The 282,197-nt window shown below is 50.5% G+C and overlaps 10 protein-coding genes and 1 non-coding gene across 16 annotated transcripts in view; 3 read left to right on the top strand and 8 right to left on the bottom strand.

Annotated features, from left to right (window-relative positions):
• NPAS1 (neuronal PAS domain protein 1) overlaps positions 1-70,403 on the top strand; it is a 73,306-nt gene extending 2,903 nt beyond the window's left edge. Inside the window, exons 2-11 of the mRNA XM_077840294.1 lie at positions 38-285; positions 23,718-23,791; positions 42,348-42,437; positions 51,226-51,418; positions 53,071-53,186; positions 53,927-54,123; positions 54,643-54,749; positions 58,585-58,732; positions 65,216-65,322; positions 69,045-70,403. Coding sequence (XP_077696420.1) covers positions 38-285; positions 23,718-23,791; positions 42,348-42,437; positions 51,226-51,418; positions 53,071-53,186; positions 53,927-54,123; positions 54,643-54,749; positions 58,585-58,732; positions 65,216-65,322; positions 69,045-70,309 — 2,545 coding nt within the window. The 3' untranslated portion in view covers positions 70,310-70,403. The remainder of the gene's footprint in view (positions 1-37; positions 286-23,717; positions 23,792-42,347; positions 42,438-51,225; positions 51,419-53,070; positions 53,187-53,926; positions 54,124-54,642; positions 54,750-58,584; positions 58,733-65,215; positions 65,323-69,044) is intronic.
• A 6,679-nt stretch (positions 70,404-77,082) lies between these two features.
• TMEM160 (transmembrane protein 160) lies at positions 77,083-85,569 on the bottom strand. The gene is made up of 3 exons (XM_077840245.1): positions 85,351-85,569; positions 81,247-81,339; positions 77,083-78,042 (listed from the first exon to the last, which is right to left on the bottom strand). The coding sequence occupies exons 1-3, from the start codon at positions 85,517-85,519 to the stop codon at positions 77,786-77,788; spliced, it is 519 nt and encodes a 172-aa protein (XP_077696371.1). The 5' UTR covers positions 85,520-85,569; the 3' UTR covers positions 77,083-77,785.
• A 24,624-nt stretch (positions 85,570-110,193) lies between these two features.
• Positions 110,194-113,982, bottom strand: LOC144279273 (NTPase KAP family P-loop domain-containing protein 1-like). The gene is made up of 4 exons (XM_077840763.1): positions 113,958-113,982; positions 113,725-113,856; positions 111,755-113,544; positions 110,194-110,529 (listed from the first exon to the last, which is right to left on the bottom strand). The coding sequence occupies exons 1-4, from the start codon at positions 113,980-113,982 to the stop codon at positions 110,194-110,196; spliced, it is 2,283 nt and encodes a 760-aa protein (XP_077696889.1).
• A 13,394-nt stretch (positions 113,983-127,376) lies between these two features.
• SDHAF1 (succinate dehydrogenase complex assembly factor 1) lies at positions 127,377-130,782 on the bottom strand. Of its 4 annotated transcripts, none has more exons than XM_077840176.1 (4): positions 130,726-130,782; positions 130,209-130,341; positions 129,335-129,454; positions 127,377-128,361 (listed from the first exon to the last, which is right to left on the bottom strand). In XM_077840176.1, exons 3-4 carry the CDS (start codon positions 129,397-129,399, stop codon positions 128,052-128,054), a joined length of 375 nt encoding a protein of 124 aa, XP_077696302.1. In that variant the 5' UTR covers positions 129,400-129,454; positions 130,209-130,341; positions 130,726-130,782; the 3' UTR covers positions 127,377-128,051. The 4 variants fall into 4 exon arrangements, with proteins under 4 accessions (XP_077696302.1, XP_077696303.1, XP_077696301.1 ...); XM_077840177.1 differs by having other exon boundaries at positions 130,209-130,261; positions 130,726-130,776; XM_077840175.1 differs by lacking the exon at positions 130,726-130,782 and adding an exon at positions 130,498-130,708.
• A 4,335-nt stretch (positions 130,783-135,117) lies between these two features.
• On the bottom strand, positions 135,118-147,057 carry TBCB (tubulin folding cofactor B). 2 transcript variants are annotated; one of them, XM_077840174.1, is made up of 6 exons: positions 146,870-147,053; positions 142,404-142,547; positions 141,408-141,504; positions 139,813-140,004; positions 139,611-139,683; positions 135,118-139,162 (listed from the first exon to the last, which is right to left on the bottom strand). In XM_077840174.1, the coding sequence occupies exons 1-6, from the start codon at positions 146,993-146,995 to the stop codon at positions 139,045-139,047; spliced, it is 750 nt and encodes a 249-aa protein (XP_077696300.1). In that variant the 5' UTR covers positions 146,996-147,053; the 3' UTR covers positions 135,118-139,044. The 2 variants fall into 2 exon arrangements, with proteins under 2 accessions (XP_077696300.1, XP_077696299.1); XM_077840173.1 differs by having other exon boundaries at positions 139,611-140,004; positions 146,870-147,057.
• A 10,168-nt stretch (positions 147,058-157,225) lies between these two features.
• Positions 157,226-186,410, bottom strand: LOC144278808 (sphingolipid delta(4)-desaturase/C4-monooxygenase DES2-like). The gene is made up of 3 exons (XM_077840162.1): positions 185,830-186,410; positions 158,500-159,242; positions 157,226-158,226 (listed from the first exon to the last, which is right to left on the bottom strand). The coding sequence occupies exons 2-3, from the start codon at positions 159,214-159,216 to the stop codon at positions 158,083-158,085; spliced, it is 861 nt and encodes a 286-aa protein (XP_077696288.1). The 5' UTR covers positions 159,217-159,242; positions 185,830-186,410; the 3' UTR covers positions 157,226-158,082.
• A 132-nt stretch (positions 186,411-186,542) lies between these two features.
• On the top strand, positions 186,543-194,028 carry POLR2I (RNA polymerase II subunit I). The gene is made up of 6 exons (XM_077840413.1): positions 186,543-186,781; positions 187,544-187,598; positions 189,350-189,423; positions 190,532-190,606; positions 191,426-191,477; positions 193,802-194,028. The coding sequence occupies exons 1-6, from the start codon at positions 186,723-186,725 to the stop codon at positions 193,862-193,864; spliced, it is 378 nt and encodes a 125-aa protein (XP_077696539.1). The 5' UTR covers positions 186,543-186,722; the 3' UTR covers positions 193,865-194,028.
• A 1,154-nt stretch (positions 194,029-195,182) lies between these two features.
• Positions 195,183-198,209, bottom strand: OVOL3 (ovo like zinc finger 3). Its single transcript, XM_077840762.1, has 4 exons — positions 198,107-198,209; positions 197,296-197,444; positions 196,001-196,184; positions 195,183-195,460 (listed from the first exon to the last, which is right to left on the bottom strand). The coding sequence occupies exons 1-4, from the start codon at positions 198,207-198,209 to the stop codon at positions 195,183-195,185; spliced, it is 714 nt and encodes a 237-aa protein (XP_077696888.1).
• Positions 198,210-207,266: 9,057 nt separating this feature from the next.
• On the bottom strand, positions 207,267-245,882 carry WDR62 (WD repeat domain 62). Its single transcript, XM_077840663.1, has 30 exons — positions 245,762-245,882; positions 243,100-243,191; positions 240,502-240,564; positions 240,064-240,121; positions 239,543-239,713; positions 237,932-238,066; positions 237,176-237,358; positions 236,867-237,027; positions 235,174-235,348; positions 233,600-233,737; positions 232,348-232,523; positions 231,650-231,741; positions 231,120-231,245; positions 229,625-229,692; positions 229,128-229,249; positions 227,480-227,555; positions 223,891-224,002; positions 223,013-223,076; positions 222,070-222,192; positions 221,094-221,224; positions 220,664-220,716; positions 219,244-219,447; positions 218,520-218,671; positions 216,606-216,730; positions 216,034-216,192; positions 214,465-214,591; positions 213,204-213,315; positions 211,501-211,567; positions 210,442-210,527; positions 207,267-207,956 (listed from the first exon to the last, which is right to left on the bottom strand). The coding sequence occupies exons 1-30, from the start codon at positions 245,867-245,869 to the stop codon at positions 207,690-207,692; spliced, it is 3,726 nt and encodes a 1,241-aa protein (XP_077696789.1). The 5' UTR covers positions 245,870-245,882; the 3' UTR covers positions 207,267-207,689.
• Positions 234,501-234,640, bottom strand: LOC144279336 (small nucleolar RNA SNORA16B/SNORA16A family). Its single transcript, XR_013348663.1, has one exon. It is a non-coding gene; the product is annotated as a small nucleolar RNA SNORA16B/SNORA16A family (small nucleolar RNA).
• A 13,454-nt stretch (positions 245,883-259,336) lies between the features above and the next one.
• Positions 259,337-272,725, top strand: THAP8 (THAP domain containing 8). 2 transcript variants are annotated; one of them, XM_077840411.1, is made up of 4 exons: positions 259,337-259,478; positions 261,377-261,569; positions 262,966-264,060; positions 270,610-272,725. In XM_077840411.1, the coding sequence occupies exons 1-4, from the start codon at positions 259,396-259,398 to the stop codon at positions 270,754-270,756; spliced, it is 1,518 nt and encodes a 505-aa protein (XP_077696537.1). In that variant the 5' UTR covers positions 259,337-259,395; the 3' UTR covers positions 270,757-272,725. The 2 variants fall into 2 exon arrangements, with proteins under 2 accessions (XP_077696537.1, XP_077696538.1); XM_077840412.1 differs by lacking the exon at positions 259,337-259,478 and adding an exon at positions 260,610-260,722.
• Positions 272,726-282,197: the final 9,472 nt, after the last annotated feature.

The following is a 282,197-nucleotide window of genomic DNA, read 5'->3' as shown; positions in this document are numbered from 1 at the left end:
GCGCTCTCTAACCCCGGTCTGTGTGTGCTCCCCGCAGTCTGCAGGCCCTGCGGAAGGAGAAGTCCCGCAATGCCGCCCGCTCCCGGCGCGGCAAGGAGAACTTCGAGTTCTACGAGCTGGCCAAGATGCTGCCCCTGCCCGGCGCCATCACCAGCCAGCTGGACAAAGCCTCCATCGTCCGCCTCACCATCAGTTACCTCAAGATGCGCGACTTCGCCAGCCACGGTGAGCCCCCGTGGGGGCTGCGGGCCGAAGGGAGCCCCCCGCCCGGCCCTGCCGGCAAAGGTAAGAGCCAAAAGCCGGGGGGGAAGCAGAAGGAATTGGGGCTCCCCTCACTGCATCCACCTGCAAGAACCCCCCCTTAGTGGTCAATGCTGGGGAAAAAAAAAAAACCCATGGGTCATGAAGCAAAGAGGGATTATACTCCATTTACTGTCTCGTCTATCTAGGGAGGTATTTACACTGACCCCCCCCATCACCATGGTATCTGGCGCCCACACAACCCCCCGTGGGGCAAGGCAGGGCTGTTGACCTAGCATGACCAACCCTAAAGGTGTGAAAATCACAGCTCGGACCTCAAAACATCATGAGATTAGCCAGCTCCGAGCCCATGAGATTATTAATATTATCTTTCAAAATAATAATGGGGGGTTTCTTGTCTGTCTTTTGTTTAACACCCCCTGCCCATCCCCTGGTGCACTGGTGACCATTACTGGTGCCAGGGCTCACTCTTTTATTAAGCTGATTCTCAGGCCCTGCTGCAGAAGTTCTCCCCTGCACATCTGCCCCTCAATCAGTTGGGCCTCTCCCTGCCCCATTGGCTCTGCCCCATATTTGTAATCAGGGAAGTGAGGTGATTAAGGATCTGGGCCTACGTCGACTCATCCGAGGCCGTACAAGAAGGAGGAATTGAATCCAGGGCTTGGCTAGCGCCCCAGCTGTGGCCATTCTTCCCCTCGGCTTTCTGCCCCAGAGAGCTTATAAACTAAATAGACAAGACCGGCCACGGCCAGGAGGGGAAACCAGAGGCCCAGGTTTGCCCATAGTCAGACAGCAAGTCCACTGTCGAGCCAGCAATAGAATCCAGATCTCAGTCTGGTGCCCTAGTCGCTGGCTCTGAAATATTACCCTAGAAGAGTCCCTTCATTAGCTGCTAGCAGCAGTAGACTCTTATCCTGCATGTGGACCAGCCACAGCAAATTTGGCCAGCTCCTGGGGGTTCCTGATGTGTGCCCAGTGAGGGCATTGTGACTCCTCCATTCCCCCCCTACTCTCCCAGCTCTCCCTGCCCTTGTCCTTTCGAAGGGGCATCGGCTGCTCCATTCCGACACATGTGTGCACTCCCTCACACCCAGAGCGCACAGAAAATAGCATTGATTAGCCACGCAATAAATCACCATTTAAATAATGCAGCTTCCAAGTGTGTAATTAAGCAAATTAACTGCCTTGGAAGAATACAGGCTTCCAGCGATTTCTGATTACTGTCATTACCCGCGGGGTAGTTATCAGGCAAATAACATGTGTTCCCTGAAATAGGGATAAACATCTGCCTATTGTTCCAGGGGAGCTGGGGAGACCAGCCCCGTGCTGTCCGTCCCCCCCGCACCACCACCTCCGGGACATTCACGCGTAGACGGATTCCGACACACAGCCGGCTTAGTTTGCGTCTCCTTTGGCGCGCGGAGCCAAAATCTGTTGGCAGAGGAATTATGATAATGACGAGCTTGGCAAGAGGATGCCTGAGAACTCGATCTGCTTTTGATATCATTGCAGCTGGATCTTAGGCAGGGGGGAAAGGAGGTGCCATGATGGGGAGCGGGGCCTAGGAGTTGTGAGTGGGGGGATCAGGATTCCTGGCTTCTGTTTCTGGGAGTTTAGGGGCTAGAGCCAGGGGATGGGGAGGACTAGGATGCCTGGGTTCTTTTGCTGTATTTGGGAGGGAAGTATGATGGAGGAGTGTAGCAGGGTGGTCACCCGCTCCTGCCCTGAAGGGCTTGAAATCAGCCCTGGGGTGGGGCTGTGGCTGGGAGCAAGCAGTTCCTGGGCTGATTGGGGGAAGCAGGCTCAGCGGGGGCCACGCCCCAATCAGGGCCCAGCTGGCCCTTATCAGAGAGCCGTGGGCCAGGAACACAGAGTCTCCTCTAGCCGTGGAGGGAGATGGGCCTGGCTGCTGGGGAGCGTACCAGGGTACCTGAGGTGGCGCTGGGCTGGGGGAAGGCCAAGGGAGCTGGGGAGCTCTGGCCTGGAAACCCCCCAGGCTGCAGGCCTAGTGGAAAGCCAGAAAGGGTCTTAGGGTTGCAGGGGGCAGCCCACGCGTAGGCAGAGGCAGCAGGTCCAAACCCCCCTTGCCGGTGATGATTGGCTTATACGCTGCAGTCCGCCCCAGTGTGCGGGGGCTCAGTGGTGACTGGCAGTAGCCAAAGACTGAGGTGAGGTGGGGATAGTGGGTGGGGGTTCCCCGGGGAGGGGAGACCCAGAGACTGGGGGGGTACTTGCCAGGGGGCAGCACCCTGGGTAAAAGGGGCACTGGTGTCTGGGAGGGACGCAGGGGCCAGCGGCAAGCAGGACACCGGCCTGTAGAGGGCGCTCTGGAGGCTGGAAAAGCTAATTCCCTGAGAGATCAGCAGGAGGCGCCGCAGGGGTGAGTCCCGCCCCGTGACAAGGGGTTAGAGTGTGGGGAGGAGGAGTCAGGACTCCTGGGTTCTGTTTCTGGGAGGGCAGTATGGTTTAGGGGTTAGAGCCAGGGGGTAGGGAGGAGTATGAGTCAGGATCGCTGGGAGAGGGGGTGTGAGCAAGGGTTTAGAGAAGGGTGGGGGCCTGGGAACCAGGACTCCTGGGTTCTAGTCTCAGTTCTGACACTGCATGACCTTGGACAAGGTTACGCTAGCTCTAAAGTGAGGATCCTAACCTGTCTCTTGGCTTCCACCTGCAAAGCACGCCAGGTGCCAAGCGATAACTGCAAAGCTTTTCCTGCAGGCTATTATTTAGGGGGTAAGCCTATATTTGAGCCCTTTCTTGCCTTAAAAGTGCCCTGCGTGTTATGACTGGACCCCCACCTTTGCAGTAGGAAATACCCTCGCACATTCAAATATCCTGATGAACGTTACTTTGAAAACAACAAACAAAATAATCCCAATTTCCTGACACCGTGTGAGCTGGGGAGCAGATCGGAGCGCTGTCGTTATTCCTGATAGATAATCCTGAGGCACGGGGTCACACAATGAGTCGGGGTTAGAACCCAGGAGTCCTGACTCTGAGCAGCGCTTGTTCCATTAGAATACAGGTGACCTAGGGGTCGAGTCATGCTGATACACCGTTCTGGTACCCAAACTTCCTTTTGTTGGACTGGCACACTGGTGTGGCTCTGTACAGTTATAATCCTTATACAGCACCTTTCATCCGTGGATTTCAAAGCCTTCTTTGAAGGCAGTGTTTTGGCTCTAATGTTTGGGGAAACTGAGGCACACAGGATGCGACCACAGCCAGCTGGGAATCTTTCAGCTAAAACACATTTTTGTCGGAAAATACCAGTTGGTCAAAAGGGAACATTTCCTCAGGAAATTTTAGACAGACTTTTCACCGGGGGGGGGGATTTCCAAATCGTCCGTGTTTTGTTTTGACATATTTTCAGAATGATTTTCTGATTTTTCTGCTTTTCTAGTTCATAACTACTTTTTGTTTAGACAGTTCAGCAAAATCAGAATAATTTTTATTTTTTTATTGCCTGAAATCAAAAGGAAACATTTCAATTGACCCCAACTCAAATATTTTTTTTATTTTATTTTTCGGTTCGTGAAAATTTTTGAGGTTTCGACTTTTCTTCCTGATGTGGGACGGGAAAACCTTTTGATATCTCACCACCAGCTCTAGGAGAGATTTTAGCCTGGCAGAGATGGGAATAGGACCGCATCCTGACTCTCAGGCCAGCAACCCGCCCACTAGGCAACACTGCCTTAAAATGCTCCTTTACTGCTCTCAGTCCATCTCTGAGCCTGTGCAGAGAGGGCAGGCAGTTGCTGCTGCTTCCCACATTCCACCGGCTGGGGTAGGGGAGTTATTCCTGATCCCTTTTGGGGTTGCCGTAACAGCATCACCTGGGTTCTTGACGCTTGTATCCTCAAAGATGAGGAGGGAAACTCAGCTGCCCTTAGTGGGACTAGGGGAGACGGCTGATAGAAATCATGGTTCTAGGTCATCAAAGGTGTTTAGCTACTGAAGGGAGTCAGGCAAGTAAATAGCATGCAGGATCTGGGCCCTTGTCACCGCTCCCGGATGTAGCGATGTCTCTGTGTTTGAGTGAGAGATCCACAAGGGTTATAACATAACTCCGCATCTCTCCTGCTTCCCACACCTGCCTGGGCTCAATTTCCTTCCTCCTACAGGCACCGAATCATCTCACAGGACCCTGGATTTGGCTATTGCTCTGGTCCTAAAGTAATGCATCCCCCTCCCCATTCTCAAATAAAGCTGTTGACCCGAACCATTTCTAGTGCTAATTAGCATCTTTGACCCGGGGCCAATTTCCTAATCAATTGCATTAGTGAAATTAGCAGCATTTATGCTGACAGCAAAAGTCTTCCAGGCTTAACCAGGGAAAATATTAAGGTCACATTGATTAATAATCAGCAGTTTATTAAACATCTGCAGAGAGCCCAATTGCTCAAATTGCTCCTAATTTGACAGCAAAGGCAGTCTGATTTCCCTGAGTCATCCAGCCACCCAAAGCTGAGCTGAATTCTGGAAAGAAAAATCCAGCAAGATGCTGCCAGTTTTGGGGATGGATCTCTGAGGTTTGAAAAGGGGCCTGCTGGCTCCAAGACCAACTTCTGTTGATTTGGTGGGTGCTGGGAGTCAGGGCTCTGGGGCTCTGCTCTGACATCTGGGAGGGGAGTAGGGTCTAGTGGGTTTAGAGCAGTGGGGGCCTTGGTGTCGGGATTGCAGGGTTCTGGTCTCAGATCTGGGAGAGGGTGGAGAGGTGTCCTTTGCTTTAACCACTAGATGAGGAGTCAGATTTCACGGGCCAAGATTTTCAGACCTGGCTAGAGACTTTGAGAAGATGCTTTTAAAAGTGTGTGTGTGGGGGGGGGGGCCTGATTTTCAGAAAATGCTAATCACTCGCCCTCTGAAAATCAGCCCCTTCTAGGTACACAGCTTGAGACCCCTTAAAAGCAAGGCCCCCAAAATGATTAGTCACTTTGGAAAGCATTGGCCCGTGGGTAAAACATGACTGGCTCTTGTCTGTGCATGCACCGATGCCCTCTGCTGCATGGGATCAGAACTGCTCACCTGTGTGTCATAGACCCCCTATACTCCTAACAGCTAATGGTAATTCTCCTTTAGTTGAAGTGGCAGGGTCTGGGCTTCTGACGCAGTGAGGTCTGAGTGCTAGTCCAGCCTTGACATTCTGAGTGGTCACGGTATACTTAGCATGGTGACTTGCATGTACTTGTAAAACACCAATGGTCTGCTGAAATGCAGCGATGCGGAGAGGTCTGTGTTGTACTGTTTAGCAGAAGAGTGTGAATAATTTATTTATTGAAAGTGGCTGAGGAGGTGGTAGGAAAACAGCCCCCATCACCTCACCACAGCATCTGAGCACCTCTCATTCTTCAACCTCACAGCGCCTCTGGGAGGCAGGGCAGAGCTATTATCCCAATGTACGATGGGGAAACTGAGGCACGGAGCGGCAAAGTGACTTATCCAAGGTCACACGAGCAATCTGTGGTGGAGTAGGAGATTGAATGCATTTTATTTGTGCTGAGTTAGGAACATGTGAACTACCAGGCTGGATCAGAGCTGAGGGCCATCTAGCCTGGTTTCTCGTCTCGGACAGTGGTCTGTGCCAGATGCTTCAGAGGAAGGGGTATGAACCCCAGAATTGCAGATTTTGGAAAAAGCTGCCCCCACGTTTCTAGATCCAAGGCCGGAAGGGACTGCTGTGATCATCTGGTCTGACCCCTGCATAACCCAGGCCAGAGAACTTCCCCACAATAATTCCTAAAGCTGATCCTTTAGAAACACATCCCACCTTGAATTAAAAATTGCTAGTGATGGAGAATCCTGGGTAAATGTTTCCAGTGATTAATTACTCTCACTGTTAAAAATTTACTCCTTCCCAAGGATCGTGGTGGATTCTCCATCCCTGGCGGTTTTTGAAATCAAGATGGGATGTGTTTATAAAAGAATGTGTTTAGTTCAACCAAGAATTAATTTCTGGGACGGATGACAGTAGCTAGAGCAATGAGGCACTGGAAGTCAGGACTCCTGAGTCCTATGCAATCTCTGGGGGAGATTAGAGTTGGGTGGCATGGTTCTATCCCTGGCTCTGGGAGGGGAGTGTAGTCTAATGGTTAGAGCAGACTGGGACTGGGAACCAGGTTCCAGAAGGGCAGGGAGAGATCAAATCTAAGCATCCCCCCGTTTGTGGTCCGACTTGGAGCCCACCATCAGCTGTGCTAAATTTCCTCCAGCCTTGTAGCGGAACAAACAAGCATTGGGCTGCAAAGGGTTAATGCAGGCATATGGAATTTGTCGAGGAGTGATGGCGAGTTGGGGGGAGGCCACAGTGACCGAATTCTTCACTTTAACGATGTTGTTGTGCATGAGAAGGAAGCCGGGGGGACAGTGGAGTGGCGTATGGGCTACACATCTGTGAATCTTCTTTTCAATCAGAGCAATGGGATAATTGGCCAGGCAGGGTTTGCACGGTGGGATTCCTGTGCAGCCAAGGAGCAGAGAGCTGGGTGCGGATTCACCAGTGCGTCCCCTGGCGGGTGGGGAGCAGCTGGATTGGCTTTCGGGCTGGGATTCTCCCAAAGCAGCCCTTCTTCTAGACGGAGGTCTCGCTGCTCCCTGCTGGAAGGCATTTGCCGCTGGGGTGGAGTGTGGAAGGCAAGGAGCTGTTTTTAACAACTGGGCACGTGGCAATTTAGGACAAGGAGGACTGTCTGGGAGAGAAACAGGGAGGCAGAACTGCCCTTTGGGCATCATCTTGGGGCTCTTGCAAATGGACTCTGGGCCTTGGTTTTATACCTGATCCCAAAGACAGCATCTTTGGCTACCCAGACCCATGCTGCAGCATTGGAGTCAGTGCTGGCTGCCAGGGAAGAGCACTCCCTCCTGAGCCCCCATCTGGCAGTACAGTGTCCCCTAGGGCTGCGCTGGGACATTGGGGTCAGCTCTGACTGCAACGGGGGAGCACCCCCTGCTGCGCCCTCTCCCTCCAGCACAGTGCCCCCTAGGGCTGCAACGGAGAATTGAGTCTGCTGCGAGGGGAGAGCGCCCCCTGCTGAGCCCTCACCCCTCTGCTGATAGCACAGCGCCCCTAGCTCCATACTGGGGCTCTGGGGTCGGCGCTGGCTTGGAAAAGAAAGTGGATTCTATTGGATCACTTGCCCTGCTCCCTGTGTTTTAACTTGGATGTCTCCCCACTAAGAACTTGCCAACTTCATAGCGTGACTGGTGTATGCGAGATAAGATGGTTGGCGGAGGGTAGGCACTGGCGTGAGTTGGCTACAGCAGCTCACAAGAGCTGGTGTCACGCTACAGAAAGTCGATCCGCACCCCATGGTGGGGGGAAAGATAGCTGGATCTTCAACCCTGGGAAGGGGGGTTGCATGCAGGAGACCTACAAAGGGCTCACGGGCTTGGTGACTGGAAGGGCCTGTGTATTCAGTGACCTCAACGCTTTGAGCAGAGCTGGGCAAATAACGACAGAAGAGAGTTTGGAATCAAAGCCCCGAGTTTGGCTTGCCATGAATCTTGGGGGTTCAGCCAGAACCCCCTCCCCCCCGCTCCACACACACACTCCCAGAGCTTAGAGCAGAGAAGTGGTCACAGCTGGTGAGCCTGGACAGCAATCTAAATTTGCCCCAAGAGTTTCATTTGGGTGGACCAGTCCTTGAGGAAGGGAAGGGAGCATGAAGACAGTCGGATGATGCCTTGGCAAAGCAGGAGAGGATGCTAAGGCATGACGGTTCAATTCATCTCTCCAGAGCCTGATTCAAAGGCCCCTTTCAGCACTCTGGCCTTGTTACTGGGACCTTAAAGCGGCCATAAATGACACTCACCCCACAGTGTAAATGATAATCAGCCCTGTAGAGGCTAAGGCAGAAGGGACCATTCTGATCACGTAGTCTGACCTGCGTAACCCAGTGATCCCTGCATCCAGCCCAGACCTTCTGCTCTCGCTGGAAAGACGCCGAGTGGTGGACCAGCCACGCCAACCCTGGGGCATTTGTTCCAATGATTACTCCCCTGCCCCATTAAAAATGTTCACCCCTGTTTCCAGTCTGCATTTGGCCAGCTTCAACCCGCATTCATGAGTTCTTCTTCTGCCTGTGTCCGCTCAATTAAGAGCCCTCCGTTGTCAGAAATCTCCGGGCGTAGGTGCTTGTGACCCGCAATCAAGTTGCCTTCTCTTGAATAAATTAACCAGGCCAAGTTTCCTGAGGCAGATTTTGTGGTCCTCTTGCCTATGGAGCCGGGAGGCGTGATCCTCGTGCTCTGAATGCACGGCTGGCTGAGTGGATCGAAGCATTCAATGGATAAAAATATCTCGTATTGTTCAGCAGACACCAGCTCTTCTTCAGCCAACAGCTGCACCCTGAATAGGGGGCTGGCTGGCTCAGGAGATTGGCGGCGACATGGGGAGGGGCCCAGCTAGTTTGCAACAGGGTCAGTCTGTTGCTGAGAGCTGTGGCTGTTTTGGTGGCCTGAGTGAAGTGAATTTGAGGGGGTTCTCAGCAGGACAGTGAAGTCTGCCACCGTGGTTGGCATCAGCTGGCCCCCTTGTCCGGTAGAGTCAGCAGTGAAATTGTTAAGGACCAGGGCGTGGGCAGTCACACCTAGTGGATGGAGCCGGAGTCAGGCCTCATGGTGCCGGCAGGAGTCAGGAACCAGGGGTCAGAGGCCTGGGTCAGAGCCAAAGTCAGGGATCAGAGCCGTGGGTCAGAACCGGGTTACCTGGAGTGAGCCATGATGGGCAAGGCTGAGTGAGGCGTGGGCGAATGCTTTGAGCAGCCTGCTGGTGCTGCTGATCTCAAGAGCGGGTCTGCTAGTCTCCTCAGCCAGTTGGGCTGCTGGGCCAGCCAGGCGGCTGAAATGGGCCCAGCCACGCTCATGAGACTGCCAGGTGTTAAGTGAGCAGGTAAGCAGGCCAGCTGTGGGTCCTTAGTCTGGACAGAAACCCGTGATTAAAAGGGTCACAGAGCCGGGCCTGCATTCTCGCCCCTGCGGCCCAGCGTGCCATCTCCAAATCCCAATGAAATCAAAAGATGCTGGAACGCTGCCGCCCATATGCTGGATCCGCTCTATGAATACGTCAATTTTAAGGCTATTGAAGGGATCATTAGATTGTCTCGTCTGACCTCCAGCATAACACAAGCCACAGAGTTTCACCCAGTGAACTTTGCAGTGATCCCAGTAGCTTGGGTCGGACTAAAGCATATTCCAGAAAGGCAGCTGGTCTGGATCTGGAGCCATCAAGAGACAGAGAACCCCCCCCACTTCCCTTGGGTGTTAGTTCCTATGGATAACCATCCTCACTGTTAAAATTAGGGGTCTTTTTTCTAGTTTGAATTTGCCTGGCTTTAGCTTCCAGCCATTGGTTCTTGCTCTGCCTTTCTCTGCTAGATTGTAGATCCCATGAGTACCTGGGATTCGTTCCCTGTGAAGCTACCGAGACACTATAATCAAGTTGCCTTTGGATCCTCTTGTTGTTTTGAGCTCTGTTCCTCCCTGGCATTTTTCCACAGCCTTTTAAAAACGTGGACACCAGAACTGGATTCCAGCATTGGTCTTACCCATGCCACAGACAGAGGGACTGGTGGATCTGGCGGCTTTTTACAAGCCCCGAACTCTGCTTTGAAGGAGAAGCGACCTGCTTCATCGGCAGCCCAAGACAGGGTCCAATCTGTGATACCCCAGGTGGGGAGTTCAGGCTTGTGAGACCTGGGGTTTATTTCCAGCTCTGCCACTGAGATGCTGACCTTTGGCAAGTCACTTCACTGCCCCCAGGCTTCAGTTTCCCTGTCTATAAAATGGGGATAATGTTGCTGGCCTCCTTTGTAAAGTGCTTTGAGATCTGCTAGTGAAAAGAGCACTATAAGAGCTTGGGGTTATCCTCTGTGTTTAGGGGGCTCAGGTGCTGTACTGATCCGTAGGACAGACCCTGCATAGAAGGGCTTTCAGTGGAAACAGACAGACAGACAGGAGCAGGGGTAGGGAATGGGATTCAGCGTACAAGGAAAGTGATCAGGGTTTGCATTTGCCATATCTTCATACCAACATGTACACACACCTCCCCAGCAATCCCTTGGTTAATTTGAAGGTAGAAGTGGCATTATTATTATGTATTTGTATTATGGTTGCATTTAGGAGCCCCACTCATGAACCCCACTGTGTCAGGTGCTATACATTTTTGTTGCTATTAGGTATATTATGGTAGCACCTAGGAGCCCAGTCATGGACCAAGCCCCCATTATGCTAGATGCTGTGCATTTTTATTGCTATTAGGTGTATTATGGCAGCACTTAGGAACCCCAGTTATGGCCCAGGACCCATTCTGCTGGAAGGCACTGGATATTTTTTATTGCTATTAGATGTATTACGGTAGCACCTAGACATTGCAGTCATCATGGCCCAGGGCCCCATTGTGCTAGGTGCTGTACATTTTATTTCTATTAGGTGTATTATAGTAGCACCTATGTGCTGCATCATGGAGCAGGACCCCCCCCGTGCTGGGCTTTGGACAGACACATAATGTAACGAAAAGCCTACTCCCAAGCCACCCTGAGGCTCTTGAAGCAGAAGCTGTGATTTTTAGGGAATCACCAACTCCTGCAGCTGGGGGCTGAAAAACAAAAAAACAACCCCCCCCCACCAAATACCATGGTTCAAATCAGGCGAGTTGCGGAGTTGATGACCTGTCCTGGTGTATGATTAATTTTCTATGTACGAGGTTTGGTCCGTCTGTCTGTTTCACTGGACCACCAGCCCGATCAGAGACCATCAGAACTCACGGTGTGATGGTAAAGCTGCAGGCTCTGAGTATCTGGGGCTGGCGTCCCGTGCCCAAGATTCAGAAATTTCCACTTCCCACTTCAAAGTGGGGTCAAAGGCGGGGAGAGGTGTGTTGGTGGCTTGGTGCCCCCGGAGGGGTCCAGAGAGCTTGTTGGAACACGGGCAGCGAGAACTGAGCCCTGCCTCTTTCATGCCGAGTAGAATATCCTGCTCAATTATTCAGCAGTGCTGGCTTGAAAAGGAAGGAGTCTTTTTGTGAAGGTGGCGGGGGGAGGGAGGAAGTGAGGTGCCTTTTAAAGAGAAGTCTCAGCTCAGGAGAGAGCGTGTTGGGCATGCACATGTGCTTGGGCTTTTCTAGTTTCCTAGAGATTGGGGCTGGGGTGAAACCAACAAAGCAAACCAACTTTAAAGCCCAAACCCCAAATTCTATGTCAGGGGAGGGCAAGCTCAAGAAGGGAAGCTGAGAGCCTCCCCTTAGGGAAAATCTGTCTCAGTCTTGGTATCTTTTTATTTTCAAAAGCTATGCTCTTCTAGCTCCACCACCAGATATGGGCTGGATGCAGGACCACCTGTGGAGGAGGGAGGCTCTCTGGCATGGGTTGTGTAGGTCAGACTTTGGGTTTGTCTAGATGAAGAGTTGGTGCCCGGCAAGCTGGGGCATGACTCTACAGCTAACTAGCCTGCTGCACGCTCCGTCTGGGTGGACCCCGCTACGGCACACTCAAATTTCTGTAGTGTGCAATGCCGTACTCCTGTGTCAAAGCAGAATAGATCAAAGCGCACCAGACAACTTTTTGTGCGCAGCGGAGTCACATCCAAGTTTGACACGCGCTAACTCCTCGTCTTGACAAGCCCCAAGAGCTGGTTGCATTCTTTTAGTGAAAACCCCAGATTTGGGGCACCAAAACATTTTGTCAATGCGTGTTGGTTTCGCTGAATGTGGCGTGTTGAAAAGTATTCCGAAACAGGGCAAATGTTTTGGGTTTTCGGTTCAAAATGACTTTTTGTTTGGAAATTTCCTTCCCATTTTTTTTTTTTTTTTAAACTGAGTGTTTTGTTTCGGGTTGAAGAGAATGTTTCTTTCAGTCAGAAATGATTTTTTTGGAATGGCCAAGGAACTGAAAAATTCACGATGAGCCCAGCACCGTCTGGCTGGGTGACCGGCCTGGGGCCGCCTTCTAAGCATCCCTTCTGGCGAGGGGAATCTCCTTGTGATCTGTGTTATGGTAGTACCCAGAGGGCACTGCTCCCTGCCCCTGGCTATGTGGACGGAGTAAGGTTTAGTATCATTTTGGTAGTGAGCGAAACATAGCTCTTTGCCTTCCCTTGGTTGAGTTGCTCCACTGATTTGGTTTTACAGCCCAGTCTTTCCTGCCTGTGACCTCTGCTTCCCCTCCTCACTGCAGTAGCATTTAGAGGGGGAAACCGAGGCATGGAACGGTGGTGCTGTGATTTCACTGTTTTGTGTTTTGCCCAAGGTCACACTAAGTTAGCAGAAGAGTTGGGGATAGAACCCATGATGTCTTGAGTCCCAGCCACCCCTGTGCTAACCACTAGACACTGCTCCTCTCCCAGAGCTGGGATAGAACCCAGGAGTCCTGACCCCAGTCTGCACTGCTTATATTATTAGGCATCACTCCCTTCCAAGATCCAGGAACCTGACTCTGAGCCCCCCGTCTCCAACCACTAGACACCACTCCCTTCTGAGAACTGGGAATAGAACCCAGGAGTCCTAGCTTGCAAATCCCCTGCTTTAACCACCCCTCCGCTCCCAGAGCTGGTTAGAGAACCCAGAAGTCCGAACACCCCTTCGCCTGCTCTAACTGGGGTCTGAGACTGGGGCAGTGACTGGTCAGACGAGGACAGGACCAGCCCCAGCTCAGACCTGGCAGTGGCTCCCTTCTGCCCCTCTTCCCCTGCCACAGCACAGAACTTCACCAAGGAATTAATTCTAATCTCAGCGATTAAACCTCTCGTTAGCCAGAGGGCCTGACATTCAGATCCTTGCACAGCCAAGGGCAGAGATCGCTGTTGGAACTCGGCCTCGTTAGCTTGATCTCCCCACCCAACCCTGTCCCCTCGTTGGTCCAGTTTCTCTGGGCGCTGTACATCCAGCTGACAGAATTAACCCTAGGGCTGCTGGCTGTGATGCACAAGGCGGGCTCGGAGCTGGGGTGACACTAGCCCTTTCCTTGGCCACTGTAGAGCAGGGACCAAAGCCAGACTGGGCCATGGAGACTGAGCGCCTTCCCTTGGCAGGGGGAGGTGTCGGGGGAAGGTGGCCCTGTCTTAACTTCCCATGGGGCAGCCCAGAGTGCAGGGGGCTGCTGTGGGGGGCGGGGACGGTGTCCAGCCCACACTGCCAGAGGAACGGTCACGGATTTACAGGCTCTGTGCTGTACCCCACCTTCAAACAGCCACTGGGGGGAAGCCCCAAGGACCCACACAAGGGCAGGCCACGTGCTCTCGGTGACTCTGAGCTTTCGGGCTCCAATGCGCCCTTTTCTCACAGGGACCCGACTCCATCTTAGTTCAGCCTCCTATGGTGACTTCACCATCCCAGGACCCCCCTCAGAATTCCCAGCTAGGGGGAGCTGCCCGCTTTCCAGCCCCATGACATAAAAGGGGCCAGAGCCCAGCGCTGAATCCGGGCCCAGGATCGGAGGATGTACGTTCCAAGCCCTTACCTTCCAGCGGGGTAGGGCGGGGAGCCAGCAGTGCTGTCGGGCAAGTCCCCACAGCAGGGAAGGGGAAGCTGGGTATATTTATCCCCTCAAAGACCTGAATCCAGCGGGCAGACTGGATTGCAAGTGCAGGGGGGCATGCTCCCCAAACCTCCCCACTCTCCCCCTCCCCCCGCAATGGCTTGTGCTGAAGGCTGCTCCCCTCTGACGCCCAGGGCCTGATTCTCCTGCTTCACCAGCGCCAAGCGGTCGTGCAAGGCGACTGCACCGATCCGCTCCTCCCTTTGTGTTTCGGCAGTGTGAGGCCCTGACCCCAGGCCTCATGCATTTCACGCTAACTTTGCACGCCGGTGCAAGGGATCGCACTAGGGGCTTGGGCGGCAGTGAAGGATCATGCCCTAATGGTGGCTAGAAATCGAGGCCATGGCTAAATCGGTGGGGTGGCAACTGGGCTAAAGCAGTGACACCCTCCTGCTCGGGAGGAGAGAGGGCTGCAGGGTCTGGCATAGGTGCTGCCCAGAATTAAAGGGCTGGCACTTGGCAACACGGGGCCCTGGGGCTGGAACCTGGCGGGTGAACGTCAGCCAGGATGTTCTGATGCAAACAGCTGCTGGCTGAACTCCTCCTACCTGGGGTCCGCTACCTCCAGAAACCACCAGCCCGGAGGCCATGGGCTGGGTGAGCCATGGAATGGGAATGCCCCCATCAGACCCGGAAGCGTGGGGGGGGAGCTCGCCCTCTTGCTATGCTGGTTGTGCCCAGTCTTCCGGGCCACCCACTGCTCCCTCCTGCTGGCGTCTCTACTCTGGTGCTCAATAGGAGGGGTACTTGCCAGCGCTCCGTGATCCAGTGACAGACAAGCCCCCCAGGGCCTGGCAGGCACCAGGCTGTTTGGGGCAACCCACGGGCCGTGTTCCTGTGTCAGGGCAGGAACTGGCCTCTCGCTCACCTGCCGTCCCGCCCTCCACCTTGGAACTGGCAATGAACACCTGTGGGAAAATCGCCCGGGGCAGGTTAGAGGGGAGTGTTGGTTGGTGACTAGAGGCCTGGGAGTCAGGACTCCTGGGTTCTCCTCCCAGCTGTGGGAGGGGAGTATGACTGAGTGGTGAGAGCAGTGTGGGCTGGGAAGGGACAGGAAAGGAAGTGGGTGAAGAGAATGAGGCAGCGGGGGTTTGGGAAGGAAGGATGGGCTAGTATTTAAGGTGCTGGGCCAGCACTGGGGTTCAGTTCTTGTCTCTGCTACAGACTCCCTCTGTGACCTTTGGGCCCGTCACGTCACCAAGATTTTCTCAGGTGCCCAGTGCCTACCATCAGGGCCAGACTATCAACAGGGCTCTGCACTCAGTATGCCAAGTGCTTCCAAACATCTGTCCCGTGAGCGCTCTCTGCCTCAGTTTCCCCCTTGGTATGACAGGGCTTATGCCCCTACCGTTGCTTCCGGGGGGCTGTGATGAAGGGCTCGTTAATGACTGGGCAGTGTGCAGATATTAGAGGGGCAGGGAGCATATACAGGCATCTGGATAGAGAAAGAGGGGCTACCCTCCCAAGCGAGAGGCAGTGTGGGCTAGTGGTGAGGGGCCTGGCCTAGCCTAAAAGCCACCAGACCTGGGTTCTGTTCCCAGCTGTGCCAACTGGGCAAGTCACTTCCCCTCATTGTGCCTCAGTTGTCTGCCCCTTTGTCTTTTGTGCCTTTTAGACTATAATGTACACTCTTTGGGGCAGAGACTGTCTGTCTATGAAGTTTGGGCCTCTAGGTGCTACCGTAATACACATAATAAGGGAGGACCTGCTGGCTGATGTGATCACATGGAGGCATTCCTGCCAGGCTGATGTCTTGCAGCATCTCCTGGGGCTGGGGCAGGTTATTTCTCCATTCAGGAGACGCTTAGTTCCTTAATGCTGTCAGAGTCTCCAAGGCCAAAGGGACCACTGTAATAATCTGTCTGACTGGCAAAGCAGGGAGCTCTCTCCTGGCAGGAGGCTGCCACAGAAGGGCTTGTTATTATGAAGCAGCTTCTAAAGATGCGTTGCAAACATTCTCTCATTCTCGCAGCCCCTGTTGCCCTAGGGGAAACTGAGGCACAAAGCCGTGACTTGGCAAAGGTCACAGAGCAAGTCAGGGACAGAGCTGCACACAGAACTTGGGAATCCTGACTCCCAGCCACCCACTGGACCACACTCTCTCTGAGAGCCAGAGGACTGAACCCAGGAATCCTGTCTCCCATCTCCATCCCAGGGATAGAACCCAGGAGTCCTGACTCCCAGTCCTCTCTCCTGTCCTTAGATCCCTTATGCTCCCAGAACCACAGAATAAGTCCTAAGGAGTTCTGACTGCACTCCCCGGCTCTAACCTCTCGACCCCACTTCCCTCCCAGAGCCATAGGACAAAACCCAGCATGAACTCCCAGCTCCATCCTAGCACCAGGAATAGAACCCAGGAGTCCTGACTCCCAGTCTCCTTGCTCTAACCACCATCCTCCCAGAGCTACAGCATAGAACCCAGGAGTCCGGATACCCTGAGATCAGTGACCCAGAGACCCTGCTCTAACCACTACCTGGCACTCTCCTCTGCAACTTAAAGTTTCTGCTGAACGGAAATGGATGCTACAAACGTAGTATAAGACCTTGGCTCCCCTTTCCTCCCTCTGAACCTGTCCTAACAGACCAAGGAGCCATTGAATCTGAGACGAACAGCAGGGGTTGTTATTAGGTGCTTTGTTACTTTAAGAGTTGGCAACTTTCAAAGTATTAGAAAAAGAAGAAGGTATTTTTCATATATATATGTCTCCCCCTCCTTCCCCCCCTCCCAGCCTAGCAGCTTTCTAATTCCTACATTAAATGCTTTTAATTATAGGAGCATTCGGTCTGACCTGCGGGGTTATTTCAAGAGAGGCGAAATGAAGGAATTAAAGAAAATGACAGAGAAAATTGCGGCAATTAGTGGAGTTTGCATTGTTCGGCGTGTCTGTCAAGGGAGCTCTGTGTTTGTTAGTTACAAGTAAATTCATACAGATAACAGAGGGAGCGATTATAAATGCCATCTTAGCTGCTGCATGGTGCTGCAGCTATTTTATTATTATTATATATTTTTTTGTTTAATTCTTTGTAAAATAATATTTCTCTTCCAAAGTAGGGTCCTGGGAAGAAAAGACTTACTCTCTCTGCCCCCATCCCCTTCTCTCCTCCAGCCCTGCAGGGCATCTGTTAAGTGCTGGTCCTAGAGGTTAATTCCATGTCTGCTTCGAAACGGGAGCATTTTGCATGCGTGTAAATGACTGCGCAGTTAATAGAGGAGATCAGCTGCTTCCTGAGGTGGTCTGGGCTAGTGGTTAGCGCTCTGGGTTCCTGGGTTCCATCCCCATGTCTGCCACTGTCTTAGGGTGGGCGTTTCGGTAGGAGAAAGTTGTGCTGCTTAAACGGTTACGGGTTTAGTCCTCCTTAGGACTGAACCCTTTGGGGTGGCTGTATCAGAGTGGCTATTCCTGTTCGGGTGGAGAATAGCTAGAGCAGGATACGGCCATGTCTACACTACACTGCAACGTAGCTGGGTTGGCCAGGGGATCTGATGAGAAGAGATTTCTGAGCATCATAGCTGGGCTGGCAGAAGCCCCTAGTATGCTGACAAAGCTGAGCTTTTACTGGTATAGAGCAGGGGGGCTGGGAGTCTGGACTCCTGGGTTCTATTCCCAGCTCTGGGAGGGGAGTGGTGTTTAGTGGATAGAGCGGCAGGAGGGGCTGGAAGTCGGAACTCTTGGGTTCTTGTCATGGCTCTGGGAGGGGAGTGGGGTCTAGTACAGCTTGTCTAACTCTAGGGGGATGGAATAAGTTTTACCAGTAAAAGCTCAGTGTTGCTGGTGTAAACTGCATTCACACTAGGAGTCCTTTGCGGCTATAGTTTGACTGGGATGCTACACCAGTACAGCCTCCCAACAGGAGTTTTGGGGCAAGCAATTTAATTAGTTTTAAGGGAGCTGGACAAATTTCTGAGTGGGACGGTATGGTGGGGCTCTTGTGATTGTAGGGGGCAGGGCTCACTTCTACTTTATCTCTTATGTTCCTAAAGTGCATGCTTCAGGGCTCCAGCTGGCCACATGCAGGGGTCAGGAAGGGTTTTCCCCCCTTGCAATGCATTCTGGGAAACTTTCTTTTTATTGCCTTCCACTGAAGCTTTGGAGATGGGATACTGGACGGGGTGGGCCAGGGCTCTGAGGTGGCACCAAGCGTTCTCTCTCTCTCGAGTGCTTGGCTGGCTGGTTCTTGCTCATTTGCTCCGGGTTGAACTGATCACCATGTGTGGGTCGGGAAGGAATCCACCCGCCAGGTCAGATTGGCAGGGACCCTGAGGGGTTTTGCGCCTTCCTCTGCAGTATGGGGTGCAGGTCTCTTCCCCCGATTACCTGGGTAGATCTCAGTTAACCATTTCCATGCCATGGCAGGGGGCCCTCGGTCCCTCCTGTTCTCTGCCTGTAACATGCAACAGTCTCGTCTCCTGTGGGCTGTGGTGGATTTTCGGTTGTTGGGGTTAGCATGTGGCTGCTGGGAGGGGTTGGCGGCCTGCGATGTACCGGTGGTCACACACACTAGGAGAGCTTTTGGTCTCTTCTGGCCTTGAACTCTATGAACAGAAGCCAGGTTTTCTGAATCCCAGTTTAGTGCACTGCAAATTTTATGGAACCCTCCACACGCCTCGCCCCTTTAGGGCTAACAAGGTGTGGGGAGAAGAGCCTTTCAGCCTGCCTCCAGCCATGCCCATTTGGGCCTTGAGATCCATGGGGCTGATTTTCCTGGGCCCCGGTCCTTTTTAAACTCACTGTCAGTCCCTTGCTGACTGCCCATGGCCGGTGTCTGCGCATGGTGAGACTTGGCTCTGGACAAGTGTCAGTTGCAAACTCCCGCGGCTAGATATTAGGCACCTTATTTCGACTGTCAGCTCCTTGGGGCAGGGCCTGGCTTTTTGTTCTGTGTCTGTACAGCGCCTAGCGCATTAGGGGCCTGGTACAGGACTGGGGCTCCTCGGTGCTACCGTAATACTTCTAATAGCAATAAAAATGTACAACACCTGGCCCAATTGGGTCCTCCTCCATAACTGGGGATGCTACTATAATACATCTAATAGCAATGAAAATGTACAGCACCTGGCGCAATGGGGTACTGGTCAGTAACAGGTTCCCAGGCACTACTGTAATACTCCTAATATCATAAAAATGTACAGCTGCTAGCACAATAAGGTCCTGGTCATTGACAGGTTCCTAGGTTCTACCGTAACACACCTAATAACAATAGAAATGTACAGCCCTGAGCACGTAGGGTACTGGTCCATGAAGGCCAGCATAATGGAGTCCTGGGGCTCCTAGGTGGTACCATAATACACCTAATAGCAAAAAATATTTACCGTGGCTGGCACAATGAGGTCCAGGCCTAGGGTGACCAGATGTCCTGATTTTATAGGGACAGTCCTGATTTTGGGGGCTTTTTCTTATATAGGCATGTATTGCCCCCTGCCCCCGTCCCGATGTTTTACCCTTGCTGTCTGGTCACCCTGTCCAAGCCCATGATGGGCTCCTAGGCACTACCGCAATACATATAATAAACCGTCACACTATTTAATCTGGACTGCTGGGTACCCTGCAGAACTGGTTTTGCAATGGCATAGCGAGGCAGTGTGGAGGAGCAGATAGAGCGCTGATGTGGGAGAGTTAGGTACTATTCCCAGCTCTGTCAGGGGCTGCTGGGTGACCTTGGGCTAGTTATTTCCTCGCTCTGTGTCTCACATTTCCCTGCTGTAAAATGAGGAGAACAATACAGACGACAGCTGGGTGACGTTTTTCAGGTGAAAGGTTCATGGCCCAAAAATGCCGATTCAGCGCCCCCAAAATGTTCTGTGACTTTGTTCTGATTTCGATAAATTGTTGATTTAGGAAAAACAAAAAAACTCCAAAAGACTCAAACGGGTTCATTTCACTGTGATTTTTTTTCCCCCCAGTTTGCAAAAACTTCATATTTCAAAGTTTCCTTTGATTTGATTTGATTTTTTAAACTAAAAAATAGTCAAATCAAAACAAGACAGTTTGATTTTGTCAGAACCAAATCTCTGATTTGACCCCAAAGAGGAGGGGTATTTTTTCAACTTTTCCATTTGCCAAACGTGTCTAGAAGTTTTGGTTTTGGTCCAACCCAAAACCATTTTTTTTAGACTTTTCGGAATTGCCAATGAATCAAAAAATCTGTTATTCACCCAGCTCTGATATTGACCACCTTTGTAAAGTGCTTTCAGATCAAGCATCCACGTAGGAGAGGAAAGTGTTACTATTAAGTGATCATTTTGCATTTGTCTGGCACCTGTGGAGGATCTCAAAGCAATTTACAAACCGGAACTACCTTCCTGATCCCCGTAGGAAGTAGGGGAATTATTATTACATATGGGGAAACTGAGGCACAAGGCAGGGGAGTGACTTGCTTCAGCGTCTCACAGCTGTTCCCTTGTGTTTTATAAAGCAGCACTGTCGTTCTGTGCTTAATTCTTTGAGGAGAGGAAAGATCCTCGTATTAGCGAGAGTTTTACGGTAACAGAGGACAATGGGGAAATGAAAGTGTATGGGAAAGGGGTTTGGGGGTGAGGGTGGAGGTGATGCTTCCAGGTTTGGACAAAGGGGGCAGACAATGAGGCAGAAGGATACATGAAAGTTGGAGCAGCAGAGGAGAAGGTTCTTGCACCCACACCACATGGCTTATGGGACAGAGCCGGGGAGGGCAGGGAATAGAGCAGGCTGAAAAAAGAAAGCCAATTCCCCTTGAAATGTCAAAACTCTTTTCTTTTCAGACAGTTCAGAACAGACTCAATTTTGATTAGTTTTTAAAAATTTAGTGATTTCCGCCCCCTATAAATGCACAGATTTTTAAGACCAGAAAAGGACCACTGTGACCATTATCTAGTCTGACCTCCTGAATAACCCGGGCCAGAGACTCCTGCCCAGCTACTCCTGAGTTTGATTTCAGCCAATTTAGAAAGAGAAAGAAGGAAAGAGAGTGTGCGTGCTCCAGAGAGAAAGAGAGTGGAGGGGTGAGGGGAGATGGAGGAAAGGAAAAAAGAAAAGAAAGAAAATATATAAACAGGAAAGTGAACACACATCCAATTTTACTCTTAATGTTTTGGTTCCAGTTTCATTGAAAAAAATTGGGTTTTTTTTCCACGAAAAGGTCCAGTCCATCAGCGGGGCATAACGGGGTCAAGAGACATGTTTATCCCATGTGGGGAGACAGCTGAGAAAGGTGGTGAAGCAGGGAGCTGATCAGAAAATGGAATTTGCCTCCTGTGGGGAAATCTGACACTGGGAAACTCATTTTCGTCCTGAATTGGAACGAAGCGTTGAAATTTTGAGAATGGCACGTGGATTGAAAATTCCCAAAGAATTCATTCTTGGAAGCCTGCGAACGTTTCCTTTTCACAACCTCGAAGCGTTATTTTATAAATGTAAGGATAAGCTCTATAAAATATGATATTAAATATCATGTATCAATATAACAAAATGAAGATTTCCACGGGCCATAGAAGTCGAAACCAAATGAATCAAAGCAAGAAAGTTGAACTGATTTATTTTAACGTTTTTTTCCCAGCAAAAATTTCATCAAAATCGACCCTTTTCGGATTCAACAAAACTGCGTTTTCTGACGGAAAACAGTTCTGGCAAAAAAAATTTTCGGCCAGCTCTTGGGGCAAACCCATGGGGAACCACTGCCTTCAACCTGGAGGCGGCCACCTTCCCTGCACCCGCAGCCGCCTCGCTCCGTGTTGCCTTGAACAGTTCTGTTCCTGCCCCCCGCCCCCTTCCAGCTCCTCCGTGGACCCCAGGAGCCAGGGATCTTTGCCTTCAGCTGCTGTGAGCCAGGGCTCTGTGTAGCAATGAGAAAAGCCTGAAAGAAAGGTTAAGCTCAGGTCCTGTGAACCTTTCAGGCTTTTGGGGGAGCTGTGAATGCAGAGCTGATAAGTATTCCACTGCCATCCGCCTGGAATGTTCAAAGGACAATGGCAAATTCTCTCCCTCTCCCCAGTCAGTGAGGTCTCTCTGGCTTGTGTGATGTGCAAATCCTCCTTCACCAAACCGTGTGTGTGTGGGGGTGTGTGTGTGTGTGTGTGTGTGTGTGTGTGGGTGGTTTAAGATGCAGGATGAGACCCTGGCTCTCTAAGATCCCCCCGCCCCCCAAACCTCTAGGAAACAGACACTGCCTTATACATTTCACTGGACTTCAGGGAAACTTGTTCCCTGATCCCTGGTAGATACAATCCCTCCCTTCTTGCCCACCCCTTTATAAATCAGAATAACTCCATTGGAGTCAAGGGAGCTGATTCCCTTCGCCCTGATCCAGGTGTAAATCAGGAGTAACCGTGTTGGGGCTGACCCCGTAACACGGGTGAGAGTCGTTAGGCAACGACTTTGCTGCAGAGTTAACTCGCGTTATCTACAGAGTTGAGCCTAGCTCAGGTGAGAGCAGCCACCTGGCCAAAAAAACACAGCACAGAGGGGTCGTGTTAGCAGCTGGTGCGCTGGGCTAAGTGGAGATGTCACTTCTGACCCCCCCATGCCCTCCCCCGGCAGGGCAGCCAGCTTTAAAAACAGCACTGCCCTTGAGTGACCAGTGTCTTGTGTGTGGATGGCACTTGAGTTATAACTCGCATTAACTCTGCCTGGGGGAGATTGACGTTCACGGCGTGGACAATGCTTATTTCAGGCTATGTGCTCAGAGCCGTTACCCCGGCTGGGGAAGAACCCTCCCGCCCCCTTCGTTCATCTCATTTCTCCTTGCTTGAAGGGCTACAGCTTCCACGCTCCCAAATGTTTTGGGCCTCCAGGTGGGCGGCGGAGGCGGAACATAAGTAACTCACCGTGACCCTGCCTTGGTTTCAGCAAGTTGCCTGGCCCCGAAGTGAGAACAGCTGAGACTCTGGGGGGCCCAGGAGACCCTGATTCTCCCCCCTGTCTCCAGCTGCAGCAGGGATGTCAGGCCGGAGGGTGGCTCAGGGGCTGTACTGCTGTCTACTTCCTCCCTGTCTTCATCCCAGCTCCTTGCCCTCCTCAGCTCATTGATCAGTCCCGCACCAGAGATTCCTGCTGTGCCCCCCCCCCCATCCCCATCACAGTCTAGTCTCAGTCTGCATCCCCCCACCCCATCCTGCTCTACGCCCCCATGGCAGATCAGATCTAATGCAGCACTATCAGCCACTGGGGTATCGCTCAAAGCCAAGGATGGTTTGGAAAATTCCCACCGGGTGGCAGGTGGGGTCTAGTGGTTAGAGCATGGGGGGGGCTGAGAATCAGGACTCCTGGGTTCTATCCCCAGCTCTGGGAGGGAAGTGGTGTCGGGTGGTTAGAGCAGGGGGCCTGGGAGGCAGGACTCCTGGGTTCTATCCCTGGCTCTGGGAGGGGAGCGGGACCTAATGGTTGGAAGGGTGCTGGGAGTCAGCTCCTCGGGTTTATTCCCAACACTGGGAGGGAGGCATGGGGCTTAATGGTTAAAGCAGGGAATTGGGAGCCAGAGCTCCTGGGTTCTGTTCCAGCTTCTTCCCTTGATTCACTCGGTGCCTTAAGCAACTTCTGTACCGTGGTTTCCTCCATCCTTCACATGGGGGTTTACCTGCCAGCCCCCCGGCATGCATGCAAATCAGTCACGTTTACAAAATGCTTTGAGCTCTTCTGATTGCAGCTGCTAAAGACAGGCAAAGTTCTGTCACTGACTCACGAAGTCCCTGCGCTCCTGGGGAGTAAGGGACGTATTCTCTACCATACCCATTTTACTGGGAAACTGAGGCACAGGGTGGGGTGGGGAGAGTGACTCAGCCAAGAGGAGGGAGCTGGAGGCTACTGGTTCCATCAGGCATGGAACTGGTGTGGCCCAGTCCCTCACGATCACACCCATAATGCCAGAGTACCCCCTGCAGCCTGCACCCACGGGCTAGGGGGAGAAGGCACCATATAGCAGGGGGCTGGCTCTGACCGCTTGCATTCCTCTCTGCAGGTCCCGGCAGGAGGAACATGGCAGCTCTGCTGACCAAGCTCTTTGAACAGCATCTGGGAGGACACATTTTGCAGGTGAGTCCCGGCTTCCCTGGTTAAAGGGGATGCAGAGCCCAAACTGGGGAGAGAGATGAATTGAGCATTGCCTGGCTAATGGGGAATGCGGCGGGGGGGGATGGGACAATGGTGTGTGTCTATTAGAAAGGGGGGCAAACCCCATGGCGGTTGGGGTGGTGCATAGTTGGGGTGGGGGGTCTAGGAGCTCAGGAAAACTCCCTGTCTTGCCAGAAGGGGTTAAAGCATCGGGGGGAGAACAGGGCCCCACTTCTGTTAAAAGCAGAGTGCGCATCCCATCCCATTCTCTCCCCTCCCAGTTCCCTCTCCTCCTTGGCTGGCGAGAGACCCGATCCCCATATGGGCCGTGGGGGGCAGAGAATAGCCACAGCTCAGTGTGCTCCAGCCATGCCCCCGATCCGCCCCCTGTGGGCTCTGGGGGGGCAGAGAACAGCCACAGCACAGTGCACCCTGGCCACACCCCCGATCCGCCCCCATGGGCACTGGATGTAACACAGAACCTGGTCCAGTTGCTCCCAGTTTCCCCAGGCTATGGGCCTGAACCGATGCCCACTGAAGCCAATGGGACGCTTTCCATTCACTGGTTTGGGCCAGCCTGGCTTCTCTGTCTCCCCTGCCCACCCCAGGCCTAGGGAAGCGTGGCCTGTTTTGGCAGTAAGCTCTACAGATCACCCAGAGGAGGCAGGGGGGAGGTGGCGGGTTCACAGTCTCTGCTCCCGGTGCTGCCCTGCGCCTGCCCAGCCCCTTCCCTTGCAGCTCGGAGCCCTGACATTTCAGGGCAAGCGTGGCCGAGCTCGATGGATCAGGCTAATTATCGCTGGAGAGCTCTCATGACAGCGGCCTCCTGGCTGCTGCCTAATTGTCAGAAGTGGCATAAGGTAATATTTTAACCAGCCCTCTCCCCTTCCCCTCCGCCACCCACCCAGATCAGTGACGGACACAGGGCAGAGGGGTGCCTGGAGCCCTGGCAAAGCAATTTTCCTGGGGTGGCTCTGTTGGGTCCTGATTCCCCGTCGCTTTGCTCCCCGGGGGGGCCCCATTCTGCGTGGCCTGCTTTGTGTCGTGAATCATAGAATATCGGGTTTGGAAGGGACCTCAGGCAGTCATCTAGTCCAACCCCCTGCTCAAAGCAGGACCAATCCCCAATTTTTGCCCCAGATCCCTAAATGACCCCCTCAAGGATTGAACTCACAACCCTGGGTTTAGCAGGCCAATGCTCAAACCACTGAGCTATCCCTCCCCCCGGCATTCCCATCGGGTGGCCTTTAGCTCTCTCCGTGCACCAATGTGGAATCAAGCCCAGCCTGCGCTGTGGCCCCCTCCAAATCCAAAGGGAATGGCCCATGCCTTTAACGTGTCAGCCCCCATCGCCCCTTGCCCGGTGTCGGCTTTGAACTCCCAAGGTGTGCAGGATCAGGCTGGCCCAGTACTTGGGTTGGTGACAAGTCAGACAACCCCAAGGTACTGCGACCGGGGAGATGGTGCTTTTCCGTCAGAGGCAGGGCTGACACTAATGGGGCCATAGGGGGTGCTGTACTGCAGGGAGTGGGTTGGGGGGGGCTCTGTAGGAGTCTTGCTCTCCCATTCTCAGTTCGCACCGCCCCACTAGGGGGCGCTGTGCTGCAGGGAGTGGGGTAGGAGGCGCTCTTCCCCTCTGAGTTAGCGATGACGCCATGCGGTGCAAGGGGGTGCTGTGCTGCTGAAGATGCCCAGGAGATGCAAAACTGAAGGCCTGGCTGCTTGTAGTGTTGTCAGAGATCCCCGTGGCACTTTCCATGGGATTTGGAATATTGATCCAGTCCCGGGTAATGGCACTTTTCCTCCTTAAATACTCCCGCAGTTTCAAACAGAAGCAGGATACTTTCTCCCCTAAAACTGCTGCATCATTTTACTGGGCAGCTGTCCAACAATAGCTATATTCCACCCCAGAAGCGGCTGCCTTTCAGTGCTGGGTGAGCAATCCCTGTATAAACAGCCCCTGAGCCCCACCCCAGAGGTGGCTGCATTTCAGCACTGCATGAGCAATCCCTGTATAAACAGCCCCTGAATCCCATCCCAGAGGCAGCTGCATCTTGGCACTGGGTAAGCAATCCCTCTTGCGGTGCTCCACCTCAGAGGTGGCTGCATCTCAGTGCTGGGTGAGCAATCACTGTATAAACAGCTGCATGCCCTATGCCAGAGGTGGCTGCATTTTGACACTGGGTGAGCAATCCCTCTTGCGGTGCCCCACCCCAGAGGTGGCTGCATCTCAGCGCTGGGTGAGCAATCCCTGGCTGTCTGCACCTTTCGTCCCATCGGCAGGATCCCATTCTAAGTGTCTGTTGCATGACATGGCCATGGGGGCTAGAGAGTGGGAGCAGTTTTAATTTGGTTTTATGTGCTCAAATGAGAGCTGTGCCCGAATCAAACTGGGGGGGATCTACAAACCAACCTAAATGGTCCTGTACAAATCACCCGAGGCAAGGAGTTTGGGAGAGTTCACAGTCGGATACAAATATTAGAGATGCCGTCACAGCCATCCATGGGCCTAGCAGTTAGGGCATTTTGCTGCCACCTTTGGGCACTGGGGATTCTCCCCCTGCCCAGGCCAGCAGGAATTATATTGCCCCTGAGGCGAAGGTGAGCTTCTTGAGTACTTACATTAGGCAGCAGATTGCTCTGAATGTCTGGAGGAGCTGGGAGGTCACCACTAACACATACAAGTGCATAAAGAGGAGATGCAACTTAGTCTGGAGAACAGGACACCAGACTGCGAGCCCGCAGACCTGCGTGCTGATCCTGGTCCATGGCTATGCTCTTTCCTGTCCCTGTGTGTACGGCAAGATCTTGTGGGTCTGTGCAGCACCCAGCATGTTGCTGCCACCCTCGCCCCCTGTTTTAGTTGCAGTGACGCCAGGTGAGTCCCCGGAGAGGCCTGGCAACGCAGGGGCGCTGTCCTGCTGGGGCAAGGGATTCCCAAGCCCCCAAAGATGGAAAAGGCAGGAACGGTGAAGTAGAATTTCTGAGGCAGCCACCATCAAACTTTCCCTGGGTGCAGGCAGGAGGCGTCACGCAGCAAACCCGCCTCGGACCCCAGAATAACGCGGAATGTTGCCGTTACGGTAGCACGAGCAGTGACTCTGAAAAAGGGTTTTTCTGAGGGGCGGGGGCAGCTGAACATGAGCACCCAATGCAGGTCTGGGGCCAAAAGGGCTCATGCAGAAGCAGGGAAATCTCAAGCAGGAGCAGAGAGGTGCTTTTCCCTCCGTATTTGGCACTGGTGCGACCGCTGCTGGGATCCTGTGTCCAGCTCTGGGGCCCACAATTCAAGAAGGGCACTGATAGATTGGAGAGGGTGCAGAGAAGAGCCATGAGAATGATTAAAGGATTAGAAAAGATCCCTTATAGTGAGAGACTCAAGGAGCTCGAGCTATTTCGCTTAACAAAGAGAAGGTTAAGGGGGGACTTGATCCCAGTCTATCAGTACCTACGTGGGGAACAAATATTGAATAATGGGCTCATCAGCCTAGCAGAGGCAGGTCTAACATGATCAGTGGCTGGACGCTGAAGCTAGGCAAATTCAGACTGGAAATAAGGCATGCATTTTTAATGGTGAGAGTCATTAACCACTGGAACAACCTACACAGGGTCGTGGTGGACTCTCCATCGCTGACGATTCATAAATCAGGATGGGATGTTTTTCTAACAGAGCTGCTCTGGAATGATTTCGGGGCAGTTCTCTGGCCCGGGCTATACAGGCAGCTAGTCTAGACGATCACAGTGGTCCCATCTGCCCTTGGAATCAATGAGCTCACAGTCCAAATAAACAAAGAGAGGATCATTACCTCCAGTTTACTGAGAGGGAAACTGAGGCCCAGAGTGATTAAGCGATGTACCCAAGGTCAGCCAGAGCCAGGGTAGAAACCCAGTGTCTCGAGTCCTAATCTCTTAAGCACAAGATCTTCTGAGAACCTTACTCTCGAGATCTGCCATCCCTGAAATATCCAAGCACCCTGATCGCTCACCCCTCAAAGCACCGTCTCACGTCCAGCACTACGTCTCCTCGCAGACCTTGCCCTGTTACACATGATCTGAAGGGAAAAAAACCTGCTTAGTTAAGGTTAAGCTTGGAAGGATTTGACTTTTATCAGTAAATGTCGGGAACCGTTCATTTCACAGCACGCGTGTGTGCAGGCAAACAAACCAAAGCAAGGAAACGTCATTTCCGTCAATGACAACTGGAATGTACAGATAGGCGGCGTAAGGAAAATACTGCTTGAGAACTCATGAGAGCTGGAGTTAAGGGTATTAACTTTGTCTATTTTGACACGTGACGTGGACAGTTTGTGTTTTAACCGTTCTAAAGCTTTAACTTTTGAATCTCAGCCTCTACTGTCATTCAATAATTATTGTCTGACCCCCCCACCCCCGTTGTCTGTCGCCCCCACACAATTTCCTGGGACTGTGAAAGTTTAAAAGGATAAAAATCTTGAAAGAGAGGCTTCAAACCCCTAATTTTGCACAACCGTGAGCCTTTAAATCGATAAATATCCAAAAACATGCTTCAAAATAAACATCGCTATGACCCATCAAAATTACAGAAAAAGAAAAATCCAATTCTGCCAAGCCTAGTTACGGGGCTGATGCTGTTTTTCAAATTTCAGAAGAGCCACAACTAAGTATTGCCTGTTACAGAGAAGGAAGCAGCTATGCACATAAGTAGGGCCCTGCCAAATTCATGGCCATGAAAAACGCGTGTCAGACTGTGAAATTTGGTCTCCTCCCGTGAAATCTGTAGAGTATAGGGTAAAGATCAGATTTCACTGGGGAGACCAGTGTTTCTCAAATTGGGGGTCCTGACCCAGGGAGTTGCAGGGGCGGTCACAAGCTTATTTTAGGGGGGTCACGGTATGGCCACCCTTACTTCTGCGCTGCCGTCAGAGCTGGGCAACTGGAGCGCGGTGGCTGCTGGCCGGGAGCCCAGTTCTGAAGGCAGCGCCCCGCAAACAGCAGCACAGAAGTAAGGGTGGCCATACCGTGACCCCCCTAAAATAACCTTGTGACTCCCCCCACCCCCCCACAACTCCCTTTTGGGTCAGGATCCCTACAATTACAACATCGTGAAATTTCAGATTTAAATAGCTGAAATCATGAAATTTACTATTTTTTTTAAATCCTATGACTGTGAAATTGACCCCGACGGATGGTGGATTTGGTCGGGCCCTACATATAAGAGACTGGGGCCCTGGGATGCTGTGGGATGCCTTAGATTCTGATCTTGTAGGCAGGCTCATTTGCATTTTGTGGCTGCAGAATTGTGTGCTGCAGTCTAAGCTTCCATTTAATTAAAAATAAATAAATCCATCTCTCTAGATAATGAAGAAAACTCCATGGTCCTGAGCTTACCACAGTTGGGTGAAAAATTTCACCCGAAACTTTTTTCCAGCAAAAAATGCAGTCTAGGTGACCCTAGCACCAAAATTTTGCGCATTTGGGTTGTTTCAGCAAATTGTTTTGACTGCAAAACTTAAAAAAAAAAAAAAAAAAAACGTAAAAAGAAATCAGAAAAAATGGAAATGCTTCGTTTCGATATGTAAAAAAAACCAAAATGGTTTGATTTTTTTTGCTTTGAAATGACTTTTTATTCAAAATTGCCTTCCAAGCCGCCTGAAAACGTTTAAGAGTGGTCAAAGTCGATAGATACGATAGGTAGAGGGGGAAGGAAAAGAAAACAGAGACCTGGCATTTCAGGACCCAGGCCGGGGTGGGAGGAAATTAAAATGGAGCTAATCCTGAAAAGACCACGACAGGCAGCATGGAAATCTGGGCCGAACTTCAGATCAGGCAGGGTGTCCCTTCCTCGCCCCAGCTATGTGCAGTCTGCCTTGGGTATTGTTCTCTCTGGCAAAGGATTATAAGCTGAAACTGGAGATGCCCTGAGCTCCTTGCCTACCTGCTTTCTAAAGCAGCTGATCCATCTCCACAAACAGGGGCAGGAAAGTTTTACAGCCAGTTACTTTTATTGAAAAGTTTCATTTGACCCCAAAACCATTCCCCTCCTCCCACCCCCCTGACTTTTCTAGTTGCTGAAGGTTTTTGAAAATTTAGTTTTCAGTCCCATCCAGAATGATTCCCCCCCCCGCAACCTCCCAGTTTTCAGACTTGCCCGTGAACCAAAATATCCATTCTTTGCCAAGCTCCAGGATGGGCCATACGGCTGGCATGCCACAGCCAGCTGCTCGAGACATCCCTGAGCGGGTGGGGCCCTTTAAGGAATCTGATCCTGCACATCCCAATTCTTAGCATCCAAAGGCCATTGTGGGGCATTTCACGGGGGGCGGAGGGTGGCACTAAAATGGAGCTGATCCTGAAAATGGTGCAAAAGGCAGCAATGAAATTTGGGGCCGAGCTTTGAAATTGGAGAGGGCGTCCCTTCCTGGCCACGGGTTTGATCAGCTCGCTCCAGATCCCATCTTCCTGGTGAAAGAGGAAATCCCTCCATCGATGTGGATCATTCCCATCCCTAGTCCGTATCCCGCTGTGTGTCACTGCTGTGCAGCAGTTAAACAGCGGCTGGGTTCCACCCCAGAGGTGGCTGCATTTCGGCACTGACTGATCGATCCCTGTATACACTGCAGCTGTGCCTCACCCTAGAGGTAGCTGCATTGCAGTGCTGGCCTGACAAAACCCTAGCAACCCACCCTGTTAGCCGCCAATCCGATGCAGGCGAAATGAAAGGCACCGCCGGCATTTATCCACAGCCTGCAGAGGCTCCTAGTCTTTGCTACCTGAGCCGCTCCTCTCCAGCAATTACTGCCCATCACCCAGGCGATGCCATTGAGCCTCTGGATTTGATCTCCAGCTGTCACGAGGAGAGCGGTTGCGGCTCGACAGCCTCTGACCCCGGGGCTGACTCTGAGAAGGAGGCTGCCATCTCTGCTCTGCAGGTGCCTTATTGATTTGGACAGGCCCTCGCAGGTTCTTAGCATGCAGATTTCCCAGGAAGAAACGAGCGTGATCGTCCGATCTCTGAAGGAAACCCGCCCGCACTCCCGCTGGGATTTATCCCCCCAGTCCCGCTTCCTTCCCATTTAAAGCCAGCGCCTGGGGACTTAGCCACGTTGACATGAGCGTGTTTGCATGGAAGGGCCGATCCTCCCTCACCCTGCGCGTCGCGCAGCCCCCGTGAACCTCACCCCCATTCTGAGCTGGTAACATTTAGCCTGGGCGCAAATGACTGCGTGAGGCGTAGCTCAGTGGAGAATCAGGCCTCGACTGATCATGCATCGGGGCACGGGTGGCTTTGTCTTGCCTAGGACAAGCAGCTGAGTTTAGATTGGGCTGCTGTGCTCTGTGCTTTCTCAGCCTGATCTAAGTGCAGCCAGGTTTCCTCGCCAAGACGAAGCCTTAAAGGCTCAATCCGTGCACAACCCTCTGGCCGCATCTGTGCTCATCTAACCCACCGGCTCCAATTCCATCTCTCTTCCATCCCTAGTCAGGATCCCGCTGCCAACTGCAGAGGGCCTGAGTCTGTTGCAGACCCCAGTGAGGTGTTCCTGATTCTAGCTCAAGTTGTAGCAGCTTCTGCTTTAGTTCAGGGACCCAGGGGGGTCCCTGGTTCGATTGCCGGGGTGTCGGCTGCCCCATTCGGACCCACCGAGCGAGCTAAAGAGAACAGGAACTGCAGTGGAGAGTCAATACACCATGGGTCTGCATCTTTCAAAAGCCCCCCCCCCCCCCCAAACCATCCTTGAGAACGACGGAGAATTTCTCCCCTGAGCTCCGGAGCAATCGGATGGGGTGGGGGATGGGAACCTTTCCTGCCGGAGGATGCTCTGCCCTGGGTCCCAGGCCTGCAGTTTGCTCGCATTCCCGCTCAGGCCAATGGACACTCAAAGCCCATTTGGACTGAGAATTTAAGAGCAAAATGAAGAACACCCCCACCACCTATCAGGTTAATTCGGACTCAGGCGGGTTCCTTAGCTCCCCACCAACGGCTTCCAATGAGGGCCCCAGGCAGCAGAAAGGAAGGGATAAAAAAGAGCAAGGATGCTCCATTCCTGGTGTAAGATCCATCAAGTCAGGGGCGCCCCAAGGGCCGCTCTGACCCTGCTGTCGCAAGGGTTAGACTCGTTCCTGCTAACGGAAATGGTGGAAAAGAGATTAACAATAAGACAGCCCTAGCTGTTCTCATGCGTGGATCGCAAAGTATTCTGATCTCCATTTTATGATGGGGAAACTGGGGCACAGAGAGGGGAAGTGACTTTCCAGCAGGCTAGCGGCTGAGCCAGGACTAGATCCTAGATCACCCGAGCCTCAGCCTGTCACGTTTTGGGGGCCAACCCAGACCAGCGAGAAGTTTGTGTCACTGCCCGTCCAGTCGCCCCGAGTGCCTTGGGACGTTCAGCTGCTCTAGCTCCCAGCTTGACTGCAACCATGGGCTGAGGGTTGGGCAGCCCGGGCTCCCGCAGCCTGCTTGTCACCCCCCAGCCACAGCCTGGGCTCCACCAGCCTTGGTGACCTCCCCTGTCCTGACTTCCCAACCCCAAACCCAGCACGGGGTTGATTCAAAATAAAAGGTTGATTTTAGAATAAATCAGATAATAAATTAGAATAAACAGCCAAGTTTCTGTAATGGAAAAGAGAGAGGTTTTAAGTGAGTTCAGGTGTAAGGGATACCGTCGGAAACGGGCACAAAAGCAAATAAAAGTGACTTGAAAGGGCTTTGTTGGTAGATGCAACAAATCCTGCGTCTTGGCAGGGGGTTAGACTAGCTCAGTGGTTCTCAACGAGGGGCCCACGTACTACTGGGGTCTTCCAGGGGGTACATCAACTCCGAGAGATTTGCCTTGTTTTACAAACAGGCTACATAAAAAGCACCAGCAAAGTCAGTACAAGCTAAAATTCCATGCAGACGCTGACTCGTTTACACCGCTCCGTAGACTATCCACTGAAATGTAAGGACAATATTAATATTCCAATCGATTTATTTCATAATTAGATGGAAAAAATGAGAAAGTCGGCCATTTGTCAGTAACAGTGTGGCTGGGACACTTTTGCCTTTTGAGGTCTGATTTTGTCAACAAGTCGTTTTTAAGGGAGGTGAAGCTTGGGGATACGCAAGACAAATCAGACTCCTGAAAGGGGGGCAGTAGGCTGGAAAGGTTGAGAGCCACTGGACTAGATGACCCTTATAGTCCCTTCTAACCCTATGGGTCTGGGGTGGTTCAAGGTAAGATTCTTACCACACCTCCTACAGCAAGGTGACTCCTCTGCTCCCAACCCCCTGCCTAGGGTCTCCACCAAGTCCTACCTAGGGGTTCTTTGCCCCTCTCTTTTATAGTCCAGAGACTTCTCCCAGACCAGGGTCCCAGCCGTGGGGAAAAGTGCCATGGCTCTCATGGGGAAGGTTCCAGGCTCTTTTTTCCCCCGCTGATGCTTTCTGCAATGCAAAGTTATCTGTCCCTGCAGCCTCCGATATGCCCATGCATGGCCCCTGATCTGTGATGGCATCTGGATGGAGGTGTGGGCCTTTCCTCGTTCCCCACTCCCCAGGCTTGTCCGGGCCAAACATATTTTAGCCGAATATTTCCTTCACATTTGTATAGGGCTTTGGGTGTTTCCCATACATACCCCGTGCAGGAATATTAATGGTAAGTGTGTCCCTGGTTTTCCAGGGATACCTTACACAACCCCAGTAGATACAGATCATGACATACGTGAGCAGGGGTACTCTGAATTTGGTCGGCCCAGCTGACCTCACTGCCTGATTCCAGTGCGCCCACTGGCATTGGGAAGCAGTTAGGGTTACGCTTCAGGGTGTGGGGAAAGTTTATCCCACATCTGTCCCTGGCAGGCTTCTTACACCTTCCTCTGCAGCATCTGGTTCCAGGTGCTGTCCAAGACGGGATACCGGGCTTGATGGGTCTCGACTCTGATCCAAACCGGGCGAGTCCCGTGTTTCTGGCACAGAGATGGAGCCGGTTCCTTCCCCGTGGAACCCTCCAGCCTGTGAATCTCCCCCTCGAAAATCATCCTGTTTGAAGTAGAAATAATCACAGCACCTTTCGGCAGCCACAGGGGTGTTTGGCAGATGACGCATAGGATGGACATAGGGTCATGGATCCAGTCCTCCCTTGTCAGATCATCTTTGGTTGTTTGGCCCCCGCTGCTCCTGTTGGGAGGCTGTTCCAGACTCTCCTTTCTCTGACGGTTAGAAACTTTCTCCTAATCTCCAGCCGCAACTGATTCCTGGTCATTTCTTCTTGGGCCAACGTTGTCTGTTAGCTTCACTAGCTCATCTCCCTCCCTGGGGTTTCCACCCGCCCCCAGCGTGTGTCTAGCGAGTGCTCAGCTGTTCTCGCAGCCAGCGTCTAGCCCTGCCCCCCTGGTCTCCTCCCTTGAGATCGGTTCTCTAGCATGCTGCTCATGGCCCTAGCGGGGCTCTGGCCCATGCCTGTGGCAATTCCTCTTTTGGGACCATCTTTCCTGCCATATTGCTCAGCTTCAGTTCCTCTCTGGGTTGGCAAAGGAAGGGATGGCTCAAGGGGAAGCTGTCTCATTAACTCGTGCAGCCCTTCACCGGGGCAAAGGTATGAAGTTATTTTTCCTCAGCACATCAGTGGCAAAGCTGAGAATAGAACCCAGGAGTCCTGACTCCCACCCAACCACCCTGCCAACCATTAGGCCCTAGTCCCCTCCCAGAGCTGGGAATAGAACCCCAGAATCCTGACACCCCCCACCACTCCCCTCCCTGAGCTGGGAATAGAACCCCGGAGTCCTGACCCATCCCTGTCCCAGAGCTGGGAATAGAACCCCAGAGTCCTGCACACCTCCCCCTCCCAGAGGTGTGAATAGAACCCAGGAGTCCTGACCCCCCCTGCTCCCCTCCCCAAGCTGGGAATAGAACCAGGAGTCCTGACTCCTGCTCACCCCCGAAGCCCCACTCCTCTCCCAGAGCTGGGAATAGAACCCAGGAGTCCTGACTCCCAGCCTCCCCCCAATAGCCACATGGAGCAGACAGAGCAAAAGCCGCTTCTGTTGCTCAGCTCAGCCCCTGGTGTCCGCGTCCCCCCCCGAATCAGGGAGGTCCGCCAGGGGCTCGGGACAGGTGTTATGCACCCAGCGCCGAGGTGAGCAGCCGCGTTATTGAGTTACCGGCTTGTGAGCCGGTGCCGCGCCAAGGGGCAGGGTTGTAATGTGATTGCGCGGCTCGGCCAGGCCCCCGCAAACTGCATTTGCTCCCCAGCAGCCCCCGCCACGTCCTGGGCACCTGCTGCCTTCCTGGTACCCAGCGCTCACCCTGGGACTAATGCAGCTTCATTCCAAGTAATTGCATTAAGGGCTGGGGGGGGCGAGGGGGCTGTAAGGAAAGGGGTGGGTTTAGCTTGGCAGCTGCTTTGCAGGGAATCAGGTGGACTTGTCTGAGGCTGGGGGGGGGAAGGGGGGTGCTGGGGGGGGACCCCAGATCTCAGGGTGACCTGCAGTGGAATAGCCTGGTGCTGCCTGGTTCATCGGTTGTAATAATTCCTCCCTCTGCCCCCACCCCCACCCCCTTTAATTTAACCCCGTGGTTCCCAATCTGCTCCTAAGGGTTGTCCCGTCCAGTGTTACAACGGGGAAATCGTTCCGGGATCCTCCCCACCAGGATATTCAGGAGCCCCTTGTGTCTCCCCATTCAGAAAGGGAGGGGATGGGTGTGACCCCTGGAAACCTGCTTGTGACCTCCACCCGACCCACACTGTGGGGTGCACGACCCCAGGTGGGGAGTCTCTGATTTAAGCCATTAACTTTCAAAGGGCATTCAGTAAGAATTCATTATAATGCCCTATACAGTAGTTATATAGGAGCTATACTTCCTCCATGAAATAGATCCCAGCTCATGGAGGAGGGAAGTGGTGTCTAGTGGTTAGAGCAGGAGGGGCCAGGAGTCAGGACGCTTGGGTTCTATCCCCAGAGCTGGGCGGAAATATAATTTATAACTCTTATATAGTGTTTTTTAATCAGTGGATCTCAAAGCTTTACAAAGCAGGGCAGTAGCCCCATTTACAGTTGGGGAAACTGAGGCACAGAGCTGGGAAAAGACAAGCCCTCCCACTGGGCCAGTGGCAGCACCAGGAATAGTATCCAGCTCCCCCCATCTCAGCCCAGTGCTGTAGCCATCAGCCCATAGCGCTCCCAGGGTATTTGTAACGGGGGAGCATGCCACTGTGAGGAATAAAGAGATCCCTGCCCAGATGTTTAGGATGAGCAATGTGGGGTCAAACTGGGAGGGGAGTGAGTCATTCTCACAAGCCACACCCACAAAGCAAGCCCCGCCCACTCAAGAGAACAAATTCAGGTGCCATTTACAGTAGATTGTCCTGGTGAGGGAGGAGAAGGAGTTAAATGTGAAAGTTACTATCCCCTCCCAGCACTGAAAAGGTTTTAAACACAATGGAATAGAATCCACAATCTGTTCTGGGATGGCCCAGAGAGGGTTCTGTGCCCAGCTCTGGGAGGGGCATGGGTTAGAGCAGCGGCACGGGCAGTCAGGACGCCTGGGTTCCCTTCCTAGCTCTGCAATAGCGCATCTGGCTTTGAGCAGCAATTAAAGAGTTAACATTGAGACGTGATGTGCCATTGCTAGGTTTCAGAGTTAACATGCCAGGGAGTTACAGGAGGTCAGTTTGCCTTTCTCTCAGAGCCCGTTGGCGGCAGACGTGGCACCCTCGGTTCATGATGCTCAAGGTTTTCTCTGCGTAAGACCTAGAGACTTAACAAGTCTTTTAAATGGAAGCTGAGATTCCACAGCCCCCCAAAACAGCCTCGCCTCTGTGAGGTGGCCCAATTAGACCAACCAACCAAACTGAGAACCCTGCTGTGGCCCAGAGATCACGCGTAGCCGGGGTCAAGTGCAACCTCCAGTTGGCAAAGTTCTAGAAAATCTGGAGCCGGAGGCAGACTCTGCGAATCTCTCCCCCCACCCCACCCCCTTTGAACAAAGCCTGAGGTGCCCCAAATCCACTCCAGCTCAGACCCATCTCTCTCTGCAGCGCAGGGTCTCCACCCCAGAGCTGGCTCGAGAGAGACGGGCTCTGCTGGACTGGGAAAGGGAGCACTGGGTAGGTTCTTCTCCTTTCCCTTCCATACTCCTTCCTTGCCTGCCAATATCCCCTCTTCCAACCCTCCTCGCCCTCTACCTGAGGGCTGCCCATGGGGAAGCACGCTCACAGGCTAACAAAGTAAGGAACAGCCTGGCCCCCACCACTCTGTTTCCCCACCACCACCACCACCTGTGGAAGAGACAGGGCACCAACCTCGGCAGGCACGGATCTCTCTCCCCAAGGCCACCAGGGAATCCCAGTTGCAGCGGCTCCTTGGGCTGACTCCCAGAACATCCGACATATGCGGCCGGGTCGACTGGTCACTCCTGCCTTCCTCTCCCAAGGAGTCCTGACTCCCAGCCCCACCTCCTCCCCTGCTCTAATCACTAGACCGACCTCTCCTCCCAGAGCTGGCCATAGACCCCAGAAGTCACAGAAAGCATTAGAAATGTAGGACTGGAAGGGACCTCAATAGCCCAGTCCCCTGCACTGAGGCAGGACTAAGTATTGTCTAGACCATCCCCGACAGGGGTTTGTCTCACCTGTTCTTAAAAGCCTCCAATGGTGGAGATTCCACAATACCTTTGGGTGATTTGTTCCCGAGCTTAACTAGCTTGACAGTTAGGAAGTTTTTCCTAATGTCCAACCTAAATCTCCCTGGCCGCAATTTAAGCCCATCGCTTCTTGTCCTGTCCTCAGAGGTTAAGAACAATTTTTCTCCCTCCTCCTTGTAACAACCTTTTATGTACTTGAAAACTGTTATCGTGTCCCCTCTCAGTTTTCTCTTCTCCAACAAACTCAATTTTTTCAATCTTCCCTCATAGCTCATATTTCTAGGTCTTTAGTCATTTTTGTTGCTCTCTGGACTTTCTCCGATTGGTCCACATCTTTCCCAAAGTGTGGCGCCCACAACTGGACACAAGACACCAGCGGAGGCCTTATCAGCGTGGAGTAGAGCGGAAGAATCACTTCTCGTGTCTTGCTTACAACACGCCTGCTAATACAGCCCAGAATGAGATTCTTTTTTCTTTGCAACAGCGTTACACCGTTGACTCATATTTCGTTTGTGATCCACTCTAACTCCCAGATCCTTCCTATGTGGCGTACTTTGCATTTGTTCTTATTGAAATTCAGCCTCTTTATTTCAGTCCGTTTCTCCAGTTGATCGTTTTGAATTCTAATCCAGCCCGCCAAAGCGCTCGCAACCCCTCCCAGCTTGGCATCATCCGCAAACTTTATAAGTGTCCCTGGCCTCTGTTTGCCAGAAGCTGGGAATGGGCGACAGGGGATGGATCACTTGATGATTCCCTGGTCTGTTCATTCCCTCTGGGGCATCTGGCATTGGTTGCTGTCGGAAGACAGGAGACTGGGCTAGATGGGCCATTGTTCTGACCCAGTACGGCTGTTCTTAAGTGTACTTTACTTTCTATGCTGTTATCCAAATCACTGATGAAGATATTAACTAGAACCAGACCCAGGACAGATCCTTACGGGACCCCACTCGACTTGCCCTTCCAGCTTGATTGTGAACCATTTATAATTACTCTTAGTTTTCCAACCAGTTGTGCGTCCACCTTATAGTAGGAGACTGATTTCCAGCCCCCTGTGCTAACCCGTTCCCCTCCCGGAGCCAGGCACAGAACTCTCTCTGGGCCATCCCAGAACAGGCTGGATTCTAGTCCATCATGTTGAAAACCTTGTCGGTGTCAGGAGGGGCTGGTAGTTTTCATGTTTAACTCCTTCCCCTCCCTCACCTGTAATAAACTTGACATAAGAATAATCTGTTGGGGGGGGTTGTTCCCCCTCACACACACACACATCAATTCCCCATCACATGAAAGCCACCCCATTCCCCCCAAAAAGGGTGTCAAGTGTTTAATTACTGTTGACCTGCGAGTGGCTCATCGCAACCACTTGATAAAAAAGCAATTTTGTCTGGCAGTGGTAATTAACGCGGCTGAATGTTAACGTGACTGTCAGTGGCATTCATCTCCCATTATTATCATGTCTCTCCATAACAGGGTGGGTGGGGGGATTGTACTAGCATAAATGTATTCAGGCGGCATTCAGAACAATTGTTCCTGTTCCTTGGATCTACACGCACGCACTGCCTATATCAGAGACCGTAGCTCGCCTTGCGTCCCCGCCACCCTCTGGTTGGTCTGCGGGGCCCTCCGAGCGGTGCTGAGTCTGGCTCCTCTGAAGGCTTTGCAGCTCTGGCTCTGGAAGAGCTTTGCAAAGAGGCAGGGCCAGTGTCCTTATCCCTGCTTGCAAGGTGGTGGAGTGACTCACCTCAAGATCCCATGCAAGGGCAGTGGCAGGGTTTGGAATTGACCCCAAGCGTCCTGGCTCCCAGCCTATCCTGCTCTAAATGCTCACGACAGCATCCTTCTCAACAGCTGGGACCAGGACCCAGGAGTCCTAACTCCTAGCCCACCCTGCTGTAATCACAAGACCCCATTCCACTCCCTGAGCCTGAAATAGAACCCAGGAGTCCTGACTCCCAGCTCACCCCCCCCACCCTCTCAGCCATTAGACCCCACTCCCCTCCCAACAGCTCGGAATAAAACCCAGGAGTCCTAACTCCTATCCCGCCCTTCTCTAACCCACCAGCCCCCAACTCCCTTCCCAGAGCTGGCAAGAGAACCCAGGAGTCCTGGCTCCCAATCCTGTGCTCAGTTCACTAGACCAGGAAATCAAGGCCAGCTGCAGCTTGAGGTTGCGGGTGGGAGGTAAAGAAATCTGCCACCCAGAAATCACCCAAGTTTGAAGCCAACTGTACAACTGCACGAAATACAGCCAGGCAAGCCTGTCTGGGCTGTCCAGTGCCCCCTGGTGGCCCAGCTGGGAATCATGCACTCACACTGTGCTCATCAGAGTATTGTGCACTCTAGCTATGTGGGTCTTCTTAATCTACAGGGTGCCCACCCCTTCCCTCCGGGGTGTGGGGGGGAATTCCTCAGCGTGATGGCTGTTCCTCCTCAGGCATCCAGCACTAAAAGGGTTAACAATGTTGGGGGGAACGTCATTGGGCAGCAGGGTTAACACTCCATTCAGCTGACTGGGTGCAGTGCTCCACTGTGCAATCCAGCCATGGCATAAGCAGGTGTAATGCCATTGAGTTACACCAGGGTGGAGTTTGGCCCTTAGAGGCATCTTGACTCCTTTTGCAGACGCAATTCAGGAGTGCTGCGGGGTGTCATGTTCAGCTGGGTAAATCCTGGCTCAGGCCATCACAAATGGGCCCAGTAGTCAGTCTAATAAACCCAGGTCGGGGAGGGTGGTTTAAGGACCCCAAGCCCCTTAACAGACTGGATAACCTCACCCTACACTGAAATGCAGCTGTCTCTGGGGTGGGGTACGGCAGCTGTTTATAAAGGGTACTATCATCTGGTGCTGAAATGCCAGGCTTTGCTTTCCTGAGTGTGACTCCCTGCAGTGCACCTTAACTTAGCTGCCTCTGGGGTAGAATGTGGCAGATGTTTATACAGGGCCCCCTCACCTGATATTGAGCTAGGGCTGCCTCTGGCGTGGGGCAGTGGGGGCTATTGGTACAAAGATGTCTCATCCAGTGCTGAGATGCAATCACCTCTGGGGTGCAGCATGGCAGACGTTTATACAGGGATCACTCACACAGTGTTGAGATGGGGCCACCTCTGGGGTGGAGCGTAGCAGCTGTTTAAACAGGAATCCCTTGCCCAGAAGCAGCCGCTTGTGGGGAGGGGCGCAGGGGCTGTGGCTGCATGCCAGTCTAGGGCAGGCCATGAAGAGCAATCCTGCACCCACTGAGAGGGGACTTTAAAGTGGTGAGCTACAATCAACCGGGCTGGAATTTGGCCAGGGCACTGACGATAACCTTCCTGTCTCTTGCATAAATTGCAGTGGGATATAAATTTGCATCTCATCTGAAAGCCAGCCCATTATTCCTCTTTCCCTTGAGCAGCTGGGCGTGGAAGGGGGGAGGGGCATGCCACCAGGTCATGGCTCAGCATCTTAGACACCTTCGGGGCTGAGGCTGAAGACCCCGGGGGCCTGCCCGCACAGTTGACCCTCACTCCTGAAACCAGCCAGTGGGCTCAGCACCTGGGATGCTGGCAGGCAGCTGCTGGGGGAGGTTCGTCTCGTGGACCCCTCCCTACTCACACATCCGGCCAGACGTGGCCTTATTTAAATAGCTGCTTCTGAAGGCTCAGGGGGGCTGGCTAAGGGGCTGTGCAGCCTTGGACTGGGTGGTTAAAGCTAAGCCAAGGCGATGGGAACCCAAAGCTGTGGCCACTAATGGATTGTGTGAAATGAGCAACAGCTGGCCAGGTCAGAAGGGAGGCCGGAGCTCGGCTCAGCTGTGCTGATTGTAGTGAGGCATACGAGGTAGCAAGCAGGGCGTGTTCGGGTCCTGCCCTGCAGTCACCCAGTGGGCTCATAGCTGCTGTCAGCCTCTGGGGCTGGCAGTGCAGGACATTTCATCGCCCCTGCACAATGGTCTGATGATGGTCTGTGGTAGGTAGGCCGAGATCCCCTTTTGGGCCCGGGCCCCGGTGGGCGCTTGGAGATGGGACAGGGCACCTGGGTCCTCCCATAGCACTGTGAAAGGATCAAACCATTGGGATGATTATTGATTAGGTGTATTACAGTAGCATGTAGGTGCTCCAGTCACAGACCAGCCCCTCCCCCCACACCCCCCCACCCTATGGTGCTAGACATTGTACACTTTTCTTCCTATTAGGTGTATTACGGTAGCATCTAGGCCACCCAGTCAGAGTCCAGGACCCTATTGTGCCAAGCGCTGTACATTTGTATTGCTATTAGGTGTATTACGGTAGCACCTAGGCACCCCAGTCAGAGTCCAGGACCCCCATTGTGCCAATGCTGTACATTTGTATTGCTATTAGGTGTATTACGGTAGCACCTAGGCACCCCAGTCAGAGTCCAGGACCCCATTGTGCCAATGCTGTACATTTGTATTGCTATTAGGTGTATTACGGTAGCACCTAGGCACCCCAGTCAGAGTCCAGGACCCCCATTGTGCCAATGCTGTACATTTGTATTGCTATTAGGTGTATTACAGTAGGACCTAGGAGCCCCAATTATGGGCCAGGATACCATTGTGCCGGGCGCTGTACAAATACGGAACAAAAAGTCGGTTCTAAGTGTAAGACGGGTGACACCAGGTGGACACAGACAGACAGGAGATCGCCGTTAGATTTCCCAAGCTGCAGCTTTCAGCGGCGGCTTTGGTCCCAGCATGGCTTTCCCACCCACCGTCCCCGCTTCCCCCCCCTCCGGAATTGAGTTGTCGTCTTTGCAAAGCCAGGCAGGCGATGGCCAGCTCTGGCAATCGAGTCACTTCGCTGGGGCACAGAGCGTGTAGAAGAAAGCCTATTGCGATGGCGCGCTAATCCCATCGGCACTGATAGCTTGGTCCTGCCGGTGCCCGGCCCGAGTGAGCTGCATAGTAAATGTGTTCTCTCTCTGTCTCTCTCTTCTCTTCTCAGTCTCTGGACGGGTTTGTGTTTGCACTAAACCAAGAGGGGAAGTTTCTTTACATCTCCGAGACGGTGTCTATTTACCTCGGGCTCTCGCAGGTAGGAGCGATGCGAGCTGTGTACTAACATGAATAATGGATACGCGCTGGAAATAAATTCCAATCAGGTGGCCAGACCGTGCGTCGGCTTAAAATGCATGAGCAACGTGACCCGGTGGGCTGCAGTGAGAATCACAAGGTGACGATCTGCCGGGCCCGGTGCATCAGTGGCTGGAAAGGTGCCTCCCGTTTCACCGCTGAGCAACAGTGTTACGCCCAGCAACCCGACTCCCGTTGAGGCCAATGGCAGATCTCTCGTTGACTTCAGTGAGAGCAAGATCCAGATTGTGACTGTCTAATGGAAACAGACAGGATCGAGGTGGTCTAGTCATTAGAGCACAGGGCTGGGAGTCAGGACTCCTGGGTTCTATTCCTGGGGCTAGTGGTTAGAGCACAGGGCTGGGAGTCAGGACTCCTGGGTTCTATTCCTGCAGTTGGGGTTAGAGCACAGGATTAGTGGCCAGGACTCCTGGGTTCTATTCCTGGGGCTGATAGCCAGGACTTCTGGGTTCTATTCCTGGGGCTGAGAAGGGAGTGGAGTCTAGTGGTGGGGCAGGTGGTAGTGGAGACAGAACTCTTCTGCTGACTTTCTCGGTGACTGTGGACTGCTCTATGCCTCAGTTTCCCCATCTGTGAAATGGGGATAATGATACCAACCTCCTTTGAAACATAGTTGAGATCTGCAGCTGGAAAGTGCTGAGTAGTCAGACTAGCGTAAGGTCTGAATTGTCTTGTATTGGGGGCTGGATGTGCTAATGGGCTCCCACTGGTCAGAGCCAGGGGAGGCCTAGATGTAGAGGGGTTTGGTCCAGGGCAATCAGACGTCTCCTGTTCCCCCACCCTGCAGAGGGATCCTTGGGGCACGTCACCAGTCTGAGTATCTGATGGGAACTACAGCAGGTTGGAAAATTGATTTTCTGCACTGGGAGAAATGTTGAGATTTCTGTTTATTTTTTTCCCATCCCTCATCGGGAGGAAAAGCCAAAATTTCAAAATTTTTCATGAAATGAAATTCCTCCTCCCCACCCAACTTTCACATTGGGCCAATCAAAGCATTTCATTTTGATATATATATATAAAAGCAATTTTTGAAATGACAAGTCAGTTTCTATAGGAAAAATCAAAACTTTTCATGGGCGTTTTTTTATATGATTTTGCAAAATATTTCTGTTTTGTCAAAACAGCCCCCCCATGGGGCAGATCGGGGGCGTGGCTGGAGTGCATTGCCCTGTGGCTCTTCTCTGCCCCCCCAGGTCCCATAGGGGGTGGATCAGGGGTGTGGCTGGAGTGCACTGCGCTTTGGCTATTCTCTGTCTCCCAGGGGCCATGGGGAGCAGAACAAGAGTTAGAGCAGCCCTGAAGCTGCTCTAGGTGACACTGGGAGCCAGGCACAGAATATGGGGAGCACAAAGGGGGCTTAAAGCCACCTCCCCCTACCCTTGTCCCCAAGTGCAGAGGTGGAATAACTCAGCATCAGGCCCAAAGCCTTTTGGGCAGGGATGGGCACAACCTACACTGTTTAGACCCGGCACATGTTCAGGTCCAGATGTCCCAGTTCCATGGTGGTTCAGCCCCATCTCTGCATTCAGGGGTAAGGATCTTCCCCAAGCTCTGACCCTGGCCTAGCAGCCAGAAGCAGAACCCCCTTCTATCCCTGGCCAAACCTGATAATACTCACCCCGCCCTGGCACCTTGATCTGCCCCCTCTATGAAGCCAGTGGAGACAGACCACACGATGCAAATCAGCTCTTGGAGGGCTTAGGGCTCATCCAGGACACACCCCCGACCCGCCCGGGCCCTCCGCCACACAGATGCCATTTTAGCACCAAGTCTCTTTGCACAAAAGAGGCAGGAGTTCCCCCCACCACGTCCCCAGCAAAGCCAGGACACGCATGGTAACAGCCTTGCCGCGGATCCTTAGCAAACACCGGGGCTTTGTCTTAGCTGAGTTTCACCTGCACTAGAAAACATTTGGGCCACCTCCCCTTCTCCTTGTCTGTCGCTGCGTCTCTTGGCCCTCGCAGCATGAATAGTTAATAGCAGTAATTATCTCGGCAACAAATGAGGGCTCTCTTACACGTGTTGCCTTATGACTGGTGATTGCGTTAAAGGCTGGAGTGACTACGGCTGGTGTGCGTCGGGGGGTGAGGGGGAAGCACCCGGGCAGAGGGGCACTGAACTGAGCCACCTTTGTCTAAATGCCCTGGTGAATTCTCAGTGATGGACTTCAGGTACACACAGAGCAGGGCTCAGCCCTTCCAGCAAAGGGCAGAAGAGCCACACACACAGAGAGCAGGGCCCACCCCCTCCAGCAGGGACACACACACACACATATGCGCGTCGAAAATGCTTCAGATCGGTCGGTTACTTTGATCTCTCAGGTTGCCCGGCAGGGGAAGGGGCAGGGATCAGATCTGGGTTCAGTTCCCTGCGCTGCCCCAGATGAGCTGCGTGAACTCAGGCTGCTCGGTCAGCGTCAAGGGGCCTTAATGTGGTGGAATTCCACGTGGTGCGGGGGGGGGGCCGCACCGGATGGTGGAAGGACCCTGCGCCCAGCCCCCTGGTGTAGGGCGTGGATTGGGGGCATGGCCGGAGCGCACTGAACTGTACCTATTTTCTGCCCCCCAGGGCCCATGGGGGGTGGATCAGGAGCATGACTGGGGTGGACTGTGCTGTGACTATTCTCTGTCGACCCTGAGCCATCAGGGCAGCCCAGCAAATGAGCCAGGACTCCTGGGTTCTCATCCCAGCTCTAGGAGGGGAAGTGGGGATCTAATGGTTTGAATGGGGAAGTGGGGGAACTGAGAGTCAAAACTCCTGGATTCTATCCCCAGTGCTGACACCTCGGACACCCCTTCTCCGTGCCTCAGTTTCCTCTCCTATAAAATGGGATAACTGGGCAGGTTGGCTGTGTGGTTAAATACCCGTGATGCGCTTTGAGATCTTAACGGTGACGTCTGACCATTAACCCCAACTGGAGCCGAGTATCTGGAAAGCCGACCCCCACCCCCAGTCCCCCAACCCACGCGCAGCCCAAACACCTCAGCCCTGGTCCCACGCTGTCTCACCCTCCCTTCCATAATGCAGCACGGTGTACTGTACCTCCATTTTTCTTTCCCTTTCCGTTCTAATCGCTGTAGGGGAAACGTGGAGTTGAAAGGCACAGCCTGGGCTCAGAGCCCTGTGCTGAGCAAAGGAAAGGATCGATCCATCGATCGGGCGGGCTGCAGGCTCCCACCGCTGCCCCCTGGCGCCTCCCCACCAGCTCTCTGCCTTTCCCATTGTTCTCTTGTTGTCAAGATGAAGAACAGAGAAACTTCAAAGATGTTCTTCAGCTCTTTTCTTGTGCTTTGGAACAATAGCTCCTGTCAGACAGAGCCCGTCAGACCGGTGTCCGGCCCGACTTACTGCATTCTGCTGGTCTCCGGAGAGTACATCCCTCCCGGCCTTAGTATGCGGGGAGCGCTCAGTCCCCAGCCCTGATGCAGCAAACCTAACTTGGTTCAGTGTCAGGGGGAGGAAGGGATTGCAGCTGTTGAAACAGCCCCTGATGGAGAAACTGAGGCACGGGGTGGGGCGATCACCCAAGGTCGTCCAGTGAACAAGAGATGAGGATAGGACCCAGGCACCTTGCCTTGAGTTCTCTCTCGTCTCTCACCATTACAGGTGCTGTGAGTCCTGGCTGCCAGTCCCTCCTGTTCTACCAACTAGACAACAGTCCTCGCTGTGACTTGGAAATAAAACCAGGAAGCCTTACGCCCAGCCCCCTTTGCTCTCACCACTAGACACTCCCCCCCAACCCTCTGGAGTTGGGCACAGAACCCAGCTCTCTCTGCTCTAACCACGAGACTCCACTCCTGCCCCAGAGTTGGGCACAGAACCCGGGCGGTCCTGACTCTCAGCCACCCCCCCGCCCCACTCTAACCACTAGATTTCACTTCCATCCCGGAGCAGGCAAGAGAAGCCAGCTTCATCACTGGGTTCTGCTGGTGGCTCATTGCAGGAAAAGGACGGTGGGGGCCATGGCGAGCTGACCGGTTGCATGCTGCAAGCTCTGCCTCGTTAGTAGCTACTAAAATTGCATTTGCTGCTCTCCCAGGATCGCTTCACCACAGGAGGGGCCATGCGCAAGGGGACCGGGGGCTGTTCCCATCCGTGCTGGGGTCCAGTGCATGGGGCATGGGAGAAACGAACCCCACAGATCCCCAAGTATGTTCCCCCTCTGCTCCCTCTCCCGCACCTGGGCCCCTACTCAGCCACCGATGATCCAGGAGCTTTGCCCTGTCCATGACAGTGGGCCTCCTCCGGGTCTCCCTTGGAACGCTCCCTCTTCATGGGGGTGGGGGAAACAGGGGGCACCTGGTTGGGGAGACCCACTTACCCATTGTAGCTCCTGGCCAGGGTACAGGAGACAGCATCTTGCAGCAGTGCCCTGTGCAGGGATAGCGCCTCCTCTCCCGGGTGAGGAGCTCCGGCCACGTCCCTGGCAGCTCCCGCTGGAGGTGAGTTTAGCACAGCTGGGCACCTGTGTGCGGGTGAAAGCCCCTGTGGAGCAACCACCACCTGGACACTGGGCTCTTCGTCTCGTCTTGGCTGTCATGCAGTTATTGCTGTTGCAGTTGCCATGTGGCTGCATGTCAGTGCTGGGTGAGCGATGCCTGTATAAACAGCTGCCACGCCCCACCCCAGAGGTGGCTGCATGTCAGTGCTGGGTGAGCAATGCCTATATAAAAAGCTGCCACGCCCCACCCCAGAGGTGGCTGCATGTCAGTGCTGGGTGAGCGATGCCTGTATAAACAGCTGCCATACTCCACCCCAGTGGTGGGTGATTTGATTCCCATCCCAGTCTGTCAGATGTTTTGGGATCTTTGAATACAGTATGCATTAGAAATAGACGAGATGACAAGGGAATTATGCATGATGCTCTGTACCTTGCCTAATGGTTAGAGCAGGCATGAGGGAGACTGGGAGTCAGGACTCCTGGGTTCTATTCCCATTGCAAGAAGGGGAGTGTTGTCCACTGGTTAGGGCAGCAGGACTCCTGGGCTCTCCTGTCTCTAAGAGGGAGTGTGGTGCAAAGCCTTGTTTAGGGGACTGACAGTGAGGACACATAATTAGTTGTATTAAGATAGTGCCCAGAGGCCCCTGACTGAGCTCAGGGCTCTGTTGTGATGGTGCTGCACAGACCCCAGCTGAGATCAGGACCCCATTGTGCTGGGTGCTGCATAGACACAGCGTGAGACAGTCCCTGCCCTGAAGAGGTCACAGCCCAAAGGGTAGGAGGAGAAACTGAGGCATGGAGCAGGGAAGGGACTTTCCCCAGGTCATACAACAGGACTCTTGCATTCTGCCCCTGGTTCTGGGAAGGAAGTGGAGTCTGGTGGTTAAAGTAGGGGGCAGGGAGTCAGGACTCCAGGGATTTTCCATGCCTGATTCTGCCACTGAGTCACTGCATAGCCTTAGGTGCCTTCCCCGCTCAGTGAAAGAGGGTTAAGTAAGAGTCTCTGGCCCATGCATGGAGGGCACCAAGGAACCTGGCTGGGGCATAGTTTAAGCCGCACGTCAGGGTTTCGCTGAGGGCTCCTCAGGGCCTCCGTGCCTGAGTCAGATCGCAGGTGCTTTTAATGCATCCCCAGCGAGCACTGCAGACCCGGAGCCAACCCCAGGCAAGGAGAAGGCAGCCTTTGATACCACAGTCAGTGCTGATGGAGAGGACCTTGCCGCAGGCTTTCGGGGCCGGGGGGTGGGGGTGCCTTATGGCTCTGAGGCAAGGAATTGGATCTGGGCTGCTGGGACTTCATCCCAGTGCTGTATTATCCAGCCTCATTCATGGAGGGGAATCTCTCATCCCTCCCCCCGACACACACACTGTCCAGCTCCCCTTCTTCTCCCCCCTCCCCATCTCCCCCCTGGAAAGATCTCTTTGTCTTCAGCCCTTTTTCTTTCTTTCTTTCTTTCTTTCTTTCTTTCTTTCTTTCTTTCTTTCTTTCTTTCCCCTCCACGCTCTCCCCGGGCCCCCAGCTGGAAAGATAAACCCCTCCTCATCTGCCCTGTGCCCTATCCCCTTTAGCTGGCAGAAGCCTCTGGGTTTGCAGTAGTCAGGCCTTGTGCTGCCAGCTGGGGAGACAGCGTGGGCTAGTGGCTAACACACAGGCCTGGGAGCCCTTGGCTGAGTCCCTGCGCCTCACCTCCCCTGAGTGTGAAAACGAGAGCAGGCTGCTGCCCCTAGGCGTGCCGCTCTCTAGGCTCTTCTATGGCTCCCATTTCGGTGGCGTCTGGGCGCCTCCGATGAGGAACTGTGACCACGGCAATCTCTCTCCTGCCCTTCCCTGCAGGCACGAAGGCGGCATGAGACTGAATTCCTCAAGTGCTTTGAGATCTTGGGGGCAAAACGGCAAAGGGGCCAGCTGCAGCCATGGTCACTGGCTCAGGATGCCTAGCCTTTGCCCTTCATAGATGTTAATTAATCCTTGTGACCCTCCCCCCCCCGGGCAAGTTATTATCCTTCCCTATTTCAGGGTAAACTGAGGCACGCAGCGACAACGCGACATGCACCGGCTTCCCTTCTCCAAATCCGTGGCAGAACCCAGGAATCCCAGCTCACTGTGACCTCCTGTAGCCACTAGAGCACACTCCCCTCCCAGAGCTGGGGACGGAACCCAGGTGTCCGGCGTCCCTGCTGTAACCACTAGACCCACTCTCCTCCCAGCGTGGAGAATATTATGAGATTTTAGAAGCCATGATTGTGGACTAAGATGACATTGTGCTAGGTGCAATATCTGTTTTTTTGCTATTAGATATATTACGGTAGTGGCTAGGCACCCCACTCATGGACTAAGACCCCCATTGTGCTGGGCACCATATGTTTTTATTGCTATTAGGTGTATTATGGTCGTGCCCAGCAGCCCCAGTCATACACTAAGACCCCCCCCCATTGTGCTAGGCGCTGTACATTTTAGTGGGATTAGGTGTATTGCGGTAGCACTTGGGAGCCCCAGTGACAGGCTAAGACCCCATTGCGCTAGGTGCGGTACGAACACAAAGGCAGCCCCTAGACCAGCCCATGAGTCCTGTTTCCCCCCCGCCCCGTTCTATCCTACTAGGCCATGATGCCTGTGGGCTCGCCCCCCCCCCCCCATGTGTAGCACACCGTTCCCGAGGGTGGTGGTGGTCTCCTACGCAGCGTTGGTCCTTAGCCCATCTCCAGCCGCCGCCTTGGCAGCCCAGGCTTGCTCCTTTCCGCTTTTGATGAGGCTCAGCCCTTCGGAAAGCCCCTGAACCCTGGAGGCGAAGAAAATAGCCTGGCATGATTATTTATTGATCCTCCCTCTTCATTATGTGGTGGGAAACGTTAACCCGAAGCACTGACCTTAAGTATTCCAACGGGACGCCGCTTCTCCCGGGCAGGCTGGCACGGTGATGAGGACGCTGCCCCTTCCTTTGCAGGCGGCTCGGAGGTCACGCCGGCTGACCTCGCTCTGGCTGGGGCAGTGGGCGCGTGTCTGGGGGCGGCGGGGAGGGGGGCTTTTAGAACAGGCTCTCCGTCCAGAGGTTTATTGCATTAGCCGAGGCTCAGCCCTGTGTGATCGGTGAGAGCGAGGGCTGGTTGACAGGAGAGGGGGCAGGCAGCTGTGTCTCTCTGGGACCACTGAGGCATTCCTGCTTGGCATGCTCGCCTCACAAGGGGGCACCTGGTCCATGCCCTGCTGGGCTTGTGCCCTCGCCAAGGGGGCACGCTTCCCCCACCCCCCGTGGGTGTTGAGCAATCCACGCCTAGGTAACACAGGATCTCCTGAAGCATCGGGTCCCGTCCCTGCCATCGCAGGCCAGCCCATCTGATCAGCCCAGGCAGAAATGTATCACGCTCCATCAGCTACCTAGCAGACGTGCCAAATCCGCAGGAAAAACACCGAAATCGGGCTTGTTTTTGGCTTAATTGGCTTGTGAGTTGCTAGTTGGCTAGTTTTTGGCTTGTAGCTTGTGGCTTCTTCTTTTTTTGGATCGGCTACCAGCAAGCAGGGGCAAGGAGGGGAGCGAGTCAGGGGGTGCACAGCGGGCCCACCACAGTCCCAGGCTGCACGCTGTGGGGCGGGATCTAGTCACATAGAGTGTTGGGGTGCTTAGGGAGTGGCTTGTTTTGAAATAGGATGAGCTTGATTTTTGGCTTATTGTGGAAGTCGGGGGGGGTGCTTATTCACCATGTGAAAGGTGGCAACTGTGCTAACTAGTTAGGTTATTTGCCCCCTCTCGGGGGGGTGGAGGGGGGGCTGTCTCCCAGTCAGCTAGCTGGGGCTTTTAATTACATCCCTGGCAAGCCTTCCAGCGCTCAGCCCAGGGGAGGAGAAGCCTGCCTGTGATACAACAGCATGTTCCGATCGAGGGGACCTTGCCGGGGTTCACCCTCCTCCCTCGCCCCTGTGGCTGGATCCTGTTATTCAGACAGTGGTAGTGCCTAGGAGCCGCGGTCATGACCAGACCACCATTGTGCTAGGGGCTGTACAGACACAGAACAAAGAGACAATCTGATCTCTCTCCTCTCTGATGGCTGTCTGGAAGGGCAGCACCAGGGCCTGGCTTAGAAAGGTGGGGAGGGGAGGTGCCAGGTGACGGCCAAGGGCTGGTTGGGTCTGTCAGCTGGCTTGGTGTTAGGTGCATCGGGCATGAGTCCTGCAAGGGGGTGGTCCCAGGTGCTGGGATCCCGGAGGGGAATGGCCCCAGCTAGCTTCTCTCTCTCCCCAAACAGGGGAGCCCAGCTCTGACTCCCCCCACCCGTCTCTGTTGCCTTTTAGGTGGAGCTGACAGGCAGCAGCGTCTTTGACTACATCCATCCTGGAGATCACCCTGAGGTCGCCGAGCAACTGGGGCTCAAGCTGCCTTTCGATGCTGTCGGCTCCCCGCCGGAGAGCCAGAAACCTCCAGGCCTCACTGGGGCCAGCTCTTCCTCCTCCTGCTCCTCCTCCCTGAACGAGGCCTCTGAGCCCGGTAAAGCAGCTTTTCTTGCTTGGCCAGAAACAGCTTGTGGACCCATCCCATACCCCCAACCCTCTGCCTCTACCCCAGAGCTGCGACAAGAACCTGGCAGTCCCAAATGCCTAGCCCCCCCTGCTCTAACCACTACACCACACTCCCATCCCACCAGGAATAGAAAGCAGGAGTCCTGATTCTCAGTCCACCCTGCTCTAACCACTAGACCCCCCTCCTGTCCCAGAGCATGGGGTGGAACCCGGGAGTCCTGACACCCTGCCCTCTCTGCTCTAACCACTGGAATCCCCAGCCTCTCTCCCTTTGCCTCCCCCCTCTTCCTTTCTCCTTTCCCCAGTCCCTCTCTCCCCTTTCCTCTCTCTTCCTCCTTTCTTTTCCTCTTCTCTCTCTCTCTCTTCCCAACCCCTTTCCCCTCCTTTTGTCCCCCCCACACTCCGCTCCCTGAGCCTTGGATTTCCCAGCCCTTTGTCACCTTCATGTGTGAGCTGCTTCCCCGGGGGGGGTAGGAGACCAGACTCTGTGCTGGCTGCTTATTCCCTCAGTCTCACCTGGCCCCCGCCAGCCGCCTTCACCCAGGGGTTGTCAGTGTCCATCCCCCCAGTCCCTGCCCTGCACACCCACAACCACCCGGGTCTTGCGGGGGAGCCGGCATCCAGGAGACTGGTGGGTGGCGAGAAATGAAAGGCAATCTTCAGTCGCCTTCCATCTCATTTGATATCCGTCTGCTTGGCTTTTATCTGGGGAACCTTTAAAAGATTTATACGAAGCAGGAGCGTAAAAGAGAATGAGATATAAAGCTCAGCCTGGAGCGCGCTCTGCCTCCCTAGATGGAAAGCAGACAGCGGCCCATCCTCTGCATTGCTGGGGGAGTGCAGATTGGTGCAGGTGTTGGGGGGGAGAGACGTGTGTTCCTGAGGGGGAGGGGGTTCTGCTGGGCATGGGTGCCATTCTTAAGGGGGGTGGGGAATTGCAAGCCACAGAGCTGAGGGGCACACGGTCTTAGCAAAACTGCTGCTCCAAAATTGCAATAGATTGGCAGGTGTTTGCATACAGGGGTCCTGGCGGGGGCTGGCGGAATTGGGTTTCGAAGGGATCTGTTCCCACAGGGTTGGGCATGTGGGGGTTTGGGGGCTTGGTGGATTATTTCGAGATTGGGGAGATGATCCGATGGGGCCAGTTAAACCAAAGAGTCCCCAGCATAAGAGCCAGGAGGTGACCAAGGCTGGGGGCTGGGCGAGAGATGTAGCAGCGGAGTGGTTTACGCTGGGGCCTCTCCCCTTGTGGGGTGGATGACAGTCATCGGGATGGGGGCCAGGGGCAAGTGCCACACCGAAGTGGGGCACAAGGGAGCGCGGGATAAGCGGGTTGCAGGAGTGACGCCTGAGAGGCCGTACAAGATGACCCAGCCCTTGCCCCAGCAGGAAAACAGGTTCCTCCCTGATCCTCGCAGGAAGCCACCTGCTTTTTGATTCAGGCCTCATGCCTCCAGGGCCAGCCTCCCTCAGTTATTTGAGGGCCAGCCTCGCTCTGACAAAGGCCACGCCCCTTATGGTGATTCGCCGGAGCCCCGGGTGGATGGCCATGCCCCCCTCGCACTGTGTGGGGGGCTGGGTGTCTGAACCATGACGCTGATCGCCCCGTGTCTGTCTCAGATCCTGCCGGCTCCCACGCGCCCCCCAAGCATGACGCCCTGGAACGATCCTTCTTCGTCCGTATGAAATCCACCCTGACCAAGAGAGGGCTGCACGTGAAGACTTCTGGCTACAAGGTAAAGGGGCCTGAGGGAGTGATCTGCTGCATGTAGTGGCCTTAAATGCCAAAACCCTTGTGTTGCGGGGGCACATACCTCGTCCCCAGTGTCTTCCTAGTGAGGCTGATGGTGTGGGGGTGATCAGATCTGAGCTCCTTGCTCCCAAAGACCTGATGGATCAATTGCAATGCAAATGCCCAAAGCCTCCCTCCTTCCCCACTAGCTGATCACCTCTACTGAGCCTGGGTCATTTTCTCCTGTTCAGACCTCCCTGCAGGCCCTGCCCCTGATGCTTCCTCCCAGCTGAGGCTGTGCTCTGCTGCCCAGGGTCCAAGCTGTGAATGGTTGGTGCCAGCCTTTCCTTCTCTCCCCTTCCCTCCCCGTGGCTGGCAGCTCTGCAATGGAGCAAAAGTTCAAAGGGATCCAGGAGTCCGTGGCCGCTGGATCGGCGCGAGCACGAGGCACCTTGTGTCAGGAATCAAGACCTGCAGCAGAGCCGGTCCCGAGGGCAGCTGGTCTGGAGTAGGTTGCTGATTGGCTGACTCCTGCTCTAACCACTAGGCATGACTGCCCATATCCCGCTCTCTCTGACCCCTAGCTCCCTTTGACTCATTCCCGGCATGGCCTTGGCGTTAGGGGCCCAGACTCTCGGTCAGTGGTACGGCACGGGGATGCTGTCTCAGTGGATAAATGTTCCCCGCCCGTACACAACTCTCTCTCTTTCTCTCCGACCCCCCGCTCCCCACCACCACACACAGGTGATTCATGTCACTGGCCGTCTCCGCCCCCGCCTGCCGTCCTTCTCCCACGCCCATTCGGTCCTCAGCCGCGTCCTGGGGCTGGTGGCCCTGGCCCACACGTTGCCGCCTTCCACGCTCAGCGAGGTGCGCATCGAGTGTCACATGTTTGTGTTCCGGGTCAACATGGACCTGCAGATCGTGTACTGTGAGAGCAGGTGGGTTCAGGGGCAGGGGGCTGGGTCCGGAGTGACTCGGTTGGTGCCAGATTCTGCGCACGGCCACCCGGGGGTGAATCTAGAGTCATTGCAGTGGGTGTCACAGATAAAGCTGGCCTGTGCCTTTTATTTTGGCCTCAGGTTAATACCTGATACAGCCTTGTATTCTGGGATTCTCTCTCGCCCCGCTACAAGGGATCTGTTCCGTTTCAGGCCCCAACTGGTGTGAAGCCACCGTCACCCCATTGGCGTTGATGGGGCCAGATCCCCAGCTGGCGTGGATCTTACAGTCAATAGGGCCAGACCCCCCAGCTAGTGTCAACTGGAATCAGTGGAGCTGCGCCAATTTACCCACACTCGGGATCTGGCCCCTACCATCCAATAGCATCCTGGTGCATGCCAGGTCGCCACCCCTTCTATGCCGGGACGGGGGACAGTGGCGTTCAGCTGGTCCACCCTTTCCCATCTCGCTTTGCTTCTCCCTGCCTTTATAACTCCCTGCCTCTCCTCCGCCCACAGGATCAGCGATTATATGGACCTGTGCCCCTCGGAGCTGGTAGGGAAAAGCTGTTACCAGTTTATCCATGGTGAGGATGTGGAAGGAATCCGGCAGAGCCACCTGGACTGTAAGCATCCTAGTTACGGTCCCCTGCTTTGGTTTGCCCCAGCTCTTCCTCTCTTTGGGGTGAAGGGTCCATGCCATGTCGGTGGGGATAGGCATATAAAGGGACGGTTCAGAACCCAGCGGGCAGGGCTCTCTGCTGGATTTCATAGCTTGTAAAATTCATCAGCTGGAGGCAGGAAGTGCTGTGGGAATGAGGCACTGGGCACCCAGGAGACCAGCTTCGTGTCCCAGATGTGCCACAGATCCCCTAGCATGCGTCACTTAAAAAAAAAATCTCAGTGCCTCAGTTTCCCCCATCTGTACAATGAGGTTACTCATTCTTCCTTGGTCTGTTTCGACCATCAGCTTTTCTGGGTGGGGACTGTCTCTCCCTGGGTGTGTGGGTCCAGCCCCTAGCACAACATGGTGCCCTGCTCTCAGTTAGTGCTACTGTGACACACAGCAAGTTGTGCTTGCGTGCGGGATGCCGCCGGGTTCCTAGTGCAAAGGAAAGTTGTGTCCCCATCCTCTCCTGGGATACTTGCTGAATTGTCTCTGCCAATGGATTCTCCTCCCCCGTCACTGCCTCTGCAGGAGACGCCCCTGCCCTCTACCTCTTTGTCATTTGCGTCTTTTTGTTCCGCTTGGGTAAAGCTGCCTGCCCCGATCTGGGTCTAAGCTGCTTCTCTCCAGTGTCGGGAGCAGCTCCAAAGACCAAGTTGTCTCTGTGGCTGCTTGTTGAACTCTGGCTATGTCAGGTTTGCTTTGAGAGGGGTTCTGTTCCTGCCTCCCTGATTGTCCCTCCTGCATGGGGTGCTCTCCCTGGCGACGGGGCCAGCCGTGCTGCATGCATTCTGTCCATAGCTGGATTTCCTCCAGGCGGGCACGTGGCACTGTCTGTCCAGCAAGAGGTGCCATCAGACCTGTCCTTTCCCCAGCAGACCTGATGTGCTGAATCCCCGGCAAGTCTTGCTGAGCCTCAAGGGTCTTCGTAAACTGCAAACTGTCCCAATGGCTAAGTACTCATTTAAAACTTGACACCGTATTTCCAGTCTGAATGTGTCTAGCTTCAATTTCCAGCCATTGGATCATGTTAGACCTTCCTCTGCCGGACTGAAGAGCCCCCAGGTAGATACTGATAGGCTGGAATCAAGTCACCCCTTCACCTTCTCTTTGTTAAGTTAAATAGCTTGAGCTCCTTGAGTCTTATCACTATACGGCAGGTTTTCAGATCTTTTAATCATTTTCGTGGCTCTTCTTTGACCCCTCTCCAATTTATCAGCCTCCTTCTTGAACTGTGGGCCCCAGAACTGGACACAGGATTCCAGAAGCAGATGCACCGTTGCCAAACACAGACATAAGATAACCTCTCTGCTCCTATCTGAGATGCCCCTTTTTTATACATCCCAGGTTCGCATTAGATCTTTTGGCCCCAGTGTCGCACTGCGACTGCATGTTCAGCTGATTATCCAAATGTTTTTCGGAGCCACTCCTTCCAAAGGCTAGACTCCCCTATCCTGTAAGGACGGCCAACAGTCTTTGTTCCCAGGTGTATCCATTGACATTTAGCCATGTTAAAACACATAGTGTTTGCTGGTGCCCCGTTTACCAAGTGATCCAGATCGCTCTGTATCAGCGACTTGGCCTCTTCGTTATTTACCACTCCACCAATTTTTGTGTCATTTCAGTGGTGATTTTCATGTTTTCTTCCAGGTCAGTGATAAAAATGTGAAATAGTGTAGGGCCAAGAACTGATCCCTGTGGGACCTCACTGGAAAGACATCTGTTGGATGTGGGTTTCCTGTTTACAGTGACATTTTGAGATCTATCAATTAGCCAGATTTAATCCATGTAACGTGTGCCATGTTAAACTAGGGGTTGATAGTTCCTTACCCAGTGCTGATCTGGCTTTGGAGAAGTCCAAGCAGGCACCCAGGAATGGGCTGTGGATCAGCAAGGGGGTGCAAGAGACCTAGGGGAATATTGCAACCCCTTGTCTCCAGCGATGGATTTGGTCCGTGTGGTGTGTCTGAATGATGCACTAGCAGGCAATGGTTATGCCCCTGGGCAGGCGGGCTGATAGCAATCCTACTAAGCTAAGGAGTGTTGGGTTTGCTCAGTTCTTGGATGGGTGCCGTCTCAGGATCACTCAGGACGCTACCGGGAATAGTGCTCATGGCAAGTTAGGGAGCATGCTGCTCTCACTTGATGCTGACCTCAATGCCCCAGTGCGGTGCTGTAGGAAAGTGTTGTAGGAAGCGGCTGATAACTTTAAGGAGCGCTGACCCCGTTGCCCCAGTGCGGTGCTAGGGGGCGCTGTGCTGCTGGGGCTGCCATGAGTGACACAGCAGGGGGCACTCTCTCCTCTGAGTCAGTGCTGACCCCAACATGGTACTAGGGGGTGCTCTCCCTTTGCAGTCAGGGCTGGCCTTGCTGGTGGCGTTGCCACCTTTCAAATTGGATCCTGACCCCTTGTGACCATTAAAGATTCTCCGAACATCCCTGTCAGAATCCGAGCATTTAACCCCTGCTTGTCCAGGCGAGATCCCAACCCTGGAGATTAAATCCCTGCTCCCTAAACCACTCCCCTCCTGCTCCAGTTTCAACTGGACGCAGGATTCTTTCTACGCTTCCTGGCCTAAACTGCAGGGCAGATGTTCAAACAGCTGCTGCATCCCACCTTAGAGAGGGAGCAGCTGGACTCGGGCCTTTATATGCAGCATGAAAGCTGCTTTGGATGAAAGGTGCAATCCGTTATTAATCATAACTAGCCCTTAACCTGTCAAACCTTTGAGCCGGGCCCCGGCGTGTATTATGGAGTCAGATAGCTTCAAAAGCCAGAAGGGACCACTGTGATCATAGAAATGTCGGGCTGGAAGGGACCTCAAGAGGTCATCACGTCCAGCCCCCTGCACTGAGGCAGGACCAAGTAAACTTAGACCAGCCCTGACAGACTGGTCTTAAAAACCTCCAACGACGGGGAGTCCACAACCTCCCTTGGACGCCTGTTCCAGAGCTTAACTCCCCCGAGAGTTCGAACGTTTGTCCTGATATCTCACCTAAATCTCCCTCGCTGCAGATTAAGCCCATTATGTCTTGTCCTATCTCCAGTGCACATGGAGAGCAAGTGATCATCATCCTCTTTATAACAGCCCTTAACATATTTGGTCGTCTACTCTGACCTCCTGTCTAACACGGGCCATAGGAATGCCCTGAATTAATTCCGGTTTGAACTAGCGCAGATCTCTTATATAAAAAACGTCCAGTCTTCACTGAACACTTGCCAGTGATGGGGAATCCACCGTGGCCCTTGGTCAATTGCACCAATGGTTAATTACTCTCACTGTTAAAAACTGACACCTTATTTCCAGTCTGAATTTGTCTAGCTTCCACTTCCAGCCATTGGATTGTGTTAGTCATTCCTCTGCTAGACTGAAGAGCCCATGATCAGATATTTTTCCCCGTATGGTTACTGATAGGCTGGGATCAAGTAACCCTTTGACCTTCTCTTTGTTAACCTACACAGATTGAGCTCCTGGAGAATCTCACTATCAGGCAGGTTTTCCAATCTTTTTTATCATTCTCGTGACTCTTCTCTGACCCCTCTCCAGTTGATCAACCTCCAGCTTGAACTGGGGACATCAGCACTGGAGAGAGATGAAAGGGGCCACAGAGACATCCGAGATGATGACAAGCTGGATAAACCATTAAGAAGCCGTGGCTGTGATAAGTGGGACTATACGTTTCCTGGGATCGTGGGGAGGGTAAAAGCCCCTTTCTTGGCTCGCTGTGCTCATGATAGAGGGGAAGGGGTGGGGCCTGGCAGCCTTCAGCTGACAAACTTCTTTTTCAATTAGTGTTGAAAAAAGGCCAGGTCGTGACCCGATATTACCGCTGGCTGCAGAAGAACGGGGGCTTTGTGTGGATTCAGTCGTGTGCCACCATCTCGGTCAATATCAAGAACCCCAGCGAGAAGAATATGGTCTGGGTCAATTACATCCTCAGGTGAGAGCACATGGTTGTGTTGTTACAAATCAGCAAGCTACCGAAGAGGGGCGTTGCTGTTCTGCATGCTGTGGCCATAGGGATAGATTCACAGACCCTCCTGCTCCAAAAGCTCAGGCAGCTGTCACCCGCTGAGCTCTGGGGCAATCCCCATTCACTGCTGACTTTGTAGGGTCTAGGACACCCAGGTGAGCTGTTCTGAGTTCATCCAGGAGAGGGCAATGCTGTGTGCGCAGGCTGTCGGAGGATCCCAAAGCACTGTATGATGAACTAATGTTTGGATTATGGGAGCAGCCAAGCAGGATCAGTGCGGGGCTGTGTTCCCTGTAAGCTGCGCTGGGCAGGAGAGATTAAATGCCGCACAGCCAGGTGCCCCTCCTTCCACGTGCTGCTCTGTCCTGCAGCTGCTCCCAGGACCATCCTGTTGGCTGTGCGGGGGGGTGCTGATGTCAGGGTGTCCCCCTCCACCCAGCCCCTGTACCCCATCTCCATAGAGCAGGGCGGAGGGGACACAGCTGGACTCAGAACTCGGAGCTACTGTGGAGAAGGGTGAGTGGCTGAGTGCCTTTCTTAAAGAGACAGTGCACTGTTTCTGAGATTTCTCCAGCAGCAGCTCACACAGTATCTGTCTGTCTGTTACACACACACGCACTCTCTCTCTCTCTCTCTCCCCCTCCCCCTGCCCATGTACCCCCATCTCCGCAGAGCGGAGCAGGGGAGACACCAGGGCTCAGGACAGAGCAGGAGAGCTTTCAATGAGTGTCTTAAAGAGACAGCGCAGGGCATCTCAGAAACTTTCCCAGCAGACAGCACACATGCTGTCTCTGTGTCTCTCTCACACACACACACACAGAGTCTCTGTGACACACACACACACTGTCTGTGTCACACACTGTCTCACACATATTGTGTCTGTGTCACACACACACGGTCTCTGTGTCACACACACACACGCACTGTGTCACACACACTGTGTCACGCACACACTGTCTCTGCGTCACACTCACCTCCCAACCCATACTTGTATTATTGTTGTTGTTGGTATTTTTTGGTACTTCCTGCAATGCACATATATTCTCTGTAATTTTATTCTTTCCAAGTGTGTTATTTTAGTGTTTTGACTGGTCTATGCCTTTCATCATTTGTATTTCTCTTACACTTACATTTAATTCTTTGAGTAGTGAGTTCTAAAATGCCTAACCTGTCCTGGCTGGAGTAATCATCCCTATTTAACTTTTTAAAAATATATATTGTCGCTAGGTTTTTTTTGTTTCTCCTGGTGGTGCACATCCACACATACCTCAGTGCACGTAACATTTATTCTCCACATGGATGGAAAAAATTAGAGGGAACATTGCTGGGTGCTCTGTAAACACATAGGAGGAGATGGTCCCTATAGGCAGTAAATGACCTATCCTCCTAATCCCCATGGAAATGGGGGCAGTATTTACTAGCCTCATTGTAAACTGAGGCACAGAGTCTTGTGGTGACTTGCCCACAGTCATACTGTGGCAGAGTTGGGAACAGAACCCAGGAGTTCTGCCCCACAGGCCCCCCTCGCTGCTCTAACCACACTCCCCTCACCCTTGCTCTAATCTCTAGACTATGCTACCGCCTCAAGCTGGGAACGGAACCCAGGAGTCCTGCCTCCTAGTCTAGTGCTTTGCCCATCAAATCCAGCCAGGCTGGCTGATCGCTTTGTAAGTGTTTTAGTGATTAATACTCTTCATCACAGCAGTTCCTGGTAGACAAGGATCCAGCTCCAGCCTGTTTTAGCTGCACAGACTATTAAATGTTGAGAAAAGCAGCAAACCTGATTGAAAACCTCCTTTGCCCCCATCCCATTCCAGCAGGGCTGTAATTTGTTGAGAAAATATTTCTCTATAGCTGCAGAGTATGGAAGACACCCTGGGAAATGTGATCTGAGACCAGCAGGTAGCTGCCATTTCCATCTCTATTGTCCACCTCCCTGCTAGGGCTGCAGGGGGAAATCTGCATTGCCCACAGTCCTGCTCTGATTGTGCGTCTCTGCTGGGCCCCATGCTCATGTATTCCAGGCAACGGTTTGCCCAGGTATAGGAACAGAAGCCCTCAAAGGTGTTTCGGAGTCTAACTCGCATTGAAATCAAAGGAGTCGGGTGCCTAAATACAGTCATCTATAGTAGCACTTAGAATCCCTGGTTGAGATCACACGGGGAAATGGAGGCACAGGGAGAGGAAATGACATGCGACATGCCACAACAGAGAAGGACATGGAACCTTGGAGGCCTGATTCCCAGACCCCTCTGCTCTAACCACTAGATATCACTCCCCTCCCTGACCTGGGACTAGAACCCAAGAGTCCTGACTCCCAACTCCCTTCTGTTCTAACCACTAGACACCACTCCTCTCCCTGAGTTGGGAACAGAACGCAGGAGTCCTGGCGCCCAGCCTCCCTGCTCTAACCACTAGATACCACTCCCCTCCCTGCTTTGGGACTAGAATCCAGGAGTCCTGACTCCCAGCCCCCTCTGCTCTAAACACTAGACCCCATTCCCCACCCAGAGCCCCTAACCTGTGCTGAGAGCTTCACAAACCCACAGTAAAAGATAGTGGGGGGAGGGGGGGGAAACAGAGGCAAGCCCCAGATCCTCAAAGGCATTTAGGGGACCTAATTTCCACTGATTTCTGTGGGAGGATCCAGGATACGAAGTGACTTGTCCAGGCTCACCCTGCAGACCTAGGACTAGAACCTAGGTCTCCTGACACAGTATGTCTACAGAGCAGCTGGAAGAAGGCCAATGGCATTTTGGGCTGTATAAGTAGGAGCATTGCCAGCAGATCGAGGGACGTGATCGTTCCCCTCTATTCAGCATTGGTGAGGCCTCATCTGCAGTACTGTGTCCAGTTTGGGCCCCCACACTACAAGAAGGATGTGGAAAAATTGGAAAGAGTCCAGCGGAGGGCAACAGAAATGATTAGGGGACTGGAACACGTGACTTATGAGGAGAGGCTGAGGGAACTGGGATTATTTAGTCTGCAGAAGAGAACAATGAGGGGGGATTTGATAGCTGCTTTCAACTACCTACAGGGGGTACAGTGGATACAGGGGGTTCCAAAGAGGATGGATCTAGACAGTTCTCAGTGGTGGCAGACGACAGAATGAGGAGTAATGGTCTAAAGTTGCAGTGGGGGAGGTTGGATATTAGGAAAAACTTTTTCACTAGGAGGGTGGTGAAGCACTGGAATGGGTTCCCTAGGGAAGTGGTGGAATCTCCTTCCGTAGAGGTTTTTAAGGTCAGGCTTGACAAAGCCCTGGCTGGGATGACTTAGTTGGGGACTAGGTCCTGCTTTGAGCAGGGGGTTGGACTAGATACCTCCTGAGGTCCCTTCCAACCCTGGTATTCTATGATTCTGTGATTCCCCGCATGGGTGGGCAGACACGAGCCAGCTCAGTCCAAACAGCAGCAGAGCCAGAGTGGCTCAGGCAGTGGGGTGGGCCAGCCACCCTCGTACAAGCCTGCTCGACTGCCCAAACTGCTCCAACCATGCTGCTATTTTTAGTGTGCGACCTTGATCAGCACTCCCCGCTGGCGTGTGGATACAGCCATAGTCTAGTGCCCTGGCTGCTGTGACACCTGGGCCTTTGCACCAGGCCCAAGCAATGGATCTGGCCGTAAATATCCCTTCATCGGGGGCCGCCCCTCAGGTTAGCTTGGCGTGCCATTTCGCTGCACAAGGCGGCTGTCCCTTCAGCGCCGAGAGGCACCCGGATGTGGCCCCTGACCTTGACGCTAGACCACTTCAGGCGCAAAAGAAGATGTACATTTTTAACAGCGAAAGCAATTAACCCGCGGAACAACTCACCCCGGGTCGGGGTGGATTCGCCATCACGGACCATTTTTAAATCAAGACGGGATGTTTTTTAAAAAGCACTGCCCTAGGAATGATTTGGGGGCTGTTCTCTGGCCTGGGTTATGCAACAGGGGTCAGACTAGATCAGTGGTTCTCAAACTTGTGTACTGGTGACCCCTTTCACGTAGCAAGCCTCTGAGTGCGACCCCCCCTCCCCATCAATTAAACACTAGTTTATATATTTAACACCATTCTAAATGCTGGAGGCAAAGCGGGGTTTGGGGTGGAGGCTGATCGCTCGCAACCCCCCATGTAATAACCTCATGACCCCCGGAGGGGGTCCCGACCCCCAGTTTGAGAACCCCTGGACTAGATGATCACAATGGTCCCTTCTGGCTTTGGAGAATTTTGGTCACTGGCCTCCGTAGCGTCAGAAAACGGCTCTGAGCAAACGTCGCAGGATGGGTGTGGCACTGCAAAAAATCGCCACTAGTCTGGAGTGTCTCCCCCTCCTGCACCATTAAAGCGACTCCAGAATGACACACTTTCTCTGGCGAGGAGAGGGGTTTTTTTTTTTATATCTAAAATAAATTAATATATGAATGACTACAACAGATGGTTATTAATGGCTGTTTTTTTTCCCCCCGCTAAAGCAAAAGGAGCTATTATTATGCTAATCCTGTAAGTAATTACAGATACCAGTGTATGATTTGTCAGGGTGATTAGTATTTTAGTTAATTAGTGCTGTAATTACAGAGACTAATTAACTTTCTCTCAGCCTTGCCGGAATGGAAACTTATTTACTTTCTTTTCTCTGGGAAGCAGCACGTGATGAATGATGAGGGGCGGCAAGGGGGACCCTCCCCATCCCAATCCAGACCGAGCCCACTGTCAGCAGGTCGCTCTCGGGGGCGCTCCCCTGTCGCTAGCCTCTGCCAGCCTCCCCAGTCATGCGCCCTGGCTGGGCTAGATGGGAAGGGAGACCAGCTAGTGGTTACTCTCTATATAGTTATATGGGATGGGACTGTGATTTACAGAGAGGGTCTGGGGGACTCAGGACTCCTGGGTTCTATGGCTAACCCTGGGAGGACAGTGCAACCCAGTGATTAGTTCTCTATAGCAGGAAGTGGCTAGAGAAGGGGACCAGGACTCCTGGGTTCGCCTCTCAGCTTAGAGCGAGGGGAAGCCTAATGCTTAGAATAGCATATGTCCTGTTTCACCTTCTGTAAGATGATGGGGGGTTGTCATGGCTACCTTGTAGGGCTTCTGGCGTAATTATTGTTAATAAAGTGCTTTGGGATCCTTGGAGTCAAGCTGATAGAAACATGGAGGAGGGTGGGCCAATTTCACTCCTGGTGTAGCACAATCTACCTCAAGGGAGTTACACGGCTGCACCGTGACGCTATGGGTGTTACATCAGGGGAGAACTTGGCCCTGTGCTTTTCCCCTTCCTCCCCACTCCGAGCTCTGGAAGAGCCGTTTGCAGGGGACGGCTCATTTGAATCGGAGCCAACTCTGCCCGTCCATAAACAATGAAACCCCAAAGCTGGCTGTTTTCTAAAAGAGAGAGCTTGCGATTTCCAATCTGTCCTTGTTTGTTCTTGGACAATAAGGCGATAGCCCTAGTGGAGTTGTTTTGCAGAGACCAGCCTGCAGGTGGCTGGCTGTGTCAGCTTGAAATCAAGTTTTCCTTCTTCGGTTCTTTTGTTAGGGCTCAGTTGGTTTAATTTCATGGCCTCCCAGCAGGCTTAGCAGTTTACCAAGGATCAGCACACACTGCTCTGTCTCCTTTGGGAGGCCCTTTCTAGGATGGCTTGGGGGATAGGAGTACTAGACTGGGCCACAGGAGACCTAGGTTAAATTCTCAGCTCCCTCACAAACTGCCTGTGACCCTGGCAAGTTACTTAGACACCTAAGTCCACCTTTTAGATGCCGCTGACATTTTCAAAGGTGGCGCCTAAGCCCATGGGCACCTAAATCTCCTAGGTGCCTACAGGCTTGTCTGTACAGAGACACTCAGAGCTGGTCTACACTAGACGGTTAGATCGACTCAGCTACATCACTCAGGAACGTGAAAAATTCACACCCCGAGAGACACAGTTAAGTTGACCCAAACCCAAAGCACTAGATTGATGGAAGACTTCTTCCAGCTACCGCCTCTTGGCAAGGAGGATTTACTACAGGTGTACCGCTGTGCAGTTTCTAGTGTAGACCTAGTTTCAGGAAAGTTTAGTCTGAATTCACTTTTAAAATGGATTAGTTGAACTGAACTAAACCCCTCCGTGGGTGCTCCTATCCAGAATTAAAATGGACTTAATTCGATTTAGCTGAATTCACTCCCGAAGTGAAATAGAACCCAGGAGTCCCGACTCCCAGCCCCTCTCTGCTCTAACCACTAGACCACACTCTGCTCCCAGAGCTGGGGATAGAACCCAGGTGTCCTGAATCCCAATCATCCCACTGTGCTCTAACCACTGCCCTTCCAGACCTTGAATTCAAACCCAGGAGTGTTGGCTCTTAGTTCCCTGCTCTAATCACTAGCCCATACTGCCTCCCTCGGCACCTAAGCTTGTGCTACAGAAATCCCATCCATGGAGGGAACAACCTGATCTGTTGTTTCTCTGATTTACTTTTGCCAAACCCTTTTAGCAAACCCGAGTGTAAGAACACGGCCCTGGACATCTTCCAGCTGCCTGGGATTCCAGCCCGACAGACCGATGCCTCCGACGTGTCCGACTTGGAACCCGACTTCAAAGGTAAAGCTCACTGCTGCGCTCTGATGGGTATTTTAGCTTTGGCTTTGCCAATATACCCACCATGAAGGAATTAACTCAGGGGAGTTCTCTGGCCTGTGTCACACAGGGAGGTCACACTAGATGATCACAGTGGTCCCTTCAGGCCTTACAATCTATGAATGCCCCAGACTGGCAGTCCCAGCCCCATCTCTCTAGGTGAGCCGGGGGGGGGGGGCAGGGGGCTCTTTTTTCTAAGCCATTTCTAGCCCCATTGCGGCTCTGGGAGGTACAGTCATGCAGGGGGTGGGGAGCTATTCAAAAAGGAGTGCTCTCCCTTCTTCTAAGTCATGACCCCAGAGGGCATTCCGCTGTGGTTGTGGGAGATTTGGGCTTGCAGATAAGGGGCAAAAAGTAAGCCCTGACTTCATGATCATTAAGGATCATTTTCATCAGCAACCTGAGGGCATCTCCTCAGCTGGCATAAATCAGCCAAGCTCTGACTGCCGCAGAGCTCCAGTGATTCACACACGTTAACCCCCTGTGTCCTGGCCAAATTCCAGTTTGGGCAAGAACTATCAGCTTCCCCTAATCCTTCTGCAATTTCAAATACACGGGGGGTTCATGTTCACTTCCTTGCCTGTTCTATGGCTTTTAACAGGCCGCTGCACCCCACCCCAGAGGTAGCTGCATTTCAGGGAGGGTTGAAATACATCATCTCTCCTACCCATTACAGGGGCAAGTATCATGGGGCTTTTTGACTGAATGCTTGTAAGGTGCTTTAAGATCCTCCGGGGAAGGATGCCACAGCAGGGCAAAGCATCGTTAATTTCACTCCAGACACAGCCTCATCTTAATTAACCTCTCTTGGCATATGATAAATTATATCATAGGGTCATGCTCTGAGATAGCATAGTGTGGCAGTCCTTTGCTAGAGGGTCAGATCGTGTGTGTGTCGGGGAGGCGGATTTCCAGGGACGGTAGAAACTTTGGATCTGCAGGTAAATTCCTGCCCCTCACAAACACTCAGTACTAGTGTTCGTCTCTTGCCAGGCTCCCTTTGACAACCTCCCAGGTAGCAGCATGCACAACAGAGGAGCATACTTCACCCCTCTCAACTGCTTTTCATTTGAGGATCTCAAAGCACTTTACAGGCATTAATTAATGCAACCTCCTGGGACATAAGGATCTATTGTCCCCACAGGAGAGACCAGAACCCAGGAGACCTGGCTCCCACTATCCCTTTCTAACTACCTCTTCTCAGCCCCCACTTCTAGCTTTCAAATCTGACAGCGCCATGGTAGGCTCTCTGGAGTCCCAAAGGATCACAGGGCTAAAGCTGCGGGAAACATCAGGTTTGCCCTAGTCATAATGAATTCCACGCACCCTCCTCCTCATGGTGCACTGGAAGCCAGGTCAGTGTATCAGACCCCTACGCCTGTGCCAATGTACGGTGTGCCAGGGTCCTACTCGGTCATCACCACTCTCCCAGCAACCACCAAGGACCCCCTTCCGGCTGGCCTACTTGAAAGATACCCAACTCTTGCCTTTCACGCTCACCAGTTGCTAAAATCCTCCAGTATTATTCTTAAGTGTATTATGGTAGCGCCTAGGAGCCCCAGCCAGAGACGAGAACCCCATTGTGCTAGTTGATTGCGATTAGGTGTATTATGGTAGCCCCAGTCACATGCCAGCGCCCCACCGTGGTAGGTGCTGTACAAAGACAGCCCCAAAGAGCTGACGGTCCCACTATAAGACAGGAGACATCAGATGGGGACAGATGAATGGGGGAGCATGGGGAACCAGTTGAGACCATGTTAGTCAGCACCTACCGTTGCTTCCTTAAAAGCTGACCATAGACACACCCCAACCTAAACATCTCTCCAATCCAGCCCAGCCTCTCTCCCTCCCCATGTGTTACTGTAGTTACGTGAGTACGGAACCCTGTGCATCTTACTTCAGACAGCAACCTGCAAAGCCTGGTTACATATGCGAAATCCAGAGCAGGCAGAGCTACAATGACCGAGTAGAGGGTTGGCCCACGGCCTAGTGGCAGGGTGTGACTACACCAGAAGATAGTATTAAATTGGTCGAAAGTTTCCCATCAAAACAGTTTTCAGATGAAAAATTGGGTTTTTGTGGAAACCAGATTTTTCACGCTGAGTGCCTGTGTCCTGTGGAAAACGTACATTTTGCATGGGAAAAACAAACTAGTTCATCCAAAACCGGAAGTATTTTGATTTGGATATGCTACCACAGAGCCTCATAGGAGTTGTAGTGTGGTTGTCTTGTGTCCCCATTCTCCTGTATGGGCTGGGATCCCTGGCCAGACCACGTCTCCCATGATGCCCCACAGCTAAGGACTCCCATGGTGCACGATCGCCCTTCTGCAAGAGGCAAGACCCAGAGGCATCGTGGGAAATGTCATCCAACAGAGAGCCTGGCCAATAGAGCGTAGAAGCAGGAGGCACTCAAAGTACAATTTCCATGATGCACAGTGGCAGCATTTCCAAATAGATTTTTTTGTCCAGATGAAATTTTTTTGGTATTCAAATCTGATGGGAAAAAAAATGAAATGTGCTGTAGAAAACTTAGACAAAATAATGTACTGTGTTGTTTTTAGGCTTGGCAGAATTCAAGTTTTATAATTTCAACCCCTATTAATGTTTATTTTAAGCATTTTTAAAATTTATCAATTTAAATTTTCAACATTGCGAGAAACTACGGGGTGTCAGACAACTATTTATTGACAGGACCCATTGAAATTCAAAACATTAAAGCGTTATGTCTGTTAAACCCCATGTCAAAATATGCTAAGGAGCCTTAAATCAAACTGTAATAAGTTCCCTGGTAGCATTTTTCTTACTTTGCCTATCTGTACATTTCTATTATTATCAATGGAAATATTATTTCATTGGTTTGCATGTGAAAATGGTGAAATAAGCATTTACCGACAAAAACCAAATCCTTCCAAATCTAGTTGTTTTTAATTTTAAAAAAATCCATGGAAAATATCCATTTTCTGACCAGCTCTACATGTAGAGAAGAAACCAGCACTGGCCCTTGGTGACGAATGAAATAGATGGGACCCAAACAGCATTTCCCCATCTCCAATGTATTGCCCTATAGAGAGGATCCAAGTTTGGGCCCTTAACCAGCCCAGAGCATGAAGGAATCCTATTGCACTGAAGCTATAGACAACCCTGGAGACAGGCAGGTTGGGCTAGTGATTAGCGCACAGCCCTGTGCATTGTGTCGCCCGGGTTCTATTCCTGGTTCTGGTACAGTGTGACCTCGGGCGCTGCTCAGCATCTTGGTTTCTCCGTCGGTATAGCAGAGGTGGTCAGCACTATGGCGCTGAACCGGAGTTGTAATATTCAGATGGAAGAAAAGCACAAACTTATTAAGGGAGCTAATCTTTGTCCTCTCCTCTTTGGCCATAAGGCTGAGAATCAGATCCGACCTGGCAGGAGGGGGACAGTCTAAGAGGAAACATGCCGTGTTGACTTTGCATCGCTGGTTTGTGCATGTCATGAGGTTGTGATCATTAGCTGCTCTGCAGGTAGGAAGCAGCTATAAAATGGGATGTAACCTCCCATTAGGTGTCTCGCTGGAAAAATATTTTGTTAGATAAAATAAACCCATCGCCTGCTGGCAGAAAGCAGCTAGGTGGAGTTTAACAACCTCCGTCCAGATCCCTTGCTGAGTAGGCTGCTCCTGAATCACCTTCTCTTCTTCCCTTCCAGAGAGCGACCATGGGCCGGAACACAAGCAGGGGAACCAGTTTCTGCCCAAAGCGGCTGGGGCCTTGGCCAAAGGTTACTCCCGGAGCACCCCGGATGACGGGGCCCGTTGCTCCATGGCGGAGAACGACGCCAGCAGCCCGGAAATGAGCTACAAGGATGAGGACGTGTCGGAAGGCGCTGGGGCGAGCGACGCCGAGAGCAGGCGCAGGGGGCCCCGGAGCAAACGGATCAAGCTGGAGTTCCAGCCGGAGAGCCCCCCCCGGGAGGCCTCGCTCGTCAGCACTGAGGAGTCGGACAGCGGCAGCGAGGAGGAACCTGATCTCCCGCCCCAGCCGGTGGCGCTGGAGAGGAGGGTGAACGGGTACAATATGGCGGCAGGGAGGAACGCGGGGCCGAGCCAGCCTTGCACATCGGAGTTCGCCTCCGTCATCCAGACCCAGAGGAGCTACCCACCGAAAACCAGCGCAGCGCTTAGCATTAAGACAGAGCAGAGCCAGGCTCCCAAGTACGACAAGGCTGCCCTGTGGACCTACCCCTCTGCCCGGGATGCCCTCCACGAGGGACCCCCCTACACTGTGAGCAAAGCACTTAGCCTGGAGAAGCCCATTCTGAGGCAAGCCACTTCCCACTTGTACGTCTCCATCCCGGACTCGGTCCTCACCCCTCCCGAGATGGACAGCAGCGGAGGCCTGGCCAAGGCCCCCTTCAGCACATCTCCCCGGGCTATGCTGCCGGCCCCCTCAGCTGAAACGCTCTCCCCCCCGCTCTCGGGCTCACCGTGCGAGGAAAGGGCCACTTCGACGCCCTTCGCCCCCCTGGTCTATCCTGGCGAGATGGAGGCGCTCCAGCGGTTCCACGCCGGGAACGTGGTCCTCCCGCTGGTGCACCAGCTTGGCGGGCACCACGGCATCGCCAGCACCACCGGCTCCCAGAGCCTCTACACCACCAGCACTATCCGATACGCCCCAGCTGACGTGACCCTGGCTGTGCCAGGCAATGTGCTACCTGCCTCCCATGCAATCAACCTCATGGACATCGGCAGCGTGGAGTCCAAGGCCTCCATGGAACTCATGTACCACCACATCCAGCGGCTCAACATGGTGGCGCCGTTCGGGAACTCAGCCAGTGCCACCGGTTTGGCGCAGATTTCGGGCGCCGCGGGGGGCGTTTTCACAGCTGCCGAATCCTTGTTCTCTACGCTGCCCTTCTCCATGGCCAGCGGCGGCATCCACAGCCTGTCAGCCACAGAGCGCAAAGAGGACTAAGCCAAGCAGCTGCCCTGAAGGCGTCTCGTTAGATACGCCACCCCGAACTGACTCTGCACTGAGCTCTGCGCTGAAGTCCGTGCTCCTTTGAAACTCATCTCGGGGGCTCGCGACCACAGGAGCTGCTGGATGTTTCAGCAGGGAAAAATCTTTATTCTGGAATCAATCCTCATGTCTCATTCCCCCGCCCCACAACTAAATCACAGCACAAATCAGTATTCTGCTCCCTGATTCATAGCTTTATCCTTCTGGGCCAGATGCTCCTGTTACGCTGGTGTAAATCCAAAGCAGGTCCATGAGTTACTCCAGATTTACACCAGAAAACAGAATCTGCACTTTTTAAAAATCAGCTACCCTTTGTGGAAGAGCCAGAATCACAGCAAGCATCAGCTCACCCCTCCCCCCTTCCTGATTTATATCTTTAAAAGCAGGATGAGCTTCCTTCCCCTCTTTGCCTTTTCTCCCATTATTGCATAATGGTGCATGGGAAGAAAGGACGCTTTGCGCTCATGACGTGACCCGATTTCCATCAAAAAAAGGAGCAAGGCTGATTTACAGCAGTAGAGGATCTGGCCCCTCGTACTTTTCCAGCTTCAAAATGCTGTATAAACGTTAATCAATCCTTACTGCCAGACACTTATTATGGAGCTAAATATCATCCCCATTGTTGAAACTGGGGGCCAGATTCTGTTCCTCTTCTGTTACACGGGGGTAAAATCTGGAGTGATTCCATGGTAACCGAGAGCAGAACAGGATTTGGGGAAGCCAAGACACCAAGAGAGCAATGTAAATTGGAGCAAATGGATGCAGCTTCCGTAAAAATCTGTGGGGTAAATGCAGCAGGGAGGGCATGAGTAGCAAAGTGAGTTGCTTATTCTGATCAGTGGGGAAGGCAAAATGAGGTGACTTACACCCTCTCCATAGCTGCTTTAATGTGTAAGACAATGCGCCCATCCCTCATCACCTCCTCTTTATCTTACCAGCTCCAGGTGGCTGCTTCTCTTACCCCTCCCAGCCCTGTTGGCCTCTTCGGCTTGTAAGTTTCAGTCGTGTCCCAGCCACATATAACTGCAGGTCAGACTAATTTGCCACTTATGCCTGTTTTCTGACCCACCGAGCAGTTTGGCCCAGCGCTCTGTAAGGGCTAACTATGCTTAAGTGCTTTTCCTTGCAGATTAACAACAAAATAAAGAGAGTGCTTTGATCTTTCGGAGTGGGCGACAGGGGATGGATCAGTTGGTGATTGCCTCTTCTGTTCCTTCCCTCTGGGACACCTGGCACTGGCTGCTGTCAGAAGACAGGACACTGGGCTAGATGGACCTTTGGTCTGACCCAGTATGGCTGTTCTTATGTTCTTCAGCCAGGCCTTCTGCTACCCTGCTCTGTGCCAGCAGCAAACTTCCTTTTATTCCTCCCTAGAAGGAGGGGGAATTGGTTAAAAAAAAAAAAAAAAGAGAGGCTTCTCCCCCAACTCCACTGAGTGTTTTTCTCCTATTCAAGGAAGGATGAATGGAAGCTGGATGCAAAGAAAAGGGTTTCCAGGTTGCTCTAGCGGCTTGGCTGGAGAGTTCCTGTTCTTCTCATTACCATCATTTTCATGGCAGGGCCTTTTTCCTAAGAGGGAGTGAGCCCTCTCCCCAGCTTCCAGTGGCTTCAAACACTAGCTATGCTCAGCTGAAATCCAGCCCACACAGCCACAAATTGCATTTGCTTTTAAGCTACAGCAAGAGCATTTGCACTCACCTCCCTGTCAAATGTTGCTTAAGATACTCGATAAATGCTTAAATGGTCATTCGACCAGAGTGTGTAAGAAAGATGGTCATCTGTGGTTAGGGCTTCCACCCACAGTTCAGTCCCCCTGATTCCTCTATTTCTTTATCCAAAGGGGAACAACTTCAACCGGAGAATCTGAGAGCCTGACATCAGAATATCCCATTGGTTAGGGCACACCTGAAAGATGGGAGACCCCCGTTTAAATCCTCTCTCATCATCTGGGAGAGAGGGGAATTGAACCCTGGTCTCCCACACCTCCGGTGAGTGCTCCAACCACCGAGTTAAAAGTTATAAAGTGGGCAGCATCTCCTTCTTCTCTGGCCAGATTTGAATAGGACCCAAGTATATAGGTGTGCTCGGAGCATGGCCACCGGCTCAAGACTCGCAAGCAAAGGCCTATCTTCCTCAGGTGTGTAGATCATGCTAGGGCCTAGGCATGAGATAGACACCCAGATGCCTTGAATGAGGCATTGTGCATATGCCCAGAGGCAGAAACTTGGGTACCCAGGGAAGATTTAGGCACCATGTTTAGGCAACTAACCAGTTATGCCGAGCAGGGGTGGGGTGGGGGGGTTGTGGATTGGGATGGTGCCCGAATCAGAGATTCAGGTGCCTAAATGCCTTTATAGATCTGGGCTGTCATTCAGCAAAGTCATTGGAAGCGACACTGATTTACTGTAGTCCCTTATTCCTTGATGTGTATTTAGAGCTGTTGGAATGACAGCCCTGCCAACTGACCCCTGTCATGGTAAGCCCACCCACTAGGGATGAGAAGTTCCATTTCTGTGGTCTGTTCAATCCATGGCTTTTGCGCTGAGATTGCCAAGAGGGGGAACTGCTGCGGGGCCAACTAGGAACTAAATTAAGATCAACTAATTTCCCAGATCACCGCACACCAGCGAGCAGTGTTCACGGTCACGCTGGGCTGGATTTGAACCAATGACTAGTTTGAAAGGCTGGCATTGTACGACAGAGCCTCTTCCAAGCAATCCACCCGCTCCCCCTGCAAACACAGCCCTTCAGCTGAATGATCCAACAAAAATAAGCCCTCAGGGGGGTGCCAGAGCCACCTCTGAACCCCTTCCTTCCCGCAAGCTAGGAGAACAAAAGGAGGCAAAGAGAACTCCATCGGCTGCACTTAAAAAGGTAAACCGATGTCATGACTTTTAGCACTTATTTAAAAAAAAAAAAAAGAGATTTGTATAATTCTGTTAAACAAAACCCAACCCCAACCAGTAGTGCTTATATGCCATGTTCTTTTTCTGTAACTTTTGCTAAAGGATCTCTGTGTGTTTTTTTAATTTTTCCATTCCCATTCGTCCGATGAAGGTAGCTTCCATCGTTGACTGGGTGTTGTCATTGCGGCTGCTTTCTGCGGTCCAGGATTTCAATGAAAATAAAATTAAAAAAAAAAAAGGAATCAACTTGTTTCTCCCCTTTTGGTTTCATGAGAAGAAACCATGAAATGAATGAAATGCCATGGAACAGCAGCAGAACATGTCAGGTGAGCAGTATGAACAGCTCCCAGCAAGACAGGGCTTGGGGCGGGGATGGAAACCCACTGTGAATAGCCAAGGATTTGATTGTCAAAGGTGCTGGCAGCCACAACTGTTGCCAGTCTTAATGGGAGTTGTGGGTGCATGGCACCTCTGAAAATCAGGCCATTTGCTTGCAAACATGCCTTAAATTGGGGAGTAGGTTTCAGTTTGGTACCAGGGAATTCATACACACGTCTATCCCTGCCTCTCTAGCAGAGGCCCAGAAGCTGTCAGTCAACAGCACATGATCTGTGAAGAAGCACCCAGTGTATTTTCAATGATGACTGGATCTGATGGCTATTTGCTAGCAGATTTAAAGAAGTGAAATGATTTTCACGACAGCAAAACTCACTCTGTCAGACTTTCCAAAGCTGTGCTTAAGAATACCTGGAAAGGTTTCAGACTGACAGGAATTGGGCAGATGGATGGTCCCTACTTTAATCCCTCTCACAGGAAATGCAGCTGGACAATGCATTAAAACAAGACATTCAGAGCCATAGCCCTGGACTCAGCAGCTCTTCTGAGGTAAGTTACATGAGGGGGCTTTTATTTTTGGGTCCAGGGAAGAGAGCAGGAGACCCTTCCACTGCTCTTTGCATTTTCTGTTCCGTTCTTGCTCCATCTCTTACTGCTTACACCCTCCTTTGTCATTAGCTTTCATGCATACATGGCATTTAAAAGAAATAAAATTATTAGTCAGTAATGTTTCACATTCAATCATATGCTTAGAAGCTTCAATATTTGACTGCAGTTTTCTTCTTTAGATCTGGGTAAATATTCTCCCTTTCAGATGAGGAAACTGACTTGGCCACAGACCCAGCCAGTGTCAGAGCAGGGGATAAAACCCAGGAATACCAAAGCAAACACATCCCTTACACTTAGCACTAGGCCATACTCCTTCCCAGAGCTGAAAACATAACCGAGGATTCTTGACTTAATCCCTTGCTCCAGGCACTAGACCATGCTTCATGAATAACCATCCGACATTGCTTCATCTTGCTCAAGTACATCAGTGTTTCACTCAAACTCAAAGGGAAAAGAAGAGATTTTACGTGATAAGTTAATGTAAACTTCTACAAACTTTACTGGGCCAGCTGCTGTATCCATCATGGAAAGCAGCTATCAGAAGGTTATCAGAAAGATTCTCGTAGAAATTGCTTCAAAATAATGAGGACTGGCAGCGTTTGCAAAGCCCAGGGTAGTTATAGGGCTCATCTAGTCTCTTGGGCATTGTACCTCTTGGGTATTTCAAAAGGTGCTTGCCAAATGAGCCAAGCAGCAGATACCGTAGGGAAACAGGACAGAGTTTATAAACTGGAGAAAAAAGTTTTCACAACAGTTATTAGTGAAATGTGCCAAACTGACAGTCCTATATGATTTATTCACAACACACACAACATGCCTGCATGGTGCTTTAACAGACAAGTCCCTGCCCCAAAAAGTTTACAGTATATTTTAAATAGGTGGACAACTAATAAGGAAAAACGGCAGATGCCTCAGAAAGGGAAGAGAGCTAATCGTCATTAGAAAGGCCAGGCAAAAGCAGCAGGTCAGATGGAGATATCAGCAAGACACTAAAACCCTCAGGAGAGATGCTACAGCAGTGCAAAGCAGATTAAGTACACCACAGAGGCTGCAGCAGGGGAAAATGGTCCAGGTACGTTTTGCATTAGTTAAGAAAACTGTGATTAACACATTCCATCTGCTCAACTCCTCACCTTCCAGAAGCCCGTAATGCCAAATGCTCTGAAGGTCATTTACATCAATTACTAATGCATGGAGCGGAGTCATTTCCAGTACACAACCCCTGAGGACGTTGCCTCTGCGAACTATGCATTGCCCAGAGAGCTTTAAATCAATGGGTTGCCACCTCTGGTTTGAAAAATAGCCAACGTGTCTTTATCACCCGGCTTTCATGAGCATCATTTCCTGGAGGCCGAGAGACGGGACCAAATTCTGCTCTATCAAATAGTGTAAAGCTGGAATAATTCCATAAGATCCTCTTAGTATTTACTCCCCACACAGGAGGTGCTAGGATACCAACTGCAAGACTTCCTAATTCACAGACTAATATTGTCCTCTGGTATTCCTACAAAGTAAGAGGATTTTGTTGGAGGGATGTCAGGACACTACAAAAAGCCTCACACCTAATTATTTGCACATCCTTTGCATTTTTTGGCTGGGAGTTTTAGAGCACTTTGTAAAAGCTGCTATCCCTAGTGCTGTGTTGGAAAAATGCTTGTAAAAGCTGCTATCCCTAGTGTTGTGTTGGAAAAATGCTTGCATCGCAGTGCCCGGAGATTCTGACCCTAAAGCCAACATAACCAGCCCCCTTGGAGAGCCTCCCAGCAGAGACACATCCAACAGGGCATAACTGGCACAGAGGTTCCTACACCACACCCCACCCCGTTGGTGCAGAAGGCATGGCCAGGATTTCCCAATCTGATGTTTTGCTAGCACATCAGCACTTGGAAGTTGCGGACAGCCAGCATAACTCTGAATGCTGGTAAAAGTTACATCTGACACACAGGCAGCCCACAGTACAAAGTGTATTCTCCACTGTCAAGGATCCAGGCCCTTGATTTTGTTTCCTGCCTTGCAGGATGGATCAAGCCTCCAGGTCACAACATCCTGATGTTTCAAATGAACAACGTGGCAAACGATTATTCAGACCAGTGAAAACAAACTGTTAGAAGAAATGAAAGTAACAATGTCTGGGGGAGGGGAACAGATGCAACCAATTAGAAACCTCACCCAATTGTGGCTGCATCCTATTTCCCTCCCTTTACTCACACTGATAGGTGGCCTTATTTCTAGCTATCCACAGTCATTTCCACCCACATGTACCCATTGTGTGTGGAGGGCTGCAAACAGGGCCTTCTCCAGGGCCCTGCCAAACTTTCAAACACCATGAGTCACCATGACAACTTGCCAGACGTCAAAAGGGCAGTATCTAAACTGTACTAAGTAAACCATTTTACAGATCAAAAATAAACACTTTGCCGATCCTTAACTCCTCCCACTGGAGGATCTCAAATATGCTCTACAAACCTTATACCCAAGAAGTAGGCAATTATATTCCATTTTAGAGATAACTAAACTGAGGCAAAGAGCAGTAAGTGACCTGAGCAAAGCAGTAGCAAGGGTAGGAGCGGAACTGTATGGTCCTAACTCCCAGTCTTATGGTTCCCAGGTAGGTGCTTGTGGAGTTCAACAGAAAAAAAAACAAAACAAAACAAAAAAACCCCTACAACTGTTCATCTCTCAAGGCAATAGCAGAGAAAGGGCAACACATGAGGGCCTGATCCTGAAGCCTTTATGGAAACAAAACTCCTGGAAATGAATGGAAATTTAACCTGCATAACAACGTAACCAGGCCCTTTCTGCAAGTGGATATTGGGAGAGTGAGAAAGCAGAGTAATCCCAGAGTGTACATTTCATTCAGACACAGGAAGAGAGCAGTTTTGTTTTGATGTTTTTAATACAAACATTAACTGATCTGGATGTAAAATGGGCTCAAGAGGCACAGTGAGTAACCTCAATGTGATATGCTAACTTCACAATGTAGCTGGGGCAGCAGGATCGAGCTGCTCAAGAGGCGCAGTGAATAACCTCAGTGTGATATGCTAACTTTACAACATAAGACGGGGCAGCAGGATCGAGCTCCATGGGATACTGTTGCAATTCAACATTTCTAGGGAACATCAGCTGAATTTGGCTTAAAATTTTCAGCTTCTGCATACCTGGCAGAACAGGCATGGGATGTCTGTGGGAGACGGGAGCACAGGATCTCAGTGGACAGCCAGCTCTTTAAAAGCATCAGAGATCCATTTTGACAGCAACGCAAGCTCCCATCTGGGAAGCCGTCCCACCAATTCTTTTACTACCACAGCAGGGTTTCCTGCAGCCATATTTCCGTTCGATGATCCAATTTTTCTAATGCTAATTCCCACTGCCAATCTGGAAAATGTTAAATAAATATAAAGCAGCCAACGCAGCGTCTTATTTAAAATAAAGCTGCCCTTCCTTCGTGCCCTTGGACACGGTGAGCAGGACAGCCTGTGGGCGCTGTATCTATTGCATTAAAACTCGGTCCACAGAGCGTGCTGGAGAACATTCTAAATGACCATCATGAAAGCAGCAAAATTCCCCAGGACCTTGGTCTTCACTCATCCGACTTCCCATCATCCTTTTTTGTGTTCTGGCATTCATCACTACTGTCCTCCTGTATGATCTCAACCTCAAGGCGACCAATGTAGAGGGAGATGGCACACAGCCAGAACAGCGCCACCGTTGTGACCACTGTGCCGTTCAGCAGGGCCGCGGAGAAAGCAAGCATCATGGTGCGGCGGAGGAGGAAGAGGCTGACAAGGTAGGAGGCGCTGCCATAAGAGACGCAAATCCCGCCGAGAATGAAGAAACCTAGAGTAGAAACAGAGAATGAAATCCATCTATGCATCTGGAGCAGAGCTTGGTAAACCAGCCATCTATGGGAAATATCTGAGCAGCTCACAGTCTTTAATGTATTTATTCTCCTAACACCCCTGGAAAGTAGGGAAGTGCTAAGATCCCCACTTGTACGATGGGGTAAGGAACACAGAGAATAAGTGACTTGGCCAAGGTCATATAGGAAGTCTGTGGCAGAACAGGGAATTTAACTCATGTCTCCCAAGTCCTAGCCTAGTGCCCTAACTTCTAGGCCAGTCTCCCTCTTTATAATGGAATCAGGGCCATACTAGTTACGACAGGCATTGTGCCTGACCGCTGCTGGCAGGGTTTCCCTGACTAGCGTAGACATAGATTGACTGTGTTATAAAATTGTTCCAGTCTCCCAAGGGGGTTGTCTTAATAAATCCGCATCCACACAAGTCAAGCAAGATGTGCTAGAACACTGCAGGCAACAATTCTGCCAGGGCAGGTGATGCCAAAAAGTCTTCCCTATGATTTCTCCACTTTGAGTTAGGGTTTAAGGAAAACAACCTTGTACACGTTGTTCTTAAGAGTTGTTTCTTGGGAGGTAGGAAGGATGGTTAAAGCACATGACTGGGCCCCAGGATTCATGGGTTTTCTTCCCAACTCTGCCACAGAGTTCCTCTGTGTTAGCCCCAGGCTGCAATTGAGTTGCAAACACTGCAAGAAATCAAAATCCCAAATGGCTTTCATTGTAATCAAACAGACCAAGACAATTTTTAAAAACAGAACGAGAGATAAAAGTTGGCCTGAACTTCCTGTCTTAAAGGTCAAGAACTCTTCAGCTGGACACAGCTCAACCATAAACCCACAACTCGTCATAACATGTGCGTCAACTTACAAAGACAATTCTTCTTTCTTCAGGTTTTGAAGAACCACTGCACCACACTGTGGTGAGCTTTAAAATAACCATACTCAACCAAAATTCTTTACAACTGTCATGTATTTCTCTTGCATTTCCTCTCCCTCCCCTGTAGTCTGTGTGCAGAAGAAAGCAGCGAGAGTCCTCCTCCTAGCTGATTCATCTATGTCCCAGTCAGCTATTTAAGTCATCACATTACTTTCTTCATAGGGAATTAGGAGGCTAAATACTAGCATGTGGCATCAATGAACAAATGAAGCAAGACGAGATTAGAGGACCAGCACAAATACTTTGAAGTTGTATAGCACCTTTAAAAAGGATCTCAAGTGCTTTATGAAAACACATATTAGGTCTCTCAATCCTCAGGGGAGGAGACTTTATTATTCCCATTTTGAAGATGGGCAAGCAGCCAAAGAGAGGGGAAGTGACCTATCCAAGATCTCATTCAGCAAGTCTACAGCAGAACCAAGAACGGATCTCAAGAGGCCTGACAGAGATAACACCTGCCATACAGAGTAGGTAGTTCTGAGCTTGTACCATGCTTTGGGATCCTCGAATCACAGTGCTAGGTAAGGTCACCATGTCATTGACAAAGGGCTTTGAGTCAAAAGGTCATCACTAGTTTTTGTTGTAATCCTAATGTGTATGTTTTACACAGACAGCAGCCCCACCCTTCTAGCACACATGGCTATCAACACTGCATCTTGTCACGCAGTCACATGCCTCTGACAAATCTGTGGCAGAAGTCCCATAAAAACTAGTGACTTTAATTTCTCCAAATGATAGGCCTTGTGTGCAATATAACTGCCTCACAAGAGAAACACCATTTCTGTAAATGGGTAGATTGATGACCTCTGATATAAAGATCAAATCTGGTATTTTTTCCTCCAATGAGTGCACCAGACTTCAAGATTCTAGCCCAACAGGAACAATGAAGTTACTTTCACACAGTCACCCTACTACAGACATCTGTATTACACATTTATCTTCCCCCACCCCCCATATTTTACATCACCCTCTAAAGCTCATCTGGGGGCAGCTACATCTCCTTTTCTAAGGTCTAAGGTCCCGCACATTTATACACATTACAGTTCACTTCTTTCTAGGAAATAAAGGTCAGTTTGCTGCCATTTTAGCATATCTGCTAGTGCCTTCCTCATTTCATAACAGCTTTCCTGGAGCACAGAGTTAAACACACACAGAAATTCAATAACCCAAGAGTTCAATCTCAGTAACTCACAGCAGTTGCAGCCTATATGTATGATCCATACCTACCACATCTTTTCAATGGCTCTCTCAAAATGCATTACAATGGGCGTATTCTCACCATTGTACAGACTCAGAAATTAAGTGATATCGGGGTTAAGTAAATTGTTCAAAGTCATTCCTCAGGGATTCATGGGCTAAGCTGGACATTGGATCCATGCATGACTCTGAGGCCATGTCTATACTACCCGCTGGATCGGCGGGTAATGATTGATCTATCGCATCTAGTGTAGATGTGATAGATCGATCCCTGATCACTCTGCCATCAACTCTGGAACTTCACCATGGCGAGAGGCGGAAGCAGAGTCAACGGGGGAGCGGCGGCCGTCAATCCCACGCCGCAAGGACGCAAAGTAAGTGATTCTAAGTTGATTTAAGATATGTCAACTTCAGCTACACTATTCTCGTAGCTGAAGTTGCGTATCTTCGATCGATTCCCCCCCTCTGCCCCCCCAGCGTAGACCTGTATGCATTCTATCATCACTATTCAGAGGCCTTTTACAGACCATTACTACAGTGCTGGAGCCATCATGATCTAGCATGTAAATTGCACTAGGGCAATTTCAAGATGCCTATTAACTTCTTTGTATAGACTATCATATAAGCCATTATAGTCTATTGGCTAAAGATCTATACAGACAATACATTTGTAGGAGCTTTATAAAAAATGATTAATAGATTCTAAGGCCAGAAGGGACCACTGGTCGTCTAACCTCCTGCACACCACAGGTCATAAACCTTCCCTGATCTTACAGGTATAGAAAACAGCTGCTATAGCCATGTGGTTCAAAGTGTCTTATAAAATCTACTAATTCTGTACACACTGGACTGGATTGCTTCACCCATAATTGACATGTGGCCACCTCTGGGCTTAGCAATTGTTTGATAGGGCATAAGTGAACTGACCTTAGTTACAAAAATCAACATTTCAGTGGTCAGTTAACTCACCTGGTGACAATAAAACTTTTCATTGGTGCAGCGTCCAGTTCAAATCTCCCCTTTGCTCATCTATAGCGTGTGTTACTTACCATAAGCTGCCTCTCGTCCCATGTCGCTCTGGACATAAGAAATTACTCCAACGCCGGTCGCCAGCAAGCCATTGCGAAACCAGGACAGGAAACCTGAGTAGAGAACAGGAGAAAGGGAGTGTTTCCTCCTCTTCAGCCATTTGTTATTTTGTTTTTACTGCTACCTGTTGTGGTAGAGAGGATATGAGGTACCATTATGTCTGGGAAGCAGATTCTTTAAAAGATTAACTCTCACAGCCTTGGGATTTTGTCTATAGCATGTTCATCCCTTTTATATTGGAACATGGGAACACAAGCAACAGCAGGACTCCACAGCATCCAAGCTCCACATGATCCTGTAGTGTCTCAAACCTCTGTCACACCCATAGGAAACTCCAGAGAGAGATCTTTAAAAGACAATCTACCAGACCTAGGTGAGAAGGGCAACCGTGATTACTGCTCATCTTTAACACAGGTTAAAATCTCCCTTGGGTCTCTAGTTCTGGCTTCATCCCATCAAAACCCACTTTCCCTTTTCAGTCTATCACCCTATCAAGTTAACAGGTAGCTGCATCATCTTGGGTTGCAATGTTTAAGCAGGGTTTAGTATGGACAGCACTCAGGTGTGAAGTTTCCAAGCCCATGCGCTGTGGGACGCACCAATGATTCAGTAAGGGGGTGGCTCTTTCTTTCAAATCAGTACTGATCAAAATGCCACAGCATGATTAAGGGGAAACTGTACACTAGAATAATGGTGACAGAATGATGAGTGCCCTCCTCTTTGTCTCATTACTGAGGTAGATGGCTCAACATGGTGCGACGGGATGTGCTATTTTTTAGATAAAACATAGAACCAGCGTCCTGGCTACCTGTACCAATTAGAATTCCTGAGCTGCATTCCACATGCATCAGGAGGAGCAGCCCAACTGGGATAATTACATTATGCTCCTTTAGTTCCCCTGTAGTGGATAAGGGATTCTCTCTCACTTCCTGTCCCAAGTTGTGCATTTTAGTGGGAAGGTGAAGTGACACTGTATGAAGATATAAAAGTGTGTTCTTGTTGGTTCTTAAGACCTTAATACATATTCTTCACAACTCAAAGATAGATGTAGGTTTCATTTTTAAAAGGTACACACTCTACAGTTTTAAGTGATTTATTCTGAAAACTTTTCAGATTAGTTTTACAGCTATCTCAGAAAATGAATGATTGTTTGGTTATTTCATTTACCAAAGGTAACTGAAGCAGATAGTTCACCTCCCAGTGACTTCATAAATATCTCCAATTCAACAGGTTAATCATTAATATTTGGAGGATTTTCTTGCCATGCTGTATTAGGAGGAGAACATCACCAGACGCACATTTAAATTGTTTTATTTAACTAAAACAACGTTATGTATTCTGGATTTTTTTTCTTCAACAGCAAACATATATTTTAACAAAACAAGCATATGAATTTTTGAATTTAGTTAAACATTCAAATTTTTTAAAATCAGGTTTGTTTTTGTTAAAATTGTTTTTAACTAAAATCGTTAAATGAAATATTTTTTTTAAAAATTAAATCAACTCTGTCAGCCAGGTCAACATGACAAACTTAAAATATTGGCTTCTGCAGCTAACTCAGTCATCTTCACCTTCATTTTCCTGTTTGTTCATAATCTGGAAAAGAAAAACAAGCATTCCTGCTTTTTCAGGTCCCAAGCGATTTCTCAATTTGGAATTAATTAGTCCAAAGGAAGAAAATATTCTTTCCACACCGGCAGAAGAAGCTACTGCTGTTAAAAGTGAGATTATCTCTTCAACAGTCTCTGAATCCAAGTGCTTAAGTGACTTTCACCAGTTCACTGGTGTGACTTTCTTTAAAGCATCATCAGCAAACATATTTCTTGAATGGTTCTTATTCCCAAATTGGGTCTCTTTTATGGCCTGCTGCCATTATTGGTTCTCTCTTCTAGTGAGAGAATGGTATGGCAGATCTCAAATCAACGAAGGCTACATTCAGAAAGACCTCAAGACTTCTGGAATATGCTGCTCAAACAGTTTCCCTTTCGTTTCTACTGCCTGTCCCTCCCTTCTCACATTTATCTCCTTGTCCAGATCTATTCCGCCCACAACTATCTTCTATTCACTGAACTTTTTGAAACTTTACACTTTTAGAGAGAGGTAAGGGAGTGACTGGAAACACAAATTTGCAGAGGGACAATAGGGTTGAGGTCTGTTATTTCTCACCTCTATATATTATTTATTTTAAAACATTTTTTCTGTTAACAAGTATGTTATCTCTGGAGACACAAATCCACAATTTGAGAACTGCAAAACTAAGCATCTCTGATGGTATCTTCTAGACTGAGCACTGAGTCCCATTGGGTAGATAGAAAGATTAACCTAAATAATCTATACAGAAGCCCCCCAAAAGCTTTAAATCAAAAAAAATCATTGATTTTTATCCACTCTGGTCAGTGACACCCTCTCACTTTAACCAAAAGAAGACACCGTGTCAAGATGCCATCACACGGTACCAACCCTAGTTGCACATCCACATCTAGATACAGCTGCACCACCTTGACCCACATGCTTTGTCAGAATACCACATTATGCCCTTCCAGCCCTTATGACAACCCCATCACTGCAATGTGCCATACACCATCTCCCCACACAAACCCTTACGTGCCTCTCCCACCATACTATTCCCAAGAGTTCCCTACCCCATTCCTGTCATCAGACTACCTGCAACTCTGTGCTTTCCCATCCTCACCACCCCACACGTTACACCATCCCCAACTGAACCCCGATACACCACACCAAGCCTTAAGCCTCAATGTTCCCTGTGTCACCCACCGCACTTCACTTCGTGTCTCAGGTGGCAGCAGCCCAGCCCCCACAATGCCTCAGGCCACATCATACCCAAAAATGGACCAGCTACCACCCCATGCCATCCCCTCCACCACCCTGCCCTCACAGTACACGGACCCTCCCGTGCCCCCATCCCCACATGCTGTGCTGCCCCAAAGCCCCTTATGCCCAGTCCCCATTATCTCCCACCCTGGCCCCACTCCCCTACAGCCCCCCACAACCTCCCTAAAGGCTCCCTCCCTTCCTCCCCCACACACTCCACTTCCAACCCAACAGCCCCACCGCCACAGACCTCCTCCTGCGACCAGAGCACACCTCCCCTACAGCACCCCCACCACGGGCCCCCACCCCCAACCATAGCCACTCCTCCCCTCCAGCTCCCCTCCTCACAGCCCCCGCACCATGGGTCCCTTCCCCCTCCCCCCCACCCTGCCCCCCTTCCTCCACAGGCCCCTTCCCGCTCCCCACCATAGGTCCCTTCCACACAGCTCCCCTTCCTCCTCCTCATCCTGAGCCCGCTTCCCCCTCCCCACCACGGGCCCCTCTCCCCACAGCCCCCCTTCCTCCCCACCCTGCCCCCCCCACCATGGGCCCCTCCCCACAGCCCCCCTTCCTCCCCACCCTGCCCCCCCACCATGGGCCCCTCCCCACAGCCCCCCTTCCTCCCCACCCTGCCCCCCCATCATGGGCCCCTCCCCACAGCCCCCCTTCCTCCCCACCCTGCCCCCCCACCATGGACCCCTCCCCACAGCCCCCCTTCCTCCCCACCCTGCCCCCCCACCATGGACCCCTCCCCACAGCCCCCCTTCCTCCCCACCCTGCCCCCCCCACCATGGGCCCCTTCCCGCTCCCCACCATTCCACACAGCTCCCCTCCCCCCACCATGGGGCCCCCTCCCCTTCCACACAGCCCGCCTCCCTCCACCCTGCCCCCCCCACCATGGGCCCCTCCCCATAGCCCCCCTTCCTCCCCACCCTGCCCCCCCACCATGGGCCCCTCCCCATAGCCCCCCTTCCTCCCCACCCTGCCCCCCCCACCATGGGCCCCTCCCCATAGCCCCCCTTCCTCCCCACCCTGCCCCCCCCACCATGCGCCCCTCCCCATAGCCCCCCTTCCTCCCCACCCTGCCCCCCCACCATGGGCCCCTTCCCGCTCCCCACCATTCCACACAGCTCCCCTCCCCCCACCCTGGGCCCCGCCCCCTCCCTACCCTGGGCCCCGCCCCCTCCCTACGGGCCCCTCAGCCGCTCCCGGCCGGGCCTCCCCGCACGGACCCGTCTCATGCGCCTTCCTGAGCAGCCAGGCGTCCGCCTTGTCCAGCTCCGAGACGGGGGGCGGTGGAGGTGGGGGGGTGGCAGAGGCCCGGCTCGAGCTGCACCGGGGGGGCCTGCGCCCGGCCGCGCCCCGCAGGAAGCGCCCGGCCGCCCGCACCCACCAGCCCATGGCGGAGTCTACCCGGTACCCGCCGCCCAACCAAGGCCGCCGAGGCCCGACGGGAAGGGGGTGCCGACGGGGATAGGCTGTCCGGGGTGTCACTCACAGAAGCACCGCCTCTCGGGGGGCGGGAGCCCAGGGGATAGGTCAGTGAGCCTGCCACTCGTAATAACCGCGCCCTCTTCCGACGGGAGCCCAATAGGATAGGTTGCCCAGCCCGTCCGTCGTGGGATTCGCAGCCCCACCCTCACGAGGGAGGAATCGACGACTCCGGCTTTCCTGGGGGAGAATTGCATGCTGGGAATTGTAGTCTCCGCGCCTGGCAGCGCCGCGGGTGGCGCATTGCATGCCGGGAATGGGAGGTAGCTGTGGTGGAGTGTTGGGCCCCGAAGGTTCCGCGGCAGTTGGAAGGAACGCTGGCAGGGGGGTGGGAGGGAGCTGGGGTGGAATGTTGGGCCCCGAAGGTTCCGCGGCAGTTGGAAGGAACGCTGGCACGGGGGTGGGAGGGAGCTGGGGTGGAATGTTGGGCCCCGAAGGTTCTGCGGCAGTTGGAAGGAACGCTGTCACGGGGGTGGGAGGGAGCTGGGGTGGAATGTTGGGCCCCGAAGGTTCCGCGGCAGTTGGAAGGAACGCTGGCACGGGGGTGGGAGGGAGCTGGGGTGGAATGTTGGGCCCCGAAGGTTCCGCGGCAGTTGGAAGGAACGCTGGCACGGGGGTGGGAGGGAGCTGGGGTGGAATGTTGGGCCCCGAAGGTTCCGCGGCAGTTGGAAGGAACGCTGGCACGGGGGTGGGAGGGAGCTGGGGTGGAATGTTGGGCCCCGAAGGTTCCGCGGCAGTTGGAGGGAACCAGGGATAGCGCGCAATTGGGAGGCGAGGTGTTTCCAGGAGGATCTCAGTCTTAAGACGTGATTCCCAGTATGAAAAAGCATGAAAACATTTCAGGGGCCAAGAGATCAGTTCACCACCCCACTGTCTACTTAACACAAATAAACAAGATTACCCTGAGAACGTACATATAATTGATTTCTCATCCTAAGGGAAACAACCCTGCAAGGTTCTGAATATTGTGTAACTGACCAGGCCAAAAGAGACAACGTTGCCTTAATGCATGCGAAAGGCCCCGTTTCCGCTGTTGCCGGCACCCAGTGCCGAGAGGCTGAACAACAGCTTGAGTTGGTTCGTGACCCGGTGTGCTGCACCCAATAATCACAACGGGGTGGAGAAGCAGAAAAGTTTATTTGCAGCTGAAAAAAGGTACAGGGAGAATAAAATCTCAAATCCTGCACAACAGAGCAGGAAGTTACACAGGCTTTTATACATCCTTTTTCCCAGCAATAGCTTATCCAATAGCAAGCTGCCCCAAGTATCCATATAGCCAGCCAATCCAGTTCCCAGCTAGTTCCCTGATTCTCTGTATCATTTGTTAAACTCTACATAAAGCTGCTTTATTCAGCATTGTTCTTCCATATCTCCCCTGTTTGGCCTTGCTTAGTTTCAGGCAGTCTGACTCTGCAACATACTGTTGCAGATTCTCAGCATAACTGCTGTGTGTGCCTCCAGGCAGGGGGGCCAAGGACACTTGGGCCTAGTACGCAGAGCTGCTGCGAGTGCCTCCAGGCAGGAGGGGGGGCCAAGGACACCGGGGCCTAGTGCAAGGGGGCTTCATCGACACTCGTGGTCTTCCATCCCCTCGAGTTACCTAGTGGCCATGCCCCAGTGTTCCCAACAACTCCCCCCTTTGAGAACACTCAACAGCCTTGGCTCTGAGTTTTCTCACTTGGGCTACTTATTTCTTTACAATATGACTTTGCATAAGCACTTTGTGATAGCCCTGAAGAGAATGACTTATTAACTTTTGCAAAAGGGCCCTGACACATGATACTGCACAGCATAATACCAGTAATACAAGCAATACAGGAAAGAGAATTTTCAATAGCAGGCTAAATAAACCACCAAGCCAAGACGACAAACCCCAGCCTGAAAACAAGGTTTGCAACCAATCGTTTTCTGGGGCAGTATAGGCAACCTGTGCTCCGGCTCAGGCATGGGCCTCAGCCTGTACCACCTTTTTATAGATTTCATAACTGCTATCATTTACATATACACAACATCGGGGCCTGACGAGGGCACAAACCCCTCCTTGGGATGCCAAGAGATAGTCCAAAGCCAGCCTGTTTTGGAGGGAAAACGTCCTGAGCTGCTGTACCTCTTTATTTAAAGTTTTTACTGCTGACCCTAAATTACTAACCGAGTTTTTTAACTTTAAGGCCACCTTCTTAAGTACCATCTGCAGCCTTACAGTATAGCAGCCTATGCATGCCATGGCTGGCCCAGTAAACAGTGGTGCTATTCCCAGTACAGAGCACCCTACCAGCTTCTCGGTTGTGAGGGGATTCTTCATATTGCCCTCTAATGCCGTAGTCAGTCGCCGCAGGGTCTTTTCTCGTGACTCAACAGAGGTGTCTCGGGCATTTTTAATCTTTTCTTTGGGCAGTGTGGCAGTTATGGAAAGATGAGGAACTCCATGAGCTATATAACAGCTACCTGTCCAGTTGGCTGGCAGCACCTTGTAAGCCTTTCGGCCACATACAAAATAGTGACTTTGTAGGGCCCAGTAAGGACTGTTTCTTAAGGGGATTCCTGGGATATTTAAGGCTGCTTTGGCTGCTTTTTTAAACAATTTATATGCCTCTATGGGAGCATCTTATTTTTTTGATTGGGTACAAGTGGGGGCGTTTCTAATTGTGCTGTTCAAATTACACTCGCCATAGGGATCACTACAAACCCACAATTGGCTTGCTACATTGGAGATATTAACTGGACAGCAAGTTACATTTCCAAACCCCTTTTTTGTGGTAAGATTATTTGTAAGTGTTTCCCTAAAAGGGGAGGAACCATTATACCCACACTGTTGGCCTCCCCTGTTGGTCTTTATTTAATACCCATCAGCCCACTGTGTAATAACACAGGAGCTCTTTCCCACAGGATGCCCATAGTGATCAGATTGGTTTCAGGTAAAACATAACACTCCCTCAGTGAGTACTGCAACTGAATACTCCTGGTCCTGATAGGTGGCTTGCTGTAAAGAGATCTTGTTCCAGAACGGTGAGTCTGTTCTTTCCTGCTCTTTGGTGGTGGCTAATTCTGCTAGGATCAAGGGCAGCATGTCAAGGGGCATTCCTGTTTTGGGGGATAGTGGAGTTGGAGCACATACCCAGCAATCAGTCTGGTTTGTTAAATTAGCAACATGGTGCGCAAGCAAAACTAAGGAGTTATGCTCCCGATATGCACAGTTTGGAAATACCAATACAGAGAATAACAATGTTACCCAATTAATTATTACCAGAGTCTTCCCAACCCAGGGTCTCCAGTACCTGGGTGGTGGGCCCATTTTAGCATTAAGGTGCCTGCTATTTGTGTCTTTTAAACAGTAGCTTTAGCCCGAGATCGTCACTAGATGAGGAGTCAGCAGGTTGGATGGTCCACTGTCCTGCTGACGAGGGGGCAGGTACTGCCTTCAGACGAGAGTGATGGATCCAGTTCTTGTGTCCCTCGATCTTTGCCGCTGTATGGGAGATCAGCAGGACGGTATAGGGTCCTTTCCACTTTTCCTGGAGAGGCTCGTCTTTCCAGGTGCGAACAAGCACAGAGTCAGTGGGCTGTAAGGAGTGAACGGGAGAGTCCAAGGGGAGAGGCTGGGAATCCTTGGTATACCTGTGAAGAGACAAGAGAACAGCAGACAGGGAACACATATACTGTGACAAAAAAACATTACCCAACTCCCATTCCCCTGACAGAACCAGGGTGCCATTCATAGGCCATGCCCTTCCAAACATAATTTCAAAGGGACTGAGCCCTAATCTACCCTTAGGGAGAACGTGGATACAGAGTAGGACGAGGGGCAAAGCATCAGGCCATTGCAGTGAGGCTTCTTGGCACACTTTTGAGAGATGCCATTTAAGGGTCTGATTGGTACGCTCCACTACACCACTGGCTTGCGGTCTCCAGGGCGTATGGAGTTTCTAGGGGATCTGTAAGGCATGTGAGATGCTTTGAATGATTTTTAACGTGAAGTGTGTCCCATTGTCAGATTCCATCCACAGGGGGAGTCCAAAGCAAGGAACGATCTCCTTAACAAACTTGAGGGCCACTGTTCTGGCAGTGCAGTTACGGCATGGGAAGGCTTCTGGCCGTCCGCTGAACCAATCCACTATGACAAGGAGCTATTTGAACCCTTGGGTCCGGGGAAACTCAGTAAAGTCTATTTGCCACACTTGTCCGGGGCCCGGAGTGGGTTCTAGGGCAGCTGGTGGCACAGGATGTCCCGGTCGGGGGTTATTCTTTTGGCAGACTAAGCAGTCCGCTTGTACCTGGGCAGCCAGGGGTCGGAGTCCGGAAGTGATAAAGTATTTTCCCATTAGCTGGATAAGTGCTTCCCTGCCAGCATGAGTGGTTTGATGTAGTTTCTGAAGCACTGGCCGGATTGGGCCCTTTGGTAAGAGGACCTTTCCTTCTGGGGAATGGAGCCATCCCTCCTTTTCCCGGAGACTGAGTTTGTCAGTTAGCTGTCTCCCCTCCCCAGAGTACTGAGGGGTTGGAAGCTCCCCTACTGATGGGATAAGGGCATGCATATGGGCGTTCTCAGTCTGAGGGGATGGCAGGGTGGCAGCATGCTTAGCCTCTCTATCTGCCCAAGCGTTACCTCTGGCCACATCTTGATCCTCCCTTTGATGGGCTTTACAATGTACCACCGCCAATTCCGAGGGGAGTTGTACGGCTTCTAGGAGCTGGAGGATTTGGGGCCCGTACTTGACTGGGGAGCCTTGGGCTGTCAGCATTCCCCTTTGCTTCCATAGGCCAGCATGAGCATGCAGCACACCAAAAGCATACTTTGAATCAGTAAAAATATTGACCCGCTTTCCTTTTGACAGTTCAAGTGCACGGGTCAGGGCTATTCGTTCGGCAAGCTGGGCAGAGGTCCCAGCAGGCAAACCTTCAGCTTCCACAGTGTCATGGAGGGTCACAACAGCATAACCCGCCCTCCTTTGCCCATCTATTACAGTACTGCTACCATCAGTGTACCACTCATAATCTGCATTTGGGAGGGGTACATCCTTTAAATCCGGACAGCTGGAGTACTGGACATCTATGATCTCTAAACAGTCATGTTTCTGTTCCTCTGTTTCTGGCAAGAGGGTGGCTGGGTTAAGGGAGGGGCAAGGCTGTAAGGTGACTTCAGAGTTCTCTAACAGCTTAGCCTGGTACCGAGCAATCCAAAGCCCTCCCTTTGCATCCAATAAGGCTCGGACCATGTGGGGAGTATAGATTTGCATAACCCCTCCCAATGTTAGCTTCTCCGCTTCCTCAAGCAATAGGGCAGTAGCTGCGACCGCCGGTAAACATGCCGGCCAACCCTTTGCAACCTGATCCAATTGCTTAGAAAAATAAGCCACTGGACGTCTCCATGCTCCTAACAGCTGTGTAAGCACTCCTAGGGCCAGCCCCCTTCGTTCATATACATACAACTGAAACGGCTTAGAGAGATCCGGCAGGTCCAGAGCTGGGGCTTCCATTAATTTTCTTTTCAGGATTTTAAATGCCCTATCAGCCTCTGGGGTCCAATAGAAGGGGTCATGATCTGCTCCTTTTACACAGTCGTACAGGGGTTTAGCCCACAGTCCAAACTCTGGGATCCATATCCTGCAAAAGCCTGCCATACCCAGAAATGCCCTAAGCCGCTTACAATTATTTGGAGAGGAACTTGACAGATAGATTCCTTTCTTTTTTTTCGCTTGAATGCTGACGCTCCCCTTGCCTTAGCTGTAACCTGATCCCTCTCCACCTCAGACAACAGGGTTCTCAGGAGGATATTACAGTCGTCTCAATCGGCTTGTGACTACTGAGGCACCCCCTCAAAGACTGAAATAAACCTGCTTGCGTTCGTTGAGAATTCCCCAGCCTGTGTTTTAAAAGCTGCTAAGTCTATTGGATTGAATGGCACATGGGTGTAAACTTGCATAGTGGTAGCCTGACGTCCGTCTGCCCCTGGGCAAGCCACAACAGTCTCGGTAAGCAAAGGATAGAGTCCCACCGAGGGGGCAATCTCTGTAACCCGAGGCATCCTACCCTTATACGGTGGGAGTGTGGGGGCCGAAGGGGACACCGGCTCTGCCATTACAGTGGGGGTTGGGGTCTGGGGACTAACATTAGCTGCTACCGAACCAGTCGGAGTCAGATTACAGTGCTGTAAAATATCTGGTCGAGTACATAAAGTCAGAAACAAATGCACATACATATGTTCATTCCATTTCCTTGTTCTCTGACAGAACAGGAGTAACTGAAGGATCGTGTTGTAATTAATTGACCCTCCTGGTGGCCACCACTCCTGGTCCTCTAGTTGATATTGAGGCCAGTCAACTGTACAGAATCGTTTTAATTGGCTCTTAGTCATCGGATCCGCACCAAATACCTTCCAGTTTGCTAGAATGCACTCTAGGGGCGTACACCGTGCCCTAACCTCTGAGCTCTGTCCCTGTCCCATACCTACAGGGTAACTCTGGGCGTCCCCAAGTTTCAACAGAGTATACAATCCGGATTTTAAAAGGTTCCTACCTTATCCAAGGGACCGGTTCTTCACCGTGGCCTGCAGCTGCTCCTCCCCCATGTCTAAGGGACCGGTTCTTCACCGCCATCCACAACAGCTTCTCCACTATATGAGTGCATTGCACCGTTGTGCCCTCTGGGGTCGATCAAATCGCGTCTCCTCCGAGGCCCCCGATGAACTCACCGGTGCGCGCTGGGCGTCGGTTCTCGCCGCAATCCTCGACCTCCAGGAGGGGTCCGGGCAAGGCTAAATTGCAGCCTCGTCGCCCACCCAGGGACGCCAAAAGCTGTTGCCGGCACCCAGTGCCGAGAGGCTGAACAACAGCTTGAGTTGGCTCGTTACCCGGTGTGCTGCACCCAATAATCACAACGGGGCGGAGAAGCAGAAAAGTTTATTTGCAGCTGCAAAAAGGTACAGGGAGAATAAAATCTCAAATCCTGCACAACAGAGCAGGAAGTTACACAGGCTTTTATACATCCTTTTTCCCAGCATACTTATCCAATAGCAAGCTGCCCCAAGTATCCATATAGCCAGCCAATCCAGTTCCCAGCTAGTTCCCTGATTCTCTGTATCATTTGTTAAACTCTACATAAAGCTGCTTTATTCAGCATTGTTCTTCCATATCTCCCCTGTTTGGCCTTGCTTAGTTTCAGGCAGTCTGACTCCGCAACATACTGTTGCAGATTCTCAGCATAACTGCTGTGTGTGCCTCCAGGCAGGGGGGCCAAGGACACTTGGGCCTAGTACGCAGAGCTGCTGCGAGTGCCTCCAGGCGGGGGGGGGGGGGCAAGGACACCGGGGCCTAGTGCGAGGGGGCTTCATCGACACTCGTGGTCTTCCATCCCCTCGAGTTACCTAGTGGCCATGCCCCAGTGTTCCCAACACCGCTATCCTTCACCAAGCACAGAATCTCTGCCTTGAGGCTGTAAGATAACTGGTGTATGTTTACTAAACTAAGCAACAACAACAAAAAAAGAGAGCCAGAGAGAGAGAGACTAAAAGGACCAAACACAAATATTCAACAGCAGCCATACAATTTCTTTCTACAGCATCCAGCACAGGACACGTCACAGCATTTTAAAAGCAAGAGCAGCCCGTGTTTGTTTAGTTTATATTACCCCCTGCAACCCCGGGGGCCATACGAACAGATGGGCAGTAAGTTCTAAATTTGTGGTGTATAGAGGGTAACCAGAGGTCCCAGATTTTCTCAGACACCGCAAGATGTAACATGGACAAAGTCCTACCGTTTTGCACTTCAAGGATATAGGGTGTTAAAAATTCAATCCAATATAAATTTATTTTGCCCTTCTCTAGTGCCTTTCATCAGAGATACTCAAGGCATTTTGCAAACATTTACTTAAGCCTCGCACCCCATGATGAAGTAAATAAGGGCCTTAATTAATAAAATTTCAAAATTAATACAGAATTGGATGAGGAGCCAGTGTAGGGCACTTAAAAGGGAAGTAATTTGACTAGTTACCTGCATAAATTCAGGCTGCATTCTGGAAAAATGCAAAGTGAGAGGTATAAAGTGTTTTCAACTCCCATTAAAGTAAATGAGAGTTGAGGCTGTTCAGTACCGGCCTACAGATTTTCAGTACCTGTCATGAACACCCACAAAAAACTCTTGTAGTCAAGATTTGTAAAACCCAACAGCCTTTGTCAATGTTTGTGTGTCATTCTTGTTTAGTGAAGGTCTTAGTTTGTCTCTAACTAAAGAGATCAGCATGAGATACTAGATTTGCAAAAAAACCATTTCTACATTGTGTCTCCAGCACTAAATCACGTTCAAAACAGTAAAATGATATAGTATGTTATAGGCAATTAGTGAAATGGTACTAACTATATGAACCATTTATGCTTTGCCAGTATTTTAATAAGGGATTTCTACAAACAAGGGAGGTCCTCCTTATCCTGTGCTAAACTTAGTATCCCTGTGCTGCACATGATTTGGGGAGATAGTGAGGGTCTGGGAAACCTATTCATCTGTTTTCACTTCTAATGTTTTCTCAGAACTATAATCAAGGCAGCAGTATTTGGCAACGAAACTTGCCTCAAATTACACTTTTCTGGAAATGTTGAGTTTAGTGAGAGAATAGCACAGCATTTAATGCAGTGGTCCCCAAACTGTGCGGTGAGACCCCCTAGTGGGCTGCAGCAAGGCCCAGGCCAGCCCCCACAGGCCATGGGGAGGGAGTGCCGCTCAGCCATGCTCTGCCCCCAACTCTGCTCCTGGCCCCGACCGCGACTGCAGCCCCACTCCAGTCTGTAGCTCCAGCTGCAGCTTTGGCCCAAACACGTCACAGCTGGAAACTAAGATTTGAGATAAACTATAACCTATGAGATGGTGAAGTCTGAGTCAGCCAGTCAAAGTGCACATAAACTTAAAAAGAACCTCTCAAATCCAGTCCAGTCAGGAATGTCTTCTCCGTTTTGGAAAACAAGGTCTTTTTAGCACATGTTCATTTTGCTGTAGGTTTAGTTTCAAACATCTGCCATTTGGGTAGACCCAGAGAGCTGGAGTGATCTCAGGGATTCGCTGAGGTCCAATCTATACTGTAGCTCTACACCCACTATGCCAGCATGTTTTAAGGGTTTTTTTTTAAACCCAGTTTATAGCTAAGCTTTGGTTTCAGTTCTGCATTTTGGTACCCTTTAGCTTTAACAGGAATTGTGTCCATTTAACTGAGGGAAGAATTAATGTCCATGCTATTAGGATCTCTGAGAGAGCAGCTCTGGGCAGAGATGAATGGGGAAAAACCAGTTTCCAGGCGAACTCCGAGGAATAGGACAGTTGAAGTTGGCCCAGTGTGCCAGATTCATGCCTGTGATTTTTCGGAGTTCCTCCTTTTTGCTGAATATTAGAGCCTTTCCATTCAGATTGTACTTCTCTATGTTCTCTTTATATATTTCAATATTTCCAGTACTATTATTTCCTTTAAGCACCTTCTTTATCTGTAAAAAGAAAAAAACCACATTGCTTTACCCAGTGAAAAACTAACAACTAAATTCTTCGGAGTCATGCCCACCAACAATTAACCAAAAATTAAGATTAACCATTAAGCACTTGTTAGGATTAAGAAATAACAGAAAAAATCTAATGATTTCCTTATCCTTTGTTTGACTTCGTTTCTTATTTATTCCCCTTCTCTCCTCCATGACATGGTAACTATTACTGTTTACACATACAGTATATAAATGTATGCCCAATAAATTAGAAGTCTTGCCCAGGCATTAGGCCTGTAAAGCCTTATTGTATCTTGAATTACGTGTACTATATTTATCTGCCAAGATCCTCTAACAAACAGTAAATTGCAAATTTGTATACATTTTCACATTACAAGCATCAATTCAGATGAAATATTAAAAGCTTATGACTTCCCATTTTTAATTTTTTTAAATATTAATTTAAATCTAAATAATTTTTAAATTATAAAATGTTTTGAAATTATCCAGGTCCTGGAGAGGCATCCAGAACCTTTGGATATAACTGAAATTTTGGATAATTAAATTTCAGCTCATAATCAAATCTATACAAATTTTAGATGTGGAAATTGATTTTTACTAATCATGGTTCAAATAAATGTGGTATTATAAATGCATTAAATAATTTTCTAGGCCTTCTTTCCAATATTATTTGAATTATTTCATGGTGAAAAGTCCCTTTCCTCACACAGGATCAGATCTTTGTGCTGAGCAGAAGAGATCAACCCACGGCTCTACAGTTGTAGCACCTACACTCCGATCTCCAGGTTTTTTATGCATTTTTCACATAACTTGGACCATTTTATATTTATTATATGGACAAAAGAAGAAAAGAGGATATTTATAAATATTGCCTAGCTTTGCATACACCTTTTTCACCACAGAGTTCATGGGGAATTGTTTGGTTGAGTTTATCTGATATCATGCCATTCATGTTCTGTATGAGTTCCAGATGCCTTTTCAGGGAATTATCCGAGTTGATAGTGAGATTGGAAAACTGTTTAACATTTTTAACTGTGAATTTCTCTGTCTTCATAATCTTTTCAGAAATTTCCTGATCACCATCAAGTTCTAGAAGCTTTTCAATCTTTGTTTTAATCGTATTCAGCTCAAAAGAGTTCTCATCATAAATGTCCAATAAGAGATTAGCATCTTTTTGGCTTCCAACATTGGTTTCAATAAGCAGATTCCTTTGCCGATTATCTTCCACACATTGCAAAATCCAACTCAGACGGCAAGGCCAGTTGTTAGCAAGAATGACCCAATTAATCAACAACACCTCAAAAAATTTTTCTACCTCTACCTCAGTCTGGAGTCCCATTTTGATCATTAGCATAACGTTTTTCACAGTATTGACTATCCTTTTCATCTGGATATTATTTCCTGGCATGTATTCATTGCCTATTTCTTTCAGATACTGAAAAGCTTCTGAGAGGATTTCTTGTTCATTGCAAGTGCCAGATCTTTCAGAGTCTTCTGCTGGGTTCTTTTCCTGGTGATTCACACTGTTATTATGCTCAAATAAATGTGTTCGTCTCTAAGGTGCCACAAGTACTCCTTTTCTTTTTACTGTTATTATGCGCTCTCTCTGATTCCCCTTTGCTCCTTGTAATTTTTTGGAGTAAATGTCACATGTTTTGTGACTTTTCTATACATTCTGTGATGATACTTGGATCAACAGCCAAGATGCAGATGAATGGGGCATCCTTGTCTGAGAGGAGGACGTTCATTGCATCCAGAACACCGACCACTTTGTCTGGGGTGCATATGTCCAAGTTAGTGACCTTTAGCACCACACAGATCTCTTTTGGCTTATAGACGGCCATAAACTGACGGAACTTGGTAATTACCTCAACCTCTATTTTAACTTTGTGCATGAAGCCCAGCTGAGAACTGAAATCTTCCCTGCTCATTTCTTTCTCCAGCTTGCCTTTTAGGGTGAAGATTAAATTTTTCAGAACAGGGAAGGCAAATCCTGTGACATATATGGTAGTAATTGCATTCCCAGTAGGTATTAAGATATTAACTATTGTGTCCCTGCTGGAGATCTCAAGACATTAGAAGGAGAATAAAATGTGCACTTCATATAGGTTTTCATAACCCATTTACGTGATCCTTTGGTCTCAACTTTGACTTCACTCCCAAACACCCTAAACGCACTCATGAGTATCCTGTCTCTCTTTTCAATTACATCACACAGTGCGATGACCAGTCCTGCCCAAGTATGGTCACTACCAACATACTCCCAGGCACTGAAGTTTATAAAGATGTAGCCAGTATCGTCGGCCTGTGGCGTTTTTCGAACTGGTATAAAGAAAACCATGCAGAAGAGGATACAAAATAGATGAATTAATAACCTGAGGCAGCACAAGAAATGCTTAAACAGAAACAGTTGAAGGAGTTGCTAGTGTGTTGGGATCAGGATAATTGGGAAGAGATCTGCACAACCCCAATGCAGCTGCAAAGGGGCCCAGAAAAACAGTAGATCGCCTCCAGTTCCCCTGTGGGACACAAAGTAGAGGGACCGATTTGCAAATGCTTTGAGGGGGTATCCATTGTCTGAACTAGGGAGCCTAGCTACATTAGGATTTTGTGCACAGTAGGAGAGGAAGGATGACCCAAGGGTTAGGGGACTAGTCTAGGACTTGGGAGACCTGGCTTCAGGTCCCTGCTCTTCCACAGACTACCTGTGTGACGAGGCAAGTCACTGCCTCAGTTTACCATCTATAATCTGGGGTAAATAGCACATCCCTACCTCACAGGAGTGTTGTGAGGTGCTCAGATATGACAGTAAGGGGCATCATTTAAATACCTATAATATCTATATAGATGGAGACTTAAAGGGTCAAAGTAAGTAGAAGCCACTGAATCCACCCTACTTGGATTGAAGTGTGAATCATTGTTCCATCACTCTTCCTGATACTTACCTTGGATTCTGTCCAAGAGCATTTTTTTGCGATATCCCCAGGGGGTATACAACCCAATTGTCACTGGAGGGGTAACGTAACAGAGCCATAGCTAACGCTTTACAGCAAATATCTTCATTTGTCTTTTTTGCCTCATTTGTCACTAAGAGGAAAGAAAAAGCAAAGTCAGACTATAGGAAAATATCTTTTATACAGTAAAATACAAAGTTTAATTCAGAGGTGTTTGGATAATAGATGCAAATACTAGTTGTCAGTCATTTAGCTCCCTAATTTGTTAATGCCCAGAGGAAGTTGGAGGCTGTAACATATAGAGAGACTCTCTCTTGTGGCCCTTCTGGGCCCAACTCATGCAGCTGCTAGTCTCCACGGGTATGTCTCTGTCCTAACTGAGGTCCAGTAAAGTGGTATTTTGGCCCAACAGCCAAAGCACCCTCCAGTCCTACTTCTTTTCTTGCATCTGAGGTTCAGAGGTAATCTGGAACAAAACCAAACCCAACTCAGAATCTGCATCAGCCTAGAAACCTTCAGTGGGGCCCCAGCCTTGTATTCAGGGCTAGTCTCCCAGTCTGTGCTTCTGGTGGTTGCCTTCTCAGAAGGGCTGATCTATAAGGCAAACTAGCTGGCTCACTAGCTGGCTCGGGCTGCAATCAGGCTACTTTCCCAGCAAGAGAAACGGAGCTCTGTCCTGGTTAGCCCTAAGCTGATCTAGGTCCACCATCCTCTCCTTTTATCTCCTCTCTCCATGCCTGAAATTGGCTGCAGGTGTAGTGCGGCAGAGCCAACAGGATCCACCAGCTTTCTCTAATGGTTCATTGCCAGCGTGGAGCCTGTCAATCTGGTTAACTCCTTCACTCGCAATGTAACAGATGTCTAAATAATAGAGCTGGATGAAATATTTTACTGACATTTTCCAGCTTTTGGTTTCCCCAGACACACACACACTTTTCCCCCTGCTCTTTTGCCATGCTGTCATTTTAGCCATGGATTCTGCAATTTTTGCAATTAAAAAAATGACCTGGGTGATCGCTAGTCCTCTACTCAGCTCCTGCTTTCATATTTTAAAAAACTACATTTCTAGCCCTATTCATTGCAGAGATAATTTTCCCAATGAGACTAATGCAGCCCTCTCTTCCTAAATGCCCCAAAGTAGAGCTTCTGTGGACCATTCCAGTCCTCTATATAAAGATTACATATAAAAGCTGCATTAAAATAAGGTTGTGAAGTCAAGCATTCAAAAGTTAGCAAACATCAGACAGAAAGTTGTCTAGACTTAAACTTTCATTCAGGCTTCTTTTGCATATGGGTTACGATAGTGTTGCTCTCAACACCACTCATGGAAGTCACCACACAGGAATAGGAAACATAGGTCAGGTGGGCCAGATTCCATCCACTGGCTGTGTGGATAACACTCCTCAATTAGTAACATAATTAGGCGGTTTGCCTCTGTAGACCATCCACTACAGGGCACATAGCATACACTTCAGCAGTGGCTTATATGGCTATTTCCCGGAGTGAAGAGACAGGTTAGGAATCAGGAATCCTGGGCTTACAATGTAATCTCGTGGTTACAGCCTGCAGAGCCAAGCGCATAGATTTGGCGCACTCATTCAGATCAGAATTTCCTTCCTGGAAGAGGAGCAGCCTATGGGGGCTGGAGCCAAGTAGCCACAAGAGGGGAGGGGGCCTTGGGCGGAGTGTGGGCAGGGCCACATGGGGCTGTTTGGGCACGCTTAGTCTTCCCCTGCCTATTAGAGGTGCTGCCGCCCATGCAAAAGCCACTCAGAATGGACGTAAGCAAAGACTCAAATAACAGTGTGTTGTCTGAAGTGTAGCGGGAACATGGGCTGGTGCATTGTCCTCTCCACATTGGGGGAGGGGCAGACTGGGTAATAAACATATAGTGGTCAGGCTTCTGACCAGGGCAAGATGGTACAGTTCTGGGATCCTAGGCTGGCGAGCTGGCTGGAGCCTCTCTGTTGTTGGTTCATGAGTGTCTAGTGAAAGCATTGATGTATCTGCAGCTGGGTGTGTCCCTGTCTGTGAATGTTTGTGTGAGTGCAGGATCTGGAGGGGTCTACAGCTTACCACAGCATCACAGTGTGAGAAGGAGCCCAGGTTGTTAAGCCAGAGGGCCCAGCATTACCCCAGTTCCAAACTGCACCCCCAGTAGGGGCATCCTTAGGATTTATGGGGCCCTATGCAGTATTATTAAACTGGTGTCCCTATGCCCGACGGCAGCCCGGGCTCGCAGCCCAGTGGGGGAGGGGGAGGAGGGACGAGGCAGCAAAGGATAGCGAGACGCCTGGCCCGTCTCACGGTGCCGGAGAGTCACAGTTCCCCACAGAGGCCCCTGTGCCCTCTCCCTCACACAGAATCGACATGCAGAAGGTACCTAATTAAAAGCACTAAACTTGGAAATAAAAATGTCAGGTTTTTTAATATACCCTGAAGTTTGTCAGACATTTATTTGCAAAAACTTTGTAGTAAGGGCGAGTCAGCTGTCTTGCTGAAAACAACATTAAATATTATGGACTATATGATGCAGCTCTTCTCTGTTTTACATTTTCTTAATCAGTATTTCTAAGCTGATTTTATATTTTAAATGTACTCTTAAGCCTTCATAAAGTAATCATTCCAGATTACTACATATTTAACTCACTGAAACAAAGACATTATTTTAAATTAATCAGTCACAGAGGTTTAGCATGTTCATAACAATGTTCATTGCTTTTAGAAAAAGGGAACACTAATTTACTTTGTGTGATCTCCATAACAATAGACATGTTTATGAAATTTCACCAACTTTAATAAATATATTTCCAAAAAAATTTAGGCATAAAAAAGCATTTTATATCTTACTAACATACTGATTTTGCTGGAGGGTTCTCTTAAAACTAGTTCATCAGATAGTCAGAAGTAAAAGAATCCCACGCACTGCTACAGACTAGGGACCGACTGGCTAAGCAGCAGTTCTGCAGAAAAGGACCTGGGGATTACAGTGGATGAGAAGCTGGTTATGAGTCAGCAGTGTGCCCTCATTGCCAAGAAGGCCAACGGCATATTGGGCTGTATTAGTAGGAGCATTGCCAGCAGCTCGAGGGAAGTGATTATTCCCCTCTATTCGGCACTGGTGAGGCCATACCTGGAGTATTGCGTCCAGTTTTGGTCCCCCCCCATTACAGAAGGGATATGGGCAAATTGGAGAGAGTCCAGCGGAGGGCAATGAAAATTATTAGGGGGCTAGGGCACATGACTTATGAGGAGAGCCTGAGGGAACTGGGGTTATTTAGTCTGCAGAAGAGAAGAGTGCGGGGGGATTTGATAGCAGCCTTCAACTACCTGAAGGGGGGCTCCAAAGGGGATGGAGCTCGGCCATGGCAGATGGCAGAACAAGGAGCAATGGTCTCAAGTTGCAGTGGGGGAGGTCTAGCTTGGCTATTAGGAAACACTGTTTCACTAGGAGGGTGGTGAAGCACTGGAATGGGTTACCTAGGGAGATGGGGGAATCTCCATCCTTAGAGGTTTTTAAGGCCCAGCTTGACAAAGCCCTGGCTGGGATGATTTAGTTGGGGATTAGTCCTGCTTTGATCAGGGGATTGGACTAGATGACCTCCTGAGGTCTCTTCCAACCCTAATAATCTATGATTCTAAAGAAAGGGGAAACTCTTTGTCCAACTATCTGGAAGGAAAGGGGCGTTGTCCCTTTAAGGGCTCTCTTCAACTGGGGGTGGGGGTGTGTGAAGGGAGAAGGGGATGGACAGAAAGGACAGGAAGACTTTGGAAGCAAGTTTTTTTTACTATAGTAATTAAAATTAAAATGTGTATTTTAGATAAAGGTGGTCTTTTGAAGGATTTATTTAAAAAACTATATGTCTGAAGATCCAAGCATTTAAGGCTAAAGATGATTGTGCATCTAAAAATCTATGCAAGGATTTTTTAGCGATGTGATTTTATAATCTTCATCAACTCACTAATGAAATATTTTTAAAGCATATTTTAAACTAAGGTCCTGTAGACTAACATGTTCTGAGTAACTATTACAATCATGCACAGCTGTTTTTGTCAGTAAATTCAGAAACTGACAGTAGATACCTGGGGGTTGGCAAATGCCGGTTAAATGGCTTCGTTACCCCTTGAATGGCTCTTTAACAGTTTCAGTGTTGTGCGAATAGGTCTGGCAGGCTGGAGGCCTTTTCACTTTTAACTTACTAGGTGGAGTAACAGTCACCAGGCTCCAGCAGGCAGCTGTGGGAACCTGCAGGAAGGGTCCGAACAGGGATAGGAAAGCCGGGAGACACTAAGACCCAGTGGTGCCCCAAATTTTCAGGTGCCCTAAGCAGCTGTGAATTCTGCCAGGTTTCAGAGTAACAGCCGTGTTAGTCTGTATTCGCAAAAAGAAAAGGAGTACTTTTGGCACCTTAGAGACTAACCAATTTATTTGAGCATGAGCTTTCGTGAGCTACAGCTCACTTCATCGGATGCACACCGTGGAAACTGCAGCAGACTTTATATACACACAGAGATCATGAAACAATACCTCCTCCCACCCCACTGTCCTGCTGGTAATAGCTTATCTAAAGTGATCATCAAGTTGGGCCATTTCCAGCACAAATCCAGGTTTTCTCACCCTCCGCTCCCCCACACACAGACTCACTCTCCTGCTGGTAATAGCCCATCCAAAGTGATTATCATACACATTGTGAAGAGAGTTGTCACTTTGGATGGGCTATTACCAGCAGGAGAGTGAGTTTGTGGGGGGGGGGGGGGGGCGGAGGGTGAGAAAACCTGGATTTGTGCTGGAAATGGCCCAACTTGATGATCACTTTAGATAAGCTATTACCAGCAGGACAGTGGGGTGGGAGGAGGTATTGTTTCATGATCTCTGTGTGTATATAATGTCTGCTGCAGTTTCCACGGTATGCATCCGATGAAGTGAGCTGTAGCTCACGAAAGCTCATGCTCAAATAAATTGGTTAGTCTCTAAGGTGCCACAAGTCCTCCTTTTCTTTTTGTGAATTCTGCATATGCCTAAGGACGGCCCTGACCCCAGGGAAGTATGTCACAGGGGTTACTTGGCAACCTACTTAAGCTTGTAGGAGGGGAGGAGCGAGGAAGGTCTACTGCATGTCAGCCAGCCTCACCGTCATGGCTGCCACCCCCTCCACCAACTGCTGGGACCCCAGGATTTCCATCTTAGCATTCCCCTGATCCTAACAGATGTCCTGACCAGACGAGGCAAGGAGAAGGGACCAGTGACATCACCGCCGCCCACCCTCGGGTCAGCTGAACCCTGGACAACAATGTGACCTGTAATGTGAACATGGGGCTCTTGCTAACATTTTACCATATTGTTTTCTGTTCTTGCCTTTCTCTTTTTTCCTTCTAACTAATCAGCGTCTGACTTAGCCAGCCGGGACAAATCTACCCTTGCACCACAGCTGTAGTTAGAAAAAGGCTCTAAATAATGCTTTCATCTGATTGCTTCTGATGGAGTTTAGGGTGCAAGCCAGACTAATGAGGGGCCATGTCGCCACTTGCCCTGCAATCTGGGGTGCCTCACAATGCTCTGCTGCTGTAGCTCCCAGCCTGGGGTTCTCACAACCATCCTGCCTGCATGCAGGTCACCCCCTGAGTGTGTGTGTGAGCTAGACATCCCTGGGTCAGCAGCTCTGACCCAGCAGCCTGTTTACAGCCCCATTCTGGCTTCTACCAGCCATGGCTACAACCAGCAAGGTGACCCCACACACACCCCGTCCTGAATTTTCCCGAAACCACAGGCTTTGCAGCGTCCAGCCCTCTCCTGGACTGTTCAAAGCAAATCCTCAGGTTCATTTGTCCTCCTAAAGACACAAACCCACCAGCTTCCCGCACTAAGTGGAGTTTACATTCACTTTAATTCAAACACAGCACTGTTTTTGAAGCATAGTTATGGGGCTGCAGCTATGCTGGCATAGCCCCATTGTTTAGACACAGACGACACTGATGGAAAGGTGTAGGAGCTCCACCTTCCCAAGCAACAGTAGTTAGGGTGACAGAAGCATTCCTCTGTCTACCCAGGTCTGTGTACACTGGGGGTCAGGTCAGCAAGACTGTGGTGCTCAGGGGTGTGGATTGGTCATGCCCCAGACTGATGTAGCTCTGTCAACCTAAATTTTAACTGTAGCTGGGCTTTAGGCTCCTCAGACTGTTAGGCCCTTTTGAAGGTTCTCCCTACTCTTTCTCTGCACTTGCAGACCCTTGCATGGCACAGAGCAATAACAGAGTCACAGGTCGATGCCCTTGGAAAACATGAAAGTCGATATGGCTTTCTGGCTTCCCATAATGTACTTGCCCTGGGTTTACACAGACGGGGCATCGAGCCTGCCCCTGAACAAGGGGCAAGCTCTGAGGAACTGAACTTTGGTTCCATGGTAGAGGTAGCTAAAATGCAGATGAAAAAGTGCTATTTACAGAGAGATTTAATGAGGCTGGCAGGGCCTATTCATTCACCTCCGAATTATGAGTTTTCCCTGGCACTCACTGTGCATGTTAATAATTCGCTATACTTGCCCCGAGCATCTCTAATCTCGGGCCCGTTGCCAGAAATTACTGAATTCTCCCAGAAACAAGGAGAAGGGATGCCTTCTGTTGGGGATCCCTGAGATACAAGATTGGAGTTCCCTGAAGGCAGTGGGCCTTGGGGCCATGTGCATGCCCCCTTATTACACTGCATGTTTGGACTCCGCACTGTACAGGGAGCCCCAGCCCCTCTCCCAGTCCAGTTCATTTGGCCATACTGGCAAGAAGACTCAGAACTAGGGAGCTGTTCCTTCTCTTCCTTCCCTGGTGGCCATTTCTCCATGACTCTGGGGTGGATAGAGTTACTGCTGTTCAGTGTTAGGATCCCCACAAGCCCAGTGGGTGTGACGGTCACACGCTCTGGGCTGTCGCACAGTCTGATCAATGCCCCATTCCAATGGCTGGTTTTGCAGTTAACCGTGGTATTTACCCAGCGCCCATCACTGCAGTATCGGAATGCTTCACAATCTTTAATGCATTTCACCTCGCAGCCCCCTGGCAGGCAGGGCAGTTCTAATATCCCCATTGTACAGAGGGGAACGGATGCAACAAAAGACTCAGTAAAGTGACTTGTTCATGGTCATGCAGGCTGCCTTTTCCAGTGCTTAACTATTCTTAGAGTTCAAAAACATTTCCAAACATCCAACCAAAACTCACCTTCCTGCAAACTAAGCAGATGTCCCAACAGTCCTTGTTTGACTCAAGTCAATGACTCGCTCCAATCTGGAGTATGGGGGTATTTCCGGGAAGTGGCCAGACATAGTAACTCTGCATGTTTCAAAGGTTAACAGGACATCTTACTGTGAGCGTGTTCCTGTTGTGGACTATGTGTGGGACCATGGGTGCATAAACGTGCCTATAGAGAAGGGCTCGGATCGTGACAGTTGATCCAATAACCTTGAATTTTGATGGTGAAATATTGAAATCTATATCCACTTTGGCAGCTCAGGCCCAGCTCTCTCCTGTTACCTTGGAGCGCTTACCTGCGTTAGAGGAAAATCCTGCCCTCTCTGCATGGCTATAAAGGGCCCAGATGCAGAGCAGTTGGTTTGGTTGCTCTATGCAAGGGATACTCAAAGATTTCTGGAGCCTCTGCTGGGGAAAAAATCCACACCCCTAAGTGACTCAGTTAAACTGATCTAACCCCCAGAAGTTAGTGTTTGTCAACAGGAGAATTCTCCCGTCGACCTAGCTACCGCCTCTCAGGGAGGTGAGTTACTTATGCCAATGGGAGAACCTTGCAATAAGCTTGATGGGTTTGCTCTCCATTGCAAACCCAGGAGGCTCTCTGATAGCGTGCATGCAGATCGGTGATCAGAAGAGAATGGGCTACCGCTGACCTGAGCTGCTGATGTTCTCAAAGAATAGGTGGCTTCTGTTTTCTGTAGAATGGGTTACAGATTTTTGGGATAGAGAGGACTAAGGAAGTTGTCCCATGGAATTGTGGGGTAATTCCAGCTGACTCCCAGGACCTGAGTCAAGTGGGGTACATCTACACTGCAAAGTAATTGGGCTTGGACCCTGGATCCAGGTTTAATTGGAGCTTGGAGCCTTCAGCCCTGCAGGGTCCTGGGACCCTGTGTCCAAGCCCTGGGTTAGCACAATTGCAGGTTAGATGCAAGGGGGGTTAGGTTTTAGCCCAGGCTCAAACATAGGCTTACATTGCTGTGTAGACATATTCTTAGGAGCCTAAATCACATTGACTGTCAACTGAAAATGAGACTCAAGGAAGATCTACACTTAAAATGCAGCAGCAATGAAGATGCTTCACTGAAGAAACTACCTACGCCGATGGGAGGGCTTCTCCTGTCATCGTAGTTAATCCACCTCCCTGAGAGGCCGTAGTTATTTCAAAGGGAGAAGCCCTCCCATTGACATAGTGCTGTCTACAGTGGGGGTTAGGTCAGATTTTTCACACCCGCAAGCGACATAGTTACACAGACTTAATTTCTTCGTGCAGACCTGGTCTCAGGCTTCTAAATTATTTAAGTGTTGCAAAGCTGAGTGCAGTAATGCTTAGCTACTTTTACAAATCTGAGCCATAGATGCTTTTGAAAATTCCACCCTACACTCAGACTGCACCTGCTGGCCCCTTCACATCACACAGTCATGAGTCAACGCTCTTTGCGAGACTGAAAATGAATACAACTCTCTGGCTCCCTCCAGAATGAATTCAAGCCAACCTTGGTTTTCACTCAGAAAGGGACATTGAGTTCAACCACCAACAGCGGGCTAGTTCTGAGGAAGTGAACTTCAGTTCCAGCAAAGGGAAAAATATAATGGTATCAGAACCGTGCTGTCTACAGAGATCTAAAGTGGGGCCTGTCACCTTATTCTGAGATTTCACCTCCAAGCTGTGAGCCTTCCATGGAATTGTCAGTGCCTGTTAATGATTCACCCATCCACACCCCGAGCATCTTTCACCCCAGGGCCCCGGTGCCAAATGTTAACTCAACAGCAGAGACACTGCAGCTGGAAGCTTCTGAGATGCAAGGCTGGAGCTCCCTGAAAGCAGTGGCCACTGGGGTTCCCTTCGTGGCACCGAACCATCAGACTCCACACTGCATAGGGAGCCACAGCCCCACTCCTGCTGCAGCTCCTCTTGGACCAATTGGCCAGAAGACTCAGAACCAGGCAACTCCTTCTCCTACTGCCCTGGCAGCCCTGTCTCCTCCAGCTAGGTGGCTCTGAGATGGGTGGAGTTACTATTCAGTGTTGGAATCCCCACAAACTCTGTGGGTTTGACAGTCGTCTACATGGCAAAGTTCCAAGTCCTGCTCCGGGATGTGCGCATGTGGTCACGCGTGAGTGCTGGGAGAGAGCGCTCCTGGTAATCCACCCAGCGCCCACAGCCTGTCCATACTAGCCCTTTAAAGAGCTCAAACTTGCTGCACTCGGGGGGGGGTGGTTTTTCAGCAAGTTAGAGCGCATTAACTTGCCTGTGTAGACAAGGCCAAAAGCTCCCCTGGGCTATTGCACAGTCTGATCAATGCCTCATATTAACGCCTGGGTCTGCAGAGCTCTCTATGGGACTTACCTGGCACCCATCACCCTAGCATCTGAGCCCCTTGCAATACTTCATGTCTGTTTCCTTACAACTCCTCCGGAAGGCAGCACAGGCTAACATCCCTATTGTACTGAGGCATAGAGAGGTTAAGGGACTTGACCAAGGACATACAGGAGTCTGTGGCAGAGTTGGGAATTGAACCCAGGTTCCTGGCTAATGCCCTAATTGCTGGCCCACCCTTGCTGCCCAGGGATCTATGATGTCACATGCCCCGCTGGGCCCCAGGCTCTCTGCCCCTGGAATGGTAACATTTCAGAGCAGGAGAGGGGAGGTTTTTGCTCCATGTGGATTAAGGGTGATTGAAGGGGGAAGCCAACAAGTCTCAAGTCTTCAGTTCCTCAGTGGAATGAGCAGCCAAGAGCACATCCCTCCTGCGCTCTGCACTGGCTCCAAGTTCGGATCTGATCCCTGTGCAAAGCCTTGGTCCTGAATTCCAGGGCCATTAACAATTCAGGACTCAGCTATACTAGGGACTGGCTCTCCAGCCACAACCCAGAGACAACAGCGCTCCTCGGGGACAGTGGCCAGGACAAAGCTTGCAAGAGTCATATTCACCGGGAGACGTCTGGGGAATAGTCTCATGGAGGAGAACCTACAGAGCCAAAAACACAATACAAGGCCTATCTCCTTAGCAAAGCTTTTCTGCCAGATCTGAAGTCATGCCTAGGTGGTGGGAATAAGGATAAGAATTGAGATCCTCAGGGATAGGTGAGGCTCCTCCAGCTGTCTGCATGTAGGCAATGGCCAATCCCCTTCGTAACCTGAGAACCAGGAGGGAGATGCAACCAAGTGACACTTTGTCCAGGAAGCAAGACAAAGAACTGAGATGGGGCAACAAGCGAGGCTGCTGGAAGCAGGGCAGTCTTCTGTTTTGGGCTCAAGGGGGAGGGTCAGGACCTCAAGGGTCTGGGGTTCCCTCCCCACAAGATGGACTTTACTGAACGGTCCTGCTTTCTGTGTTAACAAGCTCTATTCTACTCTTTGTTCCTGTTGACTAATACACCTTCTGTTTTATATGCTGGCTGAGAGTCATGGCTGACTGTGGAGTTGGGGTGCAGGGTCCCCCTGGCTTCCCTCAGGGTACCAGCCAAGTGGACCCCACTACTGGAAGTGCATGGGGGTGCTGAATGCCCTGAGGCCAAACCCAGGATGGCTTTAGCCTAAAAGACTTCATGGCACACTACACCAGAGTCTTGTCTGGTTTCATACAGAGCAATTCCAGAGCACTGGGCCTGTGACTCCGTGACAATATTATCCATCAACACTGTAAAACAAAAAAACCTGAATTCTGCCAAGCCTGGTGCTCAGATGCTTTTGGGGTGGGTGCCCTAAATTCCTAAAGCCTCTAAAGGAAAGAGATCGGGAAAGGACCATTTGTTAACATAATTTTATTAAACACAAAAATATTCACTGGTTACCTTCCTGCACAGACAGCCAGGCCCACCATGGAACCAATTTCTGGGGGCGTGGGGGGGTGGGGGGGAATGTCACAGGTAATGTGGATGATTCTGCTACAGAAGCAGCCCAACCATGGTTCGAAGGCTTTTTAGCAAGAATTCTTCTCCCCACCAGTCAGCCCAAGAGGAGTTCTCCAGGGCAGGTTTAGCTGCTTGTGCTATGCATTGGGAGCGGGATTGGGGCCTGGAAGTGCTCTTATAGGCAGACAAGGGACTCTATAAAAGCTTCTCCTGGCCAGAGTCATGAGTCCAAAATACAGGGCCAGGATTCGTGGGTTCTATTCCCAGATCCAGCACTGGCTTGCTATGTAACCTTGGACCCGTCCTTGCTCCATGCCCCTCTTAAGTAAAGAAAGGATTAAAAACAGTGACCCATCTCCAATGTTATGCATGAGGATTAACTGGTTAATATTGGCCTAGTGCTTTGTAGACAGAAGGGTGGATGACCCTCTTCTGTCACTTCTGACTTAACAATAGTGTGAGATTGGAATCCTGCCCAGTTGATCTGTGGAAACATGAATCCACAGGCCTCTACCCCCAGCCTCTGCCCATGCCTCACTCCCCATGCCCTGCTGCAAGGGATAGCACATGAGAGAGCTCCCTGGACTGTGCTACCTTCAGGGGGCCATCATCCTGGTTCCACTGTGGCTGGGGACACAGCAGATGGGGCAAGTTTTGCTCTTAATGCTCCAGTACAGGTAGGAAAGTCACAGAGCATGTGCTCCATGTGCTAACACGTGCCCTAAACCCATTTTGCAGATGAGGCAATGGAGACCCAGAAAGAAGGAGCAAGTTGCTCAAAACCACAACAAGTCAGGGACAGCGCTAGGAATAGATCCCAGACATTCTGATTCCCGGTCTCCTGCTGTACTAACCAGACAAAACTACTGTGACATCCAGTGTCTAAAGATCCACTGTGTTGACATGAATGTGCCCCAAATCCCTGAGACACACTATAGTGCCCCATTCACATTGCTAATTGTTCCATAGCCAGCATATTGCTTTGTCCGTGACATGTCATTGACAGTGCAGAGAGGTAGAAAGATGGGGAAAGTTCAGATCTTGCTTCCAGTCTTGTACAGGACTCAGATTTCTCTCTTCTCCCGAAGCTCTTCCCTGGAGATGTTCAAAGACAGCCTGCTCCCTCTAGCCACGTTCTCTCTTAAGCCAGACACGTTCTTCTGAGCCTCCTGCCTGACATATAATGGGACCGAGGATGCAACAGAAGGGGATGAACTTGGCTGGGGAAAAACTCCAAGGAAATATATGCTAAAGAGCGTCCACTCGCCAAGGCTCATGCTGAGGGCTTCTTTGATTTCATTGTTGTCACTGTAAACCAGGGCACGGCCATTGAGATTATGGTCCCTCAGCCTCTGTTGGTACTGCAGGACGTTTTCTTCCTTAAAGCCAACTGTTTCCATCTGGAAGAGAAGAGGAAGCTTCCATTAGCGCCATACATCTATTTGAAATGTTCACAACACATTCTTAGGAAGATTCCGTGATGGCTCCAGAGAGGAACCTGTGTCAGCTCGTTCAGATTCTAGCCAACAAGATGTGCCAGCCAGCAGGTTGTGGGACTATCAATAGTATCTGGAAAATCCCTCTTGTGTATGCTGGAATTCTACTGGAGGTACCACTGATCAAGTCGGTATGACAAGTACAGTCGATCAGGCAACTAAGGGGGAAGGTCACAGTGTGGTGCTGAGGAGTGTGTTGGAATTGCAAGCTATCACTTTAAGAGCGAGGGGGTTTCCTGGTCCTGCTTGCAGACTAGAGGGCTCTGTAGGGAAGCATGCAGAATCAACCTGCAGTGGGGTGAGTTGGGCCTTGCTACCTTAGGGAGCAGCCTGCTTTGTCTCCTCTGTTTATTGGTTCTCGTGTGTTATTCTGGATTCTAAGAAATAAAGTGGTGTTACGTTACAACCTTCCAGCAAGAGTATTTATGTTTTTATCTCATATCTCTGTGTGCATGCTGTGAACATAAGAGATAGCTAAGAATCTTCCATAGTCCTAAAACAGACAGAAGTCATTTCAGAGAGTAAAGGAGGAACCCCTTGGAGATCCAGCCAAGGGCTTTGGGGTCACAGGAAAGAGCTCCAAGGATCAGAGTTGTTGTTCCAACAACAAATTTCCTGGCCCATTTCAAGCATGTACCAAGTCAGGAGCGGCTAGAGTTCCCTAAAAGTAGGGGGGGGGCCCTCACCACTCCTTCCCCCGAGGCCCTGCCTCCGTGCCACCCCTTCTCCCCTTGCCCTCACACCACCCATTCCCCTGTGGCCCCATCCCCACACCACCTCTTCCCGTTGATACCCTGTCCTCCACTCGCTCCTCCCTGCCCCCTCCTCCTGCTGCTCACCCCTTAAAAGTGATGGGGCTCTGGCCCCTTGCCCCCCCAGAGGATAACAGTCAATCCTAAACCCTGAGTCCAGCCCTGCGTCAACAAAAATGTTCTGTAGCACACATATGGTTTGCTTTTGCAAATGCACCGGTTAGATGGGATAGTTTTCTCCCAGCTCCGGTGCCCGTCGCCCTCATCTCCCTCTCAGCATGAGGAGCAGCTGTCACGCGGCTTGCTATTAAGTAGCATGGGGACAGTCTACCTCCTGCTGACTCTGCGGGGTGGCAGGAAGCATAAGAGTCACCTACCTCTCTGCAGATATCATCCACCGTCATACCCAGCAGGGTGCATGTCGTGAGCCTGTTGAACTTCTTTGTCCGCTTCAGGCTGTGACTGCCACGTTGCAGCTCCATCTGCCTTTTCAAGGACAGGTCTAAGTTGACCGTGTAGGGCAAGTAGAAGATGGCCTCCTCCACCCGAAACCTGCTGCTCAAGAAGTTGTGGAAGAGCTCAGGATCCTGGTCCAGTTCCAGAAGCTTTTCCATCTGGCCTTTAAGCATGTCCAGCTCCTCCATGTACTTCTCGTAGACCTCCCACAGGAACATGTCAGGGGGGAGTGGGCTTCCTTGGCAGCAGGCCAGGCTGCTTCTCTGCTCCTCATCCTCGATGCACTGCAAGACCCAGCTCAGACGGCATGGCCACTGGTTGGCAAGGAGCACCCAGTCCACCACCTTCTTTGGACACACCTTGTCCTTGGGGACGTTATTTGCCATGATCCTGATGGTGATGGTGATGGTGTTCACGATCCGCCGCATTTGCACCACGTTGTCTGTCATGTATTCCTTCAAGGAGTCATCCAGGAGGTAGTCAAATGCTTCTTGAATGAGGTCTTTGGCTCTGATGCCCTTCCCATAGCCGCCAGTTCCTGGTTCCTGGGTTCTGAGGTCTCTGACAATGAGAGGTATCTGTCTGTCATCTGCACCTGGATTCTCTGCTTCATGGTTGGCAGAATCGTAGCAAGGGACTGAGAGAAATTTGGAGTTTGCTTCCATCTTGGGATCCTGCTGGAAGCCTACCTCCTCCTCTAGGTCTCTCTCTTGCCACTTCCGGCGCTCGGTGATGTCCCTGATCAGCCTCATCTTGGTGACACAGTCCATCCGAGGGACAGAGAAGGGCAGGGTGACAATGCGATTTAAGAACTCGTAGCCATTGTTGGCCATGCCCTTCATGTACAAGGAGCTTTCCACGCAGTCGACAATGATGCTCGGGTCAACAGCCAGGATGGAGATGAATGGGGCATTGTAATCCGAGAGGAGGATGTTCATGGCATCTAGGACGCCGACCACCTTGTCAGGGCTGCACCTGTCCAAGTGGGTGATCTCTAGCACCACCTGCAGCTTCCGCCGCTGGAAAATTTCCATGAAGTGAAGGAACCTGGTGACTGTCCTCACTTCGCTTTTCACACAGCTCATGAAGCCCAGCTGAGCGCTGAGATCCGTCCGATTCATCTGTCTCTCCAGCTGGGTCTTCTGGGTGATGATGACGTTTCGTACCACCATGATGGCGACCCGAATGGCAGCGGCCGCAGAGACGCCAACAGCCGTCACCCCGATGCCCTCCACGACAGCTATTGCGTCTCCCGAGGCATCCCCAATGGGGATCCCAACCACTAGAAGGAGAATGCCCACCCCAATAGCTACCACGGTCACAAGGATCACAGCAGCCCACAGGGGGAGGCAGAGGTACTTCTTGCTAACCCATTCCTGATCCCCTGGTCTCTCGATGATGCCACATTTCCTGCCTACGGCCCTGTAAATGCTCACAGGTAGGAGACCAAAGTGGCTTTCAATGCCATCACACAGTGTGGTGATGAGGCCTGCCCACAGATGGTCGCTGCCCGCATACTCCCAGGCACTGAAATGGATGAAGACATGCTGGACATTCTTTCTCTGCTTCTGCTGCTCTGTCAGGACCGGCCGGTAGAAGATCATGAGAAACAGGAGCTTGAGTAGATCCCAGCCAGAGCTTCCACGCTGCTTTTTCCCGTTCCGCCGAAATTCCTGCTGGTCTTTCTTTGTTGATTCGCTAACCATGTACTCTGCCGTAAGAGAGGAAGGCATACATTAGACACCGGGCAGCACCTTAAATCTTTCCTCCTTGAGGATCTTCCAGATTGACAATCCATCCCTCCCGGGGAGCGTTCAAGAATGGGATAAGGTTGTAATCCCCATCCTCTCCCATCCCTTCCCCTCCTTATGTTCCCCAGGGCAGCACTCACGCTGGATTTTCTGTAAGAGCAGGTTTTTGCAGTGTCCCCATGGTGCATAAAACCCGACAGTCACTGGTGTGGGCACACTGTAAAGGGCCTTTGTTAAGGCGAAGCAGTAGACGTCCTCTTTGGTCTGGAACTCTGCAACAGAGACAAGGGAAAACACGAAGATCAGCCTCACCAAGAGCATCAGTGGTGGATGCTGGATTACTCCCGTTCTTTTCCTTGTGAATTTTTAATACCTGGCAAAGGTCCAAGACCCACCATGATCCTGGCCTCTGCACTGAGATTCCCATTAATTGGGCCACTTAGGGTATGTCTATGCTGGAACTGGAGGTGGGATTTCCAACTCTGGTAGACATACTCACGCTAGTTCTGAGCGAGCCAGCATGCTAAAAATAGCAGTGTCTAGCTGCCACACGTGTGATCCCATCTGAAACCCTCTTAGATAGGTTTCAGAGTAGCAGCCGTGTTAGTCTGTATCTGCAAAAAGAAAAGGAGTACTTGTGGCACCTTAGAGACTAACCAATTTATTTGAGCATGAGCATCCGATGAAGTGAGCTGTAGCTCACAAAAGCTTATGCTCAAATAAATTGGTTAGTCTCTAAGGTGCCACTAGTACTCCTTTCCTCTTAGATATGTTCTTGGGGCAGCTAGCCCTCCTGCCTCCCACACTAATGTAGCTGCAGTGGAGGAAACCACAGAAAACCCTGGAAATGAGGAGTAAATTTTTAACTGGGAGAATAATTAGCCACTGGAACAATTGACTAAGGGTTGTGGTGGATTTTCCATCCCAGACAATTTTTAAACCAAGACTGGATGTTTGTCTAAAAGATCTGCTCTGGGAATTATATTGGAGAAGTTGTCCAGCCTGTTCTATGCAGGAGGTCAGACTAGGTGATCACAACGGTCCCTTCTGGCCTGGGAATCTATGAAATCCCTGGTGTGGGGGGGAAATGGGGGACAATGGTATGGGGGTGGGGGACATGGGAAACGCACAGAGCCCCTGGCATTGGGGATTGATAGGGGGAGTTTCAGGAAGTCTCAAAATAGTGGGGGATGGGAGGATGGCACGGTGGGGGGAAGGGAGAAATGGAGGGATATGCAAAGAGACCCTGGCGTGGCCAATAGAAGCAACAAAGTGTTATTTAAGTTATTATTTTATTAATAAACTTGCACCTTGCTATGTCAGGAAGAAAGACAACTTTACTCCAAAGGGATTTATGCAAATAGCGGAAAGAGACCTGATGAGAAAACAACACTCATCGAAGCATCTGTTGCAGAACACTTGGCATCCTGAGGGCACCATTTTCCTATTAAAGTTTTAGGAGGAGATTAGCGCCCATCTCTGCCTTGGAAAATTTCCCCAGCAGCAGTCCTTGGATGCAATTTGGATGTTGCATGCTGTCTTCTTGTGGGACAGCAGGTGATGCTGTTGCCAGTGCATACTGCACGGCCACTAGATCTGGCGGCCAGTGCTTTCAGATTGAGTGTAGCTGCTGAGCTGTAGCTGCTAAGGATGCAGCTGGTTAAAAGACGAATTGACCGAACATAGAAAAGGAGTACTTGTGGCACCTTAGAGACTAACCAATTTATTTGAGCATGAGCTTTCGTGAGCTACAGCTCACTTCATCGGATGCATACCGTGGAAACTGCAGCAGACTTTATATATACACAGAGAATATGAAACAATACCTCCTCCCACCCCACTGTCCTGCTGGTAATAGCTTATCTAAAGTGATCATCAGGTTAGGCCATTTCCAGCACAAATCCAGGTTTTCTCACCCTCCACCCCCCACACAAATTCACTCTCCTGCTGGATGGGCTATCACCAGCAGGAGAGTGAATTTGTGGGGGGGGGTGGAGGGTGAGAAAACCTGGATTTGTGCTGGAAATGGCCTAACCTGATGATCACTTTAGATAAGCTATTACCAGCAGGACAGTGGGGTGGGAGGAGGTATTGTTTCATATTCTCTGTGTATATATAAAGTCTGCTGCAGTTTCCACGGTATGCATCCGATGAAGTGAGCTGTAGCTCACGAAAGCTCATGCTCAAATAAATTGGTAAGTCTCTAAGGTGCCACAAGTACTCCTTTTCTTTTTGCGAATACAGACTAACACGGCTGTTACTCTGTGACCGAACATAGAATCATAGAATATCAGGGATGGAAGGAACCTCAGGAGGTATCTAGTCCAACCTCCTGCTCAAAGCAGGACCCATCCCCAGTTTCCCCCCAGATCCCTAAATGGCCCCCTCAAGGATTGAACTCAAAACCCTGGGTTTAGCAGGCCAATGCTCAAACCACTGAGCTATCCCTCCCCGTCCCCCCACTGTCACAATCAGGTCCGGCCGGTCTTGTCCAGCTGAAGCTCCAGCAAGGGACTCATCCAAAACAGGTGGTTTCCACTCAAGGACAAGGTGACACTGCTGTCCTGGGAGTGAAGGCCAGGGTTGTCAGGCCCTAAATCCCACATCCCGGCCATTGCCGCCCTGTGTCCCTTGGTGGCATCCGTGGAGCAGAGGGACTCCTGGGCATGAGGACAGATATGGCCCGCCAGCCCTTGGCATCTCAGAGATGCCATCACCATGGCCTGCTGGTGTAGGATTGGGCCTGGTACAAGGTTTGAGGTCTGAGCCAGAGGCTGTGAACCAAAGTCAGGCCACATAGTACAGCAGATGCTTACGAGTTCTCTGTCCAGGACATGAACTTGGCAAAGTTGTTGCTAGAGCACTAGGCTCTAGATATTTACGGAAATATAGGCCAGCTAATACAAATACATCCCAATCGAGTACAAGATAAGATGGTTTGACAAAATAATGCATAGAAATTACGGTGGGTCATCAGCTGAACGTGAGCTTCAAGTGCAGCACCGAGGCTAAAAAAGCTAATGGGATCCTAGGACGTATCAGGAGAATCTTGAGCAGGAGTAAAGGCAGAGGTGGAAGTGGGCCAGTGCGGGCTGGTACAGCGTACCGGTAAGAACCAGCCGCCAGTACTGGCCCACACATGGCCAACGCTAAAGCACCGCTTCACGTCGTTGCCCCTTTTGCTCCCCCGGGTCCAGCAGCGCTACTGGACCCGACCATTGGGGCCGCCAGTGGGGGGTGGGGAGCAAAAGGGGCAGCTGCCCTGGGCGGGCCTGGCAAGTTAAAAGGGTCCCAGAGCTCCTGGCTGCTGCCACAGCAGCCAGGAGCCCTGGGCCCTTCAAATCCCCACCAGAGCCCTGGGGGTCCCGGCTGCCGCTGCCACAAATGGGGGCCCTGAATGGCCGGCTGAGGGAGTCTGGTTCCCAGCCCTGCCCCTTCCGCCCAAGGTCCCAACCCTTCCGGGGGCCAGAGCCGCCCCCACACCTTGCCCAGGGGGGACCCAGCATACCAGTAAGTCCCTCTACTTACTTTCAGCCTGAGTAAAGAGGTCATTTTACCTCTATATTTGGCACTATTCCACCACTGCTGGAAACCTGTGTCCAGGTCTGGTGCACACAGTTCAAGAAGGATGCTGATAAATTGGAGAGGGGTCAGAGAAGCACCATGAGAATGTAGTGTGACAAAGTTCCTTCTCTGCTTTGGTGGGTCCTGCGCTTTCTGGCAGATTTGCTCACCTCAGAGGTCCATGGCAGCCCTCAATTTGGCCACTTTTGCTAGTGGGCTCAAACCTGCCATTCACTCAGCTAACCTCATCACTGGCCAGCATGGGGGAAAGGGAGAACAATCTCTGCTGTCCCACCTAGTGGGTCGGGGACAGGCCAGATCCCTTTCCAAATTAGATCTTCCCTTCTGGTGTTGCTCACAGACCAGGTCAACGCCTTCTGTGTCAGATAGGGAGTTGGGAGGATGAGTTGGGGGGCGGAACCTGAGCCCGCCCTCTACTCCGGGTTCCAGCCCAGGGCCCTGTGGAATGCAGCTGTCTACACCGTCTCCTGTAACAGCTGTGTGACAGCTACAACTTCCTGGGCCACTTCCCCATGGCCTCCCCCTAGCACCTTCTTTATCCTCACCGCAGGACCTTCCTCCTGAAGCCTGATCACACTTGTACTCCTCAGTCCTCCAGCAGCACGCCTTCTCACTCCCAGCTCCTTGCGCGCCCCCTCACTAACTGAAGTGAGGTCCTTTTTAAACCAGGTGCCCTGATTAGCCTGCCTGCCTTAATTGGTTCTAGTAGCTTCCTAATTGACTCCAGGTGTCCTAATTAGCCTGCCTGCCTTAATTGGATCTAGTAAGTTCCTGATTGTTCTGGAACAGCTCCTGTTATCTTACCCAGGGAAAAGGGATCTGCTTATTCTGGGGCTAATGTATCTACCATCTATCACTCTCCTGTAGCCATTTGGCCTGACCCTGTCATAGTAGGGTTAGAAAACCTGCCCGATAGATCGAGCTCCTTGAGTCACTCACTATTACCTTAACAAAGAGAAGATGAAGGGGTGACATGATCCCAGGCTATCAGTACCTCCCTGGACAAGAAATATTTAATAATGGGCTCTTCAATCTTACAAAGAAAGGTCTAACATGATCCAATGGCTGGAAGTTGAGGCTAGACAAATTCAGACTGAAAATAAGGCATACATTTTTAACGGTGAGAGTAATTAACCATTAGCACAATTTACTAAGGGTCATGGTGGATTCTCCGACAACCACTGACCATTTTAAAATCAAGATGGGATGTTTTTCTGGAGAAATCTGCTCTAGGAACGGTTTTGAGGCAGGTTTCTGGCCTGTGCTGCACAGGTGGTCGGACTAGATGATCAGAGTGGTCCCTTCTGGCCTTGGGATCTATGAATCTATGCTGTGGCTTCAGTTCGATAGTTACACTAGCTTTGATATGTGGCAGCTACATCTACCCGGGCTGCAATCACACCTCCTGACTGCAGTGTAGACAGATGCTGAGAGGCAGCTGCGCTTCATGAGACGTCTTGGAAGCCCATAGTTTTCAGAATATCTCAAAACGCAATCATCTACCCAGTGAAAACCGGCATAAGGAGGTTTAAAACAAACATAAGGAATTACATATTCACTCAACCCACTCATGAACCTGTGGAACTCATTGCCAGGGGATGTTGTGAAGGCCAAACATGTAACTGCGTTCAAAAAGAATGAGGTAAATCCATGGAGGATAGGTCCATCAATGGCTATTAGTCAAGATGGTCAGGAACATAACCCCATGTTCCGGGTGTCCCTAAGCCTCCAAATGTCAGAGGGATCACTCAATAATTGCCCTGGTCTGTCATTCCCTCTGAAGCATCTGGCACCAGTTGCTGTTGGAAGACAGGATACGGGGCTAGATGGATCATCGATTTGACCCAGTATGGCCGTTCTTATGTTCTTAATCTGCCCCTGCCCCCCCCCACGGGTCTCATGCTGGTCTCTAACAAACACTGAGCTTGGTCTCAGGAGAGCTGGGTTCTATTCCTGCCTCTCCCACAGGGTGACCTTTGATGAGTCTCTTTATCTCAGTTTGCCCATCTGTAAAATGGGAACAATGATACTGATTCTCCTTTTTAAAGTGCTTTGAGATCTACAAATAATAGCAAGGGATTATTATTAACTATTCAAACACTGGCTAGCCAGATAAACCAGCCCGTTCCTCTTTGAATCGTATACAATTCTTGATCTCAGCGACAAAAGTCAGACACCTGGGGAAGTGACATGGGGAATAAAGGCCACTATTTGTGGTCATCTTCCTGGCAGAAATCCCACTGAATGGGAGCCATCTACCCACATTACCAGGAATAACAAGGCTCCAAAACTCCAGCTGCCAAGCTGTTTAGCCATCTCGTTCAGGCCAGCCGCCCAGTGATTCTCCCAGATTTTCAGGGCATCTTTGGGCATGTATTTAAATAGAGGCAGCCCCACGCTCAGCCCTTCTTTATCCATCCCCTTTCCCTCCATTTGCACGCAACCTTCAAATTGCCAAAGGTTCCCCTTTTCCCTCCCTCCTTGGTTAAACAATCTGATTAAACAGCAAGAGGCGAGGGAGTGATAAGTGCCAGCAGGCGAAGTCACTCGGCTTTCAGGATTACAGGGCCAAGTAACTCCGCTTTTGAAACTGTGCCAGCCACAATCGCACCTAAGGGAAGGGCTGGAACAAGAAACCAGGCCCCATTCCTGCAGGATATTGGGGCTCCCCCCCAGGCAGATGGTCTCTCCCAGCTGCTGCTCTCCCAGGATAGAATCCTGTCTCCCCCCTCCCCAAGGCAGGCACACAGCCTTCACCCGCTTGCTGCCCCGTAGCCTGCTGTCCGACGGCAAAGCAAGGCCCATAATAACCCAACAACGCAGTCCCTGGCATCTGACCCTTTGAAGGCAGATCAGTAGCCCTCTATGGAGGGCTATCTCCAGGCCTTGCCTCCTTGCTGGAAACACCCATTTCTACAGATGCTAACCTTTGCTTTAAATATATATATATATATATATATATTTATCCATATTAAAGCATCCAGATCTCATGACTAAAAAGGAGACTTCCCAACGGGGCCCTATGCAGTGCTGTCTGCCTGCGACACGTAGCTCCAAGAGGAGCGAGCAGCCCTCGTTCGGGGTACCGATATGAGCTCTGATGATGATGTTATTGTTAACAGCATTGCCAGTGATTACTTGTATTATTTGTAGCATCTTAAGGCACCCAATGAAGGATCGGGGGGGGGGGGGGGGGAGGAACGCCGCTGTGCTGGGTGCTTACATACACGAAGAGCTTAATGTCTAGGTAAATACCTATCCCACCACCAACCGTATCAGGAGAAATAGCCAGATATTCTGGGATCAAGGGCAGGACTGGAAATGTCGCAGGTCTCAAGTCCTTTCACTTCCCCACCCCAGATCACAATGAGTCATGGTGGCTTCCAGCCATTCTCAGATCAATACAGCTGCCTCCCTGATAACCAGGGCTGGTTATCAGGTCACATGGACCTGGCTTCGGCAGACCAACTCTCCATGCCTGATGTGGAGCTGAGACCCAAGGACTCTGTCCATAACTAGCCAGCTGATTACCTTGGGCACGGGAGACCATCGCACTGGGAATTCCTGGGGGCATTCAAGGGCTGAAGATGCTTGACTAGATCAGCCAGCTAGGGAGGAAAAAAAAATAAACAGAATGCAGAGGAATTACCAAGAGATCCAAAGATCAGCAAGATGCCTTCATAGGCCGTTCTCCTGTAAAGCTTCTCCAAGACAGAGCAGGTGAAGCTAACCTGAGCTATTCCAGCAGCAGCAGCTAGGATGGGCTGTGAGAGGAGAGACAGCCAGTGTATCTGCAGCCTAGCAGGTATCAGATCTTAAGGAGGACACAGAGGTTTCAAAACCTGGCTCCACCAGCTCATAGAATCATAGCAAAGTAGGACTGGAAGGGACCTCAAGAGGTCATCTAGTCCATGCCCTGCACCGAGGCAGGACTAAGTATTATCTGGACCATCCCTGAGAGGTGTTTGTCAAACCTGCTCTTAAAAACGTCCAGTGATGGGGATTCCACAACCTCCCTAGGCAATTTATTCCAGTGCTTAACCACCCTGAGAGTTAGGAAGTTTTTCCTAATGTCCAACCTAACTCAGAACAACTCTGCCTCCACAATCTCAGGGCTGTCCTCAAAGCTGAGCTATTCCTGGCCTTTGTCACCCTTCTCTGCTGCCCACCTCGGTCACAGCTGCATCTGCCCTAGAGCTGGTCATACCTCGGAATTTCCACCCCGTTTCCTTTCATCCCAAATCAGAAGAAAAAAGATGAAATTGTGAAGATTTCCTGCAGAATGAAATTTGCAAAGAATGGTTTTGGAACCACTTGATCAAAGCGGTTCTCTTTGAATATCACATTTCATAACGCTCCATATATATATGGTGAAATGCAATGCTTCAACTTCTTATCATGTGTAAGCCCAAAGGGCTTTGATTATTTTTCATTTCAAATAGAATATATTCTGCAATGTTTAATAATGTTTCGTTTAGAGTATACGCTGAGATGAAACCCTTCGGCTTATAATACATATGCCCAAAGTGCTTCATCCCAATGTGTAATAATAAAGTCGAAATGATCAAAGCGCTTTCATAACTTTGCATCAAAATTGGATGAAACTAACATGAGCCCCCCAAACACCTTGACTGGTGGAATCTGCATCCAGCTGACTGGTCACTGCTAACATCACCTGTATTTTCAGCTCATCTTGCTTATTGCACGTCCCTCCTCAGTGGCTATCCTGAGTCCCCGCTGCCACTCTCTGACCACATCAGCCCCAATCCAGACACACCTCCCCGGCTCCCAATTGCCTTCAGGATCCAGTCGGCAAACTTGGCCTCGGCTCCAGCATCTCCTACTGTCTGGAACGGCTTCCTTGGGTTTCATCAACTCTCCTTTTCGTTTCTTTCAGCCCTCAGATGCAGACACCACAAAATCTCCTTTGCGTCTTAATTTCTCCGTTGCTTGGCTATTCGCTGCCTCACGCATGCTATGAATCAATATTTATTGAGCACGAGCAGTGCGTTCACGCTTTTACACAACCCATGTCCCTACACACTTGTGACCTAAACAAACGCTGCAGCACTTTCCAGCTGCAGATCTCAAAGCACTTGCCCCAGGTGGTTAAATCTTGCTTGCCTGCCTTTTACAGACAGGGAAAGGGAGACCCAAAAAGACCTCCCCAAGGTCACACGGTGAGCGAGTGCAGGACTGGGAAGACCTGACATGCAACCCTGTGCCTTATTCACCAGGTCACAGGAGACCTTATACCCAACCCCATACCTGATCCACTAGACCGTACTGCTGGCCTCTAAGTTAGCCACAGAGCTTGGAAACAGATGATTTAGAGGTTGGGGCTAGCTACAGAGAAGAGGATATAAAGCTTATGGCACATTAATCGCCCCCCCCCCCCCCCCGCACACACACACACACACACACACAATCCCTCTCAAATCAGGACACAAAACCCATGAGAAATACTCCCAGAGCAGAGATGAAAACAGCACTCACCTGTAGCACAGCCTTCAAGGAAGGGCAAAGCAAAATCTGAGCTCAGAGACTCCAGCCCAGCTTGGCACCCTCTCTGAACTTTGTCCCTTACTTCCGAGATAACAGAACAAAGGCTGCTCGGGGCCTTTTATGCTCCTGATCAGGTTTCGAGCAGTGAACTCAGATCTCCTAAGCTGTCTGTGCTTAGAGCCTGGCAGAGCCCTGGCAGGTTGTGGCAGGCAGGAGTATAGGTCATCCCTCCCACCCAGAATCACATCCCCCCAAAACACTTGGATTTGCTTCCTACACCATCCCCATGTCTCTGTTAGAGCCTAGTTTCTCAGCCAGCAATTCCAAGCCATTGCCAGGACGGCTGATCCAGACCACGGGGACAAACCCGCCACCGTTACCATGGGCTTAGTCTACTTGGCAAAGTTTTACTGGCATAGCTTTGTTGGCTAGGGAGTGTGAAAAACCCCACACACCCAGCCGACATAGCGAGGCCGGCAAGACCTCCAGGGTAGCCACGACTCTGCAGACAGAGGAAAGCGTCTGTCGGCTTAGCTCAGGTCGTCCGTTAACGCTGGCAGAGCACCTTCCGGCAGCAGTCTCCAGTAGGGGGCGCTGCCGGTAGAATTATATCGGCCAAGGCTCTGTAGTGTAGACGAGCCCATAGCTAGGCCCCAGGTCTCAACACAGAATGATTCTGCTCTCTTCTATTCTTCAGGGCTTTGTCCAGCCTAGTGTAAACATCCCAAGCAATCACATTCCCTCCCCTTTCCCTTGGGAAGACCATTCCTCAGCTACAGCTATGCTATAAACCCTCTATGGCAGGGCATTAACTGGCCCCCAGCTATGGGGCTTGGCAAGATCCTTTCCCTAGAGGCAGGTTATTCCTTAGTAGAGGCTCCTTGCACCTTCTTCTGAAGCTCTGCCAGAGAGAGGCTGCTAGACTGGCCATAGGAATTGCGCTCGCACACTGGACCAATGGTTCCCTTGGGTCTGTTTGCAGAAGTACATTTAAATAACGTCCCTCACGTGTTGTGAGTTAATGCCCAAGGCTCACAACTCCCTAGTAGGAGAAGTTTTACAGATTGGGAAACTGAGGCAGGGAGCGCCGTGTCTTCCCCAGACTCAGGCAGCGAGCCAGAAATGGAAACCCAGAGTGGTAGGGTTACCCCACACCACCCCAATCAAACCCCAGCCCTGCTTGAGCTGGATAAATGCAGGCACCTGATCTAAACTGGCCATCGGGTTTATTTACCTGTTCCGTGCACTCAGCTAGCCCACAGGCAGCTAAACCTGCCAAGCAATCAGTTTCAAGCCAGGGAAGCATGGCTGCTCAGCTGCAGTTGAGGAGCCTGGAAAAGCAGGTGAATGAACCCTCCCTGCCTGTAGCCCTGAGCTCAGAAATTTCCCCCACCTTTATAAGCAGAAGCTGCACATACCAGTCCCCCCGCCCCCAACCACCACACACACACTTTGGGACTGGTGAAGGGCGTGAGAGCTGTCTGTGATACTTATTAATCTGACCCATCTGTCTGTCTGATTCTTCCTGGGTTGCTTGCTATAGGATTGCAAAGGATTCATTCAAACAGGGGCCGGATTGCACATCAGCGAGAAAGGGGAGCGTCGTTTCAGTTACCCCCATTTTCCAGTATTTAAAGGACAGTGCAGAAAAGCAACTGCTTTGAAATCTATCTCCGACCCCCCTGGAGAGCCGGACAAACCCGGCTCCAGGGGACAACAAAGGACTTGTCAGGTTTTATAAAAAGAGGCAAAGTTGGTGCAACAGTGGTCCCAGATCCCAGAGATGGGAAGGCTCTGGGATGAGACTGACCCATGTGAAGACCTTTGATGGGGTGAAAAACCCTTTTCTCTGGCTACGCCTTATTCCCACCGATAAGCACAAAGGAAACTTTGTTTTGAAAAGGCCGTTCGGGGCACTGCATCCACCCAAGGGAAGTCTTGGAGGGAGGGCCTGCTGAGCAATCAGAGGTGGGCAAGACACTGTAGCCCTGACCCCCATCTGAGAGTGGTGGAACGACATGATTCCACCCAGGGGAGGTGAAAGCAGGAGGCCTGACAACAGGGAGGTTGCGCTCGGAAATCAGGCCAGGGTCCAACGTGCAGGCAGGGCGGTGAACCGTGACATGCACATTCAAGTCGTAACAAGATCGGCGAGACGGTTCGGGTGGAGAAACACAATCGCAGCACCTTAGAGAGAAGCTGCTTCAGACACAAACCCCTTCAATAAGGTGACATCGTCCTGGGGTGTATTAAGAGAAGTGGCAGATGTCAGACATGGGAGGTAATTGTCCTGCTCAGCTGGAGCACAGGGTCCAGTTCTGGGTGTCACACTTTAGGAAAGACGTGGACAAATTGGAGATATCCCAGAGGAGAGCAACAAAAAGGATCCAAGTTTCAAAGACCTGATCTAAGAGAGTCGTCAAATATGTTCATGGCTGTTATAAAGAGGCTGGTGACCAACCGTTCTCCATGTCCACTGAAGGCAGGACAAGACGTAATGGGCTTTATCTGCAGCAAGGGAGACTTAGGTGAGATGTTAGGGAAAACTTTCTAACTCTCAGAGGAGTGAAACTCTGGAACAGGCTCCCAAGGGAGGTTGTGGGATCCCCGTCATTGGAGGTTTTTAAGACCAGGCTGGACAAACACCTTTCAGGGCTGGCCTGGGTTTACTTGGCCTTGCCTCAGCGCAGGGGGCTTGACATGATGATTTCTCCAGGACCCTTCCAGCCCGACATTGCTATGATTTTTAGGGGCTGCAACGGAGTCTAGCCATAGCGTGGACTGTAAATGCCAAAGGACTCGGAGGATCGGCACATTTGAGAACCAAAGCGATTTGCTCTTTCAGAGAATCAAGCCACCAGCAGGAGCAAAATCATCTTCAAGGCACCAGGCATTCACGGCACCTGCCAAGCTGAGGATACACACATCACCAGCTCCATGACACCGGGGGCCTGGGTTCAGCTCCCTTGAATGTTTCCACACTGCGGGATGGGGCGTCCTTTGGATAAGGAGCAGATCTATAAATAAGGCCAGCCCTACGCTACTAACTGTTGCCACTCTCAGCATGGCAATTGGGGAGCGGGGTTTTTGGTTTTTTGCAAGAACCCCAGTGTAGACGCAGTTATACCGGCAGAAAAGTGACACTGCAAAATTGGAGTGGGTGCAGCGAAGAGCCATCAAAGTAATTCAAGGGCCAGAGAAAACCCCTGATGATGAGAGCGTGGATCGCAGTGTCGCAGTACCTCCGTGAGGAGAAAAGAGCACGTCCTAGAACAGGGGTGGGCAAACATTTTAGCCCAAGGGCCACATCAGGGTTGCAAAACTGTATGGAGGGCCGGGTAGGGAAGGCTGTGCCTCGCAAACAGCTCCCTATCCGCCCCCTCCCACTTCCCGCCCCCCTTAGAACTCCCGACCCATCCAACCTCCCCTGCTCCTTGTTCCCTGACTGCCCCCTCCCAGGACCCCCTGCCCCTAACCACACCTCCCAGGACCCCACTCCCTATCCAACCTCCCCTGCTCCCTATCCCCTGACTGCCCCAACCCCTATCCACACCCCCACCCCCTGACAGCCCCCCCGGGACTCCTACACCTATCCAACCCCCTGTTTCCCATCCCCTGTCTGCCCCCCCAGAACCTCCACCCCATCCAACCACCCTGCTTCCTGTCCCCTGACTGTCCCCCGGGACCCCCTGCCCCTTATCCAACCCCCCCCACCATACCACTCAAAGCACCAGGACTGGCAGCCACGCCGTGCCACAGTCTAGAGCACCAGGGCAGGCCGGCGGCTCTCGCAGACGCACCGCCCGGCAGGAGCTCGCAGCCCCACTGCCCAGAGTGCTGGTGGCCTGAGGCTGTGGGGGACGGGGGACAGCAGGGGAGCAGCCGGGGGCCCAAGGGCCAGGCAGGACGGTCCCGCAGGCCGTAGTTTGCCCACCTCTGTCCTAAAGGGTTCTTTCAGCTAGAGAAAGACAGAACAAGACCCGATGGCTGGACACTGAAACCGGACAAATCCAAGTTAGGAATAAGGTGCAATTTCTTATCACTGGAACCATCCTCCAAGGGAAATGCTGGATTCTCCATCCAAGGACCAGGGGCCCTTTTGGAAGATGGTTTAGTCCAACACAAGTTATTGGGCTCAGCACAGGGGTAATTAGGTGACATCTTATGGCTTGTGATCTAGAGGTCAGACAAAGGGATAGAAACTGGCCAGGAATAAGTTCAGGCTGGAAAGGTTTATAACCATCAGAGGAGATAGAACAACCTCCCAGTAGGAGCTGAGGGCAAACAATTGAACTGATCTGAAGATGGAGCTCAATACATTTTTGACCGGGGTTATATGACGGGGTTCGGGACTATACTTGCTGTCCCAGAAAGTCCCTTCCAGTTCTATGATCCACTGGTTCCTTCCAGCCTTAAACTCTGTGACTCTAGAGCTTGCTTCACTCGCTGCATTGGAATAAACTCTCACCGGCAAAGGCACTTTGGTGGGATAAGCTGCGTCTACGCTAGGAAGATTCGGCCAGGGTAGCTACAGCCGTAAAACTATTAAGTTTAAACCAGGGCTAAGCAAGCCAGCCACCACGTGCTAATAGCCTCTCAGGCCTAGACATGGTCCCTCCATGGCAGAGCCAAGGTACGCTGAGGGAGGGGGACACCTGGGGGAAGCTCGCCTGGCAACACACACACACGCTGGTACACCCTGGAGAACGCCTTGGCCCAAAGCCTTTATTTTCAGAAGTGGGTTGGGGGGAGGGAGCTGCCCGTCTTGAGACACCTAAAGGGAACCCCGTTTTCAGAAGGCAGGCGCTCAGCTCTTTCTGGTCCTTCTAAGGCACTTTGGTGGGGCCCTCAAGAATTGTAGCACCCAAATCCACTGTTTGTACAGCACCTAGCGCAGTGGGGGCCTGGCCCATGACTGGGGCTTTTAGGTGCTACAGATAATTAAAAAAATGACAGAAATAGGATTTCAACCCACCACTGTCCCTTTCTTTTACTTTTCTGGGTAATCTGCCTGTTTGACTTTAGCTACAGGATGGAAAAGAGGAGACAACAGGGGTAGGAACGGATTATGTCCCAAGAACGCCACCTCCAGATCACCCATCCACCCCTGAATGATTAAAACGCTTGGAATGGTAGAGACTGGCTTCTCAAATTCATCCTCTAGCGGCTCCTCGTGTAAAGACACCTAAACCAGGCTTTATTTATCCCACTGAACTCCAATCCAGGCAGCACAACTGCACTGACTGGACAGTTTTCCTTCGCTGTGATCACACCCATGTGCAAACAGAACGGGGTGTGAGAATCTAGCAGGCACGTCTCCGAATTCACACGCTAACTGTCCCAGTACAAGAAAGCCGCCTGCGCCAGCCAGCAGGGGTCACCGCTGTTCCGGCTTGGTTTTGACAAAAGTTCCCATTTGTTTGGTGTTAACGTCTCTGAGCTGCTCCAGCTGCCTCTGGCCACGGCGGAGGAGATACTCAATGTGCATAACATCCATCCGGGGGATGCTGGCGTTCTTCCGGAACTCGGCCTGTATGCAAGGTAAGAATCCCGGCTTCTCTTTGCCGGCTCGTAGGAACTGTCTGTACAAGCTCAAGACTTGCTTCTGGAGCTTGCTATGCCGGGCCATGGTGTACTGGGAAGATCCGCTCAGATCATGTGGGAGAGCCGCAACAGCAAAACAGGGGCTGGAAGTGAACAGGTGGAGGTATTAGATCAGCTGTGACGGCTTTGTAGCCTGCTGAGTTTCATCTCACCCTTGTGAAATCATTTCAATGCACTCTTCAGCCCAGCATGCAAGTATTTACCTCAGTTTCACTAATGGCCTGGCAGCGCTGCAGGGAGACGTGCTCTAGCCAGGGCTGGATTAATCTTTGGCGGGCCCCAGGGCCTGGACCGTGGCACTGCCATCCACTCGGCCCCTTCCCCCGAGGCCTTGGCCCTGAGGTCTCACCCCCACTCGGCCTCTTCCCCTGAGGCCTTGGGCCCAGGGCCCCGCCCCTTCTTGGCCCCGCTCCCGCTCAGGCCCTTCCCCTGAGGCCCCACCCCTTCTTGGCCCCGCTCCCGCTCAGGCCCTTCCCCTGAGGCCCTGCCCCCACTTCGCTTCTTTCCCTGAGGCCTTGGCACTGAGGCTCTGCCCCCACTCGGTCTCTTCCCCTGAAGCCTTGGCCACAAGGCCCCACCCCTTCTTGGCCTCTTCTCCCCCCCCTTGAGGCTCTGCCCGCACTCGGTCCAGGCACCAGGGACCCTTCTGAGTGTGGGCCCAGCACCACCGCGCCATTGTAAACCGGTACTGGCTGCTCTAGCCGCAAAACAATAATCTGAAGAAGCTCCAAGCACTTTAAAAAAAGTACATGTCCTCACTTCTACACATCACTGAAATGCAGCCAGCTCTAGGGTGGAGCACAGAGACTATCTGCACAGCAAGAGCACCCCAGAGATTAGAACAGAAAGTGAAAAATAAATAATAATGCTATGGTCAACTGAAACTGGAGGATAAAGGGTCAGGGGATATTTAAGGAATTTGGCTAGGAGATCAAGGCAAATAAACTTTTCTCTTTAACAACTACGAAAGGATGGGATTTGCCTTGTGCCCCATCCAAGAACTATGAGTTACCAAACCACATGACACTCCTCACTAAAAACCCCGCCAGGACCTACCCGACTTCTGTATGCGAAGGTCCCACTCCAGCAGTGGTCTGCAATAGATAGGAAACCATCCGCATAGCACGTGCTGGAAATCACATGAAACCAGACTGGGATGGTCTGAGGCCACCAGCCCTGACAGGAGAAAATGAACGTGCATTTGAAATGGATAGCCCCTTAAGTTCACTGATGTCCGGTGGATAATCATTCTTCACTCTTCTAGCACTTTTCATCAGCAACTCTCAAAGGGGGATCAATATGATCCTCATGGGAACAGGAAAATGTAAAATAGGGAATGGTTCAGGGCAGGTCAGTAAGGAGCTTTTGTTTACCCTCTCCTAATATTAGCCGTGGGGGCATCTGGTAGTTAAAAGTAGGACTGGATTTTCCATTTAGGCTGGAAATTTAAGGATTTTGATTTTTTTTCTGGTTGCACACAGTTCTGCAAATAAATTCACTGCGGGTTGATCTAAATGTTTCGTTTAGATTTTGACTTTTTAAATGCATTACACTGGATTACAGAATATAAAATTTAAAGATACCAAAGAGTCATTTCATGAATGGAAAACTGAAATTTTATGTGGATTTTCCCTCCATTTTTTCCCCTCCAAACAACATTTCATCAAAATCGACTTGTTTCCACAAGTGGTCGATGAATCGGCATTTTCCAACGGAAAAAACATTCCCTTGGAAAACTTCCTTCCAGCTCTAATTAAAAAAAGCAACACGTTTAAAGTGTATGATCAACCTGTGGAACTCAGTGCCAAAGGATATTACTGATGGCAAAGGGGGTGGTGGACAAGAGACACCCTCTTGCATTCAGCCTGTCTGATCCCTTCTGGGGAAGCATCGGAGGGAAAAAAAGAATTAGACAAGGTTAGACAAATACCTAGGTCTAGGTGGACTTCTCGAGCCAGCCCGACGTTTCAATGACTCTGGTCACTAAACAGAAAAAAACAGGGTGGTGGTGGTGGTGGGGGGAACATCCTCTTGTTGGTAAATATAGACACAGAGAACAGATCCTGCGTTGGGAGAGAGGGAAGATAAAGAAAAGAATTTCCCTCCCCCCAGCCCCTTTCCTATTTGGTCCCTTCAGGGATTCAAGATTCTCAGGCTGGGGGGCAGGGAAGGGAGAGACACTCAGGGCATTGGGGAAAAGGGGATCACCGCATGCTTACAATCCAGGAGCAACCCCGGGCCTCAGGGCTAGGCCAGGAAAAAGAGTGATTTCTGGGGGGGAGACAAGCAGCGACTCAGTCGCCTGGGGTTTGTTATTGTAGGGTCGCATTGAAGCAGCCGCTAGAACCAGCACCACCTCCAAGAGCAGGGCAAACGCGGGGGCTGATAACCCTGTGCGTGGCCGGCCCCCCGCAACGCCGCTGGGCCAGCACCCCCGTCCCCGCTACCTGCTCGGAGCCCCCCCAGGCCCGCAGCGGCGGCCACCCCAGCACCTGTTCCCCAGCCGGCTCCGAACGCTGAGACACCGGCAACCTTAGCCCTCGCTTCCCATTGGCTGCAGGGCGCTGGGGGGCGGGCACAGAGAAGAGGAAGGGAGGAGCTAAGGACCATGTGCTTCCCACCACGTGGTGGCGGGGGGGGGAGGGAGAGATTGCAAGTTGCTCATGGGAGGGGAGGGGAGGGGAGGGAAGTAGGTGTCAATCCATGTCCGTTAAAGCAAAGTCGTGAGAGATAGAGCAGGCATGCATCGATGTACATACTGTTAACACACGGCTTACTAACTAAACCACCGCATGACACCCCCTTCATTACCTTTCCTCTCTTTGTTGCTTGGTTCTGTCCTCCCATCTCCCACAACTAAGTCCAATATCGAGCCAGGAATCCGTGCCCTTCATTTTTTGCCCGGATTTTCAACCCCCCCCCCCTTTTTTTTTTTGTAATAAACCCAGATAAATTCCTGGCGAATATTAAACAAAAACTGAAAGATTTCAGCTATACAGGTCAGATTAGATGATCCCAGTGGTCCCATCTGGCCTTAAAATCTATGGATAGTTGCATCTGTTCAAACTGTGTTGGTTGACACTGGCATTAGCTCAACGCATTATTTGCGTCTGTTGTATTTAGTCGATGTGCGTATAAGCTTTTGCCACAGCAGGCATGCTGGAGGAGCAAGGGAAAGTCTGTTGCCTGTGTTTTAAGCACTGTAGTTCGGCCGAGATTCATAAAGCAGCTTGCAGGTGGGCTTTACGTGGACTGAGCTGTCCCACAATTGCCAAAGGTACAAAGTTAGGTGCCTAATTCCCATGGAACATCAATGGGAGTTAGGTAGGTAGCTACCACCGTGCCTCTGACAATCTCCCATAACCATTCTCACCCTGAGCAGGACCTCCTGTTGATGCAATGAGTCGAGTCTCCACAGTGTCTTCAGATCAGGGCTAACAATGAAGCAGGCAGTTGTGCAGTTGTGTGATGTTTTAGCCTCGAGGCACCTGTACATACGAGACCATGGTTTGTCCATTACACCTCGGTATTGCCGTTCGCAGCAGGGGAGGTGGAGGGAGCATGCTCTGCTGTTAGCCTATGTTGGGTAGCACCTAGGAACTCCAGTCATGGAACAGGCATGTCAGGCACTGTACATTTTTTATTGCTATTAGGTATATTACGGTAGCACCTAGGCACCTCAGGCATGGAACAAGACTCCATTGTGACAGGTGCTGTACATTTTTTATTTCTATTAGGTATATTACGGTGGCACCTGGGAAACTGAGTCAACCAGGACCCGTGTGCCAGGCCCTGTACAGACAAAGAACAAAACTAGCAATCTGGCAGAGCTCTGGAATGCCTGGGGCTGGAGGGCTCTCTAGAAATGTACCCATTTACAACAGGCTGGGTAGAGCAGAAGGATGGCCACGGGTTAGAGCATCAGCCTGGGATGCGTGAGAGCTGGGTTTAAGTCCCTGCTTTACCCTGGGCTCCCTGTGTGGTGCCAGGGAAGTCACTTAACTGCTGTGTACCTCAGTTTCCCCATCTGTACAAGGGAGATAACCCCTCCCTACCTCCATGAAAGATTTTGAGGTGCTCAAATACTAGGTGAAAGGGGCCAGATAAGTACCTTAAAGGAGAACCTGCCCCCTTCTTCATTTGCAACATAAAGGCCCTATAGAACAAACCTAATAGACTTGTCCAGGAGCATCGCTTTGGCCTGGTGTTTTGCTGATCCCTGTTCCACAGGACAAGTCCTGGCCTGGGTTGTGCAACTGCAGTACTCAAGGGGCAAAGGAGAGGCTGCAAGCCCGGGCAACCACTCCAGAAACCACCCACTGGATTTTTATCCATGTCAGAGACCCACTGCCCCACCTCTCTCTACAGAGCCTCCGCAGAAAGACACAGGCTGGTTCCAAGGCTCAGAGTTACAGCCAATGGAAGGTTGGGGACAGCTGGGGGAGGGCAACAGAAAAATACACTAGAGCTCACTGCGTGAGCTGCTAAGGAAACAGAGAGTTGCCTGGCCAGCATTGGTGGGTGAGGCTAAGCAGCGTTTATATGCAGCATTATAACTGGTTAACAAAGTCTGGAAGGGATTTTAAACTTCCTGCTTCAGGGCTTAGACACATCTCTATTAGCAACCAGGATGAAACCCAAGGTCGGGCAGATGATGGCACAGCTGCAAGGTTATTCCACCGTCCTCTGCAGTATCTAACGCTGGGTGCGGTCAGGCAGGCGTGTGGGCTAGACAAGGTCCAATGTGATAATTCCTATGATTAACAGGATGATTGACGGCTTAACACGATGGCCGAGGATGGACCAGAACAAGTTTCTTTTGCTCTCCCCAGCTCTGGACACTGTGGTTGAGACTGAGTCTGGGACAGATATGGCGAGTCCCGGTAATATCCTTGAAAACCTGAGGCCAGGTCTATGCTAGAGACCTATGTTGATATAACTACATTGCTCAGGGGTGTGAAAATCCACACCCGAGTGGTGTAGCTATGCCCACCTTAATCCGCCACGTAGAGAGCGCTAGATCAGCGGGAGAGCCTCTCGCGGAGATGGAGTAACTACGCCAACTACGTCAGCTCTCTCCCAGCAGCGTGGGAGCATCTTCACTTAAGTGCTGCATCGATGCGGCGTTTTAAGTGTAGACCGGCCACATTGTACTAAATGCAACATTTATGCATTATTGTGGGCTGGACTGCAGGGACGGTGGGGTGGGGTGATGTGAGGTCAGGGGGCAGTGGCAGAGGGCTACATTAAAATTGCACCAGGCAGGAGTGGAGTTATGAAACAATAAGCATGAAGTGGATTTCCCGGGGAAGCCGGAGGGGAAAGTGAATGAAAATTCCCCACTTCCAGTTACGCAAAAACCCAGCTTTTTGCAGCTGCGCCCTGAGAAGGGGGCCATTGTCTGCTGAGCACCTGTCCGAGAAGAGATCAAAGGGCCCAGCTGTATAAACCAACAGTTCAAGTGCCCAGCTTGGGTTCTACTTCTGAATCTGAGTTATGAATTTGTAACCATGGAAAAAGCCAGTTGCGGGTTTTTGAGAACTGATACCTACCCGAGACTGAGGCTTATCTCGGGTAAGCTTTTAAGCATGGGTTTAGGTTCTTGTATTGTTTTTAATGTGTTTTCTCTGTAATGCTTTCACCTTAAGAATAAACATGCTTGCTTAGAAAGAGCTGTGTGATAACTTGGAACTGCTGGTAATTACACTGTTCATAACGTCTGGAGAGAAAGCTGCCCTGCCTAGGCAGTCTGGCTTGCTGGGGATATCACAGCATAGGCAGGGAACTGTGCAGCCTGGAAAAAGCCTGTCAGAAGGGAGAGACCCAAGGAAGGTGAAAGGTGGGAGCCTGGAAGCTGTAAGTGGGTGCCCTTGGTGGGTCACAGAGAGGGAATGCAGGTGCTGTTGCCCTGAAACTGTAAGAGTCCACCAACTTGTGGTGCAGTTGGCAGCAGAATTATGGATTGAGTTGAACCAAGTGCCGCCCTGTAGATCCCATGGTCAGATATTAGGCCTCTCTCCTTACCTGTAGCTCCTCCTAAGCAAGCACAAAAGCTGGGCCACTCTTGGTTTGGATTTTTTTATTCTAGTCATTATGATCGCATAGCATCAGCTACCACTACATAATTCTTCACACAGAGGAAACAGGCAGGGCCCAGACAAAAAGAATCTGTGGAAGTTTTGTTTGCTAAACAAAAGGAGCTAGGTCAGCAAATCCAGTTACCACATTTTAAAAGGAAATGTACGCATTAGGAAGATCCTAACCAATGTTAGCAATACGTCATTGGTACAAAGAGACGTTTCCCCCGCCATACACACACCCATTTATAGTCCTAGAAGTCCTAACCAGCAGTCAAACAAACAGTAACATGGGACAGGTTGTAATTGCCCTGGGACACTTTTAAGGGACTGATTAATCCAGGTTTCAATGTCCTAGTGAAATAAAAGCCACTGGCCAAGCTGGATTTAAAGCCATGAAGCTGTGACAGACGGCAGGAATGGCCTAGCATTAGCTGAGAGAAAAAGGGAATTGCTAGATTTGAGTAGTAGGGTAAAGAAGTTATTTACCAAGGACCAACCCAGCCTCCTCCCTCCTGCATCAATGCGAGTTCCAACCCTGATTTTGATGGGAGAAAGGGCAAGGGGGAAGGGGGGCGTCAGTGAACAGATTTACTCCCACTTCCTGCCCAGTTGTAGGTCGGCATCACAGACAGTGTTGTGTATTTAGTGCCGCTGGATCATTTTACAACCTCCCACAGAAAGTTAACGCACAAGTTTAACCAAGCGGTTAGTCTGGTTTCAGGCGATTGTCTGTGTAAGCTCAGATAATCCTCACACTGATCCAGTTGGAGAAAGCATTTTACTCTGTTCAATATCCATACAAGCGTACCAAATTACTGCATCAGACCAGATACGACTTTTCTCCACCAGGATCCAGTCACATGGGGAAACCCACGAAGAGCTGACCAGAATTACTCACATACGTTTCTTAGTGCAGCAATAGCCCAGACCCACAATAGCTGTGATGTAGCGGCTAGTGACTCCAGTGTCAGTCACACAAGACCCGTGGGGAGTTTGTTTACAAGAGATGCAGAAGGAGTCATCAGCACAGCAGCTGGAGACATCGGTTCAGCCAGGCCCCGAGGCTGAACTGGCTGCCGGGGTCTGTTTCATTGGTGGAAGCAGTATTAGCAAGAGCATAGCAAGGTTACAGCTATGCCCTTCTGGGAGCAATTGGGCGGGGGAGGATGTAGAGCAGAGGTCATGTCCGTCCTGCAGCCCCCATCCTGTTCTGGAAATAGCAGGAGTGTGGTTTGCAAAGGACACAAACAATGCGCTGGTTTTGACTGGCTGAACAGCTGTGAACTGGATGCCCACAAGAGCTCCTTCGTTCCCCATTGTTGCTACCGACAGCAGCACATCATTGGCTCCATGTCTCAGGTTACCATTTTTCAGGAGTGACAAGCGATTGGGGGCACCTGAACTGAGACCCCTTAAAAGAGGGTGATTTTTCAGGCAGTTGATGCTCAGCACTTCCCGAAGATCAGACCCCTTGAACAGGCTCAGCTTGTGCATCTGAAAAATTGATGCATCCAGTAAAAAAATCCCAGTCTTCTGGAAGTCTTGCTGCGTGTACGGTTTAACGCTGCTCAGAGGGTGGTTAAAATACACTAGCAATCCCTCCGGTGGAAAGGTCTTCGAAGAGGCTGCTAGCATGGAGAAGAAATATGATGAACCCACTTGGGTTCGAAGAGCAAGACCATGACTTTACATCGCAGTTTTTACAAATTTACATCTCAGCCAGAGTTCGGCAACAGGCGATTTTAAAAAAAATCAAGACAGAATGATCCTTATCCTGTGAAACACACACATTTGAAGACTCCGATTCTGACCAGGCGACCTGCCATCAAATCAAAGTTCTCACCACCACTAGCTTTCCACACACACCCCCATGCTGCCCGACTGTGAAACTGACCAAAGGCTGCACTGCTGCAAGCAACATTTGTAGGGCATCCTGAGATCACCGTACTACAGCCCAGGAAGTCCTGTTCCCTTCGTACCCTAAAGGTAGATGTGGTGGAGTAGAAGCTTTTTGTAAAGTAGCCTCAGAACTACACATCCCAAGGGACTTCACACAAGACCTTAGAGCCCCAGGATGGCACAATCACGTCCTCAAAAGAGAACAAACAAACAAAATCTAGTGATCACACCATACACAGAGTGAATGTTTGTTTGTTATCATGTCGCACAAGCCAGAGGCAGCGAGGCCAAGTGACTTGCCCACGGATCACACCACAAGTCAGCGTCAGAGCCACTGTTAAAACAATGGAAGGTGCAAGATTCTTGGGCTTGGCTCGCTAGAAGCATTCACGTAGCCCATACCAACTCAGTGTGGAGCTCTGTTTAAAACAAACAAAAGGAAGTACATCTCCACAACATCCCCTGGAAAGGAGTTCCACAAGTGAAGGACAACACTATAACTGGGTTCAAAAATGAATTAGCCAAGTTCATAGAGGATAGGTCCATCGATGGCTATTAGCCAAGATAGTTAGGGATGCAACCCCATGCTCTGGGTGTCCCAAGCCTCTGACTGCCAGAAGCTGGGAGTGGATGACAGGGGATGGATCACTTGATAACTGCCCTGTTCAGTTCACTTTGCAATATCTGGCACTGGCCACTGTCAGAAGATAGGATACTGAACTAGGACCACTGGCCTGACCTGATATGGCTGTTCATATGTCCCCCTCTAGTGGTGCCTGGGCAATATAGCAGTCGATGAGCCTGCAGCAGTTGATGCAGTGGAGGCTCCTGGATTTAGAAACCACCATCCCAGGTTCGAGCCCCCCTGCCCCAAGCTGAGTGCAGTAACTGAGACTGGGGGAAGATCTCTTCAGGTGTTCGAGGAGCTTGCATAGGAAGTGACCTACAGCCATTTCTAACACCACAGTGGGGTTCTCCATTAGTGAAAAGCATTGTGGGAAACTCTAATATGGTTATCTGGGGACTTGCCTTTCAAATCTGCTAGAGAGGAGAGCGCTCACTGGAACCCAAACCCATCAAGCTTGCACCGTAAATTGTCACAAGATCAACCAGCATGTCACAGCGTGTTACTTGGGAAGTCTTGATGCTATTCACGCTTACGCCCCTCACGGCGCGACTGGTGTGTTTCTGAAAGCAGCCTGCCAGCTGAGCGCTCAGGATCTTCTCTTCCTCGGGACACAGAGCCTCTGCCAGAACAGACCCGGCACAATGGGCATTGGACAGCCCAATGGCAGCGACTGGAGGCTAAGCTACAGGAGAGTCTTGAAACAGCCTCATTGTGGGAAGAGAAATACAAACTGTAGGCGGTCAGAAAAGGGAAGATTCCCTCATGGTGCTGTGAGAGCTCTGCAGAGAGGGGGTTAGAGAATGTTCCCTGCTGGACGTTATAGTCACCCACACAAGAGGCAGGGAAGGATTAAGCTGCACATCCACACACAGACGGCCAGCTGCAAAGGATCTCCACGCTATCAACCACAACAGTTAGAGAGAGGGGGCTGTACCGTCACCTGCCACTGGACTAATATTTTGGGGAACACATCTGTTTCCTTAACTACCGCTGTCTAAAATTAAACTCAAGGCACCAGGAAATTGAGAGCTACGCACAGACAAACACTTAACACTTCAGGGGCACAAGCGAGGAGGTGCTAAAGATTTAATAATGCACCTTATGCCTTCTCTAGTCACTGCAGCAGCACAGGGGAAAGGTAATAGACAAGAATTCAGGGTTGTCTCATCTGTCCAAGACACACCCTTGAAGGGGAATACTGCAGCTTTCAACTGAGTCAATCAGTAGCTACTGTAAACTGCACTGCAGCAGGTATTTATACTTTTGTCATTCTAAGAATTAAGACCTATGCATGTTTATTCTGCTGCCCATCACCTTAGCATCTGGGCACCTTCCGTGTAAAATCAACAGCAAAGGACTTCAGGGGGTCTCTGGCACGTCTCCCTTTACAGGGCCAGAATTCTGCTTGGGGTAGGGGTTTTTGAGGGGGAGGGGGGGTTTGAGAATAAAGGGGAGTTCAAATTGAGTGTCTCACAGCGGACATGTTAGTGGGGTAACCTCCTTCAATTAAGCAAAGTTTAAGGACAAAGGGATGTGAACTAAGCCAAACCCTGGCTCCAAACATCTCAGGATGCTGGAGGGGTTTGCAACCTTGATACCGATTTTGTGGTTTAGGATCCTAATCCTTGGTTCGAGCATGAGGACGTTCGAATCCATGCGCAGTCGATCACGATAGTCACATGGACAATGCTCTATTTCTCAATACGTTGCGTTTTTAAACCCTTTGCCCAACCCAAATTTTCCCATAGGTTTAAATCTGAGCTTTGTGGGTTCCTTGTGCCCTCAATCCAACCACTGATCAATGGCTTCTGGAGCCACCGGGCCGGATCTCGGCACACAAGACACACTCCAGATACAAGGATCACTGCTAAGCTGCACAGCCAGTTCCTCCCAGGCAGCTTTATTAGTGTCACTGCATTAAGCTGGTGCGTATGGAGGGGAGGGAGAAAAAACAAAGGGATATGGCATCTTTCACTGAACAAACAGATACAATCAGAAGAAATAAAAAAACCAAAACAGCTGCTTGTCACATCTTCTCCCTCACCTAGGTGCCCTCTAGCAGGATCCAAATGCAGCAGCCCACTGAGACGCCGCAGCGTGTCGACAGCCATGTGAAGAGGGCGGCGGGTCCACGTGGACTCCTTTCTCCTGTCTCCCGGTCACATTTCATCATCCAGTCCGTAATCCTCTTCTGGGAAGTCCCCCACGGTGACGTACTGAGGCTTCACGAACGCGCCGTACTTGGGCTGGCATTCAAAGTACTGCTTTCCATTGACGCTGGGAAGAGGAAGAGTCGGGGATGAGCTCGGCAGCGGCTTGACACAGCCCTCCCTTCCCCTGCACAGCTGTCTCGGCAACGCACCACCAGATGCTGAGCCGTGACTGCCGCCTTCCTCATAGGTCCTTTCCCCCGGCCTAACGGAAGGGTAGAGCCATCCCTGTGTCACTCCATACAGGCCAGAGCAGTTAACACCTCGGCGTGCGTTTGGCCCACAATAAACCAGATTATTGCTCAGCACTGTTGTTAGGGTGACATTCAATACAAGCTGCAGGCACAGACATGGAGCGAGGTCCCAGGGCAAGTCCAGGGATGAGGCGCTGGGTGCTCAAACCACACCCCTCGCTTCCTTTGAGAGAACCTGGCTTGGCATGGGCCCCTATTGGGAACAGAGCAGAGCTACTCGTTTGCACCAAGACAGAACTTGGACAGAGGAAGGGTTTTTACCTGCCATCGTTTTTCCCTAAGGGTTCGTCATATTTGATGCCAATCCAGTAGCCCGGTTTGAACTCTGCTAGCCCTACGGAGAGAAGGAGAATCAAAACCGAGTCACAGACACTCTTTGTATGCTTGATCTTCACTAAGAGAATTGTCCTTTCAGACAGGCAGGGTGGAAAGGAACTGAGAGCCGGGGGCCAGCAGCACTTACCCACGAACATGACTGTCCCCCGTTTGTTGGGCTGGCCTGAGACCCGTACCTCACACCGAGCACCCACTGAAATGGTCTCCGCCAGAGCCTTCTCTTCTGCTAGTTTCTGCTCCTGCTCAGCCTCTTTCTTCAACATCTCCTCCTCGTTAAACTTCCCCACCTTACTGCGCTTCAGGAAGGAGCGCACAGAGTCTGGAAGCCAGAGGGGGAAAAGGGTTGGTCTTAAAAGGACACAGTCAGGTTTGGACATTTTAACATCTACTCCCACCTATCATGGGACACAAGATTAGAACTGAGATTTTTTTTTTTTAAATCTATTTTTCCCCCTTTTCCATTGTTTTTTTTTCACTCAACGCAGACAAAATCAACAGCCCTGGTCGGTTTCACGTTTCCTTAGTCAATTTTCTCCACTTCAAACACCTACCTTTGGGGCCCAGATCAACCTAGCAGCAGTAAAACATCTCACTGCCGCCATCCATCTTTCGTTAGCGATACGCAACACAGGAGGCAGAGGCTGTGCCGGAAAGATCTTTACCGGGCATGCAGAGAGAGAGGCCAAGGTTACATGCTGAGAGGCCTGTATCTGGTAATAGCATGGCCCATTATACAATGAACCCCCTCGGTGTCACACGCAATCAGGTCCCTCTTGAAACCAGACCCTCTTTTTTCAGTTCCCACTCATCATACTACATCTGTAATCATACAAGCCTCCCAAACCTAAAATAAGATCACTGGGGCGTTCATGGTTGTCTTCACCTGTGTAAGAGTAAACTGACTGTGAAATAATCCCAGTCGGTATTTTGGCCCTAGAGGAAGGAAAGCATTTCTTCCTGCAAAAGGGAGTAGAAGATTTCCCTTTTATTATCGGAGATTTACAGTAAGTCGGATTGTAACAATCTCATTTTTCCCCATCTCTCGCCTCGGAGAAACTCCTTGCCCAAGCACGCGTAAGAGGGAAGGTACCAATGCCAAGGAGGGTGAAGTGTCCTTCAGGGCGACACAGGGGAGGAGAGCAGTGAGGGGAACAAGGAGTGGGTGGAAATTATGCAAGGCAAGGTTGCTGCCAGTGAGATCTGTTTAACCTTCCATTGATTCCACAGTTTGAGTTAAACTGGACAGCACTGAGGGAAACAGAAAGCAACAATGCACAAACCCTCACCTCATGGTGGAGGATGCCGGTGGGTCGCTGCCCGCATGGTGCATTTCTAGTACAGATAAGCCAGGCATCCTGAGAAGCTGAGCCACCGCACCCAGGACACATGCTGCGGTTCTCACTATGCACCCACCTGGCATTGGTGTATGGGGCGTTATCCTCACGGCCCTCTTCTCTCATGGGGAGGGATGTGAGTTCAGCCATTTGGGGACAGCAGCACCAGAACACCCCACCACCCTCCTACCCCCCAGCCAAAGCCAGCCGAGGGGGTATTTTCAGGTGCTTTGCTGTTTACGTGTGCGCCACTCTGGAACACGTATGTGACCAAGACAAACGGGTGAGCTCCATTTGATATCAAACCCACCAGGCTTTGAATGTCAATCCTGGAATGGAAGTTTTAATCCTGCAAAAATGGGTCTTTTGGCAACGCTGTCACCCTTACCTGGCCTCTTCTCGTAATCAGTGGCAGACATTTCGTATTTCTCTACCCGCGACACATCCTCATACTCGCCGACCCTGGCTCCGCTCCTGTCAATAACCTAGAGAACAGAATGGAAATTACCAGCGTCCGCTCTTGTTCACACCAGTTTCTTTAGCCCTAGTTTTGGTTAACTGAGCCCCGGTACCTGATGTTTAAAGCTGTGTAATTCAGGGTAGTGGCATCCCAAGGGGTCCCTGGAACGCGTGCCATACGTTACATCTATGCAGCACAGAAACCCACAGCAGTGAGTCTCAGAGCCTGGGTCTACAGACTCATGCTATGGTGCTAAAACATTCACGCTGGGACTCTGAAACCCCCCACCCCAGCTTCAAACCCCAAGTGGGAACGTCACCATGGTTAGTTTTAGCACCGTAGCACGAGCCCGTGTCTGTAGACCCAGGCTCTGAGACTCGCTGCCAAGTGGGGGGAAGGTCTGCTGGGTGTACACACCCTCAGGCTGTACTGAAGACAAGGCTGCTCAATAGAGGGTTCATTTGGATGACGCCTGACGGCCTGTGTCACACCAGAGGTCTGACTAGATGATCTAATGGTTCTGTCTGGCGTTATAATTTATGAACCCAAGTGCTGCTAATTTTGTCAGTTCTGACAGAAAAAAAGTCTCCAAAGAAACAAGCCAAAGCAGAACTTTACACACAAACTTCAAGTTTTGCAGGGTGGGGGTGGGGGTTTAGATCATGGGTGTGGGTTTTTCAAAGCACCTGCATGATTCAGTAACCCACAGCCCGCTGCCTTTCAGCGAGACTCGAGTTGCTAAGTCATTTGGTGACTGAAAACCCCTTCACAGACCTAAAATCTCTGCTCTTTTATGAGGAAACGAACGTCATTTCTTGACTTGAGGAAAAGTCGAGTCCTGCGGGCTCTTTAGTGCTACAGGGATAGAATACACTGCAGTTCACATCACTGTCTACGCTGGGGATCTGCAACCCCGATACCTACGTGTATCCTACAGCCGTCATCGATGGGGTAGGATCCCAATAAGGCCTCATCACTGTCCAGTTTCATTACAAATTTGTCATCGGATGTGTAGAGCTCCAAGTCCATACATGATGCTGGGCTTCCCACCACCAGCTCTAGTTTGCACTGGAAAAGGAGAGACACAACAGAGATCAGCACTTCCACATCCTCAACTCCATTGCCACATACAAGCCAGAGTCCGCAAAGCCACCCACAGAGGACAACTGGACCAAGCAGGCATCATGGAGCTTACAGAAGAAAATAAGACCCAGGAACATTACAAAATGCAAGAGATAGAAGCGATCTGGGCTAGACAGTCTCGTAGATTCTCAGATGGAGCTTTGGTTGCAATGGTGACGCATTCAGCAGCGATGCCCGAGGCTAGGTAGCTCCCGGTCCAATGCTTTGCCAGGAGCTGCTCTGGCATTAATTCAGCAGTGATCGCAATTGCAGAAGAGAACAGAGGGGAAGCAGCAACCCACCCAGGAAGGCAGATTCAGACGTGGAGAGATCAGAGCACAGGGGATTGATAAGAGACATGGTCCTACAGAGCGCAGAAGGTAGCAAACCAATCAGTGCTCAGCACAACCCTAGCAGCATGGGGAGCTGGACACAGCTCCTGCAGGGTCAGATTTTGCTTTATAGATCAGTTTTCCCTTCCGAGAGAATAAATACATGTCGATGGAAAGCAACAAACAGCAGCCAGCAGCTGGCAAAGAGCCAACTGCTGCAGGGGAGGAAGTGGTGGCTCATCAGTTAGACAGCTGGGCACAAGCCCCCAGCTGCTGAGCTGCAGTTAATCCACTTTTTGGCTGCCTGGCATGGCTGGATTTTCTGCTGATGGAGCCCTTCTCAGGGACCCACAATGCACCCCAGAGCTGCTGTGGGGAGAGTTATTCAGACAGGATCTGGGTCACTGCAAATACCAGAGAGGCCAGAGAAATAAGCAAAAGCGGCTGGAGGGGCAGGTGCTTCAGGATGGAGAATTGCAGCTCGCCTGTCTGGTAGGGGAGAAGAGGGGGTGAGGGGGAAAAAAGCAGTCAAGTTTAGTGAGAGAAAGAAGCATGGGAAACGGTGGGGGAACAGACAGGAAGACAGGCCAATAGGCTGTAGGCTGCAGATGTATTTTTGTCTCCCTGCTCTGGGATATAGCTAGAAAGCAATCAAACCCAAAACAATACAATCATTACTGGGCACCTCAGTGCCAGGTAACTACCATGCGCTCCACAGGGAGGCAGTGTTACCTAGTGGACAGAGCACTAGACTAGGATTCAGAGGTTCTGTTCCTGGCTTGGCCATTAGCCCGCTGGGCGACCCTGGTCCAAATATTCCCCCGTGCCTCAGTTTCCCCATCTATCAAATGGGGTAACAATATTGCCCTCCTTTGTGAAGCACTTTGAGCATGACTGATCAAAAGCCCTCCACACAGGCAAGGTATTATTCCTAAGAAGCTGCCATCTTGCCACAGGTATATTACACCTGCGCTCTGGAATCTCAGTGCCTGCCAGTGGGCCCCAAGGGGGAGTTGAAGATGCTGGTTTTGATCCCATTACACACTTCCCAGTAGGTCCACCCTCCCATCCCTGCCATCCTGAGCTCCGCTGAGATCAGGAGATCTCCGCTGAGATCAGGAGATCTCCGCTGAGATCAGGAGATCTCCGCTGAGATCAGGAGATCTCCGCTGAGATCAGGAGATCTCCGCTGAGATCAGGAGATCTCCGCTGAGATCAGGAGATCTCCGCTGAGATCAGGAGATCTCCGCTGAGATCAGGAGATCTCCGGATTTGCTTGCCTTCAGAGTAAACTGCACGGATGGGTCTCTCTATGGGAGCTTAGGGGGAGGAGAGGGGGTTATCTGAGGGGTGATTTTGGGGGAGTATATTTCCCCCGTTACTATAGGGTCTCATTGGTCACTGGCAAAAGCTGACAAATAAGGATGCAAGCACCAGGAACAGAGACTCCTTAGGCCAGGACAAGGAGCCGTTTAGGGTGGGGTCTGCCTACTGCAGGGTTCTCCCATCTTTTTCTGGAACACTGGCAACTGCCGGAGACAGGACGCTGCTCCAGGCTGACAGGAATCCCTAGTTCCTTGAATAGGAGAGGTAAGGTACAGCGTACTCCCAGCTCTCCGAATAGCATGGGGGGACACGCCGGCATTTTGTTCAGATAATCGAGGGGGCAGGAGCCACTCAACAGCAGGGTGGCCTCTCCCACAGAGTCCTGGTTGGAGTCTCTGCTCTCCCCACACTCACTCATCCCACCGCTGAACGGCTCCTGCTGTCACAGAGTGAGTGGGGCATGGCAGCAGAGCTACCGATTCCTGCAGATGCAAGGAGCCTGTGGTCCTGAACGGGCAGAGCACAGACCCCAGCCAGGACTCTCGGCTGAGCAGAGGCAGGAAATTCAGTCAGGCAGGGACTCATTACTGTTGCTTACGAGCACCTGAACTGAGTTCTGGCTCAACTGCACTGTTTTAAGCTTCTTCTTCTTAACGTTTATCTATTTAAATGTTCACAATTGCAGGAACTCATGGAGAGAACAGACTAACTGTTTAATGACAGCAGACCCTGAAGTTCAAAAAGTTAGAGCTCGATAACCATTAGAACACAACTGGCCACCACCACCACCTGTCAAAACAGCCCTAAATCAAAGTAAGAAAAATGCCGCTTGAGAAATGTACTTTGCTTCTCTGTAAATTTAAATTATTATTGAGGGAGGTCTTTTTGGAGGGGGGCTATATGGTGAAATTGATGATTACTGACTTTTACTGATAAACGTCTAATCCTTCCCAGTCTAGCTGTAGGGAATAACCCGTGTTGCCTCAAGGACCTGGGCTTGACGGGATCTACTAAATCTATTAAGCTTCCCTGAGTTTGTATTAAAATCTCACCCCAGGTTCCTTAAAACCAATCAAAACACAAAAGAAAGGAGCACTCCAAGCTGGGGTAGGTCATATAAAGAACAGGGCCACATGGATCAAGCGTGTTTTAAGGAGAAAATGGGGGTGGCGTCTGAGGGATCCAAGCAAAGAGCTCAGTGCAAAGACCCGAGGAAAAGGCAACAAAGGAAGCATGGAAGGAGGATGCTGTTCATCGGCAAATGTTGGGGGAGCAAGAAGGGGTCACTGAAGGGTCCTGGAAGAAGGGGAACAATAGAGGCCCCATCAGCTGGACAATTTCAGAATCAGGAGAGCAGGGGCCGGCTCTGGATTAGGGTGAGGGATCAAGTAAGTAGCAACAGGAGTCGGGGAGGGCCTAGCAGGGAGAGGAAGAGTTCAGATGAGAGGCTAGCTCCTCCTGCCACCTCGCCTGGGCCCCTGGGGAGGGCAGCAGATGGGAGCTCAGCCCCAGTGCCTTGCCCTCACCAATGGCAACACGTGGGAAGATCCCACAGAGATTTGGGGAAGGTCTAGTACTAGGTAGATTAGTCCCAGAGAGAGGTCCCCAGCTCAGGAAGAGCCAGGGAGGATCAGGTCCTAAAAAGGAGTCAGTGTGGTCCTTGCAGGAGCCATGGGGGTCAGGTGTCGGTGGTGTCAGCATCCATCCCAAGCAATAGGGTGGGGTGGGGTGTTGGTCTGGGAATGGGTCAGGCCCTGGTAGGTTCTCGGAGGGTGTGTGGGGGGGGGATCCCAGTCCAGGGTCCAAGGGCGGGTCAAGCCCTAGCAGGTGTCAGTGGGCTCCCAGGAGTGGGGTTAGTCCCAAGGAGATCAGGCCGTGAAGGCCCTGGCAGATGTTAGTGGGGTCAGCGTTGATCCATCTGGTCCAGCGTCGGGAGTGTGTCAGGCCAGTGTCGAGGGCATGGGGGGGTCCCATAGGGCTTGGCCCGGGCCAGGGTAATAACGGTTCGTGCTGGTTCTGGTCCAGTGACGGGTTCGGTCAGTCCCTGGTTGGGAGGGAGTCAGGGGACCCACAGGGCTTGGTCCTGGTCAGTCAGCCCTAGGGACATCTCAATCCCACCCCAGCGCCGGAGGGTTCAGCGTCGGGTCCGGCGTGTCCTGATTTGCTGTCAGGGGCGACTGCACTGCGGGGAGGGTGTGGGTCAGGAGGTCCCAGTTTGGACAGGGGTGTGGGGGAGCGAAAGTCCCAGTGGGCTGGTCCTGGGGGGGTGTCAGTCAGCCCCGGTTCGGTGTCCGGGGGAGGGGCCGGTCCGGTGCCCGGAGGGTGTGGGTCAGGCCAGGGCAGGGGCCGGTCCCGCTCCGGTGGCCGGTCCGGTGCCCAGGGGAGGGGCCGGTCCGGTCCGGTGGCCGGTCCGGTGGGTGTGGGTCAGGCCGTGGTAGGGGCCGGTCCCGGTTCGGTCCGGTGGCCGGTCCGGGGGTGGGGCCGGTCCTGTGTCCGGTTCGGTGCCCAGGGGAGGGGCCGGTGCCGGTCCGGTGGGTGTGGGTCAGGCCGGGGGAGGGGCCGGTCCCGGTCCGGTGTCCGGTTCCCGGGGGAGGGGCCGGTCCCGGGTACCTTGAACTCGGCGATGGTGAGGCCCCGCCCGTAGCGCTTCTGCGCGCGGAAGGAGTTGAGGCTGCTGCTGATGGAGACGGACACGGTGGCCGGGGAGGCCGCGCCCAGCGCCCCCGACAGGATCATGGTGCCGCCGCCGCACCCGCCGAGCGACCGCCCGCCGTCGGGAGCCCGCTCGCTTCTGGAAGATTCGGCCCGCCCCCCGGGCGCGCCCGGCCAATCGCCGCCCGCCCCGCCCAGGCCGGCCAATCGCACCGCGGTCGGCCCCGGGCGCGGCCCGCCCCCGCCGCCCGGACCAACCAATCCAAGTGCGTTGTGAGCCCCCTTCTCCCCGCCTCCAGATGGAACTCACAAGCGGCCCGGCTTTGACCTCAGCCAATAGAAGGCGGCGTTACGTGCGGCGGAGCCCCATTCAGCCAATGGCAGTGCGGAATATAGAGGCAGGTTGAAGGCGGAGGCCGCAGAACGGTGAGGGCAGCTGGGCGGAGAGGGCAGGGCAGGGCGGGTTCTGTTATGTCGGTCCATGCCCAGGTAGCTGCACGCGAGGATGGGAGGGTGCGTGTGGATGCATGTGCAGACAGGTGCATGGCTCCATGTGAGGGTGCCTGCATCCATGTGGAAGTAGGTGCTTCCCTACCATGCAGCCGTCCCAGCCATGCACCCACCCGTTCTTGCATGCATCGACTTGTGCACCCAGTCATGGCTGCAGGCATCAGTGCCTGGCAGGGCGACCAGATGTCCCGATTTTATAGGGACAGTCCCGATATTTGAGGCTTTTTCTTATATAGAAGCCTATTACCCTCTACCCCCCCGTCCCGATTTTTCACAGATGCTGTCTGGTCACCCTGGTGCCTGGGTGGGTGTGCGGGTATATGCATCAGGGAGGTCTCAGAGTAGCAGCCGTGTTAGTCTGTATTCGCAAAAAGAAAAGGAGGACTTGTGGCACCTTAGAGACTAACCAATTTATTTGAGCATAAGCTTTCGTGAGCTACAGCTCACTTCATCGGGTGCATACTGTGAAATGAGCTGTAGCTCACGAAAGCTTATGCTCAAATAAATTGGTTAGTCTCTAAGGTGCCACAAGTCCTCCTTTTCTTTTTGCGAATACAGACTAACATGGCTGTTACTCTGAAACCAGCTAAGGTGAGCTATTACCAGCAGCGGAGGGGGGCGGGGGGGGGGGGACCTTTTGTAGTGATAATCAAGGTGGGCCACTTCCAGCAGTTGACAAGAACGTGTGAGGAACAGCAGGGGTGGGGGAAATAAACATGGGGAAATAGTTTTACTTTGTGTAATGACACATCCACTCCCAGCCTTTATTCAAGCCTAAATTAATTGTATCCAGTTTGCAGATTAATTCCAATTCAAATCTCCCCACTGTATTTTCCACAGTATGCATCCGATGAAGTGAGCTGTAGTTCACAAAAGCTTATGCTCAAATAAATGGGTTAGTCTCTAAGGTGCCACAAGGACTCCTTTTCTTTTTGCATTGGGGAGGGTGGCTGTGAGGCAGAGTGCATGGATATGGGCAGATGCACAGCATCCGTGTTATAGCTGCACATTACTTCCAGCACCTTTTGAAGTATCCTACACTAGTGACAATTTTATATTTCTGTAGGGCCTCCCTTCGGGCATCCGCTCATCCTGAAGGCCCCGTGGTTAGACAGCTGGCCTAAGACTCTGGGTTTTGTTCCCAGCTCTTCCACAGACCTCTTGGGTGAGTTATTTAGGTCCAGAGCCTCAAAGGTATTTAGGTGCCCAATGGATGGGAGGGTGTAGAGCTGGGTGAATGGGTGGCTGTCTGTGTTGGGGTGAAACCAGTGGGAGTTAGGTGCCTAAATACCTCTGGGGCTCTGAGCTCCCCGTCAGCTAACGTGTGCTATAACATATGGGCCATTAGTCTGATGCAGGGCACAAGAGATCACACGCTAGTGTTTACCCAGCAGGACAGGGGATGCAAACAGAAGACTACACAACTCTCTGTGTGATCTGTTATGGCAGGGTAGTGAGTGCTAGTGATGGTAATATAGTATTTAGGCCTATTTATTTGCCTGAGATAGAATTTTGGGTTTTGTTTGCCAGGTGAAGTTTGGGGGTTTTAAAATATAATTGTTTGTGTCTTATTGACATATGTGAACAAGGAACAAAGACACTGAGTGTTGCTTCTGCCACAGCCAGATCGGGGGTTTAGTGCCATGAGAAAAGATAAGAAATACAGTTAAAGTGTTGCTGGATATGATGGGAGTTTAATATACAAATGTACAATTGAAGGACAGTTCTGCCCCGACTCCTCTCTCAAGACAAAGTCAAGCAACCAGCTGAGAGGGCCAAAGGGGATCGGGGTAGGGAGGAAAGGTATAAGAAATACTAAAAGCCAAAGAAACGTTGACCCTGGCTGGAACACAACCTTACTCCTTCCCCTTCCCGTGGGGTACAAAAGAGGTGATACTGAACTCCCCGGACTCAAGAACCTCCAAAATGGAGTAGGACCATACATGGTAAGGGGCGGTACCAGGAGCGAGGGGGGAAAGGAAGCTCTGCTGGTGTAAAGAGCTGTGGTTACGCTTGTTAACCCCAATACACATTGCATTGCCTGCACTTTGGACTCTGACCTTCTGCTTTCTGTCTGCGTGACAAGAACCAAGAGAGCCCTAACTGTGAACTAGGCAGACCAGTGCTCTGGTCCAGCAGAGAAGGGGGATAAAGGGCCAGAAAGGCCCACTAATCTCATCCACTGTAGCAGGGAGAGATAGAGCTATCCCTTGGACTGATCTGGTGCAGCAGGGATGTCAGGGGAGTGGGGGGAGGTGTAACCCAGGGATCTTTTGATGCCAGCTGGGCTGGCAGAGGGCATAAAGGTTACTGGAATCCCCTGGTTCTGGTATTTACATCCTAGTTTCCCCAAAGGGTGACAGGTTAAGATCTCTAATGAAAGTCATTACCATTTTGAAACGTATGTACGGGAGTTATGGATCTGTACGGAAAATTATGTCCTGAAGAAAGAAAAGGAGTACTTGTGGCACCTTAGAGACTAACCAATTTATTTGAGCATAAGCTTTCGTGAGCTACAGCTCACTTCATCGGATGCATACTGTGGAAAGTGTAGATCTTTTTATACACACAAAGCATGAAAAAATACTTCCCCCCACCCCACTCTCCTGCTGGTAATAGCTTATCTAAAGTGATCACTCTCCTTACAATGTGTATGATAATCAAGGTGGGCCATTTCCAGCACAAATCCAGGGTTTAACAAGAACATCTGGGGGGGGGGGGGTTAGGAAAAAACAAGGGGAAATAGGTTACCTTGCATAATGACCTAGCCACTCCCAGTCTCCATTCAAGCCTAAGTTAATTGTATCCAATTTGCAAATGAATTCCAATTCAGCAGTCTCTCACTGGAGTCTGGATTTGAAGTTTTTTTGTTGTAATATCACAACTTTCATGTCTGTAATCGCGTGACCAGAGAGATTGAAGTGTTCTCTGCCCCCCTCCTCAGACGTTCTTGTTAAACCCTGGATTTGTGCTGGAAATGGCCCACCTTGATTATCATACACATTGTAAGGAGAGTGGTCACTTTAGATAAGCTATTACCAACAGGAGAATAGGAGTACTTGTGGCACCTTAGAGACTAACCAATTTATTTGAGCATAAGCTTTCATGAGCTACAGCTCACTTCATCGGAAAGCTTATGCTCAAATAAATTGGTTAGTCTCTAAGGTGCCACAAGTACTCCTTTTCTTTTTGCGAATACAGACTAGCACGGCTGTTACTCTGAAACCTATGTTCTGAAGGTACAGCTTGGGAGTGGGTCACCAGGAAAGGGGAAAAGAAGATTGTCCTCCAGGCAAGATCCATGTATCCATCTATCTCTTTACATGTAAATTGAGCACTGTCTGGTTCACACTGGGCACCCATTAGAAATGCTAATGAAACCTGGCAGGGACTTCAGAAGGAAGCTAACAGGAAGAGGTATAGCGGCGTGGGGGGACGACGACATTATGTTGGGGTGAACATCAAAGGTTTGTTCTGGTACGTTTGGGGGGGGCAAAGGGGACGCCCTGGCATCCTTGCCCTTGGCAGCGAACGGCCAGCGAGTTTGCTTCATGAAAAAGGGACCTCAACCAGGCTTGGCTGAACACGACTTTGGGCGAGACAAGCGTCTTTAGCTGGGAAGAGAACTTGTCTGGTGCTTTGTCTCCAGGAAGCGTGTTCTGATATGTAACCGTTTGGTCCCAATATTCTTACCCCCGCCCCCAGCACTGGCATGTCTATTCTTTGATAATCAACTTATTCTCGGTTTCCTGATCACTATAGCTCAGGGCTGTGTGTTGAGCAGAACTGTGCTGTACAGTTCCGGGGAATTCTGAGCGTGTGCAGCGGAACAGGGCCTGGGCTGAGGACTTTGGCATGAGCTTATCGCTTACCTGCGCAGCCTGAGCGGGGCCTGTGGAGGCCTGCAGGGCAGGGCTCTTGCTGCCAGAGGCTGGTGGTTTTAGAGAGCTGAGCCACAGCACAGATAAGACTGCTTCACGCTAGTGGCACTGGACCCCTGGGGAGTGGCACGGGGGGGGAGAGGAGAGGGGGAATCAGGCTGGGCCCTGTGGGGCTCAGAATCAGGCGCTGAGTTCAGACGGCACTCACAGGAGGGACAGTGGCTAGGGAGGGGAGCTGGCAGGTGCCCAGCGTGAGTTATTTTCCATCGATGCTTCCCCTTAATCAAAGGCTCTGCTAATGGTCACCCGACAGCAGGGTCACGGGAGAATAACATTGTCTTCCTAGCCAGCCGCCCTGTGCGCTGAATTCTAACGAGTGAAGAGCCGGGCGCATGGTTAGCCTCTGTTAGGACTTCGTCTGATGTGTCTAGGGGCCCACACCAATCGCCTCCCGGGGGCCCTTCTACATGCAACTGGCAGATCTGCCCGATGGCTGTGGATCCAGCCCCAGCAGTGCCTCCACTTTCAGGCCTGAATGGGGACAACTCCCCTAAATAGCACACACACAGGTGTGTAGGTGGGAAATGGGACATGACTGCCTCGGAAGGAGCATTGCAGAAAGGGATCTGGGGGTCATATTGGACCACAAGCTAAATATGAGTCAACAGTGTAACGCTGTTGCACAAAAAGGGAACATCATTCTGGGATGTATTAGCAGGAGTGTTGTAATTCTTCCACCCTACTTTGCACTGATTGTGCCCAGGATTGTGTCCAGTTCTGGGCACCACATTTCAGGAAGGATGTGGACAAATTGGAGAAAGTCCAGAGGAGAGCAACAAAAATGATTAAACGTCTAGAAAACATGAGCTATGAGGGAAGACTGAAAAAAATGGATTTGATTAGGCTGGAGAAGAGAAGACTGAGAGGGGACATGACAACAGTTTTCAATAAAAGGTTGTTAAAAGGAGGAGGGAAAATTTGTTCTTCTTAAACTCTGAGGCTAGGACAAGAAGCAATGGGCTTAAATTGCAGCAAGGGAGATTTAGGTTGGACATTAGGAGAAAATTCCTAACTGTCAGGGTGGTTAAGCACTGGAATAAATTGCCTAGGGAGGTTGTGGAATCTCCATTATTGGGGATTTTTAAGAGCAGGTTGGACAAACACCTCATAGAATCATAGAATCATAGAATATCAGGGTTGGAAGGGACCCCTGAAGGTCATCTAGTCCAACCCCCTGCTCGAAGCAGGACCAATTCCCAGTTAAATCATCCCAGCCAGGGCTTTGTCAAGCCTGACCTTAAAAACTTCCAAGGAAGGAGATTCCACCACCTCCCTAGGCAACGCATTCCAGTGTTTCACCACCCTCTTAGTGAAAAAGTTTTTCCTAATATCCAATCTAAACCTCCCCCACTGCAACTTGAGACCATTACTCCTCGTTCTGTCATCTGCTACCATTGAGAACAGTCTAGAGCCATCCTCTTTGGAACCCCCTTTCAGGTAGTAGCTATCAAATCCCCCCTCATTCTTCTCTTCTGCAGGCTAAACAATCCCAGCTCCCTCAGCCTCTCCTCATAAGTCATGTGTTCTAGACCCCTAATCATTTTTGTTGCCCTTCGCTGGACTCTCTCCAATTTATCCACATCCTTCTTGTAGTGTGGGGCCCAAAACTGGACACAGTACTCCAGATGAGGCCTCACCAATGTCGAATAGAGGGGGACGATCACGTCCCTCGATCTGCTCGCTATGCCCCTACTTATACATCCCAAAATGCCATTGGCCTTCTTGGCAACAAGGGCACACTGCTGACTCATATCCAGCTTCTCGTCCACTGTCACCCCTAGGTCCTTTTCCGCAGAACTGCTGCCTAGCCATTCGGTCCCTAGTCTGTAGCGGTGCATTGGATTCTTCCGTCCTAAGTGCAGGACCCTGCACTTATCCTTATTGAACCTCATCAGATTTCTTTTGGCCCAATCCTCCAATTTGTCTAGGTCCTTCTGTATCCTATCCCTCCCCTCCAGCGTATCTACCACTCCTCCCAGTTTAGTATCGTCCGCAAATTTGCTGAGAGTGCAATCCACACCATCCTCCAGATCATTTATGCCTGTCAGGGATGGTCTAGAAGATAATACTTAGTCCAGCCATAAGTGTAGGGGACTGGTCTAGATAACTTCTTGAGGTCCCTTCCAGTCCTATGATTCTATGTGGTTTGTCCTGCTTCTCCTTGGCCTACCTTAGTGAGTCACCTTCTCCATAGGCACAGGAGCCAGGCCCCAGGGGCTGCCACTCCTGACTGGGCACTGAAATTCACTCATAAAAGTTATCCCTTCCCCTGATTCTTTGCAGCAGCATTTTGGAGGAAGAGGGTAGCAGGGGCAGGGGATGGAGATTTGAACTGATCAGTAACAAGGGAATGAGGAAGCTCTGCCGACATCCAAATTAGGTTCTGCGGCTGGCTTCAGGGCATGAGTTTTCAGCTCTGTCCAAACCAGATGGTGAAATCGGTGGCTGGTGGGTTTGGTCCAACAGAAAGGTTCAGAGGCAGGGGTTCTGTCCCCCACTATAGCCCCCGGGCTTCTGATTCGGAGCTGGAGAAGAACCCATGGAACGTCACAGTTGGCTCTGTGCTGCACGTACAGAGTGGCTCAGACCTTCACAGGAGCAGCAAGGACAGAACTTAACATCTCCCTGTGGCAGAACCCTAGTCCCCTGCCACATGAGATGATGATGGGGAACCTCCCTTGTGATTAGCAATACAGCAAGTGAGTCAGCTCCCAACTGAGCGCCCCCTCTTGGCCACTCACTAGATGGCCGTGACCGTCTTTTAAGTCTCTGGAACCAGCCACTGCCCCAGTCTTGGGGTCCCCAGGCACATTCTCAGGGCAAAAACCCTCTGGCTAGCACCCCCTTCTTGAGAGCTGGAACCTGCTGTCCAGTTGCCCAACCCCTCGGGGTGCAGCACTGATCCTTCAGCGTCCCCCCTGGCCTGACCACAACCTCTTCCAGGACTCCACTGAACAGCGTGGGACTGCTGCTAGCACCAACAATGCGGCTGAGCGGCTCGAGTGCTCCAAAAACCCTCTGCTCGCTGGGCAGCAGCCATCAGAAAAAAGCATCAAGAAGGTTAGGAACCCTTAGGAAAGGGGAAGATCGTAAGGCAGTAAATATCATAACGCCACGGTATCAATCCATGGTACGCCCCCAGCTTGACTACAGCATGCTGTTTGGGTCGCCCCGTTTCACAAAAGATATATTAGAAGTGGGAAAAGTGCAGAGAAGGTCAATAAAAGTGAGGAGGGGCACGAAACAGCTTCCAGGTGAGGAGAGATTATAAAGCCTGGGACTTTCCAACTTGGAAAAGAGATGCCCGAAGCGCGATCGGAGCGAGGTCTATAAAATTGGGGCTGGTGCGGAGAAAGTGACTAGGGACGTGTCATTTACCCCTTCTCATAACACAAGAAACATAGGTGCCGACTTTGTGAGTGCTTTGGGGCTGGAGCACCCACGGGGGGAAAATGGTAGGGGTGGAACACCCACCAGCAGCCCCCCACCAGTTCTCCCCCCCGGTGCCTCCTGCCCACTGGCGGCCCCGCAGATCAGCGCCTTCCGCCTCCCACCCTCCACAAACAGCTGTTTCGCAGCGTACAGGGAGGCTGGCAGAGAGGGGGAGGAGCGGAGACCCGGTGCTCTGGGGAGGGGGTGGAAGTGGGCGGGAAGAGGGAGGGTGGGGCCTTGGATTAAGGGATGGAGTGGGGGCAGGACCTGGGGTTGAGCACCCCCCGGCAGTTTGAAAGGTCGGTGCCTGTGACAAGAACCAGGCGTCACCCCATGAAATTAACAGGCAGCGGGATGAAAACAAACATAAGGAAAGGTTTCAGAGTAACAGCTGTGTTAGTCTGTATTCGCAAAAAGAAAAGGAGTACTTGTGGCACCTTAGAGACTAACCAATTTATCTGAGCATAAGCTTTCGTGAGCTACAGCTCACTTCATCGGATGCAAGATGAAGTGAGCTGTAGCTCACGAAAGCTTATGCTCAAATAAATTGGTTAGTCTCTAAGGTGCCACAAACATAAGGAAGTATTTCTTCACCCAACACACAGTCAACCCGGGGGACTCATTGCCAAGGGATGCTGTGAAGGCCAGTAATATAACTGGGTCCAAAAAAGAATGAGAGAAGTTCCTGGAGCATAGGTCCATCAATGGCTATTAGCCTAGATGGTCAGGGACACAACCCCATGCTCTGGGTGTCCCTAAGCCTCTGACTGCCAGAAGCTGGGACTGGACAATAGGGGATGGATCACTCGATAATTGCCTTGTTCTGGTCATTCCCTCTAAAGCATCTGGCACCAGCTGTTGGAAGACAATAGGAGGATAGATGGGTCTTTGCTCTGACCCAGTCTGGCCGGTCTTATGTTCAGTTCAGCAGAGGGCGTGCACACAGACACACACCAACCAGCTCATTCCACGGCTCTGTAAAGTCAAACGAACCAGTATCCCAAAGCCAGCCTTTTAGTCCGGGTTGTATTATTACATGCATTCAGGTAGCACCTAAAGACCTTGTCCAATGCCCCATGATTGGCACCACACACACACACATAGTCAGACCGTCTAAAACACCACTCAGCCTGCCCCTGCTGTGATTCCAGTGCAGTGAATAGCGTTCAACACACCGGTCAATGGCCCTCTTGTTCCGAGGGAGAAATAATATGAGAGATCAACACAAACTGGGGGAGGAAAGGCAGATAGTTGGGGGACAGAGACGGGGCTCGTGGATCGGTCTGGAGGGGGCGTCTGCTGTCGCGTGCTGACAACCGTGGATGTATCTGCAGAACTCCTCCCGTGCCACTGAGGGGAGGACCAGCGCTGGGCGTTCCAGAACTGAAATGGGCCGGGGGAGTGACAGATGGTAGAAGGGGCCTGCTGGACATACCCACTCGGGCTGCTATGGCTGCGTTGAGATCTCACAAGCTCGGCAGGGCGGCTGATGGGTCAGGACTTGGAGGGGTTTGGGTGGAAAATAAATACACAACCAGGCATGGTGCCGCAGGGAGAGGGACAGCAGTGTGGCGCTAGGGGGCGCTGTGCTGCGGGGAGCAGGGTGGGTGACTCACAGGGTGGCGCTCCCCTCACCAGTGCTGACCTCAGTGCTCCAGCATGGCACTAGGGGGCGCTGTGTTGCCACGTCAACCCAACGTCTTGACTAATTTGTGATCATTAAAAATGCCAGGGTGCTTCCCCTCCCCCAAGAGGCTCAGGCTTCTGGCAAAATTCCCACTCCTGTAATTCTGTTCAGCTCTCTAAACTTGCCCAGCAATCTCAATCAGAGATGGGACTTCTTTACGACCCGCTCTGAAGTCTAGAGCTTTGTGCTACGAAACAGCCACTACGCCTCAGCACCAAAAGACACGATTTCTCCAGATTACGTAAAGTCCTTGGGATCCTTAAGAATGAAAGACCCTATAAAATAAGACATTATTATTTTTAACAAAACCCAGCTCCCACATCAAATCTTTACCCCCGCCCTTTCACAGTAAGATCTGACAACTCCAACTTAATTTACACTTTCAAAACTCCACCTGTCACTTGTAAGCAAATGATCCCACCACCGCAAACACGCAGAGATAATGCAAGACAGGTATGGACCAAAGGTTTGCAGATATCCAGGGCCAGATCCCCAGTGACACCAACAAACTCAAGCACCCCACAAACAGGTGGGAGGTGAGCTCTCTTTGTTAAACTGCCAGCCTCTCCCTTTCCTTTCCAGGAGTGGTTTCAAGCGACACCTTGGAGACCTCCAAGCAGCTCTCCAGCAGAAACCAAGTCAGAGTTGACATTCTGATGGTTTAAAAAAATATATGTATATTTTCAGTCTCTTTTTTCCATCAAAGGAGCTAAAAAAGGCACTGATCCAACTGAAGCTTCTCCTCATGTTACTTTTAATATAAGGAACATGACTAATTAAGTAGGGCTGTCTCTTTGCATTATGTATGCCTGGTCCTTTCTTGCAGATCTGGGTATTCACTTATTACAGTTCAAATTTTATAAGGGGCCTGATTCTTGTTTCCTTTACATCCGTACTAGGGCAGTTGCTCCTGGTCTAGAGCAGGGTGAGGAAGGCATGAATCAGCCCCACTGACTCCCATGGATTTATGCCGGTTCAATGCCACTGATTTCAATGGGGTCACTCCAGATTCACACCACTTTGAGGGAGCGGGGAATCAGGCCTGTAATGCTGCAGCCTAGATTCGAGGTATCTTTGGTGGCCCTTAGTAATACCTATGTACACATACCAGCCAATGCTCCAAATTGGCTGGGGACTTTTTGATAAGAAGTCCGGGGTGTGGGGGGAATGAAGGTGGCAGGAAAGCCATCGGGATGCCAAGCTAGTCCCTGGCACAGAATAGCCTGAAGGCTGCTCTAATCTACACTGTCTGTTAGCAGCAGCTGGTGATCCCAGGAGATGCCCTAGCTACACCCCCTTCTCAGCCATGTCCCAGTACCACTGGCCGCACCCCCTGTGTTGGTTGCTGGGAGGGGCGTGGGTGGTCTGGGGTAGTTGTACACCAGCCGAGCGGCCAGGAGGAGTGCTCCCATGGCCCCAATCAGGCTGCCTAATGACTCATGTCTCGGTCAGTGGAGTCTTTGACAATATTTGACCCTTAAATGAAGCGTGTACACGTCTGGTATTAGGCAACAGGTATAAATAACTCCCCTGATGTCAAACCTCCCCCCGTCCCCTGAGAGGCTGGAGAGCGGGGAGCTCTGTTGGGTAACCCTCTTGTTTCACTCCGCCTTGGCCACTTTGTACTTCCTCTTCACGCGGGCGAAGGGCCCCAGCGACTCGCAGAAGACAAAGTCCCAGAGGACGCAGACCCAGGAGGTGTGGTAGGGCAGATGGTCGTAGTACTCAGCAGCGATCTTCTTCACCTGGAAGCAGAGACACACTGGGGTCTGACCGTGAACACAAATCTCTGCCCTGGGATGTTTCGATGGAGATGCACAACTGCCCAGCGTTCTGTGGTGTCACGTTCATGGTATACTAGGGCTATTTTTAACCCCTTTCAACCCGGAGCGGGGTGACCGCTCCGCTACAGATTCCCTGCCCATTTTAAGGTCTTTTGGTTCCCCGCTGGGCTCCACCCACTTTCCCAGGGATTCTACCCCTTCCAGCCAGACGCTTGCAAGCAGAGAAGTTCTTACCAGTGGCAGCTTGCTGCCCGGGATGCTGGGGAAATCGTGATGCTCCATGTGATAACCCACGTTGAAGGTCAGCCAGTTCAAGGGGCCGTAGTAGGAGAAGGTGTCGTAGCCCTTGAGATACATGTAGTGCTCAGCGATGAAATGTCCGGAGATGGGATGGATCCCCATGGCCAGTGTGGAGCCGGCGATCATGTAGAAGATGGGCTTGGGCCCCCACAAGGAGTAGATCAAGAGGTCATAAGCCAGCTGCACAGCGACGTTGATCACCTCCAGGCCAGTGACGGGCTTGGGGTTGACGTAGAGGGGCCGCAGGATGTAGAAGACGGGCTGCAGAAAGAGCCAGAGGATCTTGCGGGGCGGCGAGTGGAAGAAGCGTCCCTCGAAGGCCGTGGGGATGTCCACATCGAGCCCGTCCCCAGCCAGGTAGCGGTGGTGGTCGACATGGTACTTCTTGAAGGAGGTGGCGTAGGGGACCCCGATGGGCAGGTTGGCGAACATGCCGAAGAGGCGGTTCCACTTGGCCTCCTTGTTGCCGAAGGCCACGTTGTGGGAGATGTCATGGATGGCCAGTGTCATGGAGTGGTTGAGGCAGCCCCCGAAGGCGTAAGCCCAGAAGAAGACCCACTTCCAAGGCAGGTCCTTCACCAGGTAGCAGGCCACCAGCTGGGTCAGCACCATCAGGGTCACTACCCACTTCAGCTGGGGATCTGGACCCATCAGCTTCTTGATCTCAGGGTACTTGGCTGTGGAGGGGATGCAGAAACGTTAGCTCAGGAAGGGCAGGGCTGGGATCCAGCCTGCCGGTGGCGGTATGGCACGTCAGTACCGCCTTACACAAACCATTGCGCTCAATGCATTCGTAGCCGGTGGGCAATCTTGGGAGAGAAGCTGGGCAAGAATCTGCAAGATGGAGGTTCAAGTCCCTCCTCTGCTACAGAGTCCCTAGGCCCAGATTCTCAAGAATTTTTAGGCACTGAAATCAATGGGCATGGGGAGTCTTAATTCCTTTGTGGATCCATGCCTCAGTTTCCCCCTTTGTATCATGGCGGGGCTGTAAGGCGCTCTGATACCATGGTACCTTACTGAGACAGAGGTGTGTTATACAGGAGGTCAAACTTGATGACCTAATTTAGGTGGCCAGGTGGCCCTAAAAATCTATGAATCTTTTCTGGTTTCCAGCATCTAAGATTTATCTTGGGCCTGGCTCCTTCTTAGTCATGGGTTATGGCTTTAGAGGCCGCGCCCTTGAGCGCTGAGCTCCCCAGACACAGAGGACACCGTGAGGCTCTGGCTATGCACAGCCAGTCAGAAGCAGACAAGTGCTTTAGTCAAAGCACCTAAAACCCTGGGTCCTCATGGAATACCCCCGGGGTGGGGATGTGGTGATAAACCCACCCTCTGGTGGTGCCAGAATGAGCTGTTGCTCCCAGCTTCTAACCTGATACTCTCTCACCTGCTTTAACGGGCAAATGAGCTTGTTCATCCCCATTGCCATTGCTGGGCCTCTGAGTGAGCTCCTGTGGAGCCGGGGCAGATCCCACCCTGCAGAGCAATTGTCCCAGGCTCTCTGCAAACTCAAGCAGCTGTTCCTGCAGCAGGTTACGCTCACGTCCCGTTTTCCAGGCCATCTGTCTATAAGCACGTTCTGTACCCGTATAAACTTGTGGGTTGGGAGTCTGTGGTTTGAGTTTGTGAACTGGTATTGTTATTCCAGGCCGGCTGGAAAACACAAGCCCCTTTTCACAAAACATTGAGAGGCTTGGAAATTTGTTTGGATTCCACATCGGAAAACCAAACCAAACCAAGACCTTTCAAAATTTGTTATGAAACTACACAAGGGAGACACCCCACAGAGCCACTGGGCTAGCCCCGTGGTTCGAATATTCACTTGGGATAACAGTTTTTGCTGGCCTTAAAAAAATAAAAATAAAAAAGTCTATGAATCTTCCCTCTTTTACAGAATCTAAAGTCTCTCTTGAGCTTGGCCACTGGAACAAGGGACTTGACCCTGCATCACCTAGATCCCCAAATAAGTGGCCTAACAATCAAGATGGTGACAACTCTACAGTGGAGTTGTCTCACCTAGGGAATTCCTGACTCAAGTTTTACCAGAACCGACGTTGCCCCAGAGTTTTGGTTTTGATGAATCAGCAAAAAATTCCAGCAAAAAATTCCCCAACCAGCTCTAACCAATACTCCTCCCCCATGCTAGCTGATCTCCACGAAGTGCAGCAGGAAATATGCCGAAGATAGACCTGAGCTGAACTCAGGGCTGCTCTGTGCTGTGTGGTCCCGCACCGGACAGAAGAGACGGGATTTGGCTGTAATTGTGTTCTCGGCAGATCCCTTCCCCTGGCTGCTTTACGCAACCCCACCAACACCCCCAGAAAATCCCCTTTATTCGCACCCCAGCCCAATCTTGGCTCTCCTCTACCACAAGGGGGCGACAGAGGATGCAAGTTTGGAGTCAGCCCGTTATAGGGTTGGGAAGTTTGGGTTTGGATCAGAACTTTGAAAGGGATTTGAATCCCAAGGGAGGGGACGGTTTAGACCTGTCTGGGGATCTAGCCTGCTGATTCCAATGGAACAACACCTGATTGACACCAGCTGGGGAGTGATGCCAGCCTGGTTTTGAACCAGCTCCATCCATTTGCATGAATAAGGCATCAAAATACCAGAAACAGGTGTTTTTAAATCACTGCCACAGACTAGAACCCACCCTCTGGGACTAGACCGCCAATCCCCAGTGCTACACAGCAGAGAAGGGGTGGAGGAGGAGACAGCAGGCTACAAATATTATCCGTTGGGTTGGGTTAGACCTCATCTAAACTGTGGTCACCCCACGCCTTATTTACATTAGCTATGAGAGACAGCTAAGCAGCTGCACCGAAGGCAAAGCCGGGGTAGAGAGCTCATATGGGGGAGCTGCAGCCCAAGCTGGAGGACCAGAGAGAGACGAGGAAAGCCAGACATCTGCAGCCTGAACCAGCGACCTGAGCTTGGTGCTATAAGGAAGTTGCCTCCTGTTTGGGGTTTTTTTGTTTTTGTGCCTCCTGTGTTCAGGGAAACAGGGATTTTAAATGTTCCTTGCCGGGTACCAGACTCCCTTGTCAATTTCCCTCTCACCTGGAGCAACCCTCAGGGCCCCAACCTTTGATCACGTCAAAAAGTGTGTGGGGTGGAACATAAACAGGTTTTCCTCCAGAGCGCCTCTTCATGGCCTGCGGTGCCTCTGCAGCGCCCTGCCTCAGTTTCCCTCTCTTAAAGGGCTCCTCAAAAACTCCGTCCAGTCCCTAGCATTTTAAAACATGTCCCTGCTGGAGGTGGGGAGGGAATCCAATTTGGGGGCCTACCTCCCTTCTGAGGATCGGGGCCTTCATCCTTAAACATGCTGGCCATGCTGCCTTCACCAAGCTGGGCCTTTCAATCGCCCAAATAGCTCATTCTCCTTGAGCCAGGAGTCCTCGGCCCTCCTTCCCGGACAATCCCTTTGCTCTCTGCACCTCTCAGGCCAGTCGCTGTCCCGCCTGGTGCTCCTGGCCCTACCTCGCTAAAATATTAGCAGCTCCTACGGTGCTCTCCCTTAGACCCCTCTATCTGGCCCAAGTTTGTCACATGACCTCTCTGTCACATGACTACACTCATTTCCCCCAGCTGGGAAGGTGTCACAGGTGGGGCTGAGGGACATCTCCCCGTAAAGGGCCAGCCACCCTGTGACACAGTGCAACCAGCAGCAGCCTCGGCCCAGCTGAGGGGTGATACCAAGTTAGAGCCAACGGTCAGCATGGCCTCCACCCTGTTTTTCTGGTTCCAGACCCATCAGTGTTCCTTGTCGAGCCAATCAGTGGCGGGAACACGAGCCTGATCAGGCATGATCTGGGGCAGGAATGCAGCTGCCGCACTGGGCAAGGGGATTAGCAAGTCGGGCCTGACGTAGTGAAACCAAAGCCAAAGGAAGAAACAGGGGAATTTGCAGAATGTGGGCCCGCTGCTGCCCTGGGGGCAGGTGAACGTGGCCCAACCTCGGTGGAATGCGCTGAGCTGGGTGTGTGTTGGAGCGGTGACCGCGTCTCCAGGCTGGGGAGCCCCACTACTGCCTGCCAACCAGTAGGGGGTGCTCTTTTCCCTGCACGAGCCCCACTTACTAGTCGCAGAATTGCTCTGACACTGCCAGAAAGCGGAGGAGTTCCAACCCAGATCTCGGGGCTAACTGTCGGCATCCTCCATTAAAATCCCCTGGGGCGTCAACATAATTCGTCGTCTTCTTCCTTTCCAGTCCTAACCTGCCGGGCAGGAAGTGCCGTGTTCCACCCCAGGACCAGGTGCATTTCGGTGGTATTGCTCGGGACAGCTGCTAGATCTACAAGGTGGCGTTTGACGGAGACTCGGCGGGGCACAAATACACCTGGAACCCATCGTTACACACACACACACACACACACACCCCTATTTTAAAAGGCCTCACACTAGGGTGCCCATATTTACCAAAGTACAATCAGGATACACATGGGGCTGAGCCAAGCTGCCTGCTGCTCGCCCACGCCCCATGCCACTTGGGACTGGGGCTGACTGCCCGAGCCCCACCCCGCCCAGCGCCTTGTGTTGCCACTGGCCTCCCCAAATGTTCCTCCGCGCCCCCCTATCGGGGTGCAAACCACTTTTGTTTGGCAAGCCTGGGCATTTATTCTATTTGCTCTTGCCAACAGATCAGAGCAACTTGCAACTGGCAAGAGCAAATGTGACAAATGCCCAGTTTGGCCAAAAAAGGACGTCCGGGACAGGGCTTAAAAAGGGGGGCTGTCCAGGCCAAAACGGGACGTGTGGTCACCCTACCTCAGACCCCCAACAGCCTCTATTGCACTCAACAGGGTGAGGGATGGGGATTTCAATGGAGGAGCTTCCCTGTTGTTCTCCGTGGAAGGAAGGGGGGAATTTTCCATTTTTCTCAATGTGGGCGGGGGGGTCGGGGGGGGGGAGTTTCCATCCATATCAGTTGGGTAGGGAGGGGGAAGTCTCCACTGGTCTCCACGGGGTTGGAGGAGCAGGGAATTCTCCCTTGCTCTCTATGCTGAGCTCTTTGGAAAAGCGCCACCAACCCAATGGGACTGCTCCCCGGAGGGATCTGGCCCAGGCCTGCCTGGTGTCTGCAGTGCATCACGTCCAGAGCCTCCAGGGCAACCAGCAAAGCCTGTCCGTGCATGTGCAGAGCCCCGTTGCCAGGAGGCAGCAGCCGCCTAGCCCTGGGGAGACAAAGCGCCACGAGGCAGCCACCTTTGTGCCAGGAGCACCCACCCCACCTGCATGTTACATAAGGCACAAAGGCACCTGGTGAATGCAAACATCATGCCCTGTGCAGAGAGCCAGAAAAGCCACAATGGGTCCTGCTTCAACACCCAGTGCCATCAGTAGACAACCTTGCCCTGACTCCACTGAGCTTTGCCTCAGGCCCTCAGTCCAGCTGGTGATGGGGGCTCAGGCAGGAGGCTGAGTCTGGGCTGGGTTTCGGGGTTAGCGCACGAGGGTCAGCCCAGCCATCCAAGCCGCAAAAGTGATCCGAGGGCTGGACAAAATGCCAGGCAGCGAGCGAGTTCAAGGAGGGTAGCATCTCAGGGAGGCACTGTGGCCTAGTGGATAGTGCACGGAAGTGGGACTCAAGGGAGCTGGGGTCTGCTTCGGCCTCTGCTGCTGGGTGAGCTTGGTCAAATCACTTGGTCCCCGTGCCTCAGTTTCCCCATCTATGAAATAAGGCTCATGATACTGGCCTCCCCTTCTAAAGCAATCTGAGATTGACTGATAATAATAATAATAATTAATCCCTGGATCTTGTTATTAAAAAGAAGATTGAGGGCCTCCTGTTTCAGTTTCCCCAGCGATTGTGCGTACACACACACACACAAAAAGAACACTCCCCACCCAGATGAGCCAGGAGAGAGCTTTTCTCAGTGCATCACCCGGGCACGCCTCAAAGTGGCAGCTGCCAGCAGCACTGTGCTAAGTGTCTTTTACAGCTGACAGCAGTCGGTTGTTTAACGCCATGTCTGATTCTCAGACCAGGGCCCCGATCCCCCTTCGCTGCGTGAGGTCACACTGCAAAGTGAGTTGTAAGACAGCACCAGAGTATTTTGCCCCCTCTCTGCACTGGAGTAAAGGCTGGCCATGTCTGTGGAAAACCCCAGAATTCCCCCTCCCCCGAATTCCCCCTCCCCCCCGGCGTGAAGCTTTGTACCCCCCCACTTTGCACCGGAGTGAAATTGTGACACAAGCTAGGGCACGATGACTCTGCAAAGTTTCACACCTGACGTCTGCAGAGCTGCAGAACTCAACCTGACCTCTCTGTGCGTCATCTAATGGTCCCTTCCACACGACTCCAAATGGAGCCAAAGGCCACGGCACAAACCAACAACCCTCCCACGGTAAAAAGGGAAGGAATTTACGTTTCAAATTCCTTTCGTCTGACTGGCCTCAGCAAACGCGGCTGTGCCGTTTGTAAGCCTCAGTGTCAAATCGGACAACTATTGATCTGCGTCAAATCTTCGGTCCTGGGGGGACGAACATCAAGAGGGAGAAACGTGGGGTTGTTTCTCAAGTGCTCAGGTTTCCTTGATCAGCTGGGCCCAGGATCGACTCTACAGCTGATGGTTTCCTAGCAACAGACACACAATCCCTTTAAATCTGCCAGCTGCTTTTGCTGCCCTCGACCCCCGTAAGACATCCCTAACACTTTATAGGAAAACAGGCTGTGAATTGTCGCCCCACAATTCGCCTTTGGGAACATCTTTGATTTAGCTGGGGATTAGGTCCTGCTTTGAGCAGGGGGTTGGACTAGATGACTTCCTGACGTCCCTTTCAACCCTGATATTCTGTGATTCTATGATCTGGCCCTGAGCCATTTGGTAAGGTTGACCCAACCGATGTGACTGATGACTGAGCACGTCAACTTGCGAAGCCCCCCCCAAAAACAATCAAGCCCCATCAGTAGGGCCCTACCGAATTCAAGGTCCATTTTGGTAAATTTCACAGTCATAGGGTTTTAAAAAATCTGAAATGTCAGGGGGTTGTAAACGTGGGGATCCCGACGCAAAAGGAAGTTGGGGGGGCGGGGGGGAAGCAGGGGGTTTCAAGGCCAGCAGCAGCCACTCTCCGGCTGCCCAGCTCAGAAGGCAGTGCAATCACCAGCAGCAATGCAGAAGTGAGGGTGGCAATATCGTGACACCCCCTCCCCACCTCCTACCAAAGCCAGATTTCATGGGGGACTCCAGTTTTCACGGTCCGTGACGCGTTTTTCACGGCCATGAATGTGGCCAGGGCCCTCCCCATCAGGTCTTTTGATCTTCTCTCCTACATCCACCTAGCCCCTGAACATTGGTGCTGTTCTACCCTGACCTCGTGTGGGATATTGCCCCTGGATTTGCAAACAGGTATATTTGGGGCGGAGCTCTATCTCCTCGGCGCAGGGCTTTGTATCACTTTGGTCTCTGAGGCGCTGACTGTCACCGTGGAGCTGCGTTTTGTGCTGGGGTAGAGTCGTGGGGGTTGAGCCGGCTTCGCGACCCCTTAAGCATCCCCTCCATGCAGGGGGCCGCCCCAGGCAGTATGGAGCTGGCCTAAGGACACGGCTCATTGCATCGGTGTGGATTGAGGGTGTGTGGTGTGGCTGGCATGCATTGTGCTGTAGCTATTCTCTGCCCCCCAGGGCCCATGGGGGGGGATCCAGGGTGAGGCCAGAGTATACTATGTGCCCACACCGGGACCAGAGGGTGTGGAGCTTGGATTCCAGCAGCAGCATGGATTAGTTATATGTGGTTGCACTAAATGACACCGGGGACAGGCAAGGCCCAGAATATGGGGAGCACAAAGAGGGTTTAAATCTTTTCCATTCCTCTCCATTGTTGCCCCAGGGGCAGGAGCGGAGTTGACTGAGAATGAGGCTCAGGCTAGTGTATGTGGCTGTTGCCCTCTGCTGGATGGGATGAGAACTGCTACTGTGTGTCATAGGGCCTATACTGCTAAGTGCTGGTGGGGATTCTCCAGAAGCTCAATTAGTGGGGATCTGGGGTTTGGAGCAGGAGAAGTTCCACAACAGTCCCAATGGATTTAGGCAGCCGCGTGTTGTGAGAACAGCCAGGAGAGGGGAGCAGAGAAACACTTCCTTTAGCAACCTCCATGCTTCTTAGAGTCTCTGAACACCCCCCTTCCCTGCCCAAAAGCATGCTGAAGCAAAAACTAATCCCTCTATAATTAGGGTGTCCACACATCCCATTTTGGCTGGGACAGTCCCTTTTTTAAGCCCTGTCCCGGCCATCCCGACTTTTTTGACAAAAGTGGGCATTTGTCCCATTTGCTCTTGCCAACTGATGAAGCTTGGGATGGGACAAATGTCCACTTTTGTCAAAAAAGCAAGGTGCAGAGAAACATGGGGGGGTGAGCGGTGATGCCAGCATCACACTGGGGGGGAGAGAGGGCTCGGGCAGGGGGGCAGGCAGGGCTTGGCCGAGCAGCGACGCCAGTCACAGGGGGGCAGGCAGGTCTCAGGCAACCGGCTCAGGCCAGACCTGTGGGGACGGGAGGGAGCAGGGCTCAGGTGAGCTGAGCACCTTGGGTCAGACCCATGTGCCATGGGGAGGACCTCGGGCTAGCCTTACACGGTGTCCCCTTTTCCCTTTGGGAAACATGGTCACCCTATGCATAATCGATTTTCCCCACAGATAAAGAAACAGTGATGAGTTAATTACATAACAATTACCAATCTACAAATATCTACTAACCCCAGTAGAAGGGCTTGACTACACTGGAAAGGTTACCGCGGAAGTGCTTCAATGCAGACACTAGCTACACTGACAGAAGGGGTTCTCCCATCGCTGTAGTTAATCCACCTCCCCGAGACACGGTAGCTAGGTGGAAGAAGTCTTCCATCAAGCAAACGCTGGCTTCAGTATGCCACCGAGGGGTGTGGATTTTTCACAACTCCGGACAACGTAGCTGGGTCAACAATTTTTTAGTGTGGACCTGGCCTAATATCGAGAGAGCTGCTTACAACTCTCTACATTCAACACCAGCTGGTTCTGACTCACCTCCTCTCTCTCTGGTGGCTCCGGTTCCCACTCAGTTCTGACCCATCTTCCCCCAACCCTGGTTCTGACCTACCTCTTCCCTCCCTGGTACCCCCTTATCCCTGCAGATTCTGACTCACCTCTCTCTGGTTCTCCCTGTTCCCACCTGGTTCTGACCCATCTCTCCTCTTGTCCCTGTCACCTCTGGTCCTGACCTCCCTGCCTCTGGTTCTGGCTCCCACCTCCTCCCTGACCCTAGTTCTGGTTCTGACCCTCTTCCCCTTCCTGCTCGCCTCTGATTCTGATCCGCCTCCCACAGTGCCATCCCCCTTCCAGACAGGAGCCATGCTGGTACCAACCCAACCCAGACTCACCCAAGATCTCCTTCCTTCTCTCTGTATGAGGCTGATCTGTATAGACCCACTCAAAGTCATCCCTGGTGACCCGGTTCCCCATGCTGCGTCCTCTCCACCGGAGCCGGCCCAGTTCCCACTGTGCCAAAAGAACCAGAACTCCCGGCCGGGGCAGCGTCACCTGCACAGGTGTGCTGTACCCTCTCACTGACTTTCCCAGAAGCACTGCAAGCAGACACCTGGCTCAGCTGAAATGTCTTCCTGCCTGCCCTTCCCCAAAGCACCTGCCAGACCTGTTTGGCTGGGCATCAGAACTCCCTGGGGTGGAGTTGGTCTGTAAGTTCCTGGTATTGGGCCCGGGGCCAGATTAATGGCTCTGGCCGCAAAGGGGGCATGTACGCACAGCTCTTTTGAGCGGGAGCCCAAGTCTGCAAACCTGGGCCCCGAGATGCGCTGCGGCGGGCTGTGCAGATGTTCCCTTGCGTGGTCACCGACAGCCGATGCGACCGGCCTGGACGTCCTTTCTAGAGCCTTTGGGCCCATCAAAGTCAGGCTCTTGGAGGTTTCATCCTGGGAAACAGGCTGGTGGAGCCCTCGCTAAGGTGCAGCTTCCAGTGACCCTGCACTGAAGTACCTCCAGGTGCCGCACCGATGCCTGGAGGACAAGGACACAGACCACCGCGGCTCGGCCACACAGGAAACTTGACTGGAACAGCTCCTGGGAAACAGGCTTTTGCTGGGGCAAGGACAGCCGGTCGGGAGGTATTGGACGGAACAGGGTTTCCTGCAGAAAACGCCAAGCTGTCAAACCCGAAGCTTTTCCCACAAGAGGGGCAGCTTGGGCTGAACTTTCTCAGCTCCACCATGGAATTCCTTCTCCAAACCAGCCAGCCGCCAACGCCTGATGCTCACAGCGCTCACCTCGCCCGCTGGAGATGGGGGCGGGGGAGGGGGCCTGCGTGGTTCAAATCCCCGCTTGGCTTGATTCAGAGCAGCGGCTTGTACCTAGATCGCCCCCTTCCCAAGTAGGTGCCCTAACCATTGGGCTATACAGTGGGTATCTCCTTCTGGCCCAATGTGTATTTCATTGAATTCACACCCTACCCCAAGCCAGAATAACTTCCCTCTGTAGACAAGCCCAGGAGAAGTGACGCAACTTTCCTGTATCTTTGGCTCTGTGGCACTTATTTTAAAAAGTGCTCTGCTAGATGAGATCACAGGCCAGCAATACCTGTATCCTGTCTCTGACAGCTGCTAGTCTCACTTGCTGGAGAGCAAAATTCCAGGAACAACCTCCTCCCCTGCCCTCTCCACCCACCCACCCACCCACCCACATACACAGCGTGGGCAATGGTGTAATAATCTGTTTGACGGGGAAAGAAGAAGAGCTCTGTGTAAACTCAAAAGCTGGTCCTCTCTCACCAACAGAAGTTGGTCCAATAAAAGCTATGACTTCTCCCACCTTGTCTCAGCAGGGGAAAGAGGTTGGTTTTCACTCTGATGCAAGAGGGCTGAGGTTGGAGGCAAACAGGTCTCCTCTCTGTGTTTTCAAAAAGAAAAGGAGGACTTGTGGCACCTTAGAGACTAACCAATTTATTTGAGCATAAGCTTTTGTGAGCTACAGCTCACTTCATCGGATGCATACTGTGTTTTATTAGCCACATATTCCAAAACTTTTTGCCTCAAGAACATCATATGGCATTGAGTTCCACAGGCTAACAGTGTGTTAATGGGGGAAAGGGAGCATTACTTTCACTCTCACTGAGAGTCTCCAGGTTCTAGTATTATAAGCATGTGAGAAGGCAACCACACTTGGAGCAGAATTTATTCCTGGACATGTACAATAGTCCACAGAAACCTTATGGTAAAACCATTCTCCCCAAAATCCCGAAGTACAAGGGGCTCACAGCAATTTTCCACTCAGGAAATCCATTCCAGCTCACCTTCCTGAGAGTCCATTTCTGTCGTATATTGTGGTCCTGCCTCTTTAAAATTAATCATGCATAATTACCAGAGGACATCCCATGATGCAGACACCACTCCAAGCCTGCCTGCTCATTGTTCCCAGTCTGTAGGAGCCATCATGGCCCTAAAAGAGAGTCCTGGTTTAAACTAGTCTCACTCTGGTTCCTGAAGCGAAGAGATTGCAGCATACTCACAAGGAAGACACTCTCGGCTTTCTAGCCATCCAGCCATCTATCTATCTATCCCCATAGCCACTCACCCATCATCCATCTACCTAACCTCATGGTGGAAAGCACGCTCTGCATGAAGCAAGGAGTGGCTGTTTTTGTCAGGGGCCCAGCAGATTAGTAAACGGTGCAAACTGCTAAACCCAGACAAGAAACTGTAATCCACCGGTCAACTGGAACCTGAGTACTGAACCTCAGCGAGTGTAAACGAGTTAAAAGCATTAAAAAACTAGGACATGGAGGGTTGCAAGCCACCCCTGCCTTTAGCCTTCCCAGATAATCTTGCTGAGGATCGGAGAAGATGAGGACAAGTTTTCCATGTCTATATAGGAGCAGATTAAAAAAAAAAAGAGAAGAGGACATAAAAGTAGCCATTTTAGTGCTCACAGGGGAAGGAGGCGGTTCTGGAGGTGTATGTAACATGGTCTGACAGGTGCCATCTGAAAATGCTCCCACTTTGGCTGCGGTGTTACTGCTTAGGGAGGACTGTAACCCCGAGAAAACCGCTGTGTTTGAATGATACCCGTTCTGATCTCACGCAGAGAAGCGTCCCTGAGCTGAGGCAAAGAGCAAGAAATGGAGAGTCTGGAAATACTGAGAAATGGCATCATCACAGGTTTTGCTACTCACAGCTAGGGGCGCCTCCTGCTGGCCGCTCTGGGGATTAGCTCTTTCAGCCCCACACCCTCTTCTTGCCGTTTCTCGGCTCGTCGTCTCGCTCTGTGGCCCCCTCTCTTGCTCCTGCCGCACCCCATCTTGGTGGCTTAGCTTGCCGACCAAGTCACAAGAGTCCTCCCCATCCGGGGTGCTATCAAAGTCCTCCACAGCGTCCCCGGCCATCCTTACGTCCACTTCCCTGGTTGAGTCACCCCCTCAGTAACTTGAGACCAATGGTCCTCGCCAGTCTTCGAGATCACTGCCCATCTGCGCCACTCATTCAGGAATAGGGGAATCCAGGCCCACCCTCTACTCTGGGTTCCAGGCCAGGGCCCCAAGCTCCTGCACCGAGGTCTGTGCTACCCTAAACCTTCCTGTCTCTCCCCAGGACAACTTCCCAGGCTTGCCTTTTCCATCCTTCCTCTTCAGTCCAAAACCCCTTATGCCAGGGGAGCAGCAGTAGCTCTTTTCCTGCTACGAGCTCCCTGGTTTCACGGAAACCCCTCCTGTCCCTACACAGGTGAGCTTCCCCCATTAAGGTTCTCCTCTCAGTGTAAACTACGTCAAGCCCTTCAGTGCGAGCGTGGGGAACACGGCCCGTCCCAGGCACGCTCGGAGACAAAACTGTGGTCAGTGTCCTCGATAAAGGACAGTCGGAAAGGTTGGCGAGGGAGCCCTGTTTGCTGAACCTCACAAACCGTAAAGCCACAAATCATCTCTCGGCCAGCTACTGCCCAGCGCGAAGGGGCTCTTGCCCAAAAGAGGACTCAGGGCAGCGTGGGCCTGAGCACAGCCATCCAAACTTGGCAGCCAAGCGGAATCAACACCAGCTTCTTCTCAGGTGCCGGGTTGTGTCACAGAAAGTAAACTGCTAATGGAAGTCAGGGGCACGTGCCAGAATGATACCGAGACTTGGAGGGCAATTTTGTGCGAGAGATGACAAGCGAAACAGACTGAGCCAATGATAAGGAATGAGCTCTAACTGGTAAGCATTAACAACCTCTGACTCACCCACGGGAAGATTTAACACTGAGCCATCAGCAATGCTCTGATACACTACTCAGCCCTGGGTGGGGGACCTTGTTTGTTTGACATGGGATTTACGGGGCGTGATTTTGAGAAAGAAGAAAGGGAGGTGTCGCCCATGGTGCCACTGTGTCTTTGAAATTAGGTTGGTCTACAACTGGGACACCTAGGAAAGCTAATCCAGATCAACGAAAGGGGTGAACTGGAAGTGGATTACTTAAACCCCGTTCAATCCCAGTGTGGAGATTGTTGTGCAGAATTAAAGTGGCCTTAATTCCGTTTAGCTGAATGGTGAATTAAACTAAAGCAAATTCAGGCCCTTTGAACAATGAATAACAGCATCCACACAGGGACTGAAGTGGTTGAACAAATCCACTTCTATTCACACCTTTGGTTCATTCAGATTTATTTCCCTGCATGTCCCCGTGTAGGGCAGCGTTTAATCGTGTGTAATCACCAGATGCAGATAGAGGGTGCACACCCCAGTCTGCGTCTTTGGAGCCATCCTGTAATGTAACGAATAAAGAGAGTTCTGCTTTACAGTTTTCAGAGTAACAGCCGTGTTAGTCTGTATTCGCAAAAAGAAAAGGAGTCCTTGTGGCACCTTAGAGACTTTACAGTGTACATCCCTGGTCTCACTCCGGTTCCTGAAGGGCAGAGGCTGCCGTATATTCATGAGGAAAACGCCCTCGGCTGCTTGTGCCTGCTAGAAAACAGGACAGTCCCGGGCCATCCGCCCTGAGCGCTCCCAGCTTGTCTTCTCTCCTGTGCCACTTCTCCGGCAGTGCTGAGCCAGGACTCCTGCTTCTGGGACTCCCCTCCCCAGTGCCAACCCTCTTGTTTTGGGCTCTGCTTCCTCTAACCAGCCCCTCTGCTTCTTCCCCTAGTTCCTAGGGGCCCCCTGTGCAAGTGCTCCTGCCCGCAGCTGCCAAGGGGCAAAATGTGTGTGTGTGGGGGGGTGTTATGGGGCGAGAGAGAGAGGATTACCACCTTGAAGCCCTGGGGTCAGCAGTGACACCAAGGCAAGAGTGTCCCCACCCGCGCTCCCTGCAGTGCAGTGCCCCCTAGTACTGCACTGGGGTACTGGGGTCAGCATGTACTGCAAGGGGAGAGCGCCTCCATCCCTGCAACACAGCGCCCCCTAGCATTGCACTGGGGCCAGCCCTGAGCCCCTGCACCGCATGGTGAATGAACGTACCCTTGAGAGCCACTCCCCGGCAGGACAGGGGCAGTCTCCCGGGGGGGGGGGGCATGGTGGGAAGCTTGCACTGCTGCTGACCCTATTCTGAGCAGGAAGCCACCCTGAAGAGGTTTGGCTAACCAGGAAGCAATGCTTCCATTTGGAAAAAACTCTCCCATCCCACACCTGGGTCATTTCTTTAGGTGCCTAAATATAGATGTCAGAACCTAACGGCAAGTCCTTGTGTCTGAGCATCTGGCCCAGAGCCAGGAGAAAGACTACATCTTTCCAAACAGGGAAGTGTCCTGCATTGCTGTGGGCGCTGGCCTGCCTGGTTACACCTGTAAGCCTTGCTTGGCCTATTTAAAAGCCTTGACAAGAATCTGTGATTTATACGGATTGGCTCCAACCCCAGCGAGGAAGTGGGACGAGCAAGCGAAGACACGGCTTGGGAAAGAAAGGGAATCGCGAGTGGAGAAAGTGTCACTGAACAGAGCACAGAGCAAGGTGCCAGTGTGTAGGGCCCTGGAGTGAGGACTGAAGCCATATTGCCAGCTCTGTGCTGATTTAGAACCTCAGATGGGTCACCTCTCTGGGCGGTTTTGTGTCTTTAGCTGAGGGCTCCTTGAGGGACTGTCGGGACAAGGTGATGTCTCAGCATCACAGGTGAGCTTGCAGCTCAGATTTGCACATTCTAACCTCCAGACTATGGCAGCGAGGGCCAGCGTCTTTTCGTTATGGCTTTTGCATCTCCTTGCTGGAGATCTGATATCTGTTTTGTTAGACTCATGAGAAAATCCATCTCTGATGGAACGGAAAGCTATCTGTCCAAAGGACTTGGCTGGCTCCCCTCTCTACAGCATCTGAGCCCCTCGTAATCTTTAATGTATTTATTGTCACAATGCCCCTGAGGTAAGGCACTACTGTTATCTCCATTTCACAGATGGGGAAACCGAGGCACAGAGAGACTAAGTGACTTGCCCAGTGTCACACCAGAAGACAATGACGGAGCAAGGAATCGAATCCTGGTCTCCCAGAGGACAGGTTAGCGCTCTAAGCACTGAGCCATCCTTCCTCTCTGGTGTTACCTGAAAGCACTGTTTAGTAAACTCCTAATCATCATGGTCTCTTGTCTCTAGCCAAACAAGCTGGTTCTTACCCTTCTCAAGGTGCTTATCTAAGGGTATGTCTACACTACGGAATAAGGTCGAATTTATAGAAGTCGTTTTTTTAGAAATCGGTTTTATATATTCGAGTGTGTGTGTCCCCACAGAAAATGCTCTAAGTGCATTAACTTGGCGGAGTGCTTCCACAGGACCGAGGCTAGAGTCGACTTCCGGAGCGTTGCACTGTGGATAGCTATCCCACAGTTCCCGCAGTCTCCGCTGCCCATTGGAATTCTGGGTTGAGATCCCAATGCCTGATGGGACTAAAACATTGTCGCGGGTGGTTCTGGGTACATATCGTCAGGCCCCCCTTCCCTCCCTCCCTCCCTCCCTCCCTCCATGAAAGCAAGGGCAGACAATCGTTTCGCGCCTTTTTTCCTGAGTTACCTGTGCAGACGCCATACCACGGCAAGCATGGAGCCCGCTCAGGTAACCGTCACCCTATGTCTCCTGGGTGCTGGCAGACGCGGTACGGCATTGCTACACAGTAGCAGCAACCCCTTGCCTTGTGGCAGCAGACGGTACAGTACGACTGGTAGCCGTCATCGTCATGTCCGAGGTGCTCCTGACCACGTCGGCTGGGGGCGCCTGGACAGACATGGGCGCAGGGACTAAATTTGGAGTGACTTGACCAGGTCATTCTCTTTAGTCCTGCAGTCAGTCCTATTGAACCGTCTTATGGTGAGCAGGCAGGCGATACGGATTGCTAGCAGTCGTACTGTACCATCTTCTGCCGGGCAGGCAAGAGATGAGGATGGCTAGCAGTCGTACTGTACCATCTTCTGCCGAGCAGCCATGAGATGTGGATGGCATGCAGTCCTTCTGCACCGTCTGCTGCCAGCCAAAGATGTAAAAGATAGATGGAGTGGATCAAAACAAGAAATAGACCAGATTTGTTCTGTATTCATTTGCTTCTCCCCCTCCCCCGTCTAGGGGACTCATTCTTCTAGATCACACTGCAGTCACTCACAGAGAAGGTGCAGCGAGGTAAATCTAGCCATGTATCAATCAGAGGCCAGGCTAACCTTCTTGTTCCAATAAGAACGATAACTTAGGTGCACCATTTCTTATTGGAACCCTCCGTGAAGTCCTGCCTGAAATACTCCTTGATGTAAAGACACCCCCTTTGTTGATTTTAGCTCCCTGAAGCCAACCCTGTAAGCCGTGTCCTCAGTCGCCCCTCCCTGCGTCAGAGCTCTGTCAGTGTGGGAAGACAGCATGAGCTCGGAGAACATTTCATCGCGAGTGCGTTTTTTTTTCTTTCTAAGCTTCACTAGCCTCTGGGAAGGAGAAGATCCTGTGATCATTGAAACACATGCAGCTGGTGGAGAAAAAAAAAGGGACAGCGGTATTTAAAAAGACACATTTTATAAAACTGTGGCTACACTCTTTCAGGGTAAACCTTGCTGTTAACATTACATAGCACATGTGCTTTCGTTACAAGGTCGCATTTTGCCTCCCCCCACTGCGTGGCTATCCCCTCAACCTTCCCCCCTCCCTGTGGCTAACAGCGGGGAACATTTCTGTTTAGCCACAGGCAAACAGCCCAGCAGGAATGGGCTCCTCTGAGTGTCCCCTGAAGAAAAGCACTCTATTTCAACCAGGTGACCATGAATTATATCTCACTCTCCTGAGGATAACACAGAGAGATAAAGAATGGATGTTGTTTGAATGCCAGCAAACATACACTGCAATGCTTTGTTCTACGATTCCCGAGTACGTGTTACTGGCCTGGAGTGGTAAAGTGTCCGACCATGAAGGACGCAATAAGGCTGCCCTCCCCATAAACCTTTTGCAAAGGCTTTAGGAGTACATCTAGGAGAACCGTGAATGCCAGGGCAAAGTAATCCTTTCACATGCTTGCTTTTAAACCATGTATAGTATTTTAAAAGGTACACTCACCAGAGGTCCCTTCTCCGCCTGCTGGGTCCAGGAGGCAGCCTTGGGTGGGTTCGGGGGGTACTGGCTCCAGGTCCAGGGTGAGAAACAGTTCATGGCTGTCGGGAAAACCGGTTTCTCCGCTTGCCTGCTGTGAGCTATCATCTTCTTCGTCCCCAAAACCTGCTTCCGTATTGCCTCCATCTCCATTGAAGGAGTCAAACAACACAGCTGGGGTAGTGGTGGCTGAACCCCCTAAAATGGCATGCAGCTCATCATAGAAGCGGCATGTCTGGGGCTCTGACCCGGAGCGGCCGTTCGCCTCTCTTGTTTTCTGGTAGGCTTGCCTCAGCTCCTTCAGTTTCACGCGGCACTGCTTCGGGTCCCTGTTATGGCCTCTGTCCTTCATGCCCTGGGAGATTTTGACAAAGGTTTTGGCATTTCGAAAACTGGAATGGAGTTCTGATAGCACGGATTCCTCTCCCCAAACAGCGATCAGATCCCGTACCTCCCGTTCAGTCCATGCTGGAGCTCTTTTGCGATTCTGGGACTCCATCATGGTCACCTGTGCTGATGAGCTCTGCATGGTCACCTGCAGCTTGCCACGCTGGCTAAACAGGAAATGAGATTTAAAAGTTCGCGGTTCTTTTCCTATCTACCTGGCCAGTGCATCTGAGTTGAGAGTGCTGTCCAGAGCGGTCACAATGGAGCACTCTGGGATAGCTCCCAGAGGCCAATACCATCGAATTGTGTCCACAGTACCCCAAATTCGAGCCGGCAAGGTCGATTTAAGCGCTAATCCACTTGTCAGGGGTGGGATAAGGAAATCGATTTTAAGGGCCCTTTAAGTCGAAATAAAGGGCTTCATTGTGTGGATGGGTGCAGGTTTACATCGATTTAACGCTGCTAAATTCGACCTAAAGTCCTAGTGTAGACCAGGGCTAAGGACGGTTACTCCTACCCTATAAAAGAGGGTAGGAAACAAAAGCAAAGAGATTTGCTTAAGGCCAGACAGCAGGTTAATGGCTGGAATATCATGCACGTCTCCCCGCTGGACCATACTCCTCCGCTTTACACTGCTCTCAGGGGGAGTCCAAAGGCCCAGCCCCTAACACAATAGGGCATCAAAACTTACTGGGGGTTCTAGCTTCTACTGTAATAGAAATCATAAATAGCAGTAATGGAATACACTGACCAAGCACGCCTGCTACGGCTGATCCGAAAGGGATAACTGCCTTCTATTGCTTCCAGCTGCTGGAATAAGTCCATTAGTTCACACGGTTGAGATCTGGGCTCTGGAGCTAAAGATGACAGGCTCAGTCCCTGCAGCTGACCGACGGGTGATACAGCAGTCATAACAAGTGACCAGTCAGGAGACAGGAAAGAGGCACCAAAAAGATTTGAAAGTGCCTTACAGAGAGAGACTTAATGAGCACCATCACAGAAATGTCAGGTTGGAAGGGACCACAAGAGGTCATCCAGTCAAGCCTCCTGCACTGAGATAGGACGAAATAAACCAGCCCAGCCCTGACAGGCATTTGTCCAACTTGTTCTTTAAAATCTCCAGTGATGGGGATCCCACGACCTCCCTTGGACGCCTGTTCCAGAGCTTCACTCCCCTGAGAGTTAGAAAGTTTGTCCTGATATCTCACCGAAATTTCCCTTGCTGCAGATTAACCCATTGCTTCTTATCCTACCTACAGAGGGCATGGAGAACAATTGATCACCATCCTCTTTGTAACAGTCCTTAACATCTATGACGACTGCTCTCAGGTCCGCCCCCCCCGGCAGTCTCCTTCTCACAAGAGTGAACAGGCCTATATTTTTTATCCTTTCCTCCTCACAGGTCAGGTTTGCTAAACCTTTTGTCATTTTTTTGCTCTGCTCCAGACTCTCTCCAGTTTGTCCACATCCTTCCTAGACTGCGCCCCCCCCCCCCGCAGGCAGACACAGCACTCCACCCGAAGCCTCACCAGTGCTGACTGGAGCAGGACAATTACCTCTCATCTCTTACACCCAGCACTCCATCGGCTTCACATATCTAAAAGGATACAGAGAGTTGATTACAATGTATCAGTACCTTCACGGGAGAAAATACCAGGTACTAACCCAGGTGTGGCCAACCTGTGGCTCCGAAGACACATGCAGCTCTTCGTAAGTTAGTACGTGGCTCCTTGTACAGACACCGACTCTGGGGGCTGGAGCTACTGGCACCGACTTTCCAAGGTGCCAGGGGGTGCTCACTGCTCCACCCCTGGCTCTGCCCCCACTCCACCCCTTCCTGCTATGCCCTCGCTCCCCCCCGCCCCTCCAAGCCTCCTGCCCACCACAAAACAGCTGATCGGGAGATGCAGGGAGGCGCTGACTGGCGGAGCTGCCGGTGGGCGGGAGGCGCTGGGAGTTGGGGCGGGGGAGCTGCTGGCGTATTACTGTGGCTCTTTGGCAACATACACTGGTAAATTCTGGCACCTTCTCACTCTCAGGTTGGCCACCCCTGTACTAAAGGCTCTTTAAGCTACTGGAGGAAGGCCGAACAGAACTGATGACAGAGATCCCCTTGGGACTGTCACCTGATGTGCTGAAATTACCTCTGAGCTCGGGACTCCAGAACCCTGCCTTGTTGAGCCAGACACGCTAGCCTGCTGCAACACAGACCCAGGGTCTGGTCCACGCCCCCAAAGCTGCAGATTTAACTGAAAACAGCTCAGCAAGTTACTTATCTCCAGGACCCAGACACCCAGCTCCCAATAAGATCCAAACTCTAAATAAATCCCTTTTACTCTACATAAAGCTTATACAGAGTAAATTCGTAAATTGTTCGCCCTCTATATCACTGATAGAGAAAGATGCATGACTGCTTGCTCCCCCAAATATTAATCACTTACTCTGGATTTATTAATAAACTAAAGTGATTTTATTAAGTATAAAAAGTAGGATTTAAGTGGTTTCAAATAATAACAGACCGAACAAAGTAAGTCACCAAGCAAAATAAAGCAAAAAACACATAAGTCTAAGCCTCATACATTAAGAAACTGATTACAGGTAATATCTGACCCTCAAAGATCTTCCAATAAGCTTCTTTCACAGACTAGATTCCTTCCTAGTCTGGGCCCAATCTTCTCCCCTGGTACAGTCTTTGTTGGATCCAGCAGACATCTCAGGTGGTAAGCCAGGGTCTTCTCATGACTGGTTTCAGAGTAACAGCCGTGTTAGTCTGTATTCGCAAAAAGAAAAGGAGTACTTGTGGCACCTTAGAGACCAACCAATTTATTTGAGCATAAGCTTTCGTGAGCTACAGCTCACTTCATCGGATGCATACTGTGGAAAGTATAGAACATCTTTTTATACACACAAAGCATGAAAAAATGGGTGTTTACCACTACAAAAGGTTTTCTCTCCCCCCACCCCACTCTCCTGCTGGTAATAGCTTATCTAAAGTGATCACTCATGGTGGAATTGCTCAAGAAACTCCCTGAAAAAGCACAAGATCAAATCCGCACAGACACACCCCTGGAACCCCGACCTGGGATATTCTATCTACTACCCAAGATCCATAAACCTGGAAATCCTGGGTGCCCCATCATCTCAGGCATTGGCACCCTGACAGCAGGATTGTCTGGCTATGTAGACTCCCTCCTCAGGCCCTATGCTACCAGCACTCCCAGCTACCTTCGAGACACCACTGAATTCCTGAGGAAACTACAATCCATCGGTGATCTTCCTGATAACACCATCCTGGCCACTATGGATGTAGAAGCCCTCTACACCAACATTCTACACAAAGATGGACTACAAACCGTCAAGAACACTATCCCCGATAATGTCACAGCTAACCTGGTGGCTGAACTTTGTGACTTTGTCCTTACCCATAACTATTTTACATTTGGGGACAATGTATACCTTCAGATCAGTGGCACTGATCAGTGGCTATGGGTACCCGCATGGCCCCACAGTATGCCAACATTTTTATGGCTGACTTAGAACAATGCTTCCTCAGCTCTCGTCCCCTAACGCCCCTACTCTACTTGCGCTATACTGATGACATCTTCATCATCTGGACCCATGGAAAAGAAGCCCTTGAGGAATTCCACCATGATTTCAACAATTTCCATCCCACCATCAACCTCAGCCTGGTCCAGTCCACACAAGAGATCCACTTCCTGGACACTACAGTGCTAATAAACGACGGTCACATAAACACCACCCTATACCGGAAACCTACTGACCGCTATTCCTACCTACATGCCTCCAGCTTTCACCCTGACCACACCACACGATCCATCGTCTACAGCCAAGCTCTGCGATACAACCGCATTTGCTCCAATCCCTCAGACAGAGACAAACACCTACAAGAGCTCTATCAAGCATTCTTACAACTACAATACCCACGGGCGGAAGTGAAGAAACAGATTGATAGAGCCAGAAGAGTTCCCAGAAGTCTCCTACTACAGGACAGGCCTAACAAAGAAAATAACAGAACGCCACTAGTTGTCACCTTCAGCCCCCAACTAAAACCCCTCCAACGCATTATTAAGGATCTACAACCTATCCTGAAGGATGACCCAACACTCTCACAAATCTTGGGAGACAGGCCAGTCCTTGCCTACAGACAGCCCCGCAACCTGAAGCAAATACTCACCAACAACCACATACCACACAACAGAACCACTAATCCAGGAACCTATCCTTGCAACAAAGCCCGTTGCCAACTGTGCCCACATATCTATTCAGGGGACACCATCACAGGGCCTAATAACATCAGCCACACTATCAGAGGCTCATTCACCTGCACATCCACCAATGTGATATATGCCATCACGTGCCAGCAATGCCCCTCTGCCATGTACGCTGGTCAAACTGGACAGTCTCTACGTAAAAGAATAAATGGACACAAATCAGATGTCAAGAATTACAACATTCATAAACCAGTCGGAGAACACTTCAATCTCTCTGGTCACACAATTACAGACATGAAAGTTGCGATATTACAACAAAAAAACTTCAAATCCAGACTCTAGCGAGAAACTGTTGAATTGGAATTCATTTGCAAATTGGATACAATTAACTTAGGCTTGAATAGAGACTGGGAGTGGCTAAGTCATTATGCAAGGTAACCTATTTCCCCTTGTTTTTTCCTACCCCCCCCACCCCCCCAGACGTTCTTGTTAAACTCTGAATTTGTGCTGGAAATGGCCCACCTTGATTATCATACACATTGTAAGGAGAGTGATCACTTTAGATAAGCTATTACCAGCAGGAGTGTGGGGTGGGGGGAGAGAAAACCTTTTGTAGTGGTAAACACCCATTTTTTCATGCTTTGTGTGTATAAAAGATCTTCTATACTTTCCACAGTATGCATCCGACGAAGTGAGCTGTAGCTCACGAAAGCTTATGCTCAAATAAATTCGTTAGTCTCTAAGGTGCCACAAGTACTCCTTTTCTTTTTGCGAATACAGACTATCATAGCTGTTACTCTGAAACCTGTCATTATGCAAGGCATTTAATTTGTGCTGGAAATGGCCCACCATGATTATCATACACATTATAAGGAGAGTGATCACTTTAGATAAGCTATTGCCAGCAGGAGAGTGGGGTGGGGGGAGGTATTTTTTCATGCTTTGTGTGTATAAAAGATCTTCTACACTTTCCACAGTAAGAAGAAAATGAGTACTTGTGGCACCTTAGAGACTAACCAATTTATCTGAGCATGAGCTTTCGTGAGCTACAGCTCACTTCCGATGAAGTGAGCTGTAGCTCACGAAAGCTCATGCTCAAATAAATTGGTTAGTCTCTAAGGTGCCACAAGTACTCCTTTTCTTTTTGCGAATACAGACTAACACGGCTGTTACTCTGAAACTTTCCACAGTATGCATCCGATGAAGTGAGCTGTAGCTCACGAAAGCTTATGCTCAAATAAATTGGTTAGTCTCTAAGGTGCCACAAGTACTCCTTTTCTTTTCTCATGACTGGCCACCCCTTTTGTCCTGCTCCACCTGCTTTTATAGCTTTGGCACAAGGCGGGACTCTTTTGCCTGTGCTTGTCCCGGTCCCCACCCCACCTCATCAATGGAAAAGTACAAGAATTAAGATGGATTCCACTATCATGTGACATGGTCACATGTCACTGTAAGACCCCCTAGTCTCCCTTCTTCCTGGGTTGGCCCCCACCTACACAGGAAGGTGTGCAGGTAAATAAATCATTTACAACCAATTGTCCTAGTCAATGGGAGCCATCAAGATTCTAAACCACCATTAATGGCCCATACTTTGCATAATAACAATAGGACCTCAGAGTTATACTTCATATTTCTAGCTTCAGAAAACAAGAATGATACATGCATACAAATAGGAGGAATATATTCAATAGGTTATAACCTTTGTTATGATACCTTACAAGAGACCTTTGCATAAAGCATATTCCAGTTACATCGTATTCACACTCATACGCATATTTCCATAAAACATATGGAGTGCAACATCACACTGGGAACAACTGTAGCTGAGGCCTGGCCTGATGTGAGTAATTAACACATGGCGGGAGGCTTCATTTTTTGGAAGATAGAATTAGGGATATAAATGAATCATCCAGTTGAAAACAGACTATCTGTGCTAAATAAGGTAAGTAACTAGGTCAGTAAGCTAAGACAGAATAACTGAGCCAACTAAGATAAAAAGGAGAACACGCAGGGAACTATTTCCGATAAACTAGATAGCCAGGGACGTTAGGAATGTAGAGATGAGGTAAAGAGGAAGTCAAAGCCTGGTCAGTGCGCGGTTAGCACATGTTGCACAGGGATTTGTTCCTGCAAAGTAACCCAGCCTGTCCAAAAATGTGTTATGCAACGTACAGTAAATACAATGAGATGTGTGATGTATACAAAGCGAGAAGGTTTCTGCGGCCATCCCCCCACTGCGTTTGAATCTGATCAACTCAGCGTAGCGCTGCGGTATGCCAAACAAAGACACCAGAGGGACGGAGGCTGGAGTCGAACTGAGTTCTTGGGGAGCCAAATGGAAAGGGAATTCCAACAAGGAGGGCCTAATTCATGACTGGGGTGTCTACTGTTAGGTGAGAAAAATTAAATATGAAGCAGTTATGCCAACCAAACCAAAGTCAGGCCAATAAAGGTTGCTGGGAAAGTCCCTGAACGAGATAAGTAGAATGAAAGAATACTTGTTTAAGTTGCAGGGAGTAAGAAAAAAGGGGAGGCCTGCATTCCTGCATTTTTTGTACCAAATGTTCTGGGAACAGTTTGTTGAGCCATGGAGGCACTGTTTTCCACTCCCTGCTCTTGTGTTATGTCTGTTTTTAACTCCTTGTCTCCTGGTTGACACCCATACCGATAAGAAAGTTAGTGAAGCATTACGATTTGCTAAAAGTTAGCTACAATAAGGGGGTAGAGTGCATGCATAATAGAGAAAGAGGATTTTAAGTAACATGGGGGGTGGGTGGGCTGCTTTATTAATAAATCTGTGACGCGACGGGACTGTCTATAAAAACCTATTAGTTTTACTTAGAGGCTGCTGGTTCTCTTTGGAGACGGGTTGCTCTTTATTGTTGTGTGCACTCTTCAATAAAGAGCTTTGTGTTCGGACCTTGCTGGTGTTGCCTGTCTCTCTCCGGTCAGACAACGAACCGCGCCATCTGGGGTTCGAGTCCTCGACGCTAGCTACTACTGTAATGCACCGAATAGCAATAAAAATGCCCAGCTTCTCACCTCTATCTGCCTCTTCCCAGGCAGGTGCTCCACGGAGGCGGGTGATAAGGGCAGAATCACCATGTTATCCCTGTTGCTCACAGGACAGAAGGGAGGAGAAGGGGGCAGAGCCACCCTGAGCTGCTAGGTTCTTTAGTTCCCTCCTCCATCCCGGTGAGAATGGGTTTGGGTAGGGGGCTGAAGGGAAGGGGAGAGAGCTCAGCCAGGCACAGCGCTATGGGTTCTCCTGCGCCAGGAAACGGGCCAGGGGGGTGGGCAGCCAATCAGAGGGCTCAGATGTGCTAGAGGCTGGTGGCTCCAGCCCCAGCCCCAAATCCCACCACTGCGGAGGAAAACGTGGCACCGCTGATGTCACAATGCAGTTTGGTATCGCATCACCAAGTGATGACATCGCAATGTGGCGGTGTTGTGTCACTGGGCGATGACATCATAGTGGTGTCTCATCCCGCCTCCACAAGGAGACATCATGGCAACACAGACATCGTTGCATCATTGCCCAGGCGATGACATCACAAGGCAGCCTGACCAGGGGATGATCATAGAATCAATCACAGAATTGGAAGGGACCTCGAGAGGTCATCTAGTCCAGTCCCCTTCACTCAAGGCAGGACTAAGTATTATCTAGACCAGAGGTTCTCAAACTGTGATCCGTGGACCACCTGCAGTCCACGAACCCTATTCAGGTGGTCCGCGGATAGTTCCCTCTAAGGCAGGGGTGGGCCAACTTTTTGGCCCCAGGGCCACATTGGGGTGCGAAACTGTATGGAGCCGGGTAGAGAAGGCTGTGCCTCCCCAAACAGCCTGTCCCCTATCCGCCCTCTCCCACTTCCTGCCCCCTGACTGCCCCCCTCAGAACTTCCAACCTATCCAACCCCCCCTGCTCCTTGTCCCCTGACCGCCCCCGCCCAGGACCCTCCACCCGGGACCCCAGCCCCTATCCAACCCCCCTTGCTCCCTATCCCCTGACTGCCTCCCCACCCCCTATCCACACCCATGCTGCTCAGAGCAGCAGGAGCTTGCAGCCCTGCCGCTCAGACAGAGCCAGCCGCGCTGCTCACGCGGCAGCATGGCTGCAGGGAAGTGGGGACAGCAGGGAAGGGGCCAGGGGCAAGCCTCTCTGGCCAGGAGCTCCAGGGCTGGGAGGACGGTCCAGCGGGCCGGATGTGGCCTGCGGGCCATAGTTTGCCCACCTCTGCTCTAACGTGTGCACCTGGGCGGCCACACACAAGAGAATGAAGGGCCACCCATCTAATAAGTGGAGCCGTGCAAACCCTGAGAAGATACACATGTAAGGTGAGGTGGTGGCCTTGGGGGGAATAGGAGGTAGGTGGGAGGGAGTTGTGGGGTGGGAAGAGGGGGTGGGGGGAATTTTGGACATGCAGGGCTGAGGCAGCCAGAGAAAGAAGTGACTTTCCCCAGCTCCAGGGCTGCGGCTGCCAGGGAGAGACCCCCACCCCGTCCTTCCCAGACCCAGCTCGGGGACTGCCGTGGCAGGGGAGAGAGGACACATTCATAGCATTAGAAAGGTAAGACTACTGATATTAAAATACGAGTGGTGTGCTTTTATTTGTAGAACAAAAAAAAGTTAATTATTATTAAGGGTTTTTTTATACAGCACTTTTATCCAAAGCGCTTTACAATAGTTAGCTAATGGTACAAACAACATTTGGAAAGATCATTAAGTGGTCCGCCGAGTCCCTCAGCACTTTTCAAGTGGTCCGCAAACAAAAAAGTTTGAGAACCACTGATCTAGACCATCCCTGTCAGGTGTTTGTCCAACCTGCTCTTAAAAATCCCCAATGACGGAGATTCCACAACCTCCCTAGGCAATTTATTCCAGAGCTTAACCACCCTGATAGTTCGTAAGTTTTTCCTAATGTCCAACCTAAACCTCCCTGGCTGCAATTTAAGCCCACAGCTTCTTGTCCGATCCTCAGAGGTTAAGAAGAACAATTTTTCTCCCTCCTCCTTGTAACAACCTTTTATGTACTTGCAAAAACAACGAGGACTCCTTGTGGCACGTGAGGCCTGGTCTACGCTGCGGGGGGGGAGGGATCGATCCAAGTTACGCAACTTCAGCTACGAAGTTGATGTACTTAGATCTACTTACCGCGGCGTCTTCACTGCAGTAGGTCAACCGCTGATGCTCCCCTTTCGACTCTGCCTGCGCGTCTCACTTGATGGGAGAGCGCTTGGCGGTCGAGTTGTCAGCTGGATCGATCATGCCGGAGGTAAGCGTAGACATGCCCTTCGAGACGAACAAATTTATCTGGGCATAAGCTGTCATGGGCTAAAACCCACTTCATCAGATGCATGGCGCGGAAAATGCAGTCGGGAGGTATAAATACACCACACGTGAAAAGACGGGAGCCGCCCGACCGAGACCTGCCTTCCTGGACAACCGCGATCGTGTCCCCGCTCAGGCGTCTCCTCCCCAGCCTACACGAACCCAGTGGTTTCGCTCGTCCCTCCCAGCTCATGCCGCCCAGACCGTCGATCGTTCTCCCTGCTCCTCTCTGGACTTTCGCCGGTGGGCCCACATCCTTCCTGAGCCCCGGCGCCCAGACCGGGCCGCCACCCTCCCGCCGAGGCCCTGTCCGCGGGGAGCAGAGGGGAAGGCCTCCCGTCGCGGTGGCTTGCCTGCGGCTACGGCCCAAAATGGCGGCCCCCTTGCTTGGCACCAGTCGTGCACCCCCGACTCCCCCTGCAGCGCGCGACGCACTAAGGCCCCGCGCGCGCGCGCCCCCTTCCTGCAGGGACTTGGCCCGGTCTACTGTGACGTCACGGCCCGGCACGCGCACGGCGTGACGCCAAGGTGGCCGGAGGAAAGTCACACGTCCCCCTCCCGCTCCCGCGCGGGGCACGTGGCGGGAGAAGCCCTGGGCTCGCGCCGCCGCCTTCGAGCCTCTTTTGCCCCCGCTGGCGGCCCGTAGCGTGCGCGCGCAAAGGCGGCCCGGCCGCGGCGGAAAAGGATTCTGGGCCTGCGCAGGTGGCGCGGTTGCTATGGAGGCGGACGGGACGTACGAGCCGGGCTTCGTGGGGATCCGCTTCTGCCAGGAGTGGTGAGCGCTGGCGGGGGGGCCTGCACCTCCCCCCCTCTCCGGTCCCGTCCCCCGATTCCTCCCACCGCCCCCCTCCCCCAGCGGGCCCCCCCCTTCGGGCTCCTCTGGGGCCCAGCCCCCCTCCCCCAACCTTCCCCTGGTCTTGCTCCCTCCGGTCTCCTTTGAACCCCTGCGTCCCCCAGCCCCCCCCCCCGCTACTCGGGTCCCCCTTTGCCCTGTGGGTCCCCTCCCCAGGATACCCCCCCGACACCCCACCGCATGAGCCCCCCCGGACCCCCCCCTCAGGCCCCAGCCCCCCTGCAGGCTCCTGCCCCCCCCCTTCTCCTGATCTCGCCCCACCCCTCTCCCCAGAGGCCGGGGAGCTGCAGGAGGCTCTTTGCCTTGCGATCCGGCCAGGCGCGTGGCTTGGCACGGGAGCCCCTGGCATGGCACCAAGGGCCCCGACGCTGCGAGAGATCCGGCGGTCACGGGCTCCCCGGGGTGCCGCCGGGCTCCCCGATGAACTGCAAGGCCCGACAGTGCGGATCCGGTGTGTCCGCCGCCCGAGGAGAGACTCCACCCGCAATAAGCCAGGCTTTGCTGCCCTCGGATCCAGGCGGACCCGACAGTAACAAACCCGCCCTGTAGCCGCCGCGAAGAGGGGGAGGGAAGTTTTGCCCCCCCCCCGGAATCTAATATAAAAAGCTAGGGAAGGGTGTCCCCTGCCCGCTGACACGTGCCAGGGACCTTGCTCCTCATTGTTGTCCTTTGTGTCTGTGATAGCAACAACATGCTGTACCCCAAGGAAGACAAGGAAAACAGAATCCTGCTCTATGCGGTGAGTTTCAAACGGCCAAGGCCAAATTCAGCCCTGCTCTGAGCCCAGTGACTGTAGCAGAGTTGGTCCGATTTCATACTGACTCAGCTTTTAGCTACCTCTCCCTCACAGTAAACTGAGGCGAGGGCTGATCTTGGCTTCCCGAGGGGAAGAAACCGCTTTAAAAGATCCTAGTGTTTAACCTCATATGCACTTGGGCTGCTTTCTGCAATAGCCTGTTGAGGATTTTGTTGTCAGCTGGAGCTTGCTATGGGTATGCTTGTCCTTATCCTGCCCCCGCCCCTTCCAGGGCTGAGCTCACCGTCCCAGTCCTTTCCTTGTGAGAAAACAGGGTGGGATTTCCTAACGTGCCTAAAGCAATGATTCTCCAAGGTATTTCAGAGCGGTAGCCGTGTTAGTTTGTATCAGCAAAAACAATGAGGCGTCCTTGTGGCACCTTAGAGACTAACAAATTTATTTGGGCATAAACTTTCGTGGGCCAAAGCCCATCAGTAACTCCCATTGATTAAGTGCCTACATACCTTTGAGGTCTGAGCTTGAAGTGATTTAGGAGTGTAAATCCCATTGAATTTCAGTAGGATGTATGCTCCTAAATCACTTAAGCTCTTTTGACATTCCCTCCAACCCCAACAGAGGGAAGAGGTGATTCTTGTACTTGGCGTGCCTGTTGCATTGATTTTTATAAGGGTTAACTGGGGCTCATTAAACGACTAGTCTCTGCTGTGTGTTAGGAAATGGTATGTATTTGGGGAGATGTTTTTTCTGATTCCTACTGGCTTTTCCTCTTCATTTTACTTCCCTCCCTCCAGCCTTTTTCCTCCCGGCTATGGAGGGCTGAGGATCGCTTCCCCCTCTGATATGGGTATTCAGATCCCATAGCAATGGATGTGTTAGGAATAGCTAGATAGGTGGTGAACCTCATGCTGTCAACAGTGAATCGCTAGGTTGAGGTGTTGTGCTCTTTCTTCTTCGCTCCCCGTTTCTGTCTGTGCAGGAATACAGAGTCAAGCTCTAATATTCCCTTCTCCACACACACGTGTGCTATACCTCTGTGCTTCCTGTTTTGCCACAATTTCAGGGTTATAGTCAAAACAGTTTAAGTAGAGATTTCCTGCCAGGAAAAGCAGTGAGAAATAAAGACACCAAGGATATATCTTTACTGTTACCCTGGGCTCTTCCCCAGGTTTTAGCCCCAACCTGCCCTTACCATCTACACAGAAAAACCTCTGACCCAGGTCTGGAAATGCGTTAAGTCCGGGGTAGCTGGAATGGCTGGAGAGGGGATGTTAGAGCCAGGCTCTTCACTTGGGTTGGAACCTGTCTACTTCGCAAAATCACTGTCCTGCTGATAGTCCTCCAATGCCCTTCCCACAATTCCCCTGCGAAGGACAGACTGGTTCTCCTGCAATTAACATAAATGACTGGGAAAGAATCAGAGAGCGTCTCAGCATGAAGACCCATGGGACCTACCCCAGACACACACAGGCGAGTGCAGAAACAGCAAGGACACAGTAATGTGGGTAGGGCGTAGGGTTGCTTGCACCTGGTCTAGGTCAAGTTTGGTGCTCAGATCTGGGAAGCAATCACCTAGGCTAACTGTGCTGTGAAGACCTACCCCTAGATTTGTCATGCAAAATGCATCTGATTGGTTATATTAACAAGACTGAACAGAGCTTACGAAGGTAGCAACTTCTGATTGGATATCCCCATTCTAGGGTACATTTTATGTCTCTCTCCGTTTCCTTCCCAAGTGTCGAAACTGCGATTACCAACAGGAAGCCGACAACAGCTGCATCTATGTCAATAAGATCACCCATGAAGTGGAGTGAGTATGAGAGGGCTCAGACCTGGTGCTGAACAAAGTCTGTGGCGATTCCGAGCTGTTGATTGTCCCCTCCCCCCATTTACCGAGCTGTTGATTAAACACACCTCTCATGGAGAGAGTGTGGTGTAGGGGTCAGAGCCAACAGCTGGAGCAGTAACTGGAGCTACTAGGCCTATCCCAGTTGTAAACGTAACTGTGGCACCATGAATAAAAGTTTATCAAATGTTATAATAGTTTATAACAAATGTTAATGAGAAAAGATGTAAAAGGAAGACAGACTGAATTGGTTTAAACATCTTATTAATACAGTGTAAGAATTGTGTTATGGTTATGCCTGGTAAAGAAAAGAAGCATAGGAGTGAAAATTAATGGACTAAAATTGGTGTAGGGTTGGGAGTCAGGAATTCCCAGCTTTAGGCTTGGCTTTGGGAGTGAGCGTGGTCTAGTTGTTAGAAACAGGGGACTGGGAGCCGGGACTCCTGGATTCTCTTTGTGGTTCTGGGTATGAGTGTGCTCTAGTGGTTAGTGCAGGGGGAGGTGCGTCAAGACTCCTGGATTCTGTCTCTAGGTCTGCCACGCCGTGTGGTGTTAGGCTAGTCACTTCACCTCTTAATGCCTGGTTTTCTCCCCCGTGTGATGTTAGGCTAGTCACTTCACCTCTTAATGCCTGGTTTTCTCCCCCTGTTGAATGGGGCAGCCCCATCGATCGGAGGGGTCATCATGAAGCATTTGGAACTGGTGCTGGACTGTAGAAGGGGAATATGGGTCCAGTTGCCTTGAAGGGAACGGGCAGCTCTTTCACCTAGTAGAAAAAGTCATACTAGAACCCAGTGTCTGGAAGCTTAAGCTAGACAAATTCAGACTAGAAATAAGATGCCTATTTTTAAGGGAGGGTAATTAACCATTGGAACAACTGGCCTAAGGACAGGGTGGATTTTCCATCACTTGAAATATTTAAGTCAAGACTGGATGTCTTTCCCACACATCTGTCAGTCTTAACACAGGAACTGTTGGGTGGAGTCGTATGATTATCACGGTCCCTGTCTGCCCTGAAGGCAGCTCATTACTTATAGATTCTTAGCTTCTCACAGGTCTGTTTTCATTGCAGTGAATTGACACAAATCATTGCGGACGTTTCCCAGGACCCAACTTTGCCCCGGACAGAGGATCACCCATGTCAGAAGTGAGTGTTAACCCTTTCGAGCCTGCTGCCAGCCATTCTTTTAGGTCTGGAGATTGCAGTGGCTTGAGGGTTACGTTAACTGGTTAGCTCTGACATGTAAGATTTCCAAGAGTCGGAAGATAAACCAACAGAGTCACTTATCTGGAAAGCTCTAGCTACAGTCCTGCCGGTTCTCACAAGCTAAGCAGGAATTACTGGTGGGGAGACCTTCAAGGAAAACCCTGGTGGCAGCAGGCTCTAGTGTTCAGTATGGAGGGCTGGCCCCTCCAAGGCAGCTCCATATATCTAGAGGTGCTGTTTCTCAGATGAAATGTTAAACAGAGAGCCTCCCTACCTGTGATCATTAAAGATCCCAAGGAATCAGGCAGTTGTGTGTGTCCAGGCTTGGGTATTTGCATTCTGCCTGCTTAAATTCCCTGCACCGTTTTAATAGCAGGGGGATTGTGTCCATTTCCTGGACTCCCCCTCCACCCATTCTCCTCTGGCTCCTGCCCCCTCCATTTCCCTAAAATCCCTGCCCGCCCCTGCACTTCTGCATTGCAATTCATTGCCCTGCAGCCTGAGCCCTCTTGGGTCTTTTACTGCAGTGTTGACATACCCTGGGACAAGAATTGCACCTAGCACAAAGGGGCCTGATCTTGACTGCGCTTTCAGCACAACTGTAATAAACGTGGCTAACAATAACATTATGTGTTTAACCAAAAGACTCCCAGTGATCCTGCTGGTTCCTTCCCAGCAAAGCACATGCCAACCCAAATCCGTTCTCTCTGAGCTTACATCCCTACTCTGATTCCATGCTGACCTGTCCCTTCATTCCAGGTGCGGGCACAAAGAAGCAGTATTCTTCCAGTCTCACAGCGCAAGGGCTGAGGTGAGGGGATCTGCTCCTAGGTTTGGAATAACGTAGAGTTAGTAGTTAGGGTCTTATTTTCATGTTCCTGCCTGTCTTGGGCCCATGTGGAGCGGTTTCAATGTTGTAACAGGATCCACTGGCTGGAAGTTGAAGCTAGATGGACTACGCTGCATCCCATCAAGGAATGGATTAGTCCCAGTGTGATGCACCTCACCACAAGCTGCCCTTAACATTAGGCAGCTGGGTCTGTGCCTGCCGGGGCTTATCTGTCCACCACCACCAGCCTCAGGCAACACCGGCTTCCCCTCTAGGCCTAGGCAGGCCCCACTGTCTCTTTGCAGGTTAACAATCAGACACTGCAATCCTCAAGCATCCTGCTGTGGTGTCCAATCCCTGATCCACTGGACACTCAAAGAACTCCCAGCTCCTCCTCCCAGTATATCACAGCATATCAGTTACACCACCGAAAACAGCTTCGTTCAACCCACAGCGTTTAATTTGTTTGTAGAGAGAGCAAGAATAAGTTTATTTAACAAAGAACAGCATCAAAGGATAGAAATCAGAATTACTGGAAATAAGGGGTTACATAGAAAATAAAACCATAACACGCATCCTAGAGCCTCAACTTAACTAAGACGACGACGTCATGCCATGAAAGCAAAAGCTCCCTCAAAATCCTTCCAGCGTACTACAGCCAGGGTTTGCTGGGATCTTCTGTTCATGAAACAAGCGCGCTTTCCTCCTCGGTGGAGTTTGTCTTTACAGTTATAGTCCAAAACTCCATTGTCCGCACTTGCAAACAGGACAACCCTGTTGCATGGGTTTTCCTGCCCAGGGTCTCCCCTGGAGACTCTGCGATCACTTGATTAGCATTTTGCTCAGACTGTAAATGGATGCAGTTGTGACCCATACAGTACTCACTTTACATGTAGACAGACAGCTAGATAAACATCTCTTGCCTGAAAGAAACCCATTTCTCACCTTTGCTGGTGACAAGCCACAGCCCGTAAGAACAGAATGTTCAGTATAGATACCCAGCTCCTTACATGTTATTGGTATGAACATTTTGCAATGATTATGGACACCAGTGAGACACAGGCTTTTAGGAGAGACTTTGTGACACGTGACACTCTTTGGCGAACTACTAAGATACCAGACCCAGGGGATCCCTGTAAACCTCGTGCATTTTAATACAACTAAATGTATCCATCTGGGAACAAAGAATGCAGGTCATCCTTGGAGGATGGGGGACTCTATCCTGGGAAGCGGTGATGCTGAAATAAATTTTGGGAGTGGGGGTGGATAATCAGCTGAACATTAACTCCCAGAGTGATGCTGGGATCTATGTGATCCTGGGATGCATAAACAGGAATCTCAAGTAGATGCTGAGGTTATTTTCCCTCTGTGTTTGGCACTGGTGCGACCGACCGCTGCTGGGATCCTGGGTCCAGTTCTGGCATCCACCATTCAAGAAGGATGTTGATGATAAATTGGAGAGGGGTGAGAGAAAAGCCACAAGAATGATCAAAGGCTTAGAAAACCTGGCTTATAGTGATAGACTGAAGGAGCTCAATCTATTTAGCATAACAAAGAGAAGGTGAAGAGGTGACTTAAGGGGTCTCTCAGTACCGACATGGTGAACAAATATTTAACAACGGGCTCTTCAGTCTAGCAGAGAAAGGTCTAACAGAGTCATACTCAGACAGATGCTGGAGAGCCGTAAGTGGATCTTTAATGTGTCTCTTGTGGCTCTTTGCAGCATGTGATATTAAAACACTGATTTAATTAACAACCAAGTAGGATGCTTTTACTATGTTATTAGCCAATTGTAGTTGATAAAATAATAATATTTGGTGTCACTTTGCTGTGAGAATTATATAGAACTAAATATTTCCTGTCCTGTTTCTATATGAATCTATAGTACTATAGTAAATGAAACAATGAATTCCCACGACTGTGGCTCTTTTGCCTAATGTTGCTTGATAATTTGGCTCCTGAGCCACTGAGGTCTGACTACCCCTGGGCTAACATGCTCCAAGGGCTGGAGGTTGAAGCTAGAGAAATTCAGACCGGGAATAAGGTGTACATTGAATAGCACGAATAATTAATCGTTGGAACACGGGTCCTGGTGGATTCTCCATCACGGACAATGTTTAAATCAAGATGGGGATGTGTTTCTAAGAGACCTGGGGCTGTTCTCTTGCTCGGGCTAGGATAGTGGTCAGACTAGGTGGTCACAACTGGCTGTCCTAGCCTTGGAATCTGAGTCCCTGCACCCTTCACTAGTTGGCATCAAGATGTCCCTGGGTCACACTCAGTTGTTGCATTCTCCTGTTGTCTAGGATGCCATGAGGCTGTATTACGTGTGCACCGCTCCGCACTGCGGCCACCGATGGACTGAATAAAGGGGCAGCTGTTTGAGACCTGACATCACCTCTGGCCCCTGGTTGTCAGAAACATTTGGGCTCAGTTCCCTTCTTGGAATAGCCTCTGCTCCTGGTTCTGCCCTGGGGTCATCTAACCGCTGTATTTTTGTTAATAAAAAGGTTTTATTTTTCAAGTCACACAAGCACGTACTTCTGTGAAATCGGGTCTGTTGTAGCCTAAGAGGGTGTCTTCACTACTGTATTATCTAGAGGGACCTGCCTCTCAGGAGAGAGGGCACAACCCCTCGGGCAGGATCAGTCACCGTGCTCTACATTATCATTAGAGCTTCCATGGAATTAGCATGGTAAGTTTGTCCTGGCTTGATCCAAACCAGGATAATTACATTCCACCTCTGAATTCTCTGCATTTCCTGTTGCATGTGGGAATGTCCAAGCCCAGCTCCACCCAGAGGTCCTGCCCCCTACCAGCACATCCTGGGGTAGGTAGAACTGCAGGGAGCTGCTCAAGGGCAGCCAGGCTGGAAGTGGGATGAATCCAGCAATTAAAGGAAACCAGTTCTGGGGGTGGCCTGCTCCAGATTTGTGCCTGTGGCATTTATTCCAAGCAGGGGCAAGGCCTGGCTCCAACTTGGACCTGACTGATACCAACCATGGGCACTGATGCAATTCAGGCTGGGCAGAGGAGGCAGGTACAGGGCACAAGACAAGTTGGGTTGGCATTTTGGTAGTGGCACTCCGCATCGCAAAGCTACAGCCCTCCCTCCCTCCTGTACTCTGCCTGTGGCACACAACAGGGCGGGCTCCTGTTAGCCTCATCTGGGTCCCGGGGGGGCTGTGATATGCAGAGGTCAGCTGAGCTGATCGGGGCAGTCCCTTCTGACCTTAAATTTGAGGCTGACCCTCTAAGGGCACAACCAGGGACAGAAGCTGAAGACTCAGCTGATTAAATGGTATAAAACAGTAGCACTTAAGTGCTCTGGGAAGTGTCTCTTCATTACTGTATTATTATCTACAGGGAGGCGAATCAGCCACCGTAGGTGATGGAGGGCTGTGACAGCCTCCCCCACGGGCTGTTTTTCTAAGAGGTCTGCTCTCCGTCAAGCAGGAACCAATTCCAGGCAGCCCTAGTGCCTGTGTTATACAGAGGCCTGACTCAATGATTACAGGGATCCCGTCAGCCCAGTGGACTCTTGTCCCTGAGGAAGGGCTTGGCTGGCAGGGAACAACGCTTACTAGCCCTGTCGGGTGGCTAGCTATCCCCTTGACCGGATTGCTGTGGGATCCCCCGTGCCCTGGGGCTGGAGGGCCCGCTGCACGAGAGGCTCTGGGCCCAGCCTCAGGCGTAATGGCCGCTGGGGTAGAGGAGGAAGCGGAGGGAGGCGGCGGCCTGCTTGCGCAGCAGGGAGTTGCCGGGGTGGAGCCGCCGCACGTGGCCGCAGTACTCATCGCCCGCAGCGCAGGTGAAGCCGCACTCCTCGCAGACGAAGAGCTTGGCGCGCCGCTCACGGTAGGCGTAGTTCTGCTGCAGCCCGTGGATCTTGCAGAGGTGGGACTCCAGGGAGCAGCGCTGGGTGAAGGCCTTGGCACAGACGTGGCAGCGGTACGGGCGGATGCCTGCAGCGAGTGGGGCAGGGTTAGGGGACAGAGAGAACCCAAGACCTAACCTCTTCTCCCCCAAATCGCGTGGGGGAGGTTAGCAGGCAGAGAGGCAGGATGACCCGGGGTAAGGCACTTGGGAGACCTGGGTTCGAGTCCCTGATTTGCCTGTGGGACCGTGGCCAAATCCCATCCACACACAAAGAACTCTCAGATCTGACTTTGCTGGTACTTTAAACCCAGGCTAGCTGGGGGGTTGGATTGGGGCCCAGGCTCTGCTCGAACCTGCCCACTTTGTGCAGTGTGGATGCAGGCTGCTTACCTGGGGTGCTGATGGTCCTCCAATGCTTTCCCACAATTGCCCTGGGGCTGCCTTTGCCTGCCATTCCACCTAGCTCCCCTCTCCTGCCCCGGAGAGTCCACAAGGGAGAGGGAGAAGGAGCCTAATTATAAGGGACCTGGCCCCTGTGGGGGGAGGCCTCAGGGCAGAAGGGAGGGACTGAGCAGAAGAGCCTCCCACTTAAACAACCTGCTTCCCACGTGCAGCCCCATCCTCACCGGTGTGGGTCCGCGTGTGTCTCTTCAGATCGAAAATGTCGTTGAAGCCCTTGCCGCAGTATCGGCAGACGTGCTTCTTGACCGCGCTGTGGCACTTCAGGTGGCGGGTCAGCATGCGCTGCAGGGGGAAGGCCTTGCTGCACCCAGGGCAGGGGAAGTCGCCCGGCCCCTGGGGCCCTTTCCCCTGCAAAAGGGAGTGCGGGAGGGAGGTGGGAAATGGAGCAGGTGGGGGGCACTGCCCCTGACAGCAGGGCTGAGCGGTGTCGCTTGCTGGCTTGAAAATCTTAGAGTCCCCGGCAGGGTGGGGAAGGGAAAGCAGGGGCTCCGGGTGCCCCCACATTCCTCCTCCCATGCCTGGGGCTCGGTGTGCCCAATCCCTTTTTTCCACCTGGTCTCAGGGGGAAGAAAATACCCCATGTTTCCACAACCAGGGTCATGGCAGCCGTTGGGATCTTCCCCTCACGGCTGATCACGATCTAGCCCTGGTCACTCCCAAGGGGGAGTGTGATCACAACCCTACAGGAAGGGGTGAGGGGTGTTGCCTACCCTATGCAGGCACATAGCCATGCTGGGTCCTGTTCTACTCCCAGACAGCCCCAGGGGCTCCAAAGGAGCTGTACGGGCTGGAGCAAAACCTCCTCCCTCCGGCACGGGAGAAAGATTTTCTGTCCTGGGTACTCACTAGGTTTCCCCTCTGGGCAAGGTGCAGCGGTTAGAGCAAGCAACAGGGAATTGGGGGGTGGGGGGAATCTATTGCTGGCTCCTCCACTGCCTCACTCTGGAGCTTGGTCCTCAGCCATGACCATACAGCCCAGGAGCCTGATTCTCAGTCACCTGCCCAAACTGCTAAACCACTCTCCAGAGCTGAGAACAGAACCCAGGCATCCTGACTCCCAGCCCTGCCCCAACCCTAACCACTAGTCTCCCCTCCCCTCTCAGAGCTAGGAACAGAACCCAGGATCCTCGCTCCCTGCCCTCCCCCAATCCCTTACACCCCACAGCTGGAGACAGAACCCAGGAGTCCTGACTCCCAGCCCGCCCCACTCTAACCCACTAGACCCACCCACCCACGAGAGCCAGGAATAGAGCCCAGGAGTCCAGATTCCTATTCATCTGCTCAAACTGCTAAACCCATTCCCCAGAACTAAGCATGGGCCCCAGGAATCCAGACTCTTTGTTCCCCACACCCATTCTAGTCACTGGATGGCACACTTCACACCCAGCCAGGAATTGAACCCAGGAGTCCTGGCTTCCAGTCCCCCTCCCTGCTCTTATCAAATAGACACACACTTTACCTTTGCTCTAGGGTATTTCACTGCAGTATCAGGGGGCAGCAGGTTTGGATGGGGCCTAGGGGAGCTTCTCTGACTTGGTCCGTCCCAGCTGCTCTTCCTGTCCTCTGGGAACGCCCCTGAGGCTGCGGGGCAGATGCTCATGCTGCTCCCTGGAAGGTCAAAACACACATGACCTTAGACTTGCCCTTGCTTCCTGCCATGAGCGCCGAGTGGAAATCAGGCACAGCCTCACAGAGAGAGAGGCAGTGTGCGTGTGGGGAAATCACCCAGCAGGAATCGCTTCCTGCTGGGTACCATCCTTGGTTCACAGCCCTCAGCAGCCCCATGAAAAGCACCCGGCAAAAGGGGCAGGTTAGACTGCCCTGCGCCCATACATCAAGCCAGCCAGCCAGTCAGGCCACCGCGGTACCACAGTCGGGACACCATGGCCATTACGTGGGAGGGAGTTGAACAGCCCAGGCTAGAACGCATCTTCCCTCTTGGCCACTGGTTCCAGTCCCACTCAGGGCTCTCTATTCTCTGTGCGGGCTGGGTGGGGGGCCTTATGGGAGGCATGGCCAGGTCACAAAACCCACCACCGTTGTCCCTGCCTCATTCACAGCCTGATCACAGAGGCTGTGGATCTACCAGGCCATGGAGACGGAGCGCCCTTCTGCCCCAGAGCAGGTGCAGCTCCCTGGGCTGGGCACTCGGTGGGTAAGCAGAGAACATCAGGGCGGTGAATCTGGTCGCTTTCACCAGCATTAAGAGTGGCCTATGCCCTAAAGTAAGTGGAATCCCCCCCCCCAAGGGTAATGAACTAGGCACCTACCTGGGACGTAGGCGTCGCCCCGCAGCTGGTCCGAGAGCTCTCCCCAGTCCTGGGACCCCAGCATGGTTGCCCGGTGCCTTTTCACCAGGAAAGCCTTCGGCATGGCAGATGCAATTCCAGGCTCAGCCAGGAAAGGTCTCAGAAGTCCCGGTGGACCGTTCCAGTGCTTCCCCACCTCAACGTTCCTTGTTCGACACCCCGTTGCCAGGAGTAATAGGGACACCGGGGAGCAAGTAGAAATGGGAATGCCTTTGGTACAGGCAGGCGGCAACACAGGGTCTTGTGATCAAGAAGCAGCCGATCCCAAAGAGCACCAAGCATCTTCAAACAACCCTGGATGCTTCATGCTCCCCCCAAGGAGGGCCTGTCTCCATTTTACAGATAGAAAAAGTGAGGCACGGAGAGGGGAACTGACTCAGTTGAGCTCACAGGACCCAAGAGTCCAGGCTCCCAGTCACCCGGTAACCACTAGACCCCACTCCCCTCCCAGAGCTGGTGATAGAACCCAGACGTCCTGGCTCCCAACCCCCCACTCTAACCACTAGAGCAGTCTGAGCTTCTAAGCCATTGCTCTAACATCCAGACATGCTGCTTCCCCGCTGTGAGGTGAGTCACTACTTCTTACCCTCCTTTGACACATGGGGAAACTGAGGCACACCCAGTCAGTGCGGCTAGTCTCAGGTCACATCACAGTAGGATTAGAAGTCCAAGTTCCCAGAACTATGCTCAGTGGACTAGCCTACACTGCCTGTCAAGCAAATATATATGGATAGCAACACCCTCCCAGATCAATCTCCTCTTGCAAAGCCACCACTTACGCTCCAGATCAGCAGGTCAAGGAAAGTGCGCGCGTGCGTGCGTGTGTGTAGATACTGATCGCAATGAGGATTTGAATGGCCCGAGCGGGCCAGGAATATGAAGCCTCGTTCTTTGCATGCACTGTGCTTAGTTGTCAACAAAACAAAGCCCTCCATCCTCTTCATGCAAATCTACAGCTCTGGCCCCGGGCAGAATCGCTGACGGTTACCTGCCCTTTGTCAGCAGGCTTGGATGGAAAGCGGGCTCATGCCGCATGGGTGATCAGGATCCGGCCTTGTTAACTGCACATCTAAGGGACCCACCTGGCTCCCGCTCCTGTAGCATTCATATTCAATGAAGTCACCCTCACAGCCAACTTGTGAGGCTGGTGCAGAACTGAGGCAAGGCCCAGCTTCTCTGGAGGTTCTTGAAATCAGTGGGAGTTAGGCACCCAAATACCTGAGGATCTGGGCCCAGGTCACACAGGGAACCTGTGGCAAGGCAGGGGCTTGGACCCAGGTCTTTCACAGCCTCAGCTAGTGCCCCGAAGCACTAGGCCATCATTCCTCGAATGAACACCCCTCGTCTGGTTTGTTTCCTTCCAACCAGAAATCAAGTTGGTGGCAGGCGCCAGACATACTTGGAGAAAACCGATTCCTGCTCAGATCATTTTGGACGACCCTGGGGACTGGGAATGGGACACTGAGCCTTCTGAACGCCCTGCCAGACACATACATCACCCACTCCAACCCAGACCGGGCGCCCTTGGAACCGAGACGGGGGTTCTCAGCTAGGCCCTCGGACCTTCACTTCGCTGGAGCAGCAGGTACTTAGCGAGTTACTGCATGGCAAGCTGGCGTGCTATAGCTCCACCTCCTGGCTTGCCACACACTAAGGCTACATCTACACCGGCAGATACAGCGCCGCTCCGAGAGCGCTGAAGGGAATCTGCTGTTGAGCGTTCACACTGTCAGCTGCCTGCGCGATAGCGTGGTCACACTTGCAGCGGTATTCGGAGTGGTGCACTCTGGGCAGCTGTCCCCCAGAGCCCCTCTTCCTTTTCCGCCGCTAAGAGCTGTGGGAAGGCAGAAGGGGTCGTGGGGCATTCTAGGTCCTGTCCCAATGCCCCACGATGCATTGCTTCGCATCCCAGCAATCCCTGTGCTTCCGTCCGCATTTGGCACCGTCTTTCAACAGTTTCTGTACTGCACGCTCCACCTCTTCAGGTCTGCAGGAATGGATCCCGCACTGTTGACAAAATATGCTAGTCGCTCTGACTAACACGTCACGAGTGGCAGTGGAGTTATTCCTTAAACTACAAAGGCAAGAGGAGTGTGACACTCCTCTCGCCACGCGTAGTAGCTACGACCCGAGATTGCTTGTGACGTTCACAGAGGTGCTGACCACAGTGGAATGCCGCTTTTGGGCTCGGGAAACAAGCACTGGGTGGTGGGATCACATCATCATGCACGTCTGGGAGGATGAACAGTGGCTGCGGAAAGCCATATTCATGGGACTGTGTGATGAGCTCGCCCCAGCCCTGCGGCACAAGGACATGAGAATGAGAGCTGCCCTGCCATTGGAGAAGCGTGTGGAGATTGCACTGTGGAAGCTGGCTACTCCAGACAGCTACTGATCGGTCGCTAACCAGTTCAGAGTGGAAAGTCGACTGTTGGACTTGTGTTGACGGAAGTGTGCAGGGCCATTCATCGCATCCTGCTCAGAAAGACCTTGACTCTGGGCAACATGCGTGACATTGTGGATGGCTGTGCACAGATGGGCTTCCCTAATTACAGAGGGGAGGTAGATGGCACACATATTCCAATTCTGGCACCAGACCACCTACCCCCAGAGTACATTACTCGCAAGGGGTATTTTTTCGATGGTTCTCCAGGTGCTTGTGGATCACTGTGGGCATTTCACAGACATTAACGTAGACTGGTCTGGAAAGGTGCATGACGCACACATCTTTCAGAACACTGGCCTGTTCAGGAAGCTGCAAGCAGAGACTTTCTTCCTGGACCCGAAGATCACTGTAGGGGAAGTCGAAATGCCCATTGTGATCCTGGGAGACCCTGCCTACCCCCTAATGCTGTGGCTTATGAAGCCATACAAGGGGCAACTTGACAGCAGCAAGGAGTGGTTCAACAACAGGCTGAGCAAGAGCAGAATAACTGTTGAGTGTGCTTTTGGCCGTTTAAAGGCTCGCTGGCGCTGTCTATATGGGAAGCTGGACCTGGACGATGACAATATTCCTATGGTTATAGCCACGTGCGGTATGCTCCATAATATTTGTGAAGGGAAGGGTGAAAGCTTCACACAGTGCCTGGAGGCTGAACTTGAACAGCCAGAGACCAGGGCTATTAGAGGGGCGCAGCGCAGGGCCATAAGGATCAGGGATGCCTTGAGGCAGCAATTTGAAGCTGAAAGCCACTAATGTTTGTTGCTACGCTTGGGAGTGCAGTGCTTGTAATGCTAGGAAGTGATCGTGATTGGTGCAGATGATGCACTATGAAGGTGTAAGAAAGTTGCCAGTGGCTTTGCAGGGCTCGGTTTGCTTTCAATTAATGAAATAAAGATTGCTTTCAAACCAAAACAATTCTTTATTAAAAAAACAGCCACCAGAGGAGAGAGACAAACAAACAAACAAAAATACATCAGCACTGAGGGGGATAGGGGAAGGGAGAGTCCCAGGAGGAGGTGGGGTCCTGGGACGGTTAAAGATTTGTGTATGTCTAGGTATCATACCCAACCTTCTCCTTTGGAGTACAGTGCAGCCAGTACCGTACTTCAGTAGGGCTAAACTGCAGAGGGATGGGCGTTGAGTGCAGTGGGTACTGCAGGAGCCCGCAGGGATGGACTGTGACGGGGCGGGAGTGGAATGCAGTGGGTACAGACTGGAGCCAGGAGGTTGATAAGCGTGTGTTGGCGGTGTCTGAGGGGTGCCTGGGAAAGAGTTTTGCGACAGCGGCTGCAGGGGAGGGCGGGCACGGAGCTGCTCGGTCTGCAGTGCTAGTAACACCTGGAGCATGTCCGCTTGGCACTCCGTAACGTTTAAGAGCCGCTCCGTGGCTTCGTTCTGGCACACCGCCTTCTCCTTTCGGTCCCTCTTCTCGCTGTCCCACCACTCCTTCAATTCTTGTTTTTCGGCTGTGAAGCGCATCATGACCTCACGCAGAAAGTCCTCTTTAGTTCTTCGTGGCCACTTTCTAATTCTGCGCAGCCATTCAGCCGGTGAGAACAAAGAGGGAGGCTGGGCTCCCAAGGTGATGATATCTGTGAAGCCAAAATGCAACATTTTACAGAAGCAGTATTGTTTGCAACCACTGATTTAAAACACAGCCACTGTTCACATACCTGTCACTAACTGGCTGACCCTGGGCAAGCACACACGAGCCACAAAAGACCCCCAAAATGGTGAGTAACCACAGGGGCAGGGGACATCAATCCAGGACCATACTGTACATGGGGCACGGGGCTCTTGGGGAGAGCCAGCACTATAGTGGGGGCCTTATAATCATTCCTGTCCCCAAATTTTCCACAGGCTGTGATCATTATGGATGATATCTCGCTGCTGAGGGTCTTCTCCAAGACCCTGGCTTATGCCCTGACCCTTATGCGGTGAAGAGAGGGAGTCAATCAACACCCTGTTCCGCTGCTCAGACAAAGCATGTAGTGGTGCATGCATCATACAGACACAAGACTGCTTTCTGCAACCCTCCTGCCCCCAACAACTCGCTTCAGTGATTCCCAAAATCAAAGCCACTTACCGGGGCCTCCTCTCCTGTTTGCACTTCACCAAGATCAGACAGCTGTGACTGGCTAGCCTCCTCAGGGGTAGAGGAGAGCTCCAGGTTGCATGCATCTCTGAGTCATCCTCTGCCTCTGGGTCCCCCTCCACATCCTCATCCAAAGATTTCCTCCTCCTGGCTCGGCCCACTCTCGACTGACACACGAGCCACCAAAGTATCCACAGTGGCCTTTGCAGTGGAGGTGGGGTCGCTGCCAAGTACCACATCCAACTCTTTGTAAAACCGGCAGCTCGTGGGCACAGCACCATAGCAGTGGTTTGCCTCCTGCACCTTGTGGTAGGCGTTCTGCAGCTCCTTCACTTTGACCGTGCACTGCGTCCCGCTCATGGCCCCTTTCCGTCATGCATCGTGAAATCTGTCCGAAGGTATCATAATTCCTACGGCTGGAGCACAGCTGGGACTGGACAGCCTCCTCTCCCCAAATGCTGATGAGGTCCAGCAGCTCGGCATTGCTCCAAGCGGGGGATCGCTTGGTGCATGGAGCAGGCATGGTCACATGGAAAGATGCACTGAGACCACTGCACACATCAGAGCAAACAGGAAGGGGACTTTCAAAATTCCCAAGGAATTTAAGGGGTGGGGATGACAGCTGGTCACCTGAAGGCAGGGCAGTAGAGTTCAAACCGATGACCAGAGAGGCGAGAGCAGGCATTATGGGACACCTCCCGGAGGCCAATCGCAGCGCTGTAATCGACCAGAGTGTCTACACTGTACCCCCGGCGCAGAAAGCTTGACGCCTCTCGTTGGAGTGGTTTTTTTACAGCCCTGCAACTGCGCAGTTTCTGAGCACTAAGTGGCTTGGCCGTGTGTGCACCTCGGGAGTTACTGCGCAGAAACTTGCCAGTGTAGACAAGCCCTTTGTTTACAGCGCAAGCTCTCTGAGGCAGGGTCTGCCTCTTTTCAGAAAGAACAGTCAGATCAGCACTCGGTCCAAACCCAAGCGGTTAGGTTGGATAGAGGAATTCATGGATTATACAGGGGCTGTCATAAATATAAAGGGAAGGGTAAACCCCTTTGAAATCCCTCCTGGCCAGGGGAAAGCTTCTCTCACCTGTAAAGGGTTAAGAAGCTAAAGGTAACCTCGCTGGCACCTGACCAAAATGACCAATGAGGAGACAAGATACTTTCAAAAGCTGGGAGGAGGGAGAGTAACAAAGGGTCTGTGTGTCTGTCTATATGCTGGTCTTTACCGGGGATAGACCAGGAATGGAGTCTTAGAACTTTTAGTAAGTAATCTAGCTAGGTATGTGTTAGATTATGATTTCTTTAAATGGCTGAGAAAAGAATTGTGCTGAATAGAATAACTATTTCTGTCTGTGTATCTTTTTTGTAACTTAAGGTTTTGCCTAGAGGGGTTCTCTATGTTTTTGAATCTAATTACCCTGCAAGATATCTACGATCCTGATTTTACAGGGGGGATTTCTTTATTTCTATTTACTTCTATTTTTATTAAAAGTCTTCTTGTAAGAAAACTGAATGCTTTTTCATTGTTGTCAGATCCAAGGATTTGGGTCTGTGGTCACCTATGCACATTGGTGAGGCTTTTTATCCAACATTTCCCAGGAAAGGGGGGGTGCAAGTGTTGGGAGGATTGTTCATTGTTCTTAAGATCCAAGGGTCTGGGTCTGTAGTCACCTAGGCAAATTGGTGAGGCTTTTTACCAAACCTTGTCCAGGAAGTGGGGTGCAAGGTTTTGGGAAGTATTTTGGGGGGAAGGACGCGTCCAAACAGCTCTTCCCCAGTAACCAGTATTAGTTTGGTGGTGGTAGCGGCCAGTCCAAGGACAGCGGGTGGAATATTTTGTACCTTGGGGAAGTTTTGACCTAAGCTGGTAAAGATAAGCTTAGGAGGTTTTTCATGCAGGTCCCCACATCTGTACCCTAGAGTTCAGAGTGGGGGAGGAACCTTGACAGGGGCTCAGACTAGGTGATCATTATGGTCCCTTCTGGCTTGGAAATCTACAAATCCAAGGCACTTCTAACACAGTTCTGGTGAGAATCATTAGATTTGAAGGAGTGAAACAAAGAAAAGAGGTCACCCTATGTAGCCGTTCAGACACAGCCAGGAGAACACCAGCTGATCTCCTCTCTTGGGATGTTTGTTAGTCAAATAAAGGGCAAATGCATAAAATCAAACTGCTCGCAAAGCTGTCCATGGAAACAGGTTTATTCAAATCAAAGCACCAAGCAAAACTGTGGCAGAGTGATATGAAAACGTGGGTCTGTTTAAAAGAGATTTATTTACTTTGGTATCAATTAAGTGTCAGAGGAGCAGACAATGAGCATTGGCTAGTGAACCCAAGAAGCTAATAGATCCCATCCAGTCTACACTTTGGCTAACGTAATAAGAACTTGGCTTAGCTCTAATAGCCATTTCATCTGTAGGCCTCAAAAGCACTTCATAAAAGTCAGTACTTATTCTGCAGAGAAGAAAACGGACGCAGAAGGCGGAAGGGAAAGAGGACTTTCCAAAGATCACGTGGCAGAGCCAGGAATATAACTCAAGTCTCCTGGTTCCCAATCCAGTGCATCATCCACTGGACCATACTGCCCCCCAGGAAAGGCGTTGTTCCGTACAGCATATCATCCAGTCTAGGTTTTAACTGCGCTAAGTTCTGGGCTTTCTACATCATTCCCTTAGGAACGTTCCACCGGCCAATAGCTCTCATGCTGCAGACTTGATTCCGTAGCCACTCCGGTGCTCAAAAGGTTGTGTGTTTGGTTCAGCTTAGAGCAAGACTTTGTCTACATAGCCATTATATACCACTATAGTTATACGGGTCTAGTTACACCAGTTTAGTGCCCCATATACACACTTTTCTTCAGGAACAGTAGTGGCTTTTTTCAATCTAGTTTAACCCCCTTCACAAGCAACATAACAAGCATGAATTCTGGAATAGCAACGGCCACACGGGCAGTTATACTAGTACAATAGCCGTATAATTACACCAGTAAATTTCTCCAGGCATTGCACAGAGCCCAGGGCATTCCCCTGCAACTGACAAAGGGCAGGCTGGAAGGAAGTAGAGGTTATTTATAGCTCCTCTTTATTTGGAGGAGACTAGAGCTAGGCTGCGCTAGCATGCTGCACACATTTCTCATTTGGTAATTAAAACCCTCCACACCCACTTCTCTTCGTGCCTCCTTTGTGGCTCTGTGCTGCTCAGAACCCTCCGTGGTCTTGCTAGTCGTCTTTCATTCTTCTCTCCCTGCTAATCTAATGCTGGCCTCCTCTCTGGCCCATGGGGGAACAAGAGCCTTCTCCTCTGTAGCTCCTGCCATCTGGAAGAGCTTCCCTGTGCCTCTACCCACCCCGGTTTTCCATCTCATTTCAAATCCCAGTCTTTGTGCAAGAGCTAATTCCTTTGTCTCCTGTTTTCCCTGCTAGACCTCATCAGGTCAACAGAATCCCCATTTTCCCATCTTCTGATGGCTATTGCCCTGGCCAAAAGCTCTCTGCCATCCTCTGGCCTTTCCCTCAGAACCTTTACCCCATTATCTTCCTGGAACCGGACACTCCGATCTCTGCCAGCCTTTGTAGAATACGGTCCTGAGCTCCAATTCAGGGCTTCCTTACTCTCTCCTCCCAGCCCCGTGGTGTCAGCCGTTTCCAAACAGCTGACCAGTTTGGTTGGTTCTAGCCCCTTTTCAGTCCCAGCACTTAACATCTAGTCAGTTTCTGGCCATAGTCCAGCCTAGCCTCCTTCCTTCACTGTCCTCCCCATTGAAGTGCATTTGCTCACCACCCCCATTCCATTCCCCACCTGGTGCTGGTCTGATCTGACAGCGGGGAGCACTTTCCTATGCTCAGAGGATGCTGCCTCCCACTGCACAGTGCCTCAGCTCACTGATATACACAGCTGAGCTGTATACTCAAGCCTTGGCTGCCTGTGACCATTATGAATCCCACAGCCAGGGTAAGGGTTGAAGCTCCGTTTAGCTGTAGGACAAGCGAAGCTTGGGCACTGACTGGCACAGCTTCCCTAACCTCTCTTTCAGGAGCTCTGGGGTTCTACAGTCTTAACTCTCCCACTTCCCCCCGTATTGCTTTAAGCAAGTCATTGCCTTTCCGTGCCTCAGTTTCCCCTTCTAAAATGGGGAGACTTTTGGTCTTCCGGGTGACCTTGGCAGTCTCTTCCCCTCCCCGTGCCTCAGTTTCCCTATTTGCCAAATGGAGGTAATGATACTGACCTCTGTAAAACATTTGAGATCTCGGTGTGAAGAGTGTTATACTAAAAGCATAGTAGATAATCATTAGGCTACTCGGTGGTCTTCAGATGGGCTTCCTATCATGATCAACGTAGGCTGGATTTGAACCAGCCGACTAGAGGTGAAAGGCTCAGTTACCCCATTACCAGTCTTCCAAAGCCATCAAATCACCAGTTCCCCCAAAGCTAACCCTTAGAGCAGACCAGTACGCTGGGACACAAGCCCTGAGACAACAGCGGCGTTGAAATTCTCCAGCTGTGCCATGCAAGGTTCAGAGAAGATAGTCTAATGATGGCCCCTTTAAAATCTATTTCATCTATGAAGCAACAGGAGGATCATTCCTTCAAACAAAACATATTTATTTTAAAGGCTTCTTGAAAGTGGCAGGGATCTAAAAAACAAAAATACTTTTGCCGAAGCAGCTTACAACACACCAACCTAAAATACAGATCCAAAACATATCGATGGCGCGTCAATCCTCTCCCCTTGTTTCCGCTGTAACAGTCTGAGCGCTTTCTTCCAAAAAGGCCGTTTGTTAGACTACTGCTTAGGACCGTGTTTGCCGAGGCCATTAAAATACAATGTACACACAACAAAACAAAAACTGACAAAAAAACCAGTGCAGAAGACAACCGTTAACACGCGTATTATGTAAAAGGTCGGACTCCGCAGGAGTCGCATGTGGGGCCTCGATTTAATTTGTGTTCTCTCAAGCTCTGCATTGCAATAAAACATACCCTTGGCGTATCTACCTGCCGGGGTCACTCAAGCCACTTCTGGTTTAATAGAGTCATCGAGTTTTTCCTGGACCATCCTCACCAGTGATTCTGAGTAATGTTTCAAGAGATAAAGCGTCTCATTGTCACGCAGGCGCTTGAGGTGAGGGGACAGACTGTCCGTAGCTGTTGCGACGTCAGCATTGTTTTTGACCGCTCTGGAATCCAGTTCAGTTTTCATCCAGCTGAAAGTGCTGGCAAGCATGGTTTTTATCTGGAGGAGCTCTTCCTCCGTGGATTCTTTGCATGAGGTCACCTATGGAGAGAGAGCTTTAAGGAATTGGACAGTACGCTTAGTCTTTCCCTAACAGCCCAGTAAGCTATTTGAGTCCTGATCAGATCTATAGCTGCCTCCTCAGTGGATTTTTGTCAACATAGGGTCAGGTTCGTCATTAAGCTCCTAGATTATTGACATGATCTTACATTTTATGCTGTATTGAATCTTAGATTTAAAGGATCCTTAAGAGTGACACAAGCTGGTATGCAAATTATACCATATGGATGCACACAGCCCCAAGGCCTAGAAAACACTTCAGGCCTGGCTCTGCCACCCTACTTCTTCAGTGGACTTGTGGAAGTCACAACCTCCGTACCTCAGTTTCCCCTCAGAGCGACATTCATGCCTACCTCTCAGAAGCATTCAGATCAGTACTTGTGAAGCACTTGGACAATGCGCTGCTGTTTAAGTGCTCCATGTTAATATGCATTTTCAGCCATAAGGGGGTGGAACCCAGCTGTTTTACAAGGTACAGGAATGCCATGTCAGCCTCTGCGAAGACGACTTTTTCCAGATGATGATGGAGATGGAATCCAAGTCAGCAGAGTGTAAGCACTCAGGATGGAATTTTCCTTAAGAGAATTCTCCTCAGCCAGCTTCAAGCTCCACACTGATCCCACGGAGTCTGACATTCTACCTCGGACACAGCCTGGGGGCGCACACCCCAGCTGAATTGTGTGCTATTTCAGGCATACTCCTTTCAACACAGCACCAAGGACACTCCCATCCCTTAGGCGAGCGACTACATGCATTCAGAAATACACAAAGCAAGCACACACAGCCATCCCCACTCTCTCTGGTTAATGGGCAAGTTCCTTCTTTTCCCATCCCGCGAAGTGCACAGACGTATTGGGAAATGGGCCATACCTGCACGTAGGCCCAGCATTTATAGAATCTTAGAAATGTAGGGCTGTAAAGGACCTCGAGAAGTCATCAAGTCCATCTCCCAGGGCTGAGGCAGGGCCAAATAAACCTAGACCAGCCCTGACAGGTGTTTGTCTAACCTGTTCTTAAAAACCTCCAATGACAGGGATCCCACAGCCCCCCGGGACACCTCAGCTTCATTCCCCTGAGCGTTAGAAAGTTTCTCCTAATATCTCACCTAAATCTCCCTTGCTGCAGATTAACCCATTGCTTCTTGTCCTACCTACAGAGGACATGGAGAACAATTAATCACCATCCTCCTTACAACAGCCATTAGCATATTGGACCACTGTTATCAGTCTCCTCCGTTTTCTTCTCTCAAGACTAAACATGTCCAGTTTTTAATCTTTCCTCATAGATCAGGTTTGCTAAACCCTTTATTTTTTTTCTTGCTCTCCTCTGGACTCTCTCCAGTTTGTCCGCATTTTTCCTAAAGCGTGACACCCAAATTGGACACGCCACCTGAGGCCTCACCAGTGCCAAACAAAGCAGGACAATTATCTTCCATGTCTCCCATACCTCCCATGTGGTGTTTTGTATCTTCATAAGGCTATTAAGGAAGCCTCAGCACCTCTGTGCTATGAGAATTATCTCAGGTTTATAGCTAGTGAAAGACAGAAAGGTTAAGAACCAAGGGCCAGATTTACAAAGGGATTTAGGCACCTAAAGATGCAGGCCTAGTGGCGTTTACGAAGTGCCTAAGCAGGTTAGGTACTTAATTCCTATTGAAAGTCAAAGATATTTAAGTGCCTAACCATTGCTTTCACCCCCAACAGAGAGCTATGGACCCATGTACGCACCTTCCCTACCATGCACCCACCCATTGAAATCAATGGGCGTTAGATGGCTAAAATACCTTTCAAAATCTGGTCCTAAATCGTCAAATATACGCCTCCCTCTGATCCAGGTGTGAAAGTGCCAGAAGAGCGTGCACATGTCAGGACTGAGCGTGTGTGTTTACAATTCACAAGCTTACACACAGTGGAGGGATTTGAAAATTTCAGCTCAACTACTTCCCTAAGACAACAACATCACGTCAGTTTCAGAGCTGGGACTGAAACAAGAATTTAGCACCAGCACCTACATCTGTAGTTACCTACATCTGGCTCCATACATGTGCCATTTAGGGGACAGAGTATCCCACATCTGTCTACTATCGGGTTCTTTACACCTTCCTCTGAAGCATCTGGCCCCGGCCACTATAGGATACAGGACTAGGTGGACCCAGTATGGCCACTCCTATGACAATCTGTTATGGCACATCCAGTCTAGATAAACCACATTGTAAAGTCACCTAAGCAGGCTCAGTGGGCAAGTTAAACACCACTCCTTGACAGTGTTCCTCTATGCTAAATCTATACATCATTAACAAATTGTTTGCAGCCATTTTGATGATAATCACCACAGTGAATTTCAAAGGTCAGTAATTCCAACAATCGGTAGGGCTCCTAGCAAGGATGCTGGAATTTGTTATTCCTTCCCATGATGCGATAACATCATGTGCTTTCAGTTTATCACATTTCTTTATCCCACACTGTACCTTGTCATAAAGCTGCAACGTCTCCTGGAATGCAGTGCACAAAGATTGCAGATTCATTTCAAAACTTTTGAGGAGGATCTGGGTTTCTAAGAATAAAAAGATTTACTGGGTTTGGACATGCAGTTTCCACATCTTGAGCCTTCCTAGACAAACTGCATCAAGTGGTTGTACTGCAAAATTCAGCTGTAATCTTCCATTATTTTAGCCAGCTACTTTCTTTAAATGACGGCGCTAAACCTCTCCAAGAGGACTAGTATAAAACTTGAAGTCTCATCTAACCGTTCCTGCCGATTGAGTGACAAGTTTTTGGCTCTTCAAGGGCAAGTTAGACCCTTTCATTCTCTTCACAAAGTCAAAAAGACAACATCAGAATAATCTCAATAACCAATTACAGCTAGAGCAGATTAAGTCATGGGAGAGTTTACACAGAAGGCAGAGAGTGAGTTCAAGGCTCAAGTGTCACAGAATTTATTAGTGGAGGAAAACAGTCCCATTTACATTGCTGATCACCTTAAAACTTTTACTTCAAGGGCTCTGTCTGTCTGGTGTTGGGACAAGCAAAGCTACTATGAATTAACAAGGGACACAAAGAAAGGTCTTTTGAAGAGAGGAGAGCAAACATCGCCACCTTGTGGAAGTCAGGAGGAAAGGCGAGAACTACTACAGCAACTCTGAAGATTCGAAGCGTGGTGCGCATGCCATTCCTGCTCATTACGGACATCGCTGTCATTAAGTGAAACTGAAGACAAGGGCAATGTTTTCAGAAGCACCTAAGTGACTAGGAGGCTAAGTCCCATTGATTTTGAAAATGGAACTTAGGTATTTTTGAAAATTGTACCCAAGCTTTTTAAGACCTATATTGCTATACTCCGACAGACAAACGGCGCTAAATCATGTTTCCAGCCATGTGTGTGTGTGTGTGTGTGAGTGAGTGTGAGAGAGAAAGCCAGCTGTATACTTGTGGGAACAAAATGTGAAGCGGGCTTGGGTCATTTTCCATGTTTTTCCCCTTTCCCAAATGAAGCATGCATCTCGTCTTACAATTAATCAGCATCTTACCTGAGGGACTGCATGCCTTGGGGTCTGTTTTTTCCACTACCTCAAGGGGCTTTTCCTCCAATGGTTTCTTTAAAAAAAAAAAAAATATTCAGAGAAAAGTTGGAAAATAAACCAATATAACAAAGATCTTAGTTTGGCTACAGTGTGTTACAAAAGTTTGAAATGATCCTCTAAAGGTGGAATTTTTAAAAATACTCCAGTCCTGTTGATTTTCAGATTGGATTTATGCACCTACGTTACATACTTTAATAAATCACACCCTCAAGTCTCAATAAGACATACACTATACGTTTCATATATCCTGGTTCTCGTATTGCAGTAGCCATTGTGCTATGTTCCACTGAAGAAGAACACAGAGGAAACCAGTATTTATTAGATACAGGAACTACAAACTTAACAGAATACAGAGGTGGACTTAAAATTACAAACTCATGAAAATAATTTTTTCCCTCAACTTCCAACACTCCTAGTAACAGTTCTGTTTTCCGCACTAAGAGCAAATAACATTGCTAAAACAGGAAGCAAGTGAACAATGAAAATCCTTTTGTATTGTAGCTGTTGATCTATCACCATAGCACCAGAGAGCCTCATAATCTTTAATTGTGATAGTGAATCTGTAATTGATTCAGTTTACATGTCAAACGGTGATTTTCCTAACAGGCGGTGTCACAAATGCCACTGAGCATCTGAAAACCCAGTGGTCCCCTTTCTGCTATGGGTATCATCACGGGCAATACACCAGCTAGTCTCCGATTGGAGGATCCGTATCTGGGGTACTTCTATTTCCCACATCACCACAGTATCTTGATGCCTCACAACTTTATTATTTTTATTCTCACAGCATCCCTGGGATGCAGGACAGTGCTATTATCCCCATTTGCAGAGATGGGGAACTAAGGCCCAGAGAGGCTAAGACCCAAATCCTCAAAAAGGTATTTAGGCTTTTGAGTTTAATGGAAGTTAGGAGCCTAAATACCTATGAGGATCTGGGCCTAAGTGACTTGCCCAGAGTCACACAATATGTTTGCAGAGGATCAAGAATTGAACCCTGGTCACCCAGCTCTCAAGCCCTAACCACTGGACTATCCTTCTCTAGTTCATTTAATGCCATCACCTCTGGGGGTGGGGAAGAGAACAGGGAGGGGAAAAAATAACTGTTGGAGAAAGATAACTAGAGCCCTGTGTAAATCAATTTCATGGAAGGCATGGCCCCCAAATAGTGATCTTTTAAGTTGTTTGTGTTTGCTTGGTTGGTTGAACAGGAAAATCTCTGCAAAAAGACTTTAATACAAAAAACTATCTTAACTAGCCAATTTTAAGGATGGAATGAATTTTTACAAGTAAAAAGTCTCAAATGTTATTTGTAAAAATTCATTCTAACCTTGAAATTGACTAAATTTACTTGAAAGATTTATTCTGTGCAAACTCTGTAAAATTCAATATTTTGCCATTTACGCTCTTATGAATTTTCTAAAAATTTTGATTTACACAGAGCCCTAGACCAAGAAACAATGAACCATGTGATTGTTTATTGCTTTGAAGGTTGAGAATTTCGCATCCAGTCAGTGTGATTTGTGGTCAGTTTTTAGGATTGGGGTTCAAAACACACCCTTTGTCACACTTCAGTCACTTGTTGTAATAAGACGCAGTGTCTCATTCAGTATTCTGTAGCAGGAAGGGTTCTCTTTGGAAGATGAACATACCTCTGAATTCTTGGCCTCACTAGACAATCTACTCTCTTCCTTAACTTGGTCTGTTGCATCTGTAATACTTTGCAATTGCTGATGTGCTCTGGGAAGAAAGGCAGCGGCAAGCCTGGATGTAAATATACAGGAATCTGAATCAGGTTTGATCTATCAGTTAAAGTTGCGTACCAAACAACCTTTATGATAGACAAGGAGCTTTACCACAAAAGCCCTGAAATTACCAGCCAAGAGACAAGATATTTGTCAGTTTACATACATTAAATCAGGGGTTCTCAAACTGGGGGTTGGGACCCCTCAGGGGGTCATGAGATTATTACATAGGGGGATGCGAGCTGTCAGCCGCCACCCCAAACCCCGCTTTTCCTCCAGCATTGATAATGGTGTTAAATATAGAAAAATTAGTGTTTTAATTTACAAGGGTGGGGGGGGGGAAATCACCCTCAGAGGCTTGCTATGTGAAAGGGGTCACCAGTACAAAAGTTTGAGAATCACTGCATTCGAGTATTGTGTGCAGTGTTGTTGTAGCTGTGTTTGTCCCAGGTTGGTTGTTGGACAAGGAGGATGAGGTCACTTTCATTGGAACGCTTCTATTGAGCTTACACAGAGCTCTTCTTCAGGTCCTTTAAAGACCTGAATTTAATACTTTAGGTTAGTCCTCTCTGTTCCCAAGTGAAATATTAAAGTCCTATTTGAGTTTCCAAAAAGATTAGACCCTGCAAGAGTCCATATGTTCTACTTTCTGGAGCTAAGATGCTCAACTTGCATTTTAAAGCTTGAAATGAAACCTCTTTAATGGAATGCCCACAAGCAGCTGCCTTATCGACTTAGTGCAGGATTTTTCAGAAGCACCTAATGGATTTAAAATGATTAAAGTTGCACTGGAAGTCAAGGAGATACACAGTTTGGAACTGCTTAGGTGCTTTAGAAACCCCTGACCTTTAAATCACTGTCACTATCTTTTATCCAGCTGTCTTGGACTAGAAGAACTAGTGTACACAGTTAGCAGCTGGAGTCGTACTGATCAACAGTACCACTTTCTGAGAACTCAAATGACAGGCAAAAAGTGAATAAAAAGTAAGTGGCACTTTACAGGCAAGACAAAGTCTCTGCACCAAGTATCTTGCTGTCTTAAGTTATTTCAGATACCATGGTGATTGATGCTCTATAAACAGGATATATTGAGACAGACTGGTGAGTGAAAGGGGGAAATAACCATATGAAAAGATGTATTTGGACCCAGGAAACACGCTGCACCTACCTACTGTTCTTCTGGCAGCGTGAGAGAAATCTTGCAGAAATACTCAAACGTGGATTCAAGAACAGGGTTTTTTCGTCATCTGCGTCTTCAGGTGGCTTCAAATCCTTTAAGCAGCCATTAAACTTTTCTGTGTTTAAGGAGAGAGAAACATCCTATCGGAACTGCGTTCGGATTCCCTAGCCCCACTGCTCTACAATCACAGACCAATAATGAAAAAGTTCAAGAGGAAAAACAAACAAAAAAAAAAAAGTCATGTTTATTAGGGTAGTGCCCAGGGACCAAGTGAGAACAGGGTCCAATTGTGCTATGCGCTGTACAGTAGCAGACAGATCCAGCTCCAAAAGAGCTTACAGTCCAGCAGACTAGACACCCACAAAGCAGTGGAAAGGGATAGAATATTCAGGCAAAGTGAAGTATAGTGATAATTATATTGACCACCTTTGTAAAGTGCTTTGTGATCAGAGAATGAAAAGTGCTACATCAGAGCTAGGAATTTATTACCATCTGATTTCAAATACAGAATCAGAGTAGAAAAACCAAGACAGGCCACAGGATTTGTGCCTCAAGAGAGTGAATCATGTGCAATCTGCCTGGGTTCTGAAGTGAGCTACACTTTAAGCCTCAGTACTGTGTGCCTTCCAGATACTGAATACATACTAATAAAGGCATATAGAAGAACTTCACATACATGAAGCAATTTCAAAGGTTGCTGCCAGAAGTGAAGCTCCTTGAAATACCCCCAAGAAAGCCAACAAGCAGTTAGACAGGCTGTGGTAATAATTATGTCTTCGAGTCATACATGACAGTTGTATTGGCTTTGAGATGAAAAAGACAAGATCTTTGAACTCAAATGCAAAAAACTCTCACTGACTTCAATGGGAGGGACTGATCCTACTATACAAACAATTCCAGATAAGATGCAAAATGGGTGTCAATTTACCACACTACATAGATTTATTTTAACATACAGTCATTACGATTGAGGTGCATGGGTACAGAAACATTACATACTGTAATGCTGAAAGGTGCTAATGGCTTGGATCCAAAGACAATCACAGACTTGTTAAAGCCAATGGGTGAGCCCAGCACTCTTTCACGCTCAATGGAGAAATCAAGCTTCTTCAGGTAGTTTAAACAGCTGCTGCCTTGGGCAGTCATCCCCCATTGTCAATAGGCCACATAGCAGTTCACTGCTGAGCTGTGTGGACTGAGGGGTTTCCCTGGCTGCAGACACAGGCTAGGAAACTGGTTGCAAGCTATAGGATGGGTGTAGAAGGCAGAAAGCCAGAGGAAGGAGCTATGAGAGTGACCCTGAAAGGAAGCAGAGGGACAGGACTCCTGGGTCACAGAGCCCCTAGAAGGACAGATGTGGGGATTTCTGAGAGAGGAAATGCTTGATTCTATGTGCAGGGAAACAGTACCCTCTGGACATTTTCTGTATGTCACCAAGACCACACAAACATATACCTGATTTGTATCATCAATTTCTCATCTTAATGAAGACAACCCTACAAAGCCCCAACCATACATGGCATTATTTTCATAATTTATTTGGAACTTAAGTGGTACCTTCAGCATGGGCATCTGTCAAGGTCTCAAAATGATGTTTCAGGTACTTCTCTTGTTCTGGGGTTTGGGGTAAAGAACTGTCTCTCCGGATGTTTCCGTCCAAATCAGTTGTTTCTATTTCTACGTCCAAGTCTCCATCTGAGCCCAAGGAGTCCTCATCTAGCATTACATTACACAGATCAAGAAAGAAAAAAAAGTTAAAGAGGAGATGCAAAAGGACTGAGTCTGGCATGCGTTAGGTTTTTTATTAATTAAAAAAAAAATCATGTTATGACAGGCAGGTGATCAAATAGATCTGTAAGCCTCGAACCAACATAGCACTCAAGCATGTGTGAGACTTTAAGCGTACAAGTATTCCCTGACTATTCACAGGCTCAGAGTCACACCCAGCTTTAACAGTGTTTTTGAATTGGGAACTTATCCTAGAAAACCGTTTTAAATACTTCCAAAACTGCCATGGATATTAAGCTCCATACAAGTAGAGATTTTTAAGCCCCAACCCGCTGCTTTATCACCCTCCCACCTTTTAATATTATAAAGGCTGGTTATGCTGTTGTATTTTCAAATATTACCTTCCTGTTGTCGATCAAAAGCAGATGTTTCAGAATCCAGAGATGTGACAGGGCAGCCTTTGTCTTTCCCATTTTTGACTTCCTTCTGATAAAGAGGCTGATGATGTAGCTCCTTCACATATTTACTTGAAAATGAAAGGAAAAAAAAAAAGGAGAAAGCAGATTGTGAGAATTCTTAATGTATCAATTTTCAAAGCACTGTTAAAGCACTGGCCTTTTTATGATACACTGGGAGAGTCGATAATTCAGGCAGAGAGGGTCTTTCATCTGTAGGCAACTAGATTTAAATCCAATCCAGGTCAGTGGTATTCAGTCATCACATAGTAGATTTTGATCTACATTATATGACTTGGCAATTCCAGTCTGGCTTTGCACAGATGGATAACACTGAGTGGAAAAAAAGATCCCACCATCACAATTATTCTAGCTCAAAGGCTCAGCCGGAAGGATCAGGACTAAGGCCCAGATCCTCAAAAGATATCTAGGTGCCTAACGTCCAAAATACCTCTGAGCATCTGGGCCTGCTGCTTCTTGAGACTAAAATACTCTTTCATCCTGAGAGGTAGTCCCCACATCAGAATACTAGCAATAAGAGTGAATGAACTTTTAGAATTACACTGAAAAAGTTAGTTTTGAAATTCTGTTTGAGAGTCTCAGAATATCCACATCACAAGTAAGTGTGTTTGGATGGTAGATTCTCTTTTTTCCCATTAGCAATCAAGAACCATTACTCAAACCTAGCAGATACTTTAGAACTGCCACCTTTTCCTTCTCAGGCGAGAAGCTTTCTGAGCCATCTGAGAAACCAAGAGCTGGATATTAACCAGGCAAGTAGGACAGAAGGAAAATAGTAGGAGGACAGAAAAGAGTAGAGTAACAAGCAGCAATTATGGATAAGTAGTTTTATCTTGTCTTCTCTTCACCAGATCTAGAGAGAGACATTCAAGGCCTAATAAGCGGAACAGATTTGCAGAAGGAGCTCAGAAAAGCCGAGGAACGAACTCCTGCACCTTACATACTCAACACTGCAACCAGATCTATAGGAAAGTTAGCTGCAGGGTGGTGAAGGAGGCAAGCACTACCTTATGAAGTAGTGCAAAGGGCAAAGACACGTCCCAACTATCATGCAGCTGACCCATAACTCTATGGGGAACATCACTTGCTTACAGCATGAATGGGGGAGAGGGAGCAACAAATGATATAAAGCCAAGTTTACTCGAAGCTAGGAATGGGCGACATGGGATGGATCACTTGAGGATTACCTGTTCTGTTTATTTCTTCTGAAGCACCTGGCACTGGCTACTGTCGGAAGACAGAATACTGGGCTAGATGGACCTTTGGTCTGACCCAGCATGGCTGTTCTTATGTTCTTCCAATCTGCCCAACAATAGTTGTTCGGATTGCTTTCTAACCTCACTAGGGCCTTAAAGTGAAATATTTTGCAACATAAATAGCCCTATATTGTCCTTTGACTACAGAAGAGCTTAACGATGCATCCTCACAACAAAGACATGGTGATTCACCAGGGAGGTGGCTAGACAAGTGGCTAGATGGAAAGCCCTTAAAAAGCAGATATTTCCCAGTTTCTGACCTCCAGCCGCAAACTGACTTTTTCCACCATAGGAAACGTTCGACTGGTTGATCTTGCAGTTATTATCGTAGCATCTAGTAGCCCCTAACATGGACCAAGACCCCATTGTGCTAGGTGCTGTACAGAGAATTGCCAGTACTTTGGGGAAATTAATTCTAGATCACACGAGACACTCAGCCCAATAAGACCTATGAACTGCTAAGACTAACATATGAATGAATACCTTGATACAGCTCTACAAAGAGTTTTAATTTGGCACAAAGGAAGGGAGGGCTAATATGTAAATACATTCAAATGTAATCTTATTGCGTAGCAATACTAACCTTTCTGCCTCTAAAGAGCTGTCCCCAGTCTGTGCATCATATATGCTGTTTCCACTAATTTCAAGAGATTCAGGCTCCTGATTTGTTTCGTCCTCTGAGAAGAGATCCGGGCGTTTGAAGTCCTCAATGACATTGCTAGGGGAATTCTCAGTCTGTAAGAAATACAAAGCTTCATTTCTTCTTAAAACACAAAGGTTCTCAAGCTATACATTGGCCTGCAGACATTAAGGGTATGTCGTGTCTACGCTACAATCCGAGGCGTGATTGCAGCTCACATTGACATACCTGTGTTAGTTTTAATCTAGCTAGCGCAACTAAAAAATAGCAGTGACAACGACATGGGAACATGGATCCCAGCTCAGGGTAGGAACATGAATATGTATCCAGAATATGTACAGCCCATGCTGCTGCATCTTCACTGCTATTTAAGTTGTGCTAGCTAAATGAAACCTAGCACAGGTATGCCTACCTGAGCTGCAATCACATCTCTGACTGCACTGTAGCGTAGACATACTCGGAGATGGCTGAATGTGGTTCTTTATAAAAGGTAGGGTGGGTACAAGTGCCCAGGAGTCATATTTAATGATAAACAGCAACTGCAACAAACAAGGGATATTGACAGAAATAAAATTTATTCTGAACAAAGTGACTTTGGTTCTCTTAAAAGAGTAAAAAGGAGGACAGTCAAAACAATCTTAACTATAAGCAACGTGAGATCACTAACCTCCAAGAGTAGTTGGTCCAGATTCTTTGGCTCGAGTTCAGTGTCACCCAGGAAGTCATTTTTTATTGGGGTAAAGTAACTCATGTCTGTGTCTAAAAGGGTTTTAATTGGCTCTTTGTCAGCACTTTCCGCCCATCGTCCTTGGGGCTGGTAATTCACCCTTGGGTTAAATGTCATGCTGTCCGAATTTTCTGCCTCTCCCAGCTACAGAAAGAAAGTTTTCCAGGTTTTTAAGCACTGTGTGTAGTTTCTATGGATCAAATGCAACTGCAATCATTTTTTCAGTTCTAAGTTAAGTAATGAAAAGAATAGACTTAAAATATTTTAAGAACAAAAACAATGTGTTTGAGAGAGAGAAAAATCACTGTTTTACTTAGCCGCCAAGACGTCAGTTTGAGATCAGAAGGTTACGCATTTGGAGAACTGCAGTTAGTAGATTAAAAGGAAAGGCATTTTGCTGAAGATTCAAACAGAAAAGCCCATACTGATTGGTGGCTGATGTTTTACTAATAGAACAAATGCACTTTCTGAATTTGGATGGCCTGTCTTGATCTGGGGGAGACTATCCAGGCACTGTTCAAATCAATGGAAGAAGAGGAAGAGTTTGGGATGACCCCCTTTTATAAATCTGGTTTATGATGTCAAATCCATGGCCACTATATGAGCATTTAGCCCTGCCCCATGGTCAAACTGTTTGAGTTGAGGGTTCTGAAGTCATCATAAAAGTGGGCACCTGCAGAGGCAGTTTAGTGACAGAGACTCCTTAGAACATCTCATATGCCCCGTACTTTTTTAATCATTTGCGTAATTAAATGGGGGAAGCAAAGGATGACGACAGCTTTCTTTTTAAGTGCCCAACTGTATCTCCAATAATTGTTTAGGGGACTGGCAGTGGGACAGAAACACAGGTTTAGTGATCATGCTATGAGAGAGTTTAATGCAACCGCAAACGGGGCGCCAATAAAAAAAATACCTGCAGAGTCAGAATCTTGTCAAATGCCTCGCCTTTCATGAAGCTCATGTTAGATTCTATGTATCTTTGCTCCTGCCCCTCTCATGGGTATATTTAAGGCAAGGGAGAGAAATGTGGCCAGCAATTTGTTGCTATTATTGTTAGATGAGGGATGTGTGGACAACAATACCAGCCAGCTCGTAGATAGTGCTTTTCATCAAAAGATCTCAAAGATCTTTTGCATAATCTTTAATGTATTTATCACCACAACACCCCAGTGCTATTGTCCCCATTGTATAACTGGAGAACTGAGGCCCAGAGAGGCTAAGTGACTTGCCCAAGCATACACAGGAAGTCTGTGGTGGAGCAGGGAAATGAACCCAGGTCTCAGGCTAGTTCTAGCCACTACATCATCCTTCCTCTCAAATAAAGCCCTTTTATACAGCTACATAATAATGCCCAGCTTACCAGTCTCTTTGCCCACATAGGCAGCTTGCCATTAGTTAGTATGCAGATCGGATCTGAAAAACAAAACCAAGAGACTGCTGAGATAAGAAATAAAGCTTATGTTGGGAAGCATTTGCTGCAGGGGAATGGGCTGAAGAGTGTGGGACCTTGTGATTTCTAATCCTGCGTGTAACAGGATGGTCTGACCCTAAAGGGTCACAGGCCAGCCAACCATGTTACACTGTGTTTTGACCACAGGAACACGCTCCCACTCTACTGAAGTTTAAAAGACTCCTTGACCACCTAGGATATTTTCTATTCCCCTCTCCCTCCTCTGTGATTCTCCAACAAACTTCCAAAAGGCTCAGGATGTAAAAGCAGGAGAGTGCAAAAAGACAGTAAGTTTACATAAACATCACAACTGATTGACACACTAAGCTGGAACACATGCCTGTGTCAAAGTCTTTGGCTGGAGTCTGCAGAGAGGAGTCCTCTTCTCTCTCCTCGTCAGTATCGTAGTCAGTCGGCTCTTCTGCTTTCTGGGACATCCTTCCACTTGGAACAGCAACATACGTCTCCCGCCTGAGGAACATTGTAAGTGTACAACCGTTACCTGCATCCTTGCTCCACTCTGCCTTACTTGTTACTCATGCATGTCTTACATAAGAAAGTTCCAGATTCAGATAACAGAGATGGCAGTGGTCACTATCCCCAGCGGAAGTTCAGGCTACCAGCCCAAAATACCATTAGGCGACGCAGCACACATTTGGCCAACCACTGGGCTGAAGTTGTAGTTCCCTGTGTGGGCCAATAGATGCCGCCATGGAGCCCAGCTCTGGGCAGACACAGAACATGTCTTCCTCCTGTCTGGCTGCTTCCCCTGCTGCATTTGGCGCAAGGAAGAAATAGTGAGCAGTCATGGCATCAGCTGCAGCAAGTGGTGGGGACGTGATGATGGCTGATGAGTGGAGACAGATGGCAAGGGAGCCTCAATACTAGCCCCAGGCTCCTCCAACTCTCCCAGATGCCACCCACCTATCTGCCCCAGTACTCACCCAACTCCAGTGACCCACTCCCCCAGCAGCCATGCCCCTACTTGACCACACCCAGCTACCCCTAGGCAGGGCTCAGTTCCCCAATTAACCCAGACACCCACTTGCACCCTTCCCCTCAGATATCTTCCTACCGCTACCTGCCAAGTTTTGTGCAGCTCCTTTTCCTGCCCCCAACCACTGCTTGGGGAAGGGTATATTAACCATAAACTTAGCTTTATGGTCATCTGCGAATTATTCAAATATCCACGTTAGCTCACTGCATAATTTGCATAGAAGGTCAAACATGGAGCTGCTGAAAACTTGCAGGTATTAATAAGAGCTGCAATAAAATCAAATTCCTAACAAGCAGTTAATGAAAGCCCACTTTAATACCTGATTTGATTAGACCAGTTTAATTCCTTGGCTTTCTTCTGCTGCTGCATTTGATTGAGCTCCACTAAGTGCTGTTTCATACAGTTTGTAATCTCAGGGCCAAGGTGCCACATAAACACACAACTGTTGATAAAAAGATTTGTTTAGGGCCGTAAAATTCTGGTATGTCTGCATTCCGCGATACCTCTCAGGCTGAAGAATCCCAAATTGGTTTACAAAAGCCAATGCTACAGATTATTGAACTCTTCTCAGTTCCGAATAAAGTCTCTAGCCAATGGTCATCAAGTCAATTCAGTGAGCTAGTGCCCACGCAGAGCTAACAGAAAAAACCAAACCCCAACCCAACACCCTCAAACCAAACCCCAACCCAACACCCTCAAACCAAATCAAATCTACTCCAAACACCATCATCAAGCCACAAAACAGAATCAGGAATATCTGATACCACCTCACCTGTTCATACCACCAGATTCAGCTCCAATCTGGTAGACCGAGTCCAACTCCCATTGAAGCCAACACTTAGTTAAAACAGATCTGTAATCTTCCACTGATGATGCTCCATTGACAGTAGCAATGGTGGGAGCTGTAGCATAGACATGGTGCAGTTTTCTAACATAGTGATGTTAGAAATTATGTCTACGTAGCGAATAAAAAAAAAAAAGCCTGCACCCTGGCTACACTGCAGCTTTCACTATTGCTACCAGTGATAATGAGTTGTGTATTCTAGGACAAACCTAGACACACAAAACCCCCCGTAACTTCGATGGGAGCTTGCTCAGGGTCAGAGCCTCCTCCCTTCCCTCCCATTCCCTTCCCCCAGGAACAATGGCTTACTGAGTAAATGCGTTAAAATATTCATAGTTCCCCTACTTTAGTACCTTCCCTTGGAGTATTAAATTCAAAGTAGTGTTGACATCAGCATATTTTGTCAAATCACACGTACCTGTCTCCTGAGACTGTGATTAAATGCTTGCAATCATAGGTAAACTTCATCCCAGTTACTATTTCTGGAACATAAGAAATTAAGCCCTATTGGTCTCTTGTTCAGAAGACAATGAATTTGTGTAGTAATTTTCAGTGTTATTTCAAGACGATTTTAGGAACAAAATGAGTTTTGGTTAGTAAGGGCATATTCTTGGTTCGATATGAAGTGACTGAAGACACAGTTGACATAGTTAAATTACAGGCGTATCCTGATTTGAATTAATTTAAATCATATTCCTCTTTTCTCACTGGAATAGCCGTAGTTAAGTCACAAGCTACTAGTGATTCCTGATAAAACTTCTCATTTCCTAAATATTAGATCTCTGGATGCAAGCAATTCTGGATGCTAGCGTTAAGTCAGCATGCAGGTTTTGATATCTTACTGAATATTCTGATCTACAATAAGGCTATTAAAATATTTTTAAAAGCTTTGGAAAAACGTATTGTGTGGAGGACAATACCACACAATCAAAAAACATTGTGCTGTGCTTGGAGTTTAAAAATGTTCTAAAATGTGCTAATACTGGATGAAATGAATTATGTAACTAAGATTAGAGCTGGTTAAGATCATTTAATGAAAGGCATTTTTTAAAAAATCATGTCCCTTTTACTACTAACTATGCTTTATAGTTTACTATTCGTTTAGAACACATAGGATTATTCCTGGTAAAGTTTCACCTGAGAAACTGTTGGCTAGGATAATGCTTTTGGGAAATCTTTAATAACTTAGTTGTTTTCAATTCACAGGTGAAATGACTAGTGGAAGAGACAGGCGCTAAATTCTGGATTAAGTGTTCTTGAGATAAGCAGCTATAATGATAAAATGGAAAAGCACACCTGAATGGCCAAACATTTTTGCAACACACTCGCCGGAATGGAAGTCAATGACCGAAATACTCTTATCGGAGCAACTGGTTGCTAGAAAAGTTCCTGAGGGATCCAGCTGTACCTGCAGAAACAAGATACATTTCAAATAATTCCTCTTATTATGAGAAACTGCACATCCTCCTTCCAAAACCTAAAGAGCACAGGGTTAGTTAACTGTAAGTACAGTGCCCAGATAATTTCAACCACACATTATGGTGTTATACATATTTACCATTGTGGGAGCATTAGAAACTGTTGAACTGGTAGATTTCCAGGCAGCTCTGTCATGCCCAGAGGTATTATTTTTTAAAAAACAAGGAGTAGACATGTTGTCTTGGAGGGATTAATACTCCAAAAGGTTTGAAGAAACAGCTATCAGACTGTTTCAGAGCAGATTCAGGTTTCTGAACAGAGTAGATGCTCTGGGGAATCTACCAAGAGGTTGGATTTCTGAGAAAATAGGACAGCTGAATGGATAAAGAGAACTCTCAAGATGGGAGCTGAACGGAGATTTCCTAAGGAAGAACTGATCAAACATGCTCCACAATACACCAATGCTGACTCAAAACCAGAACAAAAAGAAACACTGACAATTGGCACTTCTAAAGCCATCGTATGGATGGCTCTCTTGACCCCGCCACAGCAAAAAACATCTCAAAGGTGCAGCTCTTGACAGCCCACGTTCAGCCATTGCTGACAGTGTTGGCAATGCTGTATCTGGAATAAAGGGTCACTCCCAAGACAGGAGATCCTAGTAGCCCTTTAAAACGTGAGGGATATCTAACTGTGGAATTTGTTTCCTCCCTTGGTCCACACTATAAACTGGATTTCATCATTTTCTAAGTGTGCTGTAAAACCCATCTCTCCCAGACCATCAAGCACACTTTGGGAGAGAAGTGTTCATAAGGATTGTAGATGGTACAGAATATTGTAGGCAACCTGTGGAACTAGTAGATATTTTTCCCCTGCCATGGCAGTCAGAAAAAAAGGGAAATCTATTAACTGCAGACTTGCAGGATGGAGGACTGAAGAACTAAATTATTATACTGATTTTTTTAAAAAAGTGTTGTGGCTGCTTATTTCAAGAGATGTGCAGAGCTTAGTACTACCTAAATTGAAATAAACAAAATAGGGAAAAAGTGATCAGCAAGAGATTGACACTTATTATTAGGACAGAATAAATGGTTTCATTCTAATGGGTCAGCTAAGGGTCAGGAATTTAAAGCCTTATACGCAGAACTACTAATGAACGGTGAGGAAAGAGGAATATATAGATCAGCCAAGACTAAGCAAAGAATTACAGAGGACTTGGGAGCTGTAAAGTGTGCCAAAGATGAAAACGGAAAAGTGCTGATGGATGACAGTGAAATCATTAGGGGGTGGCAGCAGGTTTATGAAAAACCGCTCAATGAACTGAATGTGAAGAAACAGCTGAGGTAAGTATGCGCAAGCAACAACCTCCCAAGAGCTATCACCATGGTGGAGACTTGGACATCGGCAGTGGGACTGGATTGAGACATTTAAAGCGTTTGGCCATAGGGAAGTGGTAACGACAAGCTTTTTCAGCTTAATTCTCTGTACTGGAAAAATGCCCGACAAGTGGAGGAAGAGCCCATTGGTCCCTGTTTTCAAGCATAAAGAAGCGTACAAGAATGTAGAAATTACAAACCCATCAAGTTAATGAGTCACACGATGAAATGGCTGGAAAGAACTATGGAGAAAAGACTTTTGGAGGAGCTGGAGCATCAAGTAAGCTACAACCAATTTGGATTTTATGTCAGGAAAGTCAACAATGGAATGCCGTGTCTGCAGCTCAGATATTGCAGAAGTATAGGGTGAAAAGCAGGGAACTGCATTTAGTGTTTGTGGATTTGCAGAAGGCTTATGACAGAGTTCCTACAGAATTGTTAAAGTGGTGTCTGTGATCGTACAATCTCCCGGAGACATAGGTTCAGGCTATCAAGGACATGTACAACGGTAGCACAACAGTAGTGAGAAGCAGCTGTGGTTTCGGTGCGTCACTGACAGCGAGGGTAGATCTAGATCAGGGATCATCTGCCCTAAACCCATTCCTATTTCTGGTTGTAATGGACACCTTGGTGTAAGAGATTAAGACAGAGGCTTCATGGAACATGCTTTTCGCTGTTGGCGTTATGTTGTGCTGTGAAAATAAACGTGAACTGGAAAAAGAGCTAGAACTGCGGAGGGCTGCATTAGAAGCAAATGTCTTACAAGTCAACTGACAAAAGGCAGAATATATGCAATCCCTTGTTAAGAGGGAAAATTAGAAAATTAGAATTAAAGTCTGTGCAACAATTTAAATACCTCAGTTCAGTGTTGAGCCATGATGGGAACGTTAGGATGCTAGCAGCTGCATGAAGAGTGCTTGGTGTAAATGGAGGGAGCCGATGGGAATTCTCTGCGATAAAAATATGCCAAGTGTATAAGATTTGCTTAGGCCAGCCATGACATATGGGTCGGAATGCTGGCCAACGAGGAAGAGAGAAGAACAACTACGTCACACTGCCAAAATGAGAAGGCTCAGGTGAATGCCAAGTAAGAGAAGAGCTGATAGACTATGCGCCATGATGCGGGTAGCCCCATCATCAAAAAGCTGAGGGAATATTGACTGAGATTGCATGGTTATGCAAGACAAGGAGATGTGGGATATGTTGGCCAGAGAGTACAAGAGCTAGCAGTCATGGGACAAGGACCAAGAGAAAGACCTAGGGGAAAAAAAAAAAAAAAAAAAAGTGGTTCAAGTTGCTGAAGGACACGAAGAAAGTTGGTGTCAGCTTGGAAGACGTACTTGATGAGAACACTTGGAGATCAAGAGCAACTGACTCCAATTGCCAGGACAAGGGAAGGAGGAAGAATAAATAAATAGTTTCATCCAAACCAGGGGACCACTGTGACTCCTGCCTTGCTAACCTGAAATGTAACAAATCCTAGGGAGAGAAAACTCACAAGAGGTCATGCCCTTGTAATGGCATGTGCATCTTCCACAGAACAGTCAAAGTGGGTGAGGTAATATCTTTTACTGGACCAACTTCTGTGGGTGAAGGAGACAAGCTTTCAAGATCTACAAACCTGAAGAGCAGCTCTGTGTAGCTTAAACAGTTCGCTCTTTCACCAACAGAAGCTGATCCATTAAAAGGTATTACCTCACCTACCTTGTCCCACTAATATACTGGGACCAACTTGATTACAACAACACTGCAGACAGAACAAGCTAACATTCCACTTGGCATTCTGATTAATTGTCAAAGTTGATGGGACTTTCCAAGTGATAATTTGTATAACCTGCTTCTTTAAAGGACCATTCCTGTGGTCTTGAAACTTTGGAACGTTCCCACAGTCCCTTGCAAACACCTATGTTTCACCGGACTGTAAATCTAGAAGCAATGGCACTGTAATCTCTACATCAGATAATGTCTCTTAAGAATTTCGACATACAAACATGCAATACATAGAACATTATGCTTTAATTTCATATATGTGAACCCATAGCACAAGTTTCAACAGAGCACTTGAAAAGCTGCAGCAATGACTGGCTTACCTTTAGTAACGACCCATCATCACCTTGCGATCCCTTGTAGCACCACTTTTGTTTCCCACTGACAGTGTTGTAGACTCTGTAAGAAGGTCATTCCTTATTTTAATAGTGTGCAGTAGACAAGTGATTTGGCTCAGTCAAGACTTGCCTCATGTGCACACATAACAAATGGAACAGGGTAACTTTGCCATGTAGTTTTCAAATCAAGAAAGGCCTTTATAAAGGCCTTTATAAAAGCAGAAAACAAAGGCCTGCTTATAAAAGCACAAAGCGGCTTGCTTCTGCAGTGTGCCCTAGGCCTTGTACATATTTCTACTTATGTCAGTAGAATTTATGTTGCTCAAGGGGGTGACTAAGTTGTAAGTTACACAGACCTAAGCGCCAGTATGGACAGCGCTATGTTGGTGTGAGACCTTTTCCTGCTGACACAGCTACCACCCCTCACGGAGGTGGTTTTATTATGCTGACGGGAGAGCTCTCCTCACCAGACTAATGTCGACTAGCCCCTCATCTCTGATATCCCGAGCACCTGCAATTCACACTGGAAAAAAATCATCAGGTCCTAACTCTCTAGACAATAATGCTGCTTGAACTCATATGCACTTAGCTATATGTGGTCTCCCTATAGATGTCACCTTTTGGCAACCTCACAGAAGCATGTTACCTCCCCTCTGGTACAGCTGGGCCTTCTGAAAGGGGAAAATCTGTTGGGTGATTAATAACCTCTGTTGGATTATTAATAATAATAATTATTTTTAAAAGACTGACTTGGAACTAGAAACTCTGGTTAGGTGCAAGTTCTAGCCCCATACACCAAGAAAGTAACTTTGCCAAAATGCCATAGAACTATTTATAAATGGCAGTTTTAGTTTACATATTCAGGGTATTTTAAAATTGCATTTATTCTCTCATAAGCAGTTTGAAATTTTTGCTGTATGTTGTGCAGCGTTTTAGTTCTAAGTCTTCTTCATTATTGCTTAGATTTCAACAGTGCAAAAAAAATGCGCTAAGCAATTTCTAAATGCAGAGGAAGATGGAACTTGTCTCAAAAAGAGTACGATGTACAAACAGTTTCTATAATGAGAGCTTACTTCATACCTGGTTTATGGAGAACAGCAGACAGGCCAGTAGCATAACAAATTTATCTACTGTAAGTAAAACAGACCTTTGGAAAAACTGTGGGGGTTAATATAGTACTCTGATGTTGTGGAAAGCCAGCAATGAGGACTGGACAGGACAGGACGGTATTTGCCAGTGATTGGTTCCACCAGAACCATTATCTAAAAGTGAATTCTTGGAAGAACTGGACATTTACAAATGGTTCAGGTTAATCAGCTTACTAAAACTGCTGCAAGCTTTGGTTTCAAAGATGGGGTCAAAGCATAACAGGAAGATAAAGAACCTTGGAGTACCGTTCGTCTGAGGGATTACTGAATAAAGAATTACCATTTCATTAAAAATGGACATGGCCATTATTAGGGCACTTAAGACTCTGGTGTCTTCTCTGACCTTTGAGTTTCTCAACTCAAAGGCTACCAGACAACCCTTGAGATGTATTCCTATTATTCAGACATATTGGGGAAATCTCTCTAATAGAGACATCATGTTTTATAGTCTAGCCTTCATTAATAAAGCAAATAAAACAGATCACCTGACATTTCTATCTTGGCAGGCAACAGCTACGTATTTCTGTGTGATATCAATATCCATGTCATATAAGGTGGTTTTTTCAGCAACATGATGAGTTCTAATGAAATTAATCCCATCTGCAAGCTGCGTAAAAAGACATACAGACCAGAAAACAAGATTGGAGCACTCTGCTTCTTGTAATATAACCCTGACTTCTGTCAACAATTTTTCCATCTGTGTGTTTATGGGTACAATAAAAAAATCCCATACAGAATGGGAAACCCCCGTGTCAGGTAATGCCAATAAATCCCTGCTATAGAAACCCTGTAAATCTACAGTGCCTGCAAGGACCTTAAAGTAAATCTCAAACTCTAGACAGAGATTATTCAAGCTGATTTTTCAGGGGTAAGTTTAGAATATACAGTGTAACTTCAATTTTGTTAAAGAGTACACACCCCAAGAGAGGACACTATTTTGCCAGTGATCAGCTGCTATCTACAGGGGGATGCTACAACTTACCTTTTGTGCACTGCGAAAATAAATACTTTTATCAGCTCCACAGCTTATCATTTGAACTTCTCCATTACCTGAAGGAAAAAGAAGGAAGGAAAAATGAAGTCAGAGTTTAAGGTAGCCACCAAGACCGAATAGGAATTCATTGGAATACCTCCCATTGAAGGACTGTAAAGCAAGAAAGCTAAAATTGCACTAAGTAGCTCCTTTTAAAAATTAAAATGTTCAAGATCTAAAGGTCAGATCCATAGCGGATGTAAATCTGCTAGGCTGTATAAGAGTCAATGAAGCTACTCAGTTTACATCAGATGAGGATTTGGTTCCAAATTTATACTGACAAATAGAGAGTTATGAGAACATGCCAAAGATTGCTTCCCATCTGGGGAAACTAACATAATGGGAAACCACTCTGGCAAACTGGGGTAATTTTTGTCATTATGAATATCTATGAATTAACACTCTGAATGACAAGGACTAGTCCCTGGGTCAGGAAAAGACTAAGAAGAGACTGGTGGTTCGGGCGCTCACCTAAGATGTGAAAGTGCCCATGTTCGAGTCCCTGCTCCAATGACTAATGTATACATGGTGGAACAGCTTCAGCAGGAGGAACCGAAAAAGATTTGCCCAGGATATGCCACAGCCCAGAGGTTAGGACACTCCCCTGCAGTGTAGGAATCCAAGTTCAAATCTCTTCTACACATCAGGCAGAGGAGGGACTGAACCCAGGTCTCCCACATCCCCGGTGGGTTGCTTAGCCTCTAGGCTAAAAAGATAAAAGTAGGCTTGAAAAGATGCGATTTTTATACGTTGATTTCAGCACCCATGGATGAAAAACTATTTCCATTCATAATAAAAAGTTTACAAACAGGCAAAGTTCTCAAGCAGTGTTTTACTCAGAGTTTGATTTACGGTTATTTACTTCGTCATCATATGTCAAAATATACATGTGTTTTAAATGGTTATAAAGCTTTAACTTTTTGAATTTCAACATCCCCTGTAATTAAAAAAACCGTGCGACTCCCCCATAATCTCCAACAACTATGAAAATTTAAAAATTGATAAACAGAAAAAAAAAAATGCTTAAAAATAAACAGTCAAAATTCCAAAAAACAAAAATCGAATGCTACCAAGTCTAGTTATATGGGAGCTGACTTCACCACCTCCTCCTCCAGGCACTTAAAAGTGCTCCCTCCCACTGTCAAAAACAAACAAACAATTAATTCACTGATTTAATTTTTGTGTGTGCAAATTTTTGGTTTCGATTTGAGTCAAACTGAATTCCCCCCACCCCCCACAATTTTTCTGAACTTCCAGAAAATTGGGGGGGAGGGGAGGGAGTTATTTGCCCACCTCTACTGCCAAGCTATGCGAGGAGACATTCTTTTAAAGAAAAAATTAAAAACCTATTGTAAAGTAATCGCAGTTCTCTCCTCACAGCTCAGACAGATCAATGGAAGTTTAATAGAAACAATAAGTGTTAATATGAAGTCTGGAAACTTACCTGCAAATTTGACAGCTGTTATGGCAGATGAATGATCATCCAGAGTTTGCTCCAATTTATAATTTTTATCTACATTTAACACATGAATCAGTCGGTCTCTGCTTGCTGAAGCCAGCAGTGCCATCCCTAGAGACGTTAAAAGGGACATTTTTAAAGGCAGGGGGATTTGTGTTTCCTTTAAAAATAAGCAACATTTGTTTGAACTGTCATATTCTGAAAAATTATAATGTAAAAATGGAATCTTCTTACACAAATGAGCATGTGTAGTCAGACTCATAAGCTCATTTTACTTAAAAACACTTTTTTCCAGTAAAATAAATATTTTATTGGAGTTCTTAATATAACAGAGCTAATCCACAGAAGGCAGTTTTAGATGAATATTTCTGCTAAAGTTACACATAGCTTGATGCAGACTGAAGCCAAAGAAACACAAATAATCCTTCAATATACTTTCAGCACCTTCCATGTGTTCAGTTGTGCTTTTGTCATTTTCCTCCAATAGATTTTAGAGTTTGTTTTCAAATACTTACCAGTTTCTGGTTTGGAATACTCCAAGCAGAGAACTTCTGAATCATGAGCTTCCACCTTAACCACTTCACGCATAAACTGTAACTCATGTATCCTACAATGAAAATGCAGCAGTGAAAAGCCAGCAATTTTACACATTGATGGGGCGGGGGAAGGAGAGGAACCAGTCCAGCAAAGCACTTATCAATCATATTTATTATGGTAGTGGCCTAAGGGTGAACCAAGAATGTGGTCCAGTTGTGTTAGGCACTGTACAAACACAGAACAGCAGATGGCCCCTGGAAAGCTTACAATCTTAATAGACAAGACAGACACAGAGCGGGGAAAGGGATAGAACACATATAAGCACATGCTTATCTTTAAGCATTGAGTAAACCCACTGAAGCCTCAAAAAATAATTTGAGGACTGGGAAAAATGTCTTACAGTGAGAGATTTAAGGAGCTCAATCTGTTTAGTTTATCTAAAAGAAGACTGAGAAGTGACTTACAGTGTACAAGTACCTTCATGGGGGAGAAAAATACCAGGTACTAAAGGGCTCTTTAACCTAGCAGAGAAAGGCAGAACGAGAACGTAGAGGTATCCTGACAGGTGCAGAACCTGTAGCTGCTTTGCTAGCATTTCCAGGATCATTTCTGTTAAAACGTGCAACATTCAGTGAAACAGAGTAGAGGTGACAGTTGATGATATGATAATACTTGCCTCAAGTTGCCTCCTCTGTCACCTGAGGCTAAGTGCTGGCCATCAGGGCTAACCTGCATCACACGAACACCTGCTTTCACATCTAGATATCCTGCATTTTCATTTCTGTCAGACACACTGGTTGAATCTTGCAAATGCTGATTATTATTGTCCATGTACACCACCTTCAGCAAGTTCTTTATATTGTGAGGGGGAAGAAAGATCAAGTTAGGTATATACCATAAGAATACACAATGGAACGCTTACTAGAGTCCCAGATAGTACAGTAATTTTGACTTCAATAGTATACTAGTACCTTAAGGATGGGATTTTCAAAAATGTTTGAATGAGTGAGGAGCACAAGCCCCAGGGACTTTCAATGGGACCTGTGCACCTAACTCACGCAAGTGTTTTTGAAATCCCACCTTAATGTTTATAATCTCAAGAACTCAAATCATCATCAGATCTCTCAATGTGCATTATAAAGGAGAGCGGTCATTAGCCCCCTTTTACAGAGGGGAACACTGGGGAACAGAGGGGAAAAGTTACCCAGTGGCACAGATAGAAATAGAACTCCGGTCTCCTGAGTTGCAGTTCAGTGCTCTAGCCTCTAGGCAACACTACCTCCAAAGCACTGACAGATACTGACTGAGCCTCACAGACACAGTATCCCCATTTCACAGATGGGAAAATGCAGTAAAGAAAGGTGAAATCAGTTTACCAGTCTTGTTCTTTAGCCACTAAATCCCCATCTCTTGCTTTCAAAAAAGGCAAATCTGTACAGAATATTGTTGGCTTAGCTGAACTGATAAATGTGGCTAGGAACTGCTCCTACAGGCAGGAATAAGATATCCAGGAACCCTGCGTTCTTCAGATCATTGTAAAACCTCTGAACAGGCTTAAAATAAAAGCTAGATACCTCATAGCTTTAATTGGATTTAAATTGGACGTAACTTGTCTTGAGTCAGACAAATGCATGTGAAAGAGAGAGGTTACTGCTGAAGAGAGGTACTGAACTAGAATATCCCACTCACTCCAATGTCTTTCCAGCCAGCACCAACCAATTTTTCAGCTGTGCTCTCTCTCCCAATACTCCAGCACAGGAGAGAGATTTTAAATAATTTCCACCATGAGAATTTTCACTCCCTGTAGTACACTTAAAGGCTTATCTGCCAGGCTTTACACTGGGGTAAGCCACAGGTGAATTTGGCCCCATTATTCTAAAGCTGTGTGTGCCTGTCAACAAAAAACAAAAAGCCATTATGGTGCTTACGTTACTATAAATGTTATTCTGGAACATAGGTCTCGTGTCGCTTTCCACGTTCCAGAATCGTATGGTGTTATCGGATGAACAGGTTAGAAAAGATCCTGGAGGTAAACAGGACCTGTGATCCTCAAACTCAGGGTAAACCTACATATTTCCACAACATAAGAGAGAGGAAGGGTACAAATTAGTTTACATTCTAAAAACAGAGTGGGAGTCCAGAAGCCTAAGTAACAGCAGAAGTTTGTTCTACAAGACCCCTCTGCAATTCTCCTCTTAAAACTGGAGAGATTTTCTCCCCATCACTTGGCTTTTTTCCTAGGTGAAACTGACTAATAAAAAAAGGGAAGCTGGAAACCTTTGTCCAAATGGGATGGAGGGGTTTTGTTTGTTTTAAATATAACTCCCCTAACTCAGATGAAGAGATTCTATTGTCATCGATACTTTATTTGTGCCTAAAGGTCCACATCCTCGCGGTGTAAGGCACAGTATAACATATAGGTCTCCATCAGAACAGCTTTCACTCGAAGTATAAGATCACAACAGGTGGATACAACAGACAAGGAAGCACAATGGAACAGTGATACAGTTATAACGGTAATAGACAAGAGTCACTCTGACCAGCTGTCTCATCATCCCTCTTTCAAAGAGCTCCCCCATCATCAGACTCCTTGCCATGGCCCCAGGAGGAAGATGACAGCCTGTGTATCAGTTCCTCTTCTAGATAAAGTGATGAGCCATTTCAGGGTAGATAAAAGTCAATGGGTAGGTTTTCTACCCCCTCCAAAATACTTTGCCTGAAAATAAGTGCCAGAGTTTGCTTTGGATTTAGGAATCTGCCATGTCCTATCACGAGACATCACCGGGCTGGACTCTGTCAGCACAAAGCTTGCATATAAACACAAAGTACAGGTGTATTTTTGTGAAATGTCACCAGACAGCTACCATGCAACAAACTGAACAGCGACAGTCAATGAAAACAAGTCACTTGCGGCTCCTGTTTGACCACATCAGCTACACAAGAGAGAGACAGCGTCGACCAGGGTCATGGGCACTATTAAAGCAGAGCAACTGGAGGCTGCCTAGTTCTATTTTCTATTGAAAATCTGAATCCATCCCAAAGATTAACTCTGCCTTTTCCCATCCTCTGTTCTGCCTCAAGCTACTGTACTATAAAGAAGGTTGATAGTATGGTCTGACTAGAGGAAAACCTTTATTATTAACCAGTTACTAGTCTGATATGGAAATAATAGAAGGATAGTAAAATCATCTTTTCTAAGTGGATAGTAAAGAAGTTTAAGGCATTTTTATTCCCCAGAACCACCTTCAGAAGCTCTGTTTAAAGGAGATTCTCTCTCCATGATCCCTTTGGAAGTCATTAGCATTGCTCCTTCTGATGGCCAAAGATAACAGGCCTAAGGGAAACGTCTCACCATCAGGACTAAGCACCACTAGCTCCCGGACTTCAAGCTCCAAAATCAGAACCTTTGTGCTGTGCAGCCACCATACTTGCCCTAATGAGGACAGAACGGAGCAGATCTTAGAGCTTTATAACTATTTCTAGCACATGAACTACATCTTACCTCAACATTCCATACAAAGGAACTGTGGAAGAGGTCTGACCACACTTTGCCAACTTTGTTTGTGTCTTTAACATCCCAGATGTATATACTGTGGTCTTTATACACACAGGAGAGCCAACAATTGCATGGGTCAAAGGCTAAGGCAATGGTGTCTGGGTAGACAGAATCTGGTCGTCTTAAGAGACGGAGAAAGAGGAATTATTCTTTTTAGCTGAATTTAAAAAACAAAAAATGCAAGTATGGTATATACAACAATTTCTGTTTTAAACATCTGAAAATCACTAATCTTCCAGCCTACTGGACATCGTAAAACCACAGCTAGATTTTTCTGAGCATGTAACAAGTCTCACAAATGTCCATGCTAGGTGCAATTCAAGTCTTACAGTGCATAATATTATTCTTGGGTTTTTAACCTCTCTTCCATCCAGAATTTCGTATCTGTGAAAAATCTCTCTGTCCTGGGTACAGCCCAACGGACTGTTTTGATAACGCACAGCTCTGAAAAGCCACCTACCTATTTGGAAAACATTCATGCCAGTTAGTTACCCTGAAATAAAAATCAAATTAATGATACCTACTTCAGCCGTAAAGTGCTTTGAGATCTACTGATGAAAAGCCTGATACAAAAGCTAAGTATTTTATTAAAACTTAGTTTTATAAAAACTAAAAATTTATGGCATTTTGGGATGTATAAGTAGGGGCATATCGAGCAGATCAAGGGACGTGATCGTTCCCCTCTATTCGACATTGGTGCAGCCTCATCTGGAGTACTGTGTCCAGTTTTGGGCCCCACACTACAAGAAGGATGTGGATAAATTGGAGAGAGTCCAGCGAAGGGCAACAGAAATGATTAGGGGTCTGGAACACATGACTTATGAGGAGAGGCTGAGGGAACTGGGATTGTTTAGTCTGCAGAAGAGAAGAATGAGGGGGGATTTGATAGCTGCTTTCAACTACCTGAGAGGTGGTTCCAGAGAGGATGGTTCTAGACTATTCTCAGTGGTAGAAGAGGACAGGACAAGGAGTAATGGTCTCAAGTTGCAGTGGGGGAGGTTTAGGTTGGATATTAGGAAAAACTTTTTCACTAGGAGGGTGGTGAAACACTGGAATGCTTTACCTAGGGAGGTGGTAGAATCTCCTTCCTTAGAAGTTTTTAAGGTCAGGCTTGACAAAGCCCTGGCTGGGATGATTTAATTGGGGATTGGTCCTGCTTTGAGCAGGGGGTTGGACTAGATGACCTCCTGAGGTCCCTTCCAACCCTGATATTCTATGATTCTATGAAAACAGGCAAAGACGCTGTCAAGTCTGATTTGTCTTAAAACCTTACATTGTTATATGCAAAGCATCAGGTTTTAGTTTCTTCAAGCTCTGTCAGAAACTCATTTTAATGTTAACAACACTGAGATAGAGACCTCTGAAAGATGACTGATTTCTAGTCTATTTAATCTTAAGAGATCCATTTTCCTCTTTTCTTAAATGTAAGACTAAAACTCACAAACTTTCAGGATCAAATTTTCAGAAATGCTCAGGGTCACTGGCCACTTCTGAAAATCTGGCCTTTGCTATTTAGCCACTATCTTTAGAAGCTGTACGGAGTATTTAAGATCTACAAAGAGAAGGCACTTTTTCCTTCAAGCCAAGTCAAACATAATACACACAGTGAAGCACTATATTTAACGTCAAAACTTTGTACCTTGGTTCAAGATCTTTGGCTACATCAATGCCCAAGTAGTGAGGTTTCGGTAGATCAGTGAGATAATGCATGTTGTAGGAATGAAAGATCCTCACAGTTCCATTTGCACAGCCACAAAAAATAAACTCCTCACTAACACAAATGCAATTTGCTAGTGATACCTGAAGGAAAATGTCCACATGCATTAAGTTACGTTCTCGGTTATAAAAAATGTATTTCTATAAAACAATTACAGTAACATAAGGAAAGCTTAGGTATCCAAAACAAAATGGAATTATTTTACAGTAATTAGACAAGGTGGCATTTTACCTTCAGATCAATCCATTTTTCCAGCATTCGCTTCTCATTAAATTGACAGAGAAGTCCAGAATAAGAAACGCAGAAAGTGTTGCCCGACATTTTCCCTTGCCCGCATGCTACACCACAAAAGATGTTATTGTGAAGTTCTCCCAGAAGTCCAGAGCGACCGACCAATGGCACAGTCTCTTTAATCTGCAATTAACACATTAGTTTGCATTATAAATACTAATACATATGTCCTTCTGACACCTCTCACTCAGGATCTAAAGAAAGCCTCTGAATATCACTAGGAGATAAGTAAGTTTCCCATTTTTAAAAAGGAGGAACAGGATTGTCACACATATTGATTCATGTTTTCTGGAATCCGGCAAGTATGCAATAGCTCTGTCAAAGAACTGAAACATCCTGCAAATGCATTTTAAACGTTAATTTAGCAATTTCTTGTCCCTTCACCCTTGTGCTCTGTTGTGAATGTGATCTTTGAAGACTACTTCCAGAAAGCTAGGTTCAAAACCCAGCTAGAGCTGCCTGGCCATAGGTCATTCCTGAAGCAGGGCAGGAAGTTATGGTATGATAAAGAGCTTGAGTGTAGGGCATGAAAAGCCTTACTGCTCTTTGGCACCACCCACCTAAAATAATATCCCTGTCTGTTGCAGTGACAGACATGGAATAAACATCTAGTCAGCTGTCTGAATATCCTGAGCACCTTTTTTTAAACTTGTTTACTCCCACTTCCAACTGGTACAGCACACGAGAAAGGTTTACCTTAACTTCTCTTGATGCATCCAAGAACCAGAATTTAACATGGCGGTGGCCAACAGTAACAAAGTAGCTGTCTTCAGAGAAGGATATCGCAATAACTTTACAAGACACTTTGTTTGATGCTACTAGGGTGTCTTTCTGTAAAGAGACAAAAAATGAGCACCCAATAATTTGTACGACAGATACACAGCACAAGAGACATGGAAGTTTGACTGAATTTCCAATTCCACTACAAGGCCAATTTTGACACAACCCCACTTCATCCTCATCATCATAACTTAGCAATTCATATGAACATTGACATGAAGTACAATTTAGCATACAGTTAATCTGCCAGGAAAGATGGTTTTTCTGACAATTTGGACAAGGTGTTTTTGTGAAACGACGATTCTCCTGAGTGTGAGATGCAGGAACACTGGAAGCTCACTCGAAATGGGGGGGCCACCAGTGCCAGAACCGTGGCCCCACCCCACTCCTTCCCCGAGGCCCCACCACCACTCCTCCCCCCGCCGAAACCCCCATACTCCACCTCTTCCACCAAGGCCCTGCCCTTCTCTTGCTCCTCTCCACCCCCTCATCCCTCCCATCGCTCACCCTTAAGGCAAGTAAAAAAGTGATGGGGCCATTGGACCCCCCCCATTCCGGTGCCCCTGGTGGGGTAGGGAGGAGGAAAAGGTGTTCCAACTTTTTGAAAACATTCTAATGCTTCCTCCACTCTCCACCCGTCTCCTAATAACTCAAAAGCAGCTTGACCTAGAGGCTTCATGTGTATATAGCTGAGCTGGTTCAATCAAGCAGGAGTGCCTTCACTGGACTTCTCTTTTTGGGAGCAAACATACTACAAAAGGTTAATAAAGCCTTTAGGATATGCATGTGATCCTGCAGGCGTTACAATGTATTACTTTCCAAGCTCAGCACAAATGATATGTGATCTACACCGGCTCAAGATGACAGGCCCTAGGTACTTTCATATTACTAGTGTGACAGATAATACAGTGGGGAGGCAGAAGGAAAGACGACAGTGAGATCAAATAGGGTTAATCTGGGAGCAGGAGGCAGGATAGACAAGCAAGTGAAGAGAAGAGATCAGATAATGTTCATAGAAGGGACTATTGTGATTATTTAGTCTGATCTTCTGTATTACACAGGCCATGGAATTTCCGAGTTAATTCCTGTTTGAACTAGAGCATCTTTTTTTTTTTTTTTTTTTTTGGTAAAAGATCCATTCTTGATTTAAAAATTTCCAGTGATGGAGAATCCACTACAATCCTTGGTGAATTGTCCCAATGGTTAATTACCCTCCCTGTTAAAAAAATATGTGCCTTATTCATCAGGAAAAGGGAGGCAGACAGTCTCGGCAAAGTCCTCTGAAACTTGCCCTTGGTCCAGGAATGCTAGAGTTTGATAATCTTGTAGGCGCATAGCAAAGTTCAGCTGTTTTCCCCAAGTGAGATGGGTTTCTTGGTTTGAATGAGGGAGGGGTTATTTTGATTGCATTCGTTATTATATAGCTAACAGATATATTATATTTTATTGTAAATGCATCAGTAAATTCTTTGCTTTTCAGTGAGAAATGACAGAGGCTATTTGTCCCTGACATCTGTGGTTCCTTACCTTCCAGTCCCACAAATTGACAATCATGTCATGCTGATAGCCCACTGACACAATATACTTCATGTTGGGAGAAAAAGCCACACAAGCCACTCCATGTTTATGGCCATGCAGCTCAGATACCTGTGTCTTCTCCTCGACGTCCCACACTCGTACAGCTGGTCTGTGCCCGTTCTGCAAGAGTAATTTGAATATGTGCTGCCATTTGAATCGTACACAAAAAAATAGGAATTGCCATCCCAGATCAGAACAATGGTCCATCTAGTCTGATATCCTAGTGCAGACAACTCACAGTTCAGCCATTTTAGTCTGTAGTTTAAATTCCAAATTAGTAATACCTGATCAACTGGCCAGAATTCAACCAATGTACGGAGGCCAGAAATCTAGCATCAAAACAGAGGGCACTAATTGGGCTTTCCTTCTAGTCTTACTACGGCAGGTTTTCCACGCATACAAGCATTTGCATTGGTAGAGAAATCAGAAATTCCATTCCAAGTGTACGCACTATGATACACTTCACTCACCTCACCAGTAACAATAAATTTTCCATCAGGTGAGAAAGACAGAGCACTCAGCATTTTCCTGAAAGAAAGATATAGCTTTTGTTTTCCCTCAGAGAAAGTTCAGACAGCGCTCACCACAATAAACGCTAAGGTAAGGAAAAAACATTCTGATGTTACCCAGCATAGTGTTATTCAAACACACAGTCTACAATAGCTTATCTACTTAGACTGTCAGCTCTTTGGGCAGACACTGTCTTTTTGTAATGTGTTTGTAAAGCCCCTGGCACAGTGGTGGCCCCATAAGTAGGCATATAGCAGCCATGCACAGTATCAGCAGTTACACTTTGTTCGGCTCAGAGTCACATTCCTTTCTCAGCAACCCAAATCCCAAAAAGCAAGTTTGGAATAAAGATACCTAAGCACTATCAAGGTGGTGAGTAAATTAAGCATTGACAATACCTGGAAGTATTAAAGATGTGTCTTTGTTTATTCTTTTTGGGATTTAAAATTACAACCACACACCTGAAAAGAAAGAACAAGACATTTACATTAATAAGTGTTTCACCTGGTTTGTGGAGCGGTGGGGTGTTAGGAGGAAGATGGCATTCTTCAGCATTTGGAAGACTTCCCAGAAAAGGGAACATGTTGCAGAGAAAAGCACATCCTATTTTTTAAAATAAAATAATAACCGTAACTCGTCATCAGTAAGCCCCAAGTTGACAAAGAGGGTCAGTATCATTATCCCCATTTTGCAAATGGTAAACTGAGGCACAAAGTTGTGACACGACTTGCCCAAGGTCACCCAGCAGGCCAGTCACAGAGTCAGGAATAGGACCAAGGTTTCCAGAGTCCAGTCCAGTGTTCTATCGACTAGGCCACACTGTTATATGTTTATGTTATGTTATATTGTTAAAAGGCTTTTGTTCTAACACTAATCTGGAGATTACTACAACAACTAAAAGTGTTACCTAAAACCCCTGTTTCCATTGTTCAGCAATAAGCACTTACCCTTAAAGCACAACTGAGTCTGGTTTCAGCCTCTGACAGTGGATACCGATGGTGTTAGTGTCACTTTTGACTAATATTTTAAGTTAAACAGACCATTTAAAGTATAATTTAAAATTTAGGGTTTGTTAAAATAAGCTTTTACAAGGCTAATATTTTGTGTTTGTTTGTTTGTTTGTGGGGGTCGGGGGCGGCGTTAAATAATACCAGTGTAAATAGTGGGATTTAAAAAAAAAAAAAAAAAGACAATCCTGCGGTGTTTATATGTCAAATGCCACAGCATCAAGCCAGAAAATGAATCTGACTGCTAGTTGGCTTTTAACAAGCCAAGAGAAATGCAAAACAGTTAAGAACATGAAGAAAAGTTTTTGATTTTAAGAATTCTTTCAGTTGTAATAATTCAAATCAACAGTCTTTTTGTACTATGTTTGTCCTGCAGCCAGCACAAGGCCGTCCTGGGCCATGACTGGGGTAGCTATGTGCTACAGCAGTACAAATAAATAATAATTTGTAAAATAGGTAAGAATGTTTCTTAAAAATGATTCTGAACATGATTGACTCTTTCCCTCTAATTCAGTGGAACACCATAAAGGAAACAAAATATTTAAAAGTTTGTGTTAAAGAACACAAATTTATTTTGTTCTTTTGAATAATTAATTCTGCAAACATTTTTTAAATTGGCTGTAATATATCTATTATGTAACCTAGCAAGCTAATTTTGACCTGTGCTGTTATAACTTTCAGTGGGTTAGCTACTGATTAATCAGGTCCCTTGATTTGCTTAATGTTATATGTTCACAGCACTCACACAGAAGTTAGATAAAAACCACACACTCCTGCTGAAAGGTTGCAAAGTAATATGACTTTATTTCTTAGAAACCAGAACGATGACACAAGAACCCTCAACTCAAAAACAGAGATAGAGAAAACAGGCTGCTCCCTAAGGCAGCAAGACATATCACCCCACCTTGTTTTAAGCTTGCGCTTTTCAGAATGACTCAGATTGCATGCTTTGCTACAGATCCACCCCCCCAGTCTGCAAGCAGGATCAAGAAACCACCCCACATTCTAATCATGAAAGCTTGCAATTTCAACACAGTCCTCCATACCCCACACCTAACACATTTTATAAACAGCAAGCCAGGCCAGCTGGTAACTATCATACCACGCACTGTCATACGGGGATCAGAGGTCAGGACTCTTGCTTGGTCACTTTCTGGACTCTCAGCATCAGAGACCGAGTCTGACCCTGGAAGTAGGGGTTCTGGAACAATTTTTATAGTGTGGGTGCTGAGAGCCATTGAACCAAACTGTAAACCCTGTATATGATGGAACCCACTTTGAGCCAGAGGGTGCGGCAGCACCCCCAGCACCCTAAATTCCAGCATCTATGCCTGGAAGTGGTGGGGTCAATACAGAGGAAAGAAACAGAGTATAGCTTAAGCTACTCCATTATCATGAAACTGACAGGTCTAATCCAGCAGTGATATCAGACTTGTGGATGCCTATGAATGAGAAGGTGAACTTAAAGCACTCGAATACACCTCTTTAGCCAGATCTAGAAGATGCTGTAGTTGTCCAAGAGCTTTCCATTTCCAGCCCTTGGCTGCTTGATGAACACTGTGAGATAAGGTTTAGAGAAGCCCCACAAGGGGAAAAGAAACTACTAAGGGCTCACAGCCCTATGAGATGCTGAATGTTTTCATCTTCTACTGAAGTCAGTTGGAATTTTGGTGCTCAAGCATGCCTCTAGCTACTCTGAATATGCTTACAGTGGTAGCTGATTATGTCATGGGATGGGATCCAACCTTTACTCGTGCAAGCTGTCCCATTAGCCTCTGCTTATGTAAAGCCTACCTGAGTGACAGAGGGCTGTAAGATGGAGCCCCAAAGTAATAGTGAAATAACATTACTGCATACACACAGTTGGCAAAACAACCAGGGTCTGTGTCCATTTTTTTCTCTGTAAGTTGCAGTGGTTTCTATAATCATGCAGGTAGACACACAACATAAACTTACACTTTTTCACATTTAGTTATATAGTACACTTACCCTGTAGGATATGCTATCTGCCCGGTGTTTGGATCACAAGCTAAACCACTACTGGTTTGGGTAGTTATTCCCAATACTTTCTCAAGCATAACCTGCCCAAAAAAGAGGGAAAAATATTGAAGTCTAGTACAGTCAGAATTATGTAAGAGCTTATTTATAACTCCCAATTATTAGATTCTTGACGCAGTTGTTCCAGCAACCTGGATGGCAAGGTTTCCCACATCAGGTAAGAGGGAACCAATAAAAATTCAAGCAAACAATCATGTACAATAAACAAGCTTAACACTGAACTTTCTTTAAAAATGGAAACATTGCTTAATAGCCCAAATAATTAGAGACTATATGTTCAGGCTTTAAAACAGTGGCTGGAAATGTTTTTTTCCCTATTCTTCCAAAACCAGAGATCAAAGTAAGTATCTTAGGCTATGTTTATACTAGACTCTGCTGGCATAGTCCCCTAACATAGATGCAGCCTACACTGACAGAAGGACTTCTTTTGCCTGTGCAAGAGCACCACCTTCCCAATGGACACTATACTCTTCAATCAGCGTGGCTGTGTCTACACTGGGGGGGTCTGTCAGCATAGTTGTGTTGGTCACAGGAGTGGGGGTTTTTTTCTTCACACTCCTGATTGATCCAGCTATGTCAATATAAATTAAGTGTAGGTACTTATCAAGCCCCCCATTAACATAGTATCCGAACACCTCCCTATCGTTAAAGCATTTATCCTCAACACCCTTGTGAGGTAGGTAAGGCAGCATTATATCCCCATTTTATAGCTGGGGAACTGAGGCACAGAGGCCAAGATCCTCAAAAGTGCTTAACTCCTATTGAGAACCTTTGAGGATCTGAGAGACAGAGTCTAAGGCCTGGTCTACACTTACAAATTAGATTGACCTAGCTACATCACTAAGAGCAGTGAAAACATCTCCTGCCCTGATTGTAAAAGTTAGGTCAACTTAACCACTAGCATAGATACAGCTAGCTCAACGGAAGAACTCTTCCATCAAACTAGTCAGTATCTCTCGGAGAAGCGGATTAACTAAATTGACAGAAAAACCCCTTCTATCGATGCAGGAAGTGTTTACATCACAGTGCTACAGCAGCAGCACCATAGCTGTGCACCTGTAGCATAGAAATGGCCTAAGTAACTTGCCCAAGGTCACACAGGAAATCCATGGCACGGCAAGGAGACCATAGGAATACAGCTCCCTGCAAAGGCTTAGATGTCAGTGATACAAACTGTCTGAAGGGGAAACAGAATTGTGAATGCAGGTCTTGGTAGCTTAAATGTTTTATTCAAAGATTCCAATCTGTTACGTTTGAAGGGAGGCTGTCAGAACAAGTTTGTTTAAAAAAAAATTGGCTTTGTAGAAATCAGTTTTCATGATTTTCAAAATATTGTAATCGATTTTTTACAAAAATTAACAGTTCCTGTTGCATTTCTAACCCATATGCTGCAGCACTGCACTGGGACACGAGACCCTAAATGAGATATAAACAAGAAAAACAGACCAATCAGAAACTGTAACTTCACTTAAAAAGATACGTTTACATCAAGACAACTAACTCACTGAAAAATTCTAGTGGAGACAAGACTCTGTGGTTTTTACTTCAGTCGAGGTCAACCAGAACTGAGGGAATAGCTTTATCTTCACTGTTAAAAGGTATGGGCTTTTTAACCTCGAGGTAACTAACACGTGAGCTATCCCAAGACAAAAGCATAGTGAAGATAAGGTGTTTTATTTGTACCGTGAGGTGAGGCTGACCTCAGCAAGTCTACCTTGATGTAAAACTGAAATATTTGATCTTCACTGTGCTTTTACCTGAGGATAACACATTAGTTACTCCCATGCAAAAGACACACCCGTTTTGGCAGTGAACACAAGGTTTATAGGGCTGATCTTTGACAAGATAAAAAACTACCCATGCTGTCTCCAGGAGGATTTTACAGCAAGTTAGCTATCTCGCTGACGGGGGAGGTAAGGAGTTGAATACAGCGAAGAGGAATCCGAAGAGTGCAAGAAGCGAACAAACCGCCCCAATGGCATGACAGACTGTATAACCCCTCAAGCTGCTGAAGTGGCTGGGGGGGGCGGGTTATTTGTAACTTGTGCCATATGTGTGTAACCGAGAGCCCTGCTCCCACTGAGACACAACCCCCACCCTCAAAACACACACACAGCCACACACCCATTCCCCAAAGAAGTTAGACCCACCCAGCTCCTACAACCCATGCTAGGGGACACTGGTGGGGCAGGGTCTACATCTAAGGGGGGGGGGCTGAGACAGACACCCACAGGAGGGTCTCAAATCACTGCCCCTTTTCACCTCTATCTCCCCAACCCAATAAACCCCCCCCCCATCACTTCCTTAGTCCAACCTCCCCAAAAGTGTCTCACGCCCCCTCCCATCTCCCCAAACCCCGCCTCTCATGTAGCCCCGCCCCCTCCCCAGTTCTCCTCCCCCGCATTTCTCCCCCAGCCCCGCCCCCTCCCCGTCGCCCCGCCCCCTCACAGTTCCCCCCAGCCCCGCCTCCTTTGCATCTGCCCACCCCTCCCCGTCACCGTCTCGCTGGGGCCCCGCCCCCTCAAGCCCCGCCCCCTCAAGCCCCGCCCCCCTCAGTGCCTCAGCCTCTCTCCCGGTCATCCCGGCCCCTCACCGCCTCCTCCGGCCCCTGGTGCCTCGATCTCCGCCTCAGGCTTAAGAGCGGCGGCGAGTCGGCGCCCCCGCTCCGGGTGTAGAAGCCGCCGCCGCCGGACCCTGCCATGGCTGCGGGGCCCTCCGCGCCCCTTCGCCCCGGCTGGACCCCCTGAAGCGGCCTCTACCCGCAGCAACCGCTCCGAACTGCGCGCGGACACCCGGCTCCCCGTCCCCATTGGCCGCCGCGCACGCCAAACATCTCCGCTCGCAGCCAACGGCGGCGGCTCTGCCATGAACCCCCGCCTCCGTAACGCCCCAATGGGTGACGTATATGCTAATCATCCCTCTTTCCGCCAATAGTGGCGGCGCTGCCATTAAATCCCGCCTCCCGTGAAAGATACCATGCGTATAATCTAGTGCGGGGGGCGGGGAGGGAACCAATCATTTTCCAGATCAGCCAATAGTGGCGGAACTACCGTAAAATCCCGCCCCCTGTCTCCTCGTACGGGCTGTTTCAGGTCTAACACCCACCAGGGGCCTGAAGGTTAAAGGTTCGAATCCCAGCCCCCACTCAATGCCATGAGTTAATTATTTAAAACCCAATTAATGAATTAGCACCAGTTATAAGCAATTAAACCATGAGTCTGAGAGGAGAAACTGGAGCCCGATTGTGCGAGCCCTCTCTATACACAGGCTCCCTTTGAACCCAATGATCTTTCTGTGCTGCCTAGGGCTTGTTGGATCAAGCGTAATATAACTGGAAGGGTCAGAAAATGCTTCACAGCTTGTACACCTTAAGCTTATTGCAATGCACCCGTGATTCCCTGCATCCCTCTATTTGTCTCTCTCTCACACACACACACACACACACACAGAGAAAAGGCTCTATGAATGCCCCTATTCTCCCCTTCCCCCATGGTAGGGGCTTTGTGTATGCCAAGCAACTTAACAACATAAGAACAGTCATAGTGCATCCATAATGCTCCATCTAGCCCAGTATCCTGTCATCCAACAGGGGCCAAAGCCAAGTGTTTCAGAGGGAATGACCAGAACAGGCAATCATCAAGTGATCCATCCCCTGTCAGTCACTCCCAGGTTTTTCCAGTCAGAAGCTAGGGACACCCAGAAGATGGGGTTGCATCCCTGACCATCTTGGCTAATAGCCATTTGATGAACCTGTCCTCCAGGAACTTATGTAGTTTAAAAAAAAACAAAAAAAAACCCACCTCATTACAGTTTCGGTCTTCACAACATCCCCTGGCAATGAGTTCCACAGGTTGACTGTGCATTGCGTGAAGAAGTACTTCCTTTTGTTTGTTTTAAACCTGCTGCCTGTTAATATCCCCTTTAATATCCCAGTTAATATCTTGTGTTTGTGAAGGAGTAAATAACACTTCCTAATTCATTTTCTCCACACCAGTCCCAATTTTATCATATTGCCTCTTAGGCATCTCTTTTCCAAGCTGAAAAGTCACAGTCTTTTTAACCTCCCCTCACATGGAATTTACCTCCTAGACAGAAAGATGACATTCAGGGTGTCGTCAACATGCTAATTTCTATTGGAAAGATGAGCAGAGATGAGGTAGGGTATTACCAATTGTTTGATCAATACACAATTGCAGTGGTCCTCCGTTGCATTGGAATAATATTTATAGTGAGGGTACTGAATGCTGTTGAACAAAACTGTAAACCCTGTATATAGTGGAAACCACTTCAAACCAAGGGGTGCTGCCACACCCCCCAGCACCTCTGGTGGTGCTTGAAGCTGTGGCTGTGCTAACCAGAAGGGAACACCATATGTCCCCCCACCCTTGATTTTTCCCATTTGGTTTTCTCCAAAAGGGATATGGGTCTGGCCATTGATGTCAGGAATGTTCCCTGAAGTTTTGGAGTGGATTGAATAAAGCATTCTAGAGTTTAATGTGTTACAGACAGAGAAATGTTGTCGAGTTGACTGCAAGGACTTCACAAACTTACCCAACCAGGCTGATGTGTGGGGGCGGGGAAGGCAGGGTAGAATAGGGGGCAAACACAGAGTTCCTCCCATAGGGGGAGAATAGGGGACCTGGAAATGGGGGTAGTGTGACCCCCATCCCTTATTTTAAAGGGCCATCTTTTATTTAATTGATTTTTTTCCCTTAAGGTGACCATCCATCCCTTGTTTTAAGATGTATTGGAATATATTAATTCTGATCAGAAGTACAATTTTAAACATTACAGTGAAGCTAATGAGAATTGCATTGTATCCTTGGGGGCCATAGAAATGTACACTTCAGAGAAAAAAAATACATAATTTGCAAAGGAAAATAGTGTTTCTTTAAAATAAAGCAGCCCCTTATTTTTCATGTGGTTTTCCCTTACTTCCATCCAACAAAAGTGGTCACTCTAACCAGGGAGAGGGGGAATAGGAGCATACAGAGCCTCTGGCTGGGGAGGGAAGCGGGGAATTGGGGGGACACACAGTCCTTGAAAAAGAAGGAGATGGAGGGATTCAAGTCCCTGGTGTGTGTAATAACTTCAGCCTACACTAGCTACAAAGTGTGTAGCACCCATAATAAATATTAATAGTCTAATTTGGTACATTTAAATAAATAACCTGAAAACATCCTTGCTAGACCTGGGAAAATTTCTGCTTCTATAGAACACCTATTCAGGGGAGCACATCTTCCATTTACCTCTGACTGGCTTATCTTCGAGCAGTTAATTCCCCTTCCTCCTTTCATTCTGGGTATCATGGTCTCCTCCTTCCTCCCCCAAATGTAGGGCTCTCCAAGCAGGGGAAATGGCTCTGCTGTTTTGCCCCCAGAGGGATCATCACTTGGGATCATCATCATCAGAGCCCAGGCTAGCTCTGGGGCTGAGTTTTTAACCCTTGGGGGTGGGCTCTTTTTTTTTTTTTTAAAGCTTTATGTATTTGTCACGTCTCAGTGCCATCATTAAATGCCTGGTGAGAAGAGAAGCCCAGAAAGCAAATGTAATGATAATCAAATTGGTCTGTAGACCTAATGCTTATGGCTAAGCAAGATTTGAGGTATAAAAACTTAACAGTTAGGGAGGTAAAGGCAAGGCAGAGGGAACTCAATAAAGCTGAGTAGCTGGTCTGTGTATTTATCTATTTACAGCTACACCTGTGCTGTTTGCATCAGTGGCACCAGCAGTCAAGGAATCTCCTAGGGCCTAATCATTGGGATAGCTAGGCACCAAGGCTAGCTTCAAGAAATTCACAACAGACCACACTCCCTGGCCTTTCCCTACTGCCCAGGTTCAGCTGCCATCACTTAATTTTTCATAAAAAGCTGAGCTCTGACAGCAGTAGCTACTTTGCAGCGAAGTGGGAATTTAGGGGACAGAGCACTGGACTTGGACTCATGAGACCTTGGGCAAGTTACTTCAGCCCAGATCCTCCAAGGTATATTTAGGTGCCTAACTCTTATTGCCATCAGTGGGACTTAGGCACCAAAATAACTGAGGATCTGGGCCTCCCTCCAATGTGCCTCAGTTTCCCCATCTGTAAAATGAAAATAATGATACTGACCTCTGTAAAGCGCTTTGAGAGCTATGGGTGATAAGAGCTAGATGTTGTTATGATTATAGGTGATAAAGCAGAGGCATGGCAGAGGGAGTGTTGTCTAATGATCAGAGCACATGACTTGAGAGTCAGGAGCCAAGGTTTTCAAAAGTGACTAGTGATTTCGGATAACTCTGTTTTTTAGTGGGGGGAAGGAGGCCAAACTTGAGATTCTTCAAAGGGGCTGTGACAGGGTGGGCTGGCCCTTTCAGGGGAGTTGGGCTCTGACCCACCTGCACTGAATTATCAGCCTAGTGCATGGTGGATTAAGTAACCAGGCCGTGACAGATTTGGGGGATACAGGTGTGTCAGTATATGAATTCCATTTTGGGTTTGCGGTTGCTACGTTATAGTTCAACCTCTCACCTGAACACAACCTCTAGCTGAGCTTGGAGCATTCGCTGTTGTAGGAGACGCTTGACGGAGAAACCACATCCGGGAAGCTGTGACAGAGCAATCAAGTGCCGTGAGCATTGAATGATGGAACAACACGTTTGGTGCCAGCATTGACTTCGACTCACTCTCTGCCCAGAAGCCTACTTGAGGGATTGGTGCTGCCCAAGTGCAGGGGCAAAAAAGAGGCCATGTTTAAGAAGATGAACGCTGTCTAAGCCAAGGGGATATCTACACTGCACGGAGCTGTGATTGCAGTACATGTAGACATACCTTTAATCTAGCTAGCTACCAGAAAAAGAAGACCCTGCTGGAGTAGGGTGACCAAGTGTCTGGTTTTGACCAGAACACCCGGTCGAAAAGGGACCCTGGCGGCTCTGGTCAGCACTGCCGACCAGGCTGTTAAAAGTCCAGTCGGCAGTGCAACAGAGCTAAGGCAGGCTAGTCCCTACCTGTCCTGGCTCTGCGCTGTGCCCCGGAAGCGGCCAGCAGATCCAGCTCCTAGGCGGGAGGGCCACGGGGCTCTGCGTGCTGCCCCCGCCCCAAGCACTAGCTCTGCACTCCCATTGGCCAGGAATCATGGCCAATGGGACCTGCGGGGGCAATGCCTGTGGGCAAGAGTAGTGCCGCGTGCAGAGCCGCCTGCCACACCTCTGCCTAGGTGCCTGACCTGCTGGCCGCTTCCAGGGCGCAGCGTGGAGACAGGACAGGCAGGAAGCCTACCATAGCCCCCCCGCTGCGCAGGAGCCACTGGAGGTAAGCCCGCACCTCAAGCCCCTGTCCCAGCCCAGAGCCCCCTCCCACACCCATAACCCCTCTGCCCCACCCCCCCAGTCTGGAGCCCCCTCCTGCACCCCAAACTCCTCATCCCTGGCTCCACCCCAGAGCCTGCACCCCCAGCCACAGCCCTCATCCCTTCCCACACCCCATCTCCTTGCCCCAGCCCAGAGCCCCCTCCTGCACCCTGAACCCCTCATTTCTGGCCCCACCCCAGAGCCTGCACCCCTAGATAGAGCCCTCACGCCCACCTGCACCCCAGTCCAGTGAAAGTGAGTGAGGGTGGAAGAGAGCAAGCCACCAAGGGAGGGGGAATGTAGTGAGCGGGCGGCAGGGCCTCAGGGAAGGGGCAGGGCTAGGGTGTTCGGTTTTGTGCAATTAGAAAGTTGGCAACCCTATGCTGGAGGGACTCTGACTAAACTTGGGCCTCACAGGGATGGGGAAGACATGGAGAGGCTGGCATTGTTTTCCATAGATCTCTAACTGGGAAACCAGAGCTCCCACTGTCAGGAGGACTCTGGGGTGAACAGGTGGAATCTATGAAGGGAGTTGGAGTCACATTGAAGGCTCAGGATAAGAGTCGAGGTGAGAATTTTGTGCTTTCAGCCAACCTGGTTGGCAACAGTGCACTGTGGCTTTTTCTATAGAATCAGAGGTAACTGGACTGCAGTGGTCTGCACTGCCTGGAAATCTTGGCCAGAGACCAATGCAGAAATGCTGTATAAGGACCTGTTCCAGGCTCCTGAGGACATGATACAATTAATGGCCACAGCCCATCTTTCGAGATGTCACTGTGCCTTCACACATGGTGCATTACTGTATATAGCACGTGCTGAATTAAATGCTAGTTGTGAGGAGTGTTAAATTCTATATAAAACCATGACAGTTCAGCATAGACGTTAAACAGAACTGCGGCAAAACACATCAATTTTTATGGAACTTACTGCCACAATAATGCAAGTTTCTTTTAAGAATAATATAATCATTTCCAACAACAATGCAAGCTGTGGCAAATTATGAGCATGGAACTAGGCAATATAAACTAGGCCTCATCAATCCAAATGAATCAGACAATCATGATTCTGGAAAATGGAGAATTTGGGATCACTTGTTTTTATAACCTTCCCAGTGATAGAGCACATTATAATGGGATGGTGATTTTATTTTACTGGAGCACCTATTCTGTACCTCAGACCAACAGTTCCTGCCCTAATAGGTCATTGTTTTCTAAATGGATATTGGTGGCAGAGTTTTTCTGAATGTTCATTTGTGAAAGAATCAAGGAGAAATATTAGAATAACAGGCTGTCTCCAAGTTATAAATGACTTGTATTAAAAGTAGCTATCTTCCATTGTGACCATTGGGATTATTTAAAATCAAGGTCTTATCTGTGAATAGGGAGCTTCTTATGTGAAGATGCTAATTACTATATTTTGAAAAAAGAAAAGGAGTCCTTGTGGCACCTTAGAGACTAACAAATTTATTTGAGCATAAGCTTTCGTGAGCTACAGCTCACTTCATCGGATGCATTCAGTGGAAAATTCAGTGGGGAGATTTATTTGAGTATAAGTATGCATCCGATGAAGTGAGTTGTAGCTCACGAAAGTTTATGCTCAAATAAATTTGTTAGTCTCTAAGGTGCCACAAGGACTCCTTTTCTTTTTGCGAATACAGACTAACACGGCTGCTACTCTGAAACCTATATTTTGAAATATTCTAAAATTGAGTGCTCCTTTTTAAAAAATAAAGAGAGGAAACTAGTCGGTTACATGTAAATTTCCAAGAGATTACACACTGCACCACAGAAACAAACATCACTGCTATAAAAATCACTGGTCGCACCAGAGAAATTAAGTGCACATTTAAAATCGGCATCATATTGATAAGATTCTCAAGATTTGAAGCTTTCTTTTCTTAAAGAAGAGTTTTGTTTGATCACCTTTGTAATTTCCTCTCTTAGAAATAAATGAAGCTCCGATCTCAACTGGGGACTCTGGGTCCTACTGTACTATAATTTTCCTTCTCTTTTATTCTGCCATATCCTTGTCTGTTCTGTTTCTTCGGAACTTCCAGCATGTACAATCCTTAAACGTATTTTAGTGAGAGCTCATCCTGCTAAGAGTGCATCCAATGAGAGAGTAAAAAGACGATGAAAGTGTGGTTTGTTCCTTGTGCTGCTCACAGTTGGTGTGATGTCAAGTTTTTATTCCTGTGTAATTCTGCAAGAGGGTAGCAAAGAACAAAAACAGTTCCGTGTGGGCCAGACCTTCTAGCAATCTCATTTCCCTATGGCAAAGAAAAGCAGAAGGGTGGTCAAGAACCTGTACATTGGCTAGTCAGTTTTTTTCCTATTATTCATGTGTGTCTTTAACACAGAGACAGACCTTTCACTGGTGTAAATCAGTGTAGATCCACTGGAGCTATGCAGATTTACACCAGCTGGGGTTCTGGTCCATGGCTTCAAACACAAGGGAGATAAAACACTGTAAAAATAGGAAAATGTGATCTTAAAACCACCAATTTTGGCAGATGGACTGAGAGAGAAAGATGAGGGACAGGGCCTGGGACTATTTTTAGCCTCCTCCCTGACTTTTTTTTTTTTTTTTTGGATTTACTAGATTTCAGGTTGATAGCACCTCTTAAATTATGTTGTTTTTGACTCTGTGCCACTCATGGAGGTGGAGTTATTAAGTCGGTGGTAGCAAAATTTAACTGTAGACACTTCCATACTTAGGCTGATGTAAGCTGCCATGCATCGACCTAACTCTGTAGTGTAGAGTCCCTAGGTTCCCTGTAAGCTGCACAGCCATGCGGCTGCACAGCAGGGTCTCAAGGGCCATGCAGGCAGGGGTGGAGAGGAGCCCTTCCCCAGCCCTGCCAGAGCTGCCGGGGAGAGGAGCCTTCTCTTCCCACTGCAGCCGCGGAGCAGCCTCCATGCCAAGCCCCTCATCCCTGGCCACACTCCAGAGCCTTCACCCCTAGCCAGAGCCCTCACCCCTCCACACCCCAACCCTCTGCCCTAACCCTGAGCCCTCTCCTGCACCCTGAACCCCTCATCCCCAGCAGCCCTCACCTCTGTACCCCCAACCAGAGCCCTCACCCCTGCACATACCCCAACCGTCTGCCCCAGCCCTGAGCCCCCTCCCACATTCCGAACCCCTCGGCCCCACCCATCACCTCCATATTGTTGCACATAACAAAATTTATTCCGCACATAGATGTAAAAAATTAGAGAGAACACTAATGTAGACCAGGCCTTAGGAACAGAAATCTTATTGAAAGTCACTTGGAGCTGGAGTGAGGTAGGAGAATCACTTGGGAAACAAAGGCCAGGTCTATAGTACAGTCTTCCGCCAGTCAGGGAATCACATCTCTTCACGGCCTGGACCAACAGAGCCGGGCAGCAGAGTCTGTAGCATAGTCTGTAGCACACCAGCAAAACTGTGCTTGTTTTACCCATGGGGCAGTGGGTTACTATACCCACAAAGCACAGCTTTGCCGGTATACCTGCGTCCAGACTAGGAGCACTTTGCCAGGACAGTAGACCGCTAACATGCTCTGAGTGCAAGCATAGTCAAGAGGTGATTTTTGAAAACCCTTTCTAAAATAGAGACGTTGTCCCCCCTAGGAAGCATAACTCTGGTGGCAAAACCCCTAGGAGAGATGTAGTTTATACCTGTTCTCAAACTGCTATACGTTTAGAAAATGGACTTTTTTGCCAGTGTAACTGCGTCTAGTCTAGGGCTTTTGCCACAGAGCAATGTCAACCAAGGGTGTGATTCCCCCCCACCCCAAACACACACACTCTGTGTTCAGCATTAGAGCTATGAGAGCAAAATTCTTATGTGCAGATCAGGCTTTGATTTACACTCATGCAAAACTCCCAGAAACTTCATCTAGAGTTGGATCCAGTAAAGACCTCAGGGTGCAACCCTTTGTGAGCAAATCAACCGGGAATTCCTGACAGTGGCCTTTTTATGGGGACCTCTAGCTGTGCTGTGCAAAGAAATGCACACAGCGCTCTTCTGAAAGCCATAGAATTGAAAAATCAATTATTTGGTCACCTCTAATTCTAATCCCTCCCTCTTCGCTGCCCTTCATTCCTTTTAGAGCAATGCCCCACTAGCTCAGACCCCTCCTCCCTTCTGTGGTGACACCCACACCTCAACACTCCCAAGGAGACCCCTCCAGCCCAAGACCCCTAATTTAGCCCCCACCTCCAGGGTGAACCCCCATCCCAGGCCACTCCTCCCTGCTGGGGTGACACCCCCTAGTTCAACCCCTCTCATAGCAACCCCCCCATCCCAGGCCACTCCCCCCTGCTGGGGTGACACCCCCTAGTTCAACCCCTGTCATAGCAACCCCCCCATCCCAGGCCCCACCTCTCTCCTGGGGTGACACCCCCAAGCTCCGCCCCTCTCATAGCAACCCCCCCCATCCCAGGCCCCTCCTCCCTCCTGGAGTGACACCTCCTAGCTCAGCCCCTCTCATAGCAACCCCCCATCCCAGGCCCCTCCTCCCTCCTGGAGTGACACCCCTAGCTCCGCCCCTCTCATAGCAACCCCCCCATCACAGGCCCCTCCTTCCTCCTGGGGTGACACCCCCTAGCTCAGCCCCTCTCATAGCAACCCCCCATCCCAGGCCCCTCCTCCCTCCTGGAGTGACATCCCCTAGCTTCGCCCCTCTCATAGCAACCCCCCCCATCCCAGGCCCCTCCTCCCTCATGGAGTGACACCCCCTAGCTCAGCCCCTCTCATAGCAACCCCCCATCCCAGGCCCCTCCTCCCTCCTGGAGTGACACCCCTAGCTCCGCCCCTCTCATAGCAACCCCCCCATCCCAGGCCCCTCCTCCCTCCTGGAGTGACACCCCCTAGCTCCGCCCCTCTCATAGCAACCCCCCATCCCAGGCCCCTCCTCCCTCCTGGAGTGACAGCCCCCTAGCTCCGCCCCTCTTATAGCAACCCCATCCCAGGCCCCTCCTCCCTCCTGGAGTGACACCCCCTAGCTCCGCCCCTCTTATAGCAACCCCCCATCCCAGGCCCCTCCTCCCTCCTGGAGTGAAATCCCCTAGCTCCGCCCCTCTCATAGCAACCCCCCCATCCCAGGCCCCTCCTCCCTCCTGGGGTGACACCCCCTAGCTCCGCCCCTCTCATAGCAACCCCCCCATCCCAGGCCCCTCCTCCCTCCTGGGGTGACACCCCCTAGCTCCGCCCCTCTCATAGCAACCCCCCCATCCCAGGCCCCTCCTCCCTCCTGGGGTGACACCCCTAGCTCCGCCCCTCTCATAGCAACCCCCCATCCCGGGCCCCTCCTCCCTCCTGGAGTGACATCCCCTAGCTCCGCCCCTCTCATAGCAACCCCCATCCCGGGCCCCTCCTCCCTCCTGGAGTGACACCCCCTAGCTCCGCCCCTCTCATAGCAACCCCCCGATCCCAGGCCCCTCCTCCCTCCTGGAGTGACACCCCCTAGCTCCGCCCCTCTCATAGCAACCCCCCCATCCCAGGCCCCTCCTCCCTCCTGGGGTGACACCCCCTAGCTCCGCCCCTCTCATAGCAACCCCTCCATCCCAGGCCCCTCCTCCCTCCTGGGGTGACACCCCTAGCTCCGCCCCTCTCATAGCAACCCCCCATCCCGGGCCCCTCCTCCCTCCTGGAGTGACACCCCCTAGCTCCGGCCCTCTCATAGCAACCCCCCCATCCCAGGCCCCTCCTCCCTCCTGGGGTGACACCCCCTAGCTCCGCCCCTCTCATAGCAACCCCCACATCCCAGGCCCCTCCTCCCTCCTGGGGTGACAACCCTAGCTCCGCCCCTCTCATAGCAACCCCCCATCCCGGGCCCCTCCTCCCTCCTGGGGTGACACCCCCTAGCTCCGCCCCTCTCATAGCAACCCCCCCATCCCAGGCCCCTCCTCCCTCCTGGAGTGACACCCCCTAGCTCCGCCCCTCTCATAGCAACCCCCCCATCCCAGGCCCCTCCTCCCTCCTGGGGTGACACCCCCTAGCTCCGCCCCTCTCATAGCAACCCCCCATCCCAGGCCCCTCCTCCCTCCTGGGGTGACACCCCTAGCTCCGCCCCTCTCATAGCAACCCCCCATCCCGGGCCCCTCCTCCCTCCTGGAGTGACATCCCCTAGCTCCGCCCCTCTCATAGCAACCCCCATCCCGGGCCCCTCCTCCCTCCTGGAGTGACACCCCCTAGCTCCGCCCCTCTCATAGCAACCCCCCCATCCCAGGCCCCTCCTCCCTCCTGGAGTGACACCCCCTAGCTCCGCCCCTCTCATAGCAACCCCCCCATCCCAGGCCCCTCCTCCCTCCTGGGGTGACACCCCCTAGCTCCGCCCCTCTCATAGCAACCCCCACATCCCAGGCCCCTCCTCCCTCCTGGGGTGACAACCCTAGCTCCGCCCCTCTCATAGCAACCCCCCATCCCGGGCCCCTCCTCCCTCCTGGAGTGACATCCCCTAGCTCCGCCCCTCTCATAGCAACCCCCATCCCAGGCCCCTCCTCCCTCCTGGGGTGACACCCCCTAGCTCCGCCCCTCTCATAGCAAGCCCCCCATCCCAGGCCCCTCCTCCCTCCTGGGGTGACACCCCCTAGCTCCGCCCCTCTCATAGCAACCCCCCATCCCGGGCCCCTCCTCCCTCCTGGAGTGACATCCCCTAGCTCCGCCCCTCTGATAGCAACCCCCATCCCAGGCCCCTCCTCCCTCCTGGAGTGACACCCCCTAGCTCCGCCCCTCTCATAGCAACCCCCCCATCCCAGGCCCCTCCTCCCTCCTGGAGTGACACCCCTAGCTCCGCCCCTCTCATAGCAACCCCCCCATCCCAGGCCCCTCCTCCCTCCTGGGGTGACACCCCCTAGCTCCGCCCCTCTCATAGCAACCCCCCCATCCCAGGCCCCTCCTCCCTCCTGGGGTGACAACCCTAGCTCCGCCCCTCTCATAGCAACCCCCCATCCCGGGCCCCTCCTCCCTCCTGGAGTGACATCCCCTAGCTCCGCCCCTGTCATAGCAACCCCCATCCCAGGCCCCTCCTCCCTCCTGGGGTGACACCCCCCTAGCTCCGCCCCTCTCATAGCAACCCCCCATCCCAGGCCCCTCCTCCCTCCTGGGGTGACACCCCCTAGCTCCGCCCCTCTCATAGCAACCCCCCATCCCAGGCCCCTCCTCCCTCCTGGAGTGACACCCCCTAGCTCCGCCCCTCTCATAGCAACCCCCCCATCCCAGGCCCCTCCTCCCTCCTAGGGTGACACCCCCTAGCTCCGCCCCTCTTATAGCAACCCCCCATCCCAGGCCCCTCCTCCCTCCTGGGGTGACACCCCCTAGCTCCGCCCCTCTCATAGCAACCCCCCATCCCAGGCCCCTCCTCCCTCCTGGAGTGACACCCCCTAGCTCCGCCCCTCTTATAGCAACCCCCCCATCCCAGGCCCCTCCTCCCTCCTAGGGTGACACCCCCTAGCTCCGCCCCTCTTATAGCAACCCCCCATCCCGGGCCCCTCCTCCCTCCTGGGGTGACAACCCTAGCTCCGCCCCTCTCATAGCAACCCCCATCCCAGGCCCCTCCTCCCTCCTGGGGTGACACCCCCTAGCTCCGCCCCTCTCATAGCAACCCCCCCATCCCAGGCCCCTCCTCCCTCCTGGGGTGACACCCCCTAGCTCCGCCCCTCTCATAGCAACCCCCCATCCCGGGCCCCTCCTCCCTCCTGGAGTGACATCCCCTAGCTCCGCCCCTCTCATAGCAACCCCCATCCCAGGCCCCTCCTCCCTCCTGGAGTGACACCCCCTAGCTCCGCCCCTCTCATAGCAACCCCCCTATCCCAGGCCCCTCCTCCCTCCTGGAGTGACACCCCCTAGCTCCGCCCCTCTCATAGCAACCCCCCCATCCCAGGCCCCTCCTCCCTCCTGGGGTGACACCCCCTAGCTCCGCCCCTCTCATAGCAACCTCCCCATCCCAGGCCCCTCCTCCCTCCTGGGGTGACAACCCTAGCTCCGCCCCTCTCATAGCAACCCCCCATCCCGGGCCCCTCCTCCCTCCTGGAGTGACATCCCCTAGCTCCGCCCCTCTCATAGCAACCCCCATCCCAGGCCCCTCCTCCCTCCTGGGGTGACACCCCCCTAGCTCCGCCCCTCTCATAGCAACCCCCCATCCCAGGCCCCTCCTCCCTCCTGGAGTGACACCCCCTAGCTCCGCCCCTCTTATAGCAACCCCCCATCCCAGGCCCCTCCTCCCTCCTGGGGTGACACCCCCTAGCTCCGCCCCTCTCATAGCAACCCCCCATCCCAGGCCCCTCCTCCCTCCTGGAGTGACACCCCCTAGCTCCGCCCCTCTTATAGCAACCCCCCATCCCAGGCCCCTCCTCCCTCCTGGAGTGACACCCCCTAGCTCCGCCCCTCTTATAGCAACCCCCCATCCCGGGCCCCTCCTCTCTCCTGGAGTGACACCCCCTAGCTCCGCCCCTCTCATAGCAACCCCCCCATCCCAGGCCCCTCCTCCCTCCTGGGGTGACACCCCCTAGCTCCGCCCCTCTTATAGCAACCCCCCCATCCCAGGCCCCTCCTCCCTCCTGGAGTGACACCCCCTAGCTCCGCCCCTCTTATAGCAACCCCCCATCCCGGGCCCCTCCTCCCTCCTGGGGTGACACCCCCTAGCTCCGCCCCTCTCATAGCAACCCCCCCATCCCAGGCCCCTCCTCCCTCCTGGGGTGACACCCCCTAGCTCCGCCCCTCTTATAGCAACCCCCGCCCCCATCCTAGGCCGCTCCTCCTTTCTCCGCCCCCTCCACCTTGCAGCGCAGCGCAGCCCGCGCGCCGGCGGGTGGGGGTTATGCGTGGCGACGCACGACGTCGCCTCGCGTGCGTGGCGTGGCGCGTGTGACGTGGAGTTGGGGGCCAGCCCGGCGCTGGGGCGGCCGAGCGGCGATGCCCAAGTACTGCCGGGCGCCGAACTGCTCCAACTCGGCCGGGCAGCGCCGGCCGGGCCGCGAGCGCCTCAGCTTCTATAGGTCAGTCCCGCGGGCGCGGCGTGACGTCAGGACGCGTCACGCGCCGGTCCGGGGTGTCACGCGCGCGGCGTTGTCGCCCCCATTCCTTCCCCCCCCCCCCCCGAGCAACGCGGGACGGGAGGCGGGCGGAGCAGGTGGGAGACTGTGGAGCGGGAGGGCTATGAGGGGGCAGTGAGGTGAGGGGGCGGGATGCAGTGGGGGGCAGTCTGGGGGGGCAAGAGGCAGTGATGTGAGGGGAGGACCGTGGAAGGGGCAGGAGGTGGTGGGGTGAGGGTGGGTGGGCAGGAGGCAGTGGGGGGCAGTGGGGAGGGGCAGGAGGCAGTGAGGTGATGGGGAGGACCGTGGAAGGGGCAGGAGGCGGTGGGGTGAGAGTGGGGGGACAGGAGGCGGTGGGGGGCAGTCTGAGGGGGCAGGAGGCAGTGAGGTGATGGGGAGGACCGTGGGGAGCAGGAGGCGGTGGGGTGAGGGGGTGGGATGCAGTGGGGGGCAGTCTGGGGGGGCAAGAGGCGGTGAGGGGAGGACTGTGGAAGGGGCAGTAGGTGGTGGGGGGCAGGAGGCAGTGGGGTGAGGGTGAGGGGGTGGGATGCAGTGGGGGCAGTCTGGGGGGGCAAGTGGCAGTGGCATGAGTGGGATGACCGTGGAAGGGGCAGGATGTGGTGGTGCGGGGCAGGAGGCAGTGAGGTGAGGGGGTGGGATACTGGGGGGCAGGAGGCAGTGGTGTGAGGGATTGATACACAGTGGAGAGCAGGAGGCAGTCGAGTGGGGAGGAGGCAGCAAGGTGAGGGGGAGGACCATGGAAGGGGCAGCAAGTGTGGGGGGGCAGGAAGCAGCAGGAGACAGTGGGGTGGGGAGGAGGACTGTGGAGGGGGCTGGACAGGGGCCGTCTGGGGGGTAGGAGGCAGTGGGGTGAGGGGGAGGACCGTGGAACAGGCAGGAGTTGGGGGGATAGGAAGCAGCAGGAGGCAGTGAGGTGAGGGGGTGGGATGTAGTGGGGGTCAGTCTGGGGGGGGGGTAAGAGGCAGTGGGGTGAGGGGGAGGACCGTGGAAGGGGCAGGAGGTGGTGGGGAGGGGCAGGAGACAGTGAGATGGGGGGGTGGTCTGGGGGGCAGGAGGCAGTGGGGTGAGGGGGAGCACAGTTGGTGTGGGGAGTGGGCCATACAGGGGTGAAGTGCATGGAATTCCCCTCCCCCAGTAGCAGGATGGTGCTGTCATATCGGTATGTGCCACGTGGTGGGTGTTGCCAGGTACTGTATATTACTTTCAGCATAGGCGGGCCCTTTATTTAATAGCAGTGAGTGACAGGTGCCGTATGGTTACAGAAGTGCTTACAACACCAGGGTGTAGCCATGGCTAATAGGCCCTAGGCACTGTAAGGTATTGGAATGGGGCAGGGAAATGGGCTGGAGAGCAGGAGACTCTTTCACTGCATCTGTTTTTATTGGTGTCTGGCTGAGCCCATGCACCTGCTGCCCTGGGGTGTAGGGGGAGAAGAGCAGGGTGTCAAATATTTGGAATTTAGCATTACCCTGGGGTTGATATTCAGGCCTTGCCAGCCGAATCCTGGTGTCTGCTGCCACCTCTCTAATCACTGTTATCTGTTTGGATATTATGGGCCAAGAGCATATGGGCCAAGAGCAGTGCTCAGGGAGTCAGGACTTTTAGGTCCTCTTCCTAGCTAGCTTGGTGACTCACTGCTTGAATTTGGGCAAGCTCTTCACCTTTCTGTCACTCCATTTCCCCATCTGTAAAATGGGAATCATAACATGGACCTGCCTCAAAGGGGGCTGTGAAGCTAAATCAGTGAATGTTTGTGGGTTGCTTGGAGATCAGAGGCTGAATGTGGCCGTGACAGCATGAGGTTTGGTTGTCACTGAAGACCTCTTCTGATGTCCATGCAGGTTTCCCTTGCATAACCCAGAACGACTCCAACAATGGCTCTCTCAGATGAACCAAGAGAAGTGGGTACCCACCAGATACCAGCATTTATGCAGCGAGCACTTTGCTCCGTCGTGTTTCGAATACAGGTGGGGGGTTCGCTATCTGAAGCCTGATGCTGTCCCCACCATCTTTCAACTGTCTGAAAACCCCCTGGTAAGTCTCTGGTCATCAACTGATATGGGGACTTTCCAGTGTGAACTTGGGAGAGAGTTTTACAAAATAGCTGACTTGGGAGGGAGCGTGGCTGAGTAGCTAGTGTAGCGGACTGAGCTCTATTCTTTACTCTGGGAAGAAATTATTCCCATACTTATAGTTGGGGAAACTGAGGTACAGAAGTATGAAGGGACTCAAAGTAAGGGCTTCTGAGTTATATTCCCGACCCTGGGAATGGCGTTTAGTGGCTAGAGCAGGAGGGACTGGAATGCAGCTCCTGGGTTCTACTCTCAACCCTGGGAGTGGGGTCCAGTGGTTAGAACATGGGGGACTTGGGGACTCAGGGCTCCTGGATGCTGTTCCCAATTCTGTTACTGACTCTGTGTTACCTTGGACAAGTCTCTTCCCCTCTCTGTAGCCTAGTTGTCCCACCTGTAAAATAGGAAGAATATTGACCGCTTCCTGAGGGGACTGTGAAGCTTTGAGCCCCTTGAGGCGAGCTTGAGTCACTGTGTTTTTATTACTTGTATGAATCTGGCAAGATGATCAGAAACCAGCCTAGTCACTGTCAGGTGGCCTGCCTATACCTGCCCCTGGTTCAACAGGCTATTGACAGTCTGTCACTCCCAGAGCAAACAGCTTGAGAGTAAACAGCTCTGTCATGTGACTTAACAAAGGCTAATAGCAATGGAGGAAATAATTGCCTAATCAGAACATAGGAGTGGGAGGTGAGGAGCATGTGGCTCTGTCTGACTGTGCATGCTTGTGCAAGGTGTTGGAGAGGGGGCTGGATTGATGACTCAGGGACCCCAGTGGCAGGCCTTTGACAGCACTTTAAATCTGGGCAGTCCCTGCAAAGCCCCCCAGGGAATGGTAGCTAGTAATGCAGTTGAGAATCAGGCCTGTTGGAAAACCTAAAGCCACTTTGCACTGTTCAAGAGTGCAAAGGGGCCCGAAAGTGAGCAGAAACGGCTGCTTGAGCCTCCCTCTTGTGTCAGAGGCCTCCCCAGCTGGCACAGAGTAGGTGTAAGGGTCCTGCGTGTAACACCTGGCTTGGGGATAGATCAGGGCACAGCCAGAGCACGCAGCAGTGTGTGTGTGTGTGTGTGTGTGTGTGTGTGTGAGGGGGTGGCCAGGGGGTGGCCAGAGTGCACTGTGCTGTGTCCATCCTCTGCTCCCTGGGGCCCATAGGAAAAAGAGCATAACTTAGAGCAGCTCTGAGGCTGCTGTAATTGACATTGGAAGCCAGATAAGGCTCTCCCGCAGCATAGGGGAATGCGAAGGGAACTGCTAGCCACCTCTTCCTCCTGCCTCAAGCAGGGCAGGTAATTGGGCCCCCTCATCTCTGCATTGTCATTCAGAGGCAAACACATGTTGTTTCTTTGGTGGCTTGCAGAAAAGGGAGAATCTTGCCAGGCCTCCATGCGAAACACAGACCAAGAAGCTAATTGTTGAGACCAGCATGGACAGGACCGTGCAGGGGCCACAAGCCGTGGCTGCCCACCCCACTCAGGATACACTGGAAGCTCTCGCCATAGCTATCGACCCAGGTCTGTCCTCAGCCCCGATCTACGTGGAAACCCAGCCCTCTGTCTCGGATCTGGACCTCCATGCCCTCTCCTCCCCTCTGGTCGGGGCGGTGAACCTGATGCCTCTCGTTCAGATCGTGGAGCCGCTCAACGCTGTGGCCCTGGCCATGGCCTCGCCCACAGAGGGCATAGAGTCCATCCCCATCCATCTCCCGGGCCAGCCGTTTCCTCCCGCCATGGACCAGTGTGTGGATTTCTCCGTTGAGGCCTCACCGGACTCTTTCGTGGCGGACGTGCCCGAGCAGTTTGCCACAGAGATCATGGTCTCTTGTGAGGATGCTGCTGTGGTGGACCAGCCTGAGGGCACCTTCGCTGCTGATCAGCCACATACCTTGGTGGCCACGGTGGACCCACAGGAGATCGCAGACCAGGGCACCCTCTTCATTGAGAACGTGTCCATCCAGCCTCTTCTGGAAACCGACCCTTCCACCGCAGCTGTCTTGAGCTCCCTGCAGGTGTCGACCACCCAGATGGTGGCATATTTCGAGACCATCCCCACTGCGCCAGTGGTGACCTCCGGTGCCATGGGGACGCTGACGTCCAGTGCGTCACCTCCCGAGACTGTGTTGTCCTCAGCCTTGACGGTGCCCATTGTCTCCACGGTGCCCATCGTGTCGAACTATGCCGCCGGCTCCCTGGATGACGACGACGACTCCTCCACCATCGAGGTGGAGCTATGTGCCGAAACCCTGGAGGAGCAGCTCGAGGAGCACCGCTACCACAAGAACGAGCTAACCACCCAGCAGCTGGTCGACCTGGTGATGGGCCTGCAGAAGAAGGTCAAGGTGCTGCAGCAGCGACACCGGCGTCACTGCACCAAACTGGAAGCCATGGAGGGCGTAGTGGAGCAGCTGAGGAAGGAGAGCCTGGTGTCGGAGGAGAAGCTCAAGCTGCTGGAGATGGTAGGTTGGCGCGTGTCTAAGCTCTGTCTGTCTGCCTGCCTAAGGGTATGTTCTGATACTTGCCGGGTCCCTCGCCACCAGTTGCCCTTAGCATGAGGGAGTCTTGTCTGTCCCTGCTGTGGGTTGGCTTCCTGAAACTACCAGCCTCGGGAGCACGAGTGCTGCCTTCCAGGCCTCTGCAGGCCCCTCTTTCTCCACACAGGTAAGCAATAGGCACATGTCATCTTGCCGTGGGCCTAGCCCTGTTCCTCTGAACACTGACAGAACTTGTAGATTTGCTGTTCCCAAAGGAGAAGTCCACTCCAGCTTGTAAGATGCAACTCTGGACACCGCTTTAGTGTACACACACACCCCACTGCGTAGGTATCTATATAGTAAAAACAAGAATCGGTTCAGCATCCAAGGACAGAGATTCCAGTGATAGTGGGTCGGAATATTGGAAACGGTTACATATGAAACAAAATCATAACACGCTTTCTAGAGATTATATTTAATTCACACAAGGCGTTTTCATACCTCCTACAGCAGGGGCTCTCAAACTTTTTCTTTATGAGGCCCCCCCAGCATGCTATAAAAACTCCACAGTCCAGCTGTCCCACAACAACGGTTTTTCTGCGTATAAAAGCCAGGGCCAATGTTAGGGGCGTAGCAAGGAGGGCAATTGCCGGGACCCCCACGAAGCTAAGTTGATCAGGCTTTGGCTTCAGCCCTGGGTGGTAGGACTCAGGGACCCGAGGTGCAATCCTGGGTGGCAGGACTTTGGCTCTCTGCCCTGGGCCCTAGTGAGTCTAATGCCAGCCATGCTTGGTGGACCCCCTGAAAACTGCTTGTGGCCCCCTGGTTGAGAACTACTGTCCTACAAGATAGCCTACCCCAAGTCCTTTCCCCAGCATTTTCAGCCAGTAGGGTTGAGACCTCTTCTCATAAAATCAATCCCACTGACAGCTTGTTCTTACAGATTGAAGGACTAATGGGGGTTCATAGGCACCCCCTAGAAATAGTCCTCCAACCCATTGTTTGCAAACAGGATAAACCCCCTGTAGCTTGTTTTTTCCTGTGCTGTTTTCTCTTTGATGGCACATCCCTCTGTTAGCATTTGACAAGCCAGGCCAGAGAGAGAAATGTTTCTTAGCTAATTATTCTACAGAAACATAACTCCTTAAATATCCCCTGTACATCCATCTTACAATGATCAAGAGGACCAGTATATGACACACTTTCAGTAGACCCTGACATGGACCTTTGGTGAACTAGAATGTAAATACCAGACTCCGGAGATCCCTGTAGCCCTCTGTCAGTTGGCACCATGAGGTCCCTGGGTCACACATGTATGCGTACATGGGGATGATTGCAATTTGTGTGGATGTACCTGTGCTAGTCGCACTCTTGAAGCCCGGATGTGGCACTGCGGGCTAGCTGGAGTACGTCTCCAAGACAAACCCGTGGCTGCAGTGTAGACATAGCCGTAGGTACTATCGTGGTGGTATCTCTGCACTTCACAATCTTTAAAATCCTGTGGGGCAGGGCTCTTGTCCCCATTGTATAGATGGGGAACTGAGGCTCTGAGAGGCTAAGTGACTTGCCCGAGGGTCACACGGGAAGCCTGTGGCAGAGCCGGGAATTGAACCTGGGTCTCCTAAGCAGTGCTCTAGCCACTGGAACACTGTTCTGTTCTACCTAGTGGCTATGTCCCATAAAGAATGCAGATACGGGCCTTTAGCTCAAGCAGTAGCAACTCATGAAGTTAGAGCTATGGGTCCCATGTCTGATACACACAAACAGCCTGAGCAGGATGCGCTGAGTGCCTCATGTGGGGATACAAGGGGTGGGATTTTTTCCTGCTTCGGTGGGTGGGGGACAGACCGTATAGCCTATTGTTCCCTACTCTATACCATATGTGGGGCCAGATTCATCCAGCTGGCTTCACTCTGCTCTGTGGAACAGCTCCAGGGAAGGATGTGGCCTGGTATGCTGTCCTGGTGACTGGGTGGCCCAGTGTCTTGTTGGTGTCTGTTCCTAATGGTGATATCGCTGCTATGGGAATCAAGGCTACAACAACCATTGGAAAGTTGTTCCCATCTGCCAGCCTGTCTGGCTGTCCCTGTGTGAGGAGAAGTGGGGGGGAGAGGTCTTTTGCAGCGAGCAGGGGTCTGTGTGCCAAGCCAAACCACTAACTCCCACATCGCCTTGGCCCAGAATCCCTCGGGCCATTGGGACCAAACACCCCCTCTTCCCTGCTGGGGTGATGATGGAGGTACCTTGGTAGGGGGAGTGGGGCACTTTTCAGCATTACCCAGGATGACTGGGGTGAATACTACCACCTGGTTACAGCGGGAGGATACCCTGTCTGTGCCACACCAGGGGAAACTCTCCCCAGCCACCAGCTGCTGGCAACACAGGTGCACTGCTCTGGGCTCCAGGAGCCCCCTCTTTCCCAATGCAGGCTAGCAGTTTACACACCCCACTTTGTTACATGTGAGTGCCCAGTCCCCTATTTTCTGGATGCCTGCAGGGTGCGCCAATCCGCTGTCTGTGTGGAAGCAGTGCACCCCTGTTCAGTGGCTTCTCAGTTCAGCACTCTCCTTAGACACGTCTATAGTAAAACCACATTAAAGCTCGAGGTAAAGATTCAAACTAAAGGCAACTATAAGGGTTTGGAAACATAAGGTTTCCAACCTGGTGGCCTCTCTGCCGTTGAACTCCTCAGGGACATGTGACTGTTGACATGCACTATACAGAGGCTTTGCAAATAAAACAATCACTCTCTGCTTGAGATGGCCCAAGAGATATACAGATCCAGACAAAACACGCACACCTCCACGCATTCTCTGCGTCAGTTTCCTCACCTCTCTGAAACTTCTTTGGACTTAGATCAGAGTCGAAAAGTAAGTGGCACCTTTTATTGACTTTTGGGGCAGGGAAATGACACACAATAAAAAAACAGGTGTCCAGGACCCTCCTCCTGCAACTCACCGCTTCTCTTCTGAACCCTACTCTTGCTCTCTTTCTTCTCCAGCGAGCTTCTCTGACCTTGAGTGGTACTGCAGTCAGAAAAGCTGTCTTCCTTGCTATGAAAGTGTGTCCCTTTTTTTCCTCTCTATGGTCTCTGAGTTCATATGGCTTAGCAATAACATCCAGTTTCTTTGTTTCTCCCCTTCTGGGAAATTCCAGTGTTCCAAACCCAAGGCCCCCGCCAGAGGTGCTGGAGAAAACCAGTCCTCTTAGCTTCAGCCAGCGCCTGGTCCTGAGACGCACTCCCAATTGAATGAGAGCCATTCAGGTTAATAAGTCTCCGTTGTCCCTGGTCTGGAAGAGACATGCTACAGCCCTGAGAGCAGATGGTGGAACCCACATACACCGAGGCATTCAGTGATACAGCAGTGTCCTAAAACCAACCAATGCGTAGCTTCCTCACCGTCATAGGAGCCAGTTCTTGCAAATAGTACTAGCAAGAAGGCACAGTGGCCCCATGGGTTAGGATGCCAGTATGGGAGACCCAAGTGCAATTCTCTGTGCAGCTACAAACCCCCTGTATGACCTGCTGCAAGTCACTTAGCCTCACAGGGGTCTTGTGGGGGGAAATACACTAAAGATTGTGAGATGCTCAGATACTATGGTGATGGGCACTATAGAAGTACCCTAGATGGATAATAAATCTGATAATGTTCACAGCTCTGTATCTTCCCCCGCCCCTTGAGAGGCTGTTAATACCTTGTGCCATGGAGATAGGGTTGCTCAGAGCCCCTACTAGACGATCTTTCCATTGACTAGTGCAATAACCTTCCATGCCTAATCATCTTTTGTGGGAATGGCTTGTGTCTGCCCTTAAGTGCCAAATTGGCTGTGGTGTTGGGTTCTTTGTTAGCACATCTGTTCGGCTGTCTGTTCAGTCACCATTCTCTCCCTGTCGCTGGGCTCGGATGCAAAAAGATTCTCACACTGCTCTTGTTTTAGGAGGGTTTTAATTGTTAACTTTGAACTTTCCCCTCATCCTCAATTGGAATTCACTCAGCCAGTTTATTGTTTTTGATCATTTTAATTGAACTGGATAAATGCATGTGGATGGACTGTATCCCCCAGTCTTCCTCAGATCGTAGCTTGAAGTTGGATCTTTTCCTGCTGCTCACTCATGCTGGTCTTGAAACCAGAGGCTTTGATTTAATTTATTGCCTACACCAGGGGTTCTCAAACTGGGAGTTGTGACCCCTCAGGGAGTCGCGAGGTTATTACGTGAGGGGTTGCGAGGTGTCAGCCTCCACTCCAGACCGTGCTTTGCCCCCAGCATTTATAATGGTGTTAAATGTATTTAAAAGTGTTTTTAATTTATAAGGGAGGGTTGCACTCAGAGGCTTCCTGTGTGAAAGGGGTCACCAGTACAAAAGTTTGAGAACCACTGGCCTACACTGTATTGTGGGGCTGGGAAGTTGGGGGCTTGGCAGAGTTGTCTCTGTTAGGATGAGAAATTGATTTTACGAGTCAGATAGACTCACGATGTCATCTTGTCTATATACAACTATCTCTACCAAGTGCTGATTCCCTGAATACAGTACAAACAAAACAGGCATCTTTCTTGCTCATACATCTTCAAGTCTGTCCCTCCAGAGCGGGCTGTCCCCAAGAAATCCCATCTCTCTGCTTCCTATCAGGGTCACACTCACAGCTCCTTCCCCTGGCTCTCTTGCCTAGCTTTTGAGTTTGCAGCCAGGGCCCCTCCTCAGTTTACATGGCATAGCTCTGATGTGCCATGCAGCCTGTTCCCTTGGGCTGCCAACCTTTCTTGTCTGCAGCTGCCATCAAGTGGCTTGATTGCTCCTTCTGTTTAGCCTAAAAGAGTGCTTGGCCACACCCATTGGCTACAGTGGGGCCTGTGATTGTGTTTGGATCCAAGGTTTGCTTGCTGGCAGCCTTTAGCCCTTTCAGCATGACAGTATGTTTATTCCGATGAAGTGGGCTGTAGCTCACAAAAGCTTATGCTCAAATAAATTGGTTAGTCTCTAAGGTGCCACAAGGACTCCTTTTTCTTTTTGCGAATACAGACTAACACAGCTGCTGCTCTGAGACCTGACGTATGTTTACCCCCACGCTTTCCTGTAGCATTTTGGAATAGGGGGTAGGGGAGAGGCAGTTGAAGCAAAATTATGTTGCATGAAACAGGATCTGCTTTACCCAGGCCAGACTAAGATAATTGTGGTAGTCCCTTCTAGCCTTAAAAAAAAAAACAAAAAAAACAAAAAACTACTGATCTGTGGACCTGAGGGTTTGTCTACCCAGGGAAACTGACCAGAATAGCTTCCCATATGGATACTCTTATTCCAGAATATCTATAGGACTTGAAATCCATACCCTGCCTTGTTCCAGAATAACTTTCCCATGTTGATGAGCCCTGAAATAGTTGAGGTGGGGTCGAATGGCTTGTGGGCTTGACTAGGAGAGAGGCAGCGTCTTTCACTTCTAGGTCATCAGTTCAAGTGGAGGTTTCCGACCTCTGCCTGCGGTTCCCATCACAAACCAGGCCTCTTCCCAGCAGCCTAGGCAGAGAAGCCAAGGAATGCACAGGCCACTGAGACTGAACTCCTCTGTCGCCCCCTTTCTCTGTGATCTGCAGGACCCTTTCTAGGGCTCAGAGGGGAGAGTTCAGCCCCCAGGGTCCGATCAGCTCTTGGGTTCTCTGCTGAGGCTGCTGATGAGAGGCCTAAGTGCACCTCTGGCTTGTGCACCTCTGGCTCCTGCACCCTTGTTCGATAGCAACCAAACTCCTTTTCTCCATGGACCACCAAACAGCTGTCAGACGGGAACGACTCATTTGCTGTTCCCTGGGGTTAGATCTAAGGAGCGATCTGGAGCTAGAGTCAGAGAGCGTAAGGCCAGAAGGGACCACCAGACCATCTAGACTGATCCGCTGTATCTCACAGGCTACCATCAGCACCTGCGTGCTAAACGCAGCCACTGAAATTAGACCAAGTATTACAGCTTGCAGGAGATAGGATTATCATGTGCCACAGGCAGCGAATAGCAGGGACTGAGGGGCACCTGTGCCCAAGGCCCCAGCAGTGACAGGGAAATGATTCAAGGAGATAGACCCAGATCATCCCGGCAAGTGACCTGCCCCCCATGCTGGTGAAAACCCCCTGAGGTCCCCGCCAGTGTGACCTTCCGGGGGGAAATTCCTTCTTGACGCTGAGGAGCAGGAACCAGCCAGCCAAGCACCAGAGGGTGCGTCTACACTGCAATGCAAAAACCCACGGCACCGAGGCTTGGAGCCCAGGTCCATTGACTTGAGCTGCGGGTCTAAAAATGGCAGTGTAGATGCTCGGGCTGGAACCCAGGTTCTGAGACCTGCCGCTTGGTGGGTTTGAGTCTGGGCTCCAGCCCAAGCCTGACCATCTACACTGCAATGTTGAGCCCTGCAAGCCGTGGCTGTGCTGCGGGTCTTTTATTGCAGTCTTAGATGTACACCTCTGAGCCCTGGCCCCTCCCGTCCTTTAAGCAGCGCTGCCTGAAAACCTCTCCAAGCAAAATCTTTAACCTCCCATCTTGCTCTTCCCCCAGGCTTGCCTGCAGTCCAGCGCGGTGATGCCAGAAAGCGGCAGCACGGTTGCCATCATCTGCCAAGAGGAAGACCGGGCTCTAGTGTACGCTGTTCCCCAGCTCCCAGAGGAAGGGAATGAGACAATCATCCACGTGGAAGAGCAGTAACCCAGAGACCCGTCCTCTAGAGCCCTCCGCTCCCTGCTTCACTGAGCTGCACGTTCAGGGATCGCCCAGGTCCTTCTCTCCCCAGCAACAGGAGCGGCGATTCCCGTGCTGCTGGCGGTGATGCGGCAGCTGCGTATTCAATGGCCTTAATGCCATGGCACCTTATTTTTGTGGGGAGTAGAGAGGTGGGTTTGTTTCAGGTTGGAATGATTGTTTCTATAGGGTCTTCTCGTGGGGGGGGATCGAGTTACTGGCTTGTCCATGCATCCACCTCCCCGAGCATCTTGAGCTGCCGGGTCCTGCTGTCACTGGCTTAATAACCACCGATTAAAAGCCGTATTTACTTGTGTACTCACTCTGCCTGCTTATAAGCTGGCTGCCTGGTTGAGTGACAACAAAAATGAGTGGGGTGTGTATAAGCCAAGCCAACTCACCCCGTCCTAAGCTGCTGAAAACTCCTCCTGTCAGATCTCTGCTTTGCTGCTGGCCCTGAGGCTTCTGCCTCCCCTGGGTCATCCTGTGTATAAGCCCTCCCCCATTGATGCTTTGGAATCCTAGCACAAATTTCTCTGCCTATGCACAAGTGTCTGTGCGGATGGGAAATGGACCGAGCAGACTGAACCAGCAAAGCCGGGCTGGAAATCTTGAGGATACCAGTGCTTGCCCCAGATCTGGGCTGCAGAGGTCCTGGAGGGATGTGTGACTGTGTATCAGTTAACGCTGGCCAGCTGCATTGTCACCCAAAACGCTGTCTTTACAAGGCTCTCCGCTCCCCCCCAGGGTCCCATGCATCCTGGGTGTGCGCAGTTTGCCGTGGTATTTAAATGGCTTGTTCTAGGCAGTAGTGCCAACCCCAAATGTTCAAAACATCACCAAAATATCAGGAGCTTGGCTTTCAAATCTTGAAAATAAGGGCTTTGGGGTTCTTTTTATTGGCGTTTTGCTTTTTGAGCCTTTAGGGTGCCCTGGGGTTGCATTTTGAAGCTTTCTCCCCAGCCAGGAGGGCTAGAAGCTTACTTTTGCTTTAAGAATGAAGGCTGCAATCATCACATCTCCAGGAGCTGGGGCTTTAAGGAAAATAATAATTTATCATGAGACTCAGGACAAAATCATGAGAGTTGGCAACACTGTGTAGGAGGCTTGTAATGGTGCAGGTTTAGCAGCTGGGGAGATGGGCAGGGCCAGTCACTTCAGGGAACGTGGACGTGTGCACTAGCTCTGCGGAGAGGTTTGTGGCTGCCAGGAGTTGGGGTCATCAGAAAGCTTGATAAAGGATTTGGCAAAGGGGTTGGGCACCTGGGATTTTCGGGGGTGGGGGTGGAAAGATGGGGATGTCTCCTGACTCCCATGACTCCTGCTTTTTTCTGAGCCCAATCCATGAATGTTTAGAGCCTGACCCGTGACTCCAGTGGGGGCTTCTGTGCTGGGTGCCCTAGCTTTGCAGGCAGCTCTTGTCTATCAGGTTCCCTGTTTGGAAGACAGTGCAGTTAAGCAATTCAGCTGCTATTGAGGATGATGGCAAAGCTCCCATTGACTTGAGTAGGTGCAGGATTGGTCCCTGAATTGCAAGTTATCAGTAGAGGAGAAAGCTTTGTTTAGATCTAAGGATAGCTCATCCTCCAAAGGCTTTAAAGCAAGGCTATCCACCCCCCACCCCCACCATGTTGTCCCGTTGCCAGTGGCTTTCCCTGACTAGCTGTGTACTTGATTCTTTCCTGAGGGTGTGAATAAATTCTCTTCCACTTTATTTTTTTATTTAAGTTTATTTTTAATACAATTGTTTGCAAATGAAACAGCCGGAATCAAAGGTTGACTGGTGACACCACGATTTTAGATCTTGTTGAATGTGTTGAGGGGAGGGACGGGGACCTCATCGTGCTTAAATCTTGATTTGTCTCTCCACCAGAGAGATTGTGTTTGTACCTGGTTAAAAAATGCTTTAATAAAAATGAATGATGATGACAAAGAAGTGCGGTTTCCACAGTGAAAAATTCTCCCTGGAGCATTTCCTTCCAGCCTATTGGGTGTATTAAAATCAGGGGTCTGATTTATTTATTTTTTCCTCCTCACTCTCTCCCAGTGTAAATCAGGAATAACGCCACCACTGTCAGCGTGTGGAGCTGGGGCACCGGTCCTGGGTCCACATGACATCTGTACTGGAGCAGAGTGCCTGAGAGCACGTTTGCGCTGCGGTTTGGAGCCTGCCAGCCTGGCTTGACTGATGTGGGCTGGTGAGGCTTGCTCTGGCTTTCCAAAAGTGCCATATAGACAGTGCTCTGAAGTTGCATCTCGGGCTGGAGCTCGCATCATCAAAGCGTTCCTGCTAGCCTTTGTCTGGCAGATTTGAGCTAGCGGATCTGTGCTGGGGCTTGGGGGCATCGCTGCTGCAGGCTCCAATATGCAGTATAGAGACACACTGAACCACTGGGCAGTCCATCCCTTCTAGGCACTTTTGGATGGCTACATCTCCTGCGGCAAACTCCTGCTTGTTCTCTTTCATTTTTTATTTGGGCTAACGCCATTCTCTGCCAAAGGAACGTTCCCTAAAGTCCATTATAAATCACACCATGAAGCCGGGTGGGTCCCGGACATTTGAAAGTTGAGCTCTATCATAAATATAAAGGGAAGGGTAATCACCTTTAAAATCCCTCCTGGCCAGAGGAAAAATCCTTTCACCTGTAAAGGGTTAAGAAGCTAAAGGTAACCTCGCTGGCACCTGACCAAAATGACCAATGAGGAGACAAGATACTTTCAAAAGCTGGGAGGAGGGAGAAAAACAAAGGGTCTGTGTCTGTCTGTGTGATGCGGGTACCTGCATGAAAACCTCCTAAGCTTACTTTTACCAGCTTAGGTTAAAACTTCCCCAAGGTAGAAACTATTTTACCCTTGGACTTTCACTGCCACCACCAAACATTTATCTGGGTTTATTTTTTATTAGGAAAGCGTCATTTGGAAACGTCTTTCCCCCCAAAATCTTCCCAACCCTTGCACCCCACTTCCTGGGGAAGGTTTGGTAAAAATCCTCACCAATTTGCATAGGTGACCACAGACCCAAACCCTTGGATCTTAGAACAATGAAAAAGCATTCAGTTTCTTACAAGAAGACTTTTAATAGAAGTAAAAAAGAATCACCTCTGTAAAATCAGGATGGTGAATACCTTACAGGGTAATTAGATTCAAAACATAGAGAATCCCTCTAGGCAAAACCTTAAGTTACAAAAAAGACACACAGACAGGAATATTCATTCTATTCAGCACAGCTATTTTCTCAGCCATTTAAAGAAATCCTAATCTAACACATACCTAGCTAGATTACTTACTAAATTCTAAGACTCCATTCCTGTTCTGTCCCCACACAGACAGACACAGACCCTTTGTTTTTCTCCCTCCTCCCAGCTTTTGAAAGTATCTTGTCTCCTCATTGGTCATTTTGGTCAGGTGCCAGCGAGGTTACCTTTAGCTTCTTAACCCTTTACAGGTGAAAGGATTTTACCTCTGGCCAGGAGGGATTTTAAAGGTGATTACCCTTCCCTTTATATTTATGACAAGCTCCATGTAAGGAAAACACAATCCCACCCCCAAGCGTATCGGTTGCAGCTAGTCCTTTATGTGTCTCCTTGCCACCCTGCACGCTCTCTGCAAAATGCTGTTGTAGATCTTCTTAATTTGAGCCTCCCTCTCCTTTCTGACCTGCGTTAATGAGCAGGGGAATGGTTAATAATTAAGGGAGGCTTAGTGGATAATGCACTGGTTTGGGTCTCAGGAGATATTGGTTCTATTCCCGACTCTGCTTGCTGGGTGAGCTTGGGTAAGTCACCCCACCTTCTCTGTGCTTCAGTTTGGGGTTGAGGATACCTATCTCCTTGGGATCTACTGATAAGTACCATATGAGAGCTAACAATGGGGACATTTAGGCTTTGCCTTGACTAAGGAAAGTAGCTGAGTTTAGGGCTGGCTTTGCTAACACATGCCAGCTAAGCCTGACTGAAGTTTGTCCACTTTTCCAAGTCAGGATAAAGCCTTGTAAACATAATTGGCTTAGCAGCCGTTGAAATCAGTAAGGCAGTCTCCACATCAGAGCTATTGTTACAGGCTCTCTGCAAACTCAGGCAAGCTCTTCTGAATTGGTAACGCTCGGAGCAGCTCTCCCCTCTCAGATTGCTCTTAGTGCTGGTCCACACTTAAAATTAGGTCAACCTAGCTACATCACTCAGGGCTGTGAAAAATCTCCTGTCCTGAGTGCTGTAGTTAGGTCAACCTAACCCCAGTGTAGGCCCGGCTAGGTGAATGGAAGAATTCTAGCTACCGTCTCTCGGAGAGGTGGATTAGCAACATCAGTAGAAACTCCTCTTCCGTCAACGTGGGAAGCATCCATGCTATGGAGCTACAGCAACATCAGTTACGCTCAGAACAGTTACCCTCTCTCTGCCAGGGCATCAGGCTCTCTGCAAACTCAGGCAGTCTCTGCATCAGTCACACTCTTCACATTTTGAAGATTTCCTTTGTAAGCGTAACCTCCAAAGACTTATTTTTTCCCTTTATACAAAAGCTGAGGCTCTGGGGAATGAGTGGAAGGTCTGGCTGCACCCCCCGCCCCAATGAGTTCTTCGAGGGCACATCCCATTCTTTGTGAAACCTGGTCCTAGCTAGAATACAGCCCTAGCTCTGAGTTGTTAGTGTGGTGCTACTAGGTTTTTCCAGCACACGGTGGCAGGGCGCAGCATTGCCCTGCTGCAGTATTCGCTCCCACAAGAGCTGCGTATGTGCAAATTGATCTTCTCGTTGCAGAATGTCTGCGTGGAAAAGCTAACCTGACCCTAGAACAGTCGGATGCTTGACTAGCATCCACCATACGTGCTTTAAACATGAATCTCCCAGGGGCATTGCAGCTTCCAAGCCACCATCCTCCATTTTGTCCAGCGTGTGTGGAAGGAGATCGGCTGATGGGGGGATGGAGTTTTATAGCTGCTTTTAAGGTGATTTGTAGTAATGGACGCTCAGTTTTCTCCTAGCTCCATGCCAGCTCCCTCCCCTGAATTACCGGCAAAATCTTTCACGCTTGACACAAAGGATCCACACTGCAGAAATGGGTCTTCTCCACTGAAAAGCTTTTCTCTGGAGCTGGGATTGAATTTATTACCCTCTCCCCACCCTGACCTCTGAGCTCATAATCTGATTTTGAAGATGGCTCGTGCCTTTATCATGGCGGGGCGGGGTGTCACTTTGGGGGGGTGAGGAGGAATAAAAATCAGCAGTGCTTCAGCAACAACCTGTAACCCCCTACTCTGCCCGCTGTACGTAGTGTGGGGGTAGTTGCCATTTTTACTGTATATGGTCATCATTAGGTTCCAGAGTTATTCTTTTGCGATAAACGGGACCAGCTGCCTTCCCACATAGAGAAGGCTGTTGTAGCTGTGGAGGTTATATAACAGGCCTGTATTGGGTCATGCTCGGAAGGTATTCGTAGTTAGAAACTTTTACAATCTGTGGCAGATTGGCAATGCCCATGGGTGGGAGGGAAGCGTCAGGCCCTGCCCCACAGAACTCATGGGGTGTTTGGAATCTGGTCTGGGTCTCCCATCCTGGGTCTGCTAACACCTCAGCCCCCCGAACTGCTTCATGAGGGGGTGGTTCTGTTCAAAAGCCTGGGCACAACAGGGCCTGAAGCGCTGAACTCAAGTCTCGGGAGCTCCGGGGTTGCTTTGTCATTCCCTGTCCCAGAGAGCGCAGGATGGCTGTGCGCTTCTGAAAGAGGCACCCTGACCCCACCCCTGTGGCAGCCCCATTTCCGTGCACCCAAAGGCTCCTAGGCACTTTGGGGCCCCCATTAGTGGAGGGGAGGCATCTCTCTCACTCAGTCACCCCCACAGAACGACCCACGCTCCCTTCCCTATGCCTCTTTAGCTATGCGGCCCCCCCTATTCCTCTATACTCCCGCTCACTGTGTTTTAATCCTCTATCCCGTTCCTCCCCTGGAACCCCCACACCTCCTGCTCTGTCTGTACCCCATCATACAGCCCGTCTCTACCCCCTTCCACTTCCCCCAGGCACTCTGCCCCCTTACGTTCCTCTCTAAACCCCATAGACTCCTAGACCTCCTTTATAACCCCCATGCACCTTCTCTCCCCCCAGAACCCCCATAACAGCTGCTCACTCCCTATAACCCACATAGCAATCTGCTCTCCCCATGGCACCCCTCCCATATCCCCGGTTCTCCTCCTGTAACCCCCACACAACCCCATAGCCTCCTCCTTCTCCTATCCACCTTGTTCTCCCCCTATAGTCCCCATAGCCTTCTGTTCTCTTCCTGTAACCCCCATACCAAACCAAGAGGTTCCCTCCCGCCCTGTTCCCTCTTATCTTACCCCACAGCCCCCTACTTCCTCCATAGCCTCAGCTCCCCTCTACACCCCCCCATCCTGCCCCACAGCCCCCTACTTCCCCCATAGCCCCAGCTCCCCTCTACCCCCTCATCCTGCCCCACAGCCCCCTACTTCCTCCATAGCCCCAGCTCCCCTCTACACCCCCTCATCCTGCCCCACAGCCCCCTACTTCCCCCATAGCCCCAGCTCCCCTCTACCCCCCTCATCCTGCCCCACAGCCCCCTACTTCCCCCACAGCCCCAGCTCCCCTCTACACCCCCTCATCTTGCCCCACAGCCCCCTACTTCCCCCATAGCCCCAGCTCCCCTCTACACCCCCTCATCCTGCCCCACAGCCCCCTGCTTCCCCCATAGCCCCAGCTCCCCTCTACACCCCCTCATCCTGCCCCACAGCCCCCTACTTCCTCCATAGCCCCAGCTCCCCTCTACACCCCCTCATCCTGCCCCACAGCCCCCTACTTCCCCCATAGCCCCAGCTCCCCTCTACACCCCCTCATCCTGCCCCACAGCCCCCTACTTCCCCCACAGCCCCAGCTCCCCTCTACACCCCCTCATCCTGCCCCACAGCCCCCTACTTCCCCCACAGCCCCAGCTCCCCTCTACACCCCCCATCCTGCCCCACAGCCCCCTACTTCCCCCACAGCCCCAGCTCCCCTCTACACCCCCCATCCTGCCCCACAGCCCCCTACTTCCCCCATAGCCCCAGCTCCCCTCTACACCCCCTCATCTTGCCCCACAGCCCCCTACTTCCCCCATAGCCCCAGCTCCCCTCTACACCCCCCATCCTGCCCCACAGCCCCCTACTTCCCCCATAGCCCCAGCTCCCCTCTACACCCCCTCATCTTACCCCACAGCCCCCTGCTTCCTCCATAGCCCCAGCTCCGCTCTACACCCCCTCATCCTGCCCCACAGCCCCCTACTTCCCCCATAGCCCCAGCTCCCCTCTACACCCCCTCATCCTGCCCCACAGCCCCAGCTCCCCTCTACACCCCCCATCCTGCCCCACAGCCCCCTACTTCCCCCATAGCCCCAGCTCCCCTCTACACCCCCTCATCCTGCCCCACAGCCCCCTACTTCCTCCATAGCCCCAGCTCCCCTCTACACCCCCTCATCCTGCCCCACAGCCCCCTACTTCCCCCATAGCCCCAGCTCCCCTCTACACCCCCTCATCCTGCCCCACAGCCCCCTACTTCCCCCATAGCCCCAGCTCCCCTCTACACCCCCTCATCTTACCCCACAGCCCCCTACTTCCCCCACAGCCCCAGCTCCCCTCTACACCCCCCATCCTGCCCCACAGCCCCCTACTTCCCCCACAGCCCCAGCTCCCCTCTACAACCCCCTCATCTTACCCCACAGCCCCCTACTTCCCCCACAGCCCCAGCTCCCCTCTACACCCCCCATCCTGCCCCACAGCCCCCTACTTCCCCCATAGCCCCAGCTCCCCTCTACACCCCCTCATCTTACCCCACAGCCCCCTACTTCCCCCACAGCCCCAGCTCCCCTCTACACCCCCCATCCTGCCCCACAGCCCCCTACTTCCCCCACAGCCCCAGCTCCCCTCTACACCCCCTATCCTGCCCCACAGCCCCCTACTTCCCCCACAGCCCCAGCTCCCCTCTACAACCCCCCATCCTGCCCCACAGCCCCCTACTTCCCCCACAGCCCCAGCTCCCCTCTACACCCCCCATCCTGCCCCACAGCCCCCTACTTCCCCCACAGCCCCAGCTCCCCTCTACAACCCCCCATCCTGCCCCACAGCCCCCTACTTCCCCCACAGCCCCAGCTCCCCTCTACACCCCCCATCCTGCCCCACAGCCCCCTACTTCCCCCACAGCCCCAGCTCCCCTCTACACCCCCCATCCTGCCCCACAGCCCCCTACTTCCCCCACAGCCCCAGCTCCCCTCTACACCCCCTATCCTGCTCCACAGCCCCCTACTTCCCCCACAGCCCCAGCTCCCCTCTACAACCCCCATCCTGCCCCACAGCCCCAGCTCCCCGGGATCCCGCGGCAGCCCCATCCCCCCGAGGAGGCGGGGATGCGGCGCTGATGCTGCGGGCGGCGCATGGGCTCTGCGAGGCTCCGGACCCAGCGCCAGCGCCCGGGCACCGAGCAGACGGAGGGATCCTCGTCCCCGGTAGGTGCGGCCCGGGCCGGGCCCAGCTGCCTCCGCCCCGGGGGGATGCGGGGTGGGGGTCGGTGTTTATCTGGGGCCCGGCCGGGATCAGCCCCCGCCCCCCAGCCGGGCGAAGATCAGGTCCCTCCCCTGCCCCCCCCTGCATCGCCCCACTGCTGCCCTCCCCACCCGTCACCGCCATCGCCCCCCAACCAACCCGCCTGTACCCTATCGCCCCCCCGTCCCCTTCCTCATCGACTGATCACCCCACCTGTACCCCATCCCCCCTTCCCCTCCCATCCTTCCCCGTCCACCCCCATCGCCCCCCATCCCCTTCTCCATCGACTGATCACCCCACCTGTACCCCATCCCCCCTTCCTCTCCCATCCTTCCCCGTCCACCCCCATCGCCCCCCCGTCCCCTTCTCCATCGACTGATCACCCCACCTATACCCCATCCCCCCTTCCTCTCCCATCCTTCCCCGTCCACCCCCATCGCCCCCCATCCCCTTCTCCATCGACTGATCACCCCACCTGTACCCCATCCCCCCTTCCTCTCCCATCCTTCCCCGTCCACCCCCATCGCCCCCCATCCCCTTCTCCATCGACTGATCACCCCACCTGTACCCCATCCCCCTTTCCTCTCCCGTCCTTCCCTGTCCACCCCCATCGCCCCCCATCCCGTTCTCCATCGACTGATCACCCCACCTGTACCCCATCCCCCCTTCCCCTCCCATCCTTCCCCGTCCACCCCCATCGCCCCCATCCCCTTCTCCATCGACTGATCACCCCACCTGTACCCCATCCCCCCTTCCTCTCCCATCCTTCCCCGTCCACCCCCATCGCCCCCCCGTCCCCTTCTCCATCGACTGATCACCCCACCTGTACCCCATCCCCCCTTCCTCTCCCACCCTTCCCCGTCCACCCCCATCGCCCCCCCGTCCCCTTCTCCATCGACTGATCACCCCACCTGTACCCCATCCCCCCTTCCCCTCCCATTCTTCCCTGTCCATCCCCATCACCCCCCCATCCCCTTCTCCATCGACTGATCACCCCACCTGTACCCCATCCCCCCTTCCTCTCCCATCCTTCCCCGTCCACCCCCATCGCCCCCCATCCCCTTCTCCATCGACTGATCACCCCACCTGTACCCCATCCCCCCTTCCTCTCACATCCTTCCCCGTCCACCCCCATTGCCCCCCATCCCCTTCTCCATCGACTGATCACCCCACCTGTACCCCATCCCCCCTTCCCCTCCCATTCTTCCCCGTCCACCCCCATCGCCCCCCATCCCCTTCTCCATCGACTGATCACCCCACCTGTACCCCATCCCCCCTTCCTCTCCCATCCTTCCCTGTCCACCCCCATCAGCCCCCCATCCCCTTTGATCACCCCACCTGTACCCCCTCCCCCATCACCCCTCCCATCCTTCCACATCCACTCCCATCGCCCCGCAACCAACCCGCCTGTACCCCATTGCCCCCCCGCCCCCTTCCCCATCGACTGATCACCCCACCTGTACCCCATCCCCCATAACCCCTCTCATCCTTCCCCCGTCCACCCCCATCGCCCCCCAACCAACCCACCTGTACCCCATCCCTCCTTCCCCATGCACCCCATTGCCCCTCAACCAACCCGCCTGTACCCCATCGACCGATCACCCCACCTGTACCCCTTCCCCCCTTCCCCATCCACCTCCATCACCCCCAACCAACCCCCCTGTACCCTATCTCCCCCCCTTCCTGATTGACTGATCTCCCCACCTGTACCCCATCCCCCCATCACCCCTCCCATCCTTCCCCTGTCCCCACCCATCGCCCCCAATCACTCCCCCTGTACCCCATCGCCCCCCAAGTACCCTATCACCCCCACCTGTTCCCCCATCACCCCCACCCTTCCCAACTGTACCCCAGGCCCCTCCCTGCCCCTCCATCCTCACCCAACTACTCCATCACCCCACCAGTCCCCTGATCACTCCACCCTTTCCATCTGTACTCCCAGTGTCACTCACTGCCCCTCCATCCTCCCCCAACCATCCCATCACTCCCACCCTTCCCATCTGTACCCACAGTGCCCCTCACTGCCCCTCCATCCCAATCCACCCATTCCTATCCCCATCCACCCCACAGTCCTGCCCTGTGTGCCCCATTCTCCCCTCTAGGCCTTGACAACCCCCCCTCATCGCCTCCCTCCATTCTCTTGTCCTGATCCTCCTCCCTCACCCCCAACCATTGGTCCCATCCCCCCCGCTGCTGGGCTGCCCCATTTCTTCCCCTTTGTCCACCAGTCCCGCTGATTCTGGGGCTCTTGTGATTTTTGGATGTCAGGCTAGGGGTGTGTATAGGGCAGGGGGAGGAGGGAGCAAGTGTCCAAGGGGGCCCCCACCAGGCCCCCCTCTTCTGAGACCAACGCCCCCTCTTTCCCTTCCCTCTTGCACACACGGCAGCGGGAGGGGCTGGGGAAGCCCCATTCGATCCGCAGGGCAGGCCAGTGTGGACCAGTGGCAGGAGAGACCTGGCTCACCTTTCCCACAGGGGGCTTTGGGGGATGCGGGTGGGAGGGAGTTCTGAACTGCTGGGCTTTCCTAAGCTAGAGCAGGAGGCAGCAGTGTATGATTTGGTGAGATGGGCAGAGGGAGTGGGGTCTAGTGCTTAGAGCCAGGACTCCTGGGTTCTATCCCCAGCTCTGGGGGGGTCCTATGTGTTGTGATTGCTGGGAGACGGTGTGCCTAAGCTCGCCCATAGCTAAATGCCTTCCCGCTTAAGCATGGGGGAGGGACCAGTGAACCCAGGCCCGAGCGGGTACTGGGGAACAACAGATGAAAGAGCAGAGACAGGAGTGGGGCCTAGTGTTTAAAGCAGGGCACTGTAATTTGACCCTGGATTTCAGTTCCCCATTCTGCCTTGCCATGTGACGCTGCAAGGCGGCCCATTCACTGGTCCATG

Source organism: Eretmochelys imbricata, chromosome 23 (assembly GCF_965152235.1).
Source record: "Eretmochelys imbricata isolate rEreImb1 chromosome 23, rEreImb1.hap1, whole genome shotgun sequence".
Classification (NCBI taxonomy): Eukaryota; Metazoa; Chordata; order Testudines; family Cheloniidae; genus Eretmochelys; species Eretmochelys imbricata.
This window is presented reverse-complemented; position numbering and strand designations above follow the sequence as displayed.

What these genes read in the sequence shown, in the direction of transcription:
- TMEM160 (XM_077840245.1), bottom strand. Translation starts at nt 85,519, where the DNA reads ATGGGCTGGTGGGTGCGGGCGGCCGGGCGCTTCCTGCGGGGCGCGGCC. An exon ending in CAGGAAGGCGCATGAGACGG is followed by an intron (nt 81,340 to 85,350) that starts GTCCGTGCGGGG and finishes TTCTCTACTCAG; the next exon opens with GTTTCCTGTCCTGGTTTCGC. An exon ending in GGGACGAGAGGCAGCTTATG is followed by an intron (nt 78,043 to 81,246) that starts GTAAGTAACACA and finishes TTTCTACTCTAG; the next exon opens with GTTTCTTCATTCTCGGCGGG.
- LOC144279273 (XM_077840763.1), bottom strand. Translation starts at nt 113,982, where the DNA reads ATGGTGGGTCTTGGACCTTTGCCAG. An exon ending in GGGTCTTGGACCTTTGCCAG is followed by an intron (nt 113,857 to 113,957) that starts GTATTAAAAATT and finishes TCTCTGTTGCAG; the next exon opens with AGTTCCAGACCAAAGAGGAC. An exon ending in GCTCTTACAGAAAATCCAGC is followed by an intron (nt 113,545 to 113,724) that starts GTGAGTGCTGCC and finishes CTCTTACGGCAG; the next exon opens with AGTACATGGTTAGCGAATCA.
- SDHAF1 (XM_077840176.1), bottom strand. Translation starts at nt 129,399, where the DNA reads ATGCGGATGGTTTCCTATCTATTGCAGACCACTGCTGGAGTGGGACCT. An exon ending in CCTTCGCATACAGAAGTCGG is followed by an intron (nt 128,362 to 129,334) that starts GTAGGTCCTGGC and finishes GTTCACTTCCAG; the next exon opens with CCCCTGTTTTGCTGTTGCGG.
- TBCB (XM_077840173.1), bottom strand. Translation starts at nt 146,995, where the DNA reads ATGATCCTGTCGGGGGCGCTGGGCGCGGCCTCCCCGGCCACCGTGTCC. An exon ending in TGATTACGAGAAGAGGCCAG is followed by an intron (nt 140,005 to 141,407) that starts GTAAGGGTGACA and finishes TCTGGCTTCCAG; the next exon opens with ACTCTGTGCGCTCCTTCCTG. An exon ending in TTAGGGAAAAACGATGGCAG is followed by an intron (nt 139,163 to 139,610) that starts GTAAAAACCCTT and finishes TCCTCTTCCCAG; the next exon opens with CGTCAATGGAAAGCAGTACT.
- LOC144278808 (XM_077840162.1), bottom strand. Translation starts at nt 159,216, where the DNA reads ATGGGTCCAGATCCCCAGCTGAAGTGGGTAGTGACCCTGATGGTGCTG. An exon ending in CGGGCAGCAAGCTGCCACTG is followed by an intron (nt 158,227 to 158,499) that starts GTAAGAACTTCT and finishes CTCTGCTTCCAG; the next exon opens with GTGAAGAAGATCGCTGCTGA.
- POLR2I (XM_077840413.1), top strand. Translation starts at nt 186,723, where the DNA reads ATGGAGGCGGACGGGACGTACGAGCCGGGCTTCGTGGGGATCCGCTTC. An exon ending in ACAGAATCCTGCTCTATGCG is followed by an intron (nt 187,599 to 189,349) that starts GTGAGTTTCAAA and finishes TTCCTTCCCAAG; the next exon opens with TGTCGAAACTGCGATTACCA. An exon ending in CTCACAGCGCAAGGGCTGAG is followed by an intron (nt 191,478 to 193,801) that starts GTGAGGGGATCT and finishes CCTGTTGTCTAG; the next exon opens with GATGCCATGAGGCTGTATTA.
- OVOL3 (XM_077840762.1), bottom strand. Translation starts at nt 198,209, where the DNA reads ATGCCGAAGGCTTTCCTGGTGAAAAGGCACCGGGCAACCATGCTGGGG. An exon ending in GGGCGACGCCTACGTCCCAG is followed by an intron (nt 197,445 to 198,106) that starts GTAGGTGCCTAG and finishes TTGACCTTCCAG; the next exon opens with GGAGCAGCATGAGCATCTGC. An exon ending in ACACACGCGGACCCACACCG is followed by an intron (nt 195,461 to 196,000) that starts GTGAGGATGGGG and finishes CACTCGCTGCAG; the next exon opens with GCATCCGCCCGTACCGCTGC.
- WDR62 (XM_077840663.1), bottom strand. Translation starts at nt 245,869, where the DNA reads ATGGCAGGGTCCGGCGGCGGCGGCTTCTACACCCGGAGCGGGGGCGCC. An exon ending in GACAGAGGAGGCAACTTGAG is followed by an intron (nt 231,742 to 232,347) that starts GCAAGTATTATC and finishes TTTTCATTGTAG; the next exon opens with GATACATGAGTTACAGTTTA. An exon ending in CTATGTGGGCAAAGAGACTG is followed by an intron (nt 219,448 to 220,663) that starts GTAAGCTGGGCA and finishes TTCTTTCTGTAG; the next exon opens with CTGGGAGAGGCAGAAAATTC.
- THAP8 (XM_077840411.1), top strand. Translation starts at nt 259,396, where the DNA reads ATGCCCAAGTACTGCCGGGCGCCGAACTGCTCCAACTCGGCCGGGCAG. An exon ending in AACTGTCTGAAAACCCCCTG is followed by an intron (nt 261,570 to 262,965) that starts GTAAGTCTCTGG and finishes GGTGGCTTGCAG; the next exon opens with AAAAGGGAGAATCTTGCCAG. An exon ending in AGCTCAAGCTGCTGGAGATG is followed by an intron (nt 264,061 to 270,609) that starts GTAGGTTGGCGC and finishes CTCTTCCCCCAG; the next exon opens with GCTTGCCTGCAGTCCAGCGC.